Below are 241,499 nucleotides of genomic sequence, written 5' to 3'. Positions count from 1 at the left end.
TCTCCTCCTCTTCCCCCCTCACCCCCTCCCACGATCCCTTCCCTCTCTCCCCCCGCACTCTCTCCCGCTCCCTCTCCCCTCTCTCCTCCCCTTTCCCCCCCACCCCCTCCCATGATCCCTTCCCTCTCTCCCCCGCATTCTCTCCGCTCCCTCTCCCCTCTCTCTCCTCCTCTTCCCCCCTCACCCCCTCCCACGATCCCTTCCCTCTCTCCCCCGCACTCTCTCCCGCTCCCTCTCCCCACTCTCCTCCCCTTCCCCCCTCACCCCCTCCCAGGATCCCTTCCCTCTCTCCCCCGCACTCTCTCTCCCGCTCCCTCTGCCCACTCTCCTCCCCTTCCCCCCTCACCCCCCTCCCAGGATCCCTTCCCTCTCTCCCCCGCACTCTCTCTCCACTCCCTCTCCCCACTCTCCTCCCCTTCCCCCCCACCCCTCCCATGATCCCTTCCCTCTCCCCCGCATTCTCTCCCGCTCCCTCTCCCCTCTCTCCTCCTCTTCCCCCCTCACCCCCTCCCACGATCCCTTCCCTCTCTCCCCCGCACTCTCTCCCGCTCCCTCTCCCCACTCTCCTCCCCTTCCCCCCTCACCCCCTCCCAGGATCCCTTCCCTCTCTCCCCCCGCACTCTCTCCCGCTCCCTCTGCCCACTCTCCTCCCCTTCCCCCCCTCACCCCCTCCCAGGATCCCTTCCCTCTCTCCCCCGCACTCTCTCTCCCGCTCCCTCTCCCCACTCTCCTCCCCTTCCCCCCACCCCTCCCATGATCCCTTCCCTCTCTCCCCCCCGCACTCTCTCCCGCTCCCTCTCCCCTCTCTCCTCCCCTTCCCCCCACCCCCTCCCATGATCCCTTCCCTCTCTCCCCCGCATTCTCTCCCGCTCCCTCTCCCCTCTCTCCTCCTCTTCCCCCCTCACCCCCTCCCACGATCCCTTCCCTCTCTCCCCCCGCACTCTCTCCCGCTCCCTCTCCCCACTCTCCTCCCCTTCCCCCCTCACCCCCTCCCAGGATCCCTTCCCTCTCTCCCCCGCACTCTCTCCCGCTCCCTCTGCCCACTCTCCTCCCCTTCCCCCCTCACCCCCTCCCAGGATCCCTTCCCTCTCTCCCCCGCACTCTCTCTCCCACTCCCTCTCCCCACTCTCCTCCCCTTCCCCCCACCCCTCCCATGATCCCTTCCCTCTCTCCCCCGCACTCTCTCCCCCTCCCTCTCCCCTCTCTCCCCGCTCCTCCTCCCCTCCCCCTGTTTCCCCTCCCCTTTCTGATTGGCTCTGTCCCCTTCACATTGAGCAGCTGTCCCCACCACTCTGTGGATGCTGCTCTGAGGTCACCAGTGATCTATCTGTTGCCAAATCTAATGATGAGTTCTCCGTTCCCGTCTTGATAGACCAATAGCATTTGGCCAAGATTTGTCATTCTCCCCCTTTTAAAACACTTTCTTCCTTGGACCTGGGACATCATTGTGTGTAGAGACCACATATGGTTCATCCATTCTTCAGTTGATGGACACTCGATTTGTTTCTGTCTTTCGGCAGTAGTGATTAATGCCATGAACGTTGGTGTACAGATATCTGTTCAAGTACCTTTCTTCCTACCTCACTGGCTGTTCCTTTGCAATAGCCTTGTTGGTTCATCCATATTTTGGATTTTGCAACCAAAAGTTTTTATCTAGAAATCTGTCATAATAGCGCATTATGTTTTATAATCAGTTATAATTCATGATTGGGTGGTTACAGTACTGCTAGTATTTTGTATTGTGGTAGAGTATATGCAATAATTACAATTCTAACCATTTGTTGAGTGTACCATTTAGTGGCATTTAAATACATTCACAATGTTGTGTAACTATCACCACTATCTATACCCAACACTTTCCCTATCCCAGACATCAACTCTGTACCCGGGTGAGAACTCCCCATTGCTCTCTTCCCCAGGCTGTGATAATGTCTATGTTCTCTCCCTATGAATCTGCCTGTTCTAGCTCCTTTATGGAAGTGGGATCATACAGTATTTGTCCTTTCATGTCTGCATAAGGTTTTCAAGGTCTCTTCAATTCATGCTGTCACAGATCTCAGCATTTCAGTCCCTTTTATGACCAAATAATATCCCATTGTGTGTAGAGACCACATATGGTTCATCCATTCTTTTGTTGATGGACACTTGATTTGTTTCTGTCTTTTGGCAGTAGTGATTAATGCCATGAACATTGGTGTACAGTTATCTGTTCAAGTCCCTACTTGCAGTTCTTTCGAGTCTGCAACTAGGAGTGGAATTGCTGGGTCCTATGGTACATCTATGTTTAACTCTTTGAGGCACCACCAGACTTTTCTGCAGTGGCTGCACCATCTTACATTCCCACCAACCTGTGGGTACCAACTTCTCCACATCCAGGCCAACACTCACTTTCCATTAAAAAAGTATATTATTAGAGCCATTCTAGTAGGCATGAAGTAGTATCATTATGGTTTTGATTTGTAGTTCTGTAATAACTAATGTTGAGCATCATTTCATGTGCTTATTTGTCTATCTTCTTTGCAGAAATGTCTATTCAACTTACTTGCCCATTTTTAAATTGGGTTGTTTTGTTGTGGAGTTTTAGTTCTTCGTGTATTCTGGAAATTAGGCCCCTATCAGGTACGCGATTTGCAGATATTCTCTCCACTTGGCAGACTGTCTTTTTGCTTTCTTGAGAGTGTGCCTCAATGCAAATCCAGCCACGAAGATTTACTGCAGTGTTTTCTTGGAAAGTTTTATAGTTTTAGCTCTTAAATTTAGGTCTTTGATTCATTTTGAGTCAATTTTTTACAGGTGTAAGGTAAGCTTTAACTTCATTCTTCTGCATGTGGATATCCAGTTTTCCCAGTGCCATTTGTTGAAAAGACTGTCCCTTACACAGTGAATGTTCTTGGCACCCTTGCCAAAAATCATTTGACTGTCTATGTTAAGTGTTTATTTCCAGGCTGTCTTTCCTATTCTGTTGGTCTGTAAGTCTGTCCTGACGCTCGTACTGTGCTGTTTTAATTACTGTAGCTTTGGGGTAAATTTAAAATTCAGGAAGTATGTATGAGTCTCCTAATTTTGTTATTCTTTTTCCAAGATCATTTTTGCTATTTGGGGCCTCTTGCAATTCCACGTGAATTTGGGGACCTGCCTTTTCATTTCTGCAACAAAAGCCATTGCAATTTTGAAAGAGATTGCATTGAATTTATAGATCATTTTGGTTAGTATTTACGTCCTAGCAATGTTGTCTTTCTATCTATGAACATGACATTGGCTTTCCATATATTTGTTTCTTTAATTTCTTCCTCAATATTTTGTAGCTTTTAGCATATGAATCTTTCACTTCCTTGGTTAGACTTATTTCTAGGTATTTAATTCTTTTGGATGCTATTGTAAATGGAATTGCTTTCTTAATTTCCTTTTCGTATTAATTGCTGCTGCATAGGAACACAAATACCGATTTTCACATGTTAATCTTGTACCCTGTAACTTTGTTGAATTTTTGTATTAGCTCTAGTAGCTTTTTGTGTATTCTTTGGAATTTTCTCTATATACGAACATGTTACCTGTGAATAGAGAGAGTTTTACGTCATCCTTTCCAACCTGAAAGTCTTTCATTTATTTATTTTTTGTTGGTTGTCCCTGTTGCTGTCGCTGGAACTTGCGGCAGAGTGTTGAGTGGACATGGCAGCAGTGGGCACCCTTGTCTTCTTCCTGATCTTGGGGAAAATGTTCAGTCTTTTGCCATTGAGTATGATGTTAGCTGTGGGTTTTTCATAAATACTTTGTATCACTTGAGGAATTTTCTCCCATCCTTGTTTTCCAAGAGCTTTTTTACGAAAGGGTATTGAATTTTCAGAAGCCTTTTCTGCATCAATTGAGATGATCGTGTGGGTTTTCTCCCTTCGTCCTGCTACTGCAGTGCACGACATTGACTGATTTTCTTATATTGAACCACTCCCATGTTCCTGGGATAAATCCCACTTGGTCGTGGTGAATAGTCCTTTTAACATACTATTTCCTAACATCTTTTTGAGGTTTTTTGCACATGTAGTCATAAGGGATATTGGTGTGTAGTTTTCTTTCTCGCGACGTCTTCATCTGGCTTTGGTCTCCGAGAAGTGCTGGCCTCCTACCATATGCTAGGAAGCGTTCCCTCCATTCCAGTTTTTAAAAAGAGTTTGAGAAGGAGATCTATCACTCCTGTGACTTCTAAGCATGGACACATTCCCTGGCCCAGTCCTAGTTCCTCCTGCCCTCTGTCTGCACAGGTAGTTCCACCTGTCTGGACACACCTGCATGGTAGATGGTTCTAGAACCACATCTCCAACCCAACCGCTACTCCAAGAACCAAACTCATACAGCAGGGAGTCCACTCAGTACGTTCAATAGGCAGCTCAGTCTTCATATGGCATTTCCTCCTGGACATGCTTCTCCAGTCTCTCCCATCTCAGTCAATGGCAACACCTTCCACCTGCTGGTCAGGCCCCAAATCCTTGAATTGCTGTGTTGCTGCTGACTCTTGACTGCAGACAGCAGAATCCGCTGTAGCTAATTTAAGCAGTGAAGGATATGTGTGAAGCCGTTGGGTAGATCATAGCATCCATGGGAGAGTCAGGAAACCAGAACAGCGAGAAACAACCACAACCCTGGAGAAACGCCCGGCCACTCTGTAGGACTGTTAGGGAAACCCCCACTTCCTGTCCTCTGCTGCTCAGCACCAACAATGCCAGGGACAGGACCCAGAAGAACCAAACACCTCAACACCCATCTGCTGTGTCCGGCCCGATTCCTGGGTTCCTTCCCCATCTCACGTAGTGCATCTCCTGGCAAAAATGCGCACATCTGCACACCAGGTGCAAGGGATCCTGGAGTGTGGCGTTGCAGCCTCCAACTTCTGCACACTGGAGGGCATACTGGGGGTGGTGGCAGGGTCACTAATTCAGTGTCTGCCTCTATGCTGTTTGGGTTCTTTCTCTCCACAGCCAGTTTTTCAGCAGTCCTGCCCCCTCTGCCTTTACAGGTCCTGCTTTGACCATTTCCCACGACCTCTGTCATTCCCGCGTAACCCAACCTCATCACTTTCACCAAGGTTAGGCATCCACTTCCTAATCTCCTGCCTGGGCCTGCTGAGCTCTCTGAAATGTAAGTCAGAACAGGTCGCCTCCTTTCCAACCCCATCCCCTCTCAGTGTCCCCACATTTGCTGTGATTGTGAACTCACCAGATCTGTCCCCCCCACCCCACCCCACAGGGCCTTTGCACAGGTGGCTCCTTTGCCTAGAAGTCCCAGGTAGCTTCCTCTCAGTGTCTGCTCTGCCTGCCCCATCAGAAAGGCCTTCCTTGACTGGATTTGTGTTTTCTGTCCATTGGCTTATTTCCCTCCACTGGAATGTCAGCTCCCCAAAGATGGAGGCTGTGCTGTGACTGACCAGTAGTAGTTGATGAGTTAGTACTTTTTAAATAAACCAAGCTATGTTAGTAGTCCATGTTTTGGAAAATCATCCGTAATACCATGGACCCATGGCAAAGAAGGAACCAGATCCGTAGAAACTGGGGCCGGAGAAGCTCACAAAGGACTCCTGGGCTGCGAAAGCCCCACACGGTCCTACTTTCTTTCTGCATAGTGGAACATTCCATATGGAACATTCGGATTTGTGCGTCCACGTTATGGAAACCAGGGGCCCGTCCGGGGGCGCGGGCGGCAGCCACAAAATGGCAGGTCCCGAGCTCCGGACTCCGAGAGAACAAAAGCAGAAGCCGCGGCCGCCCGCGCTCGGGGAGGAGCCGCCCAGGTGGGCGCGTCCGGGGCCAGGCGGGAGCCGCACAGCCGGGTCCCGGGAGACGCCCCGCCCAGGCCGGACCCTCGGAGCCTCCTCGGGGAGACCCCGGCCCCGCCTCTCTCTGCCCCGGATCGGGCGGGGCCCTGGGAACGCGCGCGGCGAAGGCGGCGTCGGCCCAGCGCGGCGGCCTCGGAGGAGTCAGTTCGGGGGACTCGGGGCCGGGATGGGTCTCAGCGCAGCCGACGGCGGGGGCGGCCCGGGCGCCGGGGTAAGAGGGGCCCCGGGGTGAGAGGGGGCGCCGGGGTGAGAGGGGGCGCCGGGGTGAGAGGGGGCGCCGGGGTGAGAGGGGGCGCCGGGGTATGAGGGGGCGCCGGGGTGAGAGGGGGCGCCGGGGTATGAGGGGGCCCCGGGGTGAGAGGGGGCGCCGGGGTGAGAGGGGGCCCCGGGGTATGAGGGGGCGCCGGGGTATGAGGGGGCGCCGGGGTATGAGGGGGCCCCGGGGTGAGAGGGGGCCCCGGGGTGAGAGGGGGCCCCGGGGTGAGAGGGGGCGCCGGGGTGAGAGGGCGCCCCGGGGTGAGAGGGGGCGCCGGGGTGAGAGGGGGCGCCGGGGTATGAGGGGGCGCCGGGGTGAGCGGGGGCGCCGGGGTGAGCGGGGGCCCCGGGGTGAGAGGGGGCGCCGGGGTGAGAGGGTGCCCCGGGGTGAGAGGGGGCGCCGGGGTGAGAGGGGGCGCCGGGGTGAGAGGGGGCGCCGGGGTATGAGGGGGCGCCGGGGTATGAGGGGGCGCCGGGGTGAGCGGGGGCGCCGGGGTGAGCGGGGGCGCCGGGGTGAGCGGGGGCGCCGGGGTGAGAGGGGGCGCCGGGGTGAGCGGGGGCGCCGGGGTATGAGGGGGCCCCGGGGTGAGAGGGGGCGCCGGGGTGAGAGGGGGCGCCGGGGTATGAGGGGGGCGCCGGGGTATGAGGGGGCGCCGGGGTATGAGGGGGGCGCCGGGGTATGAGGGGTCGCCGGGGTGAGAGGGGTCGCCGGGGTGAGAGGGGGCCCCGGGGTGAGAGGGGGCGCCGGGGCGAGAGGGGGCGCTGGCGGGGGCGGGCGGGGATGGGGGTGAGGGCGGGCCGGGGCCCGGCGTGGGGCGCGAACGTCCAGCCTGGGGTCCTGCGGCGGCTGGGAGGGACCTGCTTCAGGTGCCCTTTTCCTCGTAGCCTCAGGACTACTCGGAGGAGAAAGACGCTTTCAGGACAGATTCGCCCTCTCGGTGCCTGAAGGGGAGCCAGGGGAGGGGAGTCTGTGAAATCTCATCGCCAAAACTGAGAGTTGCGAAGTTACTCTTCAGTTCAGACCGGTGGGACAGAGCAGTGACCTGTGGTGGCCGGAACAAAGAGAATTTTTACTTAAAAATACCAAGATTGACTTTTGTGTTGGAATGCCAGTTGATTTAAGTAAGAAACATTTCCTAGTGAAACAAGACAATTATTTCAGGTTTGGGGAAAGAGCGATAAAGCTGTTTTCAGGTTTTCGTGTGAGTTGCAAAAAGTACGTTGGGTTTGCCTTTCCCTGTTCCGTGTGAAACTAAAGAGTGGTTGAGGTGTGGTAATTACACTCTACTTCTGTTACTCAACAGCACTTTTGCCTAAAAAGTTTAGTTGGTATGTCTAGATGTCTAATTAAGAAATAAAACCTATAATTAAAAAATTAAGTTAAATGTCATTGAAACGGGGCATAATGGATACTTTTGGCTGAGCCTTAGGCAGCGGGTGGGTCCTGAATCAGGATTCCTGGGAAGGTAGGTTTCTCAGCCTTCCGAAGAGATTTACTGTAAATCTTCATGTAATGTGGACAAAGGTGAGTTTTAGCTTTCAATTTCCCTGAGCCTGCCTCGAATTCACAAAATTCCAGGCTCTGTGGGTCAGGGGGAACTTCAGAGATCTTTTTTAGGAGGCCGACGTTTCCGAGATTCAGTGAGATATTCAGCATTTCCATTTCCTATGGGATCACAACCCACTGGGCAGCAGTGCTTGGTGACCCCCACCGAGAAGTGGGTTCAGACTTCTGTTTCTGAGGAGACACCAGGTTTTTATTTCACTGTGTGGCATCTGGTGTGCAAATGCAGGTGTGGCCTGGGCTGGGAGCACACAGGTTCTGACCTCGCAGCCAGCCAGGAGGCCAGGGCGTCAGGTCCCCTGTGTTAGCCAGAGGACCCTCATCTTTTAGCCTGGTAGAGGGGCGCTGCTGGCCTTTCTGGTGGGTGGGTCTAGTCTGAAATCGCCTTTGTGGGCTCTGTGGCACTGGCTAGCTCTCAGGCCGGCCGGTGGTCTCACAGAAATTCATTACTTGTAAAGTATCCAAAAAATGCTGAGCTGAGGAAGTAATTTGCCCCAAGGCTCTCTGAGACCTGTGTTCACAGGTTGTATCATCCAGCCAAACACAGGAGGCCCCAGATCCCCAGATCTCAGAGATTTTTGTGAGAAATCATTTGAGTCCAGCTCAGACACCTCTGCCTCCCTCCTTACAAACAGAATGAGTTTGTTCTCTCTTTGCGTTTGAACAAAAGTCAGGCCATCTAGAGCCTCCTAACCCTCACCCCAGACCTCCAAGGTGGGGCTACTCATTCTGTAGACGGTGGAAATTGAGGCTTCAACACCTGCCTGGCGTCTCCCTGCCGAGAAGCAGCAAAGCTAGGTTTGAGCCAAACTCAAGGCCCTGGTTCTCCTTCCCCCCCTCAAGGTGCCTGAAATGTTGGTGCCTCTCCTGGCTGACACAGCATCAGTGCTTCTGTGCCCTGGGGCAGCAGTTCTGTTCCCACCTGGGTGCCCCCACACCTGGCACAGCCGCTGCTCCCTATGGACAGGCCAGTGCTGTTGGGTCCAGCCAAGACCGCAGGTGCCACGTGTGTGGTGAGGGGCTCCCTTCTTCCAGCATGCTGTTGAAGACGGAGCCTCAGACTTTGTCTGACCTGAGAACCCAACATGCTTCTGGGCAGGGGGAGAGTGAAGAGGAGTAGGCTGGGATGAGTGGGTGGCAGGTGGAGGGGGTTGAGAGGTGGCAGGTTCTGTCCCGAAAGTGTTGGTCCTGGGCCTGAGAGTCTGGACTCTGGTGAGCAGAAAGCACCCACCGTCTCCCTTTACCATATGGGGGGCCCTGGGGGTAGGTGTATGTGAAGTGGGTAACAGGCTTCAGACCCCGACCTTGTGTCCAAAGAACAGGCTTGGGATCTTGGAAACCAGCATATCCACCCTCCATGAGCTGTTGTCCTTTGGGCCAGTAGCTCAGCCTCTCTGAGCTTCAGTCTGTTCATTGTTTGCAGGAATCATCTGTGCCCCACCTACCTCTCCGAGTACCCTAGAGTCAAACTTGAAAAGAGATGTACACAAGCTGTTTACAAGGAAACAGTTGCACTCTTCACTTACTTTACCGTCCTTTAACAGAGTGTTCCTGAATTGAAAGCTGCCTGTGTCGTGATATCTGGGACACTTTTCTGGGCTGCAGTTCACACCTGGGCCCAGATTCTCAAAGACAAAGCTTTTGAATTATTTTAGATTGATCTTACAAAATTTTCCCTGACAGAAAATCACACTGTGCGAAAGAGATACTTCGTGGTGAATTTCTTTGACATGTTAAAACTGCTTAGGTTTCTGAGGCTGACACAGCGTGGATGTGGGTTCTGCACTGGAGTCGCTGCAGTCAGCCAGGTAACAAGAATACGCCTCCCCTGGAGAAGCTAAGCCTGCCCACATCCACCCTGTGCCCCTCAACTCTGGTACGCCTCACCTTGAGAGGGCTTTCCGGGCACCCTGCCTGCATCGTCAGCCCAAAGCCTCTCTGGCCCTGAGGAGGGTCTGCGTACGATGGTCGGAGCCGATGTCACTGTGCCCTGTCTCGTGCCAGACCCCGTGTGCCCAGGGAGCATTGCCGGTTGCTTCATTCCCCAGCTTCTGTAGTGCTCAGCAATCTGTCCATCCTCTCTGGTAAAGCCCGGATTCCCTCCCTTCTCAGCCTTATTCTAAGACAAATTTACCTTTGGTTGCTATGTAGATGGGCGGAGCCTGCCCTGTGGGACTCTCCTTGCAGGCTTCCCACCTGAACATCATTCCTGAGATGGTCAAAAATAGAAATGACCCTCCCCTTTGGTGTCTGGTGGAGGGAAAGACCCACTTTTCCAGTGTCTAGTGGAGGGGACCACCCACCCCTTTGGTGTCGACTGGAGGGGGATGACCTACCTCTCTAGTGGCCATTGGAGGAGACCACCCACCTCTTCAGTGTCTGCTGGTGGTGATGCCCTCACTCCCTCGGGGTCTAGTAAAGGAGGTACAGTTTGGTGGAAACTTTTGCTGAAGTTCTCACTTGCCTTTAGGCAGTGGCATATTTCCGTGCATTCAGTGGGACATCGGGGATTGGAATGAGTTTCTGAAAGCTCGTGGTCCCTAACTCTTGGTATAATAGAATGAGACATAGGACGTTTGGTGTGGGTGGTGGTGTTATAGTGCTTTGGGATTCAGGCTGTGCACACACTGGCCCAGGTCAACTTTTGGTTTCCCCAGTGAGAAGGAGGGGAAGGCCCTGGTCCTCACCTTAATCACCTTTAGTGTTGAGTGGTAATAGCTTTGCAGTGTGCTTAGAGCAGTGTGTGGAGCACAGGAACTGCTCAATAAATGTTAGCTATCATTCTATGATTCTGACATGAGAGAGAGGGAGATTTTTCTAGAAATAAGGAAAAAAGAATGAGTTCCAATTTTTTGTCAAAGGTCTTAGGGAAAAATATTCAAAGAAATTATTTTCATGTTGTTTATAGTCAAAGATATCACCAATAAATAGGAATTACAACTATAATATGTAGTATTTTAGCAAAACAAGCACGTAATATTTTAAAGAAGTATTTTGTAGAAGTGCCCAAATTATTAGGCGATGAACCCCACTGAGTTCCAGGGTTCCTGAGTTTTCTTTATGGATTGTTGAGAAAGATAAAAGAAGACCACCTTGGAGCCTGTAGGACCACATTGGACACAGGAATGAGTATTCGTGTGTCTGGAGGCTGGAGCATTCCATGGCAGCAACCCAGAGAGTCACAGTGACCACTAAAGCCTCCAAGACAAAGATACCCTCTCCCCAAAAGACAGCATGTGAGAAGAAAAGCATAGGGAAGGGGGTTGTTTGGGAAAGATTACAGCTAGGGTGGGAGTAATAAATGCAGGGAGAGCAACAGTTCCAACAAATGAGAAAAAAAAATTAGCACAATTTCCACAAGGTACTAGGACTAACTTCTTGAAAAGAATTTAGCAAAGTGAAATTTACATAACGTAAAATCAACCATTTTGAAGTAAACAGTTCAGTGGAGGTCAGTACATTCACAATGTTAGGCAACCACCACCTCCTTCTGAATCCAGATCATTTTCCTCATTCCAAAGTCAAAACCCTTTACCTGTCATTCTAGCTCCAGATCAATTTCATCATTCCAAAGTAAAAACCCCTTACCTGTCATTCTAGCTCCAGATCATTTTCCTCATTCCAAAGTAAAAACCCCTTACCTGTCATTCTAGCCCCAGATGATTTTCATCATTCCAAAGTAAAAACCCCTTACCTATCAAGCCGTCTGTCCACATTCCGTCCTCCGCAGCCCCAGGCAACTCATCTGCCTTCTGTCTCTATGGATTTATCTATTCCAGACATTTCATATCAGCGGAATTGCACAATATGTAGGCTTTTGTGTCTGATTTCTTTCACTTAGCATGATGTTTGTGAACCTCATCTGTTGCAGCATGTATCAGTATTTCATATCTTTTCATGGCTGTATGACTCTCCGCTGAATGGATAGACCACAGCTTGTCCATTCATCTGTTGATGGACGTTTGGACGTTTTCTTTTGGCTTCTGTGGATAGTGCTGCTATGAACATGTGTTTATAAGTTGTGTGTGTGTATATATATTTGCATTTCTCTTGCATATATACCTGAGAGCGGAATTTCAAGATTCGATCATAGTTCTGTGTAACTTTTTGACAAACCACCAGACTGTGCCCACAGCAGCTGCACCATTTCCATTCCCACCAGCAACTGCACAGGTGCAGTTTCCCCACATCCTCACCAACACTTGTTCTTTTTTATTTTTTACGTTATCGTTATAGCCATCCTGGTAGATCTGAACCATTATCTCAGTGTATCTATATATCTTTTGACCCATTTTCTATTATTCTGTTTATCTATATTTTCTTTTGTTGCTCATGCTTTCAGTGACTTTTTTTTTTTTTGTTTGTTTTTTGTTTTTTGAGACTGAGTCTCGCTCTGTCACCCGGGCTGGAGCGCAGTGGCCGGATCTCAGCTCACTACAAGCTCCGCCCCCCGGGTTTACGCCATTCTCCTGCCTCAGCCTCAGGCGCCCGCGACCTCACCCAGCTAGTTTTTTGTATTTTTTAGTAGAGACGGGGTTTCACTGTGTTAGCCAGGATGGTCTCGATCTCCTGACCTCGTGATCCACCCACCTTGGCCTCCCAAAATGCTGGGATTACAGGCATGAGCCACCCCACCAGCCGAATGCTGTAGCTTTATAATAAGTTTTGAAATCAAGTAGTCTGAGTATTCCAACTTGGTTCTTCCATTTTTTTTTTCAAAAAAAATTTTTGGGGGGACCGGGTATGGTGTCTCACGCTTGTAATCCCAGCACTTTGGAAGGCTGAGGTGGGTGGATCATGAGGTCAGGAGTTTGAGACCAGCCTGGCCAACATAGTGAAACCGTGTCTCTACTAAAAATACAAAAAATTAGCTGGGTGTGGTGCTGTGCACCTGTAATCCCAGCTACCTTGGAGGCTGAGGCAGGAGAATTGCTTGAATCTGGGAGGCGGAGGTTGCAGTGAGCCAAGATCGCGCCACTGCACTCTAGCCCAGGTGACAGTGCGAGAGTCTGTCTTAAAAAATATGTGTATATGTATATATATATATGTATATATATGTATATGTGTGTGTGTATGTGTGTGTGTATATGTGTGTGTGTACATATATATTGCAATTTTGAGGCCCTTGCAATTCTATACGAATTTGAGGATCATCTTTTTCATTTCTGCAAAAAAGACCATTGCAGTTTTGATGGGGATTGTACCGAATTTGTAGATCACTTTAGGTAGTCTGGACATCTTACATGTCAAGCCTCCCAATTCATGAACACATGATATCTTCCATTTACTTGTGTTTTCTTTAATTTCTTCAGCAATGTTTTGTAGTTTTCAGCAAGCAAGTCTTTTGCCTTTATATTTAAATTTATTCCTAGGTATTTTATTCTTTTAGATGCTATTGTGAATGGAATCGTTTTCTTAATTTCCTTTTCAAAGTATTCATTGCTGGTGTATAGAAGCATAACTAATTTTTGTGTGTTGTTCTTGTACCCTGCAACTTGGCAGAATTTATTTATTAGCCGTCTAGCTTTTTATGGATGTTTTATATCAAGGATTATGTCATCTGAACACAGAAATGGTTTTACTTCTTCCTTTCCAATTTGGATGCCTTTTGTTTCTTTTTCTTGTTTGATTACTCTGACTAGAACTTTCAGGACAATGTTGAATAGAGGTGTAGAAAGCAGGCATCCCTATTTTGTTCTTGATCTTGGGGAAAACTTTTAGTCTTTCACCATTTGCGTGTGATATTAGCTGTGGGTTTTTCATAAATACCTTTTACCATATCGAGGAAGTTTCTTTCTGTTCTTGGTTTTCTGGGTCTGTTATCTTGAAAGTGTGTTGGAGTTTGTCAGAATGCCTGTTCTGTGTCACTTGAGATGATCGTGTGAGCTTTTTTCTTTGTTCTGTTAATGTGGTGTATTACATTGATTGGTTTTCTTATGTTGAAGAACGCTTGCATTCCGGGAATAATTACCACTTGGTCACGGTGAATAATCTTTTTAACATGCTGTTAGATTTGGTTTACTAGTGTTTTGTGGAAGATTTAGAACTAACTTTTTGACTCCGCTCTTAAATCTCATTATGTTGTATGAAAATACATCTTAAGAACGTAAATTTTAAAATAAGAAATGACCTCTTTGAGAAACAAGTTTGTGCCAAAGGCCAAAATATAAAATTACTAGAAAGTCTGCAAAAGTTAGTAAAACGAATGCGTAAGACTTCAAAATGTAGCTAACTGGAAAAAAGTCTGTAGGGGAAAGACTGTTGTGAAGTTAATCCATATAAAACCGTCAAGTAGTCCCTGACATATACTAGAACTCACATCAGTTTCTGTCATTTTGTTACTGTTATGAGTATAATTAAGCTACATTTTTTAGGATTTGACTATATTTTGTAAATGGAAATACCACTACTAAAACCAGAATGCTATAAACATAATGATATCTTTTGTTTCCAAAGCTGACCTACTAGAGCAATGTAAAAATAATAATAAAAGCAAGATATTTTGGTGGCAAAGTTATCTCAGGGTAGACACTGCAACTGCCAGTGCTGCAGGCGAGTATTCTCGGGGCAAATGGATTAAACGTGTGGCACCTGCCCCGTCTCTCTTGCCCCTGCTCCCGCCTGTAAGACACGGGCTCCCCTGTGCCTTCCTCCATGAGTCAGAGCTCCCTGAGGCCTCCCCAGAGGCAGAGGCTGCCGTGCCTCCTGTATGGCCTGCAGAATGCTGAGCCAATTAAACATCTTTTCTTTATAAATTACCTAGTCTCGAGTATCTCTTTATAGCAGTGTGAGAACAGACTAATACAGACAGCACCGACACTAACACTAGCACTAATACTCCACCAATGGCTTGGGCCCCCTTGGGACTCCTAGGGTGCTCACGGATTTGGGGCCCTGCCTGGGCTGACACCTGTGTGACACATGACTTTTTTCTGCTGAGGCTGATGCTGGCTGTTTTTTTTTTTTTTTTTTTTTTTTTTTTTTTTTTTTTTTTTAGACGGAGTCTCACGCTGTTGCCCAGGCTGGAGTGCAGTGGCGCAATCTCGGCTCACTGCAAGCTCCACCTCCCGGGTTCCCGCCATTCTCCTGCCTCAGCCTCCTGAGTTGCTGGGACTACAGGCGCCCGCCACCGCGCCCGGCTAATTTTTTGTATTTTTAGTAGAGACGGGGTTTCACCGTGGTCTCGATCTCCTGACCTTGTGATCCGCCCACCTCGGCCTCCCAAAGTGCTGGGATTACAGGCTTGAGCCACCGCGCCCGGCCGATGCTGGCTGTTTGTAACCCTCAGGTCTTGGAGCAGGTGGTTATGGTGAGCAAATCTGGTAGAGTCTTCTTGCTAGCACATCTGGCTGAGGCTCCAGGTGAAGCATCAGGAAATTTGCACCTCTCCATTGCAGAGTTACCACTCTGTTCTCTCCCTGGGCCCGATCCTTCCCTGGCCTAGAACAGGAGCCTTGCCCTGGGATAGCTGCAGCATTGTCTGTCTTCAACCTTGTGAACTTAGAGCCAGTGCATGGGGTTGGACCAACACCACCTGCCGTGTGTGAAGTCAGATGTTCCCGCCCAGGTCCTGTCGCTCCCACCGGGCACGTCCTGTGAAGTTCAATGCCGTGTGAGTGGGTTTTCCCAAGTGCTTTGTTCTCATTTTTCCTTTCCCATCTTCGTTCATGGGCTGACACTTTTCTCAGGACTTTTTTTCTTTTTCTGCTTGGATTCAAACAATAAGCAATTGAGGAGAGAGTCTAGCAACCCCTACTCTGGTAGAAGAGGGAGTTCAGCCCAGCAATGATCAGAGAACACACCGCACGCAGTGGTTTCCCCAGTTTTCCCTGCGTTTGTCTTTATATCCCTGAAACTTGCTTGTGTACATAACTGTGTACATTGTCCCACCCTCAACTCTGGATATACTGCCATTTCCTTTGCAGAATTCCCGCCAGATCCTTTTCTATTCCTTCTTAAAAATTGATACGTAATAGTTATACATATTTTTGGGTGCATGTGATATTTTGATACATGTATACAAAGTGCTATGATCAAATCAGGGTGGTTGGGATATTCGTCACCTCAAACATTTTTCTTTTGTGTTGGGAACATAGTGATTCTCTTCTAGCTATATACAGTATTCTATACAACAAATTATTAACTATAATTTGCTTACTGTGTTATAGACTACTAGAACTTATTCCTTCTATCTGACTGTATTTTTATACCTCTTAACTAACTTCTTTCATGTTCCCCTTTCCTTTCCCAGCCTCTGGTAACCACTAGTCTACTCTCTACCTCCATGAGATCCATATTTTTAGCTCCCACATGAGTGAGAACTTTTGAAGTTTGTTTCTGTGCCTGGCTTATTTCACTGAACCACAGCCTAGTCCCAACACCAGTTCCTAAACAGCCTCAGCCCAGTCCCAGCACTGATTCCCGGACACCCTCAGCCCAGTCCCAGCACTGATTCCCAGACAACCTCAGCCCAGTCCCAGCACTGATTCCCGGACACCCTCAGCCCAGTCCCAGCACTGATTCCCGGACACCCTCAGCCCAGTCCCAGCACTGATTCCTGGACACCCTCAGCCCAGTCCCGGCACTGATTCCTGGACACCCTCACCCCAGTCCAGGCAGTGATTCCTGGACACCCTCAGCCCAGTCCCGGCACTGATTCCTAAACAACCTCAGCCCAGTCCCAGCACTGATTCCCGGACAACCTCAGCCCAGTCCAGGCACTGATTCCTAAACAACCTCAGCCCAGTCCCGGCACTGATTCCCGGACAACCTCAGCCCAGTCCAGGCACTGATTCCTAAACAACCTCAGCCCAGTCCCAGCACTGATTCCTAAACAACCTCAGCCCAGTCCCAGCACTGATTCCTGGACACCCTCAGCCCAGTCCCAGCACTGATTCCTGGACACCCTCAGCCCAGTCCCGGCACTGATTCCTGGACACCCTCAGCTCAGTCCCGGCACTGATTCCTAAACAACCTCAGCCCAGTCCCTGCACTGATTCCTGGACACCCTCAGCCACCATTCCCAGCACTGATTCCTGGATACCCTCAGCCCAGTCCCGGCACTGATTCCTGGACACCCTCAGCCACCATTCCCAGCACTGATTCCTGGACACCCTCAGCCCAGTCCCGGCACTGATTCCTGGACACCCTCAGCCCAGTCCCGGCACTGATTCCTGGACACCCTCAGCCCAGTCCTGGCACTGATTCCTGGACACCCTCAGCCCAGTCCCGGCACTGATTCCTGGACGCCCTCAGCCCAGTCCCAGCACTGATTCACTCACAGATGTGCATGTGCCAGTAATTTAATTGCCGGAAAAAACTCAACACTCTTAAAAGAAGACGACAAAATCCCTCTGTCAACATGCAGTGTCCACCGTATCCAGCACGTAATAAACATTTCTAAAATAGGGATCCTTCAAGGAAGAAAATCATTATAAATGGGTGTAAATGTTCCAATATTAATTACGTTGACAACCAGTAACCTGATTTAAAGTGGTTTTAAAATAATTTTCTTCATCTCAATAGATAATAAACCTGATTTTTTTACACAATTTTGAAAAGAGGAAGAGGGCTCTATTAATCACTGTACAGTATACACAGTAATTATGATAATAATCCATTTTTCTGGTGAGCAAGGCCCCATGGCAGCCCTGCCCAGCCTCAGGCAGAGACTCTGGTAAGTTGTTTGACGTCCTTCCAGCTGCATTTCAACCACCAGTGCCGCTCGACTCAGATTAAAAGGTGAAAGATGCTTTAGGAAAAGCACAAGAATCATGCGTAGTTTAAATCATATCTGTGGTTTTTCACTAACACTATAAATTACAGCCTTCCTGCTGTAAGACAAAATCAAATCAGAACAAGATGCCAGCTCCCTCCACGGTGGAGGAACACGGCGCAGCGGGTGAGGGCTGTCCCGGGTTCTCGTGTCCTGAAGGTGGAGGAACACTGCGCAGTGGGTGAGGGCTGTCCCGGGTTCTCCTGTCCTGAAGGTGGAGGAACACTGCGCAGTGGGTGAGGGTCGTCCTGGGTTCTCGTGCTCCTGTCCTGAAGGTGGAGGTACACTGCGCAGCGGGTGAGGGCTGTCCCGGGTTCTCGTGTCCTGAAGGTGGAGGAACACTGCGCAGCGGGTGACGGCTGTCCCGGGTTCTCGTGTCCTGAAGGTGGAGGAACACTGCGCAGCGGGTGAGGGCTGTCCCGGGTTCTCCTGTCCTGAAGGTGGAGGAACACTGCGCAGCGGGTGAGGGCTGTCCCGGGTTCTCCTGTCCTGAAGGTGGAGGAGCACTGCGCAGTGGGTGAGGGCTGTCCCGGGTTCTCCTGTTCCTGTCCTGAAGGTGGAGGAACACTGCGCAGCGGGTGACGGCTGTCCCGGGTTCTCGTGTACTGAAGGTGGAGGAACACTGCGCAGTGGGTGAGGGCTGTCCCGGGTTCTCGTGCTCCTGTCCTGAAGGTGGAGGAACACTGCGCAGCGGGTGAGGGCTGTCCTGGGTTCTCGTGCTCCTGTCCTGAAGACTTCTCCATGAGGCTGATTCCCGTCGCGGCTGTGGATTCCCAGCTGTGTGTGGGGGCCCTGCCCAGAGGCTGCTTTGGAAGCATGTTAGATGAAATTTCAAATCCAGTCATGCAAATGCACGGCATACCTCCACTTACCACTTTTGTGTCTACTCCTATTTATATTGTTAAATGGAATCTGAAGGTGTTCGAAAGAAACCATGTTGATGACTTAGGTGGAATCTGCTGTCAGATCTACAATTTAGAAAAATTAGTTTCAGTCATCCTGTCAATGGTATCATCCAGAATTAGTTATTTCTCTTTTGGAAACAAGCACGGCAATGGTTTGGGGAGGCCAGGTGTGCTGTTTAAAGACAGGATCCCGACAGACCTGGCAAAGCAGCTGGCCTCAGACAAAGGGGAATTCGCTTTTCGTTGGAAGTTGGTTGGTTCTGGTTTCATTCAGCAGTGCTGCTAGCAGCAAAGCCAGCAGACCCTTGGAGGAACAAGAATGCGTTTTTCCCTTTGAGATCTGAGAAGCTGTACATGTAATTAAGCCGACACATTTTGAGGACATTTTTTTTCTGCCTAATCGTCTTCAAGACAATGTAAGCAGGAAGGAATGGTTGTTGTCACCTGCTGTCCTGCAGAACTGTAACATACGGCAGCTGCAGAAGCTGGGGCCGTGGCCCGAGCGTGCACCCCTGCGTCTGTCTCCTGCACAGTCGTGGGACCAGGTCTTGATGGAAGCCAGCAAGTTCCCTGATTGGACACAATGGTAGAAAAGTTAGATTTGGTATAATTAAGACTGTAGTAAATTTTCTTTAGATTGGTGTGATCTTTTCTGCCTAGTCATGGTTTGGAATGAGCAAATCCTTACTTCCAGCTAAAGTCATGTTTTCGCATAAATAATCCAGCTCAGGACTGATTGTGGTTAACATCAGTCTCTCACACTTCTTGTTGAGGGCCTTCACCACCGTAAAAATCCCGAGGACCCTTGTTTTGAGTGTGAAAGAACTGGGCGTGGTGTATTGTGGTTCTCCTCCTAGTTGTTTTCAGTTCCTTGGGAAAGCACGAGAGCTGCTGCTCCAGGAAGGGCATCTGGGCAGGTTGGGGTCCGTCTCTGAGGGCCTGACAGCTCCCCCATCCAGCCCTTTGTTTTGCAGGATAAGGTTCCAGTCCTCGGATTAAAATTTTGCTGTTTGATTTCATGATAGAAATTACCTTAGGCCTAAATACAGAGTTATCTTCAAATACTTGCATATTTATTTATTTATTTATTTATTTCAAGGTATTTTGTTCTTAGTTTGGCAGAAAAATCTGCCGACGGTACTTGGCAGCCGATTTAATGAACATGTGGAACTCCACTTTGTAATTGTCCACAGTGCTCACATTTCAAAACCTGAAACAAATTTAAGGTAGAGGTTTTTCTCAGGACCCCGCTCTGCAAACTCCACGTGCCGCTGAATTCACAAATGGTTCCTCCTGCTGCAGGGTGAGGGCTGAGAGCAGATGTAGTTGTGGAAGCAAGAGCCGGAGCCCAGGGTGGCTGCACAGGCAGGGGTGGGAGGAGTGTAGGTGCAGTTTCTGAGTTCTGTGTGCACGTGTGTGCCCACAGGGAGACCGAGGTGCCACCTGCCGCTTATGTGTGTGTGTGTGTGCACATGTGTGTGGTGAGAGACGAGGTGCAGGGCACAGTTCTCATGTGTGTACGTGTGTGCCCATAGGGAGACCGAGGTCCTGCGTGCAACTTCTGTGTGTGTGTGTGTGTGTGCACGTGTGCGCCCACAGAGAGACCCAGGTGCCGCCTGCAGCTTCTGTGTGTGTGTGTGTGTGCGTGCACGTGTGTGCCCACAGGGAGACCGAGGTCCTGCGTGCAGCTTCTGTGTGTGTGTGCACGTGTGCGCCCACAGGGAGACCGAGGTGCCGCCTGCAGCTTCTGTGTGTGTGTGTGTGTGTGCGCGCGCACATGTGTGTGGTGAGAGACGAGGTGCAGGGCACAGTTCTCATGTGTGTATGTGTATGCCCACAGGGAGACCGAGGTGCCGCCTGCAGCTTGTGTGTGTGCGTGTGCACATGTGTGTGGTAAGAGACGAGGTGCAGGGCACAGTTCTCGTGTGTACGTGTGTGCGCACGCGCAGGTGTGGAGGTACTGGATGTTACCCATGTGTGGAGACTCGTGCAGGGTGCAGTTCTTACCCGATTCTCTTCCTGCCACGGTCTGCTCAGTGCAGACGTGGGAAGAGGCTGGAATGTGCGGCTTCAAGGGCCGCCCGCTGGGACGTGCCGATGCAGACCCACCTCTCTGGGGCTTTAGGGTTAGCTCCAGGTCCTGCCCATCTCTGCCCGCTGGAGGAGGGTGCCAGTCCTGCTGAGGCGGCCCACGTACCCATCAGGCACAGTCCCTGGGCTCACTGGACAGGGCCTACTTGATGTTTGCTGTCAGGGACCCTGGCCCCAGAGACCCCATGCTTGGCCCCTCTGGGGTCCACTGCTGTCCTGTGCTCTGGGCCCCATCCTGGGCACCCAGGCCCTGGCTCCACCCCGTCCTGCCATTGTAAGTTCCACAACGTTGCCCCTGAGGCCTCCAGCGAGCCTGGACAGCCCTGGCCTTCCCAGGAGGAAGGAGGGGCTGCCAAGGCTGAAGGTTCACCTGGGAGAGTCTTGGGTGCTCCCTTCCCCATCTCCTCACACAGCGAGACCTTCTCACCCTTGGGCCCTGCTCAGATGCCCGTTCTTCTGGGAAACTGGCCTGGACGCTGGGCGCTGCTGAGGACTCACCTGGGATCCCACCTGCCCATCCCTGCCCTGGGTCTGGCCTCACCCTGGACTGTGAGTCCCTGGAGGGCAGGGTTGCCCTGGGCAGGGGCTTGGTGGGCGTGTGTCAGTGAGGAGGGGAACTGAGCCAAGGCTTGCCCCGCACTTGCCCTGGTGTGGCCAGGAGCTCTGGATGGACCTCGGTGGGGCACAGCAGAGGGCAGCTTGCATCACCACCTGGCACAGTAGCTCCCAATCCAGTGATCCGGGTGGGGCTGGGGCATCAGCCTGGGTTCGGGTGTGCCAGGTGTGTATACCTGGGCTTCGGGGAGACAGGAATTGGAGTGTGGTGGAGTGGAGCAGCACCTTTCCATTACCGTAACCACATGGGCTCAGGGAATTAGGAGAAGAGGCCTCAAAACAGAGGCTCCCAGCTTGACCCCAGACGCTGGAGCACTCGGCCATCCCCTGCCGCCAGGGCCTGCGTCTCCAGTGGGCTTCCCGCGTGGATTGGGTTGGATATGGGAATCGGAAAACCATTTCAGGGGAGTAAGACATTTGCTGGGTGAAGCTTTTCACCAGGACCTGGGAATCTTCATAAATCTACTCAGGTGATAAAGTCAGTACATTAGGAACCGGGGATGACGTAGCTTTTGGTGATTGCTGAACTCTTCAAAGAATGTAGAACAGAAACCCAGGGAGGCAAGGCATGCTCCGTTCCTTCCCCCTTGCCATCCTTCGTATCCTTCCTAGCACCCTCTTGTACCAACTTTGGGCCAACGGAACCTTTAGTCTTAGAAGCATCTTCAGCATCCCCAGCGGAGATGGTGTATACAGACCGGGTGCAGATGGCTGGGTGTAGACAGACCGACCTGCACACCAAGCCTGTTTGAGACGAGGCTTCCTAGACAGGTTTTGATTCAATGATGATTTCTGAGTCTGCACAGACAGGAAACCAGAGATGGGCACGGGTACCTGGGCCGGATGCCAGGAGCCATCACTGGGTCCTGATGGGCCTGAGCTGCTGTGACCAGGTAGCAGCCCAGAGCGAGCCTCCTGGGGGGTGTGTGTTTCACACCTGGCCTTCTCACTCACCACCCTGCTGTGCTGAGAAAGTGGCCATTGATGGGAACTGGGGCAGAGCAGGGGCAGTGTGGATGCCCCCACTGTCCCTGGGGCCCTGTTTGAAGGAGCCATGGATGTCTGCTGCCCATGGATGTCCTGCTTTTTGCAGGCAGATCAGGAGGTCAGGAGTTTGAGACCAGCTTGGCCAACATGGTGAAACCCCATCTCTACCAAAAATACCAAAATCAGCTGGGCACGGTTAGTGGAGGTACACACCTGTAGTCCCAGCTACTCGAAAGGCTGAGGCAGGAGAATCACTTGAACCCGGGAGGCGGAGGTTGCAGTGAACCGAGATCACACCACTGCACTCCAGCCCGGGCGACAGAGCGAGACTTTGTCTCCAAAAAAAAAAAAAAAAAAAAAAAAATATATATATATATATATATCCGGCCAGAGGCAAAGGCCACAGCAGTGAATTAGAAGTACCTGCCATGCCCCTCCAGGTACCACACCCTGGGCTGCAGCATCGTGAGCATCACTGTGTGTTGGTGCCAGAGGCACATGCTAAACCACAGGTGACACAGAAGCTGGGGCTGGGCCGGGCTGTGTCCGCTTTGGGCGTGGAGCTGCGAGCCAGGGAATGCAGAGAGGGTGAGAAACAAGCATCTTGACTTTAAAATATCACCCTCCTTTCAATAAAATTTTAAACTTCATTGGAAAAATAAATCCTTTATTGAAGAGTGAAGCTTTAAGATGGGTTTTCAGACACCCTCTTCCATTCCTGCTCCACCACCACCGCCCCATTGGCCAAGTGATTACATAGAATTCAGGGCAAAGCTCAGCAAAGTGCCAAGGGACTGGCGGGCACTGGAACTGCACCAGCTGCTCTGCAACACACATGCACACACCGGCCGCTCTGCAACACACACGCAAACATCCGCACAATCTGCAACACACGTGCACACATCCGCACCGTCTGTGCCTCAGTGAGGCTCATGATCTTGTAAACTGGAAGGCCCTCGGGTTTGAAGTCAGCACACGTTTGTACATTTGGCAGAAACAAGAATCCTGAGTTCTACAAACACAAGAAATTGGGCTGAGCTGAGCTAGTGGGCATGTGCTTGCAGGTCCCCTGCCCTGTCTGCTCCCTCTCCTGGCCCCGAGGCCTGGACACAGCTGGCAGGAGTTCCTCTGTCCACACACACCGCGCCTGGCCAGGCTCACACTCCTTCAGAGTCCTGCACACACACTGCAGCTCCCTCATCACAAGCAGCCATCTGCTGGCGGCACTCCCAAAGGCGGTCCCCAGAATCAGGGTGCTGCACACACCAGGCCAGGAGACGGTGCACACCCTGCCCTCGAGGGACACAGGACTCATGAGCAGTCGAAGGCTGCTATGAATAGACCTGGTTCGTGGCTCACTTGGCTTACTCAGTGCCTCAAGCTACCCGACTCTCGGTCTGCAGGCAGCTTCCCTGGGGCAGCTCTGGCCCAGGCCCTGAGTGGCCCCAGTGGGAGCCGTTCTGAGGAGGGGGTGCAGGTGGGACCCGCTGAGTGGAGCATGGGGCCTGCCCCAGTCATCGTGGAATCAGGCAGAGGCAGGGCCAGGGCTTGGCAGCGAAGTGCACCGGCCGTCTCCTTCCTCACGTCGGGCAGTTCAGACGGTGGCCCTGGACGGAACTCTGGGCTGCTGACCACATCTGGACTTGAGGGTGGGGGAGGAATGGGCCTGGATTTGGGGATCAGAGAAGTAGGAGGACGCCTCTCCCAGGACGGCCCAGGGCTGGCATTTCAGCTCCTGCGGAACAGGCCATTCAAGACGCCTGTCCTAGATCATGTTCCTCTTCCTTCCTGCCCATCTCTCATGTGTCAGTTGAGCATTTGCCCCACATCCCGAAGCACAGCCATCCCGGTGCCCGGTGGGTGATTCTGTCCCCGGCCTGAGACAGGCCCACTCATTCTCGTGGACTGTGTGTTTGCTGTGTGGCTCAGGTGTGATCTGCGTTTTTGGAAATTAGATCACATCAGCATTTCTGCACAAACTCAGACTGTATTTAGATCATTCCTGTCAACAAGTAAGTGGCCCTGTCGGGTCGGTGGGAACGAGCCAGTGCGCGCGGGGAAGGGAGCTGACCCGGGGGGTGACGGGGCCGGCAGGGGCCTCTGCTGGTGGGATGCAGGACTCAGGACCCCAGCCCTGACCTTCCCCGACCCACGCAGTTTCCAGAAGCTGAGCTTGCTGCAGGCACCTCCAGTCGCAGGCCCGGCCGACAAGACAGACCCTTCTCCCACTGCAGGCCAGAGGAGTCCCTGTTTTATTTTCAGTTTCCTTAGGACATTATCTGTGTGATTAGCTATTCAGCGGCATCTCTGATGTAACTGTTGTGCCATTAAAAACTGATTTCACAATTTTTAACTTCTTTGGCTTTCACTGCCTGGCAGATCTTTTACACACACGTGAGCCTTGTGGCATTTCCTCAGGGACTGTTACCTCCAAAAACAGCACTACAAATTTTTAAACAAGAATCATTGTCTCTTCATAGAAGCATGTTGCACGAAAATGCCAAGAGGAAATCAGTGGCCAATGATACTGTTTTTAGGGTGCCAAATGGGCACAATTCAGCAACCTTGAGGAAGGCACCCTGAGAGTTTCACCATCAGTACTGTTTAAATGACAACAAAGTCATCAACAATTAAAATGTATTTGCTGTGGATGAGCTTGTTTTCTGAGAACAAAGTGGCGCACGGGCCAGCTCTGTCCTCCCCATGGGTGGTTGTCCCCTCCTCCCTGTACAAACCCAGGAGAGCCGGGAGGAGCAGCTCCCGCAGGACTCACAGGCCCACCCCAGAGACCCTATGCTGTTCAGGTGCAGGGGATGAAACTTACCCCAAATCCAGGCTTGGTTGTGCCTCAGTGTGATAGGAATGGCAGCCCATATTTACAGAGGTGGTATATAGAGCCCCCGCCCCAGGACAGGGCCACGGGTCTGCCTAATACGCCTGCCTCTCTGCCATGGGACAGCACAGGGACAAACACCAGGAGCTCGCCCTGCACCATGGATTTGCTTGCACCTTTTGTCTTTCTCAGTTAACTCACATCATGCCAGACACAGGGCATGGGACTTCAGTGTGGATCCTTCAATGCCAGCCTTGGACCGTCGTGTGCACCTGTCTTGAGTTCTGTCCCTAAAGTTTGTGAATTCTCTCTTTCGTTTCAGGATCTGGAATCTCTTGATGCCTATATCCAGAGGACGCTCTCTGCCTTGTACCCACCTTTTGAAGCCACGGCAGCCACGGTGCTCTGGCAGCTGTTCAGCGTGGCCGAGAGGTGCCATGGTGGGGACGGGCTGCACTGCCTCACCAGCTTCCTCCTCCCAGCCAAGAGGGCCCTGCAGCACCTGCAGCAGGAAGCCTGTGTGAGTACCTCCCCTGTAGCTCTGAGATGGTGGGCAACCTGGAGGAACCTGCTCTTTCCCTGGGATTGGGCCCATCAGGGCACTGGCTCAGTCCTTTCCTCTGGCTTCTGGCTCCTCCCACCGTTATCCCAAATGAAGGGTCAAACAAGGCTGCATGTCCCAGAAACAAGGGTTTCTCAGGCTTTCCAGGAGTGTGGAGCCATCTTTGTCCCCCACCCCCAATAAACTTGCACTGCACTCTTTGAAGGAAGGAAACAAGTCATTCTCCAGAGCCGGCACCTCAGAGCTAAGTTACTGCGGCAGTCACTGTGCAGGCCCACCCGGAAGGGATAGTAGTGAGCACTTCAGAGCTAAGTCACTGTGCGGGCCCACCTGGAAGGGATAGTAGTGAGCACCTCAGAGCTAAGTTACTGTGGCAGTCACTGTGCAGGCCCACCCGGAAGGGATAGTAGTGAGCACTTCAGAGCTAAGTCACTGTGCGGGCCCACCTGGAAGGGATTGTGGTCTCAGTTCCAGACCAGCAAAGTAAGGAGATACCATGCTAACGCCAGACACACAAAGGTTTTGGTTTCCCAGCGTGTATACAAGTTATGTTTACACTGTAGTCTAAGTGTGCAATAGCATTAGGTCTAAAAACAGCATACATAACTTAATTTTAAAATAGTGATTAAAAAATGCCAATGTTGATGGCTGCTGGCCGATCACGGCCGTGGCAGCTTCTTAAAATGAGACCACAGTGAAGTTTTCCACGTTGACTCTTCCTTTTACGAACAATTGCTCCAGCAGGAAATACTGTTTGACAGCATTTTTACCCACCATAGAACTTCTTTCAGAATTGGAGTTGATCCTCTCACACCCTTCTGTTTATCAACTAAGTTTATGGAATACTCTAAATTCTTTGTTGTCACTTCAGCGGTGTTCACAGTATCATCTTTTTTTTTTTTTTTTTTTTTTTTTTTTTTTTGAGATGGAGTCTTGCTCTGTCACCCAGGCTGGAGTACAGTGGTGCAGTCTCAGCTCACTGCAACCTCCACCTCCTGGGTTCAAGCGATTCTCCTGCCTCAGCCTCCTGAGCAGCTGGGATTACAGGCGCCCGCCACCACGCCCAGATAATTTTTGTGTTTTTAGTAGAGACGAGTTTCGCTATGTTGGCCAAGCTGGTGTTAAACTCCTGACCTCAGGTGATCCACCCGCCCTGGCCTCCGAACAGATTCCATCTTAATCAACCATGTTCTTTGCTCATTCATAAGAAGCAATTCCTCATGCGTTCAAGTTTTATCCTGAGATTGCAGCAGTTCAGTTACATCTTCAGGCTCCACTTCTAATCCGATTTCTCTTTCTGTTTTCCCCACATCTGCAGTTCCTTCCTCTATGGGAGGCTTGAACCCCTCAATGTCATCCATGAGGGTTGGAATCAACCTCTTCTAAACTCCCCTTCATGTTGATATTTTGGCCTCCTCTCATGAATCTTAAATGTTCATAGTAGCATCCAGAATGGTGAATCCTTTCCAGAGGTGTACAGTGTGCTCTGCCCAGATCCATCAGCGGAATCACTCTCTATGGCAGCTATAGTCTTACAAAATGTATTTCTTAAATAATAAGACTTGAAAGTCAAAATTACTCTTGAGCCTTAGGCGGCAGAATGGACGTTGTGTTACCACACATGGAAACAACATTTATCTGCTTGTACACTTCGTCAGAGCTCTTGGGTGACCACAGGTATTGTTGGTGAGCAGTAATATTTTGAAAGGAATCTTTTTTTCTGAGTAGTGGGTCTCAACAGTGGGCTTAAAATATCGAGTAAACCATGCTGTGAACAGACGTGCTGTGAACAGACGTGCTGTCATCCAGGCTTTCTTGTTCTGTCTATAGAGCAAGGCCGAGTAGACTGAGCACGATTCTCAGGGGCCCGGGATGTTCAGAATGGTCCATAAGCATCAGCATACAAGAATAAATAAAGATATTTATCCTCGAGGCCAGGATAAAACTGTAGTGATCGCCAGGCTGTGGGTGTTGCAGCGAGCTGCTGGAAGGCACCTGACTAGGTTCTAAAAAGCACGGCCTTTGTTAACCAGCACCACTTAGCACTCCACCAAAAGTGAATTAGGGCATTGTTTTGAAGCTACCACTGGGCCACTTGGTTTATTAGACTCCTTGAATGTCTTTTGGTTAGAATGACAGGGCTAGGGGAGGGGCCAGGCACAACCTAGATTTGCTTCCTTGTGTGAGGTGGTCTGTTCAGAAGACGTTTTCCTTTGTGAGGACGTATCTTTTGCACATTTCAAGGATGTCGACTGATGTGGGGAAGAAACAGAGGTGCCTGCCGGGAGGCTGGATGACAGCACAGGGAGCCTCGCTGCTTTCCTTGGGTCTGAAAATGCCTGGCTGCTTTCAAAGGCATGCCTGTTTCACCTGCTTTCCGGGAAGTTGCTTTTTGCTCTCGTTTTAATCAAAACCATCCTTCTCCCCACCTACCAAATCGCTTGTCTTCTGGAAAAGTCAAGTGAATTATGGTACTTTAATACGGATGCGTATGTATTAGTATTTAATAAGCACGACACAAAACTTAGAGACAGTCTGCTTGACATTTATATTACTTTTTGCTTTGGAATGATAAAAATTAAGTTTGTTCATTTCTATAACAGGAGAAAAATGCATTTACCTTGACTACTGTGAATATGTGAATACAAACATATTTTAGTTAATATAAATTCAATTCTGTTTTTATTCATTTATCCACTATTGTCAAAATATGTGGTTGGGAAATCATTATTAATAATATTAATATTGACATAAATGGTCATGTGAAGCTAAGACTTCAGTGATTACTGTTGCCTGTCTCCCAACCCTCAGTCAATAAATGACATGCTTAATCACTTATCAAGTTATTTGCCACTTTGTTTCATCACAGTTTGGGACAAAAATGTGTCTGGAGAAGTTTAGAGAAAAGGGCTGGGCATGGCGGCTCATGCCTGTAATCCCAGCACTTTGGGAGGCCAAGGCAGGTGGATCATCTGAGGTCAGGAGTTCAAGACCAGCCTGGCCAACATGGCGAAACCCCATCTCTACTAAAAACACAAAAGTTAGCTGGGCATGGTGGTGGGCGCCTGTAATCCCAGCTGCTCAGGAGGCTGAGGCAGGAGAATCGCTTGAACCCAACAGACAGAGGTTGCAGAGAGCCGAGATTGTGCCACTGCACTCCAGCCTGGGCAACAGAGTGAGACTCTGTCTCAAAAAGAAAAAAAAATAGTTTAGGGAAAAGTAATCAGAAAAATATAGAAATAGGATGTTTCCATAAAAGAGAGACAGAAGTGAGCTGGGAATTAGAATAAAAAAATGAAATCAATCAAATAGAAATTGGAAAAGGGGGAGGGAGTAAACAGAATAAAGCCATGAACAGTGAAAAGCACAATGTCTCTGACACAGGTCCAAGAAATAATAGAGCAGCAAAATTCAGAGGATTACTGGGGTAGCAATGTTCATAACAAACGAATATCATAAAAGGCGAAGTGCATCGCTGGGTCTAAAGAAGATCTTTCAATAATAATACTAGTTACAAAAAGCCAGGAAGATCTCAGCTGTGAGCCCCGAACAACATAGTCTGAAAATGTGTGAAATATAAATGGACAGAATTGCAAGGAGAAATACAGAATTACCGTAGGAGATTTCACCTCTCTCCAAAGCAGACGGGGCAAGCAGACCACGCACTACTTGGAATATATGTTAAACACACTAACTCTCTTCCACTAAGGGGCATACGTAGAGTGCTGAGCCCCGCAACTTTAGGATCCATATCCTTCCCAAGTACACATGGAACACTTTCCAAAGTTAACCAAAATCTGATAAAATTCTTGCCCATTTAAAAACATTTATCCCAAGGATACATGATTAGAGAATATTGGAGAGCCCACATTCTTCTTCTTCTCCTCCTCCTCCGTTTTTTGTTTGTTTGTTTGTTTGTTTGTTTTTTGAGTCAGGGTCTCAGTCTATCACCCAGGCTTGAGTCCAGTGGTACAATCATGGCTCACTGCAGCCTTGACCTCCTGGACTCAAGCGATCCTCCCACCTCAGCTTCCGGACTAGCTGGGACTACAGGTGTGCACCACCACACCTGGCTAATTCTTTTATTTTAAAAATATTTTGTAGAGACTGGGTTTCACTATGTTTCCCAGGCTGGTCTCGAACTCCTGGGCTCAAGCGATCCTCCTGCCTCAGCCTCCCAAAGCACTGGGATTACAGGTGTGCACCACCATGCCCAGCCTACCTTCTTCTTAAGTGTACATGTAGCTTACCAGGATCGACCATTGTCCATAAAGTGTCAACAAATACCAAATAATTTGTATCTAAAGGCCACAGTGCAATAAAACTAGAAATCAACAAAAACAAGAAACCCTTACATTTGGAAAGTGTTTTAACCCATTTATGGCTAATGTTCCATTATTGGAACACTAAGCTTGTGGGAGTTATTTATATCCTACTGCTGAAGGTCATTGCCAAGGTCTGATTTTTCACACACACACAAATTTGCAACCTCCGGCACAAATGGGTTAATGTACTGCTAAATAAAGGATGACAAAACCCCCAAGGAAATTGTCGGAATATTTAGAGCCAAAGAACAGATGTGTCCGGTTACAATGTGGAGGAGCATGAAGACCTTTACCACCAAACAATGAGAAACCTAGAGAAGCCCACACCATTGCATCTTCCTTCAGAGCCACCCATGAGGCATGGATGTGGAAAGCACCTGAAAGGACCACACTGTAGAGAGACAGTGCCTTCCTAAACGAGTAAATAACAGAAGCCACTTTCGTGCCTGTGGCCAGTCACTGAGGCTGGAGGAGGGTGGAGAGGGGAGCAAGCCTACCAGAGGATGACCTTCTTTGCTGAGACAAGGAGAAATCAGCAAGATTTAGGAAACCTCTGAGCTGACAGATTAGCATCTGGAGGAGCCTTGAATGCAGGATAATCTTCTCTGCCAAGTAATTCTCTTAGAGGGAATTTTGCTGAGGAAGCGGAAATTGAAGGGGGGGACTAGAAAGCAAAAAGAAATCTCAGAGTCTTATAGTCACATGGGCCAGGTGCACTGGCATTATCATGCCTGTAATCCCAGCACTTCGCAAGGCTGAGGGGGAGGGTTGCTTGAGCCCAGGAGTTCAGTAGCATCCTGGGCAAGATAGTGAGAGCACATCTCTGCCAGAATTTTTTTTAAACTTAACCAGTCATGGTGGGTAGTGCATGCCTGTGGTCCCAGCTACGTGGGAGGCCCAGGTAAGAGGATTACTTGAGCCTGGGAGATCAAGGCTGCAATGAGCTCTGATTGTACCACTGCACTGGGCCTGGGCAACATAGCAAGACCCTGCCTCAAAAAATAAATATAGTCATACAGTACCAAAGAGTTGTAATCTCCAACTCGTACAGTCTCCTGGTCTCAAAATCTCGTCGTCTAACAGTCTTAAAATTTCAATCCCATGGTTTCAACATGTCTCAGTTCTTATTCCAGGCTCCCCCTGGAGAGAGAGATGGACTCACCATCAGAGGATTTGAAACCAGAGATAGGCTGAAATTCATCAACCTTAAAACCAAACTCCACCCAAATAAAATCTGATAAGAAGGTCCTGGTGGCCAGTGACGTCTGAGGCTGGGCTGAAAAGTGGAGAGAGATCTCGTTGCACTCCTGTAGCTTTAATTCCAGGGCTTTCATAGAGGAATTAAAGCCACAACCCTGCCCCAGTTTGGCTCTGTTTCCGAATGCATTACACTGATAAGCCCCTCACCTAGCTGCCTAACAGAAGAAAGAGCATTTCCTCTTGAAAAGAAACATGCCTGCATTAGACAAAATCTCTGAGATAAAATTTAAGAATTGTGTGATTTGCAGAGGTGCCAGATTTTATCAATTCATAAACAACAGCAAAATTCTCAATAGAAACAGACCACCCAGGGGTTGGAATTATCAGACCGAGACTTCTTAAAAATTATAATAAATTGGCCGGGCGCAGTGGCTCAAGCCTGTAATCCCAGCACTTTGGGAGGCCGAGGCAGGTGGATTATGAGGTCAGGAGATCGAGACCATCCTGGCTAACATGATGAAACTTCGTCTCTACTAAAAATACAAAAAATTAGCCGGGCGTGGTGGCAGGGGCCTTTAGTCCCAGCTACTCAGGAGGCTGAGGCAGGAGAATGGCGTGAACCCGGGAGGCGGAGCTTGCAGTGAGCGGAGATTGCGCCACTGCACTCCAGCCTGGGTGACAGACGAGACTCCGTCTCAAAAAAAAAAAAAATTATAATAAATATATTAAATAACTATAAGTAAATATGGCAGATGAAGTAGATGAAGAGGTGGAGAGTTTCAGATTTGGAAAGTATTTTGAAAGAAGAAAATGGGCTGGGCGTGGTGGCTCACGCCTGTTATGCCAGCACTTTGGGAGGCTGAGGCAGGCGGATCACAAGGTCAGGAAATTGAGACCATCGTAACTAACACGGTGAAACCCCATCTCAACTAAATATACAAAAAAATTAGCCCGTTGTGGTGGTGGGCATCTGTAGTCCCAGCTACTCGGGAGGCTGAGGCCGGAGAATGGTATGGACCCGGGATGCGGAGCTTGCAGTGAGCCAAGATTACGCCACTACACTCCAGCCTGGGTCACGGTGAGACTCCATCTCAAAAAAAAAAAAAAAGAAGAAGAAGAAGAAAATGGAAATCTCCAAACTAAAAAATACAAGATCTGTAATTAAAATGCTTAATGAATGGGATTAATGCAGATTGGGCACAACAAAGAAAGGATACATGAATTTGAAGACCTGTCAAAGAAAGTCATTCAAATGGAAGCACAGAGAGAAAGGAGAATGAGGAAAAAACGAGCAAAACCTGAGTCACTAGTGTGATTATCAAGCAGTCAAAATGTGTATAATTACATTTACAGAAGGGGAGGAAAGTGAGAAGAGGGCAGGACAAATGAAGAAGTATTGTTGGAATTTTTTTCAAATTTGTTTAAAACCAGAAACACCTGGATCCAGGAAGCTCGTCATCAGCGGACAGAGGAAAGAGGCAAACTGCATGCCGCAGGGAACAGTGAGAATGATCGATGACTTCCTCGGAAGCACTGGGCTTCCGAAGACAATGGCAAATGTCTTTTTATGTTGTCTTTTATATATGTCTTTTAAATGTTGAAAGAAAAAAATTCTATATCCAGCAAAAATAAATTTCTACATCCAGCAAAAATATCTTTCAAACATGAAGGCAAAGTAATGACACTTTTGGGTTAACAAAGGAATAGACCAGCAGAGGTGCAATACAAGAAATGCTAAAGGGTGGTCTTTAGGTTGAAGGGAAATGACACTAGATAGGTGAAGGGTACAAGAAAGGCTAAATACGTGAGTAAATATGAATGTCTTTAAAAGATTATTAACTACTTAAATCAGTGTATCATGGGGTTTTTAATCAATGTAGAAGTAAAATATATGACAACAAAAGCACAAAGTGTTGCGGGAAGTAAATGAAATTAGGCCACTGAAAGGTTATTACATTGTTTTGAATTTTAAAATATTAATTGAAGTGAGGCTGTAGTGAGTTAAAGATGCACATTGTAATCTTGAGAGCAAAAATAACACAGAGATGGCCGGGCGCGGTGGCTCAAGCCTGTAATCCCAGCACTTTGGGAGGCCGAGACGGGCGGATCACGAGGTCAGGAGATCGAGACCATCCTGGCTAACACAGTGAAACCCCGTCTCTACTAAAAATACAAAAACTTAGCCGGGCGAGGTGGCGGGCGCCTGTAGTCCCAGCTACTTGGGAGGCTGAGGCAGGAGAATGGCGTAAACCCGGGAGGCGGAGCTTGCAGTGAGCTGAGATCCGGCCACTGCACTCCAGCCTGGGTGACAGAGCGAGACTCCATCTCAAAAAAAAAAAAAAAAAAAAAAAATAACACAGAGATACAACTCAATATTCAAGAGATAAAAAGAAACCCAAAAAATAGAAAGAGAGGATGAAAGGAAGAACAAAGAATAGATTAGACAAATAGAAATTATATAACAAGATGATAGATTTGATTCAACCATATCAATAATTATTTTAAATGTAAACCAAACACACTCCATGTAAAAGGCAGGAATGGACAGACTCAAAAAAAGGCAAGAGCAACTAAACGTTTGTTGTGTAAAATGCCCTTTATTTTTTATTATTTATTTATTTATTTATTTTTAGATGGAGTCTTGCACTGTCGCCTGGGCTGGAGTGCGGTGGTGCAATCTCAGCTCACTGCAACCTCCACCTCCTGGGTTCAAGCGATTCTCCTGCCTCAGCCTCCCGAGTAGCTGGGATTACAGGTGCGTGCCACCACGCCCAGCTAATTTTTTGTATTTTTAGTAGAGATGGGGTTTCACCATGTTGGCCAGGCTGATCTCGAACTCCTGACCTCAGATGATCTGCCCGCCTCAGCCTCCCAAAGTGCTGGGATTACAGACACGAGCCACCGCACCCAGCCAAAATGCCCTTTAAATATAAAGACACACAAAGATGGAATCTAAAAGAATGGGAAAAATGCCACTAAGCATAAGAAAGTATGTGGTAGTATTAATATCAGATAAGTAAGATTTCAAGACCGTGAGTACTACCAGAGACAAATAGGGACAATTTGTAGCAGTGAAAGGCTCAATTTATCAACAGAGTGCCTAATAATAGAGCTTCAAAATACATAAAGCCAAATAATTGCTAGCAGTAATGCAGATTTTTTATACTCTCCTCTCAGCAATTGGTAGAACAATTGGAAAAAAATCTAAGAATATAAAAAATCTGAACATTAGTAATAAACTTGACGTATTTGACGTTTATAGAACAATGTACACAACAAATGCAGAATATGCATTCTTTTCAAGCTCACACAAAATAAACTACATACTGTAGATAATTTTTTTCAAAGTATCAATAATTTTCTAAGGACAGAGCTCATACAGAGTTTTTTTTTCTGACCACAGTGTTATTAAACCAAAGCTTAATAACATAAAAGAGATAACTAGAAACTCACAAAATACTTGGAAATTATGTATTTCTGAATAATCCATGGGTAGAAAAGATTACAATATCCATAAGGGATATTGGCCTATATTTTTCTTTTGTCTGACATCTTGGTAATGCTTCTTCGAATGAGTTTCCCTCCTCTTTAATTTTTTGGAAAAATTAGAAAAGGAGTGGTGCTGTTCTTTAAATGTTTGGTAAAATTCACCAATGAAGCCATCAGTTCCAGGCTTTAAGAGATTTTTAAATTACTGATTCAATCTACTTAGCAGGCGTAGGTATATGCACATTTTAAATTTCTTCCTGATTTAGTCTTGGTAGGCTTTGTGTCTCTAGCAATTAATCTAGATTATCCAATTTATTAATGTACAGTTAATAATTTTTCATAATCCTTTTTATTTCTGTAGAATCAATAGTAAGTAATATCCCCTCTTTAATCTGATTTTAGTAACATAAATCTTTTTTTAGTCCACCTAGCTAAAGGTTTGTCAACTTTTTTTTATCTTTCCAAAGAACCAATTGTTGGTTTCATCCATTTTGTATCTCGTTTTTCTATTCTCTGTTTCACTTATCTCTGTTCTATATTGTTCCCTTTCATCTGCTAGCTTTGGGTTTAGTTTTTTTTCTTCTTTTTCTAGTTCCTTAAGCTGTGAAGTTAGGTTGTTGATTTGAGATCTTTACTTTTTAAAAATATAAGCATTTATAGCTATAAATTTCCCTCAACACTGCTTGTGCTGCCTCCCATAAATTGTGATATATTATATTTTTGTTTTCATTTCATTCTAAACATCTTTTCATTTTTTTTTGTGATTTCTTTTTTGATCCATTGTTGATTAATTTCCACAATTTTGTGAATTTTTCAGTCTTATTTCTAGTATTGACTTCTAACTTCATCTCTTTATGATTGGTGAAGATAATTTGTATGATGTCTGTCTTTTTAAGTTTATCGAGACTGAATTTGTGGCCTAATATATGTTCTACCCTGGAAGTTGTCTCTCATGTGCACTTGAGAAGCATGTGTATGTCCAGCAAAAATACCTTTCAAACATGAAGGCAGAATAATGACGCTGCTGGGTAGATGTTCTGCATGTCTGTTAGATTGAGTTGGTTTATGGTGTTGGTAAAGTCCTCCATTTTTAAAAATCTCTCTTCTGTCTGGTTCTTCTGTCCATTGACAGTGAAACAGTGAGGTACTGAAGTCTCCAACAATTATTGTAGCGCTGCCTGTATCTCTCTTCAATTCTGTTAATTTTTGCTGCATACATTTTGATGATCTGTCATTAGGTGTGTAAATGTCTATAATTGTTATATCTTCTTGCTGTATTTAACCTTTTATTAATATATAAGGTTCTTCATGGTATCTTGTAACATTTTATGATTTAATGTCTATTTTATGTGATATTAGTGTAGTCATTCCTCCCGTCTCTTGGTTACTATTTGCATGGATGTATTTTTCCATCTTTTTAGTTTGGATCTGTTTAATGTCTTTGAATCTCAAGTGAGTCTTTTGTGGACACCGTATAGTTGGATCATGTGGGATTTTTTCAAAAATCCATTTTGCAGACTGGATGTGGTGGCTCACACCTGTAATCCCAGCACTTTGGGAGGCCAAGGTGAGTGGATCACCTGAGGTCAGGAGTTTGAGTCCAGCCTGGCCAACATGGTGAAACCCCGTCTCTACTAAAAATACAAAAATTTAGCTGAATATGGTGATATGCGACTGTAATCCCAGCTACTCGGGAGGCTGAGGCACGAGAATCACTTGAACCCAGGAGGCAGAGGTTGCAGCGAGCTGAGATCATGCCACTCTACTCCAGCCTGGGTGACAGAGACTTAAAAAAAAAAAAAATTCAGTTTTACCAGTCTCTGTCTCTTGATTAGATAACACGTTTATATTTAAAGTAGTTTCTGATAAACAGGGGCTCCTGTCATTTGGCCATTTGTTTTCTATGTGCTGTATAGCTTTTTTGTCCATTTCCTGCATTACTGTCTTCTTCAGTGTTTAGCTGATTTTTTGTAGTAAAAGGCTTAAATTCTTTCCTCGCTTCCTTTTGTGTACATTCTATAGCTATTTTCCTTTTGATTACCATGGGGATTACATTTATTATCCTAAAGTTGTAACACTAATTTGAATTTATACTAGCTTGACATTAATAACATAAAATAATTCTGTTCCTTTACAGCTCTGTGTCACCCCTTTTGGTTGCTGATGTCAGAAAATTACATCTTTATACATTATTAGTATAAAGTATTACTAGTTATTACTAGTAGTATAAAGTATTAAACATAAAGCAATAATTCTTATAAATATATTAGTGTCTTAAGTCATGTAGAAAACAAAATGGCAGTTATAAGCCATTGTTACAGTAATACTAGCTTTCATAATTTGCATATAATTACCTGTATTGAGATCTTTATTTCTTCATAGTCCTTCAAGTTACTGTCTAGTATTCTTTGAGTTCACCCTGCTGGACTCCCTTGTATCCTGTAGGGTGGGTCTAGTGGTAACAAACTCCCCAGCTTTTGTTTATCTGGGAATGTCTTAATTTCACCCTAACTTTTGAAACATAGTTTTGCTAGATATAAGAGTCCTTGTCAACAGGATTTTTTTCTTTTATCATTTTGAACATTTTGACCCACTGCCTTCTGGACTGAAAGATTCTGATGCAAAATATGCCAACAATCTTATTAAGGATTCTTGTATGGGATGAGTCACTTCTCTCTTGCTGCTTTCAGGATTCTGTCTTTGTCCTTCAAAAGCTGGATTATAATGTGTTTTGCTGTGGGTCTCTTTGAATTCCTTTACTTGGAGCTTATCAGGCTTCTTGCATGTTTGTATTCATGTCTTTCCTCAAATTTGGGAAGTTTTCACACATTATTTCTTCAAATGTTCTATGCCATTTTACTCTCCTTCTGGAACTCCCACTTTATGTGTGCTGGCTGCTTGATGGTGTTGCACAGGTCTTTCAGGCTTTGTTCACTTTTTTTTTTTCTGCCTGCTCAAATCTGCCTTTGAATCCCTTTAGTGAATTTTTCATTTCAGTTATTATACTTTTCAGCTCCAGAATTTGTTTGGATTCTTTTTAGGATTTTTAATATCTTTGTTGATATTTTCATTTTTTCATACATCACTTATTTTTTCCACATCTTTAGTTCTTTGAGCATCTTTAAGACTGTTCTTTTACAGTCTTTTGCTGTTAGGTCTGCTATCAGGGCTTTTCTAGGGACAGTTTTTGATTATTTTTTCCATTGAATGGAACATACTTTCCTGTTTCTTTGAAGGCCTCGTGACGTTTTGTTGAAAATTGGACGTTTGAACCTAACTATGCCACCACTTTGCTTGTTAGATTTTCCTCCTCCCTTGGGGTTTGCTTTTTATGTTGTTGAAGCAGCATTGCTGTCTGGGTGAATACCCGGGGTTCGTCATCTCACAGCAGGATTAACGACACGGACACACATGAGGAGTGAGTCTAGGAGTGGAGGTTTAATGGAAAATACCCGGGGTTCGTCATCTCACAGCAGGATTAACGACATGGACACACGTGAGGAGTGAGTCTAGGAGTGGAGGTTTAATGGAAAAAAGAAGGAGAAAGGAGAACAGCTCTTACTGTCAAGACAGAGAGGAGTACCCACAAGGGAAATCTGGCCAGCTGCAGAGAGCCCCAGATTTTACCGGCAGGCTTGAGGAGGTGGTGTCCCATTTACATGGGGCCCACCGATTGGTTGGACCAGGTGTGACATTTACATAGTGTGTGGGCTGGGGAGGCTGCCCACCCCACCCTAATCTTATTATGCAAATGGCCTTTCCGCTTGGCCAGCGCAATCTTGCCTGCTCCTTACTGTACTCGTGGCTGGCAAAAGAAGGGAAGATGGAGCTGCCATTTTGAACATGTCTGGTCCCAGGTAGCCTTTTCCTATTGGCACAATTGCCAACATTCACCTGTGTGAGCTTCCAGCTCACTTGTCTATGTCTGCAGCTTGATTTTAAAAGCTGCTATTTGTTAGAAAAGAAAATGATTTGGGAGCTGCTTTTCATTGAAAGGAAACATTACTAGATTTTCTTTCCCTCACTATCTGCCTAATTTCCTCTTAATTCCTAGATCATTGTTTCTGCTTATTGTTGGGTATTAATATTATTATTATTATAGGCTGCATCTGTGCCAAGGCCCAGCCCGAGGTGTAACCTTAAGGTCATTTCAGTTCCTTCTGAGCCTGGTCCTTTCTTTGAGCATACATGGTCATTTTCTAATTTTCCTTGTATATGCATTTTTTTTAAATGTCCTAGTCTTTAATGTCTGGCTCACAAAAGGGGAAAAGAGAAAAAAATGAAACGAGGGGCAAAAGGGCACCACCTCTTTAACCCCCGGAAGTCACTTCAGTGGCAGTGGTGGGTGGCGGCCGAGCGGTGGGAAAGGTGCAGCAGCACTGGGTGGCAGTGGTGGGTGGCGGCCGAGCGGTGGGAAAGGTACAACAGCACTGGTCTTGCACCTCTTTGTCTGCATCTCTGTGGTCACCAGCCACGGTGATCAGAGCACTGTTAAGGAAAAGAGTCAAACTCTGTAAAATGTTTGAAGAGATTTATTCTGAGCCAAACACGAGAGACCATGGCCCCTGATACAGCCCTCAGGAGGTCCTGAGAACATGGGCCCAAGGCGGCTGGTGCAGCTTGGTTTTATACATTTTAGGGATATTGAGACATCAATCAAATACATTTAAGAAATACATTGGTTTGGTCCAGAAAGCCAGGACAACTAAGGGGTTTGGTGAATTTAAACTTTTTCTGGCTGACAATGGGTTGAGTTCTTCTAAAGACCTGGGATCAACAGAACGGAGCTGTTCAGCTAAAGATAAAAGATTGTGGAGACAAAGGTTCTTTTGAATCTTATAGTGGCTGCCCTTAGGGACAATAGATGACAGATGTTTCCATTCAGACCTTTAAAAGGTACTAGATTTTAGTTAATCTCGTCAGGATTGGGAGGCCTGGAAGAAAAGGATCTAGCTATGTTAATAGAGGGTCTTCACAGATACAATTTTTCCCCCACAAAGGACAGCTTTGCAGGCCCATTTCAAAATATGGCAAAGAAACGTATTTTGCGGTAAAATATTTTGACTTCTTTCTTTGTCACATGATGTTATGCCAGAGTCAGATGGAAAGTAAGTCGTGATCTGTAGGCTTAGATAAAAGGCCCATGATGAGAATTTATGGTTTGTAGGGCATGAGCTTCCCAGACCCCTCAGATAGGCATTTAGGCAAGGTAAAAAAAAAAAAAAAAAAAATCAGAGCTTAGTCCTCAGCACTGATCCACTGTATTTGGATGACAGGGGTTTGTCTTTTTTGTTTCTTGGGGTTTTGTGGACACTTTGGTTCTTGCAGGCTGCTCCAGGAACAAATGTACAGCTGCCTGTGGGGCTAGAGGTGGGGCTGCCTGCAGGTCCAAGAGCTGGAAAGGACCACCATCAACCACTTCTAGTAGACGCCAGAGTTCCAGAACAGTGACGGCAGACAGATTCTGCCAGTGCAGGTGTCGTCCAGATGGGGAGACAGACTTCAGGTGTCTCCTCCTCCACCGTCTTCCAAGAATCCTCCTCGCAACTGGGATATTTTGGAAAAAAAAAAAAAAATCTAGACAGGTTCTACATTCATATTTCTTCCTTAAAGTTTTTTTTTTTTTTTTTTTTTTTTTGAGACGGAGTCTCGCTCTGTCGCCCAGGCTGGAGTGCAGTGGCGCGATCTCGGCTCACTGCAAGCTCCGCCTCCCAGGTTCACGCCATTCTCCTGCCTCAGCCTCCCGAGTAGCTGGGACTACAGGCGCCCACAACCGCGCCCGGCTAATTTTTTGTATTTTTAGTAGAGACGGGGTTTCACCGTGGTCTCGATCTCCTGACCTTGTGATCCGCCCGCCTCGGCCTCCCAAAGTGCTGGGATTACAGGCGTGAGCCACCGCGCCCGGCCTCTTCCTTAAAGTTTTTAAATTCTTGCTGCATTTTCAAGATACTGTAAGACAAAACAGTATAGGTGTGGTTAACACAAGAAAGATGGTAGAGCTCTTCAATTCAGCAGATAATGCTTGGGGCCTCCTGTTCTCGTCAGGGTCCTATCAGGAGACAAACACCACACAGAAATTTAATCAGGAGAGCTTCATGCGGAGAGCTGTTATCTAGTAACAGGATGAACCATAAAGGGTGTAAACCAGAAATGAAATTCTAAGTCCCCAGACCAACTGAACAGACCCCCCACTCCTTTGGCCAAGGGGATCCCAAAGAAACTGGAAGAACGAGTTCAGGCCATGAAGGAAGGGGTTCAGACAGGCCTTGTCATTCTGTCATGCACATCTGTGTGAAGAGACCAGCAAACAGGCTTCGCGTGAGCAATGAAGCTTTTTAATCACCTGGGTGCAGGCAGGCTGAGTCCGAAAAGAAAGAGTCAGGGAAGGGAGATAAGGGTGGGGCCGTTTTATAGGATTTGGGTAGGTAAAGGAAAATTACAGTCAAAGGGGGGTTGTTCTCTGGCGGGCAGGAGTGGGGGTTACAAGGTGCTCAGTGGGGGAGCGTTTTGAGCCCGGATGAGCCCAGAAAAGGACTTGCACTAGGTAATGTCATCACTTAAGGCAAGGACCGGCTGTTTTCACTTCGTTTGTGGTGGAATGTCATCGGTTAAGGCGAGACAGGGCATTTGCACTTCTTTTGTGATTCTTCAGTTACTTCAGGCCATCTGGGAGTATACGTGCAAGTCACAGGGGATGCGATGGCTTGGCTTGGGCTCAGAGGCCTGACACATCCCCACTCCCTTTGGAGTTTAGGTACAACTGACCAGCATTAGTATTAAAATAGACATCAAAAGACTCACAAAACAGATTCTGCAGCAATAAGATACCAACTCTGAACCTGTGGCGTCACATGACAACAGGCCCTGAGGAAATGAAATTATTTTACTCCAAAATAGATTTATTTGCCATATTCTGAAGTGGCCTTGCAAAACTGTCCCTTGTGGGGGATATTTGCATTCTGTAGAGAGTCTCCTTCCCTTTCTAGGTCTTCTCCTCACCCAGGAGAGGGGTTTAACCAAGAGTCTGACACCTTTTAAGGTACAAAAGGAGACGTTTGCCGTCATTCTCACTGAAGCCTGCTGCTTAGAAGCTTTGTCAACAGAACAAGAGCCTTGGCTTTATCCCCCTTTTGTCTTAACTCGAGCGTTTCCTTCTGCTGACTTCAGTTCTTTGGGCAGAGCTTACCTCTTCCAGCCAGCTGCTAATCAGAAAAATTCTGAGTCCACCACCCCCGCGCTCCCCCTTTGAGATGTCCTGCCTTCCTGGGTGGATCTAATATGTACCTTACATGTACTGATGTATGTCTTTACCTGTAACTTCAATCTCCCTAAAATGTATAAAACCAAGCTGTAACTAGACCAACTCAGGCACACGTTCTCAGGGTCTCTTGAGGGTGTACCCCAGGCGGTGGTCACTTACACTTTGCTCAGAGTAAGCCTCTTTAAATACTTCATAGAGCTTCGCTGTCTTCATCAACAAAGGTCAGTGAGAGCTATGAAGTATTCCCTAGGACTGAGGGAGAGCTCCCAAAGAGGAAGTAAGCCTTCCCTAGCCCCCATCAAGATAGTGGTGGGTGAATGTGCATTATGTATTTGAAGCTAAAATAAACTACTTAGGGTATGTACGACCATTCTTTTTCACTCATTGCCTGCCTTAATGAACTAATTGCCAGTCCTGACCACTCACAGCTGGAGGCTTCAAAGGATGCACAACTTAGAACGTTGCCAAGTAGGCAGTAAAATCAGTGGGCAAGAGGACAGGCTTCACCCGGAATGTGATTAAGAGTCACACATGCTCGTAAGTCACTCAGGAAAATGTCTGTGTAGGTTTTCCCACCCAAGAGCACATTAAATCCAGATGTCAGAGTGAACATGGAGAGAGAGAGAGAGAGAGAGACAGAGAGAGAGACAGAGAGAGAGAGAGAAAGGAACATGCTTTCTCATCAGAAAAAGACTTACTTGGCTCAAGCAGAAAGTGACACCACAAAGAGAAGGAAATTGGTTGATGGCAGAAACATCTAGAGAATTTACGATTCAAAAACATCAGAAGAAAAAACAAACCAAATGAAAGCTATTCTTTATATTGTCTTTGCCGAGGGCTTATAAGCATAAGCGAAACACTGAGAGCCAATAGAAAACTTGGCAGACTTGAAGAGATAATTTACAGAAGAGATGTTACAATTTAACATCTAAAAAATACATAAGGAGATGGTAATGAAATAATATTAAGCCAAAAAAGAAGTGTAAATTTGTTTCATACCATAGTAGAGGGAAGCTTATCCCTTAGTGCCTCCTCATGCCCTGGGAGGTCACCTGTCCCATTGCCCAGAATGAAGCTGAACTTTTAGGAATACTCACATTCCTGGTGTGATATGCCTTTGTTGTGATCGAAGCCTGTTCATTGTCTCAGGAATTTCAGGCTCCTGGACAGCTTTGTGAAAGCTCGTTGTAAAGAAGGACCCTTTGCTTGTTTTTAGCAGCTGAGCTGCAGCACGTGAACAGTGAAGTCCGGGGGCCTCCTTTTAAATAAGAAAATCTAGTTCTGACACTCTCCTTGACGCTGTGTCGAAACAACATAGAGTGCACCACTTAGAGAAGGCATCAAAATGAGAGAGAGGTTGACCCTGTGTGATCTGTAGTTTTCTCAGGACTGGAGCTATTCAGAACATGACCACTAGATTCATCGTATCTGGTCTAATGTGGCAGCAATTCCAGGGTAGCCAAAAGATGTACAATCTAAACCATGGCTGGTTTGGCCGAGGAGAATCACAGAATTCTGAATTGTATTGAGGCAAAGAAGAATAGTGTTCTCTCTCTCTCTCTGTTTCCTTTCCAAAGCCGTGATGTACATTCCACTTGGAATACTCTTGTCGTAGTTCAGTTGTTCATGTTACGTACATTATTATGAAATCACGGCTGATGCCCCACCCCTCTGCAGGTTCCCCCTGAAGAAGCTGCTGCTTTTTTTTTTTTTTTTTTTTGAGACGGAGTCTCGCTCTGTCGCCCAGGCTGGAGTGCAGTGGCGCGATCTCGGCTCACTGCAAGCTCCGCCTCCCGGGTTCACGCCATTCTCCTGCCTCAGCCTCCCGAGTAGCTGGGACTACAGGCGCCCACAACCGCGCCCAGCTAATTTTTTGTATTTTTAGTAGAGACAGGGTTTCACCGTGGTCTCGATCTCCTGACCTTGTGATCCGCCCGCCTCGGCCTCCCAAAGCGCTGGGATTACAGGCGTGAGCCACCGTGCCCGGCCTTTTTTTTTCTTTTTAAAATACTTTTAAGTTCTAGGGTACATGTGCACAACGTGCAGGTTTGTTACATAGGGTATACATGTGCCATGTTGGTGTGCTGCACCCATCAACTCGTCATTTGCATTAGGTATTTCTCCTAATTCTATCCCCTCCCCAGCCCCCCAGCCCCGACAGGCCCTGGTGTGTGATGTTCCCCACCCTGTGTCCAAGTGTTCTCATTGTTCAGTTCCCGCCTATGAGTGAGAACATGTGGTTTTTGGTTTTCTGTCCTTGTGATAGTTTGCTGAAAATAATGGTTTCCAGCTTCATCCATATCCCTGCAAAGGACATGAACTTACGCTTTTTTATGACTGCATAGTATTCCATGGTGTATATGTGCCACATTTTCTTAATCCAGTCTGTCACTGATGGACATTTGGGTTGGTTCCAAGTCTTTGCTATTGTGAATAGTGCCGCAATAAACATACGTGTGCATGTATCTTCACAGTAGAATGATTTATGATCCTTTGGGTATATACCCAGTAATGGGATCGCTGGATCAAATGGTATTTCTGGTTCTAGATCCTTGAGGAATTGCCACACTGTCTTCCACAATGGTTGAACTACTTTACACTCCCACCAACAGTGTAAAAATGTTCCTATTTCTCCACAGCCTCTCCAGCACCTGTCGTTTCCTGACTTTTTAATGTTCGCCATTCTAACTGGCATGAGATGGTATCTCATTGTGGTTTTGATTTGCATTTCTCTGATGGCCAGTGATGATGAGCATTTTTTCATGTTTCTGTTGGCTGTATAAATGGAAGAAGCTTCTTCTGATCATCTCAATTGATACAGAAAAAGCATTCGACAAAATTCAACACCCTTTCATGATAAAAACAAAATACTCTAGGAATAAAAGGAAACCGTCTCAACATAATAAAATCCATATGTATAAAACCCACAATGAATATTGTCCTCAGTGATGGGAGACTGAACGCTTTTCCACTGATATCAGGAACAAGGATACGCACTTTCACCACTTCTATTCAACATGGTATTTGAGGTTCTTCCCAGAGTAGCTAGGCAAGGGAAAAAAAAAAAAAGTAAAAGGCATCCAAACTGGAAATTAAGAAGTAAAATTATCTGTTTGTAGATGACATGATCTTATATGTGGAAAACCCTAAAGATTTTATAAAAACTTTAGCTATTAGTTCTTTGTTGGATATATAGATTGCAAAGATTTTCTCCCACTCTGTGGGTCATCTGTTTGCTGATTATTTCTTTTGTTGTGCAGAAGTTTTGTACTTTAATAAAGTCCCATCTATTTATCTTTGTTTTTGTTGCATTTGCTTTTGGGTTCTTGGTCATGAAGTTTTTACCTAAGCCAATGTCTAGAAGGGTTTTTTCTGATATTATCTTTTAGAATGTTTATGGTTTCTGGTCTTAGATTTAAGTCTTTCATCCATCTTCAATTGATTTTTGTATAAGTTGAGAGATGAGGATCCAGTTTCTCTCTTCTACATGTGGCTGCCAATTATCCCAGCACCATCTGTTGAATAGGGTGTCCTTTCCCCACTTTCTGTTTTTGTTTGCTTTGAAGAAGATCAGTTGGCTGTATTTGGGTTTATTTCTGGGTTCTCTATTCTGTTCCATTGGTCTGTACACCTATTTTTATACCAGTCCCACGCTGTTTTGGTGACTCTGGCCTCATAGTATGGTTTGAAGTTGGGCGACATGATGCCTCCAGATTTGTTCTTTTTGCTTAGTCTTGCTTTGGCTGTATGGGGTCTTTTTTGGTTCCATATGAATTTAGGATTGTTTTTTTCTCATTCTGTCAGTAATGATGGTGGTATTTTGATGGTAATTGCATTGAATTTGTAAATTGCTTTTGGCAGTTTGGTCATTTCACAGTGTTGATTCTACCCATTCGTGAACATGGGATGTGTTTCCATTTGTTTGTGTCATCCATGATTTCTTTCAGCGGTGTTTTGTAGTTTTCCTTGTAGAGGTCTTTCACCTCCTTGGTTAGGTGTATTCCTAGTATTTTAATTTTTTGCAGCTATTATAAAAGGGGTTGAGTTCTTAATTTGATTCTCAGCTTTGTCATTGTTAGTGTATAGTAGAGCTACTGATTTGCATACATTAATTTTGTGTCCTGAAACTTTGCTGAATTCATTTGCCAGTTCACGGAGCTTTTTGGATGAATCTTTAGAGTTTTCTAGGTATATGACCATATCATCAACCAAAAACAACAGTTTGACTTCCTCTGTACTGATTTGGATGCCCTTTATTTTTTTCTCTTGTCTGACTAATATCCAGACTCTACAAGAAATGCAAACAAATCAGCAAGAAAAAAAAAATAAACAATCCCATCAAAAAGTGGGCTAAGGATATGAACAGACAGTTCTCAAAAGAAGATATACAGATGACCAACAAATATATGAAAAATGTTCAACATCACTTATTATCAGGGAAATGCAAATCAAAACCACAATGTGATACCACCTTACTCATGCAAGAATGGCCATAATCAAAAAATAATAGATATTGGCATGGATGTGATAAAGAGGGAACAGTTTTACAGTTGTTGGGAATGTAAACTAATAAAACTACTATGGAAAACAGTGTGGAGATTCCTTAAAGAACTAAAAGTAGATCTACCATTTAATACAGCAAATCCCACTTTTGGGTATCTACCCAGAGGAAAAGAAGTTGTTATACAAAAATAACACTTGCACACACATGTTTATAGCAGCACAATTTGCAACTGCAAAAATATGAAACCAGCTCAAATGCCCACCAGTCAATGAGTGGATAAAATGTGAGAGATATATACCTATATGTATAGATATAGATATATATATATGATGGAATATATATGAGATGGAATATATATATATGATAGAATATATATAATAGAATATATATGATAGAATATATATATATATTTATATATGATGGAATACTACTCAGCCATAAAAAGGAACAAAACAATGGCATTTGCAGCAACCTGGATGGAAGTGGAGACCATTATTCTAAGTGAAATAACCAAGACTGGAAAACCAGACATTGTATGTTCTCACTCGTAAGTGGCAGCTAAGCTATGAGAATGCAAAGTCATAAGAATAATACAATGGACTTTGGGGAGTCGTGGGAAAGGGTGGGAGGTGGGTGAGGGATAAAAGACTGCACATTGGGTACACTCTCCACTGTGATAGGTGCACCAAAATCTCAGAAATCACCACTAAAGAACTTATTCATGTAACCAAACACCACCTGTTCTCCGCAACACTTATTGAAATAAAAAAAAAAAAGAAGGCCAGGCACGGTGGGTCATGCCTGTGATCCCAGCACTTTGGGAGGCTGAGGCAGGTGGATCACTTGAGGTCAGGAGTTCAAGACCATCCTAGCCAACACGGTGAAACCTCCTCTCTACTAAAAATACAAAAATTAGCTGGGTACGGTGGCGTGTGCCTGTAGTCCCAGCTCCTCGGATGGCTAAGGGACGAGAATCACTTGAACTTGGGAGGCGGAGGTTGCAGTGAGCTGAGACCGTGCCACTGCACTGCAGCCTGGGGAACAGAGTGAGACTCTGTCTCAGAAAAAAAGAAAAAAGAAATACAAAAGAAAAACCTGTTAGAAATAGTAATTCATCAAAGTTTGAGGATACAAAATCAACACACAAAAATCAGTTGTGTTTCTATACACTTACAATGAGCAATCCAAAGATTAAGAAAACAATTTCAGGCCGGACGCGGTGGCTCAAGCCTGTAATCCCAGCACTTTGGGAGGCTGAGGCAGGCGGATAACCAGGTCAGGAGATTGAGACCATCCTGGCTAACATGGTGAAACCCCATCTCTACTAAAAATACAAAAAATTAGCCAGGCATGGTGACGGGCGCCTGTAGTCCCAGCTACTAGGGAGGCTGAGGCAGGAGAATGGTGTGAACCCGGGAGGCAGAGCTTGCAGTGAGCTGAGATCGCGCCACTGTACTCCAGCCTGGGCAACAGATCAAGGCTCCACCTCAAAAAAAAAAAAAAATTCATTTATAATAGTATTAAAAAGAATGAAATACCTAGGAATAAATTTAACTAAAAAGTAAAAGACTTGTTCACTGAAAATACAAAACATTGCTGAAAGAAATTAAAGAAGATGTAAATAATTTTAAACACATCCCATGTTCATGAATTGGAAGACTTAATATTGTAAAATAGACTGGGTGCAGTGGCTCACGCCTGTAATCCCAGCATTTTGGGAGGCCGAGGTGGGTGGATCACCAGGTCAGGAGATCAAGACCATCCTGGCTAACACAGTGAAACCCCATCTCTACTGAAAATACAAAAAAATTAGTTGGGCGTGGTGGCAGTCGCCTGTAGTCCCAGCTACTGGGGAGGCTGAGGCAGGAGAATGGTGTAAACCCGGGAGGCGGAGCTTGCAGTGAGCTGAGATCGCGCCACTGCACTCCAGCCTGGGTGACAAAGCGAGACTCCATTTCAAAAAAAATAATAATAATATATATATATATAGTAAAATGTCAGTACTATCCAAAGTGATCTACAGATTCAGTGCAATCCTATTAAAGTCCCAATGGTGTTTTTTGCAGAAATAGAAAAGCCCATCTTAAAACTCATGTGGAATCTCAGGAGACCCCCAGATAGCCAAAACAATCTTGAAAAAAAGAAAAGTTGGAGGACTCACGCTTCCTGATTTTAAAACTTAGTACAAAACTACAGTAATCAAAGCAGTGTGACACTGGCATAAAAACAGACACATAGACCAGTGGAATGGAATAGAGAGCCCAGTAATAAACCCTCACGTATATGCCTAAGTGATGTTCTACAGGGGTGCCAAGACTATTCACTGGGGAAGACAGTCTTTTCAATCAGTGTGCTTGGAAAACTGGATATCCACATGCAAAAGAATGAAGTAGGGCCCTTACCTAAACCCCGTTTACAAAAACTCACTCAAAATGGATCAAAGACCTAAATGTGAGAACTATATCTCTTAGAGTAAAACATAGAGGAAAAGCTTTGTGACATCTGATTTGGCAAAGATTTTTCAGATATGACACCAAAGGCACAACCATCAAAAGTGAAAAATAAATTAGGCTTCATCGAATTTTTAAAAAGGGTACCATTGCATAAAAAGGGCCTTATTGACACAGTGTAAAAGCAGCCCTCAGAATGGGGGAAATGTTTACACATTGTGTATCTGATAAGGGATTAATATCCAGAATGAATGAAGAACTCCAAAAGCTCAACAACAAAAATAATGCAAATCAAAAACGGGTAGAGGGCTGAACAGGTGTTTCTCCAAAACAAATATACAAGTGGCCAATAAGCCCATGAAGAGATGCTCAACATGATTAATCAGGAGGGAAACACAAATCAAAGCCTCAGTTAGACACCACTTCCCATCCATTGTGATAGCTACTGTTAAAGGAAAAACACCACTGGGAAACAAGTGCTTGCAACAGTGTGGAGAAATTGGGGTCCTTGTGCATGGTTGGTGATGACGTGAAATGGTGCAGCTGCTGTGGAAACAGTTCTTCAAAAGAGCGAACACAGAATCACCCTGTGATCCAGCAGTTCCACTTCCGGGCACCTACCCAAAAGAATGGACATCAAGGATTTAAACAGGTATTTGTCCACCTGTGTTGACAGCAGCATTATTCACAATAGACAAAAGGTGGAAACAACCCCAGTGTTCGTGGATGGACGAACAAAATGTAGTGTGTACACATAATGGAATATTGTGCAACGCTGTGGATGGGTGAATGGATAACAAAGTGTAGTGTGTACACATAATGGAATATTATGCAACGCTGTGGATGGGTGAATGGATAACAAAATGTAGTGTGTATACACAGTGGAATATTATGCAACGCTGTGGATGGGTGAATGGATAACAAAATGTAGTGTGTACACATAATGGAATATTGTGCAACGCTGTGGATGGGTGAATGGATAACAAAATGTAGTATGTATACACAGTGGAATATTATGCAACCCTCAGAAGGAGTGCAGTTCCAATACGTGCTACCTGCGGCATGAATGGATGAGGATACTGTGCCAACGGACAGGAGCCAGTACTGGAAGGACAAATGTTGGATGATTCCACTTGTGGAAGTAGTTAGTCAAATTCATCAAGACAGGAAGTGGAATGGTGGGTACTGGGGGCTCAGGGGCAGGGGAATGGTGAGCTGGTGTTTGATGGGTTCACTGTTTCAGTTTGGGAAGATGGAAAGTTCTGGAGATGGATGGTGGTGATAGTTACATAACTGTGTGAATGTACTTAATGCCACTGAACTGTACCTCGTAATCATGGTTATGCTGGTGAACTTCACATTATATCTGTTTTAACACTCACACGTGCACACACACCCCCTCCTCCCCACAGTCTGACTTCCCTCCTGCTCTGGGCTGTGCCACTGCCTTAACCCAGACCAGTTCCCTTCCACAGCGAAGAAACCCTATGCATGTTGGAAATAGGGTTTGGAAATAGGGTTTGTCTCATCAAATATTTGATATGTAGAGACTTGTAGACCCCTATGGGAGGGCAAAAGACATGCAAGGCTCCAACACCCTCCCACTTCTGTTTTCTAACACTGAAAAAAATCTGGTAGTGCAATTACAAGGACAAGTCACAATGATTTTTTCAACAGTCGTGCATTTTACATCAAATCACCTCTTCTCGGGAACATGCCCTGGGCACCAGTACAGCTGTGCCAGGCAGTAGGATCGGGGACGGGCTCTGGGGTCAGACTCAGGGAGGTCCTCATGGACCAGCAGGTACCTGTCTCTTCTGGGGTGAAACCTGTGGAGAGGCCGGAGGTGGCCCCACCAGGTGTCCAGCCCAGGACACAGCTCCTCAGACAGGCTGCCTCGCAGCACCTGGGAGGGTGTCAGGGAGCTGCTTCTTGAATGGCTTGCTCACCAAGGTGAGGAACACGCGCAGACGTTTCTGAAAACTGGGTGGGCCGATGTCTGCATGGACTGTGGGTCTGGAGTGCAGCAGCTCCAGGGCCCGCCCTGACATCAGACGATTAAATGACCACTTGGATTTGCCAGTGGCTCACAGAAGACCCTGGGACGCACCCCCCATACCCCCCCCCCCAGCTAATTTCTTCCCTCTGAAGTAGATGAATATTTTCTAGTTTTCTGCATTACGTTACTTTCATCTATTCAGGTTATTTTCTGAAATGAGGGTGTAACTTTACATTCTTTAAGTCAGATTTGCCATATCAATGATGGCTCCGTTTTATGCCCCTGTTCGGTATATCCTCCCCTTGAGTGAAGTTTGAGCTTAAATTCTGATAAAAGTTGAGGAACTTGTTTTCACTTCCCTCAGCCACCTAGGATGCTCATACTCGATTTTACATTCCAAGAATTCAAGCCCAGTAAGATGAAAATGATTAGAAAAAGGCTTTTGAGAATAACCTTTCACCATCTGAATATGGGTCCCTTTCAGTGGCAAATGCACTTTCAAGTGTTTAGTGCATTTTTATTGCCATTCTGGAAAGCTGGGATTGTGACTTCCATGGAGTCCCTGAGGCCAGCATAGTAAAGCTGAGCTGCGAGTGAGAAAAGACACTCACATCTCAGGCCTGTTTGTTACCAGTGCAACACGTGATTGGTGGGTAGGCTGAACATGAACTTGGTATAAGATTCTCTAGAAGCAACTGAAACCCAGGCGGGGCTCTAGGCCCCAAGATGTTTACTGTATTTTAGTTTGTCAGAGCAAAATTTGGGGAAAATAAATACCCAGCAGTTACGTGATCTGTCTGCAGTTTCTAACAGCACAGGAAATGCTCGAGAAATCATGCTGGGTGAAAATAGCTAAAGTACACAGTTGTAAATGGAGTGGGATCTCAGCTATTTAAAGGGAACGGAGAAAATTCTGAAGTGAAATTCACCAGCATCCTGGCACCCGCACTCCTCGCTGAGGAGGCCGAGGTAGCGCCCGCAGCGGCCGGGAGCCGCAGGGAACACCGGAAGTGCAGAGGAGGGAGCCCCCCCTTAGGGTGGTCCTGACCAGGGCTGGCAGGGGCAAGTGTGGACGCCCGGCCCCTTGCCCAGGCTGGAACCACTCTGAGGGACAACTCACCCTTCAGAGCGCCTGGTGGGCTCTGGCTGTGACCCTCGAGCAGCCTCCTCTCCCCTGTCCTGCCCACCTACCCCCAGCCTCCAGGTAGAACTATACGATTGCTTTTATAACTGACCCCTGAACCAAAGAGAAGCCCATGATTTTTCTAGTCCTAATGACCTGTTTTATGTTCCAAGGGACAGTGCATCCCAGTCCCCATGAGACGCCTTCCCTGTGGGAGCTCAGTCACTGACCTTCCCCTGAGAGGTGGAGACCCAGGGCACGGAGGAGCCCAGGCCATGGCCGTGCCCACCACTAACCTCCTTTCTCTCTTGTCTCAGGCCAGGTACAGGGGTCTGGTCTTCCTGCACCCAGGTTGGCCGCTGTGTGCCCATGAGAAGGTGGTGGTGCAGCTGGCATCCCTGCACGGAGTCCGGCTCCAGCCCGGGGACTTCTACCTGCAGGTCACATCGGCGGGGAAGCAGTCAGCTAGACTGGTCTTGAAATGCCTGTCCCGGCTGGGAAGGGGCATAGAGGAAGTCACCATCCCTGAGGCCATGTACGGCTGTGTCTTCACGGGGGCATTCCTGGAGTGGGTGAACCAGGAACGGAGCCACGTTCCCCTGCGCACCTGCTTGCTGACCTCAGGCTTGGCTGTTCACCGAGCCCCGTGGAGCGACATCACTAACCCTGTCTTTGTCCCCAGCCCTGGAGCCATCCTGCAGAGCTGCTCCAGCTGCACAGGTCCCGAGCAGCTGCCCAGCAGCCCCTCAGAGGCCCCAGCCCCCACCCAAGCCATGGCAGGCCCCCATTTCCAGGGAAGCACCCCTTCCCCCGACACCCTGACCCCACCCTGCCGCCGAGGGCGTGTGGGCAGCGACCAGCTCAGGCACCTTCCTTACCCAGAAAGAGCCGAGCTGGGAAGGCCCCAGACCCTGTCTGGAAGCTCAGACAGGGACTTCGAAAAGGTCAGCCCCTCAGAGCAGGGCCCACGGATGCCCCCTGAGAACTGCGGGGGATCGGAGCAGAAGCTGGACCAGGAGGAGGGCCCCAAGACCCTCACCTTCCACACAGACCTGGACATCCCGAGCAGCAGGAGGCGGCCGCCAGGGGACTCCAGTTGTGTGCCACCTAGACGCTGGTTCAGGGAGTCGTACATGGAGGCCCTGCGGAACCCCATGCCCCTGGGCAGCTCTGAGGAGGCCCTCGGGGGCCCGGCCTGCAGCTCCCTGGCTGGAGCCAGCAGGGACCCGGGGACTGGGACAGCAGCCAGTGGGACTCAGGAGGAAACCTCTGGTCCCTGGGGAGACCCCCAGCAGACCCCGAGTCTAGAGAAGGAGAGGCACACGCCCAGCCGGGCAGGTCCAGGAGCCACGGGGCGGACCCTTCCCAGGAGGTCTCGGTCCCGGGAAAGGGCGCCCAGAAGCTCCGGAGGGGCCCAGGCTGCAGCCTGCCACACCTCCCACCACTCAGCCGGCGCCAGGCCTGGGGGCCACCTAGGAGGACCAGCTGTGGGGACCCCAAACTGTGTCCCAGTAGAGGGTCCCGGCTGCATCAAAGAGGAAGGTAAATGCTCCGTACCCCCTCCCCTGCACACCCCACAACCTCCCCCGCACACCCCACAACCTCCCCCACACACCCCACAACCTCCCCTGCACACTCCACCCCCCCTCTGCACACCCCACCCTCCCCTGCACACCCCCACAACCTCCCCCACACCCCGCCCCTCCCCCACATACCCCACAACCTCCCCCGCACACCCCACAACCTCCCCCGCACACCCCCAACCTCCCCTGCACACTCCACCCCTCCTCTGCACACTCCGCCCCTCCCCTGCACACCCCCTCAACCTCCCCCACACACCCCGCCCCTCCCCCACACACCCCGCCCCTCCCCCACACCCCACAACCTCCCCCGCACACCCCCACTCCTCCCCTACACACCCCCACAGCCTCCCCCTGCACTGTCCCCCTCCCACCCTGTCACAGTTTTGTTTGGTCACTTGATCCACAAGAAGCCAGTCTCCACATTCGTGTTGGGCTCACGTTCTGGAGACCAGAAGTCCAACATCAAGCTGTGGGCAGAATGTCCCCGCTCTGAGGTCCAGGGGCACCCGTCCCACCTCTTCGGGCTTCCGGGACTCCAGGTGTCCTGGGCTATTGCTGCAGCACTCTGACCGTCCTCCCCTTTGCCTCTGACTCGAATCTCCCTCTCCTTGCTCTTGGGCATCCATCGCTGGATTTGGGGCCCCTCTAAACCCAGGACCACCTCACATCCAGATCCCCAGACTCAGTTTCCAACTGGAGGCCACATTCACAGTTTCCAAGGGTTAGGAGAGAAAATGGGACGATTTAAAGACTGTTCGCAGGGCATCAAGTAAGAAAAGAATGACAACATATTTCTTAAATCAAATATTTCAAATATTTTCTTTTGTTTTTCTTTTTGTTTTTGTTTTTGTTTTTGTTTTTGTTTGAGTAAAGAAATAGCCTGTGAGTAACACAACCAGTGATGTTGGAAACAAGGAAAACGTGAACATACTGATGTGGGCTCCAGCGAGCGGGGCCACCCAACCTCGCGAAATGGACGGGCTGAGCCCTCCTCTCCGTGGGTCGCCCGCTGCGGTGCCTGGAGACAGCCGCCTGGCCGCCCACCCTCTACCCGCCTGGCCTAACCAGGGGATCGGAGGCACCACGGCCGTTGGAGACAGAAGTGTGGCCCGGCCCGTTCCAGCCACCTCACGAGGGCCTTTCGCCTTCGAAGTCAGGCTGCTGTGCCTGGAACTTCTGACGTTCCCAGAGTGCCGCACACACGGGACCCACTGCAGAAAGAACTTTTTTGTAACAGAAGCACTCGCTTGGGGCAGCGCTTCCTGGAAGTTTTCTGTGACCTTACTGCACTTCAGCTGAAGTGAGAAGTCCCAGCCCCTCCCCGTGGTTTCCAGCCCCTCACCTCTCCTTTGTATTGATTTTCTTCCATTTGTACTGGGCAGAGAAGACACACAATCGTGCAGCACCCCTCGCAGTCACACACACACCGTAACAACCACACACAGTCACATGCCTCACACGATCACATGCTCGAGCTCCACATACCACACACATGCACACGCAGTCTCACACCACACACAGTCACATGCCTCACACGATGCACGCACACAGTCGCACCACAGTCACATGCCTCACGATACATGCACACAGTCATACACACCACACAGTCACATGCCTCACACTATCACACGCTCGAGCTCCACATACCACACACATGCACACGCAATCACACACCACACACAGTCACATGCCTCACACGATCACACGCTCGAGTTCCACATACCACACACATGCACACGCAATCACCACACACAGTCACATGCCTCACACGATCACACGCTCCAGAGTTACCCATATCACACATGCAGTCACATCACACGCAGTCACATGCCTCACATGATACACGCACATACACACCACACACAGTCACATGCCTCGCATGATCACACTCTCCAGATTGACACACAGTCACACACCAGAGTTCCACATACCACACACAGTAACACACCAGTCACATGCCTCACACAATCACACATGCCAGAGTTACACATACCACGCACGCACACGCAATCACACACCACATGCAGTCACACACGCTGCACTTTGAGCAGGTGAGTAGGGATGAGATGACCCGTTCTTCCTGAGGGGTGTGCAGGTAGGGAGCTGTCTGTGAGGTGGAGAATCCGTCTCTGTGATGACGCCGCGTGCCCTGTGCAGTGGAACATGCTTTCACTTCCCACGTGAACTGGGACAAGTTCTCATGGAACCGCCTATTTTCATGCGTGTTTCTGTCCTGTGGTGCGTAGCAAGCTGAGCAGAGCAGCTGCCTTCAACGCGCAGGAAACCTTCATCTTTGACACAGCCTCTTTCCTTTGTCCAGACGTTCTTGCGTCCTCAGCCTACATCAGCACAGATGGCGGCAGCTTCCATTGCCACAACCGCAGCGGGCTTTCTGAGGCGCCTGCCCAGCAGCTACGCCCTGAGCAAGAAGGGTGGCCGCTGGGCACAGGGGACTTCCCCAGCCAGGTGCCCAAGCGGGTGCTGGACGTCAACCAGGAGCTGCTGCAGTCCGGGGTCATCACCCTCCCAGGTGAGCATGGGCTGCCGCTTGCCCAGGTGAGCACACACCAGGCTCTCCTGTCAGGGCCGATCTCACATCTAAGCCAACAGCACAGACCCAGCTCATCACCTCGTAGGAGTGAAACCCTTGGCAGCTGCCCTGTCTCTGTCTCCACAGGGACCCGAGACCGTCAGGGCAGAGCGGTGGTGCAGGTCCGCACCAGGAGCCCGCTCTGGACCAGGGAACACTTGTCCTGCGCCGAGCTGACCGAACTGTTGCTGTACTTCCATAGCATCCCCAGGTAGGACGGGGGGCCAGGCCCCACCCTGCAGACCCGTGGGACCCCAGCTGCATGTGTGTGGCAAAGTGGGGGGCACAGGGAGGTGCCAGCTTCCATGACCAGACTCTGCCTCTCCTAACCTCATCTTTCAAAACAGTCAGCACCCGTGTGCTGCCAGCCTTGATTTCTACACACCATTTCTTGTCTTCTGTACACATCCTTCCCAGTGACACCCAAAATTAAACACACCTGGCTACGGGGCGGGGAGGGCACACTCACTCTTTTGACCAGGACTCAGCCATCCGTGTGACGTGCAGCTTCTGCCGGCTTTGAGTCAGGGTTCTGTTGTGTCCTTGGCTACATGAGTGCTGTAAGATCAGCGTCCAGACACACAGCTTAATTAGAATGGGAATTAATCCTGGAATTAGAGCTGAAGAAGTTTCTCGGAGAACACACACACACACACACACACACAAAATTTATTTTTATTTTTATTTTTTTTTTAGACAGGGTCTTGCTGTCGCCCAGGCTAGAGCACAGTGATGCAATCACAGCTCACTGTAGCCTCAACCTCCTGGGCTAAAGCAATCCTGCTCCCGCCTCAGCCTCCCAGGTAGCCATAGCGCCAGGCTATATATATAGTTGTTTTTTGTTTTTTGTTTTTTGTTTTGAGACGGAGTCTTGCTCTGTTGCCCAGGCTGGGTGCAGTGGCGCAATCTCAGCTCACCGCAAGCTCCACCTCCCGGGTTCATGCCATTCTTCTGCCTCACCCTCCTGAGTAGCTGGGACTACAGGCGCCCGTCACCACATCTGGCTAATTTTTTGTATTTTTAGTAGATGCGGGGTTTCACTGTGTTAGCCAGGATGGTCTCGATCTGACCTGGTGATCCACCCACCTCGGCCTCCCAAAGTGCTGGGATTACAGGCGTGAGTCACCGCGCCCGGCCCAGGCTATGTATTTTATAAGACTAGTCAAGTGTAGTAGTGAGAAGGGGGGAAGAGTAGAACAAGGTGTTTGATCTGTAACTGCGTGAGCAATCAAATGAGATAACTCACTCCCTTCAGACCAGCCAAACCCTAAAATTTTGTAAAATGAATATATCAGCTCACCCAACCTACTCTTTTCTCCTATTAAATTTTGAAGTGAAGTTTCCAGTCACAATCACACAAAACTTTTAAATTGGAGTTTTCAAAACCACGTGATGGTATTTTTAGTTTTAAAAGATGTTCTAATAGTCTTAGCTTGGCTCTGGAGAGTAAAGACCCTCATGACTGATCTCAAGCTTCCGTCTTGGGAACAGGCCGTCCACATCCCGTCAGAATCATCAGAATCACCTTCTGTGCTTACGTTAAAGCCCAGACAAATACACGAGGGCAAGAAGGCCCTGAAGCCCTTGCCCCCTTGATGGAGCAGGGCCCATTTCGTCCATCCAGGAGCATGGGTGGGCGTTTAGGGGAAAGTAGCCGCAGCCCCACGGCCGAGACTGTCTGACGTCACTGGCGGGTTAGCAAGAGGAACGACGGTGGTGCCTCCAGCCGATGGGCCTGCACCTTCAGGAAGTGGAAGGCTGATGTGTATAGAGAACCCCTAACTTCTAGAGCTGAAAGGAAACCAGTAACAACTAGTCTCGGAGGTGGAGAAACTCGTTTTTGTAAGAGATTTCACCTTCGGTGGTTAAGACCAGCTGTCTTTCCGTCCCCAGGAAGGAGGTCCGGGACCTGGGTCTGGTCGTCCTGGTGGACGCACGCAGGAGTCCAGCCGCCCCTGCCGTCTCCCAGGCCCTCGCGGGATTGCAGGTATGGCAGGGTTGTCACGTCCCTTGGGTGTGCAGAGCATCTCGGGGCCGTGTGCCACTGGGGCCGCCCACATCGTGGTTCTGGAGTAGCCAGTCCATAGGCTTAGTGTGAAGATTCAAGACAGGCCCCTGTGCAGAGCCCCCTCCTTCTTGGGGTCTTCCCAATGGGTCCAGCTCTTGCTCTCCGGGGCCAGAACACAGACAACACTGGAGAAGGTGGGCTTGGCCCATCCACTGGGGACTTGGGGAAGCTCCATGCTGGGGGCAACTGCAAACCTAAAAAGCAAAGCCAGCCAGGCCCAGGTGGGGGGCACCTGTCCCAGGAGGACAGCACAGCCCCATCCCTGCCCAGTATGGCTGCCCCTGCTATGCCCCTCCAGGATGCAGGGCATGGCACTGTCCTTCAGACAAAGGACAGAGGAGGAAGGGGCAGCCATGGCTCACTGCAAGGATGAACCAGGGTGGGGACGAACCTGGCAGCCCCAGACAGGGTCAATGCTATTGCTACAGGACTCTGTAGCCTCAAACTCCCAGGCTCAAGCCATGCTCCTGCCTCAGCCTCCAGAGTAGCTAGGACCACAGGCATGTGCCACCATGCCCAGCTAATTTTTTATATGTTTACTAGAGATGGGGTTTTGCCATGTTGCCCAGGCTGGTCTTGAATTCCTGGACTCAAGTGATCCACCCACCTTAGCTGCCTAGAGTGCTGGGATCGCAGGCATGAGCCACCATGCATGGCCTAGGGGCCCTGCATTGAACCATAAGCAACATCCAGAGGAGATGGGAAGCACTGCGGATGGGAAGATGTCACTGCCTGAGCAGGGACAGATGGGAGCCCAGAGACGGGGAGAGACCAGGGACGGGGTGTCCAGGGACAGGGACAGGGAGGGGACAGGGACAGGGAGGTGACAGGGACAGAACCCGGGGTGCCCTCTCCCATGCCCCACCTGCACTCCACGAAGCTAAACCCATTACGCTGTTGCTGTCCCTGCTGAAGATGGAGGCAGAGGCTCCTATACTCACTGAGGAAACTCAAGTTTAGGGACACCAGGTGGCAGGTTGTGCCAGGAAAGATGTCAGTCAGGGACAGTGCTGGCAGAACTCACTCCACTGTGGAGTCCTCCTTCCTCTCCCCCTCCATGGGCCTCCCTCTTCTCCCCACTGGCAGTCCTCCCTCCTCTCCCCCATTCTGCAGCCCTCCCTCCTCTTCCTTCCCATGGTACTCCTGTCTTTCCCTCTCCACAGTCATCCCTCCTCTCCACCCCCACAGTCGTTCCTCCTCTTCTCCCACCCTGCAGCCCTCCCTCCTCTCTCACACCCTGTGACCCTCCGTCCTCCCCCCCGTGGTCCTCCATCCTCTCCCCCTCCATGATCCCCCTTATCTCTACCCCCATGGTGGTTCCTCCTCTCTCACACACTGTAACCCTCCCTCCTCTCCCCACCATGGTCCTCCCTCCTCTTCCCTAACCCTGCAGCCCTCCCTTCTATTCACCCCTGTGATCCTCTCTCCTCCCCCCCACACAGTCCTCCCTCCTGTCCCCACTGTGGACCTCCCTCCTCTTCCCTAACCTAAAGTCCTCCCTCCTCTTTCCCCTGCAGTCCTCCTTCCTCCCCCATAGTCCTCCCTCCTCTCCCCCCACCCTGCAGTTCTCCTTCCTCTTCCCTAACTCTTGAGTCCTCCCTCATCTCCCCCCTCTTCTCCTCCCCCACAGTCCTCCCTTGTGTCCCCTGACCCTGCGGCCCCCCATCTTCTCCCCCCACCCTGCAGTCGTCCCTCCTCTTCTCTAACCCTGCAGTCCTCCTTCCTACCCCCCGCCACAGTCTCCCCTCTTCTCTCTCCACCCTGCTGCCACCACTTCTCTCCCCCACACTTCCCCTCTTGCATGGAGCCTGCCTCCCCTCGCCTTAGAGTGAACCTGCCTCTTGTCTCCCTCCTTACTGTCAGTCCTGCCTGTGATTTCTTCTTACTTTCGCAGTACATGGCTCTTCTTAGAAAATCTCAGTGTCCTACCTGATACTTGGAGGAGACAGGCTCAGTCATGACCCCCCTTACAGAGTGGGATCCACTCAGGTTGGGCCCCGTGGTGGCATCCTCCAGAAATGCCTGGCAGGGTGGCTGGGCCAGCAGAAATCAGCTGGCCTGGGAGCAAGTGACAGGGACCTTGGGCTGGGCAAGGGGCTGAGGTGACTCCCCGAGGTCAGGAAGGGGTCACTGGGAAGAGAGAGCACAGGCTGAGGTCCAGACAGGGAGTGCCACGAGTTGGGTTGCACCAGCTAGGCTAGACAGGAGTCCCCAGTGCACAGACAGTGTCAGGAAAGCCTCAGGGAGGCCCAGGGCCAGGGGAGGCATTGATCAGAGAGGTTCTGAGAGATTCTCAAGGCCTCCAAGAAAGGAACATGAGGCCCTGCACCACAGCATGAGCATGAGCTGTCCCTGGTTGGGCACCTGGGCAGTGGTCTGTGCTTCACCTAGACAAAGAAATGGCAGTCAAGAAACAGATTCTAGGGGAGGAAACAAAGCTGACCCAGAGGTAACCTGGGCACAAGAGGAATCTGGAAGAGCCCATACCTGCTTAGCAAACCTAAGGTAGTGACATCAGGGTGGAAAAAAGAATATATATGTTTATTACTAGCGTTCACCAAAAAAGGTTCACAATGCATTGCTCTAAAGCTCAGTTAACTTCTCTAACACAAGGTAGACATAGTGTGAAGTGCCAAAACTCAGTTTCCATAAAATATTTTACAAGCATGTAAGTTCCTTATTGACTTTTTCAAAAGAAATTCACGTAGGAAATATGTCCTAACTCATTCTATGATGCCAGCATGACCGTGATACTAAGGCCAACCAAAGACACTAAAAGTAAAGAACACTGCAGAGCAATATCCCTTATGAAAGTTGATGCAAAAATCATCAACAAAATAATAGCAAATCAAATTCAGTAGCAGGTTGAAAGGATTATACACCCTGACCGAGTACAATTTGTTCCTGGAATGCAAGGATGGTTCAACACATGAAAACTGATCAGTGTAATATACCACACAAACAGAATGAAGGGGGAAAAACACATGATCATCTCAATTGATGCCAAAAAAAGCACTTGACAAAATTCAACATCTTTAATGATGAAAGCACTCAATAAACTAGAAATAGAAGGAAATTACCTCAACATAATAAAGGTCATATGAAAAATCTACAGGAAATATCATACTCAATGGCAAAAAACTGAAATCTTCTCATCTAAAATCAGGAACAAGGCAATAATGCCCACTTCTATTCAACATATTACTGGAAGTTCTAGCTAGAGCAATTGGACAAGAAAAAGGGGTGGGGGGGAAGAGGCATCCAAACTGGAAAGGAAGAAGTAAAATTATCTCTATTCCCAGATGATGTGATCTTGTATGCAGAAAATCCTAACAGTTCCACAAAAAAGAAAGAAATAAAATAAGTTAATTCAGCAAAGTAGCAGGATACAAAGTCAACACACAAAAATCAGTCACACTTCTATACACTTAACAGTGAGCAATCTGAAAAGGAAATTAAGGAAACAGTTCATTTACAATAGCATCAAAAAGAAGAAAGTACTTAGGAATTAACCAAAGAAGTGAAAGACTTTTTCACTGAAAACTACAAGACAGCTGAAAGAAATTAAAGAAGATGTAAATAGAAAGATATCTCATGTTCAAGGATTGGAAGACTTAATATTGTATTGAAATATCAATACTATACAAAGTGATGTATAGATACAGTGCAATCCCTATCAAAATTCCACTGACCTTTTTTGCCAAAATAGAAAAACCTATCCTGAAATTCATAGGGAATCTCAAAGGACTCCAACTAGCCAAAACAATTATAAAAAATAAAAACAAAGCTGGAGGACTCACAGTTCTTGATTTCAGAACTTACTACAAAGCAACAGTAATCAAAAAATTATGGCACTGGCATTAAAAACAGACATATAGGCCGGGCGCGGTGGCTCAAGCCTGTAATCCCAGCACTTTGGGAGGCCGAGGCGGGCGGATCACAAGGTCAGGAGATCGAGACCACAGTGAAACCCTGTCCCTACTAAAAATACAAAAAATTGGCCGGGCACGGTGGCTCAAGCCTGTAATCCCAGCACTTTGGGAGGCCGAGACAGGCGGATCACGAGGTCAGGAGATCGAGACCATCCTGGCTAACACGGTGAAACCCCGTCTCTACTAAAAAATACAAAAAACTAGCCGGGCGCGGTGGCGGGCGCCTGTAGTCCCAACTACTCGGGAGGCTGAGGCAGGAGAATGGTGTGAACCCGGGAGGCGGAGCTTGCAGTGAGCTGAGATCCGGCCACTGCACTCCAGCCTGGGCGGCAGAGCGAGACTCCGTCTCAAAAAAAAAAAAAAAAAAATTACAAAAAATTAGCCGGGCGCGGTGGCGGGCACCTGTAGTCCCAGCTACTCAGGAGGCTGAGGCAGGAGAATGGCGGGAACCCAGGAGGCGGAGCTTGCAGTGAGCCGAGATCGCGCCACTGCACTCCAGCCTGGGCAACAGCGTGAGACTCCGTCTCAAAAAAAAGAAAACAGACATATAGAACAATTGAATAGAATAGAAAGCCATGAAACTAACAATCATATACATAAATGATTTTTGAAAAGGGTACCAAGACCATTCAATGGAGAAAAGACAGTCTTTTTTAACAAATGGTGCTTTAAAAACTAGATATCCACATGCAAAAGAATGAAGTTGGACCCTTACCTAAACACCATATAAAAAATTAACTCAAATGGATCAAAGACCTAATTGTAAGGCCTAAAACTAAAAAATGTTTAGAAGACAACATAGGGCAGAAACTTTCTAACATTGGATTTGGCAGTGATATATTAGATATAACATCAGAGGAACCAGCAACAAAAGAAAAAAAAGACAAATCAGACTTTTCAAAAATTAAAAAATGTTGTGTATCAACACTACCAGCCAGGTGTGGTGGCTCATTCCTGTAATCCCAGCACTTTGGGAGGCTGAGGCAGGAGGATCACTTGAGCCCAGGAGTTCGGGACCAGCCTGGGCAATATAGTGAGACTCTGTCGCTATGAAAAAGAAAATTAGCTGAGCATGGTGGTGCATGTTTGTAGTCCCAGCTACTTAAGGGGCTGAGGTGGGAGGATCACTTGAGCCAAGGAGATCAAGGCTGCAGTGAGCCATGAGCATGCCACTGCACTCCAGTATGGATGACAGAGAGACACCCCGTCTCAAAACAAGTAAATAAGAAGACACTATCGACAGAGTAAAAAGGCAACCCACAGAATGGGGGGAAATTTTGGCAAATTATGTATCTGGTAGGAGGTTAATATCCGGAATATATAGAGAACTCCTAAAATTCAACAACAACGAAAACCAAACTGCCCAATTCAAAAATGAACAAAAGGCTTGAATAGACATTTCTCCAGAGAAGATATATACATGGCTAATGAGCACATGAAAAGATGCTCAATGTCATTAATGATTAGAGAAATTCAAATCAAAACCTCAATTAAATACCACTTCCCCATGCGTTAGGTTGGCTATTGTAAAAAAACAACAAGTGTTGGCAAAGATACGGAGAAATTGGAACCCTTGTGCACTGTTGGTGGGAACAGTAAATAGTGACTCATTGTGGAAAATAGTTTGGCAATCCTCAAAAAGGTAAACATAGGATTACCATATGATCCAGCAATACTGTGTCTGGGTATATACCCAAGAAATTGAAAGCAGAGTTTCAAAGAGGTATTTATACAACTATGTTCATAGCAGCATTATTCATAACATCTAAAACACAGAAGCAACCTTAGTACCCATAAACAGATGAATAGATAAGCAAAATGTGGCCTATCCTTACAACGGAATATTATCCAACCTTAAAAAGGAAGGAAATTCTGACATATGCTGCAGCATGTATGAATCTTGAGGACATGCTGAGTGAAATAAGCCAATCACAAAAAGACAAACATTCCACTTCTAAGAGTACTCAGAGTAGCCCAGATCCCAGAGACAGAAAGTAAAATGGTGGTCGCCTGGTGCCAGGGGCAGAGGGTAATGAACAGTTTTTCTTTAACGGGTGCAGGGTTTTGGTTTTACAAGATGAAAAGAGTTATGGAGACGAACGGTGGTGGTGGTTGCACGACATTATGAATGTATCTAAGACTACTGAACTGTACACTGAAAAATGATGATAATAGTGTTTCACCACAATGAAACAATTGAAAATATACACACAACCGATAAAGGACTTGTCTATAGAATATATACAATCTCAAAACTCAGTAATAAGAAAACAACCCAATAAAATATGGGAAAGGATTTGAGTGCTCTTCACTGAAGATGATACACAGATGGCAAAGAAGCACATGAAAATTTGCCGAACATCATTAATCACTGGGGAAATGCAACTGAAAACCAAAATGAAACACACAAAAACAGCAACAAAGCTTAACAATAACAAATGCTTGGTACTGCTGATGGAAATGCAAAATTGTACAGCCACTCTGGAAAACACGTACTTATCACATGAGCCAGAAATCCCACTCCTAGATATTTATCCAAGATAAATGAAAACTTGTGTTCACACAATATTTATAGTGACTTTACCCATGATTGCGAAAAACTGGAAACAACCCAGTTATCCTTCAGCCGGTGAATGGATGAACAGATTGTGGTGAGGCATACCGTGGAATACTGCTCAGCAAAACAGAGGAACACACCCTTAGTCTCCACAACAGGGACGAGTTCCTAACGCATAGCACTAAGTGAGAGAGGCCACTCCTGCCTTAGTCTGTTTATGTCTAGAAGAGGCAAGTCTGTGGAGACGAAAGCAGATCAGTGGTTGCCAGGGGCTGGGCATAGGGGAGGGCTTGACTACAAAGAGGCACAAGAGAATTTTGGGGTTGCTTAATAGTTCTTTGTCTTGATGGTGGTGATGATTACATGACTATGCTTTCGTCAAAACTTACAGAACTATTCACTGAAAAGGGTGAATTTTATTGTATGTAAATTATACCTCGATAAACCTGATTACATTAAAATTCATAAGAGCAAATAATTTACATTTCAGGGCAAAGTCAACTATGTTTTATGCACTGTAGGTACGCTGGGAAACTATGACAGAATTAGTACCAATCAAAATTGGGCAATTCTATTAATGAAGTTAAAAATTAGAAAGCTAATCAGTAATATTTATTTCTTATTTATTTCAGAACAACACATCTCCTATAATTCATAGTATCTTGCTGTTGATAGATAAAGAATCTGCATTTAGGCCTGACAAGGATGCAATAATTCAGGTAATGGTTTAGACTGTGGGATCTGGAGTGATAGATAAAATTAAACATTAAGGCACCTAGATGAGATTAAACACATGAAAGAATTTAGATAAGTTCTAATTGCATCCATGTGGGAGCCTGGAAACCTCCTTCCTACCCCGTAAGTTCTCGCAGGAGCCCTGCAGAGTATGCCATGAAAAACTTAAAAATGTGACCTTTCTTCTCCACCTCATGTATTTTCTTTCCTTCTCTTTCTTTGTATCGTTCTCTTTTATCGGAAAACATCTTCATTTGGCCTCATTCTGAAAAGATATTTTTGTTACATCTAGAATTCTGGTTTGAGAGGAGTTTTGCTTTTCCCCTCAGCACTTTAAAGATGCTGCTCTGTTGCCCTCTGGCCTCCGTAATTTTAGAAGAAAAGTTCATCATAATTCAGATCACTGTTCATCTCTATGAAGTGTGTTAATTTTCCTTTGGCTGTTTCCAAGGTACTTCCTTTCTTTTCAGCAAATTGACTGCAATGCGAGCGGGCTTGGTTTTCTTCATTATCCTGTTTTGGCTCGAACTCTTAAATTTGTGAATTCATGTCTATCACCACATTTAGGACCTTTTTAGCCATTCTTTCTTTCTTTTTTTTTTTTTTCCTTTCGTGAGACAGCATCTAGCTCTGTCACCCAGGCTGGAGTGTGGTTGTGCAATCAGAGCTTACTGTAATCTCCAAGTCCTGGGCTCAAGTGATTCTCCCACCTCAGCCTCCTGAGTAACTGGGACTGAAGGTGTGCACCCCCACACCAAGCTACTTTTTTTTTTAAAGAGACAGGGTCTTGCTATGTTGCCCAGGCTGGCCTCCCACCTTGGCCTCCCAAAGCTCTGGGATTGTAGGCATGAGCCACAGTACCTGGCCTAGTTCTTAAAATTTTTTTTCCTGCTTTATTCTCTCTCTTCTCTCTTTCTAGTACTTCAATTGCATATACTAATATTGTCCCACAGATCTCTAAGAATCTGTCTTTTTTTAACTTTTTTCCTCTCTAGTCTTCAGATCAGGTTGTTCTATTGATCCTGTCCTTAGGGTCACTGGTTCCTTACTCTGTCATCTTTTCAGCTGTTAAGCTCACTAATGTGGCTTGGCTCTGTGTCCTCACCCAAATCTCCTATCAAATTTTAATACCCACGTGTGGAGGGAGGGACCTGCTGGGAGGTGACTGGATCGTGGGGGCAGATGCTGTTCTGATAGTGAGGATTTCTCATGAGAGCTGATGGTTTTAAAGTGTGGCCCTTCCTTACTCTGTCTCTCTCACCTGTGCCATGGAAGACGTGTCTTGCTTCTCCTTTGCCTTCTGCCATGATTGTAAGTTTCCTAAGGCCTCCTCAGCCATGCCGAATTGTGAGTCAATTAAACCTCTTTCCTTTATAAATTACCCAGTGTCAGGTAGTATCTTTATAGCAGTGTGAAAACAGACTAATACATTCTCTCAGTGAATGTTTTAGTTCAAATATTGTATTTTTCAGCTGTAAGATTTCCAGTGGATTTTAAAATATATTTTCTACATCTTTCCTGACTTTTCCTCTCCTTTCATAAATTGCAGGCATTTTTCCTTTACCTCATTGAGCACGGTTTTAATGGCTGCTTTGAAATCCTTGTCTAATAATCCAGCATCTGGGTCATCTCTGGGTTGGCCTCTGCTGATTGTCTTTCCCTGGAGAATAGATCCTATGTTTCTGATTCTTGATGTGTCACGTAATTCCGGACATTGTAAATATTCTGTTGGGGAGACTGGATTCTGTAATAGACTCACAGTGTTACTCTGATGTGCACGTAACATGGTTAGACTCAAACCAGAAGCTCTGTCACCCACAGTGCGTTCAGTTTAATTCTCTGAGTCCTCCCCATGCATGCACAGTTCAGGGTCAGCCAGAAACTTGGGCAGAGTTTACACACACACGACGGGGCTTCTTCCACAGCTGCCCCCTTCTGGGAATCTACTTTCACTTTCCAGGGGTGTGGCCACCCCATCCTCTGTCTCTTCTTTCTTCAGGCTAGAAAGATGCCCATTTTCTTATTGTTTTTATATTTTATTTATGTTTTTAAATAAAATCGAGCTCCATTGCTGAGACTGAATTGCAGTGGTGCGATCACGGCTACTTGCAGCCTTGACCTCCCCAGGCTCAGGTGATCCTTGCACCTCAGCCTCCTGAGTAGCTGGGTCTACAGGTGTGCGCTAGCACGCTCTGCTAATGTTTGTAGTTTGTTTTGTAGAAATGGGAGTTTTGTCCTATTGCACAGGCCGGTCTTGAACTCTTGGGCTCAAGTGATCCGCCTGTCTTGGCCTCCCAAAGTGCTGGGATCACAGGTGTGAGCCTCCACACCAGCCAGATGCCCCTCTCTTTTCCTTTTTTTTTTTTTTTTTTTTTTTTTTTGAGACAGAGTCTTGTTCTGTGTTGCCAGGCTGGAGTGCAGTGGCATGATCTTGGCTCACCGCAACCTCCACCTCCTGGGTTCAAGCGATTCTCCTGCCTCAGCCTCCCGAGTAGCTGGGACCACAGGTGCATGCCACCATGCCCAGCTAATTTTTGCATTTTTAGTAGAGATGGGGTTTCACCATGTTGGCCAGGATATTCTCGATCTCCTGACCTTGTTATCCACCCGCCTCACCCCCGCAAAGTGCTGGGATTACAGGCGTGAGCCACCATGCCCAGCCCCTTTCCTTTCCTTTCTTTTTCTTTTTCTTTTTTTTTTGTTTTGTTTTGTTTTGTTTACAAAGCCACCTGCTGTCAAAAGGATGCCTGTTTTCTGTTGGAGCTCAGCCACTTCCTGCTGGCAGCGGCCCTGAGGACGGAGCACAGCGGGAACTCGCCCCTGCTGGCCCCTCCTGCTGGCCCCGCATGCAAGCGTTAGTTGCCCCCACAATAAGCCTGACTTGTCTCGGCTGCTGGGGCTTTCAGGAAACTGTCCTTATATTTTGTCCAGAGTTTGTGGGTTTTATCTGAGAAGGGCCACCTCTGCCGCACCAGGAGAACAGCCTTGACTCATTCATTCCCTTTTCCTTCTTCTTTCTCCCCCTTTTTTTTTTTTTTTTTGGTTTTTCTTCACCAGGGCCTTTCCTTCATTTCTCTTTGCTCCCTGCTTTCCCGTCTTCTCACTTTCATTACTGCACCCAGACAGGTGCTGTTATCAGTGCCTCCAGCAAAGCAGGGGCGATACTCCCTGAGCCAGCCTCTCCGTCCTCCGAACCCAGGAATGAGCCATTTACAGGGTTTTCCCCCAAGAGATGCATCTGGAGCCATGACCAATGAGTGCCTCTTCTTGGCAGTGTGAGGTCGTGAGCTCCCTGAAGGCCTTGCACAAATTTGTCGACAGCTGCCAGCTGACCACAGACCTCGACGGCTCCTTTCCCTACAGCCATGGTGACTGGATCTGCTTCCGTCAGGTGGGTTCAGCCCGCAGCTGCTGCACATGCCACGGTCTCTGGGTACTTTCTCTCATGTGGACGTTTTTACTCAAATTTGAAAAGACATCACCATCCCTGATCTCATGCTTATTACAGTCACCATTCAGGTCTTGGTGTCTCCACAACCACACCGTGGTGCATCTGAGATGCCAAGCCTGGGTGGGAAGGGCACTGCTGCCCTAGAAGTGTCTGTAGGTCTCAGGGACCTTCACACATGGAAGCTTCCCAACCCGAGATGGGTTTAAATGCAGGAACTGGAACTCACAGCTGCTTGCTTTAGCATCTGACAGATCGGGTCCTTATAATCTCCTCCCTCTCAACTCACGCCAGAGGCTGGAACACTTCGCTGGAAACTGCGAAGAAGCCATCACTTTTCTACAGAATTCATTCTGCTCCCTGAACACCCACAGAACCCCAAGTACAGCCCAGGTAAGTCCCCACACTGGCAGGTAAGTTCACTTCGTGTGACAGGTAGGTGGGGACAGAAAGGTTTAGCCAAACATGAAAATAAATATTTGGTTCACCGTCATCTGTAGCAGAGATTTTCAAATCCTTTTTCATTATCCTGTTTAGGCTTGAACTCTTAAATTCCCTCTCAATTCACAAAAGGCCATTTCCTCCCCTTTGTCACCAAAAACGTTCCACCGTACCCAGAAGGAAAACCGTGTCACTGCACTTGACGATGTGCAGCGGCCTGAGCAGCAGCGGCTGCCAGGAATGAGTCACTCCAACAAGACAGAGGCGGGCTGACCACAGGGCTCTTGACAGCCCAGCCGCCAGGCCGAGGGTCGCAGGGTCTGTGGCTGAGGCCTGCATGTCTGTCCCTGGTCTAAATGGCAGGTTCACCTCCTACAATTGAGCTTTGAGCCCCCTTCTTCTCCCTCCCAGGGGTCTTACCCTGGGGCTCACCCTCCCTGGGACAGTCTGGACCATCAGCTTCAGGAGTGGGCACGGTCGTGCCACCAGCTTGATTTACGGAAACAGGAACGTGGGTCACGCTCCACATTCCTGCCACTGTTGCACTTGGGAGGACCTGCCCCTTGGAGGAGGGGGTTAAAGGCGTATTCCGCCCCACCTCATGCAGGAAGTCACCGAGTTAATTGACCAGCACGAGACAATGATGAAGCTTGTTCTGGAAAACCCACTGCTTGTGTCCCTCAGGCTGGAGGGGGGCACCGTCCTGGCACGGCTGAGGAGAGAAGAACTCGGCACAGAAGATGGCCGGTGAGTGCTCACGGGGGCCATGCTGGGCCCTGGCCCATCAAGGCGGCTGCTCAGGGGAGTCTGCAGCCAGGAGGCGTAGCGCTCTGCTCCAAGGAGAGCCCTGTCTGTGCTGGGCCCAGACCTCCGTTCTGACAGCCACGCTTTGCCTGGGTCCGAGCTTTTCTACATTTACAGGCTCCAAAGATCAAGGAGCCGGCTTCTGGGGACGCTCGGTGGGAGGTGGCCAGAGTGCGCCAGAATGAGCTCGTTCTTGACCCGTGCTGCCTGGGTAGCTGTGCCCACCTCCAGCAGTCCCCGTGTATCTCAGCTGCACGCAGCCAGTCCAGCCTAGGCTATGGGTCCTCTCTAGACGCCTGCATCCCAGGCCGGCCAGGATGTTGGCAGAACGTGTGCAGCACGTCTGTGTCCCGCCTGGGCTGTGGGCCTCCTCCTGGGGCTCCCGTTGCCTTCTGACATGAGGGAACGGAAAGAGCAGGGTTTTTACCTGGGGTTGTCACCAAGAGCAGATTCCTCCAGGGGCCGCCTGGGAGCCTGAGGACTGCCTCCTCTTCCTCAGGGACACCCTGGAGGCTGCCACCAGCCTGTACGACCGAGTGGATGAGGAGGTGCACAGGCTGGTCCTTGCCTCGAACGGTCGTCTCCGGCAGCTGGAGCGCCTCCGGGAGCTGGCATCGCTCCAGGACGGGAATGACCAGGTCAGAGCTGCAGGAAGAAGGCGGCCTGGTCAGCGTCCCCTCCAGGCCAGGCTGGCCAAGGCGACCCTCCCACCTTCACACTGCGTCTTTAGGGCCTTGACCTGATTTCCATCTGGAACGAAATTACGTCAGGATAGGGCATGCCTTGCTGCTTGTGTAAAAAGAAATAAATTTTATTTTTTACCTGAGAGATACTGGATCAGTGGAGAAAAAAATTTGTTTAATCCAGAGGAGGCCAAGGAGAAAAATAATTTCACACTGTGTCTTCTGATGTGACCGGTGCGAATGGCTGGGTGTATCATCTTCCGGATGCTTTCTCCACGTGCGTGTGCACACGGTGGCCGAGGAGCCGAGGTGAAACTGCACAGGTAGAGAGGGTCTGGGCTGAGGCTGAGGACGGCAGCCGGGAAACAACCTCCAGGTGACCTCAGGAAGTGGCTCTGGAGGCCACGGAGAGGCTCGAGGTTTTAAAGAAAAGAGGACGAGTCAGGAGGGGTGACGACAGAGGTGGCTTTTCATGATTCTCTGGGTCACAGAAATGGCATTGGTGGGTTGACCACGTGCTGCTGGATGACAGGGTGTGAGTTGTGGTGGCCAGTGTGCAGCGTGGCTGGGGTTACTGATGGCCCTTGGTGGACACACTACAGAATCTGCGGTCCATATAGCAGCGGCTCTGAAATGATTGCTTAGCTCGGGGGTGCCAGCAAAATGATTACTTAACTCGGGGGGTGCCAGCAAAATGATTGCTTAGCTCGGGGGTGCCAGCAAAATGATTACTTAACTCGGGGGGTGCCAGCAAAATGATTGCTTAGCTCGGGGGTGCCAGCAAAATGATTACTTAACTCGGGGGGTGCCAGCAAAATGATTGCTTAGCTCGGGGGTGCCAGCAAAATGATTACTTAACTCGGGGGGTGCCAGCAAAATGATTGCTTAGCTCGGGGGCACGGACAGCGCTGCTGCCTCACTCTGGTGCTCTTCTGGGCCTGACAGTTTAAGGGGCGCACGCTCGGATAAAACATTTCTCTGTTTTGTTGCATATAAACTCTTCAAAACTTGCACATTTTTATATAAATCATTATTTTATCAACAACTGTTACTGCAATGAATGTGCGGGTGAAAGCCGGTAGCATGGAGAGGCGTGCAGCGGGGCTGGAGGCATCCCCAGCCCTCCCGTCTGCTGACAAGCTCCCCTGGCCTTCAGATCCATGCGCTGGCCCTCACGGGAGCCTCCAGACAAGGACGTGCGGCAGGGACGTGAGGCGGCGTGCTCGCTCCCGGCCTCCCCACTACTGACCCCAGCTCCCAGGCGTTGGCCAGGGCCCAGCTGGTCCAAGCCCTGGGGTGGGAGCAGGAACCCCACACCAGGCAAGTGGAGTCAGGCAGAGCTGCAGCCACCAGCCAGTCCCGGCTGTCTCTGTGCCCTCTGTCCTGGGGGTCTCCTCCATCTCCCCCTCCTCCCTCTGCCTGTCCTGGGGGTCTCCTCCATCTCCCCCTCCTCCCTCTGCCTGTCCTGGGGGGTCTCCCTCCATCTCCCCCTCCTCCCTCTGCCTGTCCTGGGGGGTCTCCCTCCATCTCCCCCTCCTCCCTCTGCCTGTCCTGGGGGGTCTCCCTCCATCTCCCCCTCCTCCCTCTGCCTGTCCTGGGGGGGTCTCCCTCCATCTCTCCTCCTCCCTCTGCCTGTCCTGGGGGGTCTCCCTCCATCTCTCCTCCTCCCTCTGCCTGTCCTGGGGGGTCTCCTCCATCTCCCCCTCCTCCCTCTGCCTGTCCTGGGGGGTCTCCCTCCATCTCCCCCTCCTCCCTCTGCCCATACTGGGGGTCTCCCTCCATCTCCCCCTCCTCCCTCTGCCTGTCCTGGGGGGTCTCCCTCCATCTTCCCCTCCTCCCTCTGCCCATACTGGGGGTCTTCCCCCGTCTCCCCCTCTTCCCTCTGCTCGTCCTGGGGGTTCTCCCCCATCTTCCCCTCCTCCTTCTGCCTGTCCTGGGGGGTCTCCTCCATCTCTCCTCCTCCCTCTGCCCATCCTGGGGGTCTCCCCCATCTCCCCTCCTCCCTCTGCCTGTCCTGAGGGTTTCCTTCATCTTCCGCTCCTCCCTCTGCTCGTCCTGGGGGTTCTCCCCCATCTCCCCCTCCTCCCTCTGCCTGTCCTGGGGGGTCTCCTCCATCTCTCCTCCTCCCTCTGCTCTGTCCTGAGGGTCTCCTTCGTCTTCCCCTCCTCATTCTACTCCTTCCTGGGGGGTCTCCCCCATCTCCCCTCCTCCCTCTGCTCTGTCCTGGGGTCTCCTCCATCTCCCTCCCCACTCTGCCCCGTCCTGTGGGGTCTCCTATTTCCTGTACCCACGTCTTCCTCTTTTTTCATTTACTTTGGTGTTTTATGCAGAATAACTTCCAGGACTTCCCAGAGAACGGGATCTTGGGATGAGCATTTTTGAGGCCGTGGTACCTAAAAGTGTGTCTACTCCACCTTCACGGCCAGCAGTCACTTCAGTTTCCCTTCGCCAGCTGGAAGGCCCTGCACCCGAGCTTAGCCTCCGTCCCACTCCCGGCCTTCCGCCTGCGCCCTGCTTCTCGCTGGAAGCTGCAGACTTTCCTGTCGTCCTCGGGGCTCTGGAATCTGAGGGTCGCCCAGGTGCGCTGAGGGCAGGTGCGCTGAGGGCAGGTGCGCTGAGGGCAGGTGTGCTCTTTGCGTCTGCACCGCGCTCCTCTCTTCTGGGAATTCTGTGACACGTCCTTCGTCCTTTGTGGCGCTTGCGTTTCCCACGGCTCCACACTTCAATCTGGTCCTGGAGTTTTCTGTCCTGTCGCCTCAGTTCTCCCCACCGCCAGCTGTGTGCTGTCCTTGTAAGGCAGACGTTCTCGGCTTTACCCTCTAACTCTATTATTTTTTGTTTCTGCTCTTGCTTTTTAACTCCACGGGCTTGTTTGTTTTCTGAACGATCCCCTCTCTGTGCTAATCGTGACGAGTGCACGGCCTGTGGCTTCTGCGGTGTGTTCTGGTACCAGAGGCTTTCCTGGCCCCCCTGGTTAGGAGGCCTGTGGCCCACGCGTCTGTAGCATTTTCTCCCTGGTGATCTGATTCTTTTCCTCTAATCCCGGCCTGAAGCGGGTGCCTGGCCACAGCTCAGTGTTCACCTGCTGCACTGCCTGGATCACCCCAACCCGGGAACAGACCCCGGGCCCTGTGGAGCAGGCGCCCCGGCTCCTTCCCTCCCACACTCCCTCACGCCGTCCCGTGGAGTCTTGGGACTTCACCTCTGCTCTCCTCAGGCCCTGCCAGTCCCGCCTCCTTCCTGGCTCCAGGTTTGTGCCCTGGCTGCTCTCTGCCCACTGTGCTGAGGGTCACACACCTTGGAAGATGCTGGCAGGGCTTTGGTGGTGTCTCAAGAGGACACATATCTCGCTCTGCCGTCTTCACACAGAGACTCTACACGTGACCGGATAGGGGTCAAGCTATGTACAGGTGCACGTCTGTCTCTATATATTTAACCTAAGAAGTGCGTGCACACTGTGGGAAAATTAGAAACAAATAGATTTTCACACACGGGATGATGCATGTGGCGGCCTCGGCACCCTGTGCGTGGGCGTGCGCTGCAAGCTGGGTCCCCGAGCCGTGTTCGCACTGATGGTCCTGGGCTCCTCCCTCTCTGCCGTTAGAAGCGTCCCCGTGTTGAACATCTCTGTGTCTCTGCTTCCTTCACAGCCCGTGGGTGTTGACTCTGGATACATTCCTAGGCTCGGATGGCTGGGTCAGGCCATTCGTCTTTGGAGGTTTCCATGCATGGGCCGTGGCACTCCAGCCGCACCTGCCTCCTGCCGGCCACCCCGCGGGGAAATGGAGCCCCTCAGCAGTGTGCCCTCAGATTTTCTATGCTACAGCTGGACATTCTCTTCACACATTTATTATTTTTATTTCTGTAGTGAATCACTTGTTCATGCTTTAGACAGTTTTTCTAGGGTTGATCCTCACTTCTGTCTGTGTTATACGGATCCTTCACGTTCCACTTGTTTTCCCAGTTTTTCATTTGTCCTCTAGCTTTGCTTATCTTTTAAACAACCCTTTCTACTCTAAGGTTATAGAATTATTAGTATATTTCATCATAGAACCTTTACAACTTGAATTTTTGTATCTAAATCTTGAAACCAGTGACAGCCGATTTTCCTGCAAGGTTGGAGGCTGGGCTCTGGCTCTGCGCCACCCCCACTCGGCTCTGCCGATGCCGCACCTGCCCCTCACCTGGCAGCTCCAAGGCTCCGCCCATGCTCCTAAGAATCAAGGTGCTGTGATTCTCTTCTTGACTCTGGCTCTGTTTAAAGACAGCGTACGCACTGGTCTGTCTCTTCTCTGCTGCATGTCTGGGGTCATTGGGTACCTTTCTGATGGTTATGGATCCGGCCAGCTGTTCTCTTCTCCACAACAGGCCTCTCATCTCTGGGCATCTGACCCCCAGTCGCCCCTGGTGTTGCTGTTTAATGACAACATGAAGGGCTTACCTCTGACATTTCCACTGAGTCCAGCGGTAAACGCCTCCAAAATAAGAACCTTGGTCTTGTCACCAGGGTGCGTAGCCACAGGCGCTCTGCCCAGCAGGGCTCAGCCAAGGGCTCCCCCGTCTTTCCCAGGCAGCCTCAAGGGGCCAAGCAGCCACTTGCCTGAAGAATATTTCTGGAATATGTTTACCATATTAACCAGTTTCAAAGTGGAAAGTCCTGGGTCTATTGTTCAATGATTTTAATGTCCATTTCCAAACAATGAAAATAGCCTGGAGCTTGAGCCTCAGAGGACTGTGACCACCTCTCATCAGTCGTGCCCATTCACAGGGGTTACGCAGCCAGGCCGTCAGCCCTGTGCAGCGTGTACTCAGGACAGGACCAAGACACATCCCTCCCTGGGTCCTGCTAAATCCTAGAGTGTGACTCCTTCATGTGTTTAAATATAAATGTTCTTCCCCTGTGTAGATCAAATCACGGTTTGGAAAAGAACTAGAGAAATTCCTCGGTCCTTTGGTGCCTGCTCTTGAGAACGGGAGGCAGCGGCAGGCAGCACTGTGGGCCGTCCCAGCCTTGGTGTTGGTGGCTACACGCAGACCCAGCCCCGCCTGGAGACACGAACGTGGAAGCGCCAGGCTTGTACTGATAATGTGTTCCTTGGCTGCAGCAATCCTGCCAGAAAGGACTGCAGCTGGTGAAGGAGAACCCGCATCATACAGAGGAAATGGTCCAGGATTTCAGAAGGGGCCTGAGCGCCGTGGTCAGCCAGGCTGAGTACAGGGAGGGAGAGCTGGCCAGGTGGACCCGCCCATCCGAGTTGTGCGAGACGGTAAGAGACCCACTGGGTGTGCGTCCCAGGGATCCCGGCTCCTTAGGCTGTGGGCATTTCCGCCTCCCCACACAAGTTGGAGAGGGTGGGCCAGGCTCTGGGACAGAGGCCGGGCGCCTGCGATGGAGCCCCTGGCCACTGCACCCACAGCTCTCTGGAGAAGGCTCTGAGTTGACCTGTGAAGCATTCGATATTGTACCAAACAGACCAGCCAAATTCACACACACATTTCTCTGTGTGTTTAGTGGCTCAGTTACAAAATTCCACTGACTGCCCAAAACCCCAAACAAGGGCTGCAGCAGATTGCAGGCCTGCAAGCTCCCCCGCGCCCGGGACCGCACGCCATTAGGAGCTCACCTGTCAAGACAGCATTTGAGGGGGTCATGGGGTGACCAGAGCAGGGTAGAGCCGTCTGCCGCGTCATGCCTCTCTCAGCTCACAGGACGTGGCACCTACACGGTGTCTTCATGTGGTCCTAGGACATCCCCCATGGTGCCCTCTGGCGTGGAGAACAGACCCCGTGGGGTCAGATACAGCCCACCTGCCCTTCGGTTGAACCCGGCCACAGCCCCACTGGCTGGCGGGGCTGCCTCTCCCTCAGCCGTCTGGTCCCCTGTCCCTGACTAGGCTGACCTGGGAACAGCAGTGCCTGAGCTGGCTCTGGGGCGGCCCCTCCTCCCCTGCACTGAGCAGAGCCGTCCTTGTCCCACAGGCAAGCAGCTGGATGGGGCCCCCGGACCCAGAGGCTTATCCCTCCTCACCCGTGGCTGAGTGTTTGAGGAGCTGTCACCAGGAGGCTGCCTCGGTGGCTGCAGAGGCCTTCCCCGGGGCAGGTGTGGCAGCGCTGAAGCCTCAAACCCTGGGGAGACCGTGGGCATCGCAGCAAGACCTGGGGCTGCAGTGCCCTCAGACCCGGCTCCAGCTGGAAGATGCCCTTTCTGAGGCCGCCCCAGGCCCCAGCTTACCACCCCTTGTCCAGAGCCCCCCAAAGCATGAGTGTGCTCAGGAGGCCATGAGGAGGCCCCATAAGCCACCCTCAGTTCCCAGCACGGACACTGAGGATGGTGCCTGGGAACCTGGCCTCCCTGGACGAGCACTTCTGTGTGGACAGGACGGGGAGCCCCTGGGCCCAGGGCTGTGTGCTCCGTGGGACCCAGTGTCCCCCCTCGGGGGCCTTTCAGGGACAGCGGCCACCACGGCCCACCCGGAGGACAGCTCTGCCTGCTCCTCTGAGCCCACCCAGACCCTGGCCAGCCGCCCCAGGAAACATCCCCAGAAGAAAATGGTAAAGAAAATGCGAAGTTTCGAGATACCTCAGCCCGACAGTGGCCCCAGGGACTCCTGCCAGCCAGGCCATACCAGTGTCTTCAGCAAGGGCCTGGAGGTAACCAGCACTGTGGTCACAGAGAAGAAGCTCCTGCTGCAGCCGCAGGCCAGGAGCCCCCCGGTCACTTGGAGCCGGAGTCTGTCCTCTCCCTCGGGGCTCCAGCCTGCTGAGGAAGACGGGAAGCGGCAGGTGGGCAGGTAAGGTGGACATCCCCCTCCTCTCGTCCTAGCAGCCCTTGGGTATCTAGAAACCCAAAGCCATTTTGGCATTAAACTCTCTTCTGCAAAGTAGAAAGTAAATCCACAGACATCCCTCTGGGTCCACCTGCCCGGTCCAAGAAGAAACCCAATTTTAAACTAGATATGAGTTACCTGCCCCCATGTTCAGAAGGGACCACTGAAAACTGCCTGGATGGTGTGTGTTAACCCGCACACACTCACTCTGATGGTTAAGTAACCGTGTGACCAACTCTGGTTATTTTCAGCCCACTTACAGAAAATTACAGGCAGCAAATCAACCCCCGATACCAAGAAGAGTTACCTTAAAAATACGTTTTAGAAAGCCTCTAAGTGTTAGGGCACGAGGCGCACCCGCGCGTCCATGGCCTCACTGAAGAGGCCCCTTCTCACTTGTCGAGCCTGCAAAGGACGCGTCCACTCACAGGTAAGGGTGGGCGCGCTCGGCCCCTGCCTAGGCCGGACGCCGTCTGAACCTCCATCTTCCGCCCACGTGGTGTGGCCGTGAGGACCGGAGGTGGAGATGCTTTGTCATTTGGTTGGCTTCTGCGTCTTGGGTCAACAATCTCCAACCTTTTTGGCACCAGGGACAGGTTTCATGGAAGACGATTTTTCCACAGACCGCAGGGGTTGGGGGGATGGTTTTGGGATGAAACTGCTCCACTTCAGCCCATCAGGCTTTACATTCTCATAAGGAGCACGAAACCTAGACGCCTCCCGCGTGCAGCAGCGTCCGGGCTCCTCCGAGACTCCACCGCGGCCGCTGAGCCGACAGGAGGCGGAGTCCGGGCTCCTCCGAGACTCCAGTGCGGCCGCTGAGCCGACAGGGGGCGGAGTCCGGGCTCCTCCGAGACTCCACCGCGGCCGCTGAGCCGACAGGAGGCGGAGTCCGGGCTCCTCCGAGACCCCAGTGCGGCCGCTGAGCCGACAGGGGGCGGAGTCCGGGCTCCTCCGAGACCCCAGTGCGGCCGCTGAGCCGACAGGGGGCGGAGTCCGGGCTCCTCCGAGACCCCAGTGCGGCCGCTGAGCCGACAGGGGGCGGAGTCCGGGCTCCTCCGAGACTCCACCGCGGCCGCTGAGCCGACAGGGGGCGGAGTCCGGGCTCCTCCGAGACTCCACGGCGGCCGCTGAGCCGACAGGGGGCGGAGTCCGGGCTCCTCCGAGACTCCACCGCGGCCGCTGAGCCGACAGGAGGCGGAGTCCGGGCTCCTCCGAGACTCCACCGCGGCCGCTGAGCCGACAGGGGGCGGAGTCCGTGCTCCTCCGAGACTCCACTGCGGCCGCTGAGCCGACGGGGGGCGGAGTCCGGGCTCCTCCGAGACTCCACTGCGGCCGCTGAGCCGACGGGGGGCGGAGTCCGGGCTCCTCCGAGACTCCACCGCGGCTGAGCCGACAGGGGGCGGAGTCCGTGCTCCTCCGAGACTCCAGTGCGGCCGCTGAGCCGACAGGAGGCGGAGTCCGGGCTCCTCCGAGACCCCACCGCGGCCGCTGAGCCGACAGGAGGCGGAGTCCGTGCTCCTCCGAGACCCCACCGCGGCCGCTGAGCCGACAGGGGGCGGAGTCCGTGCTCCTCCGAGACCCCACCGCGGCCGCTGAGCCGACAGGAGGCGGAGTCCGTGCTCCTCCGAGACTCCACTGCGGCCGCTGAGCCGACAGGAGGCGGAGTCCGTGCTCCGAGACTCCACCGCGGCCGCTGAGCCGACAGGAGGCGGAGCTTAGCTGGTAACTCGCTGCCTGCCGCTCACCTGCTGCTGGGCGGCCTGGTTCCGACAGGCCGCAGACGGGCACCAGTCGGTGGCCCCGGGGGTTGGGGCCTCTGCCTTAAGCTCCATAGAAGGGGTTTCCTCCTCATGCCCTGATCGCAGGTTTAATCTGAACGGAGAAGGCCACAGAACACTCTTCTGAAACACACCTTTAGGTGCCAAACCTCAGTCTTTACCTTGTTAAGGTAAAACTCCAGGTAGAACATGAAGTTCTGGTTTTTACCATCGGTGTGAGTGATCCAGGGATATCTGCCGGCTGGGCCTGAGTACAGGCTGGCCCTTCCGAATCGGTAAGAGGAACGCCGAGCGCTGTCCCTGAGTCTCAGCAGGTGGCTGCCCTGACGCTTCTGTCTCCACTGAGCCCATGTTTCAGGTTTGGGAGGCAGCAGAACACAGGAGGGGGACCCCCGCCCACCCCTGTGTGATTTCCAGCTGTTGCTGCCTAGTGAGTACATTGTCCATTTGGTCAAGACCAAATCAAGACCATCCTCGTTCTGATTTTGTTTCTGGATATTTACTGAGGAGGCTTTTGTGTGGGTCACGACATCGGGCCTCGGCCTTCCCGCCCGTGCTGTGAGGGCCAGTTCCTGACCAGCCGGGAGGTGCTGTGTTCTCAGCAACAGTGAGAATCTGTCAGATCTGTGATGCAGGAGTGAAGGGGACAAGTTCTGCAGCTCTGCTGTGAATGGAATGTGCGTTCAGCAGCACGTCTGCCCACAGCTGTGCTTCCCATCATTAGCTGCTTTTAACTTTTTCCAACTTAAAAAACAAGTCAATACAAATAATGGTAGAAAAATAATCTTCCAACTCCCATTGGTATCATTAGGATCGAGTTATTTAAGAAGGTTGGGGGTAAGATGCTATCGAGTAGAGCAGAAAAGCCGTGTACCTCACTATTTATTAGGGAAGGGCCCCCGGGTCACCAGTGGCCCTTTGCAAGTGCAGTTGATGGGTGGTCAGAGCTGCAGAGCTGTGGGACATGCCAGACCCCACCCCAGCAGAACCCAGAGAACCTTCTCCCGGGGAGTCCCACAGCCCAGGCCAGGCTTTGGCATTCACGCTGCCGGAGTGTGGGCCCTGCCCTCCAGGCTCAGTTGCCGAGAGCGACCAGGTGGCCACGCTCCAGCCAGCTCATGAAACCGAGCCACCAGCCTAAGCGCCCTGCATTTGTTTACAGTGAATGTAAAAGTGTTTTTGGATGCTTAGCATGTTTTTAGTGGTAAAAAAAAAGAAAAATACACAAAAGAATAGCACCTGATTTGGGAAGCCCGGTTTGGGCCTCTGTGATTGCACCACCGCAGTTTTGCATGCGAGGACCCCCCCGGCCAAGCTGACCACACCGGCCAGCCCACCTCTCCACTCTCTCGGGGCAACACGAGTGGGTCCTCCGGGTCCTGCCCAGCCCTAAGGATACAGAGGTGGTGAGACTCCGGGCAGCCGCGGAGAAGCCCACGTCTCCCGCAAACGTGTGTTGTCAGGACGGGTTCTTCGAAGACTCAGCAGTGCATTGGAGGCCTGCCCCTCACGGGAGCCCCTACAAAGCCTGCTCGGCGGCCCCTCCGCAGGACTCTCGTTCAAGGCAGGGAGACCCCAGCCGAGGGTGGGGCAGGGGGTTCCATGGACGGCCGTCCCTGGGGCCTAGCCTGCTGTTGTCCACCTCTGGGCCGTCCTGCGCCCCCAGCCTTGCTCTCCGGCCGCTGCAGCCCCCGAGTCCCCCTGAAGCTGCTGTGTAAGGTGCTGAGCCCCTTGGGTCAGGAGTGACTGCCGTGGAAGCCGACTCAGGAAAATCTCCTGGTCCGTCAGCAGTGGGCGTGGATCCGAAAGCTGTTTTCTCACGAAATTTCCACCACAGCCTTCCTTGCAGAAGCGCTGCTGCTGGAAGTGTTTGAGTCGTGTTACCGCTAGAATCAAACCGGCTGGAACGAGAAACGTTACGTTCAGAGTTTCCGTTAGGGAGCCTGGGAATCTCTGTCTTGGTTTCCAAGGGGATCTTTCCTCTGAAACATATGGAAATGTTTCACGTGACAAGCTTCTTTTTGAAATATTGTCCTTATCTTTTCAAGTTACTGTGTATCAGGGGAGCGGCTCCAGGTAACAGGGAGAGAATGAGCCGGGTGCAGGTGAGTCACTCCCTGCTGAGGACGTGCGGTCGGCTGGAAGTTTCTTTTTTTTTTTTTGAGACAGAGTCTCGCTCTGTTGCCAGGCTGGAGTGCAGTGGCTCAGTCTCGCCTCACTGCAACCTCCACCTCCCGGGTTCAAGTGATTCTCCTGCCTCAGCTTCCCAAGTAGCTGGGACTACAGGTGCGTGCCACCTCCCCCAGCTAATTTTTGTATTTTTAGTAGAGATGATGTTTCACCATGTTGGCCAGGCTGTCTCTATCTCTTGACCTCGGGATCCACCCACCTCAGTCTCCCAAAGTGCTGGAATTACAGGCGTGAGCCACCACGTCCGGCCAGAAGTTTCTTTATTGTGAATCCCACATGTGCCCATGTGCCTCCGGTCCACGTGTGACCGTGCTCGTGCCTCTGGGTCTCCATGTGTTTCTGTCTCAGGCATGAATTGCTTTTAATAACGTGTCCGTGGGGGGCCATGTGCCCCCGGGATCTCTGTGTCTTCCAGCAGCCGACTGAGGCACATCATGGCCGAGATGATCGCCACGGAGAGGGAGTACGTCCGGTGCTTAGGATACGTCATCGACAACTATTTTCCGGAAATGGAGAGAATGGACCTGCCCCAGGGCCTTCGGGGGAAGCACCACGTTATTTTCGGCAACTTGGAGAAGCTCCACGACTTCCACCAGCAGCACTTCCTCCGGGAGCTGGAGCGCTGCCGGCACTGCCCCTTGGCTGTGGGCCGCAGTTTCCTGAGACACGTGAGTGCAGGCCGTGGCGTGGACGACGGGTGACGTGGTGGGCGAAGCCGGTGTCAGGGAGGCGGGGCCTACAGCGCCCACGTGTCAGGCAGTTGGAGTAGCTTCAGCCCAGGCCTGGGAGCTGGTCCTGACGGGATGATTAGACCAGCCGACAAACAGACGCCCCGCATGGATAACCTGTGGGTCTCCAGTGCCCGGTGCTTGCAGGTGGTGTGACCAACTGCCTCCCTGCTGCCCCTGGAGGCGGGGGCTCCGCCGACACCATCATACCTGTTCCGCCAGCAGCCTGCTCCTTTACCACTTCTGGCTGATAGGCCGGAAGCAGTTCCCAGAATCACCTTCTGGGGAGGGGCCAGGCCTCACCCCTTCGCAGGCCCCCTGCCCCTGGGTGCCCCGTTACCTGCCAGAGGGACCAGCCTGTCCCGTTCTGAAAATTCCCTGCGAGGCTTTCAGCTGGAAGCACGTTGAATGTACAGACAGTGGTCTCTCCTCGTAAGTCGCTTCTCAATGATGAACGTGGAATCTCTCTGTATGAGAATCTTTAATAAAGTTTTTAATTTACTCTGGAAGGAAACTGACAGGCTTTCAACCAGTGCTGAGAGCTGTGGGCAGATGGGACGTGTGTCCCAGACCATTGAGCACAAATTACCACAACGAAAACAGCCGTGGACAAAAGAAGCTCATGTTCCATCTTTTCAGTGTTCTTTCTTTTTTTTTCCCCTTTGATATGGAGTCTCGCTCTGTCGCCCAGGCTGGAGTGCTGTGGCACAATCACAGCTCACGGCAGCCTCCGCCTCCCGCGTTCAGGTGATTCTCCTGCCTCAGCCTCTTTAGTAACGGGGACTACAGGTGCGTGCCACCGGGCCTGTCTAATTTTTGTATTTTTAGTAGAGATGGGGGTTTCACCATGCTGGCCAGGCTGGTCTTGAACTCCAGACCTTGTGATCTGCCCGCCTCGGCCTCCCAAAGTGCTAGGATTACAGGCGTGAGCCACCATGTCCGGCCTCAGCATTTTCTTAAAAGGTGCTTTTAGACATAAAGTACAGATTCATATTGACCATAATTGTGGCAATTTTAAATGTCTTGACAGCTTTAGCTCTTGGCCATTGACCAAATTGTTCCACTGCCCCCCACGCCCTCCCAGGCCCACTGCCAGCTGTATCCTCTTCCCCCCTCAACCCCCTGGAGTCTGTGTTTTAAAGACAAATTACAGAATTCTCAGCATTGAGGTTGCAGCTGGTAAACTGGTCACCTCTGGGGCCCCCTTGCTGGGGACACTGCGATAGTCTGTAATGAAGGGCTGAGTCTCCCTGTCACCTGGTCATGGTACGAACCGCACCTGGAGGGTCTTGGGACGGGAGCAGGTCCAAGTCTGACCCGGGCTGTAGGAGCCGCCTCCGGGCCTGTCACTCCCAAGTCTGACCCGGGCTGTAGGAGCCTGCCGCCTCCGGGCCTGTCACCCCCAAGTCTGACCCGGGCTGTAGGAACCTGCCGCCTCCGGGCCTGTCACCCCCAAGTCTGACCTGAGCTGTAGGAGCCTGCCGCCTCCGGGCCTGTCACCCCCAAGTCTGACCTGAGCTGTAAGAGACTGCCGTCTCCGGGCCTGTCACCCCCAAGTCTGACCCGGGCTGTAAGAGCCTGCCGTCTCCGGGCCTGTCACTCCCAAGTCTGACCCGGGCTGTAAGAGCCGTCTCCGGGCCTGTCACTCCCAAGTCTGACCCAGGCTGTAAGAGCCGTCTCCGGGCCTGTCACCCCCACAGCCAAGCAGTCGCCTCTGCTTTCCAGGAAGAGCAGTTTGGGATGTATGTGGTCTACAGCAAGAACAAGCCACAGTCGGACGCCCTGCTCAGCAGCCACGGCAACGCCTTCTTCAAGGTCATCCCCTCGGCCCACCCCCCGCAGCTGCCCGGCCCTCAGCCAGGCCGGAGCTGACCCTCTCCCCCTGGCCCTTGCAGGACAAGCAGCGGGAGCTGGGTGACAAGATGGACCTGGCCTCCTACCTGCTGCGGCCCGTGCAGCGCGTGGCCAAGTACGCGCTGCTGCTCCAGGACCTGCTCAAGGAGGCCGGTCGCGGCCCGGCCCAGGGGCAGGAGCTGGGTGAGCTCCGAGCCGCCGAGGTCGTGGTCTGCTTCCAGCTGCGCCACGGCAATGACCTGCTGGCCATGGACGCCATCCGCGGCTGTGACGTAAGTGCCCCAGGTGCTGGCAGCTCAGGCTAGCTGGGGGAATTGGAGGCCGCTGGTGAGAAAGTCTTGGCCCAGCAGCATCATTTTCTTGGTGATGTGCTGGCAGATTTGCCCCGGAGAAGCCCGTCAAAGCCTTCTGAAGGCTGCAGTGGAGGCCACTGGGAGGAGGGTCTTACCTGTCTGGGCAATGTCAGGGAGCAGCAAGGCCTGAGGCCCGTGGAGCCCCGGGGTTTGACAATGGCTGGCAGATGTTGGCTGCAGTTGCACAGGACATGCAAAGCAGGCTCTGAGTGACTGGGAGTCTGCTTACCTGGGCTGCATTGAAAACAGGTGGATGTGGGCGCTGCACCCCAGCCCTCTGTGGGAAGGCACTAGGGTCAAGCCCCGATTCCATGGGTGTTGGGGCCCGAGATGGGCCTGCCTTCTCCAGCCGATGTGAGGCCCCACCCTCCATGCCCTGCTCTGCCACTGGGGTGTTGCCCATCCCAGGCCCGGGGACACGGCAGCCTGCCGGAGTGGAGCCGGCGCCCCCACGCACCAGCCATTTCCCAGCTCACCCATGGCCTTTGGGGCATCTGGGGTTGGGGGCAGCCGGGGCAGCCTTCACTACACTGAGCTGCACAACCCCCACGGCAGGGTCTGGCGAGACCCACACGGCCGGTCGCAGGCAGCAGTGTGTGCGTGAGCGGCCGTGGGCCCGTGTGAATGAGCCAAGGCCAGCCCCTTGGCTGTTCCTCTGCAGGTGAATTTGAAGGAACAGGGGCAGCTGAAATGCCAAGATGAGTTTATCATTTGCTGCGGGAGGAAGAAGTATCTGAGGCACGTGTTCCTCTTTGAAGACCTCATCCTGTTCAGCAAGACCCAGAAGGTGGAGGGCGGCCACGACGTCTACCTGTACAAGCAGTCTTTCAAGGTAGCACCCGCCTGGTCCGATCGGGCGCAGGCTGAGCCAGGCCCTCCCAGGGGGTCTCGGACCCTGTCTCACCTGAGGCGAGCAGAGGAACTGGGAGGGAGTGAAGCTGGGAGGAGCCGAACTGCGATGTTTTGATTTCTGTGGTTCTTGGGTAAATTCTTGAAAACGTTAGCCCCGAAATCGGCAAGGAGACGTGTGTCTTCTCCAGTCCCATGTCCAGTCCAAGGGCTGAGAAACAAGTGTCTCCTCAGTCAGAAACTGCATTGTGGATTCTGTACAGAGGTGAACATGGGACGGGCCTTCCCCTGGCTCTGGGAGGTGCACAGAGAGGGTGAACACGGGCACAGGGACGGGCCTTCCCCTGGCTCTCGGAGGTGCACAGAGAGGGCGTTGCTGATGCGCCATGGTGGGCAGGTTCCCGCTTGTGACTCGGCTGTGCTGAGGGAGGCCAGGTCCCTCCCTTCTTGACAGAGGCCATGAGGGTGCATGGGCTCACACACAAGCAGCCTCCCACACTCGTGCATAGCCTTGCACACTCATGGGCAGCTGTCCTGCACACGCACTCTCCCTTGCACGCTCACAGGCAGCCTCACACAGTAGTGAGCAGTGAGGTTTTGCCCACCCTGAGGCATCCCACACGTTTGTCATTTGGTGTCTGGGTGACGTGACCGCCAGCCCTGAGGAATTGGGGTAGCCAGTCGTTCAGAGATCTGTGTTCCTGATGGTGCTGCCATGGGTGTTTGCTGACTGCAGACGGCCGAGATCGGGATGACAGAGAACGTCGGGGACAGTGGCTCGAGGTTTGAGATTTGGTTTCGCAGGCGGCGGAAATCTCAGGACACCTACATTCTCCAAGCAAGCTCGGCAGAGGTCAAGCGTGCGTGGACTGATGTGATAGGGAGGATCCTGTGGAGGCAGGCGCTGAAGAGCAGAGGTGGGAAGATGGGGGCCACAGGGCCTGCCCGGCTCAGGGGCACAGCTAGGGGCAGGGGTCAGGGGCTAGGGTGAGAGCCGGGGGCTGAGTCCAGGGGCCGGGGGCCAGGGGGCCAGGGGCCAGGGCTGGGACTGGGGCTGGGGCTGGGGTTGGGGACTGAGTCCAGGGGCTGGGGGCTGTGACTGGGGTGGGGGCTGGAGACGAGTCCAGGGGTGGGAGGCCAAGGCTAGGAGTGGGGCGGGAGTGGAGGCGTGGGTTGGGAGCTGGGCTATCGACCTTAATGCTGAGATTCAGGCGATATGGTTAAATATTGAGTTCACTTGAGCACAAAGTCTGGGGATGGCCACCTGGGAGGACACAGACTTCAAAGGGATGGGGTCATTGCCCCAAAGTGGGGAGGTTTAAGGGCCATTTGTATAGGCACAGTCTGGGGAAATGTAACAGGATCACATCATTTTCTATACAGGGCTGGGGCACAGTTACAGCAATTCGATTGACTACAGGCAGCATTTCTTTTTTGGTAGGGGTGAGGGTATATTTTGCATTCCACATTAGGGATGGAATAGTCAAGGGTCTTCTGTCTCAGGACTGTCTGGTCTGAGCCAGGAACAGGGAGGCAAGGAAATCTCTAACAAAAGGTCAGAAATTAAGGGGCTGAGCTCTGTGACTCGATCTCCAAAGTCAGCCTCCCTAAGGGTCTGATCACTCTGAGGATCCTCCAGTAGCTGGACCGTCCATTTTCTTCCTCATGGGCACCCAAGAGGCCCACCCTGTCTGGGGTACCTGGAGGCCCTCGGTCAGCACTTTACAAGAAACTTCTTGGGGCCGGGCGCGGTGGCTCAAGCCTGTAATCCCAGCACTTTGGGAGGCCGAGACGGGCGGATCACGAGGTCAGGAGATCGAGACCATCCTGGCTAACCCAGTGAAACCCCGTCTCTACTAAAAAAAAAATACAAAAAACTAGCCGGGCGAGATGGCGGGCGCCTGTAGTCCCAGCTACTCAGGAGGCTGAGGCAGGAGAATGGCGTGAACCCGGGAGGCGGAGCTTGCGGTGAGCTGAAATGCGGCCACTGCACTCCAGCCTGGGCAACAGAGCGAGACTCCGTCTCAAAAAAAGAAAAAAAAGAAACTTCTTGGATCGGACCTGATGGCACTCACACACGTGTCTCTCATGTCCACAAGCGAACGTAAACAAGACACTACAGCCACCCCAGAGAGGGTCCCCCGCAGCTCTGGCTCCAGATTTAACCCTCTGGTTGACTTCCTGCCCCTGCCCTGCTGGTCTGGCCCCCATGGCCCTGGGAGGCTGAGCTCATGGTCATGAGAGGGCCCTCCCCAGAGAACTCATCCCCCACCCTGAGACCCCTCCCGCAGGCCTCCTCCCTACTCCCTCAATGTCCACCCTCGTTTGCTCCCCCGTCCCCCGACTTCGTCACTGGGTGTGCCTCTCTGTGCTTATTCCTCCAGCCTGGCGGCTGCGAACACCACCTTCACAGGGACCACCCCCCACCCCAGACCTTCTCCCACACTGAGCTCCAACTCCAGGGCCTGCCCCAGCACCTCACAGGTAGCCAAAGCCACTGTAAACCCAGCTGTCCACCTCTACCCTACAAGCCTACCTGGCAGCTCTGACCTCTCAGACCTAAGAAACCGAGGCACCCAAGCTACAGACACAACCAAGGATCCTGCACGCCCACACCCCGCCTGAGCCTTGACCCCCTCCAGGTGCAGCCACCGCCTCCCCACCAGCCCCTGAAACTCTTCGGTGCCAGCTCTGTCGGGCACAGGGGGCCCCATGGCCACCCCGCCAGCTCCCCCTCCGGCCCCAGCCTCCTGGCTACTCCACACCCCGTGGGCAGCAGCTGCTTGGTCAGAGGCCTCATCTCCAAGATGCCACCATCCTGAAGAGCCTTCCTGGCCTTTTTCCTTCCTTTGTAGCCCACTGGTCCTGCTTCCTGTTTGGGGTCTGCCTGACTGTGGTGCACAAAGCCTCCCTGGGGTCGATCTGTCCATTTCAACCCCTCCTGTGTTCCAAGCACCGGGAGCCTGCAGGAAATAGGCCCTGCCGGCCTTGAATAATCAGATTCAGAAAATAGAACTAAGCTGATTCAAGCACAAAGCATGGGAATGGCCACCCCAGAATGCAGACTCCAAAGGGACGGGGTCCGTGCTCCCAAGTGGGGAAGCTGAGGCTTCACTTACAGAGGCAGAAACGGCTGCAGCCAACTTGACAGCAGTTCGATTAGTCCAGGTTGCTACATTCTGTGAGGAGGAGGCATGTTCTGAGAGATTCTTACCTCTGGTGCCTCCCGGTCATCCCTGACCACTTACCAGAAAAAGCAAAAGTTGCATCTGATGCTCCGCGACTCAGGGCATTGCCGGGCTCCTCTCAGGGTTCAGAATATCTTACAGTTCTCACAGCATCGAGTTCAAGTTATTTAGTTTCACAGCCCTCCTCAACAGGGTCGGGGGGCAGCTGAGCACAGGGTATGCACACAGGACTCTGCCTGGCCTGGGGATGTGCGGTGTGGCCCACAGAGCTGTCCAGGCTCTGCAGGTACAGCTGGGTTGCCTGGAAAGTGGAACCTAATGCTTCTCAGGTGTGTCGAGGACCTGGCACCCCCTCCCCATCACCTCGTTGGTCACTTGAGCCCTCTCTTGACTTCTCCAGTTTTGCCAGGGATTTACCAAATTAGTCTTCCCAGAAAACAGAATTTGGGTTTAATGGATTATCTACACACTTATTTTCTATTTAATTATTCCTACTCTTTGTTATTTCTTGTGTCTACCTTTTTCAGTGTTTCATTTGCTTTTCCTTTCTACCTCATTTCTTGAGGTGGATGCTTAGATCATTGATTTTAGCCTTTGTTTTGTTCTCGTTTTTGTGCGGTATTTAAGACTACAGACTTTCCTCTAAGCTTTAGCTGCATCCCACAAGTTTGTATATGTCTTATGTTTATTAACAGTCAGTTCAGTATATTTTCTAACTTCCACTTTAATTTCTTCTTGGACTCATCATGGATTATTTAGAAATGCATTACCTAATTTCCAAGATTTTCTAGTTAACTTTGTGATACCAGTTTTGAGTATAAGACCGCTTTGGTCAAATAATATACACTAGAGTTTGTTATCCGTGGAAGGTATCCAAGTGACCGGTGGCGAACCTGTACAGGTCTGCCGCAACCTCGAATCTTGTCTCCTCAGAAGAAAGAATTTGACTGAGGGACATAAGGCAGAAAAAGAGACTGAGGCAAGTTTCAGAGCAGGAATGGAAATTCATTTGAAAAGGCTTTAGAGCGGGAAAGGAAGAAAAGCACACTTGGAAGAGACCCAAGTGGGCGCTGAGATCGAGGGCCCCGTTTATCCTTATCCTAGGACTTCCCGGGCCGGCCCGTTTCCCGTGATTCTCCCCTTAGGCTGGGCTGCCTGCGTGCGCAGTGTGGGCCTTTCCCTTGGGATGTGAGGATACTCTGATACTCCATGTACTTAGGAAATTGTACGCATCCCCGTCTGAGGCTTTCTTCCCTTTTCTGTGGGGGGACGTGAGGACACCCCGTGTACTTAGGAAGTTGTAGTTGTACGCATCCCCCTCTGAGGCTTTCTTCCCTTTTCTGTGGGGGGACGTGAGGATGCCCCGTGTGCTTAGGAAGTTGTACGCATCCCCGTCTGAGGCTTTCTTCCCTTGTCTGGTGGGGCGCCCCCAAAAGGTGACATTCTACCATTTTGTCTCTTAATGCACAAAGTTGGTTCTCCTGGCACCTGCCTTCAGTTAACACTTGAGTGCAGCAGGTGTGGACCATCAGGAAATGCCCTCTCCCTGGCACTGGCTGCCAAGGTACCCGTTTTAGAGAGGCAGTGTGGTATATGCCAGGCCACCACCCGACATTCCCAGTGGGTGGGGAGCCCTCTCCTGCCCCGCTCATGCCTGTCTAGCCACCTGTAACAGCTTCGGTTATTTGAAAAGTTGTATGTCCCAGCATTGTGGCAAATTTTCCACGTGAAGAGAAAGTGTGCTTTGTAGTTGTTATTGCAGAGTTCTGATCACGTTTTGAAAATTGTGTTGTTCAGATTTGTTATATCCTTATTGGCTTTTTGGCTGCCTATCACTAGGAAAAGTGTGTTAAAATCTCCCATGATGATGTAGATTTGAATTTGTCTAGTTTTCTTTTTGTTCTGTCAATTTTTGCTTTCTATGTTTCAAAGCTAAGTTATTAGGTGCATAGTAATGTAGAATTGCTATATCTTCCTAGAAACAGAGCCTCTTTTATGATAATGAAATGCATCTCTTTATTTTTAGGAATGCCTTTCACCTTAGATCTACAGCTGTCCCTCTGTGTCCATGGGGATGGGTTCCAGGACTCCCCCACAGATACCCAAATCTGTAGTTGGTCAAGTTGCTGATATAAAATGGCACAGTAGTTGCACATAACCTACACACATGCTCCTATATGCTGCAAATCATCTGTACATTACTTATAATCCATAGTACAATGAAAATGCTTATAAATAGCTGTTATATTGGTTTTTTATTTGTATTTTTAACTTTTATTGTAATTGCTTTTTGTTCCAATAGTTTTGATCCTTGGTGGAATCTGTGGATATGGAACCCACAGATACAGAAGGCCGACTGTGCTTCCTGTTAGTGTAGCTATTCCAGTTTCCTTTTGCAAAGTTGTGTTTACACAACACATACTTGTCCATCTTCTTACTTGGAACTTTCGGTGTTCTTATATTTGAGATACGTCTCTTGTAAAAGGCATATGTTTGATTTCACTTTTATCTTTTTATCTAGTTTGACTGTCCTTGTCTTTAAATTGGAGTAGTGTGTTTACATTTAATGCAATGCGGGCATAAATCTAGAGTATCTTACTCTTTGTTTTCTACCTGTTTGGTGAGAACAGGGAAGTGAGAGACGAGGGGAAGGCCATGGAGGGTGACTGATGGGCAGGTCCTTGCACACACCCTCTGGAAGACAGGCACACCCAGGCACTGTCCCACATGCTGAGGGGCCCCCACATGCTGAGGGGCCTAAGTGTTTCTCTGCCAGCTCCTGTCCCTTATCATTGAGGCTCCTCCTGGGGTGTGAACCACCTGACCCTTCTGTCCCGTCCACAGGAAGTGGGGGAACACCCCCCAGGCAGAGAGACCTGGGCAGCCACCGCCATGAATGAGAGCAGTCTGGTTGCCCCCAGGCCAGCTCTGCTCTGATGGCCAAGGATGGCGGTCCTTGCCGGTGTCCCAGCGTGGGGTTGGTTCTGGAACATTTGATCACTTCTGCTCCGCTCTCTGTGCTCCACCTGGAACTCCGACTACATGTATGACCTTTCTACATGTTGCTATGTTTCTCGCGTGATTTCTGTGTTTCGATTACGTCTTCCCTGCTTTTATTTGATGGATTTCCGTTTCCTTTTGAGACTGTCTGTCCTGTGATCTACTTCCTGCCACATTAATCCTGGTTACCTCCACGGCCTGAGACATCCAAACCTTTATCTCGCGGATGTTTAAATATCTGGGGTTTTCCTCGCCCTTTCCTCATTTTGTCCTTTCTCCTGGTGTGCCTGACAATTTTTTTATTAAGTAGTAATATGATGTAGGAAATGTGCAAGGGTCATCTGAGGCCCAGGCTGGTGGGCTTTATAAATCCAGAGGATTTATTTTTGTGGGAAGAGCAGGGGTGGGTCATCTGAACGCACTCAGGGGAGGGGCTGCATGAAGTCCGCCTCAGACCTTTGGGCAGCTGATCCAGCTTGTTTGTCCCACTCCTGGCAAAGTCCATGCTCCCTTTCCAGGTCCCCACTGAATGTCTGGGAGTTTCCCAGGCCCTTCCTCCCTGGCAGTCCTCAAATTCCAGGTTTTATCTCCCTACCCTGTGCATTGTCCGAAGCTCTCAGCCTCCAAGCTCCGAGCTCATCGGCCACCAGCAGTGCCCTGAGGGGTTAGAAAGGTGTCAGGTGACCAGTGGTCTGTGAGCTCCGCATCTGCCCAGGATGTTAGCCCTTTGAGGCTGGATTGCCTCGTCACCTCCAAAACACCTTCAAAACATGTGTCCAGCTTTTCTGGTTGTTCCCGGCCGCAGGCTTGGATGTAAGGTATACAGGCAGTCCCACTGCAGCCAGAGGAGGAAGCTGTCCCGCCTCCACGCGCACAGCTCTAACCCTAAAACAGCGCTTCGGAGTCGGAGAAGAGCAACGTCCTGTTTGCTGCCCAACTCCAAGCCCTGCGTCCCGGGCAGCCACACTCGGCCCCTTCCCTGCAAGAGGGGACACTCACTCTTGATTAACCAGCTTTGCACGTTACCTGTTGGTGAAGGTGATCAGTAACTCTGTGCCTGCAGCACACACACACTACACGTCTTCCCGTTCTCCCAAGACCTCTGGAAATAATTCTTACTATAATATTCTTCAGCATATGCATTAGGACTACATAAATGTAATTATGTTTTCTATCCTCATATATTTACTTACAATTAATATCATCTTTTTTCTTTGCTTAATTTGACCAAGAATAAATTCATTCCCAAACTCTCACCTTATGCTTAGCTCACCTCTCAATATTCAAACTCCTAGAAACCTGTCACTTTTGTCTTTCCCATGGACACAGCTCCCAGGCCTTTGACCCCTGCTCTAACTGGGACCTGCTGTGGGGCCCTCTCCCGCTTACCAGCAGACAGGGACCCTTCCTCACCCCCAGGTTGGACACACCGTTTCCAAGGCCTCATGGCTTCCTTATTCTTGGTTACTGCCTTGGGCTCCCTGGGAGAGATCTCTATGAGGCTGAAAACTGGAACAGGAAGCCTCAGCATCCTAGACCCCCATGCCTCATGGGAGGCAGGGTGGGTAGGCCCTGTACACCCTCCTGGTTTGGGCTGAGGGCATTAGGGGTACTGGGCATCTTTGGGGTGGCGTTAGCCCCCGAGTTGCTTTGGAAACTGTCATACTTTCTTCTGTCTTAGAACTCAGAATCCAAGAAATGGCATCCATGGGGATAGGCAACCAGCCATTCATGGACGTCAGGCCCAGCAACCAGGCCCCCAAATGTACAGTGATAAGTGACCGGGCCCACAACAGCATCATCAAGGGCACAGGTACGGTGGCCTCAGCCCCACCCTCACTCGCCCTGCAGAGCGCACTGGGCCTGTGGCTGACACGGTGGGTTGGACGGGCATGACTGCAGGAACAAAGCCTGGTCGGCCTTTCGGATGGCTCTGATCCCGTTTCTGAACCTGGGCTGCATTTCTGGAGAGGAAGCCAGCCTGACCTGCTTTCTGTCCCTTTCCAGAGTCACAAATGAGAGGGCCCACCATGGTGTCCTCCTCTGACCAGGCCACCCCCTTCAAGCGACCACACTCCACCATCTCGGACAGCAGCACTTCCTCTTCCAGCAGCCGGTCCTCCTCCATCCTGGGGTCGCTGGGCCTGCTTGTGTCCTCCAGCCCAGCCCACAGCCCCTGGTCATCTGACATCAGAGCCTGCATCGAGGAAGATGAGCCGGAGATGGGCACCCAGGCTGCAGTGCGTGAGGGCGCTCCTGCTGTGTTGTAAGCCACGCACGCCAGGCCTGACGACCATGGGGGTGGCAATGCCCATCGCATAGCTAGAACGATACGTAGGGAGCAGCATGCCAGGCCTGACCACTGTGGGGGTGGCGGTGCCCATTGCATAGCTAGAACGATACATAGGGAGCAGCATGCCAGGCCTGACGACCATGGGGGTGGCAATGCCCATCGCATAGCTAGAACGATACATAGGGAGCAGCATGCCAGGCCTGACCACTGTGGGGATGGCGGTGCCCATCGTGTGGCTGGAACAATCCAGAGGGAGCAACACAGCAGGTGTCCAGGTATTTCCCAGGATTTTAGACACTCCCTAACATTTTCAAACAAATTTAAAATGTTGTCTTATTTGAAAAACAAACCTTCCACTTCCACCCAAGACAACATCATAGGAAACAGACCTAAAACAAGACAAAAAACGGACTAAACATGAAACAAAAGATGTCAAGACACAAGACATTTGGCAGCAAAGGACCATGATCCCTGAGAGACAGGAAAACGGGAGGTGAGCCTGGTGGTGGCCTCAGACCTCCCTCGCCTTGAGAGTTCGCAGGCCTCCGTGCAGGGAGGGGCCCAGGAAGAGCCCAGCAGCCTCCGTGAGTTGAAGAGACCAAGTCAGCAGGACTTTGCAGGTCGGAGTGCCAGAGAGAGATGCCTGCATGGGGAAGGACTCACCAGGTCAGCCCCTCCAGCAGCCGGTGTGGTGCTGCCATTCTCACACTCCGACAGGGAGGCTACCAAGGCTGGGAGAGACCTTTGAAAAGACCAAAGATCCATTTCTGGTACTCGTGGGCTGGGGACAGGACCCTCTCCCACCAGCCAGACTGGGAAAACTCGCGATCTGTGAGCATGAGGTGGAGTTCTCAGAAAATCTTGCCTCAGGAGTGGGGATAATTAGCCCTAGACTGAGCCCTGCTCCTCACCCACCTACAAAATCATAAAAGCAAGACCTGAAATGATCAGACCGTTCCCAGATAATTCACTCCATCCCAGAACAAAGCTCCAGACGATCTATAGGTTACCAAAGTGTCCGCACCCTGCAAGGTAAACTCTCAGTGCCTGACCTCCGAGTGCCAGGCGTGCAGAGGAGCAGCCAAGCGCAAACACGTCAAGGAGAGTCGCCCGGCAAAGGCAACCACCCAGAGCCGGCATCGGTGCTAGAGTCACAGAACTCAAACTGTGGTTGAAACCGCAGCACAGACGTCCAGAAAGTTAAGAAATAACGAGGAAGAGATTAAGAAGACCCAGACCGACCTTACAGGGATGAGCAACTACAATACTGACAGTGAAAACTACCCTGGATGGGGTGACAGATTGGATTTCACAGAAGAGACCATGAGGCACCTTGAAGACGCATCAGTAGAAGCTATTTGCATTAGTCGGGCCTCCAGAGAGACGGAACCAGTAGGAGATAGATGATGATAGATAGATAGACAGACAGACTGACAGATGAGAGGGGCCTTAGGGGCATTGGCTGACACAATTTTGGCAGGTCAAGAGCCCCACAATAGGCCACCCACAAGCTGGAGACCCAAGCAAGCTGCTAGTGTAGCCTAGTCCAAGTCCTGAAGCCTCAGAGCCAGGGAAGGCAATGGTGTAATTCTCAGTCAGAGGCCAAAGGCCTGAGAACCTGGGGGCCACTGGTGTAAATCTGGAGTCCCATAGACCCAGTGAACTCCAAACACGAGATGTGAGTGCACATCATAATCCAATTACATAAAACCAGTGACAAACAGAAAATACTAAAAGCAGTCAGAGGACAAGGGCATGTTCTGTTGGGAGGCACAAAGCTGACGAGGATGGCTGACTCCTCAGAAGCAGCACGGGTGAGAGACAGTGGAATGTACTAAGGATAAAACTGCCAAATTCACATTCCGTACCTGACAAAATCTTTCCAAAACAATGATGACATAAAGACATTTTCATACACACAGAAGCTAACATAATTTTGTCACCAGCAGACCTGCACTACAAGAAACGTTAAAGGATGTGCTTCAGGGAAAAGAAGAATGAAGAGCATGTGCACCATTCAAAATTTTCCTCTTGTTATTTAAATCCCTTTAACCCATCTCCCATTTGCCCCAAGAAATGAGCGCTGGCAGTGAGCTGCAGTTTTTTGGGTTTTTTTTTCTGAACGGGAAATAGGTTAAAAGATGAGTGGCTTGGCCGGGTGCGGTGGCTTGTGTCTCTAATCCCAGCACTTTGGGAGACTGAGGCCAGAGGATCACTTGAGCCCAGGAATTGGGGATCATCCTGGGAAACATGGCAAGACTGCACCTCTATTAAAAATAAAGTTAACTGACTGTTTAAACACAAATATTAACGTATCTGCAGTTTGTACTATACGTATAGGTGAACTGTGTGACCACAGTGGCCTGAAGGCTGGGAGACGTTGGATGTGATATGTGAAGTGAGGTGGTATCACTTGAAGGTAGATCGTGGTAAGCTAAAGATGTACTTACAAACCCTTGAAACAACCACTAACAAAGAATTACAGCTTAATAGACTAACAGAGGAGATAAAATGGAAGGTTTAAAAGTCCAGTCCAAAAATATGTAGAGAAAGAGGGAAAGGGAAGAATGGACTTGGGGGTGACAGAAAACAAGTGGCGAGACTAAAGCAGCAGCGGCCGTCGCAGCAAACGGGGGCGTAGGATGTGAGTCACAGATAGGCCTGCTCTCTGGATTGGTGACCGCATGAGTCACTTCACAGGTCTGCTCTGTGTCCAGAGTTGTCAAACTGCATGATTTAAAGATGTGCAATAGGCCGGGCGCGGTGGGTCAAGCCTGTAATCCCAGCACTTTGGGAGGCCGAGACGGGCGGATCACTAGGTCAGGAGATCGAGACCATCCTGGCTAACACGGTGAAACCCCGTCTCTACTAAAAAATACAAAAAACTAGCCGGGCGAGGTGGTGGGCGCCTGTAGTCCCAGCTACTCGGGAGGCTGAGGCAGGAGAATGGTCTAAACCCGGGAGGCGGAGCTTGCAGTGAGCTGAGATCCGGCCACTGCACCCCAGCCTGGGCGACAGAGCAAGACTCTGTCTCAAAAAAAAAAAAAAAAAAAAAAAAAAAAGATGTGCAATGGATCGTATGTCACTTAAATCCCAACAAAGCAGTACTTTTTTAAAGTACAATCATGCACACAGCACTTCCCCGCGGAGGCAGGGGCTGTGCCCACAGAAGTCGGTTACCTCTGCGTCCTGAGTGTGGACAGCCACCATCACACAGCCCCAGAGGCTGCCCAGGCTCTAGCCTCACTCTGGCACTGCCAGGGACAGGTCCCTCAGGAACCCAAATGCCATTGCCCCCATGAAAGCCACTTTGAGAGTGTTGCCTCAAATCAGAAGGCGTCTGTGCCTGGTCAGAGGCTGTGGACAAGGAGGCTGCTGGGGGCCCAGGTGTGCAGGGGGCAGGGCCCAGGAGCAGGGGCACAGTTTATGCCTGTGGCCAACCCACTGGGGAGCAAGGCTGGGGATACACCCAGTCCAGCAGGGCCAGCAGGAGTGACTGCACCATCCTGAACACGTCCTTGGGCCTCCCAGGACCTTGATGCCTCCCATCTGGGCTGGCACAAGCCTCCAGTCAAAAGATGGGTCTCTCTCCTTCCTGATAGCATGGAGCCTGGATGTGGGAATGGAGCCACAGCAGCCCCACGGGAGCCTCACGGCCCATCGGGCTGTGGGATGCATCCCTACGGCCGGGACCCCGCAGCCTGCGGCTTGGTCTGGGCAGATGCAAAGGCCACCCTGCAGGGCTGAGGTGCCTGTGGGGAAGGAGGTACCAGCCCTGGGAGGCCATCTTGCTCCTGCTTTTTATTTAACCCACGGGGCTCTTTGGCCTCATTTTCTGTTTTTTGAGTTTCACGTGCACAGCCAAACCATCCTGGAACCAGCCCTGGTGGGAAACGGAGGCTTCCTGCTGCCAGAAGAGGCCCACCGAGTTACGTCCACACCAGCTGGACCTGGGCACCTCTCTCTCTGGCCTTCTGTCCACACTGGGGTTTGGCTCCGATTTCCAGAAGGCAGGGTTAGGAAACACCTGTTTCCAGGCAGCGTGATGCTTCTGTCTGAATCAGGCCTCATGGGCTTCACCAACAGACACAAAGGTTTCATTTAGATGGAGAACACGCGTTCTCATTTCTCTGGAGTCCCGGGCCCATGAGCTGAAGCAGGTGCTGAGAAGGAGAGGTGGCCACTGTGTCCCTCAGGGTCACTCGCCCGGCCACATGAGGCCATTTCCACTCAGCACTGCAGGTGCTGGGAGCTGAGGGCCCCACAGGGGACGTGGGAGACAGCCCCAGTGCGTCCCCATCCACAGTGACACCAGCCTGGAGTCATCGCCGAGCACATGGAGGGACAGCCCTGGAGCCCTGGCCTGACCCAGCTTCTCCCAGAGTGGCTTCCTGATGCCTCCCCAGCCCTGCCCAGGAGGGGCTTATGGCCACAGCCCCACAGCGGCTGCCTCGCCTCGACTGCCATTGCCTCCTTCCAAGCTGCCTGAGCAGTCCTGGGCGGTGAGCTCCAGGGCTCCCACCCACACCTGAGCACCAGGACCCCCAGGGAGGGTGTGGATCCTCCCCACCCCCAGCCCACACCTCAGCACTGGGACCCCACCCCCAGCCCACGCCTCAGCACTGGACCCCCAGGGAGGGTATGAGGATCCCCGCCCCCAGCCCACACCTCACTACTGGGACCCCCAGGGAGGGTGTGGATCCTCCCTGCCCCCAGCCCACACCTCAGCACTGGGACCCCGCCCCCCGCCCTCACCTCAGCACTGGGACCCCCAGGGAGGGTGTGGGATCCCGCCCCCAGCCCACGCCTCAACTCTGGGAGCTGGGAAGGTGTGTGATTTCCTCCCCCACCTCAGTACTGGGAACCCCCTAGAAGGGCGTGGGGTCCCACTATCCTGAGTGCTCAGGGCTGGTGGTCAGCGAGGTGGTTTCTAAACCAAGTCCTAGGAGGAGCCATCCTGGGACTCTGCTGTGGACAAGGCTGGGACTCCCACAGTGAGCTCTAGCCCTCCCCGGGACCCTCCCACGGCCCCAGGGTGCCAGCCTTCGGATTGGTCCCATTCGTGGGTGGGTCTACAGGGCTCCCCAGTGCCCAGCAAGAGTGTTTTTACATTCAGAGGCAAGGAAGGGGCGCCAGCATCTGCCCCAGACACAACTGGGCAGGTACAGAGGTCATCACCTCGGGGACAGCAGGAGGCAACTCAGGAGAGGCTGATAAGACAGGACCGCGTCCCTGTCACCTTCCAGAGAAGGTCTTTCTTGTCAGGTGTCGTGAGGGCTGTGGGTTCCGCTGGGTCTGCGTCCATCCCCGGTTCTGGGGAGATACCCAGGCCCCTCCTGGGCGGCGGCAGCAGCGGAGGTTTGGGTTTTGAGGGAGCCCTGAGAAGCTGGGGGAGCAGGCCTTAGAGCACGGCACGCCCTGGAGAGTCCGCGTCCCCAGACCCCTCGCGCCAACACCATTCCAGCCAACAGTTTTTCCCTGTGGTCAGAACAAACCCCCCAAGCCTCCGGCCTCAGGCTGGTTTTCCCAACAGGCAAAAAGCTCCTTACATAAGGAAAGACCTTTCCTGGCTGACCCTAAAGTAGCCGAGGGGACCTCACATCGCCTGGCCTGCCACCACCGCCAGGCTGCCTGACCAGCTCGCCGCCTTGTTCCAGATGCTTCTAAAGCGATGCTTGCCTGGCCCCACCCCATCAGACGTCTGCTGGGCAGCCTCACTCCCCATCCCGCCTATAGCTCCCAACAGTCTCAAGCCCCGCCGCCCCGGTAACCAAGTGCACCCAGAGGGCTGGCAGGGTCACACGGTGGCAGGGGGCCCGTGGTCCCAGGGCGGTCATCTTCCCAGGAGGCCCGCCTGGCAGGTCAGAGGGCAACAGGAGGCCACCCCATCTCCCCGGGTTCCCTCGAGCATTCCTCTGTCAGGAGCGGCTCCCCCGGCACCCAGGCATCCCTGGCACCCCCTGCCCCCGCCCTGCTCTCAGGAGCCCCCTGCCAGGTGCTCTGACCACAGGAAACAGGAGCCCTCAGGGCCACTGCCAGAGGACGGATTCTGCTGCCAACCAGAGGTCCTGGGGCTGGCGGCGCTGGTGTGCCTGCCCTGGGCCTTCAGCAGCCCCATAAGGAGAAAGCTCTGGCCTCCCGTTCAGACAAGGCTCCGTCCTGGGGACACCCCTCTCCCAAGGTCCCCACATGGGGGCTTTGTTACTCATGCCTCCCAGACTGCTTGCTGTGTCAGAGTTTTCACACCTGCCTGATGTCCTGGCGGGGCTCACAGAGGACCGACCCTGCAGGGAGATGGTGACCCACCCTGAGACCCAGGAGAAGAAGACAGCCAGGGCCCAGGCTGCTCCCACCATCCCTGGGGGATCGGCACCTTGGCTGAGCCTGAGCTGACCACCTGGGGCATAGGTCCCAGATTTAATTACAAAACGATGGGTGAATGTGGGTTCTGTGTGCCTGTGACATAGACTGTTTTCCACACCGCCTGTGAAATGACACAAGAGCCTTTGTGTCACACGTGTAGCTGCTACGAGACTGACGCTCTTGTTCCAGATCAGAGCAGCAGACAGAACTGGCACGTTTTAGGGTCCAAACCCTGTTGCCCACGGAAGGCACCTGACACCGGCTGGGTGGTGCGGACCCCAAGGCCCCGCCCGGTCCGGCTGGGACCTGGAGCTCCCCTCAAGCTGCAGCTCCGCCCTGCACCACAAGGTGGCCTCGCAGAGGAGCCGCCCGAGCTTTGGAGCGGAGGCAGGTGCAGCGAAGCTCTCGGTGCTGCCGGGCCCCACCGTGTGTGTGAGGTCTCAGAGGCCTTGCTGGGTTCCAGGCCACGTCTGTGCTGTCACCGCTTTGAGGGGCAGAGGGTCCTGCGGAGAGGCCTGTGCGACGTGAGTAACAGCCGTTTTTCTTTTGACAGCTGGGATGGAGGTGGGTCCTCCAGGGAAAGCCCGGTCCTCGAGAGCCAGACTTGTGCACGGGCCTGGAAATGAAGCTCTCAGGCAGGGGCTGTTCACACCGATGGTCAGCACTGCTGCCCAGGGCCTGCAGTCACCCGTAATGGGCCCTGCCCCCTAGGCCTGGCCTCTGCTTCCCTCCTGGATGGTTCCTCTACCCCTGGTCCAGCAGGGACCCAGCACTGCCTGCCAGCTGTAGACCCCCATGCTCCTGCAGCCTGGAACTCTCCTGTCCTCCAGAGGTCATGGGGTGACCCAGGGTGGGAACACCAGACCCCCCTGCTCCGTGTCCACCACCCATGGCTGGGCTCAGAGTGTCTCAGAGCCGGGGTGAGCCATCCTAGGACCAGCGTACCCATGACCTTTCAGACCAGTGAAGGCCAGTGGGCGCGATGGTCCAGGTGTGTCCCCCACACAGGTCTGGCCATCTCTGCACAGAACTGGAATCTCGGTTCATTTCGGTTTTAGCAGGTCCCGTGTAGTTAGCAGGACAGCACTTGAGTTAGGTCTGAGTCGTGGCATTTCCTGTAAGGAGCCCAGAGCCATGGCCCCAGGTTGGGACGGCGGCGCCAGAGCTGGGCCTGAGACTGATCCAACCTGTGCTGCTGGAATGGGAACCCCAAGAGGACCACCCCTCTCCAACAGAAGGGAAAACAGTAAGAGAGAGGGAGGCTGCAGGGCCCCAGACCTTGGCCAACCTTCCCAGCCATGGCCTCCGCCCTCCAAGACCCAGAGGCCCCGCAGCAACACCAGGGTGTTGGGCCACACAGAGCCTGGGTAGGTAAAGGAAGGTTCTGGAAACCACTTTTCAGAACCCAAAAGGTGTCTGGGAAATGGTGTTACCTGCTGCTGTTGTAAACTGTTTACTTTGTATCAATAATGAATTGTTAACAATTTTAATTAGAAAAATCAATGGAACATGTTTTTCTACTTGTCTTGGAAAGGGGCCGTGTGTCTGGGGAAACCTCTTGCACACCTCCTGAGGGGAGCCCCAGGGCCCGCAGTGGCCGGCTGACGGTGGCCACCCCGAAGGGTGGGGTTGGGGCCTACCCACCTCTTCACACACTCGTCCGCCTGCCGGACAGCGCCTGGGCCCCACCACGGAGCGCAGTGTCTTCCGCATGGGTCACCTCCCAGGGAGAGGCCCTGCTCAGGCTCAGTGAACAAATCAGGGACGGTCAGACAAGGAGGCTGGTGGAGCACCCATGACCAGCACCCTCCAGGCTTGCTCAGCAGCCTTCCCCTCCCACTGCCATTTCTGTCTCTTTCTGTCTCCCCCTTTCTGTCTCTCTCTCTCAGTCTGTCTCTGCCTACCAGTCTTTCTCTCTCTTAGACTCTTGTCTCTCCCTCTCTGTCTCTCAGGCTGTCTCTTTCTGTTTCCCTTTTTCTCTCCATCTCCCTCTCTGTCCCTCTCCCTCTCAGTTTCTGTCCCTTTGTCTCTGTCTCCACTCACTTCTGTCAGTCTTCCTCAGCCTCTGTCTCTCATGGCCGTGACCCTCCAAAGCCCGCGGACATGTGGTGCCCTGCAGTGATGTGTACAGTGAGGTGGGCAGCGAGGTGTGCAGCGAGGTGTGCAGCGAGGTGGGCAGCGAGGTGTGCAGTGAGGTGTGCAGCGAGGTGTGCAGCGATGTATGCAGCGAGGTGTGCAGCGAGGTGTGCAGCGATGTATGCAGCGAGGTGTGCAGCGAAGTGTGCAGCGAGGTGTGCAGCGATGTGTGCAGCGAGGTGTGCAGTGAGGTGTGCAGCGAGGTGTGCAGCGATGTGTGCAGCGAGGTGTGCAGCGAGGTGTGCAGCGATGTATGCAGCGAGGTGTGCAGCGAGGTGTGCAGCGAGGTGTGCAGCGAGGTGTGCAGCGAGGTGTGCAGTGATGTGTACAGTGATGTGGGCAGTGAGGTGTGCAGCGAGGTATGCAGCGAGGTGTGCAGCGAGGTGTGCAGTGAGGTGTGCAGCAAGGTGTGCAGCGAGGTGTGCAGCGATGTATGCAGCGAGGTGTGCAGCGAGGTGGGCAGTGAGGTGTGCAGCGATGGTGTGTGCAGCGATGATGTGTGCAGTGATGTGTGCAGCGATGTGTGCTGACCCTGCCCCAAGTGGCAGTGTCACAGGGAGAGGTGAGTGCAGGCACCCAACAGCCATCCAACACAGTCAGTGCTGGGAGTGAACCATCAGGCACTGCCCCCCAACAGGCAGCACTCACAGGTGTATCCCATTCCCTGCAGCATTCCCTGCCATGCAGGTCGCAGGGTTGCAGACAGGACACTGCAGCTCAGAGACAGCTGGGGGCTCATCTAAGCCCATCAGGGAGGCTCCACCTCTCCCAGCCACTCGCTCCATGGAAAGTAGGGAATCACCCCCACCGGTTCCTTGGGGAGAATGAAAGGCACAGGGAAGGGGCGAAACAGCAGCTCCATTCCTGGCCACTTGTCTCACCCCAGATGCGAAGCAAAGTGTGGGAGCGGCCCCAGAGGCCACTGTGGAAAGGGAGCTCCTTACCGAGTGAGGAGGCTCAGGGGCCTGGCCTGTTCTCTGCCGGGTTGACTGTGGGGGGCCCAGGGCTGGGCAGCAGCCCCGCTTGGATGGTAAACAGGACCTGCCCACTGGCCTCACCGGCCACCAGTGCAAACACCTACCAAGACTGGCTTTCCGCAGCATGGAGCAGAGGCCTCTCTGCCCAGCCCTGCCATGGGCACGGGCTGCCCTTGTGTCGGCTGGGTGCCTGAGCCAAGCAACTCCCAACGGTTGGGTGCCCCGAGGCAGGGCAGACACAGGCGTCCCAGGACCAAAATAGCAGTCAGATGATCACAAGGCCCCATGGCAGGGCCCCCAGGGCAGGCTGCTCACAGCTGCTGCAGCTAAAGATAGAGGAGAAGGGCACGCGTCTTGGGGAAAAGTCGTGGGGAGCGAGCACCGTCCTGTCTGGGGCCATGGGCACAATGAGGTCACTGCGCTTCATTTCTGCAGAAGCCCTGGTGTCCCACCCCCAGGTGGCCCGGCAGAGCCTGGACAGTGTGGCCCACAACCTCTACCCGCTCCTGTTCAAAGCCAGCTACCTGCTGGAGCAGGCGGAGGTGACGCGCGCTGTGCTGGGGCGCTGGCCCCTGGAGGAGTTCCGGCTGGGAGCGCTGCTGGGTCCCAGTGCCGACCACCCCCAGGACCTGCGCGACCGAGCCTGCCGGGCCTGCCTGGAGGCGCTGGTGCGCGGCCTGGCCGACCACGTGCTGCAGGACCGGAGCCGCCGGCGGCTGCGGGTGGCCCATCTCACGGGCATCCGAGACGTGCAGGTGCAGCGGTGCCCGTGCGGGAGGGCGCTGGGCAAGTGGGGCCGCACCCGGCTGCTGGCCAGGACCTGCTGTGAGCTGCAGGCAGAGCCCCTCGCAGCCGGGCGCCCCGTCGAGGTCCTCGCCGACCTCTTCGTCACTGAGGGCAACTTCGAGGCGGTGGTGCAGGCTCTGAGGCCAGCGGGCCCGGCCCCTCTGCGGGTGCACTGCCCCTCGTTCCGGGCGGACAGCCTGAGCCCCAGCCAGCTCCTGCACGTGCTGCGTCTGGCTGGCCCGGGTGCCCTGCGCAAGCTGGAGGTGGTGCACAATGTGCGGCTGCATGCGGGCCACGTGCACCAGCTGCTGGCCCAGGTGGGCTTCCCCCGGCTGGCCTCGCTCACCCTGCCCACCAAGGCCTTTGATGCACCCCCCGCCTGCGCCTCCACTCCCGACGGTGAGGACCGCCTCCTCGCCTCCATCGCCCGGGAGCTCAGCAAGATGACGCAGCTCACCGAGCTCAGCGTGGCCTTCTCCAGGCTGACCGGGAAGATCCCGACGCTGCTTGGGTGAGTCTCAGGGACAGGACTGAGGGCCGGCTGGTGGCTGCAGAGGCAACCAGAGATAGTCCAGGGACTGCTCACCTCCAAGGCCATGAGGCTGCGTGGCCCCCAGCCTCTCACTCCGGGTGTGGCCAGAGCAACAGGACAGTGCCCCGCCAAGGGGCAAGGGCACTGAAAGAGCCACCAGGAAAGAACCGGGGTGCCATGTGTGACTTAGGGATATGGAGAGAATGCCAGTTAAAAAAAGAGAATATGCAAATTACCAAATAGACAAAACGGAAGTCCCTAAATGGTGTGGGGAGTTGTCTATTGTGGATTAACAAATCACCCCAGCACCTGGGGGCTTCAAACACGGTTTCAGCTCAGAAATCTGAGCCCCTCGGTGCCTGCGGCTCAGGGCTGCTGTTGGCCAAGGGTGCCAGCTCATCCGAAGGCGGGATCCTCCCAGTCTCCCTCGAGGGAGGCCTGGGCTCCATGCTGCATGGACCTCCCCATGGTGGGACAGGAGGCTCGTGCAGGATCCTCTCAGCAGTTCTGCGTGAAGCGGGCAGAGAGGGCAGCAGCCAGGAAGGGGCCAGGCCAAGGCAGCCTCAGGCAGTGGTGAGGGGGATGCCCGGCAGTGGGTCCAACGGGGGTGCCCAGCAGTGGGTCCTGGAGGGGGAGTGCCCAGTGGTGGGTCCTGGGGGGTTGCCTGGTGGTGGGTCATGGGAGGGTGCCCAGTGGTGGGTCCTTGGGGGGGAGTGCCCAGCAGTTGATCCTGGGGTGTTGTCTGGTGGTGGGTCATGGAGGGAGGGTGCCCAGTGGTGGGTCCTGGGGAAAGGGGTGCCTGGCAGTGGGTCCTGGGAGGGAGACTGGTGGTGGGTCCTGAAGGACAGGCACTTGGTGGTGGGTATTGGGGGGTCACTGGGTGATGGGTCCTGGTGGGGCAACCTAGCAGTGGGCCTGGGGGGTACCCAGTTTTGGGTCCTGGGGGTGGGACCTGGCAGTGGATCCAGGGGGAAGGGGCACCTGGTAGGTACTGGGGAAGCACCTAGTGGTGGGTCCTCAGGTACTGGGGGGCGTCTGGCAGTGGGTTCTGGGGGCTGGGGGCACCTGCAGTGGGTCCTGGCAGGGCGCTTGGCAGTGGGTTTTGGGGGGAAGTGGCTGGCAGTGGTGGGGGTGCCTGGTGGTGGGTCCTGAAGTGGGGGCACCTGGTGGTGAGTCCTGGGATGGGGGTGGCTGGCTGTGGGTCCTGGAGTGGCACCAGGCAGTAGATCCTGGTGGGGGATGCCTGGTGGTGGGTCCTGAGGGACAGGGGGCCCTGCAGTGGGTCCTGAGGGATAGAGGGGGCCTGCAGTGGGTCCTGAGGGACGGGGGGGACCTGCAGTGGGTCCTGAGGGATGGGGGAAGACCTACAGTGGGTCCTGAGGGACGGGGGGGGGCCTGCAGTGGGTCCTGAGGGATGGGGGGGACCTGCAGTGGGTCCTGAGGGATGGGGGGGACCTGCAGTGGGTCCTGAGGGATGGGGGAAGACCTGCAGTGGGTCCTGAGGGACGGGGGGGGGGGCCTGCAGTGGGTCCTGAGGGGCGGGGGGGACCTGCAGTGGGTCCTGAGGGGCGGGGGGGACCTGCGGTGGGTCCTGAGGGGCGGGGGGGACCTGCGGTGGGTCCTGAGGGGCGGGGGGGACCTGCGGTGGGTCCTGAGGGATGGGGGTGCCCCGTGGTGGGTCCTAAGGGATAGAGGGGACCTGTAGTGGGTCCTGAGGGATGGGAGTGCCCCATGGTGGGAACTCGGGCAGGGGGCGTGCCTGGTGGTGGCTTCTCAGGTGGGGCAGGGGCACCCCGCAGTGGGTCCCAGGCCTGGGAGGGGAGGGTGCAGGACATTCAGGTGGGCACAGGTGCAGGTGGGTGGAGGGTGAGGCAGTCTCCGAAGGAGAGGGTGGGGATGGGGCGGACCCCAGCGGTGTCCCCCTGCTCAGCGAGGACAGTGAGGCCGTGTGCCAGTGCAGTACTGCTCTGGAGATCTCCCTTGGAGAGCTCAGGACCAGAGCAGGTCTCACTCCAGCTGCCTGTGTTGGAGCTGGGCTGCCCTACCAACCAAGTCAGAATATGGGATGTGGGGCAAGGGGGGGTTTTAGGGTTAGCAGGTGAGTCAGAGGCCGGACTGGAAGCCTCCACGGCCCTTCCCAGCTCTGAAACCGTGCGGGCTTCATCCTTGTCGGAGTGGGGCGGCGCCGTTCTGTGGCCTCACCGCCCCCGCTGTCTGCTTTCTGAGCGGACGTTCTCATGGCCACAGGCACCACTTTTCGCAGACAACACAAAAGCAGTTGTTGACAAAACAAACTTACCATTTAGGTGCTGAGGACAAAAGCCAGACCTCTGGGCACAGCCGACTTCACCACGCGGCGGCCGGCGGTCGTGGCCCACACTAAGCGAAGGCACGTGGTTGTGCTCCGGTAAAATGTTATTTGTGGACACCGAGTTTGAATTTCATGTAACTTTCACGTTTCACAAACTATTATATAAACATAACAACCACTCCTAGCTCGTAGACTGTATGAAATTAGGTGGTGGCTGGACATGGCAGTGTGTTGACCCCGTGATGGACAAACGGGTTGTTCCCATTCTCCTGAGCTGAGGGCTCAGGCGAATGGGACCCTCCTCTCACCTGCGTTCTTTCCCCTGTGTTCTGCAGCCCCCTGCAGACCCCGCTGCGAGTGCTGGACCTGGCCAACTGTGCCCTGAACCACGCAGACATGGCCTTCTTGGCAGACTCTGCCCACGCTGCCCACCTGGAGGTGCTGGACCTGAGTGGACACAACCTGGTCAGCCTGTTCCCCTCGACCTTCTTCAGGCTGCTCGGCCAGGCTGCCCGGACGCTGAGGATCCTGACGCTGGAGGAGTGTGGCATCGTAGACAGCCACGTTGGCATGCTGATCCTGGGCCTGAGCCCCTGCCACCGGCTGCGCCAGCTCAAGTTCCTCGGGAACCCGCTGTCGGCCCGCGCCCTCCGGCGCCTCTTTGCCGCGCTCTGTGAGCTCCCCGAGCTGCGCTGCATCGAGTTTCCGGTGCCCAAGGACTGCTACCCTGAGGGTGCCGCCTACCCCCAGGACGAGCTGGCCATGTCCAAGTTTGACCAGCAGAAATACGACGAGATCGCCGAGGAGCTGCGTGCCGTGCTGCTGAGGGCGGACCGAGAGGACATCCAGGTCTCCACGCCCCTCTTTGGAAGTTTCGACCCAGACGTTCAAGAAACAAGCAATGAGCTTGGCGCTTTCTTACTGCAAGCTTTCAAAAACGCTCTAGAAAACTTCTCCAGAGCACTCAGACAAATAGAGTAGTTCCTCCACTCGCACCAGCGACAGGTCTTGCATTTCAGCCTGCAGGTGCCCTGGGCTTCGGTCCTGGATCCGAGGCTTGGGCCCGGCATTCATCCCCACCACCACCACCACCACCACCACCACCACCACCAAAAGCAGTTCTTAGTGAAAATGGTAGGCGTGCCTGTTAAGCGCTGTAGAAGAGGAGGCCTTCCAGGAGAGGCGCCATGCGGTGCCCTTTAGTGGCAGCAAAGCAAGGTCCTGGAGGCAGGGGAAGCCACCGAGAGTGACTGAGGGTCAGTGGGGGCAGATGCCACATGGCAAAGGGCAGAGAAGTCCGGGAGGTGTGAGGAGCGGCCGACCTGGCCTCCGCACATCCGGGCACTGGGCGCAAGATGAAGCCTCGGGGGACAGATGTGACTGGGCGCCACAGCAGGGAGGGGGAGGGGAAGAGAGAACGCATCACACAAACTGCACAAAACAAGCAGCCCATGAAAAACAACCGAGAAAAAGAGGTGAAAAATGAACAGCAAACCGGACCCTGCTTCCTCCAGCAGGAGGCTCCCACCTGCTGCTGGTCACATCCTGCTTTCTGCACCTGCCGCTTATGGGATGCGGTGGGCCTGCAGGGAATGCGGGGCTTTTGGTTGCTGTTAGCGACTTTTCTTCTCACTTTGTGTAGCCCCCCAGAACCGTGAGGGGCATCTGAGTGGGTGAGCACAGGCGTCCCCTGAAGCGCCGCCCGGACCAGGGCGTTCAGCGCGGCGGGGAGGCCTTCGCCCCACTGCTCCACTGTTTCTCGCCAGCATTCACTGTGTCCCACAGGGCTCCAGGCTCAGAGTGACGGGAGCTATTCTAAGTGTTTAATTGAAGGCCTAGCACTTGACCAGCCCCTGGAGAAGCTGACAACCACCTAAGACACATTTGGACTTGGTGTCCACCAAGAATGACTTTGTGCAAAGAAATGGCTGAGCACTAGAATAACTAAACGCAAATAAAATGTGTATTTCAGTGCAGTTCAGACAGGTGAGTGCTTGGTGTGGTTAAGTCCTCCTCAGACCCAAAACCAGGGATCTGAGTCACTGTGTGCCCATGGCTCCGCTCAGAAGTCATACCCCATGACAGCGCCCACCACGGGTGTGTCCCCACCCCAGGGTCCCGTGTCACCCCCTCCTCAGGTGTCACCCCCCCCATGTGTTTCCACCCCAGGGCCCCCATGTCACCCCCTTCCCAAGTGTGTCCCCACCCCAGGGACCCCGTGTCACCCCCTCATCAGGTGTCATCCCGAGTATGTCCCCTCCCCTGCTGCCCCCACCCCCGCTGCCCTGTCACCCCCTTCCCAGGTGTGTCCCCACCCCAATGGCCCCCGTGTCACCCCACCCCACGTGTCTTCACCCCAGCTGCCCCCAGGTCACCCCCACCCAGGCTTGTCTTCATCCCCTTTGTGCTTCTGCCCCAGGTGTGTCCAGATCCTTCTCTGCCCAGGGTAGGGGTTTGCCTAGGAGTTGGGTACCCAGCACGAGTGCCGTACAGGAGCCTGTCTCCCAGGGGCATGTCAGGAATGGACGGTCCCCCGCTGAGTGGACAGATATGGTGACTTCCACCTCCCCACATTCGTCTCTGCCTGCTCTGCAACTACCTAAGTCCCCTCTGCACACTGCAGGCAGTGCTTACTGGAGCCTCGTCCAGGGACATGAGCTTGATGTTGCGGCCAGCTCTTGCAAAGGGGTGGGGAAGGTGCTGGGCCAACGTTTTTAATGACTTCTAACTGTAAAGCACAGAGTGGCTGCCACTGCTTTATGTCTGAATTTTTATTGTAAGACTCAGCCTCTGGGCGGCATGGTGACCAACCTGAAGGCCTGTGGCAGTGGAGAAGGGCCCAGGGTGCTGGGTGTCCTGAGGCCTGGGATTGGGTGGGGCACACAGGAGCCCACTGGTGTCAGTGGGCAGTGCTGAGGTACAAGCTCCCAACATATCCGGCTCCACAGACTCCCAGGGGCTTCCCTACCAACAGCCCATTCTGATAAGGCCAGCAGGGCTGGGGAGCAGCACGGGCGGGATCAACGCCTCCCTCGCCCGTCCGTTGCACGTCTCGCACTTGCTTCCACTGCACTGATGGGCCGCGTCCTGCATGGCCGTTCGGCGTTCGCCGGGTCTTTGTCTTTGCCTGATCTTGTGACTCCAGTTCTGGGCCACACATCCAGCGTCCCTGGGCCCAGGAGCACGCCTGCTGGGTTTTGATGGAGAGCACTTCTCTACCACAGAAACCACGGCCTCCCACACAAGGCAGGCTGGGGGGGGATCAGGCGAAACCATGAAGCAGATGAGAGTGCCGATCCGACCCAGCAAACGTCCATGGCAGCTGTGGCTGGGGTGCCCTTGGTGGAGCCTCAGGGTTCACCTGCCCAGGCCCTCCCCGGCTTTCCAGGGCCAGTGGGTGAAGTCAGCAGGGTCCCCACGGGGGCCGCCATCTGGAGCCACCGTCTCTGCCTCCCTCGGGTCTTCCACAGCAGTGTGGGCTGGCGCGGCTCCTTCAGAACACGACACTGCTTCCCGTCCACCATCCTGGCAAGGAGCGGGGGCCGTTTTAGGGGCTCTGACTCAAGTCCTTTCTGCTTTAATGACTTGTTCCGCAGGTCAGGAAACGATGATCCTCTCACAGGCCAAGGAGACAAACGCAGGCCCAGTGGCGCCCCTGTGTGGCGGACGTGGCCAAGGGCCCTGGAACGTCAGGGTTGCTCTTGTCCACCGGCGCTCTGCTGCTCTCCCTCTTCGGAGCTGAGCAAGGCTCCATCAGCTGTCATCTCTGCATCCTGGAGCCCACTCTCCGTCAGCCCCACACAGCCCCGTGGGTGGGGGCACCATGCTTGACGCCCCCAGCTCAAAGCCTGTCAGTCACCCCACCCACCCACCTCTGTCAACCCAGAGCCCCTCAGCCCAGATCCTGTTCTCTGGCACCACCAGCCCTGGCCCATGGGGAGCAGCCACCTCGGAGCTATGGCATGATGCTGTCAAGAGCAGGGCCCCAGCACCCCCACCTCCAGAGGAGGCCCCAGCACCCCACTCCCTGCCTGTCAGCCACCAACCAGCTTCGAGAGGCTCTCCCAGCAGGGATGGGCTCGGTCCCAGTGTCCCTGCTGGAACATTGAACAGAGCCGTCTGAGTGCCCCAGTGTGGCACCCTCTGCCCAACTGCCTTTCTTCATTAATCCTCCTCACCCCACTCCCGACACCCAGGCCAGGCCCTGCACCTGCTCCTGGAGCAGGACTTGACTCCTCCAGCTGGACCAGGCAGGTCCTGAAAGGCAGGGCACTGCCCGAGGGCTCTGCCAGATCCCCAGGTGAGGGGTGGGGGTGGCTGTGCTGGCACAAAGGGCTCCCGCGAATCTGGAGCTCACCCAGCAAACATCCAGGCGGCGGCGGCTCTCAAGGGGCACTTGTGCTGTGAGCCGCAGAGCCACTTTCAGGCTCGTCTGGTCCTGCTCCCCGACAGCAAGACCCTTGGCCTGTCAGGGGGTCCACAGAAGATGAGCGGCCTGCGAAGCTGCCACAGAAGCCCTTCGGCTTCCACCACACGCCTGCTGTCGATGGTTGGCTGACTGAAGCCCTTTGTTTTCTCTTTTCAAGATTTCCCATGAAGCTAGCAAAAGCAACAAGCTCGGCAACCCTGATCTTCACTGTTCCCCCTCCGTTAGAACGCCGTGGCATGGTGGAGGCCAGCGCTTCCCCAACTCGGCCCCCGCTGGAGCAGGACAGGCAGGGGCAGGCTCATCCCACTCCGTTAGAACACCGCAGGATGGTGGAGCCCAGCGCTTCCGCAACTCAGCCCCCGCTGGGGCAGGACAGGCAGGGGCAGGCTCAGGAACTGTGGGAACCGCCATGTCCCACCACATGGCCAGAGAAGCTGGTTTGGGGATTGGCATGGCTATGCAGAGATATGACACAGAGTGACAAGTACTCCAAGGCCCCTGAGAATCCCTTATTTGCCTTTTTGGTTCTTCTCTGACATCTAACCTGCATTCTCCGTTCTTGCCCTGAAGTTCCGTGAGACAGCCTTAAATCCCTCTTTAACTTTCTAGGCGTGAAACCTCTGCTGCTTACAACAGGAATCCTAAATTAACAGAGAAATATGGCGAGAGGAGCCTTTTCAGCCTCAACCTATAAAACCCAGCGCAGTTACTCACACAGGTCAAGGCAGATGGAGCAAGCCCAGCGCTGTCTACACAGCAGGCTGCCCCCATCACAGCCAGCCAGTGTCTAGAGCAGCTGCCTCCCCAAACACCCCGGCTCCTCCCAACATCGCACGGCCTGTCCTCGTGCTGGAACGAGGCACTGCGAGGAGGAAGCAGCTGCCGCTGATGGCTGCACACACTGCCGTCTGGTCTCTGCAATGTCACAGGTGTAGTCTTCAGATTTGCTTTGATGTAGCGAACCTAACACATGAAAGTAACTAGAAAGCTGTTTTCTCCCTTCCCCTTAAAAAGATGATCTTAGTACACTATGAAGCAATCACTTTTTAAACAATCCAACATAAAAATAGTCCGTTACACATTTTAATCAGACATAACTTCTCTTTTAACGAACACACAGGTTATTTGGTGAAGATTTTCCGTTGAAACACCCTGTAATTGGTGCAAGGTTCGCAGAATAATTTTGTCCTTATGAAATCAACATCTGCCAGTTCACACATACACACACATATGCACACATATGAAATATATATGAGAATTATATATCCTTATCAGTGACTGTTAACGAAGGAGGAAAAAGCGCATCTACCAAATGAGCTAACCAGACTAGTAGAGAAGTGCCGCCTCTTCAGTTTTGTTTTCGGAATGTCCAGGTCAATCGTGATGCCTTCTAATTTATTCCAAAGTCAAGTCTGAAGCAAGCGAAATTAGAAAGTGCAATCTCAATGCCTCCCTGAAAAAGTCCTTCCTTTTTAAGTCACTGCAGCTTCATATACAATGTTCACTACAGACAAGGATTACAGCCGCCGCCCCTCCTCTGCCCTGCAGCAAACCCTCCTCTCCCTGAGGAACCTGGACCTGCTTCCGAAACCGAGGATCTCCCAGCGCTCCGCTCCTTACCCCGAAGGGTCCTCTCTGCCTTGCTGGCTCAAGGTTTTATAGTTACTGTGACCTCCAAGAAAGCAGCAGGACAAATAATGCTTTACTCTGATGTCGCTACAAACTCAGCACACACACCAAGCAGCACAATGACCCTTTTTTGCAGCTTTAAACCACTTTGGTTGAGGAATGTTCTACCGTGAGCTCACCTTTCGGTACATCTGTGGAGTTATCAAATGGCACAGCACCGTGTAACTATTCCAAACCTAACACAATCCATTTCAAAAGGTGGTGACGTCACAGCGACACTCAAACTTGCTGATGGAAGGCAGCCATGCCACACAAACAGGAACTAATATCAACCCTATAGAAAGACCATCTTCCGGCCGGGCGAATATCAACCCTATAGAAAGACCATCTTCCGGCCGGGCGAATATCAACCCTATAGAAAGACCATCTTCCGGCCGGGCGAATATCAACCCTATAGAAAGACCATCTTCCGGCCGGGCGAATATCAACCCTATAGAAAGACCATCTTCCGGCCGGGTGAATATCAACCCTATAGAAAGACCATCTTCCGGCCAGGTGAATATCAACCCTATAGAAAGATCATCTTCTGGCCAGGCGTGGTGGCTCACGCCCGTAATCCCAGCACTTTGAGAGGCTGAGGCAGGTGGATCACCTGAGGTCAGAAGTTTGAGGCCATCCTGGCCAACATGGTGAAACCCTGTCTCTACCAAACATAGAAAAATTAGCCAGGCATGGTGGCAGGCACCTGTAGTCCCAGCTACTCGGGAGAATAAGGCAGGTGAATCACTCAAACCCAGGAGGTGGAGCTTGCAGTGAGGGGAGATCGTGCCACTGCACTGCAGCCTGGATGACAGAACGAGATTGTCTCAAAAAAAAAAAAAAAGAAAGAAAAAAAGAAAGCTCGTCTTCCTAACTCTGCAGGACCGGGTCAGCGGGTCAGTGTCCACACCGGCTTGAAGGCTCTGAACATATCTATCTCGCTATAGAAGTAAGCTAGGCGGCCGGGCGCGGTGGCTCAAGCCTGTAATCCTAGCACTTTGGGAGGCCGAGACAGGCGGATCACGAGGTCACAAGATCAAGACCATCCTGGCTAACACGGTGAAACCCCGTCTCTACTAAAAAAAATACAAAAAACTAGCCGGGCGAGGTGGCGGGCGCCTGTAGTCCCAGCTACTTGGGAGGCTGAGGCAGGAGAATGGTGTGAATCCGGGAGGCGGAGCTTGCAGTGAGCTGAGATCCGGCCACTGCACTCCAGCCTGGGCGACAGAGCAAGACTCTGTCTCAAAAAAAAAAAAAAGAAGGAAGCTAGGCTGACAGCACCCTGGACATTAGAAACAGGATGAGGATTAACAATTTGCCTCAAAAATCATTCACCTACAAAGTAGCTGACTGTATTTTCTTCATTTGAAGACAAACATGGAGTGGTTCCCACGGGACACCCAGCACACCAGACTGCTGCGGTGTGGAGCCTGCACCACTCTCTAGGCAGGGGTCTGACGCATCAGGAAGTACGAACAATGAGAGGACGAGTTTCGTCCAGATTTACCGAAAAAATGACTTTTTAGGGGCCGGGTGCAGTGGCCCATGCCTGTAATCCCAGCACTTCGGGAGGCTGAGGGCGGTGGATTACCTGAGGTCAGGAGTTCGAGACCAGCCTGGCCAATATGGTGAAACCCCATCTTTACTAACAACACAAAAATTAGGTGGGTGTGGTGGTGTGCGCCCATAATCCCAGCTACTCAGGAGGCTAAGGCAGGAAAATTGCTTGAACCCAGGAGGCAGAGGCTGTAGCGAGCCGAGATCACACCACTGCACACCTGCCTGGGTGACAGAGAGAGATTCCCTCTCAAAAAAATAAAAATAAAAATGAGTTTCTCAGATAAAGCGATGGTGGTAGAGCAGAAAGACACGCTAGCAGCCACTGAAGAGGAGCATCTGAGCACCCTTACAGGGCGTGGGTGCCGAGAGCAGAGCCTGCGGGAGGCCCGTGTCTGTTGCAGGCAGCGCATGTCGCTCTGAGCCCGCCTCTGCCGTGCTCACGGGGTTCCAAGGATTTCAAACAATGCACGAGTGCAAAGCGTGTACAGCTCAGGGTGTAGTAACATGTGCTCCAGGAATAGTGGCCCTCACACTGCCACGTGGGTTCTATAAGCTTAGGATTTTTAACAGTTTGTCCTATTCCTGTACAGACAGGCAGGCGGGGAGAACACAGCCCTTGAAAGCAGACGGACAACGCTGCTCCCGCTTCCGCCTGGCCACAAACTATCCAGTAACTGCGCACAGGTCACTCTCGGTTCTGGAGAACAGGTGCCTGGGCTCAGACTGGCTCCAACACCACTACCTGCGTGGCCTCAGGCAGCTCAGCTCTTCCACAGCTCCGCAAAGTGAGGTGCGTGGGGACGAATTCACACGGCAGGCCCAAGGCTGTGTCCTACCAGGGCCTGTGTGCAAGGCTGGCCCTTGACTGACATCTGAGAACTCGGATTCTGGGCGAGTTCCCAGCACCATTAACTCCTACAAGTGGCTCTGTGCCCGCAGTGCTTGTGCACCTGGCACAGACCGCACCAAGCCCACCCTCCTTCTGGACAAGTCGGAAATTTCCACACAGGCCAGGCAGGGGGAACCATGTGACCAGCCCTTAGCAAAAGCCGGGTGCTGAGTCTCCAGCGAGCTTGTTCTTACAGTCAGGTGTGTCCTGTGTGACTCCAGGGAGTGGCCCCTGGGGCGCCCTGCATGTGGCTCCTCTGAGCACCACCCACACACCCTCTCCCTTTGCTGATTCTGCTTTGTGCCGAGTACAGCCCTGTGCTGAGTCCTGTGAGATCTCCCAGCAGGTTATGCAACCGGGGGCTGGCCTTGGGGCACCCCCGCAAAGAATAATAGTAATACCTACTTCACAGGATTAGACTGGGGATCCCATGAGCGAAGAGGTTACAGGCTCAGTTCCCAGCAGCTATGTGTGACACGGGGCGGTAATACCTGTCTACCACGTCGGTTGCAGTAAACAATGAGATAATATATATAAAAATATTTTGTAAAGAGTGAAGAATTACACAAATAAAAAGTGGCATTATTACTCATAAATGGCAAGTATTTTTGAGTATATATCATTGCTAATAAATATCTGCTTGCTGAATACAGACACAAGCCAAATTCCAAACACACATTAGGTACCAACTGGATACAAGAAACTCTTGGTGTTTCCTTCCCCTTTATGGGAGAGAGATCTTTAAAATAAAAAACCTTGATAATATAATATTACTACTTTCTATTATCATCTGTTATGCAGTTCTACACATTATCTGACAAATTCTTAACGTAATCTGGTGAGAGAAAAATAATTTGAGGAGAAAGTATTTAGGGAGTGATGAAACACAGAAAAGTACTTGTGGTAAGGACCAGTATTGTATTTGACTTTTTAAAAAACCATTTTTACCCTGGAGCTAAAATACGAGGTTACACTGTTCTGCTTGATACAATACGGGCAGCTTACAAATGCTTCAGAGAAACCACATCCCCAGCAGCTGCAGAGCGTCAGGAGGAAACCCTCTGTCTCTGAGGCTTCGGGCACTTCTGCTCCGAGGGTGGCGGGAGTGGAGGTCGCTGCTGAAGGGTGGCGGTGTGGCCATGGCACAGGCAGCAAGGGACAGACGACGCCAGAGGCCCAGAAGGCTCATGACTGCCTGGCCTCGCGTCACTAAAAGCAGTTTTATTTCATCCTTGTCTTACTTTTCTAGTATGGCTTCCTCTACTCTCTTAAACTTCTTTAGTTCCACAACCAGTTCCCAGTATCTGAGATAGAGCCACATGAGTCTGCCATTCTGGCGTTTGTTGGTGTTCCAGACTTCACCACAGTATGTATCGTGCTGAAATATGTCGGTGAGACCGGCTGCCATCTCTAGGTCCGCAGCAACGGGGTCGACGGACGCTCGCACCAGTAAGCTCTTCTCTAGCTCCAGCCGCTTGCTGCGAGGAAGAAACAGACTGCAGTAGATGTTCTGTCTTTCCGTGAGAACAGCTTCAAACTCTTTCAGCAAAAGCCTGGCTCTCCTTTGCCAGTTTTCTTCCTTTTGCAGGCAGCTCAAATACGCATTTCTCAAAGGCTGCACCTGCCTTTTTTCTTGCATCACCTGGGCCCGTTCCTGTTCCAGAAGCTTCTTCTCTTCTACCAACTTGCGCCCCTGAGAGATAAGGGCTTCTCGATAACTAGCTGTTCTGTTCTGTTCCTTTTCGAGTTCCAAGGACAACTGAGCAACAGCACGCCGATTTTCTGAGATCATGGCATGGTACTTGGCTTCCAGATCCTGTTGAAAAGCAGTAGTTCTCTGACGGCAGGCTTCTCTCTCTTTTTCTATTTCTTTCTGGGATTCCCTAGACCAAATCCAACCTGACATGAATGGAGACAAATGCACAAAATGAAAAAGTTAGGGCTGAAGTTCTATAATTTTCACTTAAATCATAAGGCAGCTAAGGATAGCATTTCAATAAAAGCTTAAGACCTCAGCCGTACCAAGATCACTTCTGTACAAAAACGTGTCACAGGCCAGGTTCTTATCTTAAAATCAGGCAAGGGCTGGGTGACCAAACGATCCTAACCCTAACCCTTTCCGTCTTCTAATTGTTCGTTGCTAAGAAGATCTCCCACTGCTTTTTTCTCCTCTCAAACCCACCACCGTTTGCCTGCTCTGGCTCTAGTACAACTGGCAAAGTTTAAAATATCTGGGGTCGGCTTCAACTACCGTTGGCCGGGTTCTTATAAAAGTTGTATTTAGCTTTGCCTGGTGGCAACAAGTAAACAGCCTGAGTTTGAGACACTGCTTACATTCTGATAAGGACACATGAAAATAAAGTGGGTTAAAAAGTTTAGCCTCAAGACACAGTGGGCGGCCGGGCGCGGTGGCTCACGCCTGTAATCCCAGCACTTTGGGAGGCCGAGGTGGGCGGATCACAAGGTCAGGAGATCGAGACCACAGTGAAACCCCGTCTCTACTAAAAATACAAAAAATTAGCAGGGCGCGGTGGCGGGCGCCTGTAGTCCCAGCTACTCAGGAGGCTGAGGAAGGAGAATGGCGGGAACCCGGGAGGCGGAGCTTGCAGTGAGCCGAGATCGCGCCACTGCACTCCAGCCTGGGCAACAGCGTGAGACTCCGTCTCAAAAAAAAAAAAAAAAAAAGACACAGTGGGCTTCTTTCCTCAAACTGGAGACGGCCGGAATCTCACGAAAACGGGACGGGGACTGCTGGGAGGCTGGAGTGGGCATTGCCTGGCTCTGCCCCTCACACCAAGGAGCAGCAGGGCGGCCTGCGCTGCAGAGAAATCCAGTGCCTCTAACACCTGATGACCCACAGAGCCTGCCGGCCAGCGTGCACCTGGCTCCAGATGGAGTCACCGACTCTTTGACCATCCCACAAGTAAGAGTTGGGTGTGTTTCAACAATAAAAAAATGACCGTGCGATAACAGTTCCATCCACATTCCGAACTGATGCTATTGCTCAATAATTTCATACACGTTAGAGCAACTACTGCTAAGTCTGTTTTTCCAAATAGCGATGCGTTCTGCTTGGACATTCTAAAAGCAGCACGGAATTGAGTCCTCTGGAAAACAGGATTGTATGGCAAATTTTCAAAGCCCAAGGCCCCAAGCAGCAGTGTGGGTTCCCTCGTGCGCTTCTATCCTGCAACCCATCCCCCACTAACCACTCTCTGGAATCCCTCTTCCGTAGCCCCTTCTAGAACCACTGGAGTTTGCATCCACTTTCATGGTTCTCTTCCTCCTTTCGCTGCTTCCCCCAACCCAGGCGGCGTCCTTGGCATTCAATTCTTTTCTCCCAGGTCATTAATGGTCACCTTTTTCTCCTGGGTCATTAATGGCCTTTGTGGGAGCAATTCCATGACAGCAAGATTTCCGTTAGCCTGAAAGCCAGTCTCCCTTGGATTTGCTGTTGACACCTCACCGGGTAAGCACAAAACCAAACTCATCCTTCCTCAACCAAAAATAGCTGCTAGTCCTACTTCAGATGACAACTCAAACTCATGTCATCTTTATCTCCTCCCTTTGACAAGAGCTCACAGGCAGAGGCCTGACCAGGAAAGAAGCTGCTACAATGTCACTTGATAAGCACCGAGGGGTTTGCAAAGGTATGTGAGGAGAGAGAAGGGAAGGCTCGTCTGGTTTTGGTGAAGTCAAGGAAGGCTTCATAAAAAGGTGAATGAACAAAGTCTGGAAGGCTGAGCAGGAGCTGCAAGGAAGTTACCTGAAGTCAAACGAGCAGGGCAGACGAGAGCCTTGGAGAGCGAGAGGTTCCAGGAGCCAGATGTGCCTGGGGACGGGGCTTACGTCAAGGAGAAGCTGGCGCTGCCTTTGGAGAGTCACAGGTGCCAAATGAGAGGGGCCCCCAGGAGACCCGGAGAAGGAGCACGGGATGTGCTCTACAGCCATGAGGAGTCAAAGGAATTAACGTGACTTAAGAGCATCCAGGAGGTGTGGAGGGCTGGAGGTGGGGCTGGGAGAGGTGGGGCTGGGAGGGGTGGGGTCAAATCAAGAGGAGACAGGCAGCTGCTCCCTGATACAATCTGGGGGCGATCTCAGTCAAGTCACATCATTGACAAGTAAAACCACTGGAAAACTAACACAGACAATGATGCATACAGTTAATCATCAGACCCCACCACACAGGCTGTGGTTATTGGGAAGTTTGGGGCTGGATGGGGAGCCAGGCAGTGGAGGCTGCAGGCAGCTTTGCAGAGGAAAATGTGGCACGACAGGCTGGGCGTCAGGAAAACCTGAATTCCGAGTCTGACCCGACAGACGCCTCATGACTCTGGGCACATGCGACTTTTCAAAGCCTCAGTTTCAGGTGGGACTCCTGCTTCTGGGAAGACGGAGTAGACGTCCTCCCTATTCTTCTAAGAAAACTAAGAAGACACAGTAGACGTCCTCCCTATTCTTCTAATTGAACTAAAAATCCTGGACTTCATCGATAAAACAAGATGGCTCTGAAAGGCAGAGAGAAGGGAGACTGGCTGGGTCCCTGGGACCCCAGGAACAACATGGGGGCAAGTCCTCTAGATTTTCATTTTGCTTCATAGATCCCAGACTTGGAGCTGAAGACACAGGTAATTAGAAATCTCAACGGGTGCAGACAAAAAAAGAAACTCCAACAGAGCCTGCTATCTTGGCCCAAAGGACCATGATAGGGGCCTGGTAAGGGAGAAAACATTCCAACAGTAATCACTCTACATCAGCCAAGTAATACAGAAAAAACTGCGGCCCCCGCTCCCACCCAGCGGCAAACACAGGGTGGGCTCGGGGGGAGCCACGTGGGGAGCTGAGGCCTTCCCAGCCAGGGGCACCAGTAGAGGCCAGGGGGCTGGAACTCCCACCCTTTCCTCGGGGGCCCACGGGGGCCAGAGGCTGAGTGGGAGCCTGGACTTCTATCCCAACCTGGCGGTAAGGAGGCTGCGTGGCCCTTCCCCGGCCAGGGTGTTGTTCAAGAACGCCAGCTAAAACTGAAGGTTTAAATAAAAACCAGTGTTTCATCACGTAACACCCAAAATGCCCAGGTTCCAGCAGAAAATCACTCATAGTACCAAGGGTTAGGATGGGTCATGCTAAATGAACAAAGATGACCAACAGATGCCAATAGCCGGATGAGAGACGGCAGTATTATCTGACGAGGACTTCAGAGCAGCCGCCATGACAGAGAGTCAACGAAAACAAACAGAAGACATAAAGAAGAACCAAATGAAAATTCTAAAACTGAAAAACAGAACAACTGGGAGGAAAACTGGAATGATGCACTAGACATGGAGAAGCAAGAGCAGCGCGCCCCGGGCAGAGGCTCAGGACTCCCCCATGAACACAGGAGCAATCCTTTGCAGCCTAGCCACAAACATAATTCCACAATATGTAAAAGGAATTCTACAGCATGGCCACGGGGGGATCGCTCCAGAGACAAAAGGCTGGTTCAATATTCAAAAATCAATGTAATCTAACACATTACTGGCCGGGCGCTGTGCACTTTGGGAGGCCAAGGCGGGCGGATCACAAGGTCAGCAGATCGAGACTATCCTGGTTAACACGGTGAAACCCTGTCTCTATTAAAAATACAAAAAAATTAGCGAGGCGTGGTGGCGGGCGCCTGTAGTCCCAGCTGCTGGGTAGGCTGAGGCAGGAGAATGGCGTGAACCCGGGAGGTGGAGCTGGCAGTGAGCCGAGATTGCGCCACTGCACTCCAGCCTGGGTCACAGAGCGAGCCTCTGTCTCAAAACAAAACAAAACAAAACAAACAACTAACACGTTACTAAGCTGATGAAGAAAAATCACATGATCACATCAATTTATTTATTTATTTATTTATTTATTTATTTATTTGAGACGGAGTCTCACTCTGTCACCTAGGCTGGAGTGCAGTGGCCGGATCTCAGCTCACTGCAAGCTTCGCCTCCCGGGTTTACGCCATTCTCCTGCCTCAGCCTCCCGAGTAGCTGGGACTACAGGCGCCGCCACCTCGCCCGGCTAATTTTTTGTATTTTTTTAGTAGAGACAGGGTTTCACTGTGTTAGCCAGGATGGTCTCGATCTCCTGACCTCGTGATCCGCCCGTCTCGGCCTCCCAAAGTACTGGGATTACAGGCTTGAGCCACCGCGCCCGGCCGATCACATCAATTTAAACCAAAAAAAAGGACCAAATTCAACACCTATTCATGAAAAACAGGAATACAGGGGAGTTTCCTTGACTTCATAAACAGCATCCACAGACAACCTGCGGCTGACACTGTACTTAGCTGGGAGAGGCTGAGTGTGTTCTCTCTGGTCAGGGACCGTCCGACAGAGTCCCAGAAGTTCCAGCTACCGCCGGAAGGCAAGACAAGAAATCAAAGGCAAACAGGCTGGAAAGAAGAAATACAACTAAAGTCTTATCCCTTATAACAAAATTAACTCAAATGAGTAAGTGCTTAAATGTAAAATGTAAAACTAAAACTCTAGGGAGAAAAAACCTTCAGGACCTAGGGCAGAATTCCTAGACTTTCCACAAAGAGTAGAGTTCATAAAAGGAAACGATGAGAAGCTGCCCCTCATCAAAAGTACCACTTTGACACTGCAAACGCCCCTCTGAAGAGAATGAACAGACAGGCTACAGACTGGAAAAGGATACTTGCAAGCCACATATGCAACTAAGGACTAGAACCTAAGACATATTAACAACTCTCAAAACTCAACGTTAAAAACAAACAGTCTATTAGAAATTGGCTGAAAGACAAGAATACTCATTCCATCAGGATATACTGATGGCAATGAGCACGTGAGGAGGTGCTCGACGTTGCACACTTGAGCCACGATGAGAAAAGATGCTCAACACTGCACAGCAGAGCCATGACGAGACAGCACCACACACCCATCAGGATGGGCAGACAGGACAGCAGTGTGAGCACCAAATGCCAACCAGGAGGTGGAGAACCCGATCAGCTCTGCATTGCTGGTGAGAACCTAAAACGGTGCAGCCACTTGTGAAACATTTCAGCCCTTTCTTTTTTTTTTTTTTTTTTTTTTGAGACGGAGTCTCGCTGTGTCTCCCAGGCTGGAGTGCAGTGGTGTGATCTCGGCTCACTGCAAGCTCCGCCTCCCGGGTTCACGCCATTCTCCCGCCTCAGCCTCCCAAGTAGCTGAGACTACAGGCGCCCGCCACCACGCCCGGCTAGTTTTTTTTTTTTTTTTGTATTTTTAGTAGAGACGGGGTTTCACCATGTTAGCCAGGATAGTCTCGATCTCCTGACCTCGTGATCCACCCGCCTCGGCCTCCCAAAGTGCTGGGATTACAGGCTTGAGCCACCGCGCCCGGCCCAGCCCTTTCTTAAAAAACTAAACGTGCAACTTCCATAACACCCAGTAATTTCACTTCTGGCCCTTTATCCCAGAGAAATGAAAACTTACATTGACACAAAAACCTACACAAGAATGTTTATGAGAGCTTTATTCATAACAGCTGAAAACCGGAAAGGACCCAGATGTCTTTCAGTGGTTAAACACACTGTGGTATGTCCATGTCATCAAACACCACTCAGCAATGAAAATATCTATGAACTACTGATACAGCAACAATCTGCACGGACCTCAGGGGGTTACGCTGAATGAAAAAAGTCAACCCAAAAGGTTATATACCGTTTGATTCCATTTATATAACATTCTTGAAATGACGAAGTTCTGGAGATGAAGAACAGATCAGCAGTTGCTGGGGGCTGTGGAGGGAGGGCGGAACACAGGGCAGCACGAGGGGCCCGGGATTGGGGGATCTTGACGGCATCCTGGCAGATGTCTTGGCTGCGACACTGCACTGTCATGTTGCAGATGCTTCCATTGGGGAAAGCTGGGTAGAGGGTACATGGGCTCTCTGTATTACTGATGACAACTGCATGTGACTTACATCACCCCAAAATAAAATATTTAATTAAAAGAAACTGAGTTGGGCCCCGTGAACTCAACCAGTCCCTTTCAGCTCTAAGACCATGTGTTTTCTAGGTCAGGAGAGGAAACAGGAGGTACAGGAACGCTAGAGGGGAGAAAGCATGGAGAGATGGGAAAAGCACGGAGAGAGAGATGGGGAAAGGGGAATCAGGAAGACCGAGAGAAAAGAGGGGAAAGCAGAATGACAGAGGAGGTGTGAAGAGAGAGAAGCCCACTGGAGCGCTGAAATACTGAATAGTCTCCCAGGGGAGCTACTCAGGGTAAGAATTTCTCCAGGGACTGCTCTTTCAGGCAAGCACAGTTACACACATTTCTATGTTATGTTAAGTAAAAATCTAGTAAATGGCCTGGGCACAGTGGCTCACACCTGTAATCCCAGCACTTTGGGAGGCTGAGGCAGGCAAATCACGAGGTCAGGAGATAGAGACCATCCTGGCCAACATGGTGAAACCCTGTCTCTACTAAAAATACAAAAATTAGCCGGGCATGGTGGTGGGTGCCTGTAATCCCAGCTACTTAGGAGGCTGAGGCAGGAGAATCACTCGAACCGGGGAGTCAGAGGTTGCAGTGAGCCGAGATTGCGCCACTGCACTCCAGCCTGGCAACAGAGCAACACTCCGTCTCAAAAAAAAAAAAAAAAAAAAATCTAGTAAATGTAGTAAGTGATCAGGACTGGCTTCTCATCAATAAATCAATCAATGGCACTTATGAAGTATTCATACGTCTGCCTCTTCTTCTAGACTACACTCCTGTGTGCAACAGAACCTCAAACACATCATAACACACCTTTGGAGAATCCTTACAAGAATGCCAAGTTAACAATTATCTCTCACCACACTACCTCAGCAAAAAACCAAGAAGAAAAAATAAAATATTCTTCAACCCTTTTCAGGGACAGAAAGCATCATTTCAAAAGTCCAAGAAGGGGAGGTAAGAATTTCAAAAGTGAAAGTTACCATGAAAGGCTATAAAAGCTGGAGATGAGTCTGAAAAACAAATGGAAAATGAGTCACTTCAGGGCCTCTCCCAGCCTCAAAGCCAATTAATTATTACATTAGTAGGAGTAATTTTAAGCCTTCCAATCCACTCACCCTAGCCACAGGCAACAGTAGCCTCTCCAAGTGTTAAGTGTTTTTTTTCCCAAGCCTGCAGGCGAGTGAGCTTTTCACATGGCAGCCCCTTAGCATTGGATGTGGACCTGCCCTGTCTTTCACCAAGAAGCAAGCACTGTGCAGATCACTGAGTCATAAAAACCACCTGCTCTTACCAGCCTCCTCTTCCTCTACAGCAAAACTCCTGACCTGAGACATGGAAGCAGATAAAAAGCCTCTACATAAAATGTATCACTACAGCTAGAGGGCAGTTTTGCCTTTCTTCCATTCAATTACTCAGTCTCTCATGTTCCTAAATGCCAGCCCAGAACCATGGAACCTGAAGAAACACAAAACGCACTCCTCTGCATCAGTGAATTGATTGTGTGGTGGGGATATAAGTCTGCATGTGACTGACAGGTCCCCAACGTGATGCCAAGTCAATCTAAACTAGAGAGAATTTCTGGTCAGGCCAAGCAGAGATTTCCTGGATGAAGTCTCCGAAGATTGATTTCCTAAACATTAAACATCACTGGTTTTCCAAAACTGGTTTTTTTTGTTTTTTTTAAACCCTGTTACCCAGGCTGGAGGGCAAGTGGTGCCATCTCCACTCACTGCAGCCTCGACCTCCCAGCTCCACTGATATCCCCACCTCAGCCTCCTGAGGAGCTGGGACTACAGGTGTGCATGGCCTCAACTGGCTAATTTTTGTATTTTTGTAGAGATGGGGTTTTGCTGTGTGGCTCATACCGGTCATGCGATCTGCCTACCTGCGCCTCGCAGAGTGCTGGGATTACAGGTGTGAGCTACCACGCCCAGCCCACTGATTTGCTTTACACCCATTTTTTCCCTCATCAGTCCTTATGAAGGCACCTGAAACAAGGAACCGCCCCCCCTGAATTGAGAGCAGCAAAGCCTTGAGAGGGAACTTAGTTATTAAAACCCACCCCACACAAAATGCTTCTAAACGCCTTGGCTGACTTAATCCTTGCAATGTGCTGAGGTTAAGTATGATTATCCATCTCCTGTGAACAGGAAAACTGAGGCTCAGAGGTTAAGTGATTGGCCCACGGTTCACTGCATGGGATAAAACTCCGCTGTCCCTGACAGGTCCCAAAGTCACGGCCTTCAGGCTCCCACATCATGCTGCCTCCCTCACCGGGGCTCCACACTCTCAGCCTAGAAAACATGAATTTTAAGAAAACCATGACTTACGAAAAGCAGCCAGTCCCAGCATTGGAACCAACAGGGCATAATTCCATCTGCTTCCATCACCACCATCCGCCCTGGAATTAGGCCGGATATTCCAGTTTGGGGGATCATTGAGGTTATTCATGGAGATATACCTTGAAGTAAAGAATAAAAACGTTAACTAGTTTTATTCAAGAAATGTTCTTCAGTTTTAACTATGTGTGCACAGCATTGAGGCCCTATGGGATTCAAAGAAGGAAAAAACAAGACCAGGGTCGGGCGTGGTGGCACACACCTGTAGTCCCAGCTACTCGGGAGGCTGAGGCAGGAGAATCGCTTGAACCCGGGAGGTGGAGGTTGCAGTGAGCCAAGGTCACACCACTGCACTCCAGCCTGGCGACAGAACGAGACTCCGTCTCAAAAACAAACAAACAAACAAAAAAACCAAGAACTTAGAGGAAAGTGACTCACAATCTGGTTGGGGAAAGTGGAGAAAACAGACATGTCTTAAGCATCTGAAGTGCAGGTAGAATCAGGTAAGTTCTCTAGTACAAATACGTTTAAATGTATGGCTGCTGCGATGGTTAATTTTGTATGTCAACTTGACGTACCACGAGGTGCGCAGATACATGGTTAGGCATTATTTCTGGGTGTGTCTCTAAGGGAGTTTTTGGATGAGATTAGCATTTGAACCTTTAAACCAATTTCTTACATCTCTCCCCTCTATTGGTTGTTTCTCTGGAGAACCTCATACAGTTGTATCAAAGATACAGAATCAATTTGAAAGAAGTGGGCTCACACCAGACACTTCCTATGAGCTAGGGTTTGAAGAGTGAGCAGCATTCTGACAGGCAGAGAAAGAAGGAAAGGGTCTTCTCATCAGGAGGAAGACTGTGAGGAAGGCAGGGAGGGGTGATGTGGTGGGGAAGGTGCAAACAGTGCTAGAAGCTTCTCAGGCCTCCTGGTGTGGTGGTGATGAATGTAGAGATGACAGAGCTCTCTGCCTCAGGCTCAGCATGCACCCTCTATAGCAAGGCTGGGGGGCTAACGTTAATAAGAATTTACTAATTTACTGAGTACCTACACGAGGTTGCACGTTTTCACAAAGTAGAGTCACTTTAAATTTGTTTACATGTGACCTCCGCAAATACACACGATTATAAAATAGTCAAGGGATGTATAATAAACAAGAAATCCAATCCAATTTCTGAAAACTTTTCATGGGATTTTCAACAAATATTTAACATCTAAAGATAGAAAATTATGATAAGCAATAAAGATATGACAAAAATATGTCTCAGAGCTTAATACTAACGGGTTTGTGGTAATTATAGAATTAAAAAATTAAGGCCAGGCGCGGTGGCTCACGCCTGTAATCGCAGTACTTTGGGAGGCTGAGGCAGGTGGATCACCTGAGGTCAGGAGTTTGAAATCAGCCTGGCCAATATGGTGAAATACATATTTCACTCTACTAAAAATACAAAAATTAGCTGGGCCTGGTGGCGGTGGCCTGTAGTCCCAGCTACTTGGGAGGCTGAGGCGGGAGAATCTCTCTTTTTTTTTTTTTAGACAGTCTTGCTCTGTTGCCCAGGCTGGAGGGCAGTGGCGTGATCTTGGCTGTCCGCGGGAAAATCTCTTGAACCCTGGAGGCGGAGGTTGCAGTGAGCTGAGATCGCACCATTGCACTCCAGCCTGGGCAACAAGAGCGAAACTCCATTTCAGACAAAACAAAACAAAATTAGATAGATAACTCACCCAGCACCAAAACTGCATAACTAAAAAAAAAGTCTAGGAGGTACTATGTCCATTCCCTGCAAGCCAATAAAGGCCACGTCTGGGGCATACATCCAAGAAAATAATCCTAAAGATGAAGTTACGGTCACAAATATGTTCTGTACGGTGTTATTTATTAAGAGTAAAAATGGGAAACAACCCAAATATCAATAAAATGGGACTGAACCATTGCAAATTTACTAAAATAACTCAACATTGTTAAACATCTCACATACAAGAAAGATTTTAATAATTTAAAGTGAAAAGACAGGAAACAAAATTGCTAATGATTATTGGTTTATTTTTCATGCCACTTCATTCCACAAAAAGATTTCAGATATCTTACAAAAAGACACACTAGAAATATTAAAATACTCTCTGAACCTTAAGCAAAATCAGGGTAAGCTAGCAGAAAGGCGTATAAGCCAAAGGGATCTACGCATCTTTAAAAGCTGACCACAGCCCTGCGCGGTGGCTCCGCCCCTAATCCCCGCACTTGGGGAGGCCGAGGAGGGAGGATCGCTTGAGGCCAAGAGTTCGAGACCAGCCCGGGCAACACAGCAAGATCCCGCCACTGCAAAAAATTTAAAAATTAGCCGGAAGCCAGAAGCTAGGGACATGGCTGAGGATCGCTCCCGCCCCTCGGAGGCCGGAGACCGAGGGTCACTCCCGCTCAGTAGAGGCCAGAGGCCCCGGGTCGCTCCCGCCCACCTCCGCGGACGAGCGCAGCCCCTCCGACCCCATTCCCTGCGGTCTGGACGTTCAGGCCCCCTCTGTCTGGGCGATTCCGCAGAACCACGCATGGCGTTTTAAAAATGTTAGTGCCCGGCCGGGCGCGGTGGCTCAAGCCTGTAATCCCAGCACTTTGGGAGGCCCAGGCGGGCGGATCACAAGGTCAGGAGATCGAGACCACAGTGAAACCCCGTCTCTACTAAAAAAATACAAAAAATTAGCCGGGCGCGGTGGCGGCGCCTGTAGTCCCAGCTACTCAGGAGGCTGAGGCAGGAGAATGGCGGGAACCCGGGAGGCGGAGCTTGCAGTGAGCCGAGATCGCGCCACTGCACTCCAGCCTGGGCAACAGCGTGAGACTCCGTCTCAAAAAAAAAAATAAATAAATAAAAATAAAAATAAAAATGTTAGTGCCCAACACCTCCCCGAAATAGGGCCCGCTCAACACCTCCCCGAAATAGGGCCCGCTCTACCTCGGTCGGGGAGCCCAGGACCTCCGCGTCCCCCTCAACGCCTCCGTCCGCGGGTCCGCTTTGCGCAGGCGCGGCGCCCCCACTCAGCCCCCGCCCGGGCGTGACGTAGTGCGCAGGCGCGATGTCCCCCACTATCGCCCCGCTCGACCCCGGCGTGGTGCGCAGGCGCAGTCTGCGCAGGGACTGGCGGGACTGCGTGGCGGCGTCAACAGTCATGTCGGGGGTCCGGAGACTGTCGCGGCTGCTGAGCACTCGGCGCCTGGCGCTGGCCAAGGCGGTCAGTCCGTACCGCGGACCGGGGCGGGACAGGCGGGGGCCGAGGCGGCGGTAGGAGCGGGACGGTCCCCAGCGGGTGCGAGCGGAGCGGGCGCCGGGTCCCCGCGCCCCCGGTCCGGGGATCGGGAAGGGTCTGGGAGAGCCCTGGGCCGGTGCGAGGGGGAGCCGCGGGGCGCACTCGGGGAACCGGGGAGCTCGGTCCTTAGCAGGTAGTCCGCGTCCCGGTGAAGGTCACGACCCCGCGGGCTTGCTGGTCGTCCGCTCTGCCGCCTTGGTCCGGGCCTGGGTCCGGGAACCCCGCGGGCTGAGGTGGCCCCTCGCCTCAGTGCCTGGCGGGTAGACTCGGGGAGGAGTCGTGTCTGCCCAAGGTCACTCGGGCGGATAGCGGCCGGTGGCCGCCCTCTGTGCGGGTTGTCCCGAGGGGCCGCCCGCAGCCCGTGGGTGTGGCGGGCGGGGCGGGTGAAACCGCCCGGGTGGGTGCGAGGAGTGGCCGGGCTCGGCCAGTGGGCGGCCGGTGGGAAGAGCTGCGCGCCCGAGCTTGGGCTTGCAGTTCCGCTTTCCAGAAAAGCGCAAATCTGTGCGTGTCCACTTCGCGACCTTGTAAGTTAAGGGTGTCAACTTTGGGTCGTGTTTGGTGGCCCTTGTGCCACTGAAAATGTGTCAGTGTTTACAAGCAGCTGTGCCAGTTTTTAAAAATCAGACGGAGAGCTCAGTGCACTGACCGGGCGAGGACGCGGGACCGGTGCTTGCCTGTGCGCTGAGTGCCTCGAGGGCCGGGCTCGGCTTAGTCCAGGATGACGGTCAGGGTTATACTTCCCTGAGCCCTCGCTCTCTGAGTTTGTCTGAATGTGCCCTCCACGATTGCATCTTCAGAATCGGCCTTCTAGGGTTTTAGTTCATCGAGCTGAATTGGATAGGTTTCGTTGCTTGGTTCTTTTGAATGAACTTACCCACCCACCTCCTTAATTATGAAGTAATTTTAAATTGCAGAGTAAAAATGTCAGTAGGAACCAAGGCATTCAGCAATATTGATTTGAATTATGTCTATAAATGTGCAGTTTTCTCCTTTTTGAAATAGTTATTAAAAACCTCGTTGAATTAAATGTGAAGATTAGTCATACAGCCATCCTGTCACATCAGAAAGCATGTAAACGTTCTAGTGCGTTGCTGTGATTGGTGCTGACTGAGCAGAGATCCCTGCCGCATCTTGGGCTTTTAAGAGCTGCTAGGAGGGCGTTGACAAGCCAGAAGTAAAGCCCATGGTCAGTGGGGCTTTTTAGGGGAAATGTTAGCTTTTGATTGGAGAAAAGCTAGGGCTGGTGCCTTTGTCCTTAACCCAGATGGTGCCCAGTGTTCCTCCTGCAGCCTCAGGCCCCGCCAGCGGCGGAGGCACCTCGGACAAGATGGCAAGATAGCGAAATTTAACCAAAATTTAGTCTTGGGTTTTGTAAAAGTCTTTTTATCTATGAACTTAGCTTTTCCTACAGAAATTCTGCCTGCCAACTGATGATAGCCAACTGAGAAATGTGTTTGGAAAACAGATGCTGAGGATAATTTCAGTAAAGTCCAGAGAGAATTTTTTAATCTTATTTTGGCCAGTTCTGTGGTGTTTTTGATCATTCTATATTTACAGCTGATTTCAAGTGACGAACTTTTCAGACTTATTTTGCTTTTGGTTTCTTTTTATGTCCCGGTGCACTGGCACAGCTTCCAAACTGTTCGAAAGCAATGTAATCAGAGGAAAAGTAAAACCAAGAAACTTAAATAGTTACTGGGTTAACTGCTTACTTCAGGTGAAGTTTTTCAAATCCCTTAATATGAATATCCAGTATATGGGTTCTAGGACAAATTGATTTCTTTGAATGGATTGTTCTGAATGCGTTTAATGGTGTTCTAGAAATACATTATTTAGGCCATTATAGTAGTAAATATTTGCTTTGCTTCTTGGGATAATTGTAACAACAGTGGCATTCCATTCTGCATTCTTCATGATGTTTTTGCTGATTTATTTGAAAAATTGTGGCTTGGTTTTGATATGAAACCTGGATATTAATATTAGTTGGGAGTCTCAGAGATTTTTCCCAAGGGTCTTTAGATGGGGGCCAAGTCCAGGATCCAGAGCCAGCTGACCTACTTGAATCCTCTCTGAGGTTCCGTCTTTCCGTGGGGTTAGTGGGGTTTCTGTGGGTAATGTTTGAAACCTTTGGTGGTGCTCTTGTGAACCAGGGCTCACAGCCTGTGCACAGTAACCATGTGTGAACTGTATTTTTTTTTTTTCTCGAGAGGGATTCTCACTCTGTGGCCCAGGCTGGAGTGCAGTGGCACTATCTTGGCTCACTGCAAGCTCTGCCTCCCGGGTTCACGCCATTCTCCTGCCTCAGCCTCCCCGGTAGCTGGAACTACTGCCATCACGCCCGGCTGATTTTTTTTGTATTTTTAGTAGAGATGGGATTTCACTGTGTTAGCCAGGATGGTCTCACGATCTCCTGACGTCGTGATCTGCCCGCCTCAACCTCCCAAAGGGCTGGGATTACAGGTGTGAGCCACTGTACCTGGCCTAACTGTATTTTAAGTATCCGTTTTTAAAATAATAAACACTGAAGTTCTAGTGAGAATAATTACACGTAGTTGTAAAAGAATCAGTGAGTATACCACCGCCCCCAGTTCATTTTCCTTGAAAGCAATTCCTGTTTCTGATACCGACTCCTGGTGTTTGCAAGACCTCTGTTTCTTTAGCGGATGTGCAGGTTGTGCAGGTGCATTTTTATCAGTTTTAGACTTCTTGCCTGGAGAGGGGATTTAGTTCACTTAAACTACCATACTTCCGCTTCTTCCTCATACGGTCATGCGTGTTTAGGTTCTTCGCTGGCTGCTTTTGTGATTGTGTGGGTTGTACATGCAGATTAGTTTCTTGCTCATGATTTATAGTTGCATTTGATTAGATGAGGACCCCTCACTTTGCTAGATTTCGGAATTAATGTCTCTGCACTTCTTTTCCCCCTCCAGCTCCTAATTCAGTTGTCTGAAATTCCATATTGTTAAGCAAGGTCTAATATTCCTTTTATATATTCCCCATTTTTTTCTTAGAGGAAATGTTTGATAGTTTCTCCTAAAAAAATTAATAATTGGCACACAAGACTAGTCTTGTGTCAAAACTAGTTTTCAGTTTTATCTAAAGACTGAAATTGGCTTAAAGTTGGGCTTTCACATTCAAAACTCTGCCCCAGATTAGATTTAGACACAGAGGGTGAGTGTCCTTGTCCCCAAGGGGATGGCGTGATAATTTGTTCACGGTTGTGTTATGGGAGCTGCCCCTTCTAAGCTGGCTCTGTGTGTGTGGCCGGGGCGGGCAGTGGGCATTCCATGTCAGCATCCTAGAAAGAACAAATAAACTTTAGTGATTTCACTGTTTCTACTTACAGTTGGTGTAATACACTGTTGTTATTGGTGCTGTTACCTGTGTTAATAGGGCAGTTTACAAAAGTTTCAAGAAAGTTTGTATTAAAATTATTTCAAAGACTTCTTTCTTAAAATATGATTTTACTTTGTCAAAAATTATACTAAGGTGGAAGAATATTTGTTCTTTCTCATTCATTTTCTGAAAAAACAAAAAACTGAATTAGCTTATGTCAATAAAAACAGACTAGAAATTGGAGAAATGGAGAATAATTTTTTATTCCACATAATAAGTAATTTCTGAATTGCAAATATTTCTAAATACTTGAAGACATCCCTCACATCCCCTCTTCTGATTGCTGAGTGTATTATTTCCTAAAGCTTTTTTTTTTTTTCTTTTCTCTCTCTTTTTTTTTTTTTTTGGAGACATTGTCTCGCTCTGTTGCCCAGGCTGGAGTGCAGTGGCAGAGTCTAGGCTCACTGCAACCTCTGCCTCCTGTGTTCAAGCGATTCTCCTGCCTCAGCCTCCCAAGTAGCTGGGATTACAGGTGCCCACCACCATGCCCGGCTAATTTTTAGTAGAGACAGGGTTTCGCCATGTTGGCCAGACTGGTCTTGAACTCCTGACTTCAAGTGTTCCACCCACCTTGGCCTCCCAAAATGCTGGGATTACAGGCAGGAGCCACCGTGCCCAGCCCCTAAAACTATTCTTTATGATATTTCTGAGACTATTCAGTGGTCTCTAAAATGCAGCTAGCAGAATGGAAAATGTATCCTCTAAATGACTGGCCAACCTTAGCATATGGACAGTGTTACCTCTCACACACAGCCGCTAAAAACTAAACACGGCAGGGCGCGGTGGCTCAAGCCTGTAATCCCAGCACTTTGGGAGGCCGAGGCAGGCGGATCACGAGGTCAGGAGATCGAGACCATCCTGGCTAACACGGTGAAACCCCGTCTCTACTAAAAATACAAAAAGAAATTAGCCCGGCGTGGTGGCGGGCGCCTGTAGTCCCAGCTACTCCGGAGGCTGAGGCAGGAGAATGGCGTGAACCCGGGAGGCGGAGCTTGCAGTGAGCCGAGATCGCGCCACTGCACTCCAGTCTGGGCGACAGAGCGAGACTCCGTCTCAAAAAAAAAAAAAAAAAAAACTAAACACTAAAACCAGTTTTCTTGGGTAAAGGTTTCTAAGACGGAAAATTTAGGCAGCAAGATGTGTCAAATTGTAGACGTTGACCAGGAAAAAGCCAGGAGCAGCCAGGCAGGGGAGAGTGTGCATCCAGCATCCTCCTGTGTGATGAAGGGATGACACCTCCTCCCTCTGGGCTGTCAGCTTTTACTGCTCCAGAATACAGATCTCCTGATTCAGTGTCCAGTGCCTTTTGAACTGACCACAAGCCCTCATGGATGACTGGAACTGTAATGTGGAAAGGGCTATGCTGGAGCCAGTTAAAATGCTTCATTACTTGCAAAATACCACATACAGTAATACGATATAGATGTCTTCCCTTCTCCACTAAGTAGATAAATAAGACTTTACAGAGGAAGTGTGCCTTTTTCATGTGGCATCTGAGTCCGTGAGTGTCCTGTTTGGAAACAGGCTTCATCCTGGTTTTCTGGAGTGCCGAGTCGGGGCGGAAAGGAGGACCGGGGGCTCCGTCCTTCCTCGCCCCTTGGGCTGCCCTTCAGGGTTAAGTGGAGAGTCCCAGCTGAGCTCCCTGGATGCACAGTTTGCAAGGGGAAGTTTAAATTACTGTCCCCCATAGCATCTGTTCCTTCAGGACACTAACCCTCTGCATCTGTGTCTTCTGTGTCACCAGTGGCCAGCAGTGTTGCAAACAGGAACCCGAGGTTTTCACTTCACTGTTGATGGGAACAAGAGGGCATCTGCTAAAGTTTCAGATTCCGTAAGTTCATGCTTTTTGTTCCATTATAAATGATTTTTTTTGGCTTGGGGGTAAGGATCTGTACCAGTTTCTTTTCATATGAGTCATAGACAGAAGAGAAAAATTTCTCATAGGTGTCCAATGCATGCTGAAATTATTTTCAGTGTAGTAATACTTAATTGCAAGTACAAACACAAACATAGATGTTAACATTTTTACTTATATCTCTTATGTATCTATAAACTAGATCTAAATTTAGATCAAGTAAAGCAATAAAATAAAATGAACAGTATCTGCTGTGATAGATGATAAAATTCCTACTGAAATGAGGACTGTGGGCCACTCAGGTGTGGGTTCCTTGGTATTTGGCGTGCCTGTTCTCTCTGTTGGAAAACTGAAACTTGCTGAGACATTCTTTTCTCGTAAGCTCACGATAGCGACTGAATACTCCTTGGCACCTTCTCAGGCATAAGCAGAGGCGCGGCCCTGAAGTAGAGTTGTGGTCCTCAGTCTGATCCCATGGGACAGACCCTCTACCATTCATAGAATCTGATTGTCAGTCCCTTCTCCACGGGCGAATGTGCCCACTTCTCCCCGCACTGTTCAGGGCTCAGCCCCAGGACAGGATGGAGGCCCTGTGTGCCTAGCAGTTGGTCCTTTTGTCTTTGTCAAGCTCCTTCACTGTAACAAGAGTCTTCGTGGTTGGCATAGTGGAGCACGTGATTGACAGGTGCGTTTTTCTTTTCCAGATTTCTGCTCAGTATCCAGTAGTGGATCATGAATTTGATGCAGTGGTGGTAGGCGCTGGAGGGGCAGGCTTGCGAGCTGCATTTGGCCTTTCTGAGGCAGGGTTTAATACAGCATGTGTTACAAAGCTGTTTCCTACCAGGTCACACACTGTTGCGGCACAGGTAAGAGAAAGGTGCCCCACCGTGCTCCCACTCTGTGCAGGTCCCGCACAGCCTTGCGCTTTCTACCTGGGCAGCCTCCTGCCTCCTCCCCATGCTCCAGCCACATGGCCTCTTGCTGTGCCTTGCTCACTCAGCTCACCCTCTCAGCGGTCTTTCCCTGGAGCCTCTTCCCTGGAGACTTGGAAGGGCTGGAGCCTTGTTGTCACTCCTAGTTGGGACTCCAGTCACACTTGGGTTTTCTTTGACCTTCTCGCCTACTACCCTCCCCACCCACCCCCACCGCCCCAACACCTTAAGAAAAGGAGATCATCTAAAGAGGAGGAATCAGAATTTAGGGTGGGGAAGGAAAGGGCAAGGATTTTATTTGTCCCTGTGCTGCTGTCCTCTGGAACTCTCTGAGGAGTAAGACGGTGGTGGGCACACACAGCCAAAGGAAGCAGGGGTACAGGGGAGTGCGACTCTGAGTGTGGAGCTTATTACTTGGCAGGAAGTACTTCTGGTCTTTAACACATGCCCGCAAATGCCATTGGGAAGATTTGTTAATAACATTATCTGGAAAGATTTGTTGAGTACCTTTTCTGTGCCAGATATGTTAGGTAATAAGCATATTACAGGTAGCCTTTCACTCACTGCTCCAGTCAGCCCTTCCTGGAGTTCCCTCTGTCTCCACCACACAGATGAGGAGACTGAGGCTAAGGGATTGAATCACCGGGCGAGTCAGGGGAGGGTTGTGACCCAGAATCTGTGGGGCCTCGCTGCTCCTCTGCTGAGGTCAGCCCTCACTGGGAGTCACCGTGTGAGGAGTTGGCTTTCTCTGAATCCCCCAGTGGGTGGATTTGGGCCTGGAAGACAAAGCTGGGGCTCCTGTTTGTGGCTTGTAAGGAGTGGTTGGTGTTTCCAGGGAGGAATCAATGCTGCTCTGGGGAACATGGAGGAGGACAACTGGAGGTGGCATTTCTACGACACCGTGAAGGGCTCCGACTGGCTGGGGGACCAGGATGCCATCCACTACATGACAGAGCAGGCTCCCGCCGCCGTGGTCGAGGTGATGGGCGGGGGGCTCTGGGCGCCCTCATGGTCTGTTTCTAGTCAAAAAGAGTCCTGGAAAGCATGTAAGCAATTGAGGCAGATGTGGCCGGCCGAAAGAATGGTGATGAGCAAAGCTCACAAGAGGAGTCTTTTTCCATCACGAACTGTGCATTACACGTAACAAGAAGACTTCTCTTTGATGAAGTGTTGACATTTTCATAAAATAGGTTACTTTGGGTTTGCAGATTTGTGTTAAAGTTGTTCAGTGTAGATGAGCTATGAATATCTTGACTCCTTTAAGGTAATAAGGTTTTTGTTTGTTTTTATCTTTCACAGCTGGAAAATTACGGCATGCCGTTTAGCAGAACTGAAGATGGGAAGATTTATCAGCGTGCATTTGGTGGACAGAGCCTCAAGTTTGGAAAGGGCGGGCAGGCCCATCGGTGCTGCTGTGTGGCTGATCGGACCGGCCACTCACTATTGCACACCTTATATGGAAGGGTAAGGCTGCCCCCGGTCCAGCTGAGACAGGACATGTAGTGCTGGGGCTTATGGTGACAGTGGGGAATGGGTTAACGTGCCCAGTGAGTCCGCCAGAGATTATGTAAAAAGCAACAGAGAACAACGGTGTAGGACACATGCAGCGACTGTTGATGTGAAAGGACCAGGCATGTGCTGTAAGAAGCTGTCCCTAAGGCAATATGTTATTTCTTGTATCTATTTTGGAAAGTTGAATTGATAATCTTATATACCAGATTTTTAACTTGGGGTATGTGACACTCAACATGTCAGAACCGAGCAAGCAGGCCAGGCACAGAGGAGGCCAAGGAGGAGGATCACTTGAGACCAGAAGTTTGAGACCAGCCTGGACAACATAGCGAGACCCTGTCTCTACAAAAAGTTTAAAAATTAGCTGGGCATGGTGGTACATGCTTGTAATCCCAGTTAGGAGGCTGAGGTGGGAGGATCACTTGAGACCAGGAGGTTGAGGCTACAATGAGCCATGTTCATAGCACTGCACTCCAGCCTGGGCAACAGGAGACCCTGTCTCAAAAAAAAAGAATAGGCTGGGCACGGTGGCTCATGCCGTAATCCCAGCACTTTGGGAGGCCGAGGCAGGCGGATCACAAGGTCAGGAGTTTGAGACCATCTTGCCTAACACTGAAACCCCGTCTGTACTAAAAATACAAAAAAATTAGCCGGGCGTGGTGGCGGGCGCCTATAGTCCCAGCTACTTGGGAGGCTTAGGCAGGAGAATGGCTGAGGCAGGAGAATGGCGTGAACCTGGGAGTCGGAGCTTGCAGTGAGCTGAGATCACGCCACTGCACTCCAGCCTGGACGACAGAGTGAGACTACGTCTCAAAAAAAAAGAAAAAGAAAAAAAGCATTTTAAGGCTCTTTTACCACCTCTGAGTTCCTGAATGGATTGGTTTTGTTTGTTTGTTTTGTTTTGTTTTGCTTTGCTTTGTTTTTGAGACGGACTCTCTCACTCTGTCACCAGGCTGGAGTGCAGTAGTGCAATCTCTGCTCACTGCAACCTCCACCTCCCGGGTTCAAGTGATTCTCCTGCCTCAGCCTCCTGAGTAGCTGGGACTAAAAGTGCACGCCACCATGCCTGGCTAATTTTTTGTATTTTAGTAGAGACAGGGTTTCCCATGTTGCCCAGGCTGGTCCCGAACTCCTGAGCTCAGGCAGTCTACCCGCCTCGGCCTCCCAAAGTGCGAGGATTAGAGGTGTGAGCCACCACACCCAGCCATGGATTGTTTTAATTGTTATCACTGGACAAAGACTTGAGGTGACAATAGTTACTGGGTAATCAAGATCAACTTTGGCATGGCCAAATAATATTCTGAACAGTATTGATTCAGAGTATTCAGTATTCTGAACTTTGTTGTTTTCTGATGAATAGGGACAGACCATTAATTTGCAAGTTGTTAGAACACCAGTGCCTTCTCTGTGGCTGAGTGCATGGACGAGTGTGTGGTGGGAGGAGAAAGCAGCTCCGTCCGGAGCAGGAGCTGTCATGTGGGGAGCTGGCCCAGGCTTACGAGGGCAACTTGCACTGGCTGAGGGAACAGCAGGTCCAGGCGGGCAGCGCTGTCCAGTGCCTACCTTTCTGCAGTGCTGGAATCTGCTTGTCTGCAACCGTCCGCGTTGGGAGCTGCCAGCCACATGTGGCTGTTGCTAATGTGGCAGGTGTAGCTGAAGAGCTGAACATTTGATTTATTTTAATTAATTTAGTGGTTGTGTGTTGCCAGCAGCTCCCACCTGGGCTGTGACCCCATGGTCTGTGGACCTCACTCTGGCACCAAACTCTGAGCGGAGCTGCCTGTGGCCACCAGACAGTGTGGAGTGCCTCTTCGGGTTGTGTAGAAATAGGAAACGTGTCACCAAAGTAGGAGCTGTTGCTGCTGCGTTCTCTAGCGCACCTGCCTTGTCTGTGCTGCGCGGTGTGGAACGCCTCTCGGGCGCTGACAGCGTCCTTGACTCTGTTGCTGATCTCCTTGGATTTACCTGGTCCATTTGGATCAGGTTCTTTCACCTATTCACACGAGCAAATACCACCTTAAAACCTTAAAGTTTGGCTTAACACTTCCTGCCCTTTTTTTTCCTTTCTTTTAGTCTCTGCGATACGATACCAGCTATTTTGTGGAGTATTTTGCCTTGGATCTCCTGATGGAGGACGGGGAGTGCCGTGGTGTCATCGCACTGTGCATAGAGGACGGGTCCATCCATCGCATACGAGCAAAGAACACTGTTGTTGCCACAGGGTAGGACTCTAATTTCTACTTTATTTCATTTATAAAAATGAATAACTTTCATTTAGAGTTTCTTTATTTTAATGAAAATAGAGGCATTGTAGAATAACGGTTCAGACACAGGCCTTGATATAACCTTGTGAGGGTGATGGCCTCTCCCAGCCGTGGTTCCTCACCTGTGAAGGGTAAGGACGGGAGCACCTGCCTCAGGCGGCGAGAAAGCATGGCCCTCAGTAGACGGGGGTGGCTGCCGTCAGGTTCACAGCTTACCTCTCCCGATTTTAGATGAGGAAACTGCAGCCCGAAGAGTCCCATGGGGGTTTCTGGCACAATCCCTCTTGTTTTAGTGGGTACTGTGTTAATACTGATTCCTGGGATGGGTAAGTCCTTCTTCTCCACATAACGAAAATAAGTAACTTTAATTTTATACACTGTCAGTTACTTTAACCATTTTCAAAGTAAAAACTGTCAGTACAGCGAAGGAAAAAATCAGCAAAACTACAGGTTGGGAAAAAATATTTTCCAAACCTTATATCTAATAATATCTTAGTATCTAAAATAGAAAAAAAAAAACCTACTAAAAACAACCTACTAAACCCAACTAAAAAACAACCCTACTAAAAATGGGCAAAGGACTTGAATAGATATTTTTCCAGAGAAGCCAAACAAATGGCCAATTGATGTATGAAAAAATGCTCAACATCACTAAGCACCAGAGAAATGCAAATTAAAACCCCAATGAGACATCATCTCATCTCACTCCAGGTAGAATGGCTGTTACCAAGAGGACAAAAGAGAGCAAGTGTTGGTGAGGATGTGGAAAAAAGGGACCCTGTGTGCTGTTGGGGGGAATGTAAATTAGTACAACTATTGTGGAAATTCCTCAGAATTCACAGGACTACCATGTGCTCCAGCAACCCCATTTCTGGGTGTATATCCAAAGGGCATGAAATCAGAAGCTCAAAGAGACATCTGGACCCCCATGTTCATTGCAGCGTTGTTCACAGTTCCCGAGATATGGAAAAAACCTAAATATGTGTTGGTGTTTAAGGAAAATGTGGTGTGTATACGCAACTGAATATTACTCAGCTATGAAAATGAAGGGAATCCTGTCATTTGTGACAACAGGGATGAACCCAAAGTCATTATGTTAAGTGAAACAAGCCAGGCACAGAATGACAGATACTGCCTGTCACTTATATGTGGAATCTAAAAAAGTCAAAACTCATGGAAACAGAGTAGGACGGTGGTTGCCAGGGGCTGGGGGAATGCAGACTGCAGCGATGCTGATGAAAGGTGTGACTTCCCGTTACGAGGTGAACTTCAGAAGTTCTAATATACAACACGGTGGCTATAGTGAATATTATACAGCACGGTGGCTACAGTTAACATTATACAGCACGGTGGCTATAGTGAGTATTATACAGCACGGTGGCTATAGTGAATATTATACAGCACGGTGGCTATAGTGAGTATTATACAGTACGGTGGCTATAGTGAATATTACACAGCACGGTGGCTATAGTGAATATTATACAGCACGGTGGCTATAGTGAATATTATACAGCACGGTGGCTATAGTGAGTATTATACAGCACGGTGGCTATAGTGAATATTATACAGCACGGTGGCTAGAGTTAACATTATACAGCATGGTGGCTATAGTGAATATTATACAGCACAGTGAGTATCATTAATATTATAACTTGAAATTTACAAACAGAGTAGACCTTAGGCGTCTGTATCTCCAAAAAAAAGGATAATTATATGAGGTGATATGAAGGGGGTGGCCTGCCCCTCCACACCTGTGGGCGTTTCTCGTTAGGTGGAACGAGAGACTTGAGAAAAGAAATGAGACACAGAGTCAAAGTATAGAGAAAGAAAAAGTGGGCCCAGGGGACCGGCGCTCAGCTTACAGAGGACCCACGTCGGCACTGGTCTCTGAGTTCCCTTTGTATTTATTGATAATTATTTTTACCATCTTAAAGATAAGGGAGTGGCAGGACAATAGGATCATCGAAGGGAGAAAATTAGCAGTGAGACATATGGATAAAGATCTCTGTGACATTGTAAGTTCAAAGGAAAATGCTGTGCCTTGATATGCATATGCAGACATCTCCACAAACCTTTTAGCAGCATTGCGCCAGCAAGTCTCGACAGCAAGTCCCACCTTATGCCGTAAGGTGGTTTTCTCCTGTCTCAGTAAACAGAGCATATAATCGGGTCTCACACCTAGATGTTCCATTGCCCAGGGATGGGCAGGATTTTTAACCAGCAAGCTGCCTTCAGGCACTTGTTTAACAAAGACACATCCTGCACAGCCCAAAATCCATTAAACCTTGAGTCACCACAGCACATGTCTCTTGCAAGGACAAGGTTGGGCGTAGGGTCACAGATTAACAGCATCTCAAATACAGAACCAAATAGAGTCTCTTATGTCTACTTCTTTCTATATAGACACAGTAACAGGCTGATCTCTCTTTCTTTTCCCCACAGTGATAGATGTGTATTAATTTGATTGTGTCATCAGTTCACAAAATATATCAAATCATCACATTGTACACCTTAAATATATACGGTTTTGTTTTTTTTTTTAATTCATCAATCATACTTCAGTAAATTGGGGGGGAAAAACAAAATCCATAAAAATTTTAAAATTTTCATTATAAAAGTAGTATATGCTTATTGGGGAAATCTTTTGAACAGCACAAAGCTAAAATACAAACAGGGCCAGACGTGCAGTGGCTCATGCCTGTAATCCCAGCACTTTGGGAGGCCGAAGTGGGAGGATCACTTGAGGTCAGGAGTTCGAGACCAGCCGGGCCAACATGGCGAAACCCCATCCCTACTAAAAATACAAAAATTAAATGGACGTGGTGGTGCACACCTGTAATCCCAGCTACCCGGGAGGCTGAGGCGGAAAAGTCACTTGAACCTGGGAGCTGGAGGTTGCTGTGAGCCGAGATCGTGCCACTGTACTCCAGCCTGGGTGACAGAGTTAGACTCTATCTCAGAATAAATAAATAAAATACAAATGGAAGTCCCTTCTCTGATCCCAGGCTTCTGTCCTACATGCATAGGGTAGCAGCTCCACTGGTGTGGCCCCCAGTGATGTGTGTGGGGTGTGCGTGAGTAGGGGGTTGTGTGCACTGAGAAGATGGTGCCCGGGGGCTGCTGTGTCCATTCTGTGATCTCACCAGACAGGAGGTCCGGACGTGGGCCGCTGTGTGCAGTCACTGCTGTCTGTTGTTTCCAGAGGCTACGGGCGCACCTACTTCAGCTGCACGTCTGCCCACACCAGCACCGGCGACGGCACGGCCATGATCACCAGGGCAGGCCTTCCTTGCCAGGACCTAGAGTTCGTTCAGTTCCACCCCACAGGTAGGGCAGGACACCTTGCCCGGCAGGTGTTCAGCTCATGTGTGTCTTGTAAGCGTGTGGTGCCTACTCATTGCTCCTCCATGGTTTTATGTAATAACATGGTGTTGAAGATCAGCTTCCTCAGCTCTCAGGTCCTCACTTCAATGTCCTTTCCTTAAGGAGACTTTTCCCACACTCTCCTTCCCCTAAGGCAGTTTGGGCCAGCGTTTTATGCATTTCTGAAGAGCCCTAAACCCTGCCTTGATCATACTTGTGCCAGCAGTAAAGCAGGGATTGAGGCCAGGCGCGGTGGCTCATGCCTGGAATCCCAGCACTTTGGGAGGCCAAGGCAGGCAGATCACCTGAGGTCAGGAGTTCAAGACCAGCCCGACCAACATGGTGAAACCTCATGTCTACTGAAAATACAAAAATCAGCATGGTGTGGTGGCATGTACCTATAATCCCAGCTACTTGGGAGGCTGAGGTGGGAGGAATGTTTCAACCTGGGAGGCAGAGGTTGCAGTGAGCCGAGGTCGCACCCCTGCACTCCAGCCTGGGCAACAGAGTAGACTCCATCTCAAAAAAAAAAAAAAAAAAGTAAAGCAGGGATTGTTCAGTGTCCCTCTTCGCAACGAGGTCGTCAGCTCCTCGGGCAGGCAGGTCTTCTCATTAGCTGGGGTGGCCCATGCCCAGCACGTGGCAGGGTCTCCATCAGGGTTTGCTGAGTGAGCGTTCTGAGAGCTGGGAGAATGCCGTGGAACCCAGAAGCAGCACGGGCAGATTTCGGCTTTGTAGGGAACACGGAGCTTCCGCGATAATGCGGTGTAAAGTTAGGGCACAGCCGTGACAGAACCCCGTGTGACGTTCGGACGTTGGGGCTCCGCCCACACGACCACTGAGGGAGCTTGTTGTGGGGAAGATGCGCTCATCTCGGGGACGTCTGACGGTTGAGCTTACGAATGTGCAGTTTGGAGACATTAACACAGAAATGACAGTTGAAGTCTTGAGTTTGGGGGAGGTTCTTCAGAATGAGTCAGAGAGAGCCGGGCGCGGTGGCTCACGCCTGTAATCCCAGCACTTTGGGAGGCCGAGGTGGGCGGATCACAAGGTCAGGAGATCGAGACCACGGTGAAACCCCGTCTCTACTAAAAAAAAAAAAATACAAAAAATTAGCCAGGCGCGGTTGTGGGCGCCTGTAGTCCCAGCTACTCGGGAGGCTGAGGCAGGAGAATGGCGTGAACCCGGGAGGCGGAGCTTGCAGTGAGCCGAGATCGCGCCACTGCACTCCAGCCTGGCTGACAGAGCGAGACTCCGTCTCAAAAAAAAAAAAAAAAAAGAATGAGTCAGAGAGAGACACACACATCTGCTTCTTGTTTGACTCGTCTTGGACTTCTCTGGGTTGCTTTTCTGACCTGTGGACGATGGAGACCCCTGAAGTGGTGCTAAAGAACCAGACCTGTGCCTTCTCTTTCTCTGTCAGTGTCAGCTTTCTGGTCCCTGGAAGGGATGAAAATAAGAAATGAATTTGTTGTAGGTTTTTTTTTTTTTAATTTGTTTAGAGACGGGGTCTTGCTCTATTCAGGCTGGAGTGCAGTGGAGCAGTCTTGGCTCACTGCAGCCTTTGTCTCCCAGGCTCAAAGGATCCTTCCACCTCAGCCTCCCAAACGGCTGGGACTACAGGCATGTGTTACCACGCCCGGCTAATTTTTGAGCGTTGTTTTGTTTTTGGTAGAGATGGGGTGTCACCGTTTTGCCCAGGCTGGTCTCAAACTCCAGGGCTTAGGCGATCCTCCTGCCTCAGCCCCTCAGAGTGCTGGGATTATAGCCATGAGCCACTGCACCTGGTCTGTTGTATTTTTTTATTACTTTTTTTAATCAATAGAATGTCACTGAGTCCCTGAATTCCCTCTGTAATTTGCTTAGAGCTCCACTTCTCATGCTTTGTCTTCAATATGTGAGAAGTAATCCACAGAAAAAAAGAGCATTGAAACTTAGAAAATCAAAAGACAGGCAAGATGCAAGAATCACATTCTCGTTTTAAAAGCAAGATTGCCCTTTTTGTATACTAATAAAAATTGTAGCTTTTGAAATACGTTTACTTTCGGGTTTTTGATCTCCTTTGTTAAAATTCGAGAGCTAGGCATGCCCTGTTTCTCATTGCCTTGAGGAGTCACAGAGCCGCTGTTTGGAGCACAGACCGCCAGACTGCCCAGGTTTGGGTTTGAGCTGTGTCCTCAACTGCATGACTGGATGTTACCAAGCGGTAATTTGCTGTCACTGAGAAAGCGGGTAGTACTACCCAGAGTTGTTGTAAGACTTAAATGAGTTATGTGGAAAGCAGCTAGAACTGCCCCTAGCAAGTGCAGTGTGAATATTAAGTAAAATAATCATTATTACTGTCCTTGCCACTGTTTGGGTAATTTAGATATGAATTCTCCAAGCTCGTATTCTTAACTAGTTACCACAGTATCATAGTGCAAAAGAATGTTCAAAAATTAAAACAAAATTTGAGGCATCCAGCGTACACTGGGCTGTAATCAGAGTATCGGCCAGAGGTCTGTGGGCTGGCCTTTCTCCTCACTGGGGACACTGCTCTGCCCCAACCTCTGCTGCAGCTGTCAGCCTCGTCAGTGCTTTTTGTTATCCAGACTTTCTACTGTGTCTTAACTGTTCTTTCTATTCAGTTTTGCATATAATGCCTTCTGCATATCTTTTTCCTCTCTCCCCCAAAAAAATCTTGAAAAAAAATAATGCATTTGAAATAGAGACCTAGCAATTGTTAGGTTATAAATGTTTGTGGTTTTTTGCAGGCATATATGGTGCCGGTTGTCTCATTACAGAAGGATGTCGTGGAGAGGGAGGCATTCTCATTAACAGTCAAGGCGAAAGGTTTATGGAGCGATACGCCCCCGTGGCGAAGGACCTGGCGTCTAGAGATGTGGTGTCTCGGTCGATGACTCTGGAGATCCGCGAAGGAAGGTCCGTGTGATTTACCACCAGCATTGTCTGAGTGGGCACACGGGCCGGGGTTGCTTCTGTGAGTTCCAGCACCGCTCGCCCTCACCTTCGTGTGCAGGCACACGTGCACAGCCACACGTGCACAGCCACCTCTCTCAGCTGCTGACAGGCGTCTGTTAGTCTGTGGTATTTTCTTAAAGACCTACATTTTAAAAATTTTAGCCAGTTTCTTTCTCAGATCTGTGGAACAGAATTTCTCTTAGTGTGGGTGAGTATGTGACAGAGTACGGGAATGAGAGACGCACACGCAACCTGAAGTCGGCACGTGAGCCTTGGGTGTTGTGTCTGATGCCCACAGGTGTTTTTCGGTAGCTTTCAAAGGGTGTGGGTTATCTGGCTTTCAGTTAAACAAGTTGCAGCTCTTTCATTTCTGACCCTGTTCTTTAATGTAATATCTGCTGGTATGGCCTTTAGAGGTTTTACATTTTTATATTTAAAAAAACAGAGAAGTCAGGCCGGGCGCGGTGGCTCACACCTGTAATCCCAGCACTTTGGGAGGCCGAGGCGGGCGGATCATGAGATCAGGAGATGGAGATCATCTTGGCTAACATGGTGAAACCCCGTCTCTACGAAAAATACAAAAAATTAGCCGGGCGTGATGCCAGGCGCCTGTAGTCTCAGCTACTAGGGAGACTGAGGCAGGAGAATGGCATGAACCCGGGAGGCAGAGCTTGCAGTGAGCCGAGATGGCGCCACTGCACTCCAGCCTTGGCGACAGAGCGAGACTCTCTCAAGGAAAAAAAAACAAACAAAAACAGAGAAGTCAAATGTTTTTCTGGAATATGGTGGCCGTCTGTACCCGTTGGTTCCACATGTGTGGTTTCAACCAGCTATGTATTGAAAGTAAAATTGCAACCTTACAAATATGCAGACTTTTTTTCCTCGTCATTGTTCCCTAAACAACAGTTTAACAACTATTTACGTAGTATTTACATTGTATTAGGTACTGTGAGTAATCTTGGAGTTGTTGTAAAGCTTAAATGTAAAACTTTAAATGAGGATGGTGTAAAGTATAGAGGAGGATGTGCATAGGTTATATATAAATACTCTTCCATTTTATATTAGGGACTTGAGCATCCACAGATTTTAGTATCCATGGGGGTCCTGGACCCAACCTGCCACAGATACGCAGGGACGATTGTGTTTGACATAGAGCCCTTTCTAATGCACTTACCAAGGACAGCCGCAGCAGGCTGTGATCCCTGAGACGAGTGTGAGTTCAGGGAGGGCAGAGTTTTTGTTCTGGGTCTCAGCTGTGTCCCAGCACCTAGGATTGTCCCTGGCACACAGTAGATGCTTAGAAAAGATTTGATGAGAGGGTGAGCATAAATGAGGGGAAATTTTCCTCAGTATCAAAACATATTGAAACTCACATGCTTCCAAGATGACGTATTCTGAGGTCTCCTGCCGTTGCCATTCTCTGCCTTATGTGATGGTGTTTGTTCGTCTTCCCAGAGGCCGTTCTCTGCCTTATGTGATGGTGTTTGTTCTGTCTTCCCAGGGCCGTTCTCTGCCTTATGTGATGGTGTTTGTTCTGTCTTCCCAGGGCCGTTCTCTGCCTTATGTGATGGTGTTTGTTCTGTCTTCCCAGGGCCGTTCTCTGCCTTATGTGATGGTGTTTGTTCGTCTTCCCAGGGCCGTTCTCTGCCTTATGTGATGGTGTTTGTTCTGTCTTCCCAGGGCCGTTATCTGCCTTATGTGATGGTGTTTGTTCTGTCTTCCCAGAGGCCGTTCTCTGCCTTATGTGATGGTGTTTGTTCTGTCTTCCCAGGGCCGTTCTCTGCCTTACGTGATGGTGTTTGTTCGTCTTCCCAGAGGCCGTTCTCTGCCTTATGTGATGGTGTTTGTTCGTCTTCCCAGAGGCCGTTCTCTGCCTTATGTGATGGTGTTTGTTCTGTCTTCCCAGAGGCTGTGGCCCTGAGAAAGATCACGTCTACCTGCAGCTGCACCACCTGCCTCCGGAGCAGCTGGCCACGCGCCTGCCCGGCATTTCAGAGACAGCCATGATCTTCGCTGGTGTGGACGTCACGAAGGAGCCGATCCCTGTCCTCCCCACCGTGCATTATAACATGGGCGGCGTTCCCACCAACTACAAGGGGCAGGTGATGGTGCTGGCTGCCCTCCCGCAGCTGGAGAGAAGGCTGGGACAACGGGGCCCACCTTGCAGTTGTCTCTTTAGATCGTAGAGGAAAAGACAGATGTTTTCTTCAAGAAAGTTCTGTCTTGTTTTCTAGATTGTACTTTGAATTTCTATTACTGGAGGATGGAGGGGGCTTAATAATTTATTCCTCCTTAGTAAATTGTCATAGATGCATCATTTGCAGCTTTTTCCATTTTATAATTACTTTCCTATATGATCTTGTGTTATTTCTAATGATCTTGTACATCGAGGGATCTTTCTAATTCCTACCTTTGAGTGGTTTGTGGTTCACACAGAGCTTGTCAGTCACTTAGGCTACTTGTTGGGCGAGGTGGGCGGCAGCTGTTACTTTCCCTGCATAGATGAAGAGGTGAACGGGGGGTAGAAGAGTCTGGAACATCAGTGTCACCTGCTGATGTTCCTCCACCTGCCGTGCTCCCGGGTCTGAGCCGGAGTGCAGGTGGTGAGGGCCTCGGGAACATGGGACACGGGGACAGTCACAGATGCCGACATTGGGGTCCTCTGCAGGTGGTGAGGGCCTTGGGAACATGGGACATGTGGACAGTCACAGATGCCGACATTGGGGGTCATCTGCAGGTGGTGAGGGCCTCGGGAACGTGGGACACAGGGACAGTCGCAGACGCTGACATTAGGGGTCCTCTGACCTGCTTGTAACAGCAGGTGCTCAGGGCAGAGGGAAATGGGGGGACATTCGGAAGCTTCCCTCTGAAGAAGAGGAGCTATGGTCCTTACCTCCCTCTTAGATATGGTCTTTCCTTCCCTTTTTTTCTTGGAGATTCAGTCTCGCTCTGTCGCTTAGGCTGGAGCACAATGGCGCAATCTCGGCTCACTGCAACCTCCGCCTCCCAGGTTCAAGCGATTCTTCTGCCTCAGCCTCCCGAGTAGCTGGGATTATAGGCACTCGCCGTCATGCCTCACTAATTTTTGTATTTTTAGTTGAGACGGGGTTTCACCATGTTAGCCAGGCAGGTCTCGAACCCCTGACCTCAGGTGATCCACCCGCCTCAACCTCCCAAAGTGCTGGGATTACAGGCGTGAGCCACCGCGCCTGGCCTACTTCCCTCTCTTTCTCTGGTCTGCAGCACAGACACCCTGCTGGGGGAGGTGGGCTGGTGGAGGTATGGGCACCTTGACATTTCACCTGAAATCTTCCTTTCTACAGGTCCTGAGGCACGTGAATGGCCAGGATCAGATTGTGCCCGGGCTGTACGCCTGTGGGGAGGCCGCCTGTGCCTCGGTACATGGTGCCAACCGGCTCGGGGCAAACTCCCTCTTGGACCTGGTCGTCTTTGGTCGGGCATGTGCCCTGAGCATCGAAGAGTCGTGCAGGCCTGGTAAGTGTTTTCTTCAGGAGCCAGACTGTTCGAGAAGGCGCAGGAGGTTACAGTTGTTTTTCTTTTTTTTGAGACAGGTCAGCCCAGGCTGGAGTGCCATGGCACAGTCATAGCCGCCTCAACCTCCCGGGCTCGAGCAGTCCTCAACACCTCCACCTGCAGAGTCCCAAGTAGCTGGGACTACAAATGTGCACCACCACACCTGGCTAATTTAAAAAAAAATTTTTTTTGTAGAAACAGGGTCTCACAATATTGCCCAGGCTGGTCTTGAACTCCTAGACCCAAGCAGTCCTTCTGCCTCAGCTTCCCAAAGTACTGGGATTACAGACATGAGCCACGGCACCCAGCCAGGTTACAAAGCCTCGATTTGTTACTGGAAATTTGCTTAGTGGTCATATAGAGGTAGTCTGGGTTTTTTCCCCTAGAAGTGATTAAACTGAGAAATCCGGAGGTTATATGGTGGTAATGTTGAGACTAGATAGAGGCTGGTTGGGGATCTTAACAGTTAAGGTGACATTTTTGGGGTTACATTTTTTTTTTTTAATTATTTTTTAGTCATTATGTTCTGCTTAGAAAAAGCACAATTAGGGGCCCGGTGCGGTAGCTCAAGCCTGTAATCCCAGCACTTTGGGAGGCTGAGACGGGCGGATCACGAGGTCGAGAGATTGAGACCATCCTGGCTAACACGGTGAAACCCCGTCTCTACTAAAAAAAATACAAAAAACTAGCCGGGCGAGGTGGCGGGCGCCTGTAGTCCCAGCTACTCGGGAGGCTGAGGCAGGAGAATGGTGTAAACCCGGGAGGCGGGGCTTGCAGTGAGCTGAGATCCGGCCACTGCGCTCCAGCCTGGGTGACAGAGCGAGACTCCGTCTCAAAAAAAAAGAAAAAAGAAAAAGCACTATTAGGAAGTTGTTATTTTTAGGGGAAGTTCATTACATATTACTTGCCTGATAAAAATCACTTATTTGCAATGAAATTTTTTAAATAGTTGGTGTGAATGAATATGTAACATGTACTTAGAAAAATAATTTAGGCCATTCTAAAAACAAAGTACAGCTAGCCTCTATTAGAGGAGAAGGGATGACTTACAGTGAACAGAATTCCCACTCTCTATGGACAGATTGGATTTCACTTGCTGGTTTTCTTTTCATGATAGCGTCAAATAATGTGTAGGAGAAGAAATACCATGTGTGGGAGTGTGAGTCTCATGTGCACTAAGAACGGGACAGTTAGCATCACTCTCACCTCCAGAGATCTTCACGGTGGTTATCCAGCCTCATGTGCTCAGAACAGTGTGAGGTGGATGAAGCACCGGTGGATGTTTGTGTGGCAAGGATGGTGGGACCCCAGGCCCACATTCTTCCCATTACCTTTCTCTGGTGTTAACTGTTTGGCATCCTTTCTGCTGTTTTAATAGAACAGGTGCTTTTTGTGTGGATTCAAGTGAAATAAAAACTAGGACTGCTGTAACTTATAAACATGCCCGCTTTTATATCTGTAGTTAGAAAGGTACGGAGAGTATTAAAAAGGTAGCTTACTTCAGACACTCTGTCTCTGGATCTGACCACAGCTCGGGAGGCCAGCACATGCAGAGCTGGCGTCTTACCCCAAGTCGCTGCTGACCATGGGCGAAGGCGGAGTTCAGGTCCATTGCTTCTGACGCCACAGGTTGTGATTGTCTCACTCCATAGCCCTGCACTTTGTAGCAGTGAGGACTGATACCACTTCTCTAAGAGCAATGTAGAAATTTTGAGCTTCTTTTTCTCTGAAAATGCAAAAAAAGAACATTTTGTAAGAATACCCTATACTTGGCCGGGCGCGGTGGCTCAAGCCTGTAATCCCAGCACTTTGGGAGGCCGAGACGGGCGGATCACGAGGTCAGGAGATCGAGACCATCCTGGCTAACACAGTGAAACCCTGTCTCTACTAAAATACAAAAAAAAAAATTAGCCCGGCAAGGTGGCGGGCGCCTGTACTCCCAGCTACTTGGGAGGCTGAGGCAGGAGAATGGCGTGAACCCAGGAGGCGGGGCTTGCAGTGAGCTGAGATCCGGCCACTGCACTCCAGCCTGGGTGACAGAGCAAGACTCGGTCTCAAAAAAAAAAAAAAAAAAAGAATACCCTATACTTTACATCTGAGAAACCGCTCACGCATGCAGCATCTCACGCAGAATGCTGTGGAGTCAGACTCAAAAGGCTGCACACCTGTGGCTCTCTTAATACAACATTCTGGAAAAGGCACATCTAGGGAAGAAAAGGGATTGGTGGTTGCCAGGGGCTGTTTCCTGATACGGACACAGCTCTCTGTGTACTAAAATTTGAAAAACTACACTAAAAATGGTGAGTTTATTTTACTGTATCTTTGTGCTTTAATTTTTTTAAATGAAAAGGAAAGAAAAAATGCTTGTAGCATCACCACTTCTCCCCCACTCCCCAAAAAAAAGAATACATACATATATATATTTTTTAGAGATAGTCTCCCTCTGTCGCCCAGGCTGGAGTGCAGTGGTACGATTAGGTGCACGCCACCACACATGGCTAATTTTAAAAATATTTTGTAGGGACAGGGTCTCCCTTTGTTGCCCAAGATGGTCTTGAACTCCTGGCCTCAAGTGATCCTCCTGTCTCAGCCTCCCAAAGTGGTTACATGCATCTATACATGTGTTAAAGTTGGTAGAACTGAGTGAGGCTGGGTGCAGTGGCTTATGCCTATAATCCCACCACTTTGGGAGGCCGAGGCAGGCAGATTGCTTGAGCTCAGGAGTTCAAGACCAGCTTGGGCAAGGTGGTAAAGCCCCGTCTCTACAAAAAATACAAAAATTAGCTGGGCATGGTGGCTCACACCAGTGTAGCCCTAGCTACTTGGGAGGCTGAGGTGGGAGGATTGCTGGAGCCTGGAAGGCGGAGGTTGCAGTGAGCTGAGATCACACCACTGCATCCAGCCTGAGCAACAGAGGGAGGAGACACTGTCTCAAAGAAAAGAAAAAAGAAATTGTACAACGGTCCACTGAAAGAAAAAAGTCAATTTTACTGAATGACCAATTTTTAAAGCATTATAATCAAAAGGAAAAGAAACACCAGCAATCCTAGAAGCATTTGAGCAGGCCTTCAAGAGACCCACACCCTGGTCCCCTGGGGAGGTGGTGGGCGGGGCAGGGCCTGTTTGACTCCTGCATTTCATACCTCCTACCTTCTGCATGTATTACCTGTTGAAGAAAATATATATAATGTTATTTTAAAAACTTTAAAATTTTTTTGAAGACATCTTAGAAACACAAGAGTTGCAAATCTTGGCTGTGCACAGTGGCTCACACATGTGATCCCAGCACTTTGGGAGGCCGAGACAGGTGGCTCACCTGAGGTCAGGAGTTTGAGACCAGCCTGGCCAACATGGTGAAACCCCATCTCTACTGAAAATACAAAAATTAGCCAGGTATGGTGGCATACTCCTGTAGTCCCAGCTACTCTGGAGGCTGAGGCATAAGGATTGCTTGAACCAGGAGGTGGAGGTTACAGTGAGCCGAGATGGTGTCAGTGCACTCCAACTTGGGCTACAGAGCAAAATTCCATCTCAAAAAAAAAAAAAAAAAATTGCAAATCTTGAAGTGTAGGTGAGAGCACACAAGAGTCCAAATCAGCAGGTGACTTTCAAGCACACAGCAGCTACCTTCCTTCCCCTTATGCGAAGGACGGTGGGGTGGCCGGCCCCTCAGGACCACCATCTAGGAGGTGTTTGTTTTTTCCCTTAGTGGAGTGACGTTTATATACACTTAACGTATATAAATTTGTATACATTTAATTTTTTTTTTAAAACAGGGTCTCGCTCTTGCCCAGACTGGAGTGCAGTGGCGCAATCTCGGCTCACTGCAACCTCTACCTTTCGGGTTCAAGCAGTTCTCATGCCTCAGCCTCCCGAGTAGCTGGGATTATAGGCGCACACCACCATACCCCGATAATTTTTGTGTTTTTAGTAGAAACGAGGTTTTGCCACGTTGGCCAGGCTGCACTTGAACTCCTGACCTCAAGTGATCCACCTATCTCGGCCTCCTAAAGTGCTAGGATTACAGGCGAGAGCCACCACACCCGGCCTTCATTTAATTTTTTAATTTTAGAGATGATTTCTAGTTTATTCACTCTAAGATAAGTTAATGGATATCTACTGTGTGCCAACAATTTTGCCTTTATGTATGTTCTTTAAAATTGGCCCCAACTCAACAGATGGCCTCAGATGTAGGGTGGGCTGGCAGTGTGTTAGCTGAGGGGACTTTCACAGTTTCCAAGCTCCTTGAGCAGCTGTGCTATGTATTTTTGTGTCATTCTAAATCCATTTGGTTTTTTAAAATAGTTTTGAAAAGTTAAATTCTAACTTTTTTTTTGTTTTAGGAGATAAAGTCCCTCCAATTAAACCAAATGCTGGAGAAGAATCTGTCATGAATCTTGACAAATTGAGATTTGCTGACGGAAGCATAAGAACGTCAGAACTTCGACTCAGCATGCAGAAGGTAAGAGCCTGGACTTGCTCTGGAGTGAGCAGGCTGGCTGCATACCTGGCCCTGCACTGGTTTTATTTTTTAAAAAATAGATTTAGGGGGATGCAGGTGCAGTTTGTGTGGATGTACCATGAGGTGGTGGAGTCTGGGCTTTTCACGTCGCCCAAGTCGTGTATGTTGTACCCAGCAGGTAATTGCTCATCCCCACCCCTTCCGCTTTTTGGAGCCCCCAGTCTCTGTTAGTCCACTCTGTGTGGCCACGTGTACTCACCGTTCAGTTTCCACTTCCAAGTAAGAATGTGACACTTGACCTTGAGTCACTTCACTTAGGAGAGTGACCTGTTCCATCTGTGTGGCTGCAGAAGACATGATTGCGTTATTTTTGTATGGCTGAGTATTTCATGGTGTTTATGTACCACATTTTCTTTGTCCAGTCATCCGTTGATGGGCACTTAGGTTGATTCCATGACTTTGCTATTGTGACTAGTGCTGCGATAAACATACGAGGCTGCACCAGTATCGAGGTAAACAGCAGTAGGACGTACTCCTCACCGTATCAAGAATATGAAAGAGACCAGGAGGCCTGAACTATACAGAAGTGCACTTTTCCACATAGCAGGTCAGCAGGCTAGGGCAGAACTAGTGACTGCTTAGCATCCAGGACAGCCTTCTCCGGTTCACTCGTGTGTGCTTGGGCGTGACCTCCGTGCCCTGACCGTCGCAGGCTGTCATGGATGAGTCACAGCGTGGAGGAGAGGGAGCAGCAGGACCACTGGAGAAGCTCAGTCCCCAGCAGGGCAGCTTTCTCTTCGCAGGTTTCCTGGAGTTCAACATAATACTGGTGCTTACATCTCAGGCCCACATATTGATCATGTCATCATGCCTGACTTCCAGCAGCTTGGAAATGTCTTTAAGCTGGGCCTGTGGCTGCCCCTGAATATACTCAGAAGAGAGGGAGAGTGGGCAGCAGGTGGAAACTGATGTGTGCGGCCTGTGCTGCTGGGAGTCGGTCCAGTGGGACCGTCTGTGACGATGGAAATGTTCCGAGTGTTTGCCGTCCAGTATGGCAGCCATTAGCCACAGAGGGCTGTGGAGAACTTGATATATAGTCAGTCTGAGAAACTGAATTCCTCTAATAACAAGGATTCTTGTCCATGAATGAGATCTCTTGTCTACTATTTGCAAGAATTTCTGCGTATTTTCTAAAAAGAAGTCCATTGCTTTAGTCCTATTCTGAAAGGCATATGGTGTTAAGACACAAGAGAACAGGTTCCCTGCTGACATTTTCAGAGGCCTGTGCCCTTCGGTCTTGAAGTAAGATTGAGCTTGAGGGAGGCTTTCTGGAACGGTGAGAAGAATAGCGTGATTAAGGCACAGAAGGCTGAGTGATGCCTTGCAGTACTTTTGTAGGGTTGGAGGCCAGCTGTGAGAGAAGGAACCATTGCATTAGAGAATGGGAACATGCCTTAGGATACAGAAATGGCAAATCCGTGAGAAAGTTTGAAGTGAGAATACTAGAAACATTCTCACCAAACAAGGTGTGTCTTGGTGCCTGCTGTATCGCAGGCTCCGTGAGATGCTGGAGTCAGCACTGAACAAACAGCTTCCTGTGCTTGTGGAAGTGCGTTTCGTTGGGGGAAGGGATTTTTCTGCTGACTCTGGCTATTAATAGTAAGAATCAAAAAAAGAAATGAGGTAAATTGTTGGGAACAGGCCCCCAAACTGGCCATAAACAAAATCTCTGCAGCACCATGACATACTCATGATGGCCATGACGCCCACGCTGGAAGGTTGTGGGTTTTCCGGAATGAGGGCAAGGAACACCTGGCCCACCCAGGGTGGAAAACCGCTTAAGTGTTTCTTAAACCACAAACAATAGCATGAGCAATGTGTGCCTTAAGGACGTGTGCCTGCTGCAGATAACTAGCCAGACCCATCCCTTTGTTTCCCGTAAGGAATACTTTTAGTAAATCTTATGACTGGCTTGCTGTCAGTAAATATGTGGGTAAATCTCTGTTCAAGGCTCTCAGCTCTGAAGGCTGTGAGACCCCTGATATCCCGCTCCACAAGCTATTTTCTGTGTGTGTCTTTAATTCCTCTAGTGCTGCTGGGTTAGGGTCTCCACGATCGAGTTGGTCTCGGCAGTAAATATTGAAAAGGAATCGATACAATTGCTATTATTTACAGACATAATTTCCAAAAAATTCCCAGCGAATAAACTGAAAAACTAACAGAAACAAAACAAGAATGCAGTAAGGTGTCTGGATAAGAGATTTGTATCTAAAAATTAGTAGCTTTGCGATGTGCCAGCAGTAATCTGCTTAGACATCAGTAAATATCTCATTCACATTTCAAACAAAAAATTAAAAATGCCTTGAAATAATGTAACCAGAAATACAAGAAAGGATATGAAAACGTGGCTGCTAAAGGACATGAAAGAATGTAATACTAGATTCTGAGATGCAACTTTTTTCATTTGTTCTTCCTGAAAAACCATTAGGTTGATGTGCATTACAGTGTCATGATTATGTATGAGTCCAAGGAAAATCAGATGAAATGTCCAAATTAAACCATGAAAGTGCATTGGTAGAGGAGGAAACAATTAGGGTCAGTGGAGCAAAGCAGAGTTAGAGGGAGAAGCAAGGAGGAGGAGGGATCACGGAGGTGGTATCTGTCTGTCCCACAGGAAGCAAAAGCTGACGCCCGGTTGCCAGCACACCTACAGTAAACTTCAGGTCCACTGCATGGCACGTTTCTTGCCACAGTAAAACTATGAAGGAAGTCAGTGTATAAGAAGCTTCTACAAAATAGGCAGAAGACAGTAGCCAGATGGGCCAAGGGCCCCAGCCACCCACGCCCCTCCCTCTCACTGAAGACCTTTGGCTCCAACCCCACCATCACCAGGGCTCTGCTCAGCTCCTCCTAGTGTGTGTCACCACAGGGCTGCTGGCTTGTGTCACGTTCACCACCAGACCCCACGTCAGGTGTCCCGCCAGGGGTATGGGGAGGCAGCGTTTCCTGCTTGGCCGCAGAGCCATGTGGAACATGGTACCTCACAGGCAGTCTGCTTGGAGTCCTGGACCCTGGCTGTATCCCACTGGAAAGGATGTGTCTGGGTCTAAGATGTGTATGTAATAGAAACATGTATTCAGAAGCTTTAGTCAAAACTTCATTTTTAAGTTCAGAGTAATAAACTCATAGTCTGAATTTTCTAATTTTTCTGTTTAATTTACATAACTTTTAAATGAAATGCAAAACAAGTTAAGTCTAAAAGTTAAGCAGTTCTTGGTGTGGCTGCTTCTATGAATTAAAAGTTTACCAATAATATTTTGTGTCACAGTCAATGCAAAATCATGCTGCCGTGTTCCGTGTGGGAAGCGTGTTGCAAGAAGGTTGTGGGAAAATCAGCAAGCTCTACGGAGACCTGAAGCACCTGAAGACGTTTGACCGGGGTGAGCAGACAGCACAGCGGGCTCTGTGCAGTGTTGGGCCCTGCCTTCTGTAGGGTGGGCTGGTGTCTGTGCCGTCAGTGCTGACTTAGTTCCATGCTTGCTGTCCGGATCCACAGCCATAAAGCCACAACCAGTGGCTCCACGGACTAGCAGGCCCAGGCTGACAGCTCAGAAGGCCCCTGTGACAGGTCCCGCCTGCCCCTGATGGAACTTTTTGTGTCCCCAGGAATGGTCTGGAACACGGACCTGGTGGAGACCCTGGAGCTGCAGAACCTGATGCTGTGTGCGCTGCAGACCATCTACGGAGCAGAGGCGCGGAAGGAGTCACGGGGCGCACACGCCAGGGAAGACTACAAGGTGCGCCTTCTCGCCACACCCACCTGCACCTGCCTTTTCCTCCCACCTGGTGGGACTCAGCCCCACCCCTGCATTTTCTCTGCATTTTATTTCATTTCCCCAAAAGTAAATCCAAAAAACGCCTTTTTCCCCCTGGTAACTTTGATCCCTGGGTTCCTGCCATCCTCTGGATCACTGTGACCTTTTCCTTGCTTTGGGTCAGCGTCCACTGATGGCAGCAGTGGCATCTCCAAGCCAATGTGCTTTGCTGTTAGAAGGCCAAGTTTAGAAGTGCAGCCAGAGTGGCATGACCAGGAAATAAATGCCAGTTTATTAAATAACGATTAAGCCACCGTTTCAGACCTGCCCTGTGGAGGAAATGCCAGTTTATTAAATAACGAGTAAGCCACCGTTTCAGACCTGCCCTGTGGAGGAAATGCCAGTTTATTAAATAACGAGTAAGCCACTGTTTCAGACCTGCCCTGTGGAGGAAATGCCAGTTTATTAAATAACGAGTAAGCCACCGTTTCAGACCTGCCCTGTGGTTTGGAAAAGGTATTATAGAGCCTGCCCTGTGGTCACTTGTTCTTCAGGTGAACTGATTTTTGTGCAGAGCACACGTGTTGGATTCTGCCTGGTAAGAGTTTCTCACATACGATAGCAAAAAAACACGGAAAGGGAAGCTCGGGGCACAAATGCAAGTTCAGGATAAAGCACATCAGCGAAAGGACAAAGGCTGCACAAGGCAGGCACACAGGCTGGTTCAGGACCGTGTGTGGGCGGCGGCTGGTGACCTTTCCAGCCCGCTGAGCGCGGTGAGTGGGAAATCATTTTTATTCACCATGAAATTTCACCGATTTACCCTCCACTGGAATATGCTGATGGCTGTGATCACTGCTCGGAACTTGCTCTTGCCTCCTTGTACATATTAAGAGTCTTTCCTGCGAAGTATATGAATCCGTGTTTGCCAGAATACAGAATAATAATAAATTTATCACTTTTATTTTTATTTTTTTGAGATGGAGTCTCTGTCCCCCAGGCTGGAATGCAATGGCGCGATCTCAGCTCACTGCAAGCTCTGCCTCCAGGGTTCAAGTGATTCTCCTGCCTCAGCCTCCCAAGCAGCTGGGATTACAGACGCACGCCACCGTGCCTGGCTAATTTTGTATTTTCAGTAGAGTTGGGGTTTCACCATGTTGGCCGGGCTGGTCTTGAACTCGTGACCTCAAGTGAACCACCTACCTCAACCTCCCAAAGTGCTAGGATTACAGGCGTGAGCCACTGCGCCTGGCCAGTAGTATAAATTCAGTTGGTCACAATGAGTTTTAATTAGAATAGAAGCCAGGTGCAGTGGCTCACACCTGTAATCCCAGCATTTGGGAGGCTGAGGCAGGCAGATCACTTGAGCCTGGAGTTCTAGACCAGCCTGGGCAACATGGCGAAACCTGTCTCGACACAAAAAATTAGCCAGGCGTGGTGGTACATGCAGGAGGCTGAGGCAGGATGATTGAGCCTGGGAAGTCAAGGCTCCAGCAAGCTGTGATCACACCACTGCACTCCAGCCTGGGTGACATTGCGAGAGCCTATCTCAAAAGAAAAATTTTTTAAAAATAAAAACAGGCTGAAAGAAAAGATTGAGGTAGTAGGTAGTCTCCCAGCGCATGCAGCAGAAAGACAAAGTATTTGGTAAACTCTTAGGTACATAAAGGGTGTCTAAGGGAACGTGCGGACACGGATTACTCTGGACTCACTGCTGGCTGCACACCCCCTGACCAGCCATGTGGCCTCCTTGGGTTCTGAACATGTTGATGGTGCCGGGGCTGAAGTGGAAATGGAATGAGTTCTAGGGCATCTGTCTCTTAGATCATTTTAATGTTTGCTGTGTTTTTTCTGTATTGCTCTGTTAGAGTAATAAGATATGTGATGGTGTTTCTGGCCTCAGGTGCGGATTGATGAGTACGATTACTCCAAGCCCATCCAGGGGCAACAGAAGAAGCCTTTTGAGGAGCACTGGAGGAAGCACACCCTGTCCTATGTGGACGTCAGCACTGGGAAGGTCAGTGTGGAGCTCGTTCTCACCACAACCCAAAATGCGCACGGCCCTGCCCAGGTTCACGGGCTGACCTTGCTGATGGTGAATGGGGAGGAGCAGGCCAGATTTAAATCAACTCCTGACAGATTTGAGGCACCACTGAAAAAGGCACTCTGACAGCAGTCAGCCTTCTGGCTGGAAACAGAATCCAGCGCCTGCAAGTGGTTCAGAGGAGCCTTAAGGAAGGGCTGCTCCGTGGTGTGGGCCAGATGGAAGTCACTGGGCAGGAGCAAGTGTCCAAGGCCTGGTGAGCGGGGAGGAGATGAGGATTGTGGACTTAGGGAGAAAGTCAGCGTCTGTGGGGTGGGGACACAGCCACTACCAGAAACCAGTCCCAAGCCAAGGGAGCCCAGAAGAGACCCCTCCCCTCTCCTCCCTTGGGCTGGCCCAGCTGGAAGCATCTGCAGGGGAGCCGAGGGGATGTGGTGCAGCGCTTAGCATCCCCTGGGCACTGAGCAAGCAGAGAAGGGAAGGGCAGAAATTGAGGAGGGGTTGGGGTAAGCAGAGGGGTTGTGGTGAGCAGTGTCCTGGGAACAGCCAGCCAAGGGTGTGGTAGGGGGGTTGCAGCCTTGTTCCACACAAGCACAGTTCACCTATGTGGCATTTCCGCTGGGCATTAAGATTCAGAAATAATGAAGATAGAAAGCTTTTACCCTTAAGCTTTTCGTAGCTTGTAAGAGATAGTCGTATAATCACTTATCTGTGTCTGTGGAAGTTACCTGTGGACTCTCACTATCATCTAGTGTGTCTGTAATTCAGGCAGTAGGTCATTTTCAGAATTTATCATGAAGGCCATTTCCTGATCGTATATAGAAATCACACCTCACTCGCTTAGCACAAGTCTATTTTTAATGTTTCCGGGTTCGGGTTTTTTGTTTTTCTGAGACAGTCTCATCTCTGTTGCCCAGGCTGAAATGTGGTGGCTCGATCTTGTCTCACTGTAGCCTCAACCTCCCCCTGGCTCAGGTGATCCTCCCACCTCAGCCTCCCAGGCACACACCACCATGCCTGGCTAATTTTTGTATGTTTTGTAGAGATGGGGTTTCGCCACGTTGCCTAGGCTAGTCTTGAACTCAAGTGATCCACCTGTCTTGACCTCCCCAACAGGCATGAACCAACACGCTCAGCCAGTTTTAGTGATTTTTCAAGAAATACATACTCATTTCAGAAAGTACAAAGAGATTGAAATAAGAGCTCACTAACCAGAGATGACCCATTATGGTTTAAATTTCTTTGTATATGTGCCTACCTTTTCCTGTGTGTGCATATTTAATACACAACTTGAGTATTCCTTCTCTGAAATCCTTGGGACCAGAAGTGTTTCGGATTTCCGGCTTGTTCAGACTTTGGAATATCTGCATGATACTTACTGTCTGAGCGTCCCCAGTCGGAAGATCTGACTCCATAGCACATTTCTTTTGAATGTCATGTTGGTGCTCAGAAAGCTTCAGATTTTGGAGAATTTCAGATTTTTGTATTAGGGATGTTCAACCTATGTAAATATTTACTTTGAACTGGAAGTAGGTAGTTATAAAGTGTCTTGGTATAGACAAGGGTTCTCCCACTTTTCATGACGGGAGCATTTTTGTAAAGCACTGAGAATCTGGCACAGGGTCATTTCGTCGCTCTGTTCCACTCTATGGATCTGCCGCCATTTACAGTCCCCTGTTGCGCATGTAGATCATTTTTGAATTTGTTATTGGAAAAGACTGCGGCAAATACTTTAAAGTTCCCATGCCATTAATCTACTTTTATAGTTTAAATTTTTCAAAAGGAATACATGAGATGGCTTTTTGTACATTTTTATGCTTACCACTGATTCTTCTTTTCAAGGTCACTCTGGAATATAGACCTGTAATCGACAAAACTTTGAACGAGGCTGACTGTGCCACCGTCCCCCCAGCCATTCGCTCCTACTGATGAGACAAGATGCAGTGATAACAGAATCAGCTTTTGTAATTATGTATAATAGCTCATGCATGTGTCCATGTCATAACTGCCTTTATACGCTTCTGCACTCCGGGGAAAAAGGAGTACATTGAAGGGAGATTGGCACCCAGTGGCTGGTAGCTTGCCAGGAACCCAGTGGCCAGGGAACGTGGCACTTACCTTTGTCCCTTGCTTCATTCTTGTGAGATGATAAAACTGGGCACAGCTCTTAAATAAAATACAAATGAACAAACTTTCTTTTATTTCCAAATCCATTTAAAATATTTTACTATTATGACTTTAGTCATATTTGTTGACCTAAAAATCAAATGCAATAATCTTTGTATTCTGTTACATCAAAATCCAGATATTTTGTTGTGGTTTCTTTTTTTTCTTCTTTCTTTTCTTTTTTTGAGACAGGATCAGTGCAGTGGTGCAGTCTAAGTTTACTGCAGCCTCAAACTCCTGGGCGGCTCAAGTGATCTTCCCAACCCAGCCTTCTGAGTAGTTGGGACTACAGGTGTGCACCACCATGCCCAGCTAATTTATTTTTTAATTGTAGGGACAGGGTCTCACTATGTTGCCTAGGCTGGTCACTCCTGGGCTCAGGTGATCCTTCCTCCTTGGCCTCCCAAAGTGCTGGAATTATAGGTGTGAACCACCGTGCCTGGCCTTATTGTAGTTTATTTCTAAGTTCAAATTAATGTTGGTGCCTGAGAGCGAATGGAGAAAACTAGTATTTCCTCCCTTTTCTTGGCAGATGGTTTACTAGGTCAGTGTGTCCTCGATTATTTAAATCAGGGGTCCCCAATCCCCAGGCCACAAATTGGTAACACACCATGGCCTGTTAGGAACCGGCCCGCACAGTAGGGGGTGGGCAGCTGGCCAGTGAACATTACTGTGTGAGCTCCGCCCCCTGCCAGAGCATTACTGTGTGAGCTCCACCTCCTGTCAGATCATTACTGTGTGAGCTCCGCCCCCAGCCAGAGCATTACTGTGTGAGCTCCACCTCCTGTCAGATCATTACTGTGTGAGCTCCGCCTCCTGTCAGATCATTACAGTGTGAGCTCCGCCCCCTGTCAGATCATTACTGTGTGAGCCCCGCCCCCGTCAGATCATTACTGTGTGAGCTCCGCCTCCTGTCAGATCATTACTGTGTGAGCTCCGCCTCCTGTCAGATCATTACAGTGTGAGCTCCGCCCCCTGTCAGATCATTACTGTGTGAGCCCCGCCCCCGTCAGATCATTACTGTGTGAGCTCCACCTCCTGTCAGATCATTACTGTGTGAGCTCCGCCTCCTGTCAGATCATTACAGTGTGAGCTCCGCCCCCTGTCAGATCATTACTGTGTGAGCCCCGCCCCCGTCAGATCATTACTGTGTGAGCTCCGCCTCCTGTCAGATCATTACTGTGTGAGCTCCGCCTCCTGTCAGATCATTACTGTGTGAGCCCCGCCCCCGTCAGATCGTTACTGTGTGAGCCCCACCCCCGTCAGATCGTTACTGTGTGAGCCCCGCCCCCGTCAGATCATTACTGTGTGAGCTCCGCCTCCGTCAGATCATTACTGTGTGAGCTCCGCCCCCTGTCAGATCATTACTGTGTGAGCCCCGCCCCCGTCAGATCATTACTGTGTGAGCTCCGCCTCCTGTCAGATCATTACTGTGTGAGCTCCGCCTCCTGTCAGATCATTACTGTGTGAGCCCCGCCCCCGTCAGATCGTTACTGTGTGAGCCCCGCCCCCTGTCAGATCGTTACTGTGTGAGCCCCGCCCCCTGTCAGATCGTTACTGTGTGAGCCCCGCCCCCGTCAGATCGTTACTGTGTGAGCCCCGCCCCCGTCAGATCGTTACTGTGTGAGCTCCGCCTCCGTCAGATCATTACTGTGTGAGCTCCGCCTCCTGTCAGATCATTACTGTGTGAGCTCCGCCTCCTGTCAGATCATTACTGTGTGAGCCCCGCCCCCGTCAGATCGTTACTGTGTGAGCTCCGCCCCCGTCAGATCGTTACTGTGTGAGCTCCGCCTCCTGTCAGATCATTACTGTGTGAGCTCCGCCTCCGTCAGATCATTACTGTGTGAGCTCCGCCTCCGTCAGATCATTACTGTGTGAGCCCCGCCCCCGTCAGATCGTTACTGTGTGAGCTCCGCCTCCGTCAGATCATTACTGTGTGAGCTCCGCCTCCTGTCAGATCGTTACTGTGTGAGCCCCGCCCCCGTCAGATCGTTACTGTGTGAGCCCCGCCCCCGTCAGATCATTACCGTGTGAGCTCCGCCTCCTGTCAGATCATTACTGTGTGAGCTCCGCCTCCGTCAGATCATTACTGTGTGAGCTCCGCCTCCTGTCAGATCGTTACTGTGTGAGCCCCGCCCCCTGTCAGATCGTTACTCTGTGAGCCCCGCCCCCGTCAGATCGTTACTGTGTGAGCCCCGCCCCCGTCAGATCATTACTGTGTGAGCCCCGCCTCCTGTCAGATCATTACTGTGTGAGCTCCGCCTCCGTCAGATCATTACTGTGTGAGCTCCGCCTCCGTCAGATCGTTACTGTGTGAGCTCCGCCTCCTGTCAGATCGTTACTGTGTGAGCCCCGCCCCCTGTCAGATCATTACTGTGTGAGCCCCGCCCCCGTCAGATCGTTACTGTGTGAGCCCCGCCCCCGTCAGATCATTACTGTGTGAGCTCCGCCTCCTGTCAGATCATTACTGTGTGAGCTCCGCCTCCTGTCAGATCATTACTGTGTGAGCTCCGCCTCCTGTCAGATCATTACTGTGTGAGCTCCGCCTCCGTCAGATCATTACTGTGTGAGCTCCGCCTCCGTCAGATCATTACTGTGTGAGCTCCGCCTCCTGTCAGATCAGTGGTGGCATTAGATTCTCATAGGAGTGGAACCCTGTTGTGAACTGCGCATGCGAAGGATCTAGGTTATGCGCCGCTTTTGAGAATTTAATGCTCATGATCTGAGGTGGAACCGTTTCATCTCCAGACCATCCCCACCATCCCCACACTTGTCCATGGAAAAAGTGTGTTCCAGTGAAACCAGTCCCTGGTGCCAAAACGGTTAGGGACCGCCAGTTTAAATAGCCAAATACTAAAAGAACTGGCGTAGAAGTAAAATGGGCTGCTGCTTTATTTTTAGACTGTTCTTTTTAGAGAATAATGACAATTATTTCCAAGTTCGTCATTAGAAAATAATATTAGGTTGGTGCAAAAGTAATTGCAGTTTTTGCCATTACTTTCAATGGTAAAAGCCACATTACTTTTGCACCAACTTAATATGATAAATTTGTTCCTTAAAGTGTATTTTTGGTAAGAAAAACCTTTTGTTTTTCCTTCTATTAATTTTTTGGTTTTTTTCTTGGTAGAGACAGAGTCTTGCCATGCTGCCCAGGCTGGAGTGCAGTGGTGTGATCTCGGCTCACTGCAACCTCCACCGCCCGGGCTCCAGCAATCCTCCCACCTCAGCTTCTCAAGGAGCTGAGACTACAGGTGTGAGCCACTATGCCTGGCTAATTTTTATATTTTTTACAGAGATGGGGTTTCACCATCTCACCCAGGGACGGGGTTTCACCATCTCGCCCAGGACTGCTTGAGCTCAAACTCCTGGGCTCAAGCAGTCCTCCTGCCTCAGCCTCCCAGAGTATTGGGATTATAGGTGTGAGCCGCTGCCAGAAAAACTTTCCTAAGGCAAGGCAGGTTTTACATTATATTTAGATTTTTTTTTAATGATGTCTTTTTTGGCAGTGTACAGCCAGAGAATAACACATCACACACAGGAAACAGTTGTGCTTATGTGATGGGGCCTCAGCACTAGGAAGGAGTGGACTGTTGGCACATGCAGCAGCTTGAATAAATCTGAAAGTCACTATGCTGTGTAAGAGAAGCCAAATAAAAAAGTGCGTGCTGTGTACAGAGGGTGTCGAGAATGCCTCCTGTGTGACGGAAAGCAGATCCGTGGCTCCTGCAGACTGGCAGGAGCAGATTCCAAAGGCACAGGAAGAAGCTTGCAGGTAGAATGTGTTCATTACCTTCTGTGCATTACACCAAAAAAAAGCTGGTAATAAAAATGCGAACCAAAAAAAAAGGTGACACTAGGATGAAATTTCTTACCTGTGTGATTGGTAACCGTGCAGGTTTGCCATCATGCTTTGTTTATGAAGCTGTGGGGTACAAGGACTCTCATACCTCACTGTGGAATGCAGAACGTTGCAGCCTCGTGGAAGAGGATTTGGCAGCGTCTAACGAAAGTATGTAGCATTTGCCCTTTGACTCAGCAATTCTGGAATCTGCATCAAAAAAACTGGAAAAGAAATGAAAGGACTTTACGCACAGAGTTCTTTTGACAGCCTGAATGTGTTTGCAACCAAGTTCTTCACTGTGGCATTTGTAAAACCGGAAACAATCAAAATGTCCATCAGTAGGGGATTAGGAACATTAATTTGTACAGTGGGGAACTCAGTACCAGAAGGAGGAATGAGGAAGGCCTATTGATAAGGAGCAGAGTACATATAATATAATGCAAATATGTATTTGCTTTTTCTTAAAACAGTACAAAGATGGAAAACTAAAGTGGTTGCTGTGGAGGACAGGGGTCAGTGGTGGAAGTGAGACTGAAATAGACTCTGAAGTAATACCTGGACCTTGAAATTTTAAATGTTTTACATATTACCAAACTAAGTTTTTAAGATAGTCCCTAAAATTGAAAGAATAGTATCTGAAATGAATGAATCTAAATTCCTTGGATTGCATTTTACAGGCACCAACCCTGAGATCAAAATTTGGAAGGTGGCCCTGAGCAGTAGCTGAAGGGAAGCAGGAGGTGGGACAGGAAAGAGGTGGTGTCGTGGGGCGTCCAGGAGCCAGGTCCCACAAGGGCAGCTGGGCCCGTGCTCACTGTGGGAGCTGGTGCGTTCCTTCACCAGCCAACGCTCCACAGGTTCAGGACGGTCAATTCCAGGCACCCCCAGCCTACTCCAGGATGTACTCCTGCCACCAGAGAAGGCTCCTAGGCAGCGTCCCGGGTGCTTGTGGTGTCAGAATCCAGTTGGAATCTGATGAGTGACCGGGGGCTGGCTGGGCTAGGCAGCATCATGGGTTTCTGCAGCCCAAGTGCACATCAGGCTGGTGACAGTCACACAGCCTATTCGTGTGTCGTCAGAACATCGCTAGAACACAGCACTTCAAGTGTGCAGATTTAGTGAGCCATAGTCTAAAGACAAATAGAGCCACTGAAATCCTAAATTTCAATCAATCATTGTTACTTGTCTTATTGGTATTAATCCTTTGAAATTATGTGGGGTGGGAGTTAAAGCTAATAACTAATTATGTTAATGCTAAAACAGATTTTTCTGGCCAGGTGCAGTGGCTCACGCCTGTAATCCCGGCACTTTGGGAGGCCGAGGCGGGCAGATCACCTGAGGCCAGGAGTTCAAGACCAGCGTAGCCAACATGGTGAAACCGCATCTCTACTAAAATTCAAAAATTAGCTGGGCATGGTGGCAGGTGCCTGTAGTAATCCCAGCTATTTGGGAGGTTGAGGTAGGAGAATCACTTGAACCCGGGAGGCAGAAGTTGCAGTGAGCCGAGAGTGAGCCATTGCACTCCAGTCTGGGCAACAAGAGCAAGACTCTGTCTCAAAAAAAAAAAAAAAAAAAAAGAATTGTCAAATTACCACCCCTAATGCCCTGGTTCTCTAACCTGTGTAAGAGGATCACCTAGAGGGACCCCACCCCAGACCTTCCGATTCAGTCCTGGGGGGACCCCACCCCAGACCTTCCGATTCAGTCCTGGGGGGACCCCACCCCAGACCTTCCGATTCAGTCCTGGGGGGACCCCACCCCAGACCTTCCGATTCAGTCCTGGGGGGACCCCACCCCAGACCTTCCGATTCAGTCCTGGGGGGACCCCACCCCAGACCTTCCGATTCAGTCCTGGGGGGACCCCACCCCAGACCTTCCGATTCAGTCCTGGGGGGACCCCACCCCAGACCTTCCGATTCAGTCCTGGGGGGACCCCACCCCAGACCTTCCGATTCAGTCCTGGGGGGACCCCACCCCAGACCTTCCGATTCAGTCCTGGGGGGACCCCACCCCAGACCTTCCGATTCAGTCCTCGGGGGACCCCACCCCAGACCTTCCGATTCAGTCCTGGGGGGACCCACCCCAGACCTTCCGATTCAGTCCTGGGGGGACCCCACCCCAGACCTTCCGATTCAGTCCTCGGGGGACCCCACCCCAGACCTTCCGATTCAGTCCTCGGGGGACCCCACCCCAGACCTTCCGATTCAGTCCTCGGGGGACCCCACCCCAGACCTTCCGATTCAGTCCTCGGGGGACCCTACCCCAGATCTTCTGATTCAGTCCTGATTCGGCCTGAGAATTTGCATTTCTAACATGTCCAGGGACCACAGTTTGAAAACCTCCAATGACAGACATGGTCCAATAAATGAAGGAATAATAACAGGTGGCAACCTCAGACAGCTTCATCCCAACCAGTAAGAAAGTAAATCCTTTTGTAAACTAAGAGGAAGTATTAATATGGACGTTTGAGCAGACATTTAAGTGTCAGGACAAAGAATTAAAAACTAGCACAGGCACCCCTGAAGCATGATAGGATGGCAACAGAAGGCTGATTTAGTTTCCAAGAAATAGCTGACAGGCAGTGTTGTGTGTGTGTCTACTGCTTAGGAACCCAAAACAAACCTTCAGACCGTTTTCATGAGTACTGAGACCAAGAAAACCACTGGGCAGTGGGTGGTCTGGAAATGTAAATGTTTATGGTACTCCACTAATGAGTCATGGAACCATGTTTCATACCAAAAATATTTTGTAAATGTGGGTTTCAAGGTTTCAAAGTGAACCCATATGTGTTAGGAGAAAGGACACACCAAAGAAGTAAAATAATTGGGTCAATATAAAATGAAAGTAGAATATTGCCCAGAGAGAAGATGTGGGTAATTGCTAACACGGATCAAAGGCACCAAAAAGGTGAGCTGTGTTTAAGATATTCAGACCCGCACCATCCTGAGCAGTAGACACGGCGGCCGCTGTGTGTGAGATGCTCAGACCTGCACCGTCCCATGCAGTAGACACGGCGGCTGCTGTGTGTGAGATACTCAGATCTGCCCCATCCCGAGCAGTAGACACGGCGGCCTCTGTGTGTGAGATGCTCAGACCTGCACCGTCCCATGCAGTAGACACGGCGGCCGCTGTGTGTGAGATACTCAGATCTGCCCCATCCCGAGCAGTAGACACGGCGGCCGCTGTGTGTGAGATGCTCAGATCTGCCCCGTCCCGTGCAGTAGACACGGTGGCCGCTGTGTGTGAGATGCTCAGACCTGCCCCGTCCCGTGCAGTAGACACGGTGGCCGCTGTGTGTGAGATGCTGAGATCTGCACCGTCCCGAGCAGTAGACACGGTGGCCGCTGTGTGTGAGATGCTCCGATCTGCACCGTCCCGAGCAGTAGACACAGTGGCAAGTAGCCTCCGCACTGGACAGTGCAGCTATGGAACGATGCTATCACCGGAAAGTTCCATCAGCCAGCACTGACGCAGACCTTTGCAAATGCCCCCTCACACCGAACAGCACCTATCTGATAGATTGTCCACTACTCAGTGAAAAGCCTGTGTTAAAAGCGGTATTTGGTAGAAGAGCAAAACGGGAAAAAATTAAAAGTGGCAGGTCATTGTCTTCCATACTGAATTCTGGCAGAAGAATGTTGCAAGGAAGACGGGAGCCACAGGAGAAAGTATCCTTGTCCCAAGACAGGAGGGGGTGCCAGGCACGGTTGGCTCTGTCCCTGGAATTCTATGGCCGGAATCTGGAAAAAGGAAAAGTGACTGGAAAAGGAAAGATTCTGTGTGCAAATGTCATGATGCAGCCGTCAGTAATCCTGAGAAAATAAGTGAACCAAAGTGGCTTTGGAGAGATGCTGCTGGATACATGTACAGACACAATGTACACTTGCGTATGCTTGTTCACATGAAGGACAGGATGGTCATCGGCTCATTCAACAAATACTTGTCGAGGGCCTATATGTGCCAAAGACATCAGATGCACAAGAGGGTGCACTGTGGAACACACGCACCCAGAAACGCTTAGAAAAATTCTAAGGAAAACAGAAAAGGCATTTTCAAATTAGAGAAATGAGACCACAGTAAAGACTGACCCAGTATTTGGATCCATTATGTGATTAACCTTAACACAGGGAGGAAAGTGTTCTCTTTCAGTTAATTTCTCCACTTCTGGAAAGCTTAGAACAGACCTGGCTAGGAGGAAAGGGAATCGGAGGCAGGTGAGATCGTGGTGCCTGGATGCTTCCAGCGATTGGGTCAGCAGAACCAGGGGTGGGAGATGGTCTCTCTTTTTGTTGGCAGATGGTGGTCTCCGCTGTGGCTTTGTCCCTGGTGACGGGACTCAGGCAGCATCCCCCATCAATGGCAAAACCCCCGCCTCTGAGAATGTGGAGAGCACTTGTGAAGGCAATGTTGTCCCACCAGCACAGCCCACGTGCTGACAGGATTCAGAGCTGGAGGTTTCTTAGAGGGCAGGGTTGCGGAAGAGGCGTGGACTGCAGCTGCATAGTTTGTGTATATATCAGGCCAGTATCTCTTGTTCTAGACACATCCATTTGTGCATTCGTATGAGTATGCACGCAGGGTGTTTTTTTCTTTTTTCCTTTTCTTTTTGGAGATGGAGTCTCGCTCTGTCAGGGAGGCTGGAGTCCAGTGGCGCCATCTTGGCTCACTGCAAGCTCCGCCTCCCAGGTTCCCGCCATTCTCCTGCCTCGGCCTTCCGCCTAGCTGGGATTACAGGCACCGCCACCACGCCCCGCTAATTGTTCGTAGTTTTAGTAGAGACGGGGTTTCACCGTGTTAGCCAGGATGGTCTCGATCTCCTGACCTTGTGATCTGCCTGCCTCGGCCTCCCAAAGTGCTGGGGTTACAGGCGTGAGCCACCGCGCCAGCCAGGGTGTTTTTTCTTTAAACCTTAAATTCATAGTAATTAACTTCCCTTTCAAGAGTCAGCCCTGCTGCCACTGAGATGAGGTAGAAAAAGCACAAAAGGATCTGGGCTTGAATCTCCTCTTACTGCATGCTTGGCTTTAGGCAAGTTACCTTCTCAGAACTATAATTTTCTCTTCAGTAAAATGTGGATGTGGTGCCTTGGCATGGTGAGGATTAAACAAAGTCACATATTTAAATGTCAGAGTGGATTCTAGCTGGTTGCATTCATTAAGTGTGTCCTCTCTTGAATGAAGGCATTTTCTGCCCCTAGAACTAAGGGAAAGCATCAGGGAACACTCCTGGGTGCCATGGGTGATGATGGCTGTGGTACTCCAGGTTGGAGACTCGGCCAACAGTCAGTACAGCCCAACTCACTGTTGGGATATGGAGGCTGAGGCCTGCTGCGGTCACTGAGATGCTCCCCACTTTTTTAAAATTTAAAATAGCCCAAGCTAGTCTTAAAGTTCTGGCCTCACGCGATCCTCCCACCTAAGCCTCCCAAAGTGCTGGGATTATAGACGTGAGCCACTGCGTCCAGCGCTGAGCTGTTTCTTGCTGAGGTTTCCCTGTAAGAGGAACTTCCAGATTGGGTCACAAAATCATAGTTGTTAGTATTTTCAGAGTTCTAGAGAACAAAACAGGAGCCAGTGATGGGAAGGAGAATAAAGATGGACTTCAGAAACTACAGATCAAAGAACTGTGGAAGTTTCTAGAAAGGATTCTTCAACAAGTGATATGAATACTTTGTCAATGAAAAGACTGAAACTCTGTGAATACTTGCAGAGATTTATTCTGAGCCAAATAGAGTGGCCACGCCCATGACACAGCCCTCAGGAGGTGGTTGGGGTGCAACTTGGTTTTACGCATTTTAGAAGGTCATGAGACATCAATCAAATCTATTTAAGATATACCTTGGTTCAGCCCAGAAAGGCAGGACGACTTGAAGTAGGGGCTTCTGGGTTATAGGTAGATTTAAAAATGTTCTGATTGGCAATTAGTTGAGAGTTATTACCAACAGAAAGGAATGTCTGGGTTATAAGAGGTTGTGGAGACCAAAGTTTTATCAGCAGATGAAGCCTTGGGGTAGCAGGCGTCCCCTGAATTCCAAAAGGGGGGAGGGCATAGTCAGCCATGTCCCACCCCCGCTTCATGGTTTTCAGGTTAATTTGGAGTGCCCTGGCTCAGAGAAGGGGTCCAGTCAGATGGGTGGGGCCTTAGAATTTTATGTTTGGTTTACAACTTTATGAAGAGAACACTAGAAACCACTTGAATTCACTACATCATGAAAAAAAAATCCACATTGTAGAAGAGGTTTGTAGATTAACACATTGAGTGAATGCCAAAGCCACAAAATACCTAAATTTCTTTGAGGAATTTGAAAACTCTCAGGTATATGCCTTGTGGACAAGAGAGACAGGAAAATGGGACAGAGGATGAGATAGTTTGGAGAATGGATAGCTGATCAGATCTATAGCTGTGCCTAGAGTGCTGAATAATGGATTTGCGTCCACAGGGAAGAAAGTCTCAGGTGCCACTGATAAAAGACCACGTCGTTGGCTCTGGGTCCCTTCAACATCTTGGCAGGCAAATTAGTGAAAATTCAGAGACAACGCTTGGAGCTACGAGGATGAAAAGAGCATTAGTGGAATGAGGCACTGAAGAACCTGAAAAGCTGGAAAAACCCCACGAAATAATGAGAATAACTGTAGTATCCTGAACCAGGGCACAGGACACAGGACACAGGACACAGGACACAGGACTGGGGTGGAAGGCGGCAAAGACCCAGGGATCACAGTGGCCCAAAGCTGGGCACTTCCCAATTCCGGGGATTGGTGCTACAGGCACTCCAGGCTCCACCGCAGAACCGTGTCCAGCACGGAGGCAGTGCTGTCTCCGGGGAGACAGGGCTGCACCAGGGAAGGGACCGGGCAGGGAGGCGCCCAGTGTTGCCAGCTGCACGGCGTCGGGGGCGGCGCTGAGGCAGAGCGCGGGGGCGCAGGTTAAACCTAAAGGAGGGAAGCTTTTACGGACGGAACAGACAACCGAGAACGCTGCACACTGTCCTTCCCACCCGAAATGCGTTTTCCCTTTTTTTTTTTTTTTTTTTTGAGACGGAGTTTCGCTCTTGTTGCCCAGGCCTGGAGTGCAACGGCCTGATCTCCGCTCACTGCAACCTCCGCCTCCCGGCTTCAAGCAGTTCTCCTGCCTCAGCCTCCCGAGTAGCTGGGAATAGGCGTGCGCCACCACCCCCGGCTAATTTTGTATATTTAGTAGATACGGGGTTTCTCCATATTGGTCAGGCTGGTCTCGAACTCCCGACTTCAGGTGATCCACCGGCCTCGACCTCCCAAAGTCCTGGGATTACAGGCGTCAGACACTGCGCACGGCCTGCTTTTTTTTTTTTTTTTGGCAGAGTCTGGCTGTCCACCGGGCTGGAGTGCAGTGATCTCGGCTCCCTGCGGCCTCGACTTCCCGGGCTCAGGCGATCCTCCCGCCTCTGCCCATGGAGTAGATGGGACCACAGGGGCCCGCCACCACGCCCGACTATTTTCTGCAATTTTTGTAGGGATGGGGTCTGGCCACGCTGCCCAGGCTGGTCCAAACTGCTGGGCTCAGGGGCTCCGCCCGCCTCCGCCTCCCAAAGCGCAGGGATCACAGGCGTGAGCTACCGCGCCCCGCCCAGAGTTTCCGACTGTTAGCCTGAATCACATTCACGTCAAAACTTCTTTTTATACATGAACTGAAAGGCTAACTAACTCCCTACTCCATCACTTCCCGTCCGGGTCGCAGAGCCGGACATTTTCTCCAAGCGCCTTCCCAGCACCGGTAGCCGGCTGCCTGCTCCAGAGCTCTGGCTTTCTCCAGACGCCCCGGACCGCACAGGCCCCGCAGGCGCCAGGGCGTTGCTTGGCAACTGAGCTGCGAGGGGATTGGCCGCGCGGGACCCCGTGACCATCCCGGAGACTACGCATTTCCTGCGCCCCCGGAAGTGGAGGTAACGCCAGGCCCTGCCCCCGGCAGAGCCGGAAGCGGAGTCGCCCTGAGAGGTCTCACGTCTCAGTAGGCGCCTCAGCCCAGCCGCGTGCCTTGGCCTATGGCCGCCTACTCCTACCGCCCCGGCCCCGGGGCCGGCCCAGGGCCTGCTGCGGGCGCGGCGCTGCCGGACCAGAGCTTTCTGTGGAACGTCTTCCAGAGGTGCGGCCTGGCACCGCCCCAGCACCTCCCGCCTCCGCTGCGGCCGCCCCCGACTCCTGCCCCCACCGCCGCGGACTCGGTTCACTGCCGGTTCCCCCGCGGCCTCCTCTGTCCCCTGTCGGGTCCCCCGCGGCCTCCCCGGCCCCCTGCCCCGACCGCCGCGGCCTCCCCCGTCCCCTGCCCCGACCCCTGCGGCCGCGCCCGTCCCCTGCCGGGTCCCCTGCGGTCTCCCCGGTCCCCTGTGGGTCCCCTGCGGCCGCCCCCGTCCCCTGTGGGTCTCCCGCGGCCGCCCCCGCCTCCTGCCCGGTCCCTGCCCTGTGCGTTGGGCCCTTCCAGAGGTGCAGAGTAGCCGCTGCAGACCCGAGGTCGCGGCCACCGGCTCCCGGGCTAGGCCCTTTTTCTCGCCTCAGGAGCCGCCGGGCGGAGGGTCTCCAGGGGTGCTTGTTCGGGGAAAGCAGAGACAATGTCTGGGCGCTGTTAAGTGTCAGCAGCCGAGGAAGCAGCAGCGACCTGGCGTCTGCTCGGGGCAGGTGACCTTTCCGGCGGCGCCTTCTGTCCCGGTCGCTTTTCCACGGAATGAATGACCGAAACTGTAGTGACTCATGGCCAGGGAATGCCTTAGTTATCTGAGGGAATCTTGTGTGTGAAAAAGGGAAACTGGTGCAAATGTGAATTCAGACAGGCCAGGAGAGGAAGGAAGGGAAGGATTGAGAGAGAAAGATGATTGGCCTCTTGGGGGAAGACCCCGCTTGGACGTGGGCTCCTGCGGCACTTCCTTGATTCCCGTGTCCTCCTCAGCGGGATGGGAGAGGCGGAGGTTCCAGGAGGCTCCGAGCCTTCCAGAGTCGGTGCAGGGTTGACAGGAGACGTTTGTTTTGCTTTTCCTGAACTTTGGATCGCCAGCTTATTTGGTCTTCTTGATGTTGTAGGGTTGATAAAGACAGGAGTGGAGTGATATCGGACACCGAGCTTCAGCAAGCTCTCTCCAACGGTGAGTGGGACCTGGGTCGGGACCCAGAAGCCGCTGAGTGGGCCCGTGGGACCTGGGTCCGGACCCAGAAGCCGCTGAGTGGGCCCGTGGGACCTGGGTCCGGACCCAGAAGCCTGCTCTGCTCACAGTGGATAACTTTCTTTCTGAAGTTCATTCTCCAAGGACAAAGGGATCATTAGGACAAAGTATTATTACTGCTTCATGGTGGAGATGCTTCTGGTTTCTGTTGTGGCTGCCGCTGTTATTTGGAGTGCCTCACCAAGCCGGCTGACAGCTGCGTGCATGAGCACAGGGAAAGGCTTCTTGAGAAATGAAAACTAGGTTGTAGGTTTAGGAGGGGAATAGGAAGCTTAGCTCTGTACAGCCGGAAGCCTTTTGGTAAGTTGGAGGTCCTTGAATTTCCTCGGTGACTGCATCTTGGTGACTTCTCTGAATAGACCTTCGAGGGCATTGGGGGGTGGTGGTTGGAGGGCTTGGGGAGCTCAGGCAGCACTTGTGTGGGAACGTGGCTGTTACAGGAGCCGCAAACACGGGGACTGCATTCCTGGGGAAAGGATTGGGGGTGTTGGAGGCGCTGGCAGGGGAATTATGGGGAGGTGTTCTTATCAGTGTGCGAATACTGGACGTTCAGGCGGCGGAAATCCGGGTCCTTGGGTGTTGTGAGCTCCCTGCAGTTAGTTCTTGCCAGTTTCAGCTCAATTGATCCCCCTCCCCTGCGGTATCATTGGACACATTTTACTTCATTGAACACCTGACTGCAGCTTTTTCTGTAATCCCTCAGGGGCAGTCATCTTTTCCGATTCTGTGTATAGTTTCCCTTTCCAGATCCGTGCCATTTAAGCTAGAAAAGGGGTCGGTTTTGAGATGTTGTGAAAATGTTAAAAGGCTCCTCGTTATTAGTGGGAAGTATCTGATGTTGCCAGAGACTGGACTGGGACACAGGGAGCACTACGGCTGCTGGACACTGCCTCACTGCGCTGTGCGTGGGGCGATGCTTCATTCAGCCTTACTGCCTAATGATTTGTGAGGATTTGTGTTTTCACAGTAACATGTTTACCTTATATTCTGACATCAGTTCCTGATACGTGACGTGTGGGCCACAGATGCTGGTGTATTATTTCACATGCATTTATATAGATTGTTTTCAGGGAATTCAGAAATTCTATTATCGGCACTAGTGATTGTGCTTTCTTGATTTTTCTCTTTTCATTAGTCTTAAATCTTTTTTTCTGTTTGCATCTCGGTTCATTTATACTTGGGAAGTGCAAGACATGGCTACTAGAAAAAGATGTCAAGAGAACCTGGAATCCAGTAGGCTACAATTTGGCAAATCTTAGCTTAAAACGTCCTCAATGTTGACCACAGTGGGTGCAGATGGCTCTGTGCATCATCTGTGAAATGTCATCAGATGACCACCCAGGTTCAAGTGGTTTGTCACCAGGGTGGTACGAGCCACACAGAGTGCCCTCCCCAGAGGCCATGTCGCAGAGACGTTTATTTTGAGTGGTTTTCCAGTGAGTGATGCAAGATTTATGATCCATTTTAACAGCCTGCTTTTTATGCGTTTGCTCAGGTTTTTAGATTTTAGGTTTCGTTTTAGGTTTTCTGTTAAACTTGCTCACCTAGGAGTGGTGGTCAAATACTGGACCTCATTAGTGTGAAAGCCTGCCCACCTTGGCAGGCTCCACTGGAGTGCTTTGGGGCCTGCCTGGATTCCAGTCCTGGCTCTACCAGTTTTGTGTCCTCGCCGTTACTGGGAGGGAATATTGAGGAAATGCATGCGAGGTGCTTCCCGTGATCCTGGCACGGAGCAACTGCTCAGTGACTGTCAGCTGCGATTATTAGTAGTGGCTAATACACGACCACTGTTCTTGGCCAACAAGCCCGCTCAGAGCTTTAATGGTTTTCCGTCACCTGATGATGGTGATGATGATTTCCACTTACTGAACACTCACACGTTGGGCTAGGCACTTAAATCCAGGGTCAACATTATTGTTTGGGGGTTGGGGGCAGACACCTCCTGCTCTGACTTGTGTGTTTGGGTTCCCGTATTTTCACCAGAGGGTGTTAGTCCTGCCCCACTTCAGCTGGTCCTCAAAGCATCTATAGCTCTTTAATCATCAGCAAGTATCTGTCAGAACATAATGTTGGTTTCAGCTGCTACTAAATATCTACCAGGAGCCTGCTTGAGAGAGAGAATTGCCTGACAGTTGCTGAGTCCCCCATTCCTGAGATACTTTGAAATGAGTGTCTGGCTTAACCCAAGCTGTGCATCGGGACCTCTCACTGTGTTCCCAATGGAGTCACTTTTCTTAGGCACCCCCCTTTACCTTGGGCTCTGAGCTTCCTCTGCCTTTCATCTCTGTAGGATGAAGCCCACTTGCCCTTCAGGATGCAAAGCCCTCTTCTCTAAAGTGCCTGCCGGGCCAGGTGCAGTGGCTCACGCCTGACCTCCCAACACTTTGGGAGGCCGAGGCAGGGGGATCGCTTGAGCACAGGAGTTTGAGACCAGCCTGGGCAACATTGTGAGGCCCTGTTCCTTGAATTGCCCTGGGACATTTCCTCAGCTTGTGCTGGGGGCATGTGTCCCCATGAAGCCCGTAGTCACTGTCCACCCCGAGGGACGCTGGCTTTGGGGCTCACACGCCTGCTGCGGGGCAGCCCCAGGAGATGGCCGCCCTGTTCCTCCCTGGAGCTGGAGCTGCAATGTGTGCTCAGCAGCTGTGGTGGCTGTTCTGTTCTGTTTGTGTCTTATAAACCATTTACTTGATTACATTTTCCTCTTCAATTTAGCTGCTAGAAAATTTAAAGTCCGGTTGGTGGCTTGCCAGTAATGAGAGTTTAGAGTAGAGGTAAACTTTATGACAGTCTTAGACCTCTTCACTTTCTCCTCAGCCAACGTGGTTAACATTTACTTTATTTTGCTGTACTGTGTCTTTGTGTTTCCTGAGTTCCTTCTGGAATAAGGCGGGTCATTAGTGAGCACAGGTTTCTGGTCGTCTCACAGCCTCAGGCAGTGGGCGGTGCTGTCCGTGCTCCCTTTCCGGTTGCCTGTGGTAGCTCTCAAGTTGCAGGGCTGCGATTTGAAGCCTGATGTAGTGCACCGTGTTTCTGTCGTGTTCTGTGGTGGTTTGCTCCTCACGTGTGAGCATTCACCCTGTGGCCCTGTGTTTTTCCACCACACCTCTGCCTGGTGGCATCCTACTGGATGTCTCAGCCGAGCCACTCTGTCCTGGATGCCCTTGTCCCCAACCCCTTTGCTCTGGGCTCTGAGCTTCTTCTGCCTTTCATCTCTGTAGGATGAAGCCCCACCCACCCTTCAGGATGCCAGCCTTGGCAACATCGTGAGACCCTGTTTCTACAAAAAGTCAACAAAATGAGCCAAGTGTGGTAGTGCACGCCTGTAGTCCCAGCTACTTGGGAGGCTGAGATGGGAAGATCACTTGAGCCTGGGAGGTTGAGGCTGCATTGAGCTGAGATCAAGCCACAGCACTCCAGCCTGGGAGACAGAGCGAAACCCTATCTCAAAAAAACAAAGAAAGTGGATGCGTGCTGCTCCTGCCATTGGGTCATCGCAGCATTTTTCTTTTCTCTGATGCGCACCTTTTTCCTCATCGTGGGGTCTCATGTTTTCATAGTTCCCTCTTGCTACAGGATTGTGAGCTGCGTGAAGGAAGGTTCATAGTTGTGTTGTATGTACAGGCACAGAGAATTTATCTTTGGACAGACACATATCAATCCGCTTCCTTCTCCTCTCTGAATTTCTTTATATAAAAAAAAAATTAGAGATGGAGTCTCACTGTCTTTCCCAGGCTGGTCTCAAACTCCTAGGCTCAAGCGATTGTCCCGCCTCAGCCTCAGCCTATACTAATATGAATTCCTATACTAATGTGATTGAAATTAGTGTGAGTTCTATAATAATTGTTCTCCCAGATTGGACTTCTGTTTTGATAGTAGAAGTAAATTATTAGGCTATTTCAAGAAATTAATATATTACTGGTAGAAAAACTGAAGGTACAAAATAGCCTGGTTTCTCACTTCAGTTAAATTTGTGCTTCTGAGTGTTTGTATTGTAGGTGAAACTGCACTGAGAAGGTATTTGTGGCCCGTACACTGATTCCTTGATGAGACTTGTTTGCACAGGAGAGCTGCTAAAAATTACTGCTCTCAGGGAGGTCTGTGGTAAACAGGTATGAAGAAGAAAACTGTTCTCTGCTCTTCTTTTTGCAATAAAATGTTACAAACTATCTTGAGTTCGATCCCTTTCGGGTGTTTGGGTTTTTTTTTTTTTTTAAACATTCACATATTTCTTGGAATCATAAGAAATTAACTGTGTGCTTCTGAAGTAGGTTTGCCTTAATATAACACTGATGTATTTGTAAGGGGCATTTTTAAAGCTGTACTTTAAAAAATAATCTTACATTCTTTTGAAGGTTTTTTTTGTTTGTTTTTGAGACGGAGGCTCGCTGTCTCGCCCAGGCTGGATGCAGTGGCGCGATCTTGGCTCACTGCAACCTCCGTGTCTGGGGTTCAAGCAATTCTCCTGCCTCAGCCTCCTGAGTAGCTGAGATCACAGGCGCCTGCCACCATGCCCGGCTAAATTTTTGTATTTTTAGTAGAGATGGGGTTTCACTGTGTTAGCTAGGATGGTCTCAATCTCCTGACCTCATTGTCTGCCTGCCTCGGTCTCCCAAAGTGCTGGGATTACAGGCGTGAGCCAGGTGGTCAATATGGTGAAACCTCATCTCTACTAAAAATACAAAATTAGTCGAGAATGGTGGTGTGCGCCTGTAATCCCAGCTACCCGGGAGGCTGAGGCATGAGAATCACTTGAATCCGGGAGGCAGAGGTTGCAGTGAGCTGAGATTGCACCACTGCACTCCATCCTGAGGGACAGTGAGACTCCGTCTCAAAAAAAAAAAAAAAAAAAAAAAGGAATAACCCTTGTTTAGGTGTTACAAAATCCAGGCCAGACAAATCTAAACTTAATCTCACACCCAGTTCCTAGATTAGTCTCTTCTCCAGCTCAGGTTTGGCCTAAGCCTCAGGGGTCCTTACTTGGTGGGCGCCACCTGCTCCCTTCCCCACCTTTGTTCCTGTTTTTCCTCTGCTGGCTCCTCCCGGGTTGGGTGTGTTCAGAGGCGGAGACAGGCTAAAGGTCTTTGGCTTTTAGGTTCTATTGATGGGTGAGTTCCAAATACCAGCTTTCTCTTGTAGGATATTTCATTTAGTTATCTATTAAAAATACTTATTTAGAACACACCATTCATGTGCCAGACACTGTTCCAGGCACTGGGGATAGGGTAATAAATGAGATCAACAGAAATACCTGCCCACGTTAAGCTCCTGTTCTAGGGAAGACGAAAAAGAGAGAAAATACACGTGTCCTTAGTACGTTAGAAGGTTCCAAGTACTGTAAAGAAAAATAAAGCAGGCTGGACTCGGCGGCTCATGCCTGTAATCCCGGCACTTTGGGAGACAGGTGGGAGGATTACTTGAGCTCAGGAATTTGAGACCAGCCTGGGCAACATGGCAAATCCTGTCTCTACCAAAAGAAAAAAAAAATTAGCTGGGTGTGGTGGCAGGCATCTGTAGTCCCAGCCACTGGGGAGGCTGAGGAGGGAGAATTGCTTCAGCCTTGGAGGTGAAGGTTGCAGTAAGCCGAGATCGTGCCATTGCACTCCAGCCTGGGTGACAAAGCCAGACCCTGTCTCAAAAAAAAAGTAAAGAAAATGAAAAAAAGAAAGCAGAGATGGGGCAAGCAGGGGAGAGGGCTGGGGACACAGGGGAGGGAGCTGGGGATGCAGGGGAGGGCTTGAGAACACGGGGGAGAGGCTGGGGACGCAAGCTTTCCTGAGTTCCCACAGTTCTCTGCCCCTCTCCTGTCACACAAGGCGTGGGCCCCCTGGGGCTTGTGGTGGTTTTGCGCCAAGCTAATATCTTGTTTTTCCCAACAGACAGAGGCCCACTGAGGCTTCTCTCTCCTCCACAGGGAACAGCATTGGCCTAAACCTGCAGACACCATTGCAAAGGGAAGTCAGCTCAGGCGAACCCGCTGGTGAAGAATGATTCCAGCGTGGGGACACAGAGGCCGACATTTCTTGCCATGGGTGATTTAATGTTGGGCCTCAATTTTTCACTCTCCTGTAAGAGTATGACACAGCTCGCAGCTGCAGCCTAGCCAGGGCCCGAGGGAGGGTGGATGGACTTATCCATCCCACAGGTGTTGCTCGTGGCTGGGTGACTTAACTTCTGCCAACGAAATTTGCACGGACACGGCACAAGCAGAAGCCTGGAATGTGCGGGCACTGCCAGGCCTGCCCTCTAAGGCTCTTGATTTTCCCCACGAGGTGCTGCCAGGCCTGCCCTCTAAGGCTCTTGATTTTCCCCACGAGATGCGCGTGCCCCGGGGAACAGCGGCTCTGGCTGCAGGATGAGAGGCGTGTGGAGCACACATGGTTCCCATGCTCAGCCTGGAGTCAAGCCCAGACTAGATCAGCCTAAGCCCAGCCACGCCACGGGTGCAGGAGTGAAGAGCAAATGCTAACTGTCTATGACAGTGGCTTTCAAAGGGGCGTGTCGTGTGCCTCATCCCAGCAACAGTGACGGCATTTCTCTGTCAGTCAATCGGTAAATGATTATTGACAAGCAGTGTGCTGGGAAGCTAGAGTGATTTGAGTAGATTTGGCCTCTATTCTCATGGAGCTTCCTTTCTAGAGGGGAAGGCAGATGATGGATAGATAAATATAAATGATTCTAATAGTTGGGGCAGCAGTCATTAAAAGTAATGGCAAAAAAAAAAAGTGGGAAGGAGCTGGTGCTGCAGTTCGTTAATAGTAATGGCAAAAATCTCAATGACTTCTGCACCAACCTAACACAGTAATCACGGGTGTGCAAAATGTGGCAATGGGGAAGTTCCAAGTGCTAGGATAGCATCTGGCTTCCTGGAGTCAGGAGACAGGGGTTGGCAACCTAACCAAGGTTAAGTCCCAGTGAGGGGGTGGGCAGGGAGCGATATTTCAGTGGAGACTCCAAGGACGCATGGTATTTAGAGAGTAAACCCCGATAGTGAGAGGGGGAGTGTTTTTGTCACAGAGAAGAGCCTGTGCGAAGGCTGGTGGGGCGGGAGGACACCATGTGTTCATCCACCTGAGGGGCGACCAGCAGGCTGGAGCTGAGTGAGTTAAGAGGAGGATGCGGAGCCCGGGAAAGGCACTCCAGGCAGAGGGCACAGCAGGGGAAAGGTTCGGAGTCAGGACTGAGCCTCTGTGGTTTGGGGAACTGGCAGAGGACTGTCCGGGAGGAAGGGAATGGCAGAGGGGAGAGACCTTAGGCGAGAGTAGACGGCAGGGCCGTGCTGGGCACTGTGGGCTGTGGATGGGAGCTGGCATTTAAGAGGGGAGACCATAAGCCAGGGCAGGTAGGTGGAGGGCCGGGCTGGGCACCAGAGTGAAGACCATAGGCCAGGGTAGAGGGCAGGGCCGTGCCGGGCACTGTGGGCTGTGGATGGGTGCTGGCACGTAAGAGGGGAATCCACAGACCAGGGCAGAGGGCAGGGCCATCCTGGACACCTTGGGCTGTGAATGGGAGCTGGCATTTATGCTTGAGTGATGGGAACATGTTAAAAGATTTTAAGGAGGGGAGTAACATTTGGGATTAATGTGTATTCTGGGAATCTCAACAAAGTAAATTCATAGTTTGAATTTTCACAAGACTTCTGTACAGGCAGAGAGAAATAAGATCGCGTCTACGGCTGTGTGTTGATTATATTAAAAATATTTCTAAGTTTTTAAACGTCATTTCAGCTGGTGTGTTTCTGTCTCACATTGGACATGAATAGATTGCAAGGTTAATGGAAAGTAGAAAAGTTAACTCATGAACATAAAAGATACATCGATTTGAAAACAAAACATTTATTCATTTACTTGCGCTGCAGTTTTCTTGACTGCTGAACTTCGTGAGAAGGGATTGTTCAGGGAGGGTTGTGGGGCTGAAGACCCGGACAGGAGCTGGTGCTACCGCTGTTCAAATCTGAAGGTGGTGGAGCTGGAGCCTTGGGGAGGAGCCGACGCTGCCTTTAAGTCTGCCTGAGTGTCGTTGAGCTGGAGGTCCACGGAGGAGCTGGTGCTGCCACTGATGTCTTAGGTTGTGGAGCTGAAGACAGTGAAGGAGCCGGTGTGGCTATTCCTCTGTGAGGGTCGTGGAGCTGGAGATCCAGGGGGAGAGGTGATCTAGTTTGAGGTTCATGCGGCTGCAGACCCAGAGAGGAGCTGGTGTTTCTTTAGTTTGAGGGTTGCACAGCTGTAGAACCCAGGAGGAGCTGGCATTTTTCTAGTATTAGTGTCCTGCAACTGGAGAGGAGCTCATGTTCCAGTTGGAGGGCCGTGCAGCTAGAGACCCAGCGGGGAGCTCATGTTCCAGTTTGAGGGCCGTGCAGCTGGAGACCCGAGGGGCAGCTGATGTTCCAGTTTGAGGGCCGTGCAGCTGGAGACCCTACGGGGAGCTGATGTTCCATTTTTAGGGCCGTGCAGCTGGAGACCCAGCGGGGAGCTGATGTTCCAGTTTGAGGGCTGTGCTGCTGTAGATCCAGGGGGAGCCGATGTTCCAGTTTTAAGGTCTGTGCAGCTGGAGACCCGAGGGGCAGCTGATGTTCCAGTTTGAGGGCCGTGCTGCTGTAGATCCAGGGGGAGCCGATGTTCCAGTTTTAAGGTCTGTGCAGCTGGAGACCCTACGGGGAGCTGATGTTCCATTTTTAGGGCCATGAAGCAGGATACCTGGCAGGGAGCTGATGTTCCAGTTTGAGGGCCGTGCAGCTGGAGACCCGGCGGGGAGCAGATGTTCCAGTTTGAGGGCGGTGCAGCTCGAGACCTGACGGGGAGCAGATGTTCCAGTTTGAGGGCGGTGCAGCTCGAGACCTGACGGGGAGCAGATGTTCCAGTTTGAGGGCCGTGCAGCTGGAGACCCGGGGGAGAACTGATGTTTTAGTTTCAGGGCCGTGTAGCTGGAGCCTGGGCGGGGAACTGATGCTCCAGTATGAGGGCCCTGCACTTGGAGACCTGGGGGGGAACATCAAACTGGAACATCAGCTCCCCTCCTGGTCTCCAGCTGCACGGCCCTCAAACTGGAACATCGGCTCCCCGCCTGGTCTCCAGCTGCACGGTTCTCAAACTAGAACATCAGCTCTCTTGCCATGTGTCCAGCTGCACGGCCCTCAAACTGCAACATCAGCTACCCCCGGGTCTCCAGCTGCATGGCGCTCAAACTGGAACGTCAGCTGCCTGCCGGGTCTCCAGCTGCACGGACCTCAAACTGGAACAGCTCAAACTGGAACAGTTTGAACTCGGTGGGGCAGCTCCTGTTCCAGTTTGAGGGCTGTGCAGCTGGAGCCCAGGGCTGAGCCGACGTTCCAGTTTGAGGGCTGTGTAGCTGGAGACCCAGCAGGCAGCTGACGTTCCAGTTTGAGGGCCGTGCAGCTGTAGATCTGGGGGGAGCTGGTGTTCCAGTTTGAGGGCTGTGCAGCTGGAGACCCGGGGGGGAGCTGATGTTCCAGTTTGAGGGCCGTGCAGCTGTAGATCTGGGGGGAGCTGGTGTTCCAGTTTGAGGGCTGTGCTGCTGTAGACCCAGTGGGGAGCTGATGTTCCAGTTTGAGGGCCGTGCAGGTGGACACAGGGCAGAGAGCTGATGTTCCAGTTTGAGCACCATGCAGCTGGAGACTCAGCAGGGAGCTGATGTTGCAGTTTGAGGTCTGTGCAGCTGGACACATGGCAAGAGAGCTGATGTTCTAGTTTGAGAACCGTGCAGCTGGAGACCAGGAGGGGAGCCGATGTTCTAGTTTGAGAACCGTGCAGCTGGAGACCCGGAGGGGAGTTGATGTTCCAGTTTGAGGGCCGTGCAACTGGAGATTCAGGGTGGCGCCGATGTTCCACTTTGAGGGCGATGCAGCTGGAGACCCGGTGGGAGCTGATGTTCCAGTTTAAGGGCCCAGAAGCTGATGTTCCAGTTTAAGGGCAATGCAGCTGGAGACGCGGCGGGGAGCTCATGTTCCAATTTGAGGGTCGTACAGCTGGAGAACTAGGGAGGAGCTGATGTTGTTTTCCTTTGAGAGCCGTGGAGCTGGACACCTGGAGAGGAACTGGTGTTCTAGTTTGACGGTTGTAGAGCTGGGGATGCAGGCAGGAGCTGTTGTCTTTATAGTTTGAGGGCCGTGGAGCTGAAGACCCTGGGAGGAGCTGTTCTAGTTTGAGGGTCGTGCAGCTGGACACGCTAGGAGGAGCTGATGTTGTTGCAGTTTGAGTATTGTGCAGCTGGAGATCTAGTGGGGAAGAGGTCCTGTGATTCGAATCTAAGGGTCTCGGGGCTGGAATCTACGGGAAGAGCCAGTGCTGCCTCTCATGTCTTAGGCTGTGGAGCTGGAGACCCACGGAGGAGCCCGTTGCTGGTGTTTCTCATTGAGGGTTGTGGATACAGGGTGGAGCATTGTTTTCTAGTTTGTGGGTCGTGGAGCTGGAGACCCGTGGAGGAGCCGGTGGTGGTGTTTCTCGTTGAGGGTGGTGGAGCTAGAGATACAGGGTGGAGTGTTGTTTTCTAGTTTGTGGGTTGTGGAGCTGGAGACCCGTGGAGGAGCTGGACTTGGTGTTTCTAGTTGAGAGTCGTGGAGCTGGAGACGCATGGAGGAGCCGGAGTTGGTGTTTCTAGTTGAGGGTCATCGAGGTGGAGATGGCGGAGTAGTCGCTGTTGATGTTCTTGTTTAAGGGTCATGGAGCTGGAGATACAGGGTGGAGCGTTGTTTTCTAGTTTGTGGGTCGTGGACCTGGAGACCCATGGAGGAGGTGTCCTTGGTGTTTCTGGTTGAGGGTCGTGGAGTTGGAGACACGCGGAGGAGCCATTGTTGGTATTTCTAGTTGAGGATCGTGGAGCTGGAGTCCCGCGGAGAATCTGGTGTTGGTGTTTCTTGCTGAGGGTCATGGTGCTGGAGACCTGCAGAGGAGAAGCTGTTGGTGTTTCTAGTTGAATGTCGTGGAGCTGGAGACCCGCCAGGAGCCGGTGTTGGTGTTTGTAGTTGAGGGTCGTGTCGCTGGAGACCCGCGGAGGAGCCGGTGTTGGTGTTTCTAGTTGAGGTTTGGGGAGTTGGAGACCCGTGGAGGAGCCGGTGTTAGTGTTTCTAGTTGAGGGTTGTGGAGGAGAAGACCTGCAGAGGAGCCGGTGTTGGTGTTTCTAGTTGAGGTTTGGGAAGTTGGAGACCTGTGGAGGAGCCATTGTTGGTGTTTCTCGTTGACTGTTGTGGAGCTGGAGATATAAGGTGATGCGTTGTTTTCTAGTTTGTGGTTTGCGGAGCTGGAGACCCGTGGAGGAGCCGGTTTTGTTGTTTCTAATTGAGGATCGTGGAGCTGGAGACCTGCGGAGGAGCCCATGTTGGTGTTTGTAGTTGAGGGTTTTGGAGCTGGAGACTCGTGGAGGAACTGCAGTTGGTGTTTCTAGTTGATGTTTGTGGAGCGGGAGATACAGGGTGGAGCATTGTTTTCTAGTTTGTGGGTCGTGGAGCTGGAGATCTGTGGAGGAGCTGTCGTTGGTGTTTCTGGTTGAGGGTTTGGAGTTGGAGACACACGGGGGAGCCATTGTTGGTGTTTCTAGTTGAGGATTGTGGAGCTGGAGACCCACGGAGGAGCCGGTGTTGGTGTTTCTAGTTGAGGATCGTGGAGCTGGAGTCCCGTGGAGGATCCGGTGTTGGTGTTTCTTGCTGAGGGTCATGGTGCTGGAGACCTGCGGAGGAGAAGCTGTTGGTGTTTCTAGTTGAATGTCGTGGAGCTGGAGACCCGCCAGGAGCCGGTGTTGGTGTTTGTAGTTGAGGGTCATGTCACTGGAGATCCGTGGAGGAGCTGGTGTTGGTGTTTTTATTTGAGGTTTGGGGAGTTGGAGACCCATGGAGGAGCCATTTTTGGTGTTTCTCGTTGACTGTTGTGGAGCTGGAGATACAGGGTGATACGTTGTTTTCTAGTTTGTGCTTTGTGGAGCTGCAGACCCGCGGAGGAGCCGGTGTTGGTGTTTCTCGTTGAGGGTTGTGGAGCTGGAGATACAGGGTGGAGCGTTGTTTTCTAGTTTGTGGGTCATGGAGCTGGAGACCTGCAGAGGAGCCGGTGGTGGTGTTTCTCGTTGAGGGTTGTGGAGCTGGAGATACAGGGTGGAGCATTGTTTTCTAGTTTGTGTGTCGTGGAGCTGGAGACCCGTGTAGGAGCCGGTGGTGGTGTTTCTCATTGAGGGTTGTGGAGTTAGAGATACAGGGTGGAGCGTTGTTTTCTGGTTTGTGGGTCGTGGAGCTGGAGACCTGTGGAGGAGCTGGAGTTGGTGTTTTTAGTTGAGGGTCGTGGAGCTGGAGACCCATGAAGGAGCCGGAGTTGGTGTTTCTAGTTGAGGGTCATTGAGGTGGCAACGGTGGAGTAGCCGCTGTTGGTGTTTTTGTTTGACAGTCATGGAGCAGGAGATACAGGGTGGAGCGTTGTTTTCTAGTTTGTGGGTCATGGAGCTGGAGACCCGTGGAGGAGCAGGAGTTGGTGTTTGTAGTTGAGGGTCGTGGAGCTGGAGACCCATGGAGGAGCTGGAGGTAGTGTTTCTAATTGATAGTCATCGAGGTGGAGTTGTCAGAGTAGCCTCTGTTGGTGTTTTTCTTTGAGGGTTGTGGAGCTGGAGATACAGGGTGGAGCGTTGTTTTCTAGTTTGTGGGTCACAGACCTGGAGACCTGTGGAGGAGTTGTTGATGGTGTTTCTGGTTGAGGGTCGTGGAGTTGGAGACACGTGGAGGAGCCATTGTTGGTGTTTCTAGTTGAGGATCGTGGAGCTGGAGACCCGCGGAGGAGCCGTTGTTGGTGTTTCTCGTTGAGGGTTGTGGAGCTGGAGATACAGGGTGGAGCGTTGTTTTCTAGTTTGTGGGTTGCGGAGCTGGAGACCCGCCAAGGAGCCAGTGCTGGTGTTTCTTGTTGAGAGTTGTGGAGCTGGAGATACAGGGTGGAGCGTTGTTTTCTAGTTTTTGGGGTGTGGAGCTGGAGACCTGCAGAGGAGCCGGTGGTGGTGTTTCTCGTTGAGGGTTGTGGAGCTGGAGATACAGTGTGGAGCACTGTTATATAGTTTGTGGGTTGTGGAGCTGGAGACCCGTGTAGGAGCCAGTGGTGGTGTTTCTCGTTGAGGGTTGTGGAGCTAGAGATACAGGGTGGAGCGTTGTTTTCTTGTTCGTGGGTTGTGGAGCTGGAGACTCGTGGAGGAGCTGGAGTTGGTGTTCCTAGTTGAGGGTCGTGGAGTTGGAGACCCATGGAGGAGCCGGAGTTGATGTTTCTAGTTGAGGGTCATCGAGGTGGAGACGGTGGAGTAGCCACTGTTGGTGTTTTTCTTTGAGGGTCGTGGAGCTTGGGATACAGGGTGGAGTGTTGTTTTCTAGTTTGTGGGTTGTGGACCTGCAGACCCGTGGAGGAGCTGTCGTTGGTGTTTCTGGTTGAGGGTCGTGGAGTGGAGACACGCGGAGGAGCCATTGTTGGTGTTTCTAGTTGAGGATCGTGGAGCTGGAGACCCACAGAGGAGCCGTTGTTGGTGTTTCTTGTTGAGGGTTGTGGAGCTGGAGATACAGGGTGGAGCATTGTTTTCTAGTTTGTGAGTCGTGGAGTTGTAGACCCGCAGAGGAGCCAGTGCTGGTGTTTCTCGTTGAGGGTTGTGGAGCTGGAGATACAGGGTGGAGCGTTGTTTTCTAGTTTGTGGTTCGTGGAGCTGGGGACCTGTGTAGGAGCTGGAGTTGGTGTTTCTACTTGAGGGTTGTAGAACTGGAGACCTGCAGAGGAGCCATTGCTGGCGTTTCTTGTTGAGTGTTGTGGAACTGGAGATAGAGGGTCCAGCATTGTTTTCTAGTTTGTGGTTTGCGGAGCTGGAGACCCGTGGAGGAGCCGGAGTTCGTGTTTCTAGTTGAGGATCGTGGAGCTGGAGACCCACGGAGGAGCCGTTGTTGGTGTTTCTCGTTGAGGGTTGTGGAGCTGGAGATACAGGGTGGAGCATTGTTTTTTAGTTTGTGGGTCGTGGAGCTGGAGACCCATGGAGGAGCCAGTGGTGGTGTTTCTTGTTGAGGGTTGTGGAGCTAGAGATACAGGGTAGAGTGTTGTTTTGTAGTTTGTGAGTCGTGGAGCTAGCGACCCGTGGAGGAGCCAGTGTTAGTATTTCTAGTTGAGGGTTGTGGAGGAGAAGACCTGCAGAGGAGCCGGGGTTGGTGTTTCTTGTTGAGGGTCATGGAGCTGGAGACCCGCGGAGGAGTCTGTGTTCGTGTTTCTTGTTGCGGGTCGTGGAGCTGGAGACCTGCAGAGGAGCTGGAGTTGGTGTTTCTAGTTGAGGGTCGTTGACCTGGAGACCCGTGGAGGAGCCGCTGTTGGTTTTTGTAGTTGAAGGTCGTGGAGCTGGAGACCCACGGAGCAGCCGCTGTTGGTGTTTCTAGTGGAGGGTCGTGGAGTTGGAGAGCCGTGGAAGTGCTGCTGTTGTTGTTTCTAGTTGAGGGTCGTGGAGCTGGAGACCTTCCGAGGAGTTAGTGTTGGTGTTTCTAGTTGTGGGTTGTGGAACTAGGACCCGCGGAGGAGCCGTTGTTGGTTTTTCTCGTTGAGTGTTGTGGAGCTGGAGATACAGGGTGGAGCGTTGTTTTCTAGTTTGTAGGTTGTGGAGCTGGAGACTCGCGGAGGAGCCAGTGTTGGTGTTTGTAGCTGAGGGTCGTAGAGGAGGAGACCTGCAGAGGAGCCGGTGTTGGTGTTTCTTGTTGAGGGTTGTGGTGCTGGAGACCTGTGGAGGAGCCGCTGTTGGTGTTTCTAGTTGATGGTCGTGGAGCTGCAGACCCGTGGAGGAGCCAGTGTTGGTGTTTCTAGTTGAGGGTCGTGGTGCTGGAGACCTGCGGAGGAGCCGCTGTTGATGTTTCTAGTTCAGGGTCGTGCAGCTGAAGACTTGCAGAGCAGCCAGTGTTGGTGTTTCTAGTTGAGGGTTGTGGAGCTGGAGACCCACGGAGGAGCCATTGTTGGTGTTTCTCGTTGAGTGTTGTGGAGCTGGAGATACAGGGTGCAGCGTTGTTTTCTAGTTTGTGGTTTGTGGAGCTGGAGACCCGTGGAGGAGCCGGAGTTCGTGTTTCTAGTTGAGGGTTGTGGAGCTGGAGACCCGCAGAGGAGCCATTGTTGGTGTTTCTCGTTGAGGGTTGTGGAGCTGGAGATACAGGGTGGAGCATTGTTTTCTAGTTTGTGGGTCGTGGAGCTGCAGATCCGTGGAGGAGCCAGTGGTGGTGTTTCTCGTTGAGGGTTGTGGAGCTGGAGATACAGGGTGGAGCGTTGTTTTCTAGTTTGTGGGTCGTGGAGCTGGAGACCCACGGAGGAGCCATCATTGGTGTTTCTCGTTGAGGGTTGTGGAGCTGGAAATACAGGGTGCAGCATTGTTTTCTAGTTTGTGGTTTGTGGAGCTGGAGACCCGTGGAGGAGCCGGAGTTCGTGTTTCTAGTTGAGGGGTGTGGAGCTGGAGACCCGCGGTGGAGCCATTGTTGGTGTTTCTCATTGAGGGTTGTGGAGCTGGAGATACAGGGTGGAGCATTTTTTTCTAGTTTGTGGGTCGTGGAGCTGGGGACCTGTGGAGGAGCCGGTGGTGGTGTTTCTCGTGTAGGGTTGTGGAGCTAGAGATACAGGGTGGAGCGTTGTTTTCTAGTTCGTGGGTCACGGAGCTGGAGACCCGTGGAGGAGCTGTTGTTGGTGTTTCTGGTTCAGGGTCGTGGAGCTGGAGACCCGCGGAGGAGACGGTGTTGGTGTTTCTAGTTGAGGGTCATGCAGCTGGAGACCCACGGAGGAGCCGGAGTTGGTGTTTCTTGTTGAGGGTCATGGAGCTGGAGACCCACGGAGGAGCCGGAGTTGTTGTTTCTAGTTGAGGGTCATGGAACTGGAGACCCGCCCAGGAGCTGGTGGTGATGTTTCTGGTTGTGGGTTGTGGAGCTGGAGATACGGGGGGAGCGTTGTTCTAGTTTGTGGGTCGTGGAGTTGGAGACCCGCGGAGGAGCTTGTGTTGGTGTTTCTAGTTGCGGGTTGTGGAGCTGGATACCCGCGGAGGAGCGGTGTTGGCATTCCTAGTTGAGGTTCGTTGATCTGGAGATATAGGGGGGAGCGTTGTTGTTCTAGTTTGTGGGCCCTGGAGCTAGAGACCTGGGGAAGAGCTGATGTTCTAGTTGAGGGTCGTATGTCTGGAGACCCAGGGAGGAGCTGGTTCTTCTGTTGTGTAAATCTGAACGTCGTCGAGCTGGAGATCCAGGGAAGAGCTAGTGCTGAGGTTCAAGTCTGAGAGGCTCGGAGCTTGAGCCCCTGGGAGGAGCTGGAGCTGCCACTGTCTTAGGTTGTAAAGCTGGAGACCGAAGGAGGAGCTGGTGTTACTTTTGTAGTGTGAGATTTGTGGAGCTGGAGACCCAGGGAGGAGCTGGTGTGTTTCTAGTTGGATTGTCATGCAGTTGGCGACCCAGGGATGAGCTGATGTTGTCCTAGTTTGAGTGTCATGGAGCTAGAGACCCACAGATGAGCTGGTGCTGCTGCTGTTTAAATCTGAGGGTGGTGGAGCTGGAGATCCGGGGAAGAGCTGGTGCTGTGGTTCAAGTCTGAGGCTGTCAGAGCTGGAGCCTCCAGGAAGAGTAGGTACTGCCACTGATGTCTTAGGTTTTGGAGCTGGAGACCTAAGGAGAAGGAAGGCTGGTGTTGTAGTTTGAGGTTCGTGGAGCTGGAATCCTGGTCAGGAGCCAGTGATGCTGTTTAAGTCTGAAGTTTGTGGAGCTAAACATGCAGCTGATGTTGGGGAAGTAGAGAGAGAGAGAGAGAGAGTGTTACAGTACCCCACTTGAAACTGTACATGTAGCTGAATCCCAAGCAAGTTAAGCCTGGGAGCTTCTCAGTCCTCGTGATCATTACATTCCTTTTTCTTTTACACAGTTTGGATTTGTTTTCTGTCTCATGAGATAGGAAGACCCTGATTAATACCCTCAGGAATTGAAAAGCTTAAAAAAAACTAAGTGATTTTGCTATAATCATAATAATAGAAATTAAACTATGATTATCCTGACAGACAAAATCAGACACCACACACAATATCTTTCAATCAGTTAGTAAAATAAAATATAAATTGAAAAATAGACCCATGCAAAGCTATAAAAGTTATTTCTTGGAGAAGCGATGGATGACAGAGATTAATCTGAGAGTTACTATTAATGGAGAAACTTAGAACTTACCATTTTTCTGTGAGGTTTCGGTGCTGATACTGATACTCTGTGAGTTCTGGCCGCTGAGTCCGTTTGCACAGCCTGGCGATGCAGCAGGTTCACAGAAGGGCCCTGTCCCAGCTGCTCCTGCTCCACTATGATGGTGCAGCCTCTGCTCTGTGTCATGAGGGGAGACCAGGCCTTTGATCACAAGCGTATCCATGGTGAGGTTCTGTGGATGGAACCTCATGGATGTTCCTTCCTGATGTTCATCGGCCATCTTGCTATTTAATGCATCTTGTTTATAACTGTCTTCTAAATATTGAATAGAAATAAAGCGTTGGTACAGTATGGGTAAAATATAAAGAATATCGACACATTGGACACAGAGGACCTCCACCAAGTTTAGGGAATGAATCTGAAGAGACATAACTTCAGATGTTCCCTGGAGGCCCTGCCTGAGTCCCAGTCCCTCCCCTTCTCCTACAGAGGGAATCACTTCCTGCTTTAGTCTTTATTGTTCCCATACTTTTTTTCACAGTACGTTTCTTTCACCGCGTATGTGTACATCCCCCAAAATATGCCATTTAGTTTTTGAACTTTCTGTTTTCTTTTTGAGGCAGGGTCTTGCTCTGTTGCCTCGGCTGTAGTTTTGAACTTTGATGTGAGGAAATTCTCCTGCGTGGCTGCTCCTATGCTGCATGGCTCTGAGCATCTGCTCAATGTCTGTTTTTGTCTTCCATTCTCCCCCTGAGACCCACCCACACTGACGTGGTTCATTTTCCTTGTGTGATCTCCCGTCTCCGTTCTCCCCCTGAGGCCCACCCACACTGACGTGGTTCATTTTCATTGTGTGATCTCCCATCTCCATTCTCTCCCTGAGGCCCACCCACACTGACGTGGTTCATTTTCATTGTGTGATCTCCCATCTCCATTCTCCCCCTGAGACCCACCCACACTGACGTGGTTCATTTTCCTTGTGTGATCTCCCGTCTCCGTTCTCCCCCTGAGGCCCACCCACACTGACGTGGTTCATTTTCATTGTGTGATCTCCCGTCTCCGTTCTCCCCCTGAGGCCCACCCACACTGACGTGGTTCATTTTCATTGTGTGATCTCCCGTCTCCGTTCTCCCCCTGAGACCCACCCACACTGACGTGGTTCATTTTCATTGTGTGATCTCCCATCTCCGTTCTCCCCCTGAGGCCCACCCACACTGACGTGGTTCATTTTCATTGTGTGATCTCCCGTCTCCGTTCTCCCCCTGAGACCCACCCACACTGACGTGGTTCATTTTCATTGTGTGATCTCCCGTCTCCGTTCTCCCCCTGAGGCCCACCCACACTGACGTGGTTCATTTTCATTGTGTGATCTCCCGTCTCCGTTCTCCCCCTGAGGCCCACCCACACTGACGTGGTTCATTTTCATTGTGTGATCTCCCGTCTCCGTTCTCCCCCTGAGGCCCACCCACACTGACGTGGTTCATTTTCATTGTGTGATCTCCCGTCTCCGTTCTCCCCCTGAGGCCCACCCACACTGACGTGGTTCATTTTCATTGTGTGATCTCCCGTCTCCATTCTCCCCCTGAGACCCACCCACACTGATGTGGTTCATTTTCATTGTGTGATCTCCCATCTCCATTCTCCCCCTGAGACCCACCCACACTGACGTGATTCATTGTCATTGCTGCGTGATCTCCCGTCATCTGAGGGGAGCACGGGAAATGTCTTCATGGCCCTGTGAGTGAGTGTTTGACCAGGTTGGGGCCCTTAGGACTGTGTTTTGCTAGGAACGTTCTTGGGCATTTCTTTTTACACAAGTGCAAGTTTCTTCGGGTCAGTAGATTTCAAGTTTTAAAATTTCATCCCAGGTAAGAAATGTAATTTTCCTCATAACCCACAACACACACCCTTTCATATACAAGTGTAACAAAAATATATTTCATAACCATTCTTAGCAGTGCCTGGTGTTCCTGCTACTCTCCATTCTCCCCAACACTGGCATTGATTGGGTTGTGGGATTTCTGCCAGTCTGGTGGGTGTCACATGATATCTCCCCGTTGGGCTGAGCCCCTCTTCGTGTTTTCATTAGCCGTTCCTCCACATCTCCTCTTCTGTGGAGGGCCGGTTCAGCTCTTTTGCCCAGTTTTTGTTGTTTGAATTTTTGCACTTTTCTTTTATTATTCCAATTGTTATGTTTTTGAGATAGAGTCTCACTCTGTCACCCAGACTGGAGTGCAGTGGCGTGATCTCAGCTCACTGCAACCTCCACCTTCTGGGTTCAAGTGATTCTCCTGCCTCAGCCTCCTGAGTAGCTGGGATTACAGGCGCACGCCACAACACCCAGCTAATTTTTGTATTTTTCCTAGAGATGGGGTTCCACCATGTTGTCCAGGCTGGTCTGAAACTCCTGACCTCAGGTGATTCTCCTGCCTCAGCCTCCCAAAGTGCTGGGATTACAAGCGTGAGCCACCATGTCCAGCCTGCCTTTTTCTTTTTCAAAAGGACTCTTTATAGATTATACTTATTGATTCCGGTGACTATCTGTGTGGCAAGCATGGGTTTGAATCCACCAGGATGAACATGGAGGATCTCCTCTCTGGTGGCAGAAGAGACAGAAAGGGATAGGAGGGGAGGGAGAATCAGAGCCAAGAGGAGGCTGAGTCAGGTGGGGGTTACAGGCTGCTGTGAGGACTTGGCTGCTTCTCTGAGTCGGGTGGGATTAGCAGGGGATTTAAACAGAGGAACCACGGGATTTCCCCTGTGCATTTCTGCCATGGTTGGCTCAGCTGAACGCACCTCTTGAACAAGACTTGGCCGTGGACACCCAGAGACCCTTGGGTGAGGGTTTACCTCCTGGCATGGCCACTGACACATCCACGTTTGGCACCCACACGACTGGGCGGCCCCGAGACCTGCTCTGCCTGGGCTTCCCTTTGGTGGCGTTTCTCAGGTTTGTCCCCTCTCAAGTCTGCCCCATCCGGAAAACCAAACACCTCTCTCTCCTACATGGAAACCCCCGTCAGAACCTCCCAACTCACGGCATCCCGTCAACATCACAGTCCTGACTTTCCCACACGGACAAGCCCATGGGACCCCCTGATGGGCCAGGACAGCGTCAGCACTAAGACACGCCCTGAAACTCACAGAAAGAGCGGACCAAGAAGACGAGAACTGCACCGGGCACTGGGAGCTGCAAACACCCAAGATACTGTCAGAGACGGAAAAAGGTATGGCCGTGGCTGACACAAAATGTTACTCAACATTTATCACAGGCCTAAATGGAGAACATAACAGTATAAAACCATTAGATAAAAACACAGGGGAAAATTTGTATGGCCTGGGGTTAGGTGAAAAGTTCTTAGACATGAAACCAAAGGCATGATTCATAGAAGATTGACAAATTAAATTTAGTCATAATTTAAAATTATAATTCTATAAAGCAATATAAAAATCTTAAAAGAATGAAATGCAAACTATGGGCTAGAAAAAAAATACTGGTTAATCACACATCTCACAATGTACTGGCACGCAGAATATACGAAGAACCGTCAAAACTTAACCATAAGAAAGTAAAAACCCCAGTATTAAAGAGAAGGCAAATATTTTAATGGAGCCCTCATCAAGGAAGGTATAAGGAGGGCATATTGCCCGAAAAAGAGGCTCAACATCATAGAGATGCTGGAGAAATGCCAGTCAACAGTAGCTCTGCAAATCTATTAAAATGGCTAAAAACAGACAAAAACCACGGGCCAACCCAGCTTCTAGTGACGATGCAGAGGAACCGGGACCCTCATAAGCGGCAGTGGGAATGGGAGGGATCCCGCCATGCTGGAACGTGGTCCGGGAGTTTCTTATTGAGTTAAGCACATCCTTACCACGTCATCCAGCAACCCCACTCCTGAAATTTCCCCCAAGAGAAAACTTAAACATGCACACACAAACCTGCACTCAAGTGTTTAGGCCTCATTGCTCATTGCCAGTAACTGGAAGAAAACAAATTGTCCATCGGCAGGAGAACGCGTGAACCAACGCGGATGCTTCCACACGGGGCACCAACCAGCAGTGGAAACATGCACCCAAAATGCCCCAGGTCTCCCAGGCCACATGCCCGGGGAAGAAAGCTAGTTTTGGTGGGCACAGGCCGAAGGATGCCGCCACATGACACCTTGGAGAAGACAGTGCTACCGTGTTGGGAAGCAGGGCAGTGGTTTCGAGGGGCTACGGGTGGAGGGGCGAATGGAGGCGCTCTCTGGGGCGAAGGCTGAGCACCTGCACCTCACTGTGGGCTGCGGCTGAGAGGCTGTACAGCAGACACTGGCTTCAGTACATGCAGACTGAAGGAGGAAGGCGCCCACAAGTCAAAGACAGAGGGTGTCACCTCCATGAAACAAAAACATTTAAAAAAAAAAAAAACCTCCTAAAATTAAGTATTTCTTAAGCACGTTGGACTTTGAGTTGACACAATCTGCCTGGGAGCATGGAACAAACCACCGGCTTGGCGACCCCGGAGGGAGAGGGTGGAGGGTTTAGACTTCAGTTGAAGGGCTCAGTACCTGGCTATAGGAAATAACAGATTTCAAAAGCGGCAGGGAGGAAATAATTTCTGCTGATGAGGTTGCATTTCCCCAGATAGCTGACAGAGTAAATTAAAGCAATATTGTAAAACAATGCACATCTTGATGGAATCTCAGGATCACAAGGTTGTGTTGAAAGAGATTTGAACATGTCCAGGAAAGAAGACAAATGAGCTGAATCTTGCAGCTGCCCTTCAATGGGGGAATGGGCCGGGTGGCAGTGATTCTCCGTGACATTGCAGGAATTCTCCTGGTTGGATCCTCAGGAGCCTTTTCTTCTTGTCCACACTCACTTTTGGGGGTTGGTGTGGGTCCTTGGTAGTCATGACTGCACTCGGGGCCGGGGACCTGCTGAGGCTGCTCTCCATGTTTCCAAAATGCAGGGGTTTGTTCCAGATCCTACTGCTCAGCACACAGAAAGCCAGTCACTGAGACGATGGTTACTGCCAGTGAAGAAGGCGTGCATCAGGAGCTGCAGGCTAGGAGATGGGAGGTCAGCCTCAAATGCATTTTCCTGACTGACTGTATAGCAGGGAAGAAATGTGACTATGTGTAAGGAAAACAGGAATTAGGGGGAGAGAGGAAGAGGAGTTGGTCAGGAGGAGGCAGGTGGCTGATCAGACAATCATGATGGGTGAAGGGTTTGGTGTCTCACTGACCAGATGCCGTGATCTGCTGAGTCTCTGTTCCTTCACACTACCCGGGAGGCCTGATGGTCAGTTTCCTGAGAAAGGAACTCAAATAAGACACATGTCACATTCTCAAGTTTCAAGACCACAAGGATCCATTTCTATGTTATTCAGAGAAACCATGAACATCAGTTCTCTGGGACAATCAGGTCAGTTCAACACCAGACCCGATCTGCCATGACGCCTGCTGCTCAGCCCTCAGATAAAGTCCAGAATCCAGTGTCCTCTCTCCAACCCCAGCCTGGTCCCACACCCAAACCTCCCCGCTACGCCCTGGGCCTCATTGCTGTCCCGCCGCAGAGAGGTCAGGGAGCTGCACACACCCCACGTGCACCTGGGCATGTGGCATATTTCAGATGCACCTGGTGTCACTGTTCGCACAAACCCGAGTGGGAAGAGATCCAAATGCTCGTTCACGGCAGATGGATGAGGGCGTCCCAGCAAGTCCCTCAGGGGAGTCAGCGCAAGGTGAGGGACCTCCAGAGACATGAATGGGTCTCAGACAGTGTGTGAGTGGACGAAGCAGCAAAAACACACCCTGCTAGTTCAGTCAGTTCTGTTGAGCTCAGAATAGTCCACATCATGTTGATGTTTTTAACCTGGGGCTCACATTCTTCATTCAGAATATGGCAAGAACTTTAGAAGTCATCTAAAGTATCAATAATTTGAAGTCCTTTAATACAAAAAGTATAGAATATTACCTTTGTCACATAGCAACAGGGAAATGAAAAAAGAAAATTGACTTATGTTCTTTAATGGCTAGGAAAATATTCTTAAAAAGGTATCTCAAGCACAGGTGAATCTAAGAAATGACCAATTTCATTCTTTACATAGATAAATATAAGGTTAGATCCCTGTAAATAAATGAAGCCATTAAGGGTAGAGTCCCACAGATCACAGAACTGACCCAGCATCCAGCTCTGCTCACGATTTCAGGGAGTAATTTCCAGGCACAGGTCGAGCTGGAGAAGCTGGGGACCCTCGTGGCCCCACTGTCCTTCCTGCCTCACAGGGTCTCTGAGGGGTGCCTGGAACATTTCCTCTTGGGCTTTGAAGATCATTTCACTGAAACACGACATTTTCCAGGTGCCATGGGCCTGAGCCCAGAAACTTCACCTGCGACAGTGGCTCCCCAGGAGTGAGCACCAGGCACTGTCAGGGGTTCTCTCCCAGCACATTTACAAGGACTTGATGGGTTCTTCCTCCTTCAGGAGCAATCCCAGTGGGCAGAAGGAGGGGACGGGAGGCCTGGCAAATGCTCCTCCCCAGCTCCGTTCTGAGCTCCATGGGGCTCTGGCAGGCCTGATGTCTCATGCAGATGAGGGATTAGGGTTCCTCCCCTGCCTCGCTGCTCTCAGGCCCTCATGGCACCCTCCCCATCCCCGTGCAGCCGGCGGACCCTGCTCCCACCCAGCTGTTCTCAGGACTCATCCTTCCAGGACGACACCCTACCTGGAGCGCCCGTTCCTGTGGCGCCCCCAGTCCTGCACTGCAGCATTCACCCTGTCACCTCCATGGCGAGACCATCCTGGAACCGTGATCAGCCCATCGGTGTCATCCACTGTCTTCCTAGCCCATTTTCTGTGCTTGTTTCTCGTTCCCAAAACATCCTGAAATTACAAGAAATTAACTTTTTTCAAGTCTCTGTGCTTCTGAAGTGGGTTTGGCTTAATATAACATTGATGTATTTTTAAGGGGCATTTTTAAAGCTGTACTTTAAGAAATATTTCTTACATTCTTTTGAAGTTTTTTTTTTTTTTCTTTAAGACGGAGTCTCACTCTGTCTCCCAGGCTGGAGTGCAATGGCGTGATCTTGGCTCCCTGCAACCTCCACCTCCCAGGTTCAAGTGATTCTCCTGCCTCAGCCTCCTGAGTAGCTGGGAATTACAGGTGCGCACCACCATGCCCAGTTAATTTCTGTATTTTTAGTAGAGACGGGGTTTCACTATGTTGGTCAGGCTAGTCTCGAACTCCTGACCTCATGATTCATCTGCCTTGGCCTCCCAAAGTGCTGGGATTACAGGTGTGAGCCACCACGCCTGGCTGGGTTTTTTTTTGTTTTTTTTTTTTTAATCAAATACAGTTGAGGCTCTCTTGGAGATCCCACATTAAAAAGAACTGAGACAAATCAGATCTCAGAGGCAGGACAGTGCCCTGTGAAGCACATGTCCAGTCCCATCACTGTCCTTCCCTCACGTGGGCCCAGGGATGTGGGTGATGGTATTTGTTGCCCCAGTGATGGAGCAGATTTGATCTGCCTGTGTGGGAAGGGGTTAACTCAACAGGCCTGGATTGATCAGACCCTGCACGTTCCCAGGAAGGGCCCTTGACTGGCTCCTGGGAACTGAGCTCTTGCAGTGTTCTGACTGATGAGAGAGACTTGAGCCATGTTGCACTACTTTGCCTGGGTAGTTGACCAACAAGGTGATGGATGGTAAACACCTGCTTTCCCTGTGGGTGGCTGGAACTTCCCTGACTGACCCCCAGGTTCAGGAGAGCCTCCCTGGTCCGCACCACGGCACTAGCTGTCCCAGCTCCTTGCTGGAGGAATCCAGTGCACCCTGTGTGACTCCGCTGGGAGGGGCTCTGGAAGCACCTGGCTTCCCCAGCAGCCCTTTCCCTTTCAAGTTGGAGGGTGGTCTCAGGGACCCCCATGCAGTCTTTCATGCTTGCTTTCACCAGAAACTCACCTTGGCAGGGCTTCAGGGGAAGGGTTGGGATTTGGTGACAAGTGACTCCATGGCCTGGGGCCAAGCACAGCATCTACTTAGGTTTTCAGGCGGATGCCCAGGTATGTCTAGCACCTAATGTAACTGAGGCATGAAATGTCTGTGCGCCACGATGCTTCAGCTTGTTACGGGCAGTTAGGCCTTGTGGTGGTTCTCTCTTGGTTTCTGTGGAGAAGCCAGACCCTGCTGTGGTTGGCAAGGAAGGTGAGTGGAGATAGCAGGAGTGTCCATCCCTCAGGAGCCCTTTCTAGTGGAGCGGCTGCCTCTCTGATCCTTGATTCATCCCAGGGCAACCTCTGCTCTCCTGGGCAGTTCTTAGAATACTCCAGAAGACCCCAGTACAGCTGTCCGGTTCCTCCTGGACCCCAGCTCTCAGGAATGCACCATCTCTGCACTCTCCATGCGCGCCCATCCAGACGGCACCTGAGCTTCCCCATGCCTGCGCTGCAGGGTTAACATCTTGCTTGTGTTTTAACCTGTGTTGCTTTGGTTTAAAACTTGTTTGGTCATGTTATTTGCTGAGATGGCCCAGAGAAGCTTCTACTTATGATCAGGACACCTCACAGTGCAGCCTTCACTTGAGGACTTAGGTCTCATCCAGGTCCACACAGTCCAGGGCCACGGACGCAGAAGACAGAGGAGAAGAACCTCATGGCACGAAGACAGAGGATTGATTGCCCAGGAGGCTTCCAGGGGCTTTGGCTCCTGGGGCTTCTTGTCAGCACTGGGTCAGAGCAGGTCACCCTTGTGTGCAGACACTAGGTTCCTGTACACAGCAGTGAAGAATGGGGGAAGACCAGATGGATTTGGGTGAGGCAGGGATGCTCCTTGGTGTTTAGAGTTTTCCTCTTTCTTTGCCTTGTGGGTTCTCTGTAGCTTATCTTTGTTTTTTGTAATACTAGTTTCCAGTAATTCTGACCTTTCCGAATACCTTTATATACATATGCCTGCCTACTCTCCCTCCAGCTACCTGTAAAGCCTGCAGAAACGTATTCCTGCAGATTATCACTCTATTCAGCCTAACAGATGCTCGTGGAGTGTTGCTGTGTGTGTGCCACGGGTTCAGGGTTCAGGTGCACCTGCCTTTGTGGGAAGAGCACAGCTTCCCTGCATAACTGCTGGGGGGTGGGATCTTCCCAAGGGGAAGTTGGGAGGTGCTCAGGCAGAGTAAACGGATTTAACTTCTGGGCTGGGAGAACATGGTACCCCCGTGGAAGGCTCCCTGAGGAAGGAAAGGAAGGAGCTGGAGGGAGGGTATGTGCGTCTTAGGAGGGGACGCACTTCAGGTGAGAGCAGGCATGGCACTAGGAGGAGCCCCATGAGCCCAGAGTGATGACTCGTAGAGGCCTAAGGGACCGTGCCAGCACCAGAGTGATGACTCGTAGAGGCCTAAGGGACTGTGCCAGCAGACCCCACCGCCCGTGCTCCACCGGGAGCCTGACATTGTTCTCTGAGATCGGGGGCTGTCTCTGTATGCTGCCCAGGACTGTGGCAAATTTTGTGTATAGAAAAAACAACTGTGTGTCTAATACAGATGGGGTATGAGGAGAGCCACTGGTCTTTCCTGACATTAACAATATGTTTAGTTCATTTTCAGTGAGTATGGAAGTTATTGAAGGTACAGATCACTCTGAAAATAGGCTCTTGTGTGTGAAGGTCATCAGTGAATCTTCACCCTCATAGTTGGTAAATGGTTGTGAGCGCTCAAGGGTATCAGATTCTACAGCGAATCCGAGGATAGCACAGTCTTCCTATTCAGTTTCAGGGAAAATCATATAAAGCCCAGACCGTAATTTGTCAGGAATGTTTGCAGTGTGGTGATGGATGTCTTCACCGTGCTTTGGGATGATTGCTGAGGGAGAACGGAAGGAGGGGTCTGGTACTTGCACCTTTCGGTAGAATTAGTGTGAATGCCACAGCGACCGAGCTGTGCTCAGGCGTCTGCCGGCAGTGGTGGCCTTGACGATGGTTTTTCTGAAATGGGAATTTGTGAAGTTCTCTAACAAAAGTAAGTGCGAACTTCTTAACTTGGCTGGTGGTTGCATCCTTGAAAAATTCCGTGTGTAAAATGATACAGAACCATGTCTCAGTTATCTGTTAAATAAGAGTGCGCGTCCAGCCACGATGACTGTGGACGGCCATGGAGGTCTGGCAGGCCACGGAGGACTCCCATACTCAGCAGGGTGTGACCCACCAGGCAGTGCTTTGGCTCCTCCCAGGAGTCACGGCAGCTGACACGTCACCTGGAGTGTCTAGAAAACCACTACCCTAGAGCCCCTACTGCCTTTCCCGGGGCCTCCAGCTATAGACAAGGAACTCACTGTCCCAGAAAGATTTTCCTTTTACTTTAACTCCTGTTGTTTGTTTTCAGGCACGTGGACTCCCTTTAATCCAGTGACTGTCAGGTCGATCATATGTAAGTATCGGCAGACGGACACGCCTGGGCTTCTTTGTATCCGACCCGCTTGGGTACCCACTTGTGTTTCCTTTGTCTGTGGGTCCGTATCACTTTCCTCCCTTCTGGAATACCACTTAGATGAGCGTAGGCCCTTTCATCCCTCTCCCCCCGTCTCTGTACCTTTTCATGTCTCTCCGTGTCTGTTTGCTTTATTCTTTATTCTGATTATTGTTAATGTACTGTTTGTTTAACCTGTCCTTTCAGTTTCTAATTCTAAAGATGACATATATTTAAAATTTCTAAATTATTAGTTACTTTCACATCTGGGTGTTTTTGATAGACATTGCATATTTATTTTTGTGATTCCATCCTTTATTCGAATATTTCATATGATAGTCTTCAGTTTTAAGAACATGTTTTTATTGAAAAGTGCTAGATATTTGTGACGTGGAGCTACTTGACAGTGTGTTTGAAGTCCTTGGGAGGGTGGTCTATAGCTGATTGTTTTTCCTGCTCAAGCCCACACAGAGTAACCAACTTCCTTGACGTTTCTGTAATTTTTGTTTGTTTTGTGGGTCCATGTGTAGCCTTAATGTGAGGGTCTGCATCATTTCTTTGGGTCCAGGGTCTCCCCAGCTGTACAGGTAGCCGGGTTTTTGCTTGTTTCTTTTAAGAGACAGGGTCTCCCTGTGTTGCCCAGGCCTGGTCTGGAATTCCTGGGCTCAAGCAATCCTCCTGCCTCAGTCTCCCAAAGAGTGGGGATTACAGGTGTGCACCCCCATGCCCAGACGGTAGCCGGGTGGGAGGTGCAGCTCCAGGGGCAGGCAGGTGTTCAGGAGAGTCGTGTTTCCATCCCCACCCCACTTGATTTCTGGAAGGTTTCCTTTGCTGGGAGGTGCAACCCCCTTCACTCCTCTTTAATATGGAATCCCAGGTTCAGTTCTGCCTCACAGGGACCACGGCAATGTGTCTCGAGGTTTCCCAGGGCGGCCTGGGGCTCATTCCTTCCTCTCCCATCCATGCATGCGTTTTAGTCTTGTGAGGATTCCCTGAGTTCCTTGCGAAGCCCGTGTGTGGTGAGGTGTCTGAGTCCTAGTGCTGGTGTAGCTGGGGGGCTTTTCCAGACGGTTGTGCCCGCTGGTCATGCAAATGTCGCCACATCACACTGATGGAAGGAGAGAAAACCTGGAAGCATAGCAGTGGCAGGGCTCAGCCTTTAGTGCTAGAAAAGGTGTTGATAATGGGGAGCTACCTCCCCCCCAGAGAGGAAGGGCCTGGGAGCCACTCCTCTGCGGAACCCTCACCCTGGTGTGCAGCTCAGCCAGCACCCTTCCCTGCTGGTGTCTGGTGCACAGTGGGTCCTGCACGCACCAGCATCGTCCACACACACCGTGCACGTCGTGGAACAGTCCTGTGAAAAACAGCCCCTGGTTGCACACGGGGTTGTGGACTGTTGGGAGGAAGCATCGATGCTGTTTCTCACATGATTTTTCATCCTGTGGATTTTCATTCAGTTGTGACGTATTTCCAATGAAACTAGGAGTAGTCGTATTGCAGTCCTATATTAACCTCTGTTCTTGAAAAGAGACCACGTGATTTATCGTTTTCTCTGCAGCAGTAATTCAGATTGAATTTTCTATGGGTTTTAACCATATTGCGACTACGTGTAAAGGTAGTTGCAGATTCTTTTGTATTTGGACCTGGAGTTAGACTGAAAGCAAATAGGATGTAGGCGAGGGTCTGTTTCTAATTAAAGCAGGTTTTCCTGACAGGGCTGTTCCGAGCCTCCACCAGTGCTCTGGGTCCTGGAGAGTCAGAGGGTCAGCTCTGGGAATTAGATTCGTGTTCTAGGCCAAGACCCAGGAGCCAGAGGAGATGGGGCCACTCACCCTCCGTGCGCCTCGGAAGCTGAGTGTGAAGCTCTGCTCTTCTTTCCGTCATGGCTGCGGCCGGATTTCCTCGCACATCCTATTGCACGGCCTGCCTCACAACTGCAAGCGCACCTTCTCATGGGACTTAGGGGGCCAGGGCTGGGGGACAATCCCTCACACCCCCACCCAGGGCAAAAGTGACAAGACTTTTAGGGATTTCGCCCCTATTCACAGACAGGCATGCATTGCCCAGCCCCTGTTAGTGATCAGCAGTGGGGCCCCGCCAGGCTCCGAGGGCGGAGGTTTGGTGGGAAGCCTCGAGTGAGTTTGCTGCGACTGATCTTTTGTTGCTTGACTGTTCCTCTGTCTCAGCCATGTTTGACCGTGAGAACAAGGCCGGTGTGAACTTCAGCGAGTTCACGGGTGTGTGGAAGTACATCACGGACTGGCAGAACGTCTTCCGCACGTACGACCGGGACAACTCCGGGATGATCGACAAGAACGAACTGAAGCAGGCCCTTTCAGGTTTCGGTAACTCACTCATCCTGGCTTGTGTAGCGTGTTTCATTTTGGAACCTAGGAGCCGTTGAAGTTTTTTAAACCTTGTTGAACTTAACTGATTGTCTAACCAGGCTATGTAAAGTTTTTGTTGACATCATGCAGGTTCGTATTTGATATTGCTCATGTCGGAAGGCGATCCTTGACACGGATACGTTTATGCAGTTTTTTATCCAAAATGAGATAAGGGCTATGCAAGCCATTCGTCTTTTGTGAAGTGGAATGATGTTATGAGCAAAACTGAGAATGTGGCTTTTGAAATCATTTAAAAGTGGATCCGTGAAAATACCGTGGGGCAGGGCAGCTTATATTTCATGATAGATCAAAGCGTGTTGAAAAGGTGACAGTCAACCTAAGAAACAGCTGTCAGTCACCAGGTCCAAACCGTGCGCCTCAGAAGGGGCGTCAGGCAGATTGCGTGCCCATTCTCAAGTGTGCTCGGCGTGTATGTGCTCGGCGTGTGTGCGCACACGTGTGCCGTGCACCTCAGAACAGCATCAGAGAGGCGGAGCACGTGATCATTCTCAAGTGTGTTCCACAGGTGCGTACTGTGTGCATGTGTGTGAACGCGTGTGCACACACGTGTGACAGTGTGCCGTGGGTCTAGGAGTGTTTACAGGGCCCGTCCAGAGTGCGTCCATAGGGCCTGTCCACGGGCTTCCTGTGCTAGTCTCAGGTCTGAGAGGAAGCAGGGGTTCTATTTACAGAGGAACAACGGACATGTTTGGGGCCAGCCTGAGGCTCTTGGTGGCTGCACCGAGATTCTAATCCAGGCGGATTTCATCTGGCCCCTGTATGAAGCCGCTTCCGTGATTTACTTAAAAGGCTCCTTAGAAACAGTGAGGAAAATTTGATTCTACTTGAGTACCTCTGAGATAACTGGAGTCTCACTTACCTAAGCACGCCGCCTCTCCTCGCGTTTCCTCCCAGCATGCACTTTATGGCTGCCTTTCTTTCTCTTCTCTTTCTCACCTTACAAGCTTGTCCACAGGGCTGGCTATGCACACTGGGTCTCAAGAAGCAGTTCTGAGCTGACCAGCTGCGAGCCAGGATTTGGGCTGGATGGCTCTGAATTGGCACTTGGAATGCAGCTGACCTTGCTGTGTCCTTGGGTGGGGGAAGTGGAGGGAACCCTGGCCGGCTCCTCTTCCCTGGAGCAAGTACGGAAGGGCTGGGAGGGAAGGATGCCACCCTCCACAGAGAGCGGTCCTGGGGCCGGGGAGGCCCGTGCTGCCGAGTGCGGCCAGGACCACATGGACTTCAGGACCAGCCTGGAGTTATTTTTAGACAAGCGACCTCTGGTGCCACAGACATCTTTTCCCAACCTTGTCAGGCCCCGGAGCTCCCTTCGCCTCGTGCCGGTGACCACTGGTCCTCAGAATGCGCAGTGGAAGTTGCTGTGGACGGTGCTGCCTGCTCTCTGAGGCCCTCTTCGTCCTGGTCTGGCGAAGGACTGCCCAGAAAACTGTGCTGAGCTGTGGTGGGAGGCACGGCCGGTCACACAGCCTTCCTGGTGCCCCGGAGCGGGCAGGCCTCCTCGTGTTGTGCGGTGGCAGAGCCCTTCCTGACTGCCAGGCTTTCCTGGGTGCGGTGTCCCATCGCAGCGTTGTCTGTGGTTACCCTGGCAAGTTTCCTTCTGCGCTTGGTTCTTGATGTCCAGGACCATCTCCCACATCTTCCGTGGAAAGGGGCATTGTCATCCTTTTTGTATTTTGATTATTTCAAAAGATTTCCTATAATAACTCTTAGGAAGTCGGCCCCAGAAGCAAAAATTCTTCTTTTGTCTTGGCCCTTACGAACAAGTGTTCTGCTCTCAGATGAAGCAGGGAGGCTGCACTTGAGCTCAGGGGCCGGCACAGGGAATCACCAGGTGGTGGAGCCTGCGAGATTTCTCCCCGGGTGTCTCTGACGGGGCCACGTGTGGATTTTATAATCCACCCGTTCGTTTTTTAAGCCTTTATTGTTAACCTCAACTGTGTGCCACGCTCAGAGACCGGAAGTGAAAAGGTGAGGAAGGCGTCCGCACGTTCGGGCACCCAGCACCCGGGCCGGGCCGGCCGACTCAGCACGTGCCGTTAGGTTGCCGTAAACAGCCAGTGAGACTCTCCCCTCTGGTGGGCAGTGGGTGTCTGAGAAAGGCAGTTGGGCGGAGAACAGCTCCGCCGCCGTGGCCCTTTGCCACTGTGCCAGGCCCCCCAGAGCTGGGGGAGCCCCAGGGAGCCTCATCCTGTTGAGTGGGGGCAGCTTGTATTTTCCCTGGAGGTGGAATGGATGAGATTTCCAAGGAGGTCACGGCTCTGCTTGCTGGTTCACAACATTTCAGAGAGTCCGAAAGAGGAGAATGACCTTGGAAACGGGTGTGTCGGGGGTGGGCCCAAGGGTGCTGGTCGTCTCACATGGGCTGACTTTCATTAACAGAAACTCAGAAGCAGTTGCGGCTGGGTTTTGGCTTCTCAAATAAACATTCTTCTTTTAGTTCGTTTGTTCTTCCCTCGTTTTACTAGTCTGACTCTGCCTTTGTTTTCCCTTCACTGTTACTGATGACCAAGGACGCTGGAAGTTAATTCCAGAGGCAGCGGGGTTGCTCCTGTTGTCTGTGCAGACTGAAATTCCTGTGCCTCTGTCAGCAGCTCTGCTGTCCTTCCCCAGCCTTGGCGGGAGGCCAGTAATGACCTCTGTCCCCTGTGCACCCCAGTGATGGCCTCTGTCCCCTGTGCATTCCCAGACAGGAGTGTCCCTGTGGCCGTGTCCCAGCAGGCCGGGCTGTCTGTCCTCAGCAGGCCGGGCTCAGCCGCGGTACAGGTGCAGGGAGTGAGGAGGTGGGAATAGTAGGGACCAGAAGAAGTGGCAGCTGTTCACAACTCTGCCATCTCTTTCTGAATGTAACGGGAGGTCCTGTCTTCTCAGCTTGCAGGGAAGGAGGGTCCGAAGCAACTCCACTGTTGCACGTTTAGGGACCCCTGAACTTAAATGGCAGAACGCCCTGACCACTCTGGAAGGCACTGTGTTCATGTGTGTGTGCTTGACTCTTTATCCGTGAAGGGGCTGTTTGTGCAGGCGATTAACTGTGAGATTCAGACAGTAGGTGCACACATCCCTGCAGAGATTCCAGCAGGGCTGAAAACCAGTAAAAACAGATCGGCACCTGGATCTTGCCTCCTGAGTCAGTAAGGCTGCCACAGTCACGAAGGCAGTGGGATTTCGAGGGAGGGAAAGGAGGGAGGCAGGCGGGGCGTGCTCTCCAAGGTGCCCGAACACACCTGCTGCCTCCACACGTCTTCAGAGCCCTCTCCCTGTGGGAGGCCTTTTTCAGGACAGGCTCGGTGAACTGGAAACGAAATCCTAGCCCTTGGTGGCCCTGCAGTAACTTGGACCTTTCCGAGGTCACCCTGCCACTGTGCCCGTCAGTCCCTCATGGCGGGTGGGGCACATCCCCCAGACACTCCCATTTCTTGACATTGACACTTTGTATAACTGGAAACCTTCTGTGAAATTTTAGTTTTCAAAGCATTGTCTGGTGACAAGCAACCCAGGGCGGCGAATCATTCAGAATTTTCTTATCTAGGTTAATAAACATAATAAAATCAATAAGGACTTTGAAAGTAACTCCACTGGGTTCACGAACTGAGCGTGGCCGCCCTGTGGGGTGGTGGTTGGTGAGTGCTTCCCTGGGGTGAGTAGTTAATTCACGAGAGTGACCGATGGCAACGTCCCACTCGCTCCTCCTTCCAGGGTCCTGGTCTCGGGGGGTCGCTCCATGCACTGCAGATGTGAGCTCATTACACAGCGACGTATTCGGGAAGCGTCTCAGTTCTGAGTGCCTTTGAGTGAATTTGCACTTCTGTTCGCACCCAGCCTTGCATCGTGTGTGTTAGAGGCTGTGGGCCTTGGGAGGGAGGGGTGGGCGTTGGCACATACCTCCCGTCTCTCCCAGCCCTCTCTGACTCCAACTTTCACTCTTCAAGGCTACCGGCTCTCTGACCAGTTCCACGACATCCTCATTCGAAAGTTCGACAGGCAGGGACGGGGGCAGATCGCCTTCGACGACTTCATCCAGGGCTGCATCGTCCTGCAGGTGACGGAGTGGCTTCGCCTGGGTTTGCTGTGGTGGTGGGAGGGGTTCGCTTGCCAGCGTGATGCACCTGACCTTCAATCCAAGGAGTCAGGCGTATGTAGAATTAGTTTTTGGAGCTTGTAAGACTGAGTCTCATCTTCGGAGAAGTAGCTGGTTAGTGGAAGTGTAGACAAACATGTTTTCCTCCCCTTGGAAATGGCATAGAGCAGCCCATCTGGAAGACGCTGTTTTTTGCAGTATCCGGTGGGTTAGTTACACGTATGTTCTGGTGTTCTGATTTTTTTTTTTTTTTTTTTTTTTTGAGACCGAATCTCGCTCTGTCACCCAGGCTATGGCACGATCCCGGCTCACTCTCACCTCTGCCTCCCGGGTTCAAGCGATTCTCCTGCCTCAGCCTCCCCAGTAGCTGGGATTACAGGTGACACCCAGCTAATTTTTGTATTTTTAGTAGAGATGGGGTTTTGCCATGTTGACCAGGCTGATCTCAAACTCCTGACCTCAAGTAATCCGCCCGCCTTAGCCTCCCAAAGTGCTGGGATTACAGGCATGAGCCCCTGTGCCTGGCCAATGATAGTGTATTTTTGCAAAAACTTTTATTCTGAGAAAAGGGACACGTTTTCTGTTGTGGTCATCACTGTGTCCTGCCGTCGTTGTGTGTGAGGTCAGCTGTGGAGCCTGTGGGCACTCGGGCTGCCCTCGGTGGGGTCTCCGCGCTCTTCCTGTGCACACCAGTGTCTGCAGGAGCTTGTAATGCACCCTGACCTGCAAGGCAAGCTCTTTGGTGACGTCTTTCCTGCTGGGCTCTCTCTGAGACGCACGGAGATGGAGAGCAGGGCTCAGGGGACCCGCCTGGGAGCTCCACACAGACCCCTGCTGCTGTGTGCAGGTGGAGATCCCGGTCTCCACCCAGATTCCTCAAGGTCCTGCCTTGGTGGCCGCGCAGTTCCGTGAGAGAGAGGAACAGCATGGGGTTTTTAGAAATAATGGGGAAATTCGGAAACGTTCCCAAATTGTTTATTCTATGTAACAATTAAAATGCTAGATCTGTAAAAGTGAGTTTCCTCTGGTTTATGGATCCATCAGTCCCTGCTCTTCAGGGATTTGTTGGAGAACCAGGTCTGTGAACATGGAAGCCTCAAAACTCGACAGTGGGGGAGCCTTTCCTGCCCTGCCTCTTGGGGTTCCTGCCACGTTGGATGACATTTTCACAATGTTCTCTGAACACTTTAAAAAAGTGTAGGCCGGGCCTGGTGTCACATGCCTGTAGTCCCAGCTACTCAGGAGGCTGAGGCAGGAGAATCACTTGAGCCTAAGAGGTGGAGGTTGCAGTGAGCCAAGATCACACCACTGCACTCCAGCCTGGGTGACAGAGCCAGACACTGTCTCACAAAAAAAGAGGGAAAAGATGCAGTGTAAAATCTCGTTATGTACCGTGACTGAATTGCTGTAGGATTCAGATCTTCATTTGAGACTATGTTCTGTAAGTTAACGTTGATCTTGTGTGAGCTTTCGGTAGCTGGAGTAACACTGGCGGCCTCACAGTGACCTCTCCAGCGCCTTCCAAGGCACATCCGCAGCAAGGGTAGCTCCTCCTGGGGGGTGCTGCCTCCCCAAGGCCCCGGCTCCAGACCGCGTGGGGAGGGCCTGACAGCCAGTTCCCGGGCTCTCCCCACCCTTGGAGAGTGACCCTAAACACTAGACAGATGGGGAATGGGAAAGAAAAGAAAGCTGCAGACCACAAGTTAAAATTCCCTCAAAAACGTTTTGATTCATCTGCTTTTTCCAAAAGGATAAAGACTTTTCGAAAATTATTTTTTAACAAATAATATGAACACTTTTAGAAACTAGAAAAACACAAAGGATTCAAAATAGAAAGAAAAATTACGGCCGGGCGCGGTGGCTCAAGCCTGTAATCCCAGCACTTTGGGAGGCCGAGACAGGCGGATCATGAGGTCAGGAGATCGAGACCATCCTGGCTAATACGGTGAAACCCCGTCTCTACTAAAAAATACAAAAAACTAGCCGGGCGAAGTGGCGGGTGCCTGTAGTCCCAGCTACTCGGGAGGCTGAGGCAGGAGAATGGCGTGAACCCGAGAGGTGGAGCTTGCAGTGAGCTGAGATCCGGCCACTGCACTCCAGCCTGGGTGACAGAGCGAGACTCCGTCTCAAAAAAAAAAAAAAAAAAAAAAAAAATTACCCATTATTCTTCAAGCCAGCATCATCCATTGCAGGTGTTTTTGGAGTTTGGTGAGGCCGTAGCTGCTGCCAAGTCCAGGGGCCTGGTGGTGCTGTGGCGTTCCTGCAGGGTGGTTTTTTTTCCTTTGAGATGGAGTCTTGCTCTGTCACCCCAGCTGGAATGTGGTGGTGTAAACACAGCCCACTGCAGCCTCGACCCCAAGTCTCAAGCGATCCTTCCGCCTTGGCCTCCTGAGTAGCTGGGATCACAGGCGAGAGTCACCACACCCTGTCCACGTTCTGATATGCGAGGACTGCTGTTTTCTTCCCTTGTCCCATTTTCTTCTTCTTCTTCTTTCTTCTTCTTTCTTTTTCCTTCTCCTTCCTTTTTTTTTTTTTTTTGAGAGACCCTTGCTGTCTGTCACCCAGGCCTGAGTGTGGTGGTGTGAACACGGCTCACTGCAGCCTCAACCCCCAGGCTCAAGCGATCCTCACGCCTTGGCCTCCCAGAGTGCTGGGATCACAGACGAGAGTCACCATGCTGGCCTGAATCTTCATGATAGTTTACGGCTGCCCCAAGTCCATCATCTAGAAGTGGCACTTACTTAACCATCCCTGTTAGGAGGGTGTAGGCGGTCACCCTGTCTCTGCTGCTGATCTGGCCTGGACCCTCGGCTGTCAGAGGGAGGGGTGGGCGGGGCTGAAGGAGCCTGAAGCCCTCGTGATGTCACAAGATCCCCCGCTGTGTCCTGAGCTCCACATAGCCCAGGTGGCCCCACAGCAGAGGCGAGCCACTGGAGGGTGGAGGGCCTCCACGGGACGGTCTTCAGGGGCGAAGGAAGGGCCCAGGCCCCCAGGAGACTCAGGAGACCAGGGCCTGGGATCAGGGGCTCGGTCAGGGGCTCAGCCAGGGCTGGACGTAGTGGAGCCAGCCCTGCAGCCCTGTGTTCTTCCCACTCCCACTGTCCATGTGAACAGCTCCAGCCCCACCTGTGCCTCCCTGTGCTGGGCTTCATCAGGAGATGACCTGTGTGCTTCTGAAATTGGGTTCCTAATGACTTTGTCCCAGTGCACCTTGCTCCTTCCGTTCACTATCGAGATTTAAATGTGTGTTTTCTCCCCAGAGGTTGACGGATATATTCAGACGTTACGACACGGATCAGGATGGCTGGATTCAGGTGTCGTACGAACAGTACCTGTCCATGGTCTTCAGTATCGTATGACCCTGGCCTCTCGTGAAGAGCAGCACGACATGGCAACAGCCGAAACGCCAAAGTTCCTGCCTGTGAGGGAATGGAACCCAGATGCAGTTAGATGCTGTTCTTCCTTTAGATTTTACCGTGTGGGGACCCAGCTGTACATATGTGGATAAGGTGATTAATGTTTTCCAACTGTAATAGTAGCTGCATCATTATAATGCAGACATTGGATTTGGTGACTGTCTCATTGTGCCATGAGGTAAATGTAATAATGTTTGAGGCATTCTGCTTGCAAAGAAATCTATCATGTGCTTTTCTAGATGTCTCTGGTTCTATAGTGGAAATGCTTTTATTAGCCAATAGGAATTTTAAAATAATATGGAACTTGCACAAAAGGCTTTTCATGTGCCTTACTTTTTTAAAAAGGAGTTTATTGTATTCATTGGTATATGCGACGTAAGCAATAAAGGGAATGTTAGACCTGTGGCCTGCCTTCAGCTCTTCAAATCAAATAGGTCCAAGAACCAGGCCCCATGCCCTGGTCCTACAGACAGTCACTGCGTCAGATGTGCTGGCTCGTCTGGGACCTCCCAGGGTCCTGGGCACCTTCTGGGACATTGTCCAGCCCAGCGTGCACAGCTCTGCTTGTGAAAAGCCAGAGGGACTCTCACCCTCTGTTCAAGAGGCTACATTTCATAAACTGCTCCGTGTGGATAAAGAAATCCAATTTGGTGTAGCAGGTTGCGCATTTCCATCATCAATGATTTAGCCACGCTGTCTCCGCACGTGGCCCTGCAGCACGTGGCCACCCAGCACATCCCCCTGCTCACCTCGGTCCACTGCCAGTGCTGCCCGGTCCCCCTCCCTGCCTCGCTGTGCAGCGCCGGGCCCCCCTGGGTTGACACTCCTGAGCCCCAGCCTCATTCTCTGGACGCTTCCCTTCTGCAGTGATGCGTCTGGTTTCGGGGCTGCAGCCTCTGCTCAGAACACCTGCCTTGACGCTGCTCGTTCCACACAGTTCTGCACATCTTTTCTCTGTTTTGGTCTCTTGGGATCTGCTACCTGCTCAAATCCCTGCTTGGTGTGTTGAAGGGTGAGGGGCAGGGGGCGTGGTTTCCTGGAAAAAGCCCCAGTCTCTTAACACTGGGCAGGTGTGTGCTGTGTGTGTGGAGGGGTGGGGGGGCTGGGCTGCATCTGTGCTCCAGGTGAGATCTCCAACTGCCCACCTGCACTTGGCCTGGGGCCTCTGGATACGGATCCCTCTGGAGCAGGCGCTCCCGGCTTCCTGGGTATGGGAGGAGGAGGGATGTGGGCTTGGGGGCCTGGCTGCTCCCTCTGGCTACACCGCCAATCTGTGCTGGCCCCTTCTCAGGTGCCCAGGCCCCATGTGGCCCCCGGGTTGGTGTGGGGCCTGCACTGCGCTGTCCTCGTCTGCTCCTGGTTGGCTACTCTGCCGGTCGCACCACCTGCCAGGCTGCGGGGGGGGTCCTTGCCCACAGCCGTCTGTGCTGCCTGTGGCCTTGTGGTCTGTCCTGCGGTCCTGGCTGGTGTGTGTGTCCCCCGGCAGCACCTGCAGCCTCGCTGCCTGCATCCCCTCGAACCCCCACCCCTCGCGCTGGCACGTGGCCTCCCCTAGAACCTGAAGCCAGAGCTTGTGTGGAAGAAGTGGGTGGGGTATTCAGATTTCAGATTTGGGTTCTGGTGGGTGTCACTGATAAGAAACTGGGGATCTGTTGGCCTGTGCTGGCCACGGGTGGGGCCTGGCACCGTGAGTTTCCCATCTGTGGTGCCCGTGGTTAGTGGATTAGAACATCACTGGACAGGAGGCCCGGGTGTGGCAGGGTCAGGCCCAAGGTATGTGGGGCTGGGACTGACCTTGTGACCTCAGTCATGGGAATCCCAGGGCGGTCTCTGAGGATCCCCAGCCATCCTCTGGGTGCCTCACTAGACCTTGACACCCCCGTGACTCTGCAGCAGATGACCCCAGGCTCCACTCCGTGAGGTCAGCTGCCTTGCCCAGGCCCCAGGCTCCCAATTCCATGAGGTCTTCCTTCCTCACCCAGGCCTCCACGGCCAGGCTCCCAGCGGCTTCTCCCTCGCCTCACGGGCACCTGGACTCAGTGTCAGGCCTCCACGGCCAGGCGCCCAGCAGCTTCTCCCTCGCCTCACGGGCACCTGGACTCGGTGTCCAGTAGCTGCACCCACCCCACCCTGGGAGCTGCCCTCACTCCTTCTTCAGCCTCAGGCCTGTGAAGTCTCCATGCTTGGGGTGAGGGCAGCTGCTGCAGCCACCTTGCAGCCCTCCCAGCCACATCTCCAGGCCCTTGCCCGTGCTGTCTCCCTTTGCAGTGAACAACCGCCACTCCACACCCGCAGCTTCTCTGGCCTCTGGATTCCTACCTGGGTCGGGGAAGCCTCTGCTACTCCGAGGAGCTGCCAGCCCTGGTGAGAGACACCTGCCCACAGGCACACGATCAGCGTCTGTCCTCCATGGATGATACGGGCCAACGGCTGATGCTGAGGCCGATGTGCTCATCCTGTGTATCAGCTGCCGGGGAAGGAATGTTGTATGTGTGCGGTTAGCTCCATATTCCTAGAAAGCAGACAAGGCAGGTGAGATGGAGACTTTTACAGAGAAAAGGTCAGATTGTGGATGAGGTTTCCTTCCTTTTCGCAGCAATGAGATGTTCCTCTGATGGAGATAAAGTGTTTCTCAGCACGTCACGTGCGTGTGGGACAGACACACAGGTTTGTGGTGTGCTCAGGTGTGTGGCAGATTCACAGGTGTGAGGTACACTCAGGTGTGTGGTGCAGGGACCCTCAGCTACTCTGCACATGGCTGCCATGGGGGCTCCTGATCTGCAGGCAGACTCTGGGAGGCTGCCTTGGAGAGGGGCCTCCATGAAGACTCACGAGAACAAAAGCCGCTGAGAATTCGGGAGCACAGGTTCTTTAGCAGAAGGTGAGGAGGGTGCTGGGGCCGCTGCACCGCACGCTGGGAGGACCAGCAGGGGTAGCACGCTGGACAAACGCATGTCGGCCGGCCTGCTGGCAAGGAAACCCCTGGATGCAGAGCCTGTGTCGGGCTGGTGGGCTGTGGCTGTCGGGAGGGGCATTTCCGGGAGCTCCCAGCCACCAGGAGTCAAGGGGAGGCGGTGAGGAGCATCTTGCAGTGGAATTGTGGAGGGGGGACTCCCCTGCTCTCCTGGTGGGAGTCATTGATACAAAACTGGGGGTCCCTGGAGGGCAGTGAGCTCACGAGTTGTGGAGGATTCTCTGGAGGGGGTGCCGTGCCCCCCGCCAGCCACACTGCCAGCCACACTGCCAGCACAGACCCCATCCTCAGGCGTCTGCAGGGAGGGCCCGTCAGCTGCACACAGCCTGGGCCACGTGGGGGCAGTGCGGCTGCACCACAGAGCTCCGGGAGCTGCTGGCTGACCGGGTGGCCCTGCCAGACACAGCCATGGCATTTGTAGCTGCAGAGAAACCAGAGAGAAGGGCCTTCACCCTTTCAACTCTCCCTTGTCAGGCAGGCTGTGCCCTGTGACCCTTCAGAGCCTGGGTTTGGGGGTGGAGGGGGTGGACAGCTGACCAGGTGCCCCGCGCAGGCCCAGCATGGTGAGGCTGGGTCGGGGAGGCCAGGCCAGGCCAGTGTCGCTCGACCCCTGGTCCCAAGACCCAAGACAGCAGGACACGGGGGGCACAGCCATCTCTGGGGGCCGCTACCTCCCTCTGCTCTGGGTCCTCACAGTCATCAGTGCAGACATGGAGGTGCAGGTGCACGCCGTCCACCCTCACCTGGGGCCCCTGGCCTGTGCCTCCCCACGCTCCCTACCCTGCACCTCCCCCCACAGTCCTGCACTTCCCCCCATCCTGTACCTCCCCACTTCACCCTCCACCTCCCCCACACCCTGCACCTCCCCACATCCTTTACCTCCTTCCTTCATCCTGCACCTCCCTCCATCCCTCACCTTCCTCCTCACCTGGCACCTCCCCCCATCCTTTTCCTCCCCCCCTCACCTCCACCTCCCCCCTCATCCTGCACCTCCCCCTCACCCTGCACCTCCCCCTCCACCTCCCCCCTCACTTCCCCTGCTCACTCTCCACCTCCCTCCCGCACCTCCCCCCGGCACCTTCCCCCCGAACCTCCCCCCATCACCCTGCACCTTCCCCCATCCTTCATCTCCCCCCCTCACCCTCCACCCCCCCACCCTGCGGCAGGCAGAGAGCTGACTCCAGCACAGTGAACTTGGAATGATGGAATGCACCCTGGAAGCAGGAGCTCTGACGGGTGCCACCGTGACTGTGCCCAGCAGGGAGCTACCTGGTGGTTTTTAACAAAAGACAAAATTCCCCAGGTCCTTCTCTGTCCTCCAGGAGAAAGTGGTATGGGAGAGGGAACCCAAGCATGACCAGGGCTGCCCACGCGGCTCCCTGTGAGGCATCAACGCTGCGAGCCACAGCTGTCGTGGGGAACCCGGGAAACCTAGCCACTGTCAGAGAGCCAGAGAGCCATAGACGCCTGCACCGGGTCTGGCCCAGCCCCAGGGGTCCATGTACCCCTGTCTGCCTCTGAGGTCAGGGCCCTGGGGTCCTGGCCTGGTCTGCCTGTGGGAGGCAAAGGTGTGGCCAGGAGGGGGCAGTGGTGGTCACCACTCCTAGAGGCCCATGAAGAGCAGCTTTGCCCCCACACTTCTGGGAAGACAACTTGGGTGTGTTTGGGAGGGGCCTGGCGCTGCAGCCGGCCGTGGGCACCTGCCTTGTGGCCGTCCACTGGGGGCCGAGTCCAGCTCAGATGGCTCTGGGGACCCGCTGCACCCACGACTCCTTTGTGGGTGTACCCAGAGCTGGGGGTGGCTCCTTGGAGGCTTCCAGTCCTGCCCCAGCTGCCATCCCTGCCAGGTGTTAGTCCCTCTGGTTCAGAGTCCCAGGAGGACCAGTGGCCCAGGAGAAAGGGGTGTGTCTCCAGCTGCTGGGAGTGTGGGTGGGAGCCAGAGGCCTCAATGACAGTGGGGATGGCAAGTCCTGACTGGAGGGAGGAGACCTCCTGAACAGGGTCCCCAGCACAGAGGCAGAAAGGAGACTCTGTGAGTGGGGGTGTCAGCTGCATCTGGACCTTTGTCGTGGGGAGGCAGGCATGCCTGACAGCCCACCTGACCGGGAGGCGGCTCGGGGATCCGCCATTGTGCGGGTGGGGTGCCCAGAGACTCCAGGACTCCATGTGGGGCTCTGCCTGCTGGACCCTGAGACTTTAGGGGCAGTGCCTCCCACAGCAGGGTCATCCTTTTTCTGCACAGTCCCACTGGCTGCCCCAGGTCCTGCAGAGACCTGAGACTCTGGGGACAAGCACAGGGGACAGGTGGGTGTGGACGGCCTGTGCCGGTCGAGGGCAGTGGGAGGGAAGGAGGAGCCGTTTCCTTGTGTACTCAGAGTAACAAAGTGTCTCATTCCAGTTGGTTCTGGTGGGACAGGGTAGGTGGAAGGGACCCGTGCTTGCCCTGAGACATGGGGGTGCTGTCTTCCTGTGCAGGGGGGTGTGGCTCACCACCATCACCTTCTACCCACAGGTTCTTATTTTAACAGATCACAGAGGTACTATGTGCTTCTTGCAAAAATTTACAGGAATTGTAGACTTTTTAAAAAGTAAAAAGAAATTAAAGTTCACCTGTAACCTCACAGTTATCCAACTACACATTTCCTGTGCATAATTCACTTTACAAAAATTGGATCAAGATACAACTAATGATTTTTAAAAATACAGCAATATAGTTGCGGATTGTTCCACATCAAAAAATAAATGGGTACACCCAGGGCTCCTGGCTGTCCCAGTGGCACAGTGGCTCATGCCTGTAATCCCCACACTTTGGCAAGCCGAGGCGGGTGGGTCACCTGAGGTCAGGAGTTCGAGACCAGCCTGGTCAAGATGGCAAAACCACATCTCTACTTAAAAAAAAAATAAAAAATTAGCCGAAAAAAAAATTAGCTGAGTATGGTGGCCTGTGCCTGTAATCCCAGCTACTTGGGAGGCTAAGGCACGAGAATCGCTTGAGCCCTGGAGGCAGAGGTTGCAGTAAATTGAGATGGTACCACTGCTCTCAGGCCTGGGTGATAGAGCAAGACTCTGCCTCAAAAAAAGTCCATTTACTCAGCCGACATTTTTGAGCCTCTGCTATTAGGAACCAGAGGTGAGCAGAGCCGACCTGGTGACCCCTGGGGACACAGCGGGAGAACGCTACAGTTCCGGGCTGCCCTGCAGGAGCTACAGCCTGGGAGGGGCGGTGGCCACTTGGGGGCAGGGTGGGCTTCTCAGCTGCGCCCACCCTGTGTCTGGGAAAGAGACTTCTCCTGAGCCGACAGCAGAGAGTGCAAAGTCCCCAAGGCCCACAAGCCTTATTCGGAGAACAGCAGGAGGCGCGGGGCGGGTTGGGGGCGTCAGGGAGACGGGGTTGCACTGAGAGCCTGGGGAGCGCCAGTGACAGCCTCGGCCGCGCTGCTGAAAACCGGCCGTGCGGGATGGGGGGGCGCGGTTGGCCCGGCTGGGATGAGGAGCGCGGATGCTGAGGAGCGGACTCCAGGGACCCCCGAGCGAGCGGCCGGGAAAGAAGGAGGGGCGGACGGCCCCATGGCCGGCCCCAGCGAGAGCGCGAACGGGTGAAAGCCGGCCAGAGTCTGTGGAGACGTCGGGGTGCGAGGCCAGGCTGAGGGTGTCCCCAGGGATCCCCGGAGGGTACAGGGAATTCGGCCAGGGCCTGCGCGCCGGGACGGAGGACCGGAGGGGGCCAAGGACCACCGGGAAGGGGAAGGAGAAGGCGCAGCCCGAGGTAGGAGGGGCCGGCGGGCGCTCAGAGGGCGCGGGGTGAGCCCTGGGGACCTGCAGGGAGGACCTGGCTCTCGGCCGCGTGGTCCCAGGTGCCGACCGGCGGGGTGGGCGGGGCTGGGGCGTCCAGGGCCGCGCACCTGCCGCGTGGGACCCTGAAAAGTCCGGGACGAGGAACTTCGCACGGGCGACCCTGCGGTGCCTGGCGCGCGTCCGCTTCCTGAGAAGTTCAGGATCCAAAAGTACCTTAATATTCTCTATGATTCGCAAAAACCATGACTCCTTTTACATTTTCGAAACGACCTCATGGGGCAGGCGATGGGGACTCGCTGTCCTCAGTTTACCTGTTCGGGTCTGCGCCACCCGGCTCTAGGGCCAGCGGCTCAGCACAGCCCGCGGCGAGCGCTGGGGAGGGGACGGGGAAGCGGGGAAAACCGAGGGGGCCCTGGGCGCACACAGACCCCAGGGGGAACGCAGGGCCTGGAGGGGCGCAGGCCGCGACCCCCACCTCGGGGCACGGAGACTCCGGGGGATCACTGGGACGCGAAGGGCGCAGGGCGGACCCCAGGGGAACCGGATGGCGTCTCGGGTTCGCTAGGGCAGCTGGGGCAGCCGGACCCAAGACAGCCGGACCCGCGGGCGCCCTCTGCCGCCTCCCGGCCCTGGGTGCTGCGGGGCGGGGCGGGGCGGGCGGCTCGCGTGCCGGGGTGGGGCAGTCCCTGGAGCCGCCGCGGGTCCCCGGGATGCGAGCGCCGGCACCCGCCGCCACAGCTCCTGGCCAGGGCGCGCTGCCCCGCGGGTGCGCCTGAGCCTCCGCGCCCCGCCGGCCCTGGGTAAGTGTCCTGGGCGCCCCGCCGGCCCCCGCCGCGTGCCGCCCGCAGTGGAGACGGGATGCGCTCCCGGGTGCGGGGCTGAGGGGCGAGCGCCGGCGTCGGGACCCTCCTCACGCCGCATCCTGGCGCCGTCAGGCCCGGCTGCCCCGGGACGGGGCGGACACTCTGGGGTGCGGCTGGCGGGTCTCACTTAAAACTCGGACCTTGGAGGGAGCCGCGGCGCGTCCACGGTCCGTGGTCCTCGGCGTCCGCTCGGGAGTGTTCTGAGCCCTCACTCCCGGGCGTTCCGTGCGGGCCGCGCTCCCTGGGGCTGGGCGGGTGCGGGCGGCAGAGCCGGGCCCCGCTGTCGGGCCGAGCGCGCCAGGCCCGGGGGTCTCAGCCCTGGGAAGGGCCCATGTTCAGACTTGGTTTCAGTAGCACCTAGAAATTTGTTCATTGAAGTCTTATTCTGAGCGGCCAGAATTCCCAACCGGATGCCCTGAGAACGACGTGGAGCCTGAGTCGATGCTGAGACCCCTATTGGGAGGGGTCGCCACGGGCGCGTGACTGGCAGGGGCCACCCTCTGACCTCTTCTGGGAGGCCAGGGGCCTTGTGCAGAAGCGTCCACGGGCCTGTCCCATGGGCCTGTCCCGCTGTGGCCTCCGGGATGTCAAGGGCAGGCAGGGAGGGGGCTTCCTCCCTGGACCTCGGTGCGGTCGCACAGGCCGTCTGCGGGGCCCTTGCAGGAGGGTGGGTGTGTGCGCGCATCCTCCAAACGCCACCCCCACGGGGCCCCACAGCCGCCCTGGCCTGGCAACTGTCACCCATTTTACGAATGAGGACATCAAGGCAGGTCACTCATCGAGCCTCCCAGAGCGAGTGACCGGTGGCGTCTGGACTCGGGCCGAGGGTGTCGTATCCATCCCGCACAAAGCCGGGGCTCGATGCGGCCCCAGAGTCGCTGAAAAGCCTTGAGTAACAAGAACTGGAGAACAACGTAGGATGCTGACCGGGCGGACACTGCCGCCTGGGGAGGGGCTTCGACGTGGCGGACACCGCTGCCTGGGGAGGGGCTTTGACGGGGTGGACACCACCGCCTGGGGAGCAGCTTTTATTTTTGTTTTCTTACTTATCTGTATTTTCTAAAATGAACAGATACGAGTTTTACCACAGGAGAAAGGTTCTTATAAAAATTCAGATTTCTTAGAGAAATGCTGTCAGCTCACAGCCTGGTGGGGTTGGGAGACCCACAGATGGCCCTAGCCGACCCCTCCGTCCTGTGTGGGACCTGCCTGCGAGCAGCACCCAGGAGTCTGTCGAGGCCCCACCCGTGGTCCCCAGCTGAGCCCCTGACTGCAGTGGTAGGGTCCTCCCCTGTCCCCCAACTGCCTACAAGGCGTCTTTGACCCGTGTCCCAGGTGGAGAAGAACGCTGCCATCAGAAGGCCGGGGACACCTGAGTCTTGCCTCACAGGGCCATTTCTGTGGGGAGTTTGGTCCAGTCCCAAGGAGGCTCCATCTGGTGAGGTGAGTTCATGAGTATTTTGTAAAATGGGACAACCTATTGCGATAGGATCCATCCTCCTGTATTTAGGCTACATAGGGCAAGAACTGAGACACACTTCCCTGCCACCCCCTCGCATCTCCACCAGTAGGGCCAGGAAGTTCAGATATGCTCAGGTGACCACCTGAACACCATGAGGCTTTTCCCTGAAGTATTATCAGCAACTATTTCTCAAACTACTTTATCTTGATCCTTGTGCCAAATTATTTATTTCCCGCAACTGTGAGGCCTCCTCCTTCATGTGGCCTGGTGTTCCCAGGAGCAGGCCTTGTGATCGGAGGGAGACGGCTTGTTGCTCAACAGGGTCTTCCCACCTTGTTCACCCATGCTGGGTGCTGAGACGCCGGGGGAGGGGGAGGCAGCTGTGGTTCTAGCCGTCGTCATTTGCAATGCAGTTGGAGAGATGTGACTGGGTGGCCCTGACCAGTGTTAAGTGGTTAATACGACACAGAAGCGGGAAAGCACCATGTGGTCTGGGGTGATCAGGCATTGAACGAGACTCAGCGGAGCTCCTTGAGGAGAGTCGCCTCACAGACAGGCAGGAATGAATAGGCCGATCTGGCAGGGGCTGATGACTTGGGTAGGAAAGACTTGGAAGCCCTGAAACATCTTGCCCAGCTCGTTCTTTCTCTCTCTCTCTCCCCCCCCTCTTTCTTTTCTTTCTCCCTCCCTCCCTCCCTCCCCCCTTTCTTTCTTTCTTTCTTTTCTTTCCCTCTTTCTTCCTCTCTTTTTTTTTTTGAGACACAGTCTTGTTCTGTCACCCAGGCTGGAGTGCAATGGTGCCTTCTTGGCTCACTGCAACCTCTGCCTCCCGGGTTCAAGCAATTCTCCTGCCTCAGTCTCCCAAGTAGCTGGGACTACAGGTGTGTGCCACCGCATCCGGTTAATTTTTGTATTTTTAGTAGAGACAGGTTTCACTATGTTGGCCAGGCTGGTCTTGAACTCCTGACGTCGTGATCTCCCCGCTTTGGCCTCCCAAAGTGCTGGGATTACAGGCGTGAGTCACCGTGCTCAGCCGCCTAGCTGTTTCAATGCAGTGAATTATAGCCAAAGGTGCTTCTGCTTGGAAATTTTTTTTTTAAATAAAAATATATTCATTTATATATAAAAAAAACTGAGGCACAAACAAAAACCTGAAACTGGGCCGGGTGTGGTGACTCACACCTGTAATCCCAGCACCTTGGGAGGCTGAGGTGGGCGGATCACCTGAGGTCGGGAGTTCAAGACCAGCCTGACCAACATGGAGAAACCCTGTCTCTACTAAAAAAAATACAAAAATTAGCCGGGTGTGGTGGTGCATGCCTGTAATCCCAGCTATTTGGGAGGCTGAGGCAGGAGAATTGCATGAACCTGGGAGGCGGAAGTTGAGGTAAGCCAAAGTTGCACCATTGCACTCCAGCCTGGGCAACAAAAGTGAAACTCTGTCTCAAAAAAAAAAACAAAAAACAGGCCGGGCGCGGTGGCTCAAGCCTGTAATCCCAGCACTTTGGGAGGCCGAGACGGGCGGATCACGAGGTCAGGAGATCGAGACCATCCTGGCTAACACGGTGAAACCCCGTCTCTACTAAAAAATACAAAAAACTAGCCGGGCGAGGTGGTGGGCGCCTGTAGTCCCAGCTACTCGGGAGGCTGAGGCAGGAGAATGGCGTGAACCCGGGAGGCGGAGCTTGCAGTGAGCTGAGATCCGGCCACTGCACTCCAGCCTGGGTGACAGAGCGAGACTCCGTCTCAAAAAAAACAAAAAAACAAAAAAAACAAAAAACAAACAAACAAACAAAAAAAACAAAAACGAAATTGGTTATTCGGGGGTCACTGGCTGTGGGGAGGAGGCAGGCAGGCCGGCTCCTTGGATTTCCTCTGGGCCCCTCCCCTACACTACCCACAGGGAATATTTATCAGCTCCTGGTGATTTTTACCAGAACTCTTGATTTTAGGGCCTTTCCAGCACTGAGCTGGAGACACCCAGGAGAACGTGGCTTTGCCCGGGCGTTGCAGAGCGAGTAGTCACTGGTGTGGAGGCTGAGGAGGGCAACGAGGCTTCCGTCTCAATTCTGGCTACTCGGAAGGGAGTTCGGGATGTTGGGGACAAGAAGGATCTGCACTAGCCCCACCTCCGACAACATCCCCTGCCCCCCTTCATCTTCCCAGCTGTCGTGCCACCCCCCCGACCCGCTCCTGCCCTGTGGCTCTGCACTCATTTGGGGACGAGGGTTAGTTAGGCTGGTGGTGCCAGGGTTCAGGGTCTTCTGGGGCTGGTGTAGGTCACCCTATCCCCTTCACCTTCCTTGACCTCAAGGGGTGGTCGAGTGGGTTTGCTCTATGCCCGGCCCGCCTTGGGGTGCTGGGAACCGTCCCTGGTCTATTCTCCCCACCAGGCTGGGGCCAGGCTTGGGTGCGGCTTGGGAGTTTCCTGTTTGAGTCGAAAGGCCTTGCAGTTCTGATGGGATGGCCTTGCACGCTGGCCTCCAGCCACCAAGTGCCCAACCTGGTTTCTCGGAGAAGTGCACTGGGCCAGACACGCGGCCATGACGGACGGGAGGCTGGGCATCCCACACCACCTCGAGGGGAGGGTCGGACCCTTCCGAAGCATCCGTCCCACCCGCCCACACCGCCTCCACCCACCCACGGGTATCTGTCCCTGCTCCAATCTGCCATTTGCTTTCTTTCTTAACATTCCAGAGATTTTACTTATATTTATTTGTAAATTTGTGTTCTATGTGTTACGTGGTGTTTTTTGTTTCTTTTTTTTTTTTTTTTCCTTTTCTTCTTTCTTTTTTTTTTTTTCTTGAGATGGAGTCTAGCTCTTGTTGCCCAGGCTGGAGCTCAGTGGCGCAATCTTGGCTTACTGCTACCTCTGCTTCCTGGGTTCAAGCGATTCTCCTGCCTCAGCCTCCCGAGTAGCTGGGATTACAGGCACCCGCCACCACGCCAGGCTAATTTTTGGATTTTTAGTAGAGATGGGGTTTCACCATGTTGGTCAGGCTGGTCTGGAATTCCTCACCTCAGGTGATTCCCCGCCTCAGCCTCCCTAAGTGCTGGGATTACAGGCGTGAGCCACCGCGCCCGGCCTCTATGTGTTTTCGTGTTGAGGTAAAATGCGTATAACATCAAATTAACCGTTTAAAAGTGAACAGTTCAGGGGCATTTAGTACATTGACAAAGTTGTGTAGCCATCACCTCTCTCTAGCTCCAAAACATCTTCATCACCTCTGGCAGTGCCCACCCACCGAGCAGTCACTCCCCAGTCCCCGCTCCCAGGTCCTGGCTGCCATGAACCTTTTAATCTGAGTTTGCCTACTCTGGATATATCATGCAATGGGGTCAGCGTGTGGCCTTCTGTGTCCGGCTTCTTTCACGCAGTGCAACGTTTTTAGGGTCCCTCCACGTGGCAGCATGTGCCAAGGCTTCCTTCCTTTTCACAGCTGAATAATATTTCATCATAGGAAGATGCCACGTTCTGTTTACTGGTCCCTCAGTTGATGGACATTTAGTTTGTTTACATTTTTTGGCTACTGTGAATTATGGGCATTTGTGTGCAGGTTTCTGTTAGAACAAATGCTTTCACTTCTGTTAGGTGTGTACCTAGGAGTGGAGTTACTGGATCATATAGTGATTCTGTGTTTAACTTTTTGAGGAAACACCACACTTTTCCACAGCAGGTGCACCATTTTACATTTTCACCAGCAATGCACCAGAAACAGTTCCAATTTCTCCATAGCCCCACTGACACTTATGTTCTATTTAGAAAAAATGATAGCTGGCCCAGTGCAGTGGTTCACGCCTGTAATTCCAGCACTTTGGGAGGCTGAGGCAAGCGGATCACCTGAGGTCAGGAGTTCGAGACCTGCCTGACCAATATGGTGAAACCCCATCTCTACCAAAAATACAAAAATTAGCTGGGCGTGGTGGCATGCGCCTATACTCCCAGCTACTCGGGAGGCCAAGGCAGGAGAATCTCTTGAACCCAGGAGGTGGAGGTTGCACTAAGCTGAGATTGAGCCATTGCATTCCAGCCTTGGCAACAGAGCAAGACTGTCTAAAAATAAAAAAGACATAGCCATCCTAGTGGTATGAAATGGTATTGAATTTTGGATTTTTGTTTGCTTGCATTTCCCTAATGATTTACAGTGCTGATAATTTTTTCATGTGTTGACCATTGTGTATATTCTTTGGAGAAATGTCTCCTCAAGTCCTTTGAACATTTTTTAAATTGTACACATTTATAGGGTACATGTCTAATTTTGTTACATGCATAGATTGCATAGTGATCAAGTCAAAGTTTTTAGGGTAGCCATTACCCAAATAATGTACACTGTACCCCTTAACTAAAATCTCATCAGCCAGGCCCCTGTCACCCCCTCATCCTCCCAGGTCTCTGTCGTCCATCATTCCACTCCCTACATCCATGTGTATACAATTTCAGCACCTACGTGTGAGTGAGAACACGTGACATTTGACTTTCTGTGCCTGGCTTGTTTCACTTAGGATAATGACCTCCAGTTCCATCCATGTTGCTGCAAAAGGCATGATTTCATTCTTTGTTAATGGCTGAGTAATATTCAATTGTGTATATATACCACATTTTCTTTTTATTGATCCACTAATGGACACCTAGGTTTATTCCATCTCTTTGCTATTGTGAATAGTGTTGCAATAAACATATGAGTGTAGGCGTCTTTTTGATATATTGATTTCTTTTCCATTGGGTATAGACCTAGTAGTGGGATTGCCGGATTAAATGGCAGTTCTATTTTTAATTCTTTGAGAGATCTCCATTCTGTTTTCCATAGAGACTGTACTAGTTTACATTCCCGCCAACAGTGTATGAGTTCCCTTTTCTCTGCATCCTCACCAACATCTGATTTTTTTGTTTGTTTTTTGTTTTTTTGAGATGGAGTCTCCCTCTGTCACCCAGGCTGGAGTGCAGTGGTGCAATCTCAGCTCACTGCAACCTCTGCCTCCCGGGTTCAAGTGATTCTCCTGCCTCAGCCTCAGAGGTGCCCACTACCATGCCAGCTAATTTTTGTGTTTTTGGTAGAGATGCAGTTTCACCATGTTTGTCAGGCTGGTCTCGAACTCCTGACCTCAAGTGATCCACTCACCTCGGCCTCCCAAAGTGCTGGGATTACAGGCATAAGCTATTGCACCTGGCCGTCTTTTTAATAATAGCCATTCTCACTGGGATAAGATGATATCTCATTGTGGTTTTAATTTGCATTTCTCTGATGATTAGTGATGTGGGGCATTTTTTTCATATACCTGTTGGCCATTTGTATCTCTTCTTTTAAAGTGTCTATTCATGTCATGTCCTTTGCTTACTTTTTAATGGGATCACTTGGGTTTTTTGTTGTTGTTGCTGCTGTTCAATTGTTTGAGTTCCTTGTATATTCTGGTTACTACTCCCCTGTTGGATGAATAGTTTGCAAATATTTTCTCCCATTTAACAGGTTGCCTTGTCACTCTGTTTATTATTTCTTTTGCTGTGCAGAAGGTTTTTAGTTTAAATCCCATACTACAGTCTGTGGTGTAATTTGAAGTCATGTAGTGATATGTTTAGGTTTTGTGTCCCCACCCAACTCTCATCTTGAATTACAATCCTCAGGTGTTTAGGGAGAGACCTGGCGGGAAGTGATTGGATTATGGGGGCAGTTTCTTCCATGCTGTTCTCGTGACAGTGAGTGAATTCTCATAATATCTGATGGTTTGATAAATGGTAGTTTTTCCTGCACTGACACACACCTCTCTCTCTTTTTTGGTCCTTATGAATTTTAGGATTATTTTTCTTTTTCTCTTTTCTTCTCCTCCTCCTTCTTCTCTTTTTTTCTTCGAGATGGGATCTTGCTTTGTCACCCAGCCTAGAGTGCGTTGCCACAATCATAGCTCACTGCAACCTCGAATTCCTGGGCTCAAGAGGTTCTCTCGCCTCTGCCTTCTGAGTAACTGGACTATGGGTGTGTGCCACCATGCCTGACTAATTTTAAATTAAAATATGTTTTTGTAGAGATGGGGTCTCACTGTGTTGCTTGGGCTGGTCTCAAACTCCTGGCCTCAAACAATCTTCTTGCTTTGGCCTCCCAAAGTGCTAGGATTACAAGTGTGAGCCACCATGCCCGGCCTGAGATTGTTTTCTCAAATTCTGTGAAAAATTACTTTGGTATTTTGATAGGGATTACACTGAATCTGTAGGTTGGTTTGGGCAGTGTGGTCATTTTAATGATGTGAATTCTTCTGATCTATGAACATGGATGTTTTCCTGTTTGTTTGTGTCATCTACAATTTTCTTTCATCAGTGTTTTGTAATTTTCCTTGTAGAGATTTATTCCCATGTATTTTTTAATGGTTATTGTAAATGAGATTGCCTTCTTGATTTCTTTCTCAGCTAGATCATTATTGGTGTATAGAAATGCTACTGATTTGTGTATGTTGATTTTGTATTCTACAACTTTACTGAATTCACTTATCTAAGAGTTTTTTTGGTAGAATCTTTAGGTTTTTCTAGATACAAAATCATATTGGCAGATAGGAATAATCTGACTTCCTCTTTTCCAGTTTGAATGCCTTTTGTGTACTTTGTCCTACCTGATCGCTCTGGATAGGACTTTCAGTATTATATTGAATAGGAGTGGTGAAAGAGGGCATTTTTATCATGTTCCAGTTCTTAGGGGAAATGCTTTCAACTTTTCCTCATTCAGTATGATGTTAGCTGTGGGTCTGTAATAAATAGCCTTTATTATTTTGTGATATGTTCCTTCTGTGCCAATTTTTTTGAGGATTTTTATCATTAAGGGATGCTGAAATTTATTAAATGCATTTTCTGCATCTATTGAGTTGATTGTATGGTTTTTGTCCTTGATTCTGTTTATGTGATGTATTATGTTTATTAATTTGCATACGTTGAACCATCCTTGCATCCCTGATACAAAGCCTACTTGACTGTGGTGTATTATCTTTCTGACGGGCTGTTGGATTCAGTTAGTTAATATTTTGTTGGGGATATTTTTTGAGACAGGGTCTCACTCTGTCACCCAGGCTGGAGTGCAGTGGCACCATTTCTGCTCACTGAAACCTCTGCCTCCTAAGTTCAAGCAATTCTCATGCCTCAGCCTCCTGAGTAGCTGGGATTACAGGTGCACACCACCACGCCCTGATAATTTTTGCATTTTTAGTAGAGATAGTATTTTGCCATGTTGGCCAGGTGGCTGGCCTGGAATTCCTGGCCTCAAGTGATCCACCTGCCTTGGCCTCCCAAAGTAGGATTACAGTGTGAGCCACCGTGCACCGCGGAGGATTTTTGAGTCTATGTTCATCAGGGTTATTGGTCTGTAGTTTTCTTTTTCTGTTGTGTCCTTGTCTGATTTTGGTATCTGGGTTATATTGGCCTTCTAGAATGAGTTAGGGAGCATTCTCTCCTACTCAATTTTTTTGAACAGTTTCAGGAAGATTGGTCTTAGTTCTTTTTTTGTATGTTTGGTATAATTCAGCTTCTTTTTCTTTTCTTTCTTTCTTTTTTTCTTTCTTTCTTTCTTTTTTTTTTTTTCTTTTTTTGAGACGGGAGTCTCGCTCTGTCACCCAGGCTGGAGTGCAATGGCGTGATCTTGGCTCACTGAAAGCTCTGCCTCCTCCCGAGTTCATGCCATTCTCCTGCCTCAGCCTCCCGAGTAGCTGGGACTACAGGCACGCACTACCATGCCCAGCTAATTTTTGTATTTTTAGTAGAGATGGGGTTTCACCATGTGGGCCAGGATGGTCTTGATCTCTTGACCTCGTGATGCGCCCTCCTCAGCCTCCCAAAGTGCTGGGATTACAGGCGTGAGCCCAGCTGGTTGTGGGCTTTTCTTTTGGGGGAGGTTTTTAAATTACTGATTAAATCTGCTTTTCATTACTTATCTGTTCAGGTTTTCTATTTATTCCTGGTTCAATCTTGGGAGATTGTATGTTTCCAGGAATTTATACATTTCCTCTAGGTTTTCTAATCTGTGAGCATATAGTTGTTCATAATAGTCTCTGATGATCTTTTGTATTTCTGTGGTGTTAGTTGTAATGTCTCCTTTTTTATTTCTGATTTTGTTTATTTGGTCTTTGTTATTTCCTTTCTTTTGCTAATTTTGGTTTGGCTTGTTCTCGCTTTTCTAGTTCCTCGAGGCACATAATCTTTCTACTTTTTTGATATAGACATTTAATGCTATAAACCAGGGGTCCTCAACCCCCAGACCTCATACCGGTACCCATCTATGGCTTGCTAGGAACCAGGCCAAACAGCAGGAGTGAGTGGTGGACAAGTGAGCATTACTACCTGAGCTCTTCCTCCTGTCAGAGCAGCAACATTAGATTCTCATAGGAGCACAAACCCTATTGTGAACTGTGCTTGTGAGGGATCTAAGTTGCACGCTCCTTGTGAGAATCTAATGCCTAATAATCTGAGGTGGAACAGTTTTATCCCAAAACCATCCCTACCAACATCTGCAGTTGGTGGAAAAATTGTCTTCTACAAAACCAGTACATGATGCCAGAAAGGCTGGGGACCACTGCTATAAACTTCCCTCTTAGCACTGTTTTTGCTGTATCCCATAGGTTTTTAAAGTATGTTGTGTTTAATTTTCATTCGTTTCAGCAATTTTTAAATTTCCATCTTAATTTCTTTGTTGACCCAGAAGCATATTGTTTGATTTCCATTTATGTACAGTTTCCAGAGTTACTCTTGGTATTTATTTATGATTTTATCCCACTGTGGTTTGAGAAGATACTTAATATAATTTTAATTTTTAAACATTTGTTAAGAGGAGGAGAAGGAGGAGGAAGAGGAGGAAAAAAAGAAGAAAAATCTGTTAAGACTTTCTTTCTTTCTTTTTTTTTTTTTTTTTAAGATGGAGTCTCACTCTGTTTCCCAGGCTGGAGTGCAGTGGCACGATCTTAACTCACCACAACCTCCACCTCCTGGGTTCAAGTGATTCTCCTGCCTCAGCCTCCCGAGCCACTAGGACTACAGGTGTACACCACCATGCCTGGCTAATTTTTGTATTTTTAGTAGAGATGGGGTTTTACCATGTTGGTCAGGCTGGTCTCGAACTCCTGACCTCATGATCCACCGCCTCAGCCTCCCAAAGTGCTGGGATTACAGGTGTGAGCCACCGTGCCTGGCCAAGACTTGTTTTGTGGCATAACATATAGTCTATCTTGGAGAACGTCCCATGTGCTGATGAAAAGAATGTATCTTCTGCAGTTGTTGGGTAGAATATTCTATAATGTAAATGTCTGTGGAGGCCTAAAGTCCAGCTGAAAACCCATGTTTCTTTGCTGATTTTCCATCTAGCTGATCTGTCTAATGCTGTGAGTAGTGTGTTGAAGTCCCCACTATTACTGTATTGCTCTCTCTCTCTCTCTTTAGTTCTAGTAATATTTGTTTTAAATCTGGGTGCACCAATGTTGGATGCATATGTATGTAGAATTGTTATATCCTCTTGCTTAATTGATCCCTTTATCATTATATAATGACCTTTGTCTTTTTTTTTTTTTTTTTTTTTTTTTTTTTACTGTTTTTGACATAAAGTCTGTTTTATCTGATATGAGTATAGCTACTCCTGTTTGCTTTTGGTTTCCATTTGTGTGGAATGTATTTCCCCTCCCCCCCCACTTTACTTTCAATCTATATGTATCTTTTTAAAAAAATAGAGACAGGGTCTTGCTATGTTACCTAGGCTGGTCTCAAACTCCTGGCCTCAAGCAATCCTCCCATCTTGACCTCCCAAAGTGCTGAGATTACAGGCTTGAGGAACCATGCCCAGCCTATGTGTGTCTTTAGTGGTAAAGTGAGTTTCTTGTATGCAGCAGATAGTTGAATCATGCTTTTAAAAATCCATTCTGCTAATCAGTGTCTTTAAAGTGGAACATTTGTCTTGGCACGGTGGCTCATGTCTGTAATCCCAGCACTTTGGGAGGCAGAGGTGGGTGGATCACTTGAGGTCAGGAGTTCAAGATCAGCCTGGCCAATATGGTGAAACCCTATCTCTACTAAAAATACAAAAATTAGCCAGGAGTGGTGGTGCAGGCCTATAGTTCTAGCTACTCAGGAGGCTGGGGCAGGAGAGTCACTTGAACCTTGGAGGTGGAGGTTGCAGTGAACCAAGATTGCACCACTGCACTCCAGCCTGAGTGACAGAGTGAGACTCCATCTCAAAAAACAAAACAAAAAACTGGAGTGTTTAACCTGTTTACATTCAAGGTTAATATTGGTATGTAAAGTTTGGTTCCTGTTGTATTGTTAATTGCTTCCTAGTTGTTTTATAAGTTCTTTGCTTCTTTCTTTTCCTCTGGCTGTTTGTCATTGTGGCTTGGTTGAATTCTGTAGCAGTGCCATTTGATTCCTTTCTCTTCGTCTGTGATTGCTTTATGAGTGAGTTTTATACTTTTGTGTGTTTCCATAATGGTGAATGTCATCTTTTCACTTCCAAGTTAGGGCTTCCTTGAGCAGTTCTTGTAGGACTAGTGATGATGAATTCCCTCAGCATCAGCTTTTCTGGGAAAGACTTTATTTCTCCTTCATTTATGAAGGTTAATCGTGCTGGATATCAAATTGTTGGCTGAAAGTTTTTTTCTTGCAGCGGTTTGAATATGTCACCTTATTCTCTTCTGGCCTGCCAGGTTTTTGCTGAGAACTCCACCGTTAGTCTGATGAGGTTTCCTTTATAGGTAACTAGATGCTTTTCTCTTGCTGTTTTTAGAATTTGCTCTTTCACTTTGACTTTGGACTGATTCATGGTGCACTGTGGTAGTGTCTTTTTTGCACGATGTTTTCCTGGGGATTGCTGAGCCTCCTGTGTCTGGATACTTAGATCTCTTGCTAGACTTGGCACGTTTTCATATATTACTTTGTTAAATAGGTTTTCTAAGCCTCTCAATATCTCTTCACCCTCAGGAAGACCAATAACTTGTAAATTCAATCACTGTATATAGTCCCAGGTGTCTCACAGGCTTTGCTCATTCTTTCTCATTCTTTTTGCTTTGTTTTTGTTTCATTGGATGATTTCAAAAAGCCTGTCTTTTAAGTTCTGAAATTATTCTGCTTGGTCTAGTCTATTGTTGGAGCTTTCAGATGTATGTTGTAATTCTGTTTTTGTTTTTGTTTTTTTTAAATACATCTATCTCCTTGGTAAACATCTCATTCATATTCTGAATTAATCTTCTGAGTTCTTTGTATTAATTTTCAGACTTCTCACACATCTCATTGAACTTCTTTAAAATCAATATTTTGAATTCTTTATCTGGGATTTTGAGGTTTCTTTTGGTTGAGATTTATCTACTGCTGGAGAACTGTGTTTCTCTGGGATTGTCATATTACCCTGCTTTTTCATGTTTCTTGTGTCTTTATGTTGCTTTCTGCACATCTGGTATAATAGTTGCTTTTTCTTATTTTGGGGTTTACTTTTGTTGTTGGAGGGCACCTTTTACTGGAGATGTGACTGGGATGTTGTTTGGGTAGGGCCCTTTGGATTTACTTCTGAGGCATGCAGCAGTGAAGCCTCTGTATGATTTATTTGGCTATTAGCAGTGTTAGTGGTATCTGTGGCTTCCTTGGTTAGGGTGTAGTTATTGGTGGCAGCTGTGGTGAAGTTGTGCTGGGGACTGGGATGCTGGGTGGGCCCATCTTCAGGCTTTAGTGGTAGCAGTTGTGAGCTAACCATGTGTATCCTTGTGCCCCATGGTGGCACACACTGGCACCTGTGTTGGCAGTAACAGGCAGGTTGATTCTTGGGCCTCTCTCTGGGTGGCTTTCTCAGAAGCTGGTTATAGTAGCAGTGTACCGTGCAAGTGAGCAGACTTCCTAGTTTCTGGGCAGCCAGAGTGGTGTGGGCAATGGTGGTAGCAGTGGTGGTGAGATGCACTTTTGGGTCCCAAGCTGTGTGCATGTGTTGGCAGTGGTTGCAATGGGCTGTGCTGGCCAGCCTCCAGGCCAGCAGCTGGCACTTGCAGGTAGATGCCAGCTGAGGTGGTAGTGACAGGGTGTCCCCTGGGAGAAAGGCTCAGTGTTCCAGATGGTGGACTGGGTTGTGGATCCTCCTGGTCCCTGGATCCCACACTCTGTCTTGTGGGCAGGCTGGGGAAGGGGGATGCCAGGCAGAGCTGGACCAGGCAAGCTTGCTCTAGCCCCCTGAGTGCATGTACCAACTGTGACAGGTGCCACTGGGTGATTTTCAGGGCCCACGGCAGAATGCCTGGATGAGGGGCAGCTGCCACAGGGAGGGTGGGGCCAGTCCCAGCAGCCAGAGCCTTGGCCATGGATGGAAGACCTGCCTCCCTTTCATGCCCCAATCCCCATGTGGCTTGCTCCCCCATCCTGGCTGTTGGAGACAAAAGCTGTTCCATCAGCCTTGGCATTTTGTGCCTGGCCCACAACTCAGCTCCAGGCTGTAGACCCTGCACAGCTCAAGACCAAGCCCCCATGGCAATTCTCATCTTGCTCAAGTCCTGGGGGTGGTGCCTGCTTCCAGTGCTGGGAGCTGCAGCCCATGCCACATTTGCCTCTTAGTCCTGGTCCACTCTCACACCTCAGTTCCACAAGCAGCAGTCCAAGTCCAAGTTTCCCTAATGCCTCGGATTGGCACTGCTTGTAACAGGAACATGCACCGTCTGCTAAGAACTAGGATGGAGAACGGTGTCTTGCTCTAGCTGCTTAAATTTCAGAAAGGGTGTGAGACCCAGGGCATGTTCCCTCTGGGAGGGAACTTCCTTCTTGGTCTCCCTAAATCCGATGCAGAGATTGGGAGGGTGGAGTTGCTCTCCTGTGTCAGGGACTGCATGAATCTCTAGTGGGAAAGTGGACTGCGGGAAGACCCGCCCTTACCCTCTCATACTGGGGAGTCACTCCCAGTTCCCAGCCGCTCTTGGCCACATAGGCTGCCTGCTTTCCTTCTTCCTAAGTTTTGCTTTTTCCTGTCACTTTCCTGCTGAACTCCCATGTTGTCTCTTGGAAAATAGATTCAAAGTGTGATCATCTACACATTATTTTGGTTCTTCTAAGTGGATGAGATGTGCTTGAAATGCTTCTAGTCAACCATCTTTTAAAAAAAGCCTTTGCCCATTTTAAAATTGGGTTGTCTTTTTGTTGTTGAATTGTAAGAGTTATTTGTCTATTCTGGATACTAGACTCTTATCAGATACATGATTTGTAAATGTTTTCTGCCATTCTGTGGGTTGCTTCTTCACTTTCTTGGTAATGTCTTGTGACACAAAAATTTTTAGTTTTGATGAAGTCCAATTTATCCATTTTTTTTCTCTTATTACCCGTGCTTTTTGTGACAAATCTAAGAATTCACTGCCACATTTAAGGTCATTATCCAATCAAGGCCATTAAAGATGAATTCTTATGTTTTCTTCGAGAGTGTTATATTTTTAGCTCTTACATTTAAGTCTTTAGTCAATTTTAGGTTAATTTTTTCGTATTGTGTGAGGTAGGGATCCAACTTCACTATTTGGTGTGTGGCTTTTCCCACCCCCACCCCCCCCAACCTTAGAGACAAGGCCTTGCTTGCTGTGTTGCTCAGGCTGGCCAGTTATCTCAGCACCATTTGTTGAAGAGATTGTTCTTTCCCTGTTGAACAGCCTTGGTGCCTTGTGGAAAATCAATTGGTCATTGGTCATAATCAGTTAGTATCTCTATTCTTATGCCACAGTTTCTTTCTTTTTAATGTTTTTTTTAAAGCCAAACATTTTATTATGGCACTTTTCAAATATTTTACAAAAGTGGAGAGAGAATTATATAAAGAGCTCAATTTTTTCATCAGCTGGCATAGGTAATCAACTATCAATATTGGCTGATTCAGTTTCATTTAAAGTCCAGTCTGCCAGCCCTAGACCATTTAGACTCCACTGTCCTCCCCACTTTATAGAGAAGCAAATCCCTAACATGCCATTTATTTCATATGTGTTTTAATGTGTATCTCTAAAATGTGGATTTAAAAAAATCAGCTCTCTCTCGCTTTATGTGTATATATATATACACACACATACATACAGGGTCTTGTTCTGTCACCCAGGCTGGAGTGCAGTGGTGTGATCTTGGCTCACCACAGCCTCGACCTCCCAGGCTGAAGCAATCCTCCTGCCTCAGTCTCCTAAGTAACTGAGACTACATACATGTGCCACCATGCTTGGCTAATTTTTAAAAATTATTTTTTGTAGAGATGAGGTCTGATTGTGTTGGTGTTTTATATTTTTAATTTAATTTTTTATTTGAATTGAGAAACTTTAATATTAAGAAGTATTGATAGCAACAGTGGCGCAGCTATGGGGGGGAGAGGAGAACTCTGGATGGTGCTCTGGGGCCCCGGAGGCCCCTAAGGAGCGCACTTGGAAGGGAGCTCCCTTCCCAAGGCTGGGGCTCGATCCTCATTGGAGGAGGTGTAGCTCCGTCCCCTGGAGGGCAGGGAAGTTTGCTGAGTTTCCCTGTCTATGGCAGTGGTGAGCAGGAACACAAAAAAGTGGGAAGCACTGGAACCAAGAGAGTCTCCTTCTTCCTGCAGGGCTGCTCCAGGGCCGTATTCAGGCCAGTGCAACATCATGCCCTCTATAGGAAAAAGTGCTGAAAGACTGCGGCTTATTAATGCAGAGCAGACAGGACGGGGGGTCTGGAGGCTAGAGGCAACAAACGGGCAGCTGGCACAGCTTCTGAGTACTGTCGCCCCACTTTGTGAATGCATGTCTCCCCTCCTGGGTCTGTGTAGCTGCCATATACTTTATGTCTACGTTTGTTGTGAACCCCACAACATGCTGTTATTATTGCTGAAATAGTCACTTATCTTTCAAAGATATCTAAGCAATAAGAACAAATTATGCATATTCAACCCTCTAGTAGTCAGTTCCTGCGCTTTTTGTGCCACGTTGTAGACACATTTTACAATCTGGTATCATTTTCCTTTGGCCTGTAATATTTCTTACTGTGTGGGTCAGCTAGTGATGATTTCTTTCAGCTTTTGTGCATCTGAAAGCTCTTTATTTCACCTTCACTTATGAATGATGTTTTCATAAGATGTAGAATTCTAGGTTTCAGGGTTTTTTCTTTCAGCTTTAAAGATGTTGCTCCACTAACTTCTTGTTTCTGATGAGGAATCTGCTGTCATCTTATTTTTTATCCTTTGTACCCAATGCCTGTTTTCTCTGGCTTTTAATATTATTCTAGGCCAGGTGCGTGGCTCATGCTTGTAACCCCAGCACTCTGGGAGGCCAAGGTGGCGGATTGCTTGAACCCAGGAGTTTGAGGCCAGATTGGGTAACATGATGAAAACCCATCTCTACAAAAAATACAAAAATAAATATTATTCTACTTGTTACTGGTAATGAGCAATTTGATTATGATATACGTTGGTGTAATTTTCCTGTTTCTTGTGCTTGGAGTTCACTAAGCTTCTTGGGTCTGTAGGTTTACAATTCTCATTACATTTGGAAAAAATTTCTGCGGTTTCTTACATTTTTCTCTTACTTCCTTTCCCCTCCTATTCATTAGGGGTCCAGTTACACATATATTAGGTCTCTTGAAATACCTATTTTATTTTTATTGGGGTACTATTGTAAATGATATTAGTTTTTAAATATCTGAATTCTAGTTGTTCGTTGCTAGTATCTAGAAATACAATTGATTTTTGTGTTATTATCCTTTTACTGTGTGACCTTGCTGGTCTCAGTAAATAGTTATAGGTGATTGGTTTTAGTAAAATTTTTGGAATTTGCTCTCTCTCTTTTTAAGAGACAGGGTCTTGTTCTGTCACTCAGGCTGGAGTGCAGTGGTACAATCACAGCTCACTGTCACCGCAGCCTTGATGTCCTGGGCTCAAGTGATCCTCCTGCTTCAGACTCCTGAGTAGCTGGGACTACAGGTGTGTGCCACCACACCTGGCTAATGTTTTTGAAAAGTATTTTTTGTAGAGATAGGGTCTTCCTACATTGCCCAGGCTGGTCTCAAACTCCTGGGCTCAAGTGATTCTCCCGCCTTGGCCTCCCAAAGTGCTGGGATTATAGGTGTGAGCCACTTCACTCAGCCTTTTTGGAATTTTCTACATGTAAAATCATGTCTGCGAACAGATAATTTTATTTTATTTTTATTTCCCAGTTTTATGACTTTTATTTATTTCCCAGTTTTGAGACTTTTACTTATTTTCCTGACTTATTGCCCTGGCTAGTACACAACTAATTTTAGTGGGAATGGGGATACAGCACAGCTTTGCCTTGTTCATGGTCTTGGAGGGAAGCATTTAGTCTTTCACCATTAGCTGTGATGTTAGCTATAAGCTTTTGTAGATGTTCTTTATCACGTTAAGTTTCCTTCTGTTCCTAGTTTGATGAGAGGTTTTTTGGAAAAATTATTATGAATGGATTTGGATTTTGTCAGATGTTTTTCTGAAAGATAGAGATGATCATGTGCATTTTCTTTTTAGTTTATTATTATAGTGGATTACAGTGATTGGTGTTTGGATGTTGAAGCTGCCCTGAATTCCTTGGATAAATCCCACTTAGTTGTGATGTATCATCCTTTTTATATATTGGTGGATTCTATTTGCCAATACCTATATTTAATTGAGGATTTTTGTGTCTATGTTCATGTAGGATGCTGGTCTTTAGTTTTCTTTTCATGCAATGCCTTTGGTTTGGCATCAGAGTAATGCTGAATTCATAAACAAGTTGACAATTAAAAAAATTTTTGATATTTTTTGCCAAGGATTGCAGATAATTGGTATTATTTCTTTACATTGGTAGATATACCAGTGAAACCATTTAAGCCTGGGTTTTTTGATGTTGTTGGAATAGATATAGAGCTATCCAGATTATCTGTTTTTTCTTGAGTTTTGATAGATTGCGCCTTTCTAGGAATTCCTCTATTTCTTTTTTTTTTTTTTTTTTTGAGACGGAGTCTCGCTCTGTCACCCAGGCTCGAGTGCTGTGGCCGGATCTCAGCTCACTGCAAGCTCCGCCTCCCGGGTTCACGCCATTCTCCTGCCTCAGCCTCCCGAGTAGCTGGGACTACAGTCGCCCGCCACCTCACCCGGCTAGTTTTTTGTATTTTTTAGTAGAGACAGGGTTTCACCGTGTTAGCCAGGATGGTCTTGATCTCCTGACCTCGTGATCCGCCCGTCTCGGCCTCCCAAAGTGCTGGGATTACAGGCTTGAGCCACCACGCCCGGCCGAATTCCTCTATTTCATCTAAATCATTTAATTTTTCAGATAGTATTTGTCTTATTCTGCTTGGGCTGCCATAACAAACTACCATAGACTGGATAGCTTAAACAACAGAAATTTATTTCACACCATTCTGGAGGCTGGGAAGTCCAAGATCAAGGTACTGGCTGATTTGGTTTCTGGTGAGGCCTCTCTTCCTGCCTTACAGATGGCTGCCTTCTTGCTGCATCCTCACATGGTGGAGAGAGAGAGCGCTGATGTTTCTTCTCTTTTTATAGAGCACCAGTTCTATAAGATTAGGGCTCCAACCTTATTATCTTAATCACCTATGAGGGTACGGGCTCTATCTCCAATACAGTCACATGGAGAGTTAGGGCTTAACATAGGAATTGTGGGTGGACACATTCAGTTCACAGCGGTATTCTCTCTATATATATATATATATATGTGTGTGTGTGTGTGTGTGTGTATATAGGTATATATGCATATATATGTGTGTATATATATACGTGTGTGTGTATATATATACGTGTGTGTGTGTGTGTGTGTGTGTGTATATATATATATATATATTTTTTTTTTTTTCTAAATCGAGTTTTGCTCTTGTTGCCCAGGTTGGAGTGCAATGGTGTGATCTTGGCTCACTGCAACCTCTGCCTCCCAGGTTCAAGCAATTCTCCTACCTCAGCCTCCCAAGTAGCTGAGATTACAGGCATGCACCACCATGCCCGGCTAATTTTTTGTATTTTTAGTAGAGATGGGGTTTCACCATGTTGGCCAGGCTGGTCTCTAACTCCTGACCTCAGGTGATCCTCCTGCCTCGGCCTTCCAAAGTGCTAGGATTACAGGCTTGAGTCACTGCACCCAGCTCTATAATTTTTATTTTTCTTTTCTTTTCTTTTTTTTTTTTTTTGGCCAAGTCTTGCTATGTTGCCCAGGCTGTAGTGCAGTGGTGCGATCTCGGCTCACTGCAACCTCCGCCTTCCAAGTTCAAGCGATTCTCCTGCCTCAGCCTTCCAAGTAGATGGGACTACAGGTGTATGCCACCATGCCCAGCTAATTCTTGTAATTTTAGTAGAGACAGGGTTTCACCATATTGGTCAGGATGGTCTCAAACTCCTGACCTCAGGTGATCCACCTGCCTCAGCCTCCCAAAGTGCTGGGATTACAGGCGTAAGCCACTGCGCCTGGCCTCAGCTCTGTAATTTTTCTTTTTAATGTCTGTGGGATCTGTAGTGATGTCCTCTCTTTCATTCCTGATATTGGCAATTTGTCTTCTCTGTTTCTTGATCAGTATGGCAAGAAGTTTATCAATTTTGTTGATTTTTTCAAAGAACCAACTTTTGGTTTAATTTATTTTTCTTTTTCTTTCTTTCTTTCTGTTTCTTTCTTTTTTTTTTTTTTGACAGTCTCACTCTGTCTCCCAGGCTGGAGTGCAGTGGTGTGATCTTGGCTCACCGCAACCTCCATCTCCCAGGCTCAAGCAATTCTCCTGCCTCAGCCTCCAGAGTAGCTGGGATTATAGGCATGAGCCACCAAGCCCTGCCAATTCTTCTTTTTTTGTGTGTTTTATGTCTTATAGACTTATTTTTATTATTTCCATCCTTCTGCTCAATTTGGGTTTATCTTCTCTTCTAGTTACTTGTTAGAAGCTTAGATTACTTATTTTAGACCTTTTATTTTCTCAAATATAAGCACTTAATGCTATCAGTTTCCATCAAAGTACTGGTTAGCTGCATCCCACAAAGTCTGATATGTTTGTATTTTCATTTTTGTTTAGTTCAAAATATTTTTAAACTTCTTTGTGACTGCCTCTTTGATCCATGCTTATTTAAAAGTGGGTTGCTTTCCAAATATTTGGAAAATTTCTGGATATCTTTATAGTTTAATTCCATTATGTCAAATAACATACTTCGTACGATTTCTGTTTTAAAAAAAAAAAAAATGTTAAGGATAGCTTTAAGTCCCAGAAATATGGTCTACTTGGTGAATGTTACATGTGCAAAAACCAGATACTCTTCTGTTGTTGAATGGAGTGTTTTATAAATTTCCATCAATTCAAGTCTGTTGTTGTTGGATATCCTTACTGATTTTATTTACTTGTTCTATTGATTACTGAGATAGAAATGTTAATGTCTGCCATGAATTGTCCTTTTTGGTTTTATTAGTTTTTGCTTCATGTGTTTTGAAGCTCCGTTGCTAGGTACATTTACCTTTAGGATTGTCAGATCTCCTTGGAAAATCGATGCCTTTACTATTATAAAACACACCTTTTTGTTTCTGGTGATATTCCTTGTTCTGAAGTCTCCTTTGTCTGGGACTCATGCAGCTGCTTCATTTGATTAATGTTTGCATGGTGTATCTTTTTCTATCCATTTACTTTATCTACCTAAGTCTTTATAGTCAAAGTGGATCCATGACACATTTTTGACATTTTTATGGCACTTTCCCACCAGGTGGATATTGTGTGAGTCTGCCTCCTCTTCCAGGCTGCACTCACTTCAGGTCAGGTGAGGGCTCCTTAACTTCCTCCCCAAGGCTTTTGGCCCAGAGCCTGGCATGGGATGGTTACTGCACACAGGTCTGCAGGACATTTGTGAGGGCTCAGCTGCACCCAATGCAAAGAAAATCAAGATTCCCAGAAAAGAAGGGTGATTCCCTCTCTAAGACAGGTGACAGGCGAGCTGACCAGCCTGGGCACAGATACTGGACTGCTCCTCAGGGGCCCCGCTGGGAGGCACATGCCTGTGTCCAGCACTGTTGGTGGCAGCTGGTGGGTGTAGTCAACTGGACTCAGGGTGCTGTGAGCTAGTGACCTAAGTGGAATCCCAGGACTATAGAGTGGAGTAGAATTTTACATAGAAAAGAGGAAGCCTGTTGTCCTAAAGCACAAGGCTATCAAGGGCAGAGATGAGAAGAGCAAGACCTGCTACAAACACCACAGGGAGATCACACCACAGAGAGGAGATTATACTGCTGCCCTACATGTGCTCTCGGGGATGATGGGATCATGTGGCCCCGTGTGTCCTCTCTGGGTGACAGGAACATGGGACCCCACATACCTTCTCAGGGTGACAGGAACATGGGACCTGAGTACCCTCTTGGGGGTGACAGAAACATGGGACCCCACATACCTTCTCAGGGTGACAGGAACATTGGACCCCACATACCTTCTCGGGATCATGTGAACATAGAACCCCACATACCCTCTCAGGGGTGACAGGAACGTGGGACCCCACGTACCTTCTCGGGGTGATGAGAACACGGGACCCGTGTACTCTCTTGGGGGTGACAGGAATGCGGGACCCCACATACCTTCTCAGGGTGATGGGAACACAGGACCCACGTACCTTCTTGGGGTGACGTGAACATAGAACCCCACATACCCTCTTGGGGGTGACAGGAATGCGGGACCCCACATACCTTCTTGGGGTGACGGGAACACAGGACCCACGTACCTTCTTGGGGGTGATGGGAACACGGGACCCCAAATAT

The 241,499-nt window shown here is 50.7% G+C and overlaps 6 protein-coding genes, 1 long non-coding RNA gene, 1 other non-coding gene and 1 pseudogene across 13 annotated transcripts; 5 read left to right on the top strand and 4 right to left on the bottom strand.

Annotated features, from left to right (window-relative positions):
* Positions 1-5,639: 5,639 nt before the first annotated feature.
* LOC105464557 (pleckstrin homology and RhoGEF domain containing G4B) lies at positions 5,640-96,411 on the top strand. Of its 2 annotated transcripts, XM_071099180.1 has the most exons (20): positions 5,640-6,035; positions 25,172-25,369; positions 52,080-53,304; positions 55,666-55,875; positions 56,023-56,146; positions 57,829-57,922; positions 65,125-65,211; positions 68,502-68,618; positions 68,970-69,068; positions 69,724-69,863; positions 70,420-70,558; positions 75,709-75,870; positions 76,583-77,394; positions 81,817-82,069; positions 83,855-83,944; positions 84,025-84,255; positions 84,998-85,168; positions 85,922-86,102; positions 93,055-93,186; positions 93,381-96,411. In XM_071099180.1, the coding sequence occupies exons 1-20, from the start codon at positions 5,655-5,657 to the stop codon at positions 93,641-93,643; spliced, it is 5,109 nt and encodes a 1,702-aa protein (XP_070955281.1). In that variant the 5' UTR covers positions 5,640-5,654; the 3' UTR covers positions 93,644-96,411. The 2 variants fall into 2 exon arrangements, with proteins under 2 accessions (XP_070955281.1, XP_070955282.1); XM_071099181.1 differs by lacking the exons at positions 5,640-6,035; positions 25,172-25,369 and adding an exon at positions 49,795-49,818.
* On the bottom strand, positions 70,489-77,281 carry LOC139363939 (uncharacterized). Its single transcript, XR_011625207.1, has 4 exons — positions 77,184-77,281; positions 76,228-76,369; positions 70,743-70,918; positions 70,489-70,565 (listed from the first exon to the last, which is right to left on the bottom strand). It is a non-coding gene; the product is annotated as an uncharacterized lncRNA (long non-coding RNA).
* Positions 96,412-103,141: 6,730 nt separating the features above from the next.
* LOC105464558 (leucine rich repeat containing 14B) lies at positions 103,142-108,752 on the top strand. Its single transcript, XM_011712553.2, has 2 exons — positions 103,142-104,439; positions 107,107-108,752. The coding sequence occupies exons 1-2, from the start codon at positions 103,412-103,414 to the stop codon at positions 107,750-107,752; spliced, it is 1,674 nt and encodes a 557-aa protein (XP_011710855.2). The 5' UTR covers positions 103,142-103,411; the 3' UTR covers positions 107,753-108,752.
* Positions 108,753-116,215: 7,463 nt separating this feature from the next.
* LOC105464560 (coiled-coil domain containing 127) lies at positions 116,216-128,671 on the bottom strand. The gene is made up of 3 exons (XM_071099172.1): positions 128,551-128,671; positions 125,600-125,730; positions 116,216-117,216 (listed from the first exon to the last, which is right to left on the bottom strand). The coding sequence occupies exons 2-3, from the start codon at positions 125,718-125,720 to the stop codon at positions 116,555-116,557; spliced, it is 783 nt and encodes a 260-aa protein (XP_070955273.1). The 5' UTR covers positions 125,721-125,730; positions 128,551-128,671; the 3' UTR covers positions 116,216-116,554.
* A 2-nt stretch (positions 128,672-128,673) lies between these two features.
* Positions 128,674-161,236, top strand: LOC105468985 (succinate dehydrogenase complex flavoprotein subunit A). Its single transcript, XM_071099171.1, has 15 exons — positions 128,674-128,827; positions 134,043-134,129; positions 134,858-135,019; positions 135,921-136,064; positions 136,385-136,549; positions 138,671-138,819; positions 142,064-142,188; positions 144,978-145,146; positions 147,092-147,287; positions 148,509-148,680; positions 153,063-153,181; positions 156,510-156,621; positions 156,848-156,978; positions 158,900-159,013; positions 160,883-161,236. Exons 1-15 carry the CDS (start codon positions 128,765-128,767, stop codon positions 160,967-160,969), a joined length of 1,995 nt encoding a protein of 664 aa, XP_070955272.1. The 5' UTR covers positions 128,674-128,764; the 3' UTR covers positions 160,970-161,236.
* An 11,725-nt stretch (positions 161,237-172,961) lies between these two features.
* Positions 172,962-212,133, top strand: LOC105463267 (programmed cell death 6). 5 transcript variants are annotated; one of them, XM_071099178.1, is made up of 6 exons: positions 172,962-173,168; positions 174,098-174,159; positions 196,351-196,447; positions 196,617-196,792; positions 197,000-197,111; positions 198,034-198,116. In XM_071099178.1, the coding sequence occupies exons 1-5, from the start codon at positions 173,068-173,070 to the stop codon at positions 197,071-197,073; spliced, it is 510 nt and encodes a 169-aa protein (XP_070955279.1). In that variant the 5' UTR covers positions 172,962-173,067; the 3' UTR covers positions 197,074-197,111; positions 198,034-198,116. The 5 variants fall into 5 exon arrangements, with proteins under 5 accessions (XP_070955279.1, XP_070955274.1, XP_070955277.1 ...); XM_071099175.1 differs by lacking the exons at positions 196,351-196,447; positions 196,617-196,792; positions 197,000-197,111; positions 198,034-198,116 and adding exons at positions 201,744-201,788; positions 204,014-204,166; positions 208,165-208,274; positions 211,574-212,133 and having other exon boundaries at positions 172,992-173,168; XM_071099174.1 differs by lacking the exons at positions 196,351-196,447; positions 196,617-196,792; positions 197,000-197,111; positions 198,034-198,116 and adding exons at positions 201,744-201,788; positions 204,014-204,172; positions 208,165-208,274; positions 211,574-212,133 and having other exon boundaries at positions 172,992-173,168.
* LOC139363938 (ubiquitin domain-containing protein TINCR-like) lies at positions 174,166-177,452 on the top strand. Its single transcript, XM_071099179.1, has 2 exons — positions 174,166-174,437; positions 176,535-177,452. The coding sequence occupies exons 1-2, from the start codon at positions 174,361-174,363 to the stop codon at positions 176,686-176,688; spliced, it is 231 nt and encodes a 76-aa protein (XP_070955280.1). The 5' UTR covers positions 174,166-174,360; the 3' UTR covers positions 176,689-177,452.
* LOC139363666 (uncharacterized) lies at positions 183,417-184,608 on the bottom strand (annotated as a pseudogene).
* Positions 196,443-210,574, bottom strand: LOC105468983 (uncharacterized). The gene is made up of 3 exons (XR_011625206.1): positions 210,472-210,574; positions 198,096-198,253; positions 196,443-196,678 (listed from the first exon to the last, which is right to left on the bottom strand). It is a non-coding gene; the product is annotated as an uncharacterized protein (transcript).
* Positions 212,134-241,499: the final 29,366 nt, after the last annotated feature.

The sequence above is a fragment of the Macaca nemestrina genome, chromosome 6 (assembly GCF_043159975.1).
Source record: "Macaca nemestrina isolate mMacNem1 chromosome 6, mMacNem.hap1, whole genome shotgun sequence".
NCBI lineage: Eukaryota > Metazoa > Chordata > Mammalia > Primates > Cercopithecidae > Macaca > Macaca nemestrina.
Note: the sequence above shows the minus strand (reverse complement) of the source record. Positions and strands in the feature narration are given on the sequence as shown.

Coding starts and splice junctions, on each gene's coding strand:
- LOC105463267 (XM_071099173.1), top strand. CDS start 173,068: ATGGCCGCCTACTCCTACCGCCCCGGCCCCGGGGCCGGCCCAGGGCCT. Junction 196,448..196,616: donor TGCAGGCTAGGAGATGGGAG/GTCAGCCTCAAA, acceptor CTCACTGACCAG/ATGCCGTGATCTGCTGAGTC. Junction 196,793..198,033: donor CAGTTCTCTGGGACAATCAG/GTCAGTTCAACA, acceptor ATCCCCGTGCAG/CCGGCGGACCCTGCTCCCAC.
- LOC105468985 (XM_071099171.1), top strand. CDS start 128,765: ATGTCGGGGGTCCGGAGACTGTCGCGGCTGCTGAGCACTCGGCGCCTG. Junction 128,828..134,042: donor GCCTGGCGCTGGCCAAGGCG/GTCAGTCCGTAC, acceptor CTGTGTCACCAG/TGGCCAGCAGTGTTGCAAAC. Junction 159,014..160,882: donor TGGACGTCAGCACTGGGAAG/GTCAGTGTGGAG, acceptor CTTCTTTTCAAG/GTCACTCTGGAATATAGACC.
- LOC105464560 (XM_071099172.1), bottom strand. CDS start 125,720: ATGAATAACCTCAATGATCCCCCAAACTGGAATATCCGGCCTAATTCC. Junction 117,217..125,599: donor GCTGGGACTGGCTGCTTTTC/GTAAGTCATGGT, acceptor CATTCATGTCAG/GTTGGATTTGGTCTAGGGAA.
- LOC139363938 (XM_071099179.1), top strand. CDS start 174,361: ATGGTGGAGATGCTTCTGGTTTCTGTTGTGGCTGCCGCTGTTATTTGG. Junction 174,438..176,534: donor CCAAGCCGGCTGACAGCTGC/GTGCATGAGCAC, acceptor TGTAGGATGAAG/CCCACTTGCCCTTCAGGATG.
- LOC105464558 (XM_011712553.2), top strand. CDS start 103,412: ATGATCACAAGGCCCCATGGCAGGGCCCCCAGGGCAGGCTGCTCACAG. Junction 104,440..107,106: donor AAGATCCCGACGCTGCTTGG/GTGAGTCTCAGG, acceptor TGTGTTCTGCAG/CCCCCTGCAGACCCCGCTGC.
- LOC105464557 (XM_071099180.1), top strand. CDS start 5,655: ATGGAAACCAGGGGCCCGTCCGGGGGCGCGGGCGGCAGCCACAAAATG. Junction 65,212..68,501: donor ACAAGGATGCAATAATTCAG/GTAATGGTTTAG, acceptor TCTTCTTGGCAG/TGTGAGGTCGTGAGCTCCCT. Junction 85,169..85,921: donor TGTACAAGCAGTCTTTCAAG/GTAGCACCCGCC, acceptor TGCTGACTGCAG/ACGGCCGAGATCGGGATGAC.